General features: G+C 34.4%; 16 protein-coding genes and 1 long non-coding RNA gene across 38 annotated transcripts; 10 read left to right on the forward strand and 7 right to left on the reverse strand.

The window, feature by feature from the left end:
• Positions 1–7764: 7764 nt before the first annotated feature.
• Positions 7765–13568, forward strand: LOC136269504 (uncharacterized). Its single transcript, XM_066082780.1, has 8 exons — positions 7765–8515; positions 9092–9144; positions 9405–9872; positions 10078–10265; positions 10683–10983; positions 11082–11208; positions 11342–11472; positions 11708–13568. Exons 3-8 carry the CDS (start codon positions 9645–9647, stop codon positions 12869–12871), a joined length of 2139 nt encoding a protein of 712 aa, XP_065938852.1. The 5' UTR covers positions 7765–8515; positions 9092–9144; positions 9405–9644; the 3' UTR covers positions 12872–13568.
• A 71-nt stretch (positions 13569–13639) lies between these two features.
• LOC136274906 (probable ATP-dependent DNA helicase RecS) lies at positions 13640–15803 on the reverse strand. The gene is made up of 3 exons (XM_066082781.1): positions 15393–15803; positions 14963–15119; positions 13640–14600 (listed from the first exon to the last, which is right to left on the reverse strand). The coding sequence occupies exons 1-3, from the start codon at positions 15679–15681 to the stop codon at positions 13685–13687; spliced, it is 1362 nt and encodes a 453-aa protein (XP_065938853.1). The 5' UTR covers positions 15682–15803; the 3' UTR covers positions 13640–13684.
• Positions 15804–31637: 15834 nt separating this feature from the next.
• Positions 31638–44947, forward strand: LOC117683140 (E3 ubiquitin-protein ligase TRIM71-like). Of its 5 annotated transcripts, XR_010713355.1 has the most exons (7): positions 31638–32220; positions 32555–32618; positions 33679–33761; positions 34097–34161; positions 43204–43286; positions 43432–43497; positions 44742–44947. XR_010713355.1 is itself a non-coding variant. In XM_066082785.1 (6 exons), the coding sequence occupies exon 6, from the start codon at positions 36764–36766 to the stop codon at positions 38402–38404; it is 1641 nt and encodes a 546-aa protein (XP_065938857.1). In that variant the 5' UTR covers positions 31668–32220; positions 32555–32618; positions 33322–33421; positions 33679–33761; positions 34097–34161; positions 36747–36763; the 3' UTR covers positions 38405–39069. The 5 variants fall into 5 exon arrangements, 4 of the variants coding, with proteins under 4 accessions (XP_065938857.1, XP_065938856.1, XP_065938855.1 ...); XM_066082785.1 differs by lacking the exons at positions 43204–43286; positions 43432–43497; positions 44742–44947 and adding exons at positions 33322–33421; positions 36747–39069 and having other exon boundaries at positions 31668–32220; XM_066082784.1 differs by lacking the exons at positions 43204–43286; positions 43432–43497; positions 44742–44947 and adding exons at positions 33322–33397; positions 36747–39069 and having other exon boundaries at positions 31668–32220.
• Positions 44948–58339: 13392 nt separating this feature from the next.
• LOC105342801 (tripartite motif-containing protein 2) lies at positions 58340–62240 on the reverse strand. The gene is made up of 2 exons (XM_011449858.4): positions 61930–62240; positions 58340–60167 (listed from the first exon to the last, which is right to left on the reverse strand). The coding sequence occupies exon 2, from the start codon at positions 60142–60144 to the stop codon at positions 58474–58476; it is 1671 nt and encodes a 556-aa protein (XP_011448160.3). The 5' UTR covers positions 60145–60167; positions 61930–62240; the 3' UTR covers positions 58340–58473.
• On the forward strand, positions 62026–65022 carry LOC136274907 (uncharacterized). The gene is made up of 3 exons (XR_010713356.1): positions 62026–62088; positions 64446–64597; positions 64892–65022. It is a non-coding gene; the product is annotated as an uncharacterized lncRNA (long non-coding RNA).
• A 3241-nt stretch (positions 65023–68263) lies between these two features.
• LOC105342800 (cAMP-dependent protein kinase type II regulatory subunit) lies at positions 68264–96708 on the reverse strand. 5 transcript variants are annotated; one of them, XM_011449857.4, is made up of 16 exons: positions 96129–96708; positions 92772–92816; positions 90698–90744; positions 89248–89331; positions 85103–85144; positions 82436–82500; positions 80284–80425; positions 79725–79826; positions 78946–79020; positions 78533–78598; positions 77795–77812; positions 76677–76737; positions 76072–76140; positions 75654–75745; positions 73231–73275; positions 68264–71131 (listed from the first exon to the last, which is right to left on the reverse strand). In XM_011449857.4, exons 1-15 carry the CDS (start codon positions 96361–96363, stop codon positions 73255–73257), a joined length of 1164 nt encoding a protein of 387 aa, XP_011448159.3. In that variant the 5' UTR covers positions 96364–96708; the 3' UTR covers positions 68264–71131; positions 73231–73254. The 5 variants fall into 5 exon arrangements, with proteins under 5 accessions (XP_011448159.3, XP_011448157.3, XP_034307890.1 ...); XM_011449855.4 differs by lacking the exon at positions 73231–73275; XM_034451999.2 differs by lacking the exons at positions 68264–71131; positions 73231–73275 and having other exon boundaries at positions 73398–75745; positions 96129–96705.
• Positions 96709–101765: 5057 nt separating this feature from the next.
• LOC136275101 (probable serine/threonine-protein kinase clkA) lies at positions 101766–102779 on the forward strand. Its single transcript, XM_066083412.1, has one exon. The coding sequence runs from the start codon at positions 101766–101768 to the stop codon at positions 102777–102779; it is 1014 nt and encodes a 337-aa protein (XP_065939484.1).
• An 11984-nt stretch (positions 102780–114763) lies between these two features.
• On the forward strand, positions 114764–136076 carry LOC105342815 (helicase ARIP4). 3 transcript variants are annotated; one of them, XM_066082789.1, is made up of 24 exons: positions 114764–114941; positions 115496–115756; positions 116605–116667; positions 117056–117287; positions 117740–117900; positions 118195–118272; positions 118792–119169; positions 120029–120255; positions 120351–120693; positions 121916–122089; positions 122457–122571; positions 125498–125725; positions 126572–126749; positions 127060–127263; positions 127678–127796; positions 128050–128153; positions 128894–128993; positions 129425–129630; positions 130209–130282; positions 131498–131593; positions 131730–131938; positions 132081–132247; positions 132569–132805; positions 133057–136076. In XM_066082789.1, the coding sequence occupies exons 2-24, from the start codon at positions 115537–115539 to the stop codon at positions 134496–134498; spliced, it is 5355 nt and encodes a 1784-aa protein (XP_065938861.1). In that variant the 5' UTR covers positions 114764–114941; positions 115496–115536; the 3' UTR covers positions 134499–136076. The 3 variants fall into 3 exon arrangements, with proteins under 3 accessions (XP_065938861.1, XP_065938860.1, XP_065938862.1); XM_066082788.1 differs by having other exon boundaries at positions 114765–114941; positions 115491–115756; XM_066082790.1 differs by lacking the exon at positions 118792–119169 and having other exon boundaries at positions 114765–114941; positions 115491–115756.
• A 1958-nt stretch (positions 136077–138034) lies between these two features.
• Positions 138035–172969, reverse strand: LOC109619460 (tripartite motif-containing protein 3). The gene is made up of 4 exons (XM_066082792.1): positions 172689–172969; positions 141965–141986; positions 141617–141682; positions 138035–140161 (listed from the first exon to the last, which is right to left on the reverse strand). Exon 4 carries the CDS (start codon positions 140140–140142, stop codon positions 138466–138468), a length of 1677 nt encoding a protein of 558 aa, XP_065938864.1. The 5' UTR covers positions 140143–140161; positions 141617–141682; positions 141965–141986; positions 172689–172969; the 3' UTR covers positions 138035–138465.
• Positions 144760–163080, forward strand: LOC105333757 (helicase ARIP4). Its single transcript, XM_066082794.1, is given in 23 exon segments — positions 144760–144925; positions 146452–147575; positions 147970–148201; positions 148658–148808; positions 149103–149174; positions 149177–150029; positions 150948–151174; positions 151269–151611; positions 151951–152124; positions 152485–152599; positions 153364–153591; positions 154456–154633; positions 154873–155076; positions 155491–155609; positions 155864–155967; positions 156713–156812; positions 157210–157415; positions 157980–158053; positions 158522–158617; positions 158752–158960; positions 159103–159269; positions 159591–159827; positions 160070–163080. Coding segments are annotated over 22 exon segments (5550 nt in total). The 5' UTR covers positions 144760–144925; positions 146452–147556; the 3' UTR covers positions 161512–163080.
• Positions 168590–173543, reverse strand: LOC117682084 (E3 ubiquitin-protein ligase TRIM71). Of its 2 annotated transcripts, XM_034448939.2 has the most exons (4): positions 173483–173543; positions 172680–172759; positions 171885–171950; positions 168590–170652 (listed from the first exon to the last, which is right to left on the reverse strand). In XM_034448939.2, the coding sequence occupies exon 4, from the start codon at positions 170625–170627 to the stop codon at positions 168978–168980; it is 1650 nt and encodes a 549-aa protein (XP_034304830.2). In that variant the 5' UTR covers positions 170628–170652; positions 171885–171950; positions 172680–172759; positions 173483–173543; the 3' UTR covers positions 168590–168977. The 2 variants fall into 2 exon arrangements, with proteins under 2 accessions (XP_034304830.2, XP_065938865.1); XM_066082793.1 differs by lacking the exons at positions 172680–172759; positions 173483–173543 and having other exon boundaries at positions 171885–172010.
• A 538-nt stretch (positions 173544–174081) lies between these two features.
• LOC105338023 (uncharacterized) lies at positions 174082–184537 on the forward strand. The gene is made up of 6 exons (XM_066083413.1): positions 174082–174751; positions 176251–177422; positions 177786–177912; positions 178357–178493; positions 180514–180691; positions 182387–184537. Exons 1-6 carry the CDS (start codon positions 174574–174576, stop codon positions 182635–182637), a joined length of 2043 nt encoding a protein of 680 aa, XP_065939485.1. The 5' UTR covers positions 174082–174573; the 3' UTR covers positions 182638–184537.
• Positions 184538–185021: 484 nt separating this feature from the next.
• On the reverse strand, positions 185022–187801 carry LOC117682041 (uncharacterized). Its single transcript, XM_034448777.2, has 2 exons — positions 186819–187801; positions 185022–186115 (listed from the first exon to the last, which is right to left on the reverse strand). Exons 1-2 carry the CDS (start codon positions 187482–187484, stop codon positions 185228–185230), a joined length of 1554 nt encoding a protein of 517 aa, XP_034304668.2. The 5' UTR covers positions 187485–187801; the 3' UTR covers positions 185022–185227.
• Positions 187802–188717: 916 nt separating this feature from the next.
• Positions 188718–202232, reverse strand: LOC105347969 (ras-related protein Rap1). 6 transcript variants are annotated; one of them, XM_034448956.2, is made up of 8 exons: positions 202088–202232; positions 199821–199890; positions 199441–199509; positions 199129–199185; positions 195652–195792; positions 194353–194493; positions 193278–193378; positions 188718–189939 (listed from the first exon to the last, which is right to left on the reverse strand). In XM_034448956.2, the coding sequence occupies exons 2-7, from the start codon at positions 199875–199877 to the stop codon at positions 193283–193285; spliced, it is 561 nt and encodes a 186-aa protein (XP_034304847.1). In that variant the 5' UTR covers positions 199878–199890; positions 202088–202232; the 3' UTR covers positions 188718–189939; positions 193278–193282. The 6 variants fall into 6 exon arrangements, with proteins under 6 accessions (XP_034304847.1, XP_034304856.1, XP_034304842.1 ...); XM_034448965.2 differs by lacking the exon at positions 193278–193378 and adding an exon at positions 193735–193840; XM_034448951.2 differs by lacking the exon at positions 202088–202232 and adding an exon at positions 201963–201987 and having other exon boundaries at positions 193265–193378.
• A 3413-nt stretch (positions 202233–205645) lies between these two features.
• LOC136274908 (uncharacterized) lies at positions 205646–210141 on the forward strand. Of its 3 annotated transcripts, XM_066082796.1 has the most exons (5): positions 206553–207893; positions 208015–208184; positions 209058–209122; positions 209251–209345; positions 209845–210141. In XM_066082796.1, the coding sequence occupies exons 1-5, from the start codon at positions 207881–207883 to the stop codon at positions 209961–209963; spliced, it is 462 nt and encodes a 153-aa protein (XP_065938868.1). In that variant the 5' UTR covers positions 206553–207880; the 3' UTR covers positions 209964–210141. The 3 variants fall into 3 exon arrangements, 1 of the variants encoding a protein (XP_065938868.1); XR_010713358.1 differs by lacking the exons at positions 206553–207893; positions 208015–208184; positions 209058–209122 and adding an exon at positions 205646–206003; XR_010713357.1 differs by lacking the exons at positions 206553–207893; positions 208015–208184; positions 209058–209122 and adding an exon at positions 206390–206489.
• Positions 210142–219362: 9221 nt separating this feature from the next.
• On the forward strand, positions 219363–267958 carry LOC105347968 (phospholipid-transporting ATPase ABCA3). Of its 4 annotated transcripts, none has more exons than XM_066082798.1 (23): positions 219363–219485; positions 225575–225718; positions 225924–226638; positions 229874–230116; positions 230482–230732; positions 234535–234772; positions 235188–235361; positions 235487–235668; positions 235781–235918; positions 236468–236597; positions 236745–236899; positions 236988–237143; positions 237258–237468; positions 237794–238043; positions 240920–241107; positions 241397–241749; positions 242068–242418; positions 242727–242997; positions 243898–244125; positions 244547–245052; positions 245177–245364; positions 245640–245810; positions 246100–248235. In XM_066082798.1, the coding sequence occupies exons 3-23, from the start codon at positions 226338–226340 to the stop codon at positions 246557–246559; spliced, it is 5145 nt and encodes a 1714-aa protein (XP_065938870.1). In that variant the 5' UTR covers positions 219363–219485; positions 225575–225718; positions 225924–226337; the 3' UTR covers positions 246560–248235. The 4 variants fall into 4 exon arrangements, with proteins under 4 accessions (XP_065938870.1, XP_065938872.1, XP_065938869.1 ...); XM_066082800.1 differs by lacking the exons at positions 219363–219485; positions 246100–248235 and adding exons at positions 256360–256393; positions 266594–267958 and having other exon boundaries at positions 225340–225718; XM_066082799.1 differs by lacking the exon at positions 219363–219485 and adding an exon at positions 225477–225493.
• A 13957-nt stretch (positions 267959–281915) lies between these two features.
• LOC117682329 (uncharacterized) lies at positions 281916–282554 on the forward strand. Its single transcript, XM_034449637.2, has one exon. The coding sequence runs from the start codon at positions 281916–281918 to the stop codon at positions 282552–282554; it is 639 nt and encodes a 212-aa protein (XP_034305528.2).
• Positions 282555–288358: the final 5804 nt, after the last annotated feature.

Genomic DNA, 288358 nt, shown 5'->3' on the forward strand with positions numbered 1-288358 from the left:
TAAAGATACGGAAAATTGCTATTTTTGTTTTTATGAAACTCTGAGTCAATCAATGCAAAAATAAAATACCAGGCAACCACTGACATTATAAGTAAGTAATCGAATAAAACAGTTATCTCAAGCCAAAAGAAATTCAAGAATTTAATCGGTAGTACAAAATACGGAAGTTATAATTGTAAAAAAAAAAAGCGAAGTTAATGCATACATTTTATTTTAAAACATGAATTTAAATGGAAGAGTTCAAACGCACACTCATTCTTTATCTTTATAAAACAAAATGTGACAATGTATGCGACATCTTTAAATTTTCAGCACTTGATATCATAAATCTCTCTATAAACAGTCATAAACCGCATACATGTATAAGCTTTTTAAAATATTTTCTTTTATACTTCTGAATATCTCATTTGTCATTTTAAAATAAAATAATGAGTTTACTATGACGGTCACCTCTTTACGTCGATTCCTATTGTGACGCCAGCAAACCCGCGAGCTACGTTAATATGAACACTTTTAAATGATTACGTATACTCAACAACAAAGGTACCTAATCACATGCTATTCGGCGTGTACCTTGTTTCATTGCTAAAACAAGATGACAGCGATGTATTCTTAATATACATGGAAGGGGAACCAGGTGCTATGAGAACGTGTATTTCACATACACATGGAAGGCCTGAGGTTTTAATTATGAGAAGGCTAAGGAAGAGACCCTGTCAAAACATGGGCTTTCCTTTGTCACTTGTTCTTGCGACTTCAAGAACAGCAATGGGTAACAGCACAGTATAAATTATCAATTCATTCAATTAAAAAAAAATTGTTTAATCATCTAGTAGCTAATGAGTTATTTTGTATCTGTAAATAAATGTGGTCGTAAGTAATAAGTAACTTTTAAATACTAAAAAACTCACCTTTATTCGCAAACAGACTGTTACATGATAACAGCTAGCACTTATAAATTAAAGAATGCGTAAAAATAAATACAATTGTCAAAATTTTCAAATGTGCGTGTCTAGAAACGATAAAAATGAATATTATACAAGTGCTGAATTAACTAGATGCCGAATTTACCAGGTGCCAAAACTAACAGATGCCGAGTTTACAACAAGCCAGATGCACTATTGTCGGTGCCGAATTCACCAAGTGCTAGCCTGCAACTCTTCCTGTTTGAAACATCTCTTAAATCAACAAACAACAACAAACAAGCATTATCTTACCATTAAACCATGTGGTTTATTTAGACACAATTGTAAAAATATTCATTTGTTCTGTGAATGTTTTTGATAGCAATAAAACAGTGCTTTACAACAAGATTTAAATCTGTATTTAAGGGACGCCTGGTTTATTTCCAGGCCTCAGGTAGTTCAGAGGGGAATGATGATTGGTGGAAATGTCACGTCACGAAATAGTCAGAGCAGTCTTCATTCCCGGGGATCTTTCTACTAGACTCCCTGTTCAGGAGTCAAGAGGGAATGGTACCTGAAAACTCCGAGTCATGGGTAAAGGTAAAATAGACTTGATAAACCGTACCATACAACAATGGCAGGAATTGATCACAAATTTAAACGCTAGATCAGTGTGATTTATGTTCTTGTTTATTAAGTGACATTGTAAAAGAAAGAAATCTCGAAACAGAATATCCGAGCTTTTTTTACCCTTTATTTAATCAAATATTTTGATGTACAGATCTATATAAGAAGTATTGTAAAATAAATAGAATAGTATTACTTTGTAGTGTACAAATTATAACTTAAATGTTTCAAAGATTTATTTAATTTCTTTGACTGGAGAGAGAGAGAGAGAGAGAGAGAGAGAGAGAGAGAGAGAGAGAGAGAGAGAGAGAGAGAGAAATGTTAAGAACAAAGAGACACAAATTAAACGTATTGCAACCTGAATGAATTACCTATACAATAAAGTGAGGTTCCACGTAATATTTGTGGGGCAATATTCTTAAATCAAATGGATTTTTTTTCAAATTTAGCCATCAGGTAATCCATGACTCTAAAATTAAATTGTTTGTCTTACAATGTTTAAATGGTAATAAACATATTTTTTAAAAAGCTTTATTTTTATGTAAGCTTTGCTAAACATTTGACTATTATTTGTTGATTATCCTCACACTCTTGTATATATTTTACTACTGCTGTCAAGATTCTTTGCCAGTAGAGTACTATTCCTTAATGTTTGTGAAAACAAGAATAATTTCCAATCCACATTATATATGACATTTTATGAGAATGTAAATTCAAAGTGTTCTTAACATTGTATCAGACCAACAGACGATGAATTAGTAAGTACATTAATTGAGTGTATACATATCCTGTCGATGTCAATACTATATAGATAGGTATATCATCAGTTGTTTGTTGTCTTTGAATTGACAAGAAACAATTCGGTGAATTAATGACAATAACAAACCGTCAACCATCTCAAAAATCCATGAAACGAAATACAAATTTAAAGCAGAGCAACACAGACCTCTAAAAATATAGATTTATAGATAGGTAGGATCAGGTGCCATTTAGGAGTGAGCATCCTCTGCTGACCAGTCACACCCGCCGTGTGCTCTTTGTTGTAATCGGAAAAACGGAAAAGTCCGTAGACAATTAGCTGATTAAGTATTGTCTAACAATTAGTATGAAAAACGTCAGTCAGCATGCGACCCCAGGAAGATTGTATTTGCTGACAAGGTCGCTTTATCGAACATAAAACTTACGAAAATATGACTTAAAACGAGACTGTTGATAGTCTTGTTTTATCAACTTGTTTGTCAGTAGCTTGCCTCGCCTCAGAAACAGCTCAAACGAAGAGCATGCACTGGTGTATCGAATTAACTGAGACAAAAACACCATATGCAGGTGATGAAAGTATATGTAGAATGTGATAAATATATATTGTACATATGGTTTTTAAAAACCTGACTATGGTGTGATTTCAGTTTTACCGGGTTTTTTTATCATCTTTAATAATATTTTTTTCATTTTGCCTGTGAAAAGAAAGTTGTAATTTATCATTTTCAGAGAACATGAAAGAATTCACATTTTCTATTATACAAAATAAAAAAATGCATAAAACCTTCTATGTATTTCTGGGATTTCTTTATGTTGTATGATTGCGTTCAGTTCATCTGAATAAGTTTTTGAACATTTTGCACGTTTAATACTTTACATTGTGACCAACTTTAGTATTGTTCGTCTGTAAGGGGAGATAAGACCATCAATAATGAATTGGGAATTTGACATGGAGATAGAAAAATGTGTCAAGTTAAATGTAGGTCACAGTGAATCCGTTTGAACTATTTTTTTTTATCTATATGTTTTTTATGTTTTAAGTCTTTGGATCATTTAACCTTGTTGGTTGGTGCATTTTATTACCTTTACATATGTTACCCTAAAACAGGTCACAGTGACCCACTTAATGCCATATATGTTTAATCATTAATTACTGCATGGGCGTCACTGTCTGTCTATCTAGGTTCCTGTTCTCACTGATGTGTTTAATGCAACCATAAGATCAATAGATATGTCGTCTTTTGCCATCGTACTGAATACTTTTTTTTTTCTATAGAGCCAGAGTAACGCATATTTTTGCTTGTTCATCATCACGAAACATGACAACCAGAAGGTCACGAGAGGAGGTATACTACAACCATTAAGGGGTCCCCACTCCTGTAGTCTGATTGTTGTCTTTATTTGTGTATTCTTCACTATGTTCAAAGTTATATCCTTGTCATCAGATCTCTATTTCCTGTCACTACAATGGTGCATGGTATTCTTTCCCAATGTTGTTTGAAATGACTTCATTATTTCACATTTGGGATTGTAGGCTATCATAATGTTGTCATTTTCACATGTAAAGCCTTGATTATCCCAATCAAGATATTACGCAATTTGTTAGCATCTCCATATTTAGTTTATATGTCTGCAACGCCACTAACTTAAATTTTTAGCAGTCCGCCTTGTCTTATGGATTTGGCATGTTCCTTTTAATTGGCAATGCTTTGACTGATTTTCAAAAGTCTGATTGTGGTGTTTTTCTTTTTAATCATTACATTTTGGTGTGTGGAGTACATGTCATCAAGATCCGATTTATTTTATTGATAATGATATCTATTGTTTTATGTAAATTTTTGTCATGCTTTGTCGACGGCTTTTACCATTGTTTGTAAGTTTTCACTTAAAGAAAATTAAACAAATTGCTCTCTGAACTGGCATATTAGATACAATATCCTAATATTTACATTAAAGTACTCTCTCGATATCTTTCAACCTTTCTTTTCCATTGTTTTCTAAAATACAAACGATTGTATGTTATTTTGAAGAAGCACATATTGAACAGATAAGAGTGTCATATTGATTACAGTGAACTGTACATATATTTAGCCATTCCCGCTTTAGAATAAGCTCTACATTGTGTTGATGTAATTTATCAGAAAGATGTTTGGAATCGCAAGCTTTCCATACATGTTCACGACACAGTTCACAGGGAATCTGGAGAATGCATTTAATGCAAGTACAGGTATGATGATTTAATTTTCTTAATTAAATTTCTTTTAAAGGAATGCAAAAAATGAAATGCTCCATGGTCATAAGGAGAGTGAAACAAATATGAATTGTTCGCTTAGAGTCTAATCTCTCTGGGATAGTACCTTTAAATCGGTCAAACTGCATTGTTTGCAAAAAAATAAATATTTACAGTATTGTAATAAAACGATGCATCAATTACGATTAGTAAGTACGATAAGTAATCAAATTGAAATTTAATTATAACATTATTTTATATCAGATAAGATGATAATTTAAAAATAACATAGGGACAGTTAAACAGATGAATCCTCCAGTTTTTTTTGGTTTAATGCAAAAACTCTCTGTACATATTTTAGAGTACACCTAATAAAAGAAAAAAGGGCAATTGGCAGTAAAAAACTAAAACAGTTTTGAATCTCTCTCAATAAACTAATAGACATTTTAATGGTAAAGCAATGATTTGCTAGCCAAACTCAATGGAAACCGGTACGTGTAAAACGTTTTTTATAAATGCCAGATTGTGAAATTATGGCAAATGTGTGTTGAAAAGCTGAATCATGATAAGAGTGAAAAAAGGTAGATTTTCAAGTTTTAATCTATTTAATTTAAATGCTTTACGGAGAGAGTTTCTGTCTGGCCCCTGGGGATAAGGTTGTTTAAATAACACATGTACATGTATAGTAGTTATCTTTATTAGTTAATCAATGATAACATAAAACATGAAAACTATCTTGAAAGTTAATCAATATGGGAAAATGTCGGCGCCGAGTGCTCATCTGTAATTATAGTCTGTCCCAAGATATTTATGCAGCACATTTTGACGATTTTGTACATGTATAGTAGTTATCTTTATTAGTTAATCAATGATAACATAAAACATGAAAACTATCTTGAAAGTTAATTAATATGGGAAAATGTCGGCGCCGAGTGCTCATCTGTAATTATAGTCTGTCCCAAGATATTTATGCAGCACATTTTGACGATTTTAAAAAAAAGTACACATTCCTGTGGAAGAAGTGTAATTGAAATAGTTGAAAAGGATAATTTCTAAAGTAACTTCATGGACACATTATCATATTTCCCTCGGACAAAAATACTAGAACGAAAACAGATACCTTACAGAGATTTATGTTTGGGAATGTTTATACCTTTTCCCCATTCGGAATACATCGCGCAATTTTTCAAAGTTATCATCTGGAATTTGCAGCAATACAATATCCTCGTAGACATCACTTTTTTAGCATTATATTGAAACCTTGTAAGTTAACAGGGGCGTTCCGACTGATTAATCTTGGAAATCTTTCATACTTTTGCATGAACATCGGTTGAACCCTGTGGTATTTATAAATATCAAACAATTAAGCAAAATGTGAATCAAGGATATCTTGAGACAGAGAAGTTAACAAATATGAAAAAAAAAATTCCTATCAGTCTTGCACCTTTTCAATACCAAGATTATGCAATCTTTTATGATCATAAAGTTTTTCACCAAAATTAAAAGTTTCATAGTCTTTTTGCGATAGTGCAGGCAAATTGTTGGTGGCCATTGCAAGATTGTATTTCTTTATACTCCAAAATGAAAATTGAATCAATTACATACGTCATTAAGTGGCACTTTAAGGGTGCGAGTGGACTTCTACAAAATAATTCCATGGCTGACCTATTAAACAACCAATTCCAGTCAGTACACAAACGGGAGGACTTCTCATACTTACCAGATACTCTCAAACAAAACTCTCAAACAATACTCTCAAACATACTAGCAAAAATGGTCCAGCTCTTTAATTAAAGTGGTACAATACCAATCGACTGGCAAATAGATTTAAACATAAACATCTTCAAGTAAGGAAACTTGTTTTATTAACATCCGTCTATTAAAACTCCTAGAATACATACCGGCAGTTTACAATAAATTTACAGACCAATATAACAAGCTCGATGTAGTTACCGAATACTGTGGTTTCATTGATATTCAAAGGTATCAATTTTCGTGGATAAAGTAAAATTCACAGTTTCAAGGATATGTAAATTCGTGGCCAATGGCCCCATCAATGCAAAATGTTTACAGAAATTGCATTTCAACGAACATTTGATTTCATGGATCAACTTAAAAACGAAATCCACAAAAATTGGTATTCAACAAATATTGATGAAACCACAGTAATAAGAATATTTCAAGTCTGAAGATCTTGTAAAACACACCGCATCCATGCAAAAGCAAGGAATATATCAGCACTGGAACAGGTGCATATTTATGTAGTCTTCCTAGACTTTTACACAGCATTTGCCCTACAGAAGACTCCAACATAAGTTCGAAAACGATGGAATATGAGTTAAATCAAGTGGATCGATGCAAGATACAGGGCTCACAATTTTTTGTCATGTTAACGAGGCTCGTGCCCTATATTTGTTTACATAGGTTCAATATATAAGTAAGAAATCTCTTTCAAACTGATTTGTCTATCCTTTTATTCATTATACACTGTAATCATAAATAAACAGTTCATTACGTTTAACACATGTATTAAAGGTCTTAAAATTTTATTTTTACTTCAACGTTCAAAATATAAATAAAAGCTTTGTTTACATGGCAAGAAATTGTAAAGTCTGTAACTTGCTTATAACACAGCGAATGACACTCAAATGTTGGTTGTCTATTAAAAATGCGTTACCGAAGCATTGTTAACACTATAATAAAAAAATACATGTAAGTTTTGACCAAAATCGTGACCATAACCGTTTAAGGTTTAACCCTAGGGAATCTTGATAAATTGTGAATGAAAGGTTAGTTGATTTAATGCCATTTTATTTGTTAAAGCATTAAATTTCTTGTTAGAGCCATGCGTAGTGTTTCATTTGAATAATATGATCGCAGGAAGATTAAGGCAACTCCGGGTTTCATGATTGTAGATATTATGGTCATTATCAAAATTGTTTATTCTCATGAAAACAATGTTGAATATGAATATAAATTGAGTGTGTTCACCAAAGATTTATGTTTATATTTCAGAATTGTTTCACTCTTTGAAGCGCCCGTGCAATGGTATCTCGTGACAGTTAACATTAGATCACTATATTGCCGAATTAAAAATCAAAATGTGTAAGACTACCCCGAATTGCATTGGTAGGTATTATACAATTTTTCGATTGGCAATTGATTCATGTTGACTAGAATAACGCCAAAAATCTTATTAAAATAATTAACTCAATCTCACCACCGTAAGTTAATGCCATTTGCAATCTGATTAAAATCAGCTGTTCTGATACGCTACCGCTCTCGAACATCTGAAACAACCCGCTTAGAGGTCACGTCCGAACGACCTTTCGATAAGCCAATCAAATTGTGGCTAGCAGAACTCAGCCAGCAGATGATTTCCCATAAATCTGTGCGGTTATATTTACATTTATCCAAGATGGCTGCTCCATCTAAAGAGACACAAACTCCTAAAAAAACTTACAGTTTATGCAACATGTGCATTATTTGTGGGTTCTCGTTTATCCAGACAATTAAAGACTCGTTTGGAAAGGAGATCACTAAGAAATATTTCGATAGAAAGCTTAAGTTAACGGAAGAACGTAAGAAAATAATAAGCGATGCTATCGGTGTTGATACATACGATGTAGGTAACGACACGGGAGTATGTCAGAAATGTTTCCGTAGTGTTGAAAAACTTAGTAAACTTGAAAAGGAATCGACAGAACTCAAAGATAAGCTCAAACGATCAACCCAAGGGGTGAAGGAGAATTGTTTTCTCTCTCTTCCGTCACCTAAACGAGCAGATATGTGTAAAACTAAACGAATGCTCCGCAGTCCTGGGTTGCAACAACCTACCAAGAAATTGACCCCTCTGTTGCCCATAACCTGTATTCAGCCTATATGTATACAGACATTTGAAGATATCACCAAAGCCGAACAGCCAAAGGCAGCAGTTTCTGTACGCAGGTCACTGACAACATCGTTTACTGAAATCTTACATGGGGAAGTGGAGGTACGTCTCATTTTTATGTTGTAATAGTTATTAAATTATTACTTGGTGTTGAATTTTTATATAGCAGCCAATAGCTTACAATGTGATCATATCAAAGCTTGAAAATTTTCAGTGACAAATAATTTGTTGTTACAAATTTAGTAAAATAAGCTTGCAATAAATCAATAATACAACTCATGACACACATTATTAGTTTTTTTCTTTTTAAAAATAGAGATTAACAGCAGACACTATTTTTTATCATTTATGACTTCTACATGCTGTATATGATCATATTTTGTATTATACCTCAATACAATTTATAGTTTTTATTACATGTTCAGAGTTGATTAAAATAGATGATATAGTACATTTCTATTTTTAATTATAGACCAATTTAACTGATATAATAGAAGGCATCTTTAACCCCACCCTCCCCTTTCCAATGTAAAGTTACCCCCCCCCCCCAATTACCAACTTGTTACACTTAATTGCTAGTTAACAATTTCAATTTTTTTATGTTTTTGTTTATTCCAGTTGTGTTCAAAGTTTATTGTTTGCATGCTGTTCCAATTCTTGTTTTCTTTAACATTTCAGGGTCATTTGTTAATTATTGTTTGGTTCAACTGAGCAGTCATGAAGAGGGCAAGGTATTCATATATAATTATTTATGCTGTAAATATATAACTCAATTTCTTCATTTTATTAAACTGATTATAGATAATTTTTATCAATTATTCATCTTAATTTCAAATGAATAAGTCATGAATATTTATTAATAGATTCAATCAATCTGATTAAAATCAGCCGTTCTGATTCAATCAATTTAATATCAATGTTTAAGTTTTGAATATTGATTTGTAATAGACCAATTTTAATGTAAGTGTTTTACATTTCTTGTATCAATTAGATAACAATTTCCTATCCAAGTGGGAAAAGGACAGCGCTTATTGTGAATGAGGCTCACCAGAAAATATGTAAAGCTATTTTCAAATCAGACAAGGTGGAAAAAACTGTGCTGGATGTGCTGACTATCTCAAACCCAGATGAAGTTGTTGCAGCGGCAGCTAACATCGTGAATGTAGAGTCCAAAGAATTATGTAAAAGAAATTCAGGGTCGCTGTTGCAGAAGAAGGACCATGCCAGCTTGATGTCTTTTACATGGGATAAATTTCACAAGGAATTGGAAATTCGAGCTCCTAATCTTTTAAAGGTGGTCAGTGCAGTTGTTAGTGATATACCAGTAGCACCAGCAGAAAAGAAATTCATGCACATTTTACACACAATTGCAACTGGGTTCCATGGTCGTAGTCAGGAAATGTCTGGGCTACATTATTGCACTGCATTTTTGCTTGTCCATGGGGGATGTACTCAGAGGGTAATACTTTTATACTGAAACATATTTTACTATTTCTCAAATGATAAAAACTATTTTGAAGCATGAGAATAATTATAAAATTCCCTCATATCACTTAATAGTTTAAACAATCATTTCATGTGAAAAATAATCTGTTTGCTGGTCTTGTATATTAAAAATCATTTTCATGATATAACATTAACAAAATCAACTGTCATTAATCTAGGATATCCAAAGACTAGCCAAACTTGGTCTGTGTGTCAGCCCTGGGTCTGTACATAACAAGTTGGCATCCTGGATTGACAAGTTAGACGAGGAGATTATTTGTTTGAGAGAAGAATGGGCCAAAGGAGGGCAAGTGAAGTACCAGTTAGTTGGAGACAACTGGGACAAAAACATAATCCCAGCTTTTAGGTAAATTCTTTAAAAAATGCTGCATATAAATTTTTGAAAGGTTCATTTCTCTACTATAAGTCTCTTTAGGAATTAATTGATTTGAAAAAAAGAGATAGTTTTCATCTCAAAGTAATAGTTTTTTTTTAATATACATATATGAATTACATCTGTTGTTTTTTGCCATCTTTTTACTTTTATTACTTTATTCTTTTAATTATCTGATTATAATCAGCCATTCTTATATGCTACCGCTCTCGAGAGCAGTTGCATATCGGAATGGCTGATTTTAATCAGATTGTTTATCAGATAATTGATATCTTAATACTTTTCAAGATGAATACGGCATTTTCTTTCTTTGTATCACTGTCAATGAACATGAATACAGACATTAAATGTGGCACCTTCTTTAACATCAGTAGTCCACTATATTTTTAGGACATCACAACAGAAAACATTATCACTTCACCTGTTTAATGTTGTTGTGGTGGTGGATCGAATAATTCCTACTTTTACACGTATTGGAAATGAAGGAGACCGGAAAACAGACCTACCAGGAGATAAAGAGATATTCATACCATCAATTGAGGAACAGAGTATTCTGATGGATGAGCTGGTATTCCTTTTTGCTACTTCAGTTATCCAAAATGTTCCTCAGATGAAAGCAGAATTTTTGAGCATTTATCCAGTACATCTTCATCATCGATATACTGCACAAGCAGGAGAAAAAACCAAACAGGTATGACATTTGTGTTATATACTATGATTGATCTTATTTGCTGTTTTAAAAGTCTTTCTGTAGCCCATTTAATACATTGAATTGGCTTCTTTTTTCAGTATCCGTTAGGATTATTTGACACCAACGAAACAAAAACCGCAGATATGATTCAACTTCTAAGGGACTTGCAATCAAGATACGTCCCATTCCAAAATGATGAAATTGTGGAATCTGTATTTTTTGGTGGTAAGAGATGTAGTTAGTATGTTTACTTGAAGGGACATTTTACCTATTACTCTTTAAACCTACTCCTCTTGATGACAGTTTAACACACAATGGCTAAGAAGGCATATTATGAGTTCTAAATTTTCTTTTTAAGGTGACAGACTAACGGATGAAAGGGTGCAATGTGCACAACAGTCAGTTCTTAATGGAGACACAGCATCGTCACGATTAGAAGGATTCATCTCAAAAATCGAAGACTTTCATCGTCTCATGAATTTCTTGGAGGTATTTTTTTTTTCAAATTTACATTTCTTTGTGAAATGAATGTCTGTTGTTCAGAAATAAAGGTTGTTCATAAAAAAATTTGAGAATTATGTTGATGTATAGTCTTAAACATTAAATTACCCCAAGTTATATCAGATTTCAATTATAGGTAAGGCTACATTAAAGCATCTGTAATAGCTTACATGTCACATGGTTTTAACTTTTATTTATTCGCACAACATTCATTTTCATTCAGGCAATCTGCAGACTCACCTATAGCGCAGAGTCAGCAGGGGATAGAGGAACTGCAGCTTACTTCAGAAATTTGTTAAATGCTGTAAATGTCAAGGGAGAAGTTAGAAATGCCTATCGACCATACAAACTTCTCTATTATACAATTTTAGATGCCATGTGTTGTGTTTTATTTTTCCAAAAATTCAGTAAAACATCTGATGAAGAAATTCCACTGCCACATAACTTTCAGAATTTATCATCTGAAGAAAAAATAGCTTGGTTCAATGGAATATGTTGTGAAATTTTACAAGAATACTTTTTTGAATCCCAAACAGACATTATGAAAGATCTTAGAGAGATTTTAACAGACATGGGTCATCCTGAAAACTATTATCTTTCAAATCTTGAAAATGGAAGAGTACAATGCCATTTTTGTCCAAAATCATACACATATGTGGGTTCCTTGAAAGTGCATGAGGAAAAGGTTCATGGTGCAAAAACTCCAGAAACAAAGAGATCAACAGAAAAGGTTAAAGATGAAGTAGGAAACTATTGTCAACTCTTTTTTAAACTTGCACTGCTTCATAGAAACTTAGATACAGCCGTTGACATGGCAGATGGACACCGTAGTGTGCGGTCTGCAAAATATGAACTTCCCATCTATGTTAAAACAAACAAAACTAAATATGCCATTGGATCTATCCATCTTATTTCTTTAACTGAAGGAATACTGGATGAGGAAGAAAAGGAAAGGCTAATTGCAAATAGGTGTGTAAACCTACAAGGTGGAAAGAATAATAACATGGCGTTAGACGAATATGTAGAGTTATTGAATAGAGACAGTAAAATAGTTTGCTCGGGTTATCAAACTAAGGACAGTATTCTTAGACACTCAAAAGAGTTTCCACACATTGTAAACTTTGTGAAACACTATGATACTTTCTGTGGTGTAACAACCAAAAAGGGAATACACAACCTCCCTTCTTATGAACAGGATGTTAAAAAAATTGTTAAAGAATTAGAAGACTTGAATGCTTTTTTGCATGTTGAGGGAAGAAAATTGAAATGCAAGACTTTATGTACAAACAAAAACATTTTTAATGATTGTTTCAAAGGGTTTGCCACACTTGTCCATAGACACACACCTCTTGTTGCATTTCATCGTCTTAGAAACAAAACAATTTAAAATGGTATTGTTTAAGCCAGCTGTTGTGATACTAATTATGCATAATATTGATATGATGTTTATAACATTTTTGTCGATTTTTTTTTTTTATATGTCCGGTTTATCCCATGTGGTTTCATCAATATTGTTGAGCACAAATTTAAGTGCATTTTGTTATTGACAAAGTAGTATATGTCATAACAGATGTTATCATTAAAACTATTACCAAAATCAAATTGTGTATTCAATATACCATTACAGATGTTTTCACTCGAATTAAAGAGTATGTCATTCCGTCAACTGTAGCTATAATATTAAAACAGTTATCATTTTTTAAATGGATTACCAAAAGTGTGCACTGTACAGGTTTTATTTTTTAACATGATTAAGGAGGCTGGCTGGTCAACTAATTACCCATCAAATATACCATGGAATTTTTTATTTGATTTGTTTAGCTGTAAATAATAATAATTTAGTAAAAATAAAAATTCTATTGATAACTTTAGCTTTAAAATTTGATTATTATAAGCTATTCTTCTTAAGGAAATCAGAAGTCTGAAAATGATCATTCAGCCCCCTTAAATAAACCAGAAGTGTGTGTGTGAAAGTTATGTGAATATTACAGTTTATAAGAACATTTAGACATATATATTCAACTTGTAGTACACAATTATGCAATGTTCAACACACTTGATGTTATGATGTATAGTTTAAAAAAAAATTTCCAACTCTTGAAAGATTTTGATTATAGATAAAATAGATAAATGAAGAAAAAAAACTGTGCAACTGATTGTTATTAATTAAATTTATATCACTCTTTAAAATGAGTTACAATTAATCAGACACAAGATCATCAATATTGTCGTCAATCTCATCATAATTATAAGGTTCGGTGTCAGATGAACTAAGGTCACTAAATTCGACAGTATCCACCATAAAAAGTTTCTCTATAGGGGTCAAATCACATGTCCCACAGTCACACCTGTCCGCACAGAGATCACAGCATGAATGTGATATTGTCCTACTCTTTTCTTTTATAAGTTCTCCCTCTGATAGAAAGGGCTCCAACATGGAGACACGTCTGCAGTCTTTAGAGGTAAAAACATCCTTTACCTCAGTGTCAACTATCCTCAGGTGGTAGGAATTGAAGAGAAGAAGGGCTACAGAGTCCTTTCCATCACGCCCCACCCTCCCTATTTCTTGCACAGTGTCAACTATGCTCTTGGGGGCACCATAAAGAATGACACTATAATACTGTCTAATGTCCACTCCCATACCTAGTGCACTTGTGGCTATAACAAGTTTGGTGGCACTTTTTTCATCCAATAAATCTTGCAGAATTTTGTTCTTGACGTCCTCTGGGGTTTCTGAATGAAACATCTGCACCTCGGAACACTGTGGAAGTTCTGTTATTATGTAGGAATATATATTTGAGGCATCTTTTATTGATGTACAGTACAGAATTGTTCTTGGTAACGTCCCATCCGATAAAGCATCAATAATCCAAACCATGGCCATCTCTGTAGTATTTGGAATTTTTTTCACAACAACCTTGATGTTATCTCTGTTGGGTGAAATTCTAATTTCGGTTGTGTCGGTGCCAAGTTGGAGAATTTTTGAAACTCTTCTTGATATTTTCTTGGTGCACGTAGCACTCAATGCAAGCACTGAGGCTTTGGGAAAAAGTGATCTCAGTTCACCAATGTGCGAAAACCATTTGCGGAATGCTTGTTTTCCCTCCTCTTCACCCCTATAAGATAATACATACCAGTAACAGTTATAGTTAATCATAATACATTGAGTTGAACATATTTAAATGACTATCAAGTTCTTAAAAAAACTTTGATTGCCCTCTCCTGGTTGTATACATAATATTTTACAATGCCATACAGTTAACATTTATAACAATTATAGTACATTAAACAAATTCAATGAAATAGAAATAAAATACTTGTTTGAAATAATTTAGAAAAATCTGTAACACTTCTGTATGTATGGGTAAAATTCTTTAAATATTTCCACATTTTTAATGTAACTTATAAGACAAAGATTTGTAACCCATAGTACATGTATTAAATAAACATATGGGGTTATGTACTTAATTATGCTTACCAGGTTGAAATGGTATGGAACTCATCAACAACTATCGTGGACACATCAAAGGTTTGAATCTTGGCCCGGAACGTTTTATCTCCAACAAGATATTCTGGGGATGCAAAGAGGTAGTCGAAATCCCCGCTTTGTATTAATTCATTATCCTGAGAGCCTCCTACAAGGTGTATTGAGAAAGTTCTAATAGAATTCATTTCTAACGATATATATGATTTTCCGAATAGATATACATGTCATTTGAATGAAGTAAAGTTCAATTAAATCTTTACACAGTTCTATCTATCACGGTATAAAGTAAACAACATAGCTTTGCTCGCGAACTCATAGAGGAAGATGTATTGTTTCTATATAACCATGATAACGTGATATATACAATAGCCAAGTCCCGTGATCTCTATTTTTTAAATAAAACTTCAGTACATTAACTAACCTTTATATACAGCTCTTATGCCTGGAATGCTGTTCAGTCTTTCGCATTGATCACACATTAAAGCCATTAATGGTGAACAAACGATAATTTTACAGTTCATGTCACTCGTTTTCATTTCCCGTCGAACTGGTACGAGCATTTGGTATGGTAAGGATTTACCGTAGCCTGTGGGTAACACTGCGATGCAGTCCTGTCTTCTCAAAAGCATTTCCAACATCTGTTCTTGCTCTTTCTTTACATTCGAAACATTAAACAACTCGCTCACTTTCTTCATTGCATCTGTCGCCATTTTGCTTCTTCACCCGATAGTCTTGAAGAGACGGGAATTTTCATTGGTTAAAAAGGTCAAGACCTTATATTTAAATATTTAGATTGTCGGGTCGTTCGGACGTGACCTCTAAGCGGGTTGTTTCAGATGTTCGAGAGCGGTAGCGTATCAGAACAGCTGATTTTAATCAGATTGATGCCATTTGCTGAACATGTTTGATATCATTTACTCCTGAGGAGTTTAAACATTAGTTTTTTCAAATATTGAACCACTCTTTTAAGATGCTTGCCACTGGTTCATAATCTTAAAATTCAATATTGACTAAGAAACTAAAGCAAAAAAGCAATGATATATTTATTAAATACCACCAACTATTAAAGCATAAAATACAACATAAAACCACAGAAAAGTTGATAATACGTAATTTACAGTAAAATACCGAGACTTCAAGCATTTTTTAATACATACATGTAATTTCTAAACATAGTATTGAATTTTTTTCACTTTACATGTCTTACATTCAGCAACAAAGAGGTTGTCTCTGGTGTCCACGCACAATCCCCATGGACGCTGTATATCACAGTCGTCAATGCACTGGAGGAACTGTCCGTCCTTCTCAAAAATATGGATGCGGTTGTTCCAAAAATCTGCTGTCAGTATCCGACTCTGGCTGTCGGTAGTGATGCCGACTGGACAAAATGATTCCTTGGTAGTAGAAGAAGGACCAGTGTAGGTAAACCGGAGTTTCCCGGCCTGATTGACCACTACTACTGCGCCGGCTCTATAATCCGCTACGCAGATGTCAAGGTTCTTGTTCTCGCTGATATATTTGGAGAAATCGCCAGGTGAATAAAGCCGCTCGCCATTATCATTTGATTGAATGCATTGTTTTTCTTTGAAGTCTGAGCTCGAGTAACGCACGATTTTTACTTGTTGATAATCATCACTGTCCATGACAACAAGGAAATCGCCGGTAGAAGAAATGCATACACTACGAGGTCTCCATCCCTGTAGTCTGGCCACTCTATTCAACTTTTTATTTTTTAATATGTTCACTGCTCTTTCATTGTAATCTGTATAAACTAAATATCCATTTGACACTGCTATGTCTCCTGGTCTAGTCCGTGAATTGGTTTCGATTTCCTTTACCAGTTTTTCTTGAAGACTGACGAGCCTCATGATTTTTTCATTACCACACGTCCAGATATAGTCATCGCTTAAACAAGAAACGCTGTGTAATTCACTGGTGTCGCCATATTCAGTTTTAATTTCTGTTATGATCCGTGGTTCATCAAGGAGTGATTTTTCTGAGTGAAATGTCTCAGCATCAGGTGAATCTGTTGTGTAACCATTATCATCTGATGTTATACAAAATGCTGACAGCGAACCAAACAGTTGATAAAGCTGTTCTTTGTTGATCTTCTGAGAAGTCAAGCTTGGTAAGGAAATTTTGAGTTTAGGGGGCAATCTTCTAAATTCGGCATTCCTTGATTTGTAAGCAAAGACATGAATGGCATCATTGGAATTCAGCAAAGTATTCAAATCAGTAATGTTTTGAGTAATTTTAGAAATAGTTTGTGCTATTTCGTCTTCCTGCCTATTTAGAACAGCCAGGTATCTTGAATCTATTTTATCGAGAGCGGATTTTAGTTTTTTTACTATGCTATCTATTTCTTTTCGCAAGTCTTCTTCTTGTTTGCCCAAAGCTGTTGTCAACTTCTTAGAGTTGGTATTGATATTATCTTTCTGGGCTAAAATGTAAGAGGCAATCTCTTTATATTTTGGATAAATAGATAGCTCAAACTCTGTTAAATCTCTTCGTATTGCTTCCTTCTTGTTTTCAATGAGTTTCAAAACCTCAACAAATTCATGGCCTCTATGATCCTTTGACGAAACGCATGTTGCACAAATAGGAATGTTACATTGTACGCAATGAAGTTCACATATTTTTGACGAGTGTTTTTGACACTTCGTTGTAGATCCACGCATTTCAAATGGCACCACTTTGTGGTCTTTAAATTCGCTTGAGAGATGTTCCCCCACACATGCTTTACACAGGTGTATGTGACAAACGTCACAGTACATAGGCGGGGTGGTTGTCTTACATAAATGACACCCTAACACGTCCTGGGCAAAACACTCAGGATCCATAGTCATACACGTTTATTCATACTCTAAATAAATGAAAAAAATACAGTTGTAAAGAAGAGTTCTATTTTGCAGAAATGTTATCTTAACTACAATCAATAGTATTGTTTAAATAATGAGGTCCTTTAACAATTACCTAAGCATAATACGAGTCTGTTGGACCATGAGGAAACAATAAATCAATTATCTAATAAAGTTAAATGATGTAAAATTGGTCGGAATACTATTTAACAAAAAAAAAATCAGATTGTGACAAGATTCAAATGACCAAGTAAATAGATAGGCAATGTAATCTAAAGATATTTTAGAATTAAGATAAACTACACAAAATTCAATGCAGCATATACAGAAGTTTTTATTGAAGGTTTGAATATTGAATTTTGATTTCCTAAGATCTAAGACAAATCATTTAAAAGAAATGGAGGTTTTGCATGGGGATATTAGCGTTTTAACGACCCAATAAGCATGTAGCAATATATTTTGAGTTATCTGTGACACGTGAATGAAACATTTAATTTAGGATAAGAAGTCAAAAAGTATTCATATTTTTACTGTAATAGGACGTCCATTGAGATTACGGTCGGCTGGACCAAGAATGAAAATAACTCTTATACCAGTATAAGGCTTTAAGTATTTAAATAAATTACTCTTGATCTAGATCTGACAGATTAGAGAATCCGATTATTGTATAGAGCCCTGACCTCCATTTTTCCCATTTTGGCATTCTTATTCTGTATATAATTGCATTAAGTTATCTGCTTAATGTTTCAGAACAGAAACGAATAAAATTATAAATTTTTACTGAGTAAAAAGATAATAAATATATAATTTTCAAACATCATTTCTTGTATTTTGCTTAAATATATATTGATTACTAAGATGTGTTTTGAAGTACAACATTAAAAAGGTTGAGTATTTGCAATTGTGATACATGTACACACAATAACCTATACGTCACAACCCAGATTTTTTTTTTATTGACTCAACTTTAGAAAATTCAAACACTATATATTAAATTGCCATTGAAGATCTTTAAATTCCACTTAGGTTCCAAAGTTAATAATCTTAATTTGATTAGAAATAACGTTCATTAACATGCTAATATACTTATGTTACAACGTATATGAAATGAATTTAGTATCAATACTTACAGTTTAAAAATTGCAAATCTCCTAAACCAAAGACGGCGACGTTCCGATTCACCTTAATTGTCCGGTATCCAAACAGAGCCTTTTTAAAGACCACGTGATGTGTTAAGGCAAAGAGCACCATAGGCTATGAAACTGCTGAGATATTTAAAGGGGAATTTTTACTTTACAGATTAAATGCAAATTTGTATAAGTGATTAAATTGATTTTCAAGTCTACAAGTCGGATCTTCATAACTTTATAATGGTTCAGTTTTAACATTCGTTTATTTTCCCAACAGATTAGCTAGGTTTTAAAATTCATTTTTTTCTTACAGATCAACCTAAGTGACACGTTTGTTGAATCTTAAGATTAAAGTGGGGAAAGGTGGAACATAGAATGTCCCTTAACAATAAATTTGCAAGCTAATTTTCCCTTTTGTTTGCTGTGGGATTCATTTTTATAATTACAAATTACTGTAAAAGCTTAGGATGAAAGAATGACTTTTTAACAGGGAAATAATACTGTTGTCAACTTTTTACTTTCTGTTTTGAATTTTTTCTACCACATCTGTTCTTGAAATAGATATCATATTACAAAAGTTTGGAAAATATCACATTGTCTGATACATAGTTTCAAATATCCATTCTTTTAGAACAAGGTGGTTTTACAAGATAATATCAATATATTGTGTCTTTAGTAAATAGTGACAGTTATTAAACCAAACACATTTAAAACGATTTCACTGCTTCGTATCTATAAGACTACATCAGCTTCTGGACGACCTCATTTCGCGAGGGTAAACAAGTTTGCGACGACAAATTTTTGCGACTTAATAAATCCAGACCAGTTTTGTTATCACAATTATACGAAAACGACTGGTTCGCGGCGAAATAACATTCGCAACGACAAGGTTCTGGCAAACCTCGCGACAATTTCTCGCAAGCGAAATAAAGGTTACAGTATCCCCACGTTCTGAGGCATACAATTTATCGGCTTTGAGTCTTCAATAACCTTGCTCATTTTTTCCATATACTTTTTTTATCCTCCAATACGTATTACTTCACAAATGTACTATCAGGAACGTTAATTATAATTATTTTCCCAATAACTGAATGGATTTAATATATATCTATATCACAAAAACACAAAAAGGACCACCAAAACTAAGTATCCCAATTTTTTAAAAATCTTTCCATGTGTGTCGTTTGCTACTGGTAGAAATGAGTAATGTGCAGAGTTAACCAAGGATTACTCAAAGCTGTATAATCCTTATTTCACGCGGTAATATGAAATAAGATATTGAATTTTAAAATCTGCGAGATGTACTTCTTGTGATTTTACATGGATATTAATACGTCACCTTAAAATTGTACAAAACTGGATATCCAAAAGCATTTTATTAATAAGGAAATGTAAAAACTCTTTTCGGTTTGACCTCATTTTTATAATCTGATATTTTTATATAGACAATAATTTCCGATAAGCTTTGATTTCGTTGTCCCACTGTTGTGTTGCAGCTTCTCTTATCCTCTCTCCAGTCCTCCTCAATTTTGGAGATTATTCTGGCGAGTAACCCACTCTAGTGGAGGGAATACAAGAGCAGTTATGGACTATAAAGGATTGTTAACGCTTTTGAAATGTATCAGAATTATATCTATATTTTATCGAGGTCTATTACACTATTTTTAGAAAAGGGTATTATCTTAATCAAAATTGACTGGTGCTTAAACAAAGTTACATTTAAGACACAGATATCGCAATCGTTGTGTAACCAAGGGGGTGCGTCTTTTTACCCCAATGAACCACAATGATACCCCAATGAACCCCAATGAACCTCAATGATACCCCAATGAACCCCAATGATACCCCAATGATACCCCAATGAACCCCAATGATACCCCAATGAATTTTGAAATACCCAAATGATATTAAGTATGTTCATAATTGATACACTTAATGAATTTTATGTAACAACATGTTACACAAATGAAATTTCAACTACGTGCCGTTTAATCACCGATTGGGCCATATCTTGTATTATTATACTTTCATGTTAAATACTGAAATCTGATTGGTTTAAACGCAGTTGCTAATCCGTTCTAATACCCTCAGCGTTAGCAACACATTTGGCAACGGGTAACACAACAAATTATTACATGCGCGCAAATCATGCACGCAAATCAAAGGTACTAACAAAAATTTTGTTTTAAATATTTTTAAATAAATTTACAACTAGTTCGCGCTATTTACTTTTTATTTGTATTTTACCCCCTGTTAAGATAGATGATGTGTGTTCATCAAAACTTTAACATTTTTTTTCATTCACGCATATGAAAAACATTTGTAATCTGGTCTGGATGGCGTTTTTATTGCTTTAATGTTTACACTCTCTAATGTTTTCCTATATATAAAAAAGTGTTCCTGCTAAACAAGATCATCCGTTGTTATCAAACATGGTAAACTCTTAATGTCATTAGAAAAGAGCTTTAATTAGTTCATGTTTGTTTTGTCTAGCTTTACTTTTGAATGGCGAATACAATACTACTGTCTCATGTAAAATAAACAAAGTCATCTTTTAGTCTTTCGATTTTGCTTCATTTTTTCTCTCCCAATTTATGATAAAAAGTCAAATTAATTTTGTTTGATAAATAATTATAATTTAAAACCAAAAAAATAAATGTAAAGAATCAATTGAGAATCCCATTAAAACAAATATCAATTAGAGGTTACTGAAAACTATTGTTGCTGTAAATCATTTGTGAAATACATAAGAATAAAAAAAATTAAAAGAAATTAAAAGATCTTGGTGTTCGATTTTAGTATGAAGTGTAAAAACAAATCAAACTAAATTATCTACGAAACATTTATTTTTATAATGTCATAAACATACACTAACGAAACTCATTTAAACAAGTATCCCGACAATTAAGACACAGATCCGGCCCCGAGGTTATTAAACTTTTTCCATACTCGTACTCCAACTCGTATTCCGTACTCCGAGTATGTGCTTAACTGGGTATGACTCTAAAAACCAAGGTTATTAAAGTTTTGGAGTACGTTCTCCGCTGAGTACTATTTGGAGTATGCTCCAAAAGCCGGTGGATGAAATTTTACGTCTCTGGAGTAAGACAGACCACGGTAATTCATGTAAATAGAACTGGCATGTAGGCAAACTGTACATGTATTCAGATTAATTATTTATCAACAAAATGTAACACATTATTTACAGTAACATATTACGTTTTTCATTTGCAAGCATGGAGATGTATCTGCATCTATAACTTATGAATTTTTGAGCATGAAAGACGACAAGTCCAGTGTAATTAGTAAAATTATCAACAAATTGTGTTGATGTCAAATCTCTCTCTCTCTCTCTCTCTCTCTCTCTCATAAATTATATCATGCTTGTTATAATTAATCAAAGTGTTATCATTTTTTTACATGGAGAAGCTTTTAATTAACTGTAAATTACCCAACTTCTCAAAAAGAATATATAGGTCGATCATACTTAATGTTTTTCCATAATTGTGTGTCCAAGAATAAAATTTGATGTCATAACACCAAATTTTATTTTTTAATAATCATTTGTAGAAAGATACTACATTTGTAAAATAATACATAAGACTATGGGGTCACCAGGACTCACCATCCTTATATTCGAACGTTTATAATTAAATGTTAAACCAAATAATGCGTTTAACTTAACGAATACTTAGACATGTCTATGCTCTCGATGTTTTAATTTGAAATAAATAATTAAGATCGTAAGGTAGGTAATGTTCCGTGGTCAATTTTTTTTTGATTTTTGGAAAATAAAACTCAAATACTGGTAGACGGTTCGGAAAGGATACCTTACTTTCTGGCGGTAAAATTAAATAAAAGGTGCGGCCTGTATTACACAAATAACACATTTAGATCTATGCAGCTACAAGTAGTATATATGGTCACATAGGAAACCAAATATGTACGTCATAACTTAAAAATATTGCCAATACAAAACTTGAAAATTTGAAATCTTATCTTTAAGTTTACATCTAATGCCCTTTAACATGTATATTAATTACTTACTGCTGATTCTTGATTACTTTCTATATTTCCAAGTAAGATTGCTTTTTGTTAACTTTCAGAACAGGTTTTTATCTTTAACGGTCTTAATATTTCGAGATAAAAAGATATGAACCTTGTTCCAAATTACTCTAAATTTCACAGCATTTTCGACACAGCAGAGAAAAGGCAATTTTTAAAAGCCAATATTTTCCACATGCAGACAGTAGCTGTTCTATGAAAAAAAAACCACACAATCGTATAAATAAACCACAGGAAGTGGGATTCGACCCCCCCCCCCACCTCACACACACACCAACACCAACCTCCCTTTAAAATATTCAGTTCCAGGGGTAGATCAAGAATTTGAAGATAGAGGGGGCGTCAGTATAAAACAGGGAGTCTTGAGGCCGTTTTGAGGCCTTCAGTTGGTCGAGGGCAAAGCCCTGTTGGTGACCCAGGGGGCAAAGCCGGCCCCGGAAGTTCCAGGATTCTAGAGATTTTGTAGGGTAAAATAGACATTTAAAAAATTTCCTTTCGTGATAACTGGTATTCTTAGAGTAATTAAATTATTTACAATTTTTAAAGGTTTGTAGATTTACGACCTACAGTCATCTAATCCCTCTGTCTTGAAGAAATCTGAGAAACATTTCCTTTAATTTTATTTCCCTTTCGAATGACTGTAAATTAATCTGTTTAAAAATCAAGTTCAATGGGACAATGTAAATTAATGAAGTTTTAAAAAAGATAAAAAGATATGCCAGCTTATACCAAATAAAATTGGAATAGTCGTTAAAAACACTAGTTAGTATAACCAATTACTTAAAGGTGGGTACGTCGGTGACTTGTCATATCTGAACACAATGACAGCGTAACCAGAATGGGTTTTTCTTTTTCAGTTACACCATTAAACACACGGGTTTTCTTCATATTGCACCATTGAAGTCAGCCTAATGTAGAGGAATCCCCCCCCCAGTTTAAAAAAAAGATAATTAAGACTCGCAAATTGTTCATTTTCTTTGCCAGAAGGAGTATGATTTAACTTTATGTGGACAATTATGTGGGGGAAGGGGAGGGCGCCCGGTGCGCCCTACATTTATCCGCCACTGATTTTCCGCTTATTCTATAAAATGTTTCCCTTATCCAAGGTTTGTGGCATGCAACATAAATGATATATGATTAAAAAGTTAGTAATAGAAAGTGTTAGACTTTTAAGCATCCCCCACCCTTTGTAATGTTTAGTACTAACCTACATTTTTACTATAATCAAAGAAGGGATCCCGCAAGTGCATCTGATTGAAATTGATTAATAACGATACATGTACATTGATTTCTTTGTTTTAAATGATGGGGTGTATGGGTCGTAATTGACTAAAAACAGAATTCTTAAAAAGTCGAGCTATTCAATGAAATTATTTTGTAGGTAGATTTACATGTTTATGTACGTTAATTAATGAAGCAAACTATCTAAAAGTTATTTTGATAATATTGGTTGCAGTTCGCCCTTACTCTTAAATTCACCTCCATATCTAGATATGTCACTGATAAAATGGTAAAAACTTTTCATTTTAATTCATATACATGTAATTATGATTAAATTATAGCGTATAGTACAGAAATAATACAATATGAACACTATTATATGTTTGCAATGCATTTTATTTAGATTAAATGTCTTGAGTACGGCTTTGAGAAAGCTCCATAGCTTACTCAGAACATCGCCGTTTTGTACTCAGCTGGAGTACGAGTATGAGTATGAAAAGTTTTATAACCTAGAGACCTTGAAGCACTGGGTACGATTTGGCGATCGTACTCAAGAAAGTTTTAAAACCTCGGGGCCTGAAATTGTTTCAATTTAAAAAAGGATGAAAAATTTGATCGCCAAGTCACTACGACTATTAGATCTTACCACCACCTCCACAACAAGAAAGATATAGTGCTTTACACGCGGCATCGTGTAATGTACTCATAAATGAAATTATCCTTTTAAAACAAAAGCAACAATCATCTTAACTATTCACACAATAAAGAGTCATCTATTTTTTTTATTCAAAGCTACACACGTTATAATTTGCATAAATTTTTAATAACGGGGAAAACGCATGTTTTTTGTTAACTTATAAAGTTACCTTTATTCTGTGAATTACAGTCACTCTAGTTACTTTCATCGTTACAAATGTACATAAATTTAATTGTTCATTGTAATGATTTTTCATGGAACGGAAGAACGAAACCGACCTTGTTTATACATGTCCGCGGGAAATCAGGTGGCAATTATTGTTGACAAAATTAGATATTCGACTCGATTTTCTTTATGGTTAACAGAAGTTGTTTTGAAACATACACATGTTTATGAGTGTTGTACGGTTGTCGCTACGATATACTTTTACATGTTAAAGTAGGATATCACCTAAACTAAAAATAGCCTTCAGGGGAAACAAATGCTTTGTTTCAGGGAAGAATATATATCTACATATGCTCTCACACTTTTATTTTTGTTTTCTTTTGTTTATATAAGACCAATTTATGCTTTGCTGCAAAAAAACTATATCCCTTCTTTTATGAATCTACAATAATCATAGAGATGTAGACTTTGCACCTTTTTCTTGTTTAATACTTTAAAATTTGCTGTCGATGTCAGGTGTCAGATTTATATTTAAAAGAAGACATTGCTATCCCGGTAGGAAAATAAAAGTTTTATTCTGTTTAAATTCTGATTTATTTGTTACCTGATTAAATTGGGCATTAGCCGGTATGTAAGGCTTCCGATTGATTTCACAGGGATCAGTTGAAAGTCACTTGTCCGTACTTCCTATGATATGACATTATAATCAACTTTGACGTCACGATTTGCATTTCTTGCGATAGTTCTCACGGAATTTATCGTGACATGGAAAGTGAATTTTATGGAAACTTGTCTTCTTAAATATCTATTGCCGTTAATGCTAGATATACATAATTCTTTCATATCAATAATCAGTATCTAATAATCGGCAGTTTTAAAGCTTTGTTTATAGTAAAAGACGTTTAATAAACTAATGGTTTGAAGACTCTCCTTGTTACAATATTTGTAAACAACTGAACGAAAAGAAATGAAATGCATGTAAAAAGAAAGCTTGGTGCAGGTGAAAGATCACTACAATTTTAGAATATTTTACGTAAATTGGCAGAGACTATAAGTCCCCATGTGAATCATGCTTTGGAAACCTACGGATTTACCCCAATAGTATGTAAATTGCTTTCGATTAGTAGAATGTGCTTTAAATAGTTGATTTGGTGAAGTGTTTTAACAATATCTTTAAAAAACAAAATATCTATAGAAAGACATCAACGGTAACCTAACCACAAAACGTTTTGGAACACTGTTCGTTATCACCACATTTCATTTCCAAGCCTAAGCAAAAACTTTAAAGTATATGATCTGACAAAGGTTTCTTATTTAAAATATTTATGATTTGGTGTCATAAATCACTGCGCCGATGCGGTTTATATAGATCATTTGCCATGTTAGGAAACGTCCGTCACGTGATTACAAGTAAAAATTACGTCACGAAAATACATCAAACATACAGTGTAACATTGTTGTTTATATATGAAGTGAAGACATTAAGAAATTCTTTTGGTCAAAGTAGTTTTTCGTTTATTCAAATAAAATCGTTGTCCAGCCGTATTTTATCTACAGGACACCATAACATTACTTTGTATAACTTACAGCATAAATTGATTAGAAGTAATCAAATACATCAATTTACCTCGATATTTATAATTGACGCAAATTATAACGTGTATAGCTTTAAAGAAGGAAAAACTCAAATATTTTAGCTTAAGCATTTGTTTAATTTCTTAAATACTGTATAATGGCAAATCATCACGATGGTTTTAATTTCACCATGTTCGCGATTTATCGTTTTTTCCGCTAAAATAAACCAATCGTAAATATCAACATAAGTTTCTTTTTTAAAACGTTTGATTGCTAATACTTTGATCAACTGGTTTCCTTGGAGCGTGAATTTAAAACCATCGCGATTGGTACGTTTAGGGATTTCGTGAAATTTAACACCGTGGAATTAAAACGCCTGACAGTATTTATACAGAGCTCTTCTTCTTAAGGAGATGAAAATAGTCCAAAAATGTCCACGACCATCGATTCCTCTTAAGTTCTTACGATTGAAAGAGAATTATTTGTGAGAAATTGTTTTGAAATATTTGAGTCAAACATCAAATCTTCAGCTTATGATTGACATTTACTAAAAATGATTACAAATTCCACTGATGATAATGAAAAACCATTTATTGTATGTTATAAACCTTTGACTTAGTATTCTTTTTTCGCTTTTAGAAAAGTTTACTCATGACATTGAACTTTTTAACACTCCAAATCTGACAATCTAAACCCTGAGTAAACAACATTCTGAAAAATGACTTTCGTCTAGTTTCTGATTTGTTAAAATATTGGTAGATTTTTATGGAGTTTGTAAGATAAATTAAATCAGATCTCAGGAGAGAATTTGATTACATGTAAAAATAGGAAAAGTATCACTTTTCAAGCAAGAACATATACAAATTATTTGTCTAATTCGTTGTTTGAAAGTTGCATGAATTTCTCCGTATAACCAATATGTGTTGATTTTTTTTAAATTGCAGGAGTTTTATTTTTTTATCTACTTACTGCAAAACAGTCGTTGTGTGATGTACGGTGAAATCGGGGGAAAAAATGTTAAAACAAGCCTTTCCAATTTAAAGCTTTTTAGGCACTATAGTGGGGAGTTACATGTAGATATATTTTTTTTTGAAAGATTTGAATTCAACCGTAAATGTCAAATCTTTAATCTCCATTAGTTTAAAAAATGAAACATATTGTTATAGTTATGGACGTAGAAGCTTTTAATTGGCGTTAACTCCAAAAAAGTTAAAACTAATGTTTTGACTGACACTTGTCCAATCAGAGAGAGAGAGAGAGAGAGAGAGAGAGAGAGAGAGAGAGAGAGAGACAGACAGACAGACAGACAGACAGACAGACAGACAGGGAAAGGGGAAAATGGAGTAAACTGTAGGTGATGCAGATGTAAAAATTGATATCAGTAATAAACTAGAAACCATATTGACGCTAGCGTCAAATTGGACGCAAAAAAATAATTGTTGTATAAATCATCATTACTTGATACATAAAAAAACACACAACAAAGAAGAAAATCAGTTGAATGTACTTATTTTTATGGTAAATTTCAATTTTCAGCAACACGTTTTGAAGTTGAACATTTTACTACTGTTATCAAGAATCGAGTTGGTTACTGAAAGCATTGCTAATGGTAATTGTATGACAAAGAAGCGTTTATGAATGATAGACAATTGGTTAAAGAATAACTGATGTGTTTAACGGGTTTTATTTTGTCAACTTTCACTCCCGGTACTCACCGGAAGGCTTCAAACAATTCATCTTAACAAGTTTAACAAATTTTTTGAGGTGTTTCATCTAGCATGATAAACAGTGATGTACACTAATAAATGTACAAGAACAACTTGCTGTTATTTTCATAAATCACTTTCGTTCCTCCAGGTCTCAAGACAAAAAGCCTAGTTTCACCAGGATCTCAGATTTTGCAGAAATTATCGATATTTCATTGTATCACATAAAACAAAATCGGACGGAAGACCTACACGTTACTCGTAACTATCTAGTTAAGATCTAGTTTTCTTTCTCCGTTCTTTCTTCTGCATGAATTCCAACTTCCTAAATGGTGCAAAATGGTGCAAAAACATGTTTCATATTATATTCAATACCTATTATTCTTGTATAATTCAAATGTAATTGAAGTATCAGGTGTTACTTAGATCCTTGGGGAGAATCAACGTTTTTTATTCATTTTTCAAACGTTGTTCGTCCAATTTCGGCGATAAAACGGTCAGAAATTCTTCAATTTAATTGAAACTTTCACAAAATGACCTGCATAAGTTAGTGTAATGTCAAATGAAATATCGTTTTTTTTTATGCGCTGAAACGGTACACTTTCTTAATGCGCACAAAATATAAAAAATCAAAAAACTTACATGCTCGGTGAAGCATATCTTATCAAAAAATTAAGCTGCAAATTTGTTGGTGCATTTAAAATATACAAATCTTTACATATTGTTTAGAAAATACGTCAAGTTAAAATCTGAAAAGTTTCGTAGGTAATGTGATAGGGGTCATTCTATCATGTATGTATTTTGTTAAATACCTTAAATCGTAATTACTCTCATTTCAATTTTTACTGTTTTTACAAAAGAGTTATCTCTCGTTGATTATTGAGTATCTAAAAATGAAAGGGGGTTTCCTATCATCAGATTTAAAATAATAGCATTATATATTTACCCAGAAATTACACCTGGTCAAACCAGGGTTTTTTGTATTTTGCGCCATTATATGTATTGGTATTGTGTTTACCGCAGCGAGTGTCCATATTTTTGTACGTAATTATATTGATAGAATTGTACATATTTGATATGTGTAAGTTATAAGTAACTAGATACGATCTCGTTACGAGTAACGAGTAGGTTCTCCGTACCATACGATTAAAAAATTAATGAAATTTTCTCTTAACCACTTCTTTTTATAGAATGTATACGATTGTCTATATCCTTTAAAATGCTGAACAAAGTGTTTTGCTTTTTCACATACAGCACATTAAAGATTTAAGATTTTAGTCTCCTAAAATCCCTAATTACGTCATCAATGGTTGTGGCAATGAATTTTTCAAACTGATATTGTTACGATCAAAAACGGTACACTAATTACGTCATCAATGGTTGTGGCAATGAATATTTCAAACTGATATTGTTACGATCAAAAACTCTGTTTCTATAATACATTACAACATCTTGATCGTTTTTAAGGTATGTGTCAAAGACTTTATGAGTGTCTTGGACCAAAATTTCAGGGGCCAACCCCTTGTTCTTGAGTTTATTTGAAAGGTCTCACAAATACTAACATTTTTTGTTCTTACACCCAATTAAAATTGTTAATCATTTTTGAGAAACAAATGATTAAATATCTTAAGGGTCACTCCTTTTGATCCCTAATGGGGACAAACATTGGTGTTTTGATTGATGATATCGATTAGAATCATCAATGCAAGCATTTTCTCTTCTTCAATGCTTAACAAAATAAGTCTTCTTCTTTAGATATATTGTGTTAAAATTTAAGTACCTTGGCCCCTCAATATCCCTAATTACATAATAAATGGGCGTGGCAATGATTTTACCTAATAGACATTGTTACAATCAACAACTTTGCTTCTATAATGCATTACAAAATCTTAATCATTTTTAAGTTATTTGTAATAAAGTTTACTAGTGTCTTGGCCAACCCCTTTTTCTTGATTTTTGTTGAAAAGAATTTTTGATTTTCTTCCACTTTAGTCATATTTGTCATTATATAAATAGTGCCCGTTTAGGAGGTTAAGAGTTGAAATTGACACTCCGAGAAAACTATTGTCAACCGACGCGAAGCGGAGGTTGACAATGGTTTTCAAGAGGTGTCAATTTCAACTCTTACCCTCCTAAACGGGCACTATTTATTTTATTATACTGAATGTCTTAATTTTAAAGAAAACTTTACTACTTTTATATATGAATGACGCGAATTCTTTGGCGAACCGTACGCGCATCGTTTACGCGCATGTAACATTTTTTTGTGTTACCCGTTGCCAAGTGCGTTGCTAACGCTGAGGTTGATAGAACGGTTTATCAACTGTGTCTAAGCCAATCAGATTTCAGTATTTAACATGAAAGTATAATAAAACAAAATATTAACTGATAAAAAGATACAGATCAAAATGTATGAACATTTTGATTTAAAATTCGTATCAAATTTTTGAACCTATAGCTAGGCGAGCTCAAAGAAATGGCGACACTGGCGCTAAAAAATTATATTCTGCAAAACTTCAAACTATAGTCTACCTATTCTGAAAATTTAATATTTGTATCTCTGATAGTCTCGGAGTTTATGTCTGCACAAGCACAAAATTGGTCGTAAAAACTTTCAAAATCATCCGTAAATCGGAACCGGAAGTTCAATTCAAAAAATGACCACTGGCAATCACCTGTGAAAAAATGGTCGATATCGGCGGGGTAGTTTTCGGGATATCGCGTGCACAAAATTTGAGGAAAAAAATAATAACTAGATACGACTTCGTTACGAGTAAACTAGTTGGTCTTCCGGTCGATTACTGTTTTAAATGATACCATGAATAATCGATACAATTTCAGAATTACCCCTCCCCCCCCCCCCCCCGGTTTCAGATAATGTACAAAAATCCTTTGTTATTTAATAAATGGGTATGGCAATGAGTTTTCCAGATAGATATTGTTAGATCAACATCTTTGCTTCTATAATGCATAACAAAATCTTCATTGTTTTTAAGTAATTTGTAATAGTCTTTCGGCATTATGGCATCTCGACCGTTGGAAACGGAAGACCTTAACAAGTAATTTTGTTATTTATTGTTATAACTAAATTAGTTATATCTGGTATACAGAATATAAAAGTAATCTTGTGATATATTTTATTATAGGTTACTTGCCTGCATCTTTCATTTATTCTGATCAACGACTGCGGGTTTTCGTCTTACAAATTGGTATTTATGTTGATTATTTTAGCTTATCATATGCATATGATGTAAATCAATTTTATAATTTATAAACGGATTATTGCCAAATATTTAGTATTGCTTATATTAATTTTTAGGACCTGTTTTCTTTTTTATAACTAAATCAACTAACTTTGTTTGTTTATACATGTACAAGTGACCTTGTTTCAGTAAAATGCAAATAATCCACTCACAATCGTACTTTTCCGCGAACTTTTCTAACAACTTTATTTCTGTGGAAGAAGAGGTAAAGAGGCCACCACAACAGGGAGTTAGATTTTAAACACTTACTTATATAAATCATATTGAGGGAATTGCTAAAATATTACTGTCCTAGCTTCCACTGCATTAAGCTTGATCATGGAGGTAAAATACGAATCTGGCCTGATTTCACTGGCATATCAAGAAATCTTGATTTAATTGTTATGATTATATAAACTGATCTTCAACAAGTTAACCGTTGCACTGACACAATGTATTGATTATATCCGGAATGTTTGGTTGTACCAATCACGTGATTTTATACAGGCCGCCGACCAGGAAGAGTAAACCCGAACTAGGAAGAGAAAACATGGACATTGTCGCCTTTCTGAGTTTTAGGCTTTTATAAGGTGCGTAGTCTGTTAAACGTATTAATGTTATTTGTGATTGTTGAAGATTTTAATCTAATGCTGTAAGAGAGTTGGTGAAATTAATTGCCCAGATTGTACCAGCTAATGTGTAGTTTTGAGGGAATCCTTAAAATGTTGCTGTCTTTCAAATGTATCTAGCTTGATTAATATTGGCTAGTATATCATGAAACTAAAATAATTCAGTAATCTTTGTAATCTAATAAGATAGTTAAAATTGCTGATCTTCAACTCTTGTCAAACATTAAAACTAGCACACTTCTAAGGGTTATTTTTGTGTTTTATTAAAACTACCCAATCACACGATTTTTTACAGGACACCTTACCAGGAAGAAAAAAAACCAAGCACATTGTCGCCATTTTGAGTTAGAAGTGAAAAGGTTCGTAATTTTACTTTGGCCGTTGGTATCAATACATGTATATATTGCCTGACTAAGTTGATTGTTTTATCTCTCTGGCGTGCAACCTATTCATGCCAAGTATCTTTTCTCGTCAGTGCATTGTTACGTCATATTTTGTACATGATTTTCTGTCAATGTGTTGATAAAATGACGTAGCAATGCAAAGGCGAGAAATGGTTCTTGGCAAGAATTGATTCTTTTATAAATATTTAGACACTGTCTGTCATTGTCATTGTTGTAAACTTTTCACATTTTCATCTTCTCAACAAGAACTTGTTTAATTGCATCCAAACTTGGCCGAAGTATAATTGGGATACAGTGGGTCAACAGTTAGGGTTCAGATTTTTACGTAGGAATATATAGAGGAAAATCTAATTCCCATAAACCAATCAGTCTGAAAATCTGTAACATGTGTAAAAGCCTTCAGGTATTGTAGATTCAAGTTTTTAGATCATGATCCCTGAAGTTAGTGTTGGGTCACTATAGGAGAGTTAAACTTTTACGCCGGACTACATTTTAGCTAAACATATGCATATGATGTAAATCAATTATATAATTTATAAACGGATTATTGCCAAATATTTAGTATTGCTTATATTTATTTTTAGGACCTGTTTTCTTTTTTTATAACTAAATCAACTAACTTTGTTTGTTTATACATGTACAAGTGACCTTGTTTCAGTAAAATGCAAATAGTCCACTCACAATCGTACTTTTCTGCGAACTTTTCTAACAACTTTATTTCTGTGGAAGAAGAGGTAAAGAGGCCACCACAACAGGGAGTTAGATTTTAAACACTTACTTATATAAATCATATTGAGGGAATTGCTAAAATATTACTGTCCTAGCTTCCACTGCATTAAGCTTGATCATGGAGGTAAAATACGAATCTAGCTTGATTTCACTGGCATATCAAGAAATCTTGATTTAATTGTTATGATTATATAAACTGATCTTCAACAAGTTAACCGTTGCACTGACACAATGTATTGATTATATCCGGAATGTTTGGTTGTACCAATCACGTGATTTTATACAGGCCGCCGACCAGGAAGAGTAAACCCGAACTAGGAAGAGAAAACATGGACATTGTCGCCTTTCTGAGTTTTAGGCTTTTATAAGGTGCGTAGTCTGTTAAACGTATTAATGTTATTTGTGATTGTTGAAGATTTTAATCTAATGCTGTAAGAGAGTTGGCGAAATTAATTGCCCAGATTGTACCAGCTAATGTGTAGTTTTGAGGGAATCCTTAAAATGTTGCTGTCTTTCAAATGTATCTAGCTTGATTAATATTGGCTCGTATATCATGAAACTAAAATAATTCAGTAATCTTTGTAATCTAATAAGATAGTTAAAATTGCTGATCTTCAACTCTTGTCAAACATTAAAACTAGCACACTTCTAAGGGTTATTTTCTGTGTTTTATTAAAACTACCCAATCACACGATTTTTTACAGGACACCTTACCAGGAAGAAAAAAAAACCAAGCACATTGTCGCCATTTTGAGTTAGAAGTGAAAAGGTTCGTAATTTTACTTTGGCCGTTGGTATCAATACATGTATATATTGTCTGACTAAGTTGATTGTTTTATCTCTCTGGCGTGCAACCCATTCATGCCAAGTATCTTTTCTCATCAGTGCATTGTTACGTCATATTTTGTACATGATTTTCTGTCAATGTGTTGATAAAATGACGTAGCAATGCAAAGGCGAGAAATGGTTCTTGGCAAGAATTGATTCTTTTATAAATATTTAGACACTGTCTGTCATTGTCATTGTTGTAAACTTTTCACATTTTCATCTTCTCAACAAGAACTTGTTTAATTGCATCCAAACTTGGCCGAAGTATAATTGGGATACAGTGGGTCAACAGTTAGGGTTCAGATTTTTACGTAGGAATATATAGAGGAAAATCTAATTCCCATAAACCAATCAGTCTGAAAATCTGTAACATGTGTAAAAGCCTTCAGGTATTGTAGATTCAAGTTTTTAAATCACGATCCCTGAAGTTAGTGTTGGGTCACTATAGGAGAGTTAAACTTTTACGCCGGACTACATAGAGAAAAATCTTTTCAAATGTCCAGAAAAGCTAAAACTTGTGTTGAAGCATCCTTAGGTATTGTAGATTTTAGTTTGTTCAAATCATGATCCTCGGGGGTAGGGTGGGTCAACATTGGTGTTAGGGTTCAAATTTTTACATAGGAAAAAATAGAAAAAATAATTAAAGATCTTATCGAATACCAATAAGCCAGAATAGCTGTAACTTGTGTGAAAGCATCCTAAGGTAGTGCAGATTCAAGTTTGTACAAATCATAATCCTCAGAGGTAGAATAGAACCTGAATAGTTGGATTTTAACATGGATTATTTAGAGAAATTTTAATAAATAAATCTAATTCTCTAAATCTTATACAACAACAGAATCTAACTGTTAAACTTGGAAATATTTTGAAGAAAAATATGTTGGAGAAATTTTAGAAAAATCTTTGAAAATGTAGATCTATATACTCTATGAAGTCGTCTTGACATTTTGTATTTGATACTCTAAAGACGGTCTAAAGCTTTTTGTTGACTATTGTTCTCAGTTGAGCGATGTGCTTTACCACCCGGATCGCCACAAGGGGGACAAATATGGCATAAAAAGAATCATTTTCAAAAATCTTCTCTTCTTCCACACATGTGGGGAAAAAAGTGATTGCACGGTTATGATGACGCCCTCTACAGCAATTGTAAAACTCATGACCCTTGGTTTCTGGCTCTACGATTGGGCAAATATGGCCATATAGTAAAACTATATCAAATCTTAGAAAATCTTCTTCTCTACTCCCATATCTATTTGTTATAAAACTAAATCCATGATTGTGATATCAATGAAGCCCTCTATTAAAATTGTGAAATTCATTGCCCCTGAGTCAGGGGTTCATACTCTAGAGTGATTCAACATGGCCATGTATCTTCTTTTCTCTCCCATATATATTTGTTAAAAAAACTAAATACAAGGATATGAGGTGTATGAAGCTTTCTATCAAAATTGTGATGGCCCCTGTGAATAATATGGCCGTATAGTAAAAATGTAATAAATCTTAGAAAATCTTTTTTTCTAACCCCACATATATTTGTTTAACACTAAATGCATAGTTATAATATCCATGAGGTCCTCTACTAAAATTGTGACTCCTGGTCAGGGGGTTCTGGCTCTATGGTTGGACCAATATGGCTATGAAGTAAAAATGTATTAAATCTTAGAAAATTCTTCCTCTCTACTCCCATTTTTTGGTTACAAAACTAAATGCATGGTTTTGATATCCATACAGCCCTCTATTACATATATATATATATATATATATATATATATATATATATATATATATATATATATATTATCCAAATCACAAAAGTATTTTCTCAGTGCCCGGTAAAAATATAATAAAAGAAAAAAAGCAACACTAACTGCAAAACATAAGCTCTTTTCTTGTTAAAAATCTTCAGACGTCTGAAGATTTTTAACAATGAAAGCGCTATGTTTTGCAGCTAGTGTTGCTTTTTTTCTTTTATATATATATATATATATATATATATATATATATATATATATATATATATATATATATATATATATATATATATATATAATGTTAAAAACAAAATACATGGTTATAATGTCCTTTAAGCCCTTTTAGTAGGAAATATTTGGCCCCTAGGTCAGGGGTTCAGGATCTAGGGTTGGGCCAATATAAATATATAGTGAATAAGTATTAAATCTTAAAAATTCTTCTCCTCTACTCCCATATATATTTGTTTAAAACTAAATGCATGGTTATGATGTTCATGAAACTCGCTACAAAAAATGTAAAATTCATGGCCCCTTGGTAAAGGAATCAGGACCGAAAGGGGGGGGGAGCAATATAGCCATATAGTGTTTATGCATATGATTTAAAAAAAAATCTTCTCTATTATCACACATCTGTAAGAAAAACTGACTTCATAATTATGTCTACCCGGAAGTCCTCTACTTAAACTTTTTATTCAAAAAACACAAAAGTTTTATGATAAAAAGTCAAATTGACAAAAACTTCAAAAGTGATATATCAACCTTTTTATTTTTTCAGAACATGAGTGAAAGTATATGACCATGGACAAGAGCTGGGCCCAGGATGTGTTACGGTGTTATCTCTGTGAGACCCCGAGCCCCCCTATGTACTGTGACAATTGTAAGAAATATCTGTGTAAAGCCTGTGAGGGGGAACATCTCTCTGATCTATCCAAAGAACACAAAGTGTTGCCTTTTAAAAAGCAAGGATATACTGCTAAATGTCCAAAACATTCCTCAAACATAAGTGCACTTTATTGTGAACAATGTGACATTCCTATTTGTACAACATGTCTTTCCTCTGAAGAACACAGCGGCCATAAATTTATTGAAATAACTAAAAACATTGAGAACAAGAAAGAAATCATTCAAAAAGATTTACAAGAACTAGAGAAATCCATTTATCCTAAATACCAAGAGATTGCATTCATTATCCCAGTCCAAAAATCTGCTCTGAATGAAAACTCACAGAAATTAACAACAGAAATCGACAAATATGGAGAAAACTTGCACAAAGAAATAGACACCATTATCAGAAGCATGAAATCTAACGTGGAAGAAATGGAGATCAGACACCTGGCTGCTCTAAATAAACAGCAAGATGAAATTAAACATACCATTTCTGAAATCTCACAGAGCATAGCTGAACTGAAGAAGTTACTGGACTCCAAAGATGTCAGCCGTGTCTCTGCCTTTAAATCCAGGAATAATAAATTCAGAACATTGCCTCCTAAACTCACAGTGTCTTTACTAAGATTTACCCCTCAGAAGATCAACAAAGAACAGCTTTATCAACAGTTTGGTTCTCTGCCAGTATTATCAATCAAAACTGAAGAATATGGCTACACTCTAGAATCATCCGGTGCTGAGTCCTCTCCCCCGGACAGACCGCTCACTGATGTACCACAGATAAACACCGAGTATGAAGTATTAGACAGTGTGTCCTGCCTGAATGATGAGGAAATTTGGACGTGTGGTGAGGACGAAATAATGAGACTCTACAACCTAAGGGGGAAACTAGTGAAGTCAGTCCAAACTAAGTCAGGGGACAGACCATGGGGCATATCAGTGACAAGGAGTGGGAATCTAGTTTATACTGATTATAGAGATAGAACTGTGAACATAGTGAAGAATAAAAAGATAAAGACCGTGATCAGACTACGGGGATGGAGACCACTTAAAGTCTGTAGTACCTCCTCTGGTGACCTCCTGGTTGTCATTGACAGTGACAATAAACAAACAAAAGTTGTGCGTTACTCTGGCCCTACAGAGAAACAAAGTATTCAGTACGACGACAAAGGACAACCTCTCTATTCACCTGGTGGATACAATAAATACATCAGTGAGAACAGGAACCTAGATATATGTGTGTCAGACGCCGGTGCAGTAGTGGTGGTCAATCAGGCCGGGAAACTCCGGTTTATCTACACTGGTCCTCCCTCTACTACCAAGGGATCATTTAGTCCACGCGGCATCACAACAGACAGCCAGGGTCGGATCCTGACAGCAGACTGTGTCAACCACCGTATCCACATCCTGGATCAGGACGGACAGTTCCTCCGCTACATTGACAACTGTGATTTACAGAGTCCATGTGGTTTATGTGTGGACACCAGAGACAACCTCTTTGTGGCTGAGTTTAACACAGGTAAAGTGAAGAAAATACAATATGTCTAGAACATTACACAGTAGTGTGACATTGTTTATTTGTATTGTGTGTTAACAACTGACTGTGTGTATACAGAATATGTATTAGCATCAAGATAATTCACTGTATTATATAATAGATTCTTGCCTATAAAATATGTGTCCATTTAGTTCATGCCAACAATACCATTGTTTTGTTTGTCATGTTTATACATCATCATAATAATAAACTGTTTAAGAACAGTGATTTTATTGTCAACAAATTGATTTTTTATGCGTTTAATGTAAAAAAAAAAAAACTACGTGCATTATAAAATACAATAAGAAAAACGTTGTTGGTATATGTTATAGAAATCAAAACATTTCAATGTTGACAAAATGACACAAAAGGTTAAACTAAATATCTGGTAAAAACATTTTTAAACTCTTCTTTATATTGTTATGAGTTAATTTTAATCTTTTATCTTAAAAATATGAATATAAATCATACTTTTCTTTTCTCAAAGTAGAAAAATGAAGGTACCACATTTGTTGAACATCTGAGTGGTGTTTATCTGATCTTTGTTCTGTTAAGATTTCTAAAGATGTGTAACTTTTCTTTCTTACGCACTAGTGATATACTCTGCAGTTGTACATTGTATACCTTAAATAATGTGTTATTATGTATAATAAATGATTTGTAAACAAATATGTTAATTTTTTTTTTATTTATTTTTTTTACCCCATAATTTTAAATATTACGTTATTGAAATAGACTTTCAGATTAAAATTGATATAGGAAATATTGTGAATGTTTGCATGACCTTGTAAAAATTGATAAAACTGTAACATTATTTAATTCTCCTCACAAATTGAAACAATATTGATTGTTGCATCTGAAATTAAAAAAAACCCATCCTCATCATCCTCGAAAACCATCCCCACCCCAGAGCAATCTTCGTAGATTGTAGGTAGGTTTGTAGATGACATGTCATCAAACCCTGTATACAGGCTGCCCATTTTAATAGCATTGCCAGTTCAAAAGGTCTATTTTTCAGTAGATGCTGTCAATAAGAGTCTTGTCAAAACGATGTCTTTTGGGCACTGGTTGACAGTCATCGATTCCGACGAAGTTGGTAAACATTATGAAGATTAAACATGCTATCAAGTGGATGAGTTTCAAAACTAAGTCACAAGGAGTAAGACGACGAGTGCATAATATTGTTTCTAATTGTAAAAGAAAATCAAATTTTTATTTTAATTAAGTAACACTACAGGATTTTAGAAAAAAGTCAATCTGATTTATTTTACAAACGCAAAGAAAAGCAAACTGGTCTAAAACTTTGTTTTGTGATTGGGCTCATGTAAAATTTTAAGCAAAACTACTGACTGTTTCTATTTTCGCCTGCAATGGGTTTCTGATCAGTTGAATTTTTAGACCACCTTAGTCACTAATTTCGTTATTCTTCGTGAGTCGAGGAGCGACGTGCGTCGTTTGCCGTCCGTCGTCTTTTAACAGTTTTACATTTTTCTTTACTTCTTTCTGAAAAAAGTAAGGCAGTTGTTACTATTTTTGGTTTCAAGCAACTCGAGAATAAGAGGAATCTAATTTATGAACGTTATACCTTACCAATCCAGGAGTCTTCAAGGGGGCAAATCTGTAAAAAAAAAAAAAAAAAAAAAAAAAAAACGCCAAATTTTAAAAACTGAGAATTTTTCTCTACTCAGACACATGTAAATAAACTAAATGCATGATTAAGATGTCAATGAAAAGCTCTACCAAACTTATGAAATTCATGACCCCTGTTTATGGGATTCAGGTCTTAGTGCGGGGCCAATTTGAGCATTGAAAAGAGTCAGTCCGTTTTCTTTTACAAACGCAAAGAAAAGCAAACTGGTCTAAAACTTTTTTTGTGATTGGGCCCAGGTAAAATTTAATCAAAACTACTGACTGTTTCTATTTTCGCCTGCAAAGAGTTTTTGATCAGTTAAATTTTTAGATCATATTAGTCACTATTATCGTTATTCTTCGTTTGTCGTGGAGCGACGTGGTCGACATGGGTAAGATGTCCATGAAACGCTCTACCAAACTTTTGAAATTCTGGCCCCTGTTTAAGGGCTTCAGGTCTTAGGTCGGGGCCAATTTGACCATATATAGTGGAAGTATATAAAATTTCATATGTACTTTTTCCGCCTTCAATAAACAAAATGCGTTTTTATTATGTCCATAATGTCCTTTTTTAACATTCTCTAGGTAACTTTAGTAACTTGAGTATTCATCCCCCTCTCCTTCCTTTCCCCTTATGAATCGATGTTTGCAAACATAAGAAAAACCCACTAAAATACCTGAAAGGTTCATCCAAGGAGTATTTAGTACTCAGGTGACCGTAAAGACTTGTGGATCTCTTGTTTATTTTGAAATGTTTGGTTAAATGTTAATTACAACAAAAAATTCTAATATAGTCATCGTGTCAAGCATTTGTTGAATTACATTGCTTTATTTTTTAATTTCAAACAATATAATAGCATTAAATATTCGGCTCTGAGTTTCTATAATGTGGAACGATTTGAAGTCGTTCATTTGCATAGACCAGTTATTACATGCGCGGATACAGAAAAGTTTTTCCGGGGGGGGGGGGGGTCTCCGATGGACATTTTAGTTTGACGGGGGGGGGGGGGGGGGGTCTGAGGCATATGTTTGGTTATTGTATAATGTAAATTTAAAGTAATTTGAATTTTGCAATGGGGATCTGGACCCCCTGCCCCCCCCCCCCCCCCCCAAGTTCCTTAGACCCCCGCATGAAATACCTTAAAACCTTTAAAATAAATATAAGCCAGATTTATTAATGTGTCTCGGGAAAGGCCCTCACCACGATTTGTTCCCGAAGGACTTGGTCACACGAATAATCCTCTTCAGTCAGATCCTCAGCATCCCCATCACGTAAAGGAAAGAACTTGAAGGCCTCCCGATACTCAAAGAATATAATATTTTATACTTTACACAAACACTACGATTGACAAAAGAAACGTGTTCACTCTGAGAGAAATGAAAACGAAGTGCTTTCAGTATGTTCACTATATACTCAATGTATATTGCTTGTCAACCAACATTGTTTGTACTGCAACAATAAGCTACACTCATCCCTTGTCTAGTGTACATGTATTTTCCCCTCTCTTGCTACTGCGTTTTGGGCCATTTGAACTAGCATTCATTGTGATCGTTATCAATTATATAAATGATTTATTATGTGCATATATTTGCGTAAAAAAATTAATTATTATATATATATATATATATATATATATATATATATATATATATATATATATATGTATATGTATATATATAAAGCACTAAAAATGGCTTAAGAAACTATAGTTTCTTTAGTAGTTTAGTAGTAGCTTTAGATTTTGTTTTCTTTGTTTTGTACTCATGTAATTTATTTTTTGGTCCTGAAGAAGGGACTGGTTGTCCCGAAAATTTGACAATTTCTATTGTTCGTGTTGTTAGCCATTTTTAGTGCTTTTTATATTCAGTTTACTGGCTTAGTATCTATATATTAGATCCGACACTTTAAAGATGCCTAGTGTTGTTGATTCTATTCAGTGCTTTATATATATATAAAGATGCATAAAGTCCTATCTATAGTAGATAAATTGTCAAAAATGCGAGGTAATTCCTATGCAAAACTTCCTATTTTATTCATACATCTGGGTTATGTTTGATATCTCCCAAAACTTCCTGTGTCGAAATTTAAATCAAGCTTCTGTCCTTCCAATGGTGAGAGCTACTTTTCTCTGCACATTCCATTAGCAACCATAGTTTTGTATGTGATGTACGAAACAACACAAGCAATGCTGACATTCTTCAATCTTCAGTCTCCCGAATCTAACTTATCACAAAGTCATCAAAATGTGGGTCACTGTCCTAAGAAATTTGTAAAAAACCCATTACTGTTTTTCTCAACAGGAACTTCAATAAAATCCCAACTCAGTGTGTCAAAAGCTAAAAAATGTTTCTCCACGACATTTAGTTACTTCCAAAGCTGGAATTTTCATTTCTCCCTACTTATTGTGATGTCCTCCCATTTCCCTCCAATTTCACTCTGGTTCCTAGTTCCCACCACATGATAATTGATATGGGGTAAATAAGGGGTATATGAATATTTGTTTCCTTGTAAATGCAAATAAAAGTTTTATAAACGTTTTATTTGAGTTTTCAGCAACCAGCTGTTTATTAGTGTTCATATTTTCTTTTCACATCGGAATGACAATCTACTGGGATTTTAATCAGTTGAATGAAAAATATCCATGCAGAACCTCGGATTATTCTTTGTAAGCGGGGAACTGCTAAATGTTACTTGGATCAAGTTTCATGCTTGAAACCATTATTGTTTCAGGGATGCCATATATCAGTATTGAAATTTTATCATCTTCACACATATATGTTACAAAAAAAACATAAAATTAAAAACTGATCAAAATCCCTCTATATGAAAATTTATACAGTCCCTCTTAATAGATTGTTTTTCCCCAGTATAAAAACAAAGCGGACTGAGCCACATGCAATGTTTTTTTTTTTTTTGTTTTTTTTTTATTACTTTATTAAATGTTGGAGATGCTGCAATAGATATGTGGGTGATATGTGTGTGACAAAATTGCTTACATACATATATGCACCAAAAATCAATTTTTATTCGCTGCATTGCCATCGATTTTTCTATGCTCATAAAGTTGACAATGTGTTACTCTGGTTATAGAGTGGGTTTTACATGCTCTGGAGAATTCAGACTACTTATCATCAAAAAATGATGTTAATTTTAAACTTAATGTTCCTTGAATTTTCACAGATGGGCACGAACAATTTTTTGTATTTAAATACCTGGTTCAAAAGAAGTATTTATTATATATGAAGATTTCTCAACAGCAGATTGTAAGTACGATGCAATGCTTGCCTTTAAACTTTAAAAATTTGTAGATTTTTTTAAAAAATAAAAGAAAACATTTCAGAGCGTTTTCTATTGGCTAAAAAATATTGTATGTTTTGATGATTGCGTGGGAATAATTATTTTTTTTAGGTAAAAATGAAACAATTTGGTATATTTTACTTGTTAATGATTGGGACGTTTCTGCAAATCAGTTCGGTAAGTTCACCTCTTAAATAGTAATTTTTCTTGTAAAACGAGCAGGTTACATTAATAATTCATATTAATAGTTCAATTTACAATTGTGTATGGATATTTATTTCACTTCAAATCAAAACAGTAACATAAAAATTAACTTGTACTTAACAAACATGCGTTTGTTAAACTGAATCATTTAACCAGATCAATTATATAATAATTTTTTTGTTAAGTATTTGAGTTTTAATCATTTTTTAATAAGTTCGTTAAGAGAAAATTTTAAAAAAATCAATGCATTTTATTAAAAAAAACCTTTTTAAAAAAGAAAATGAAATAATTATTTCCACAGATTTTTTTTTAATTATACATTTGATCACATTACTAACTACTTATATAACTCGGTAAAACTTTTTGAAATTTTTGTTATCGGCTTCGGCCGATCACAGTTGTGTCCATATGCGGCATCCGGCAAATTTAACTATTTGCACACGCATTGTGCCTTGCACTATTTTATTTACTATGCATTGACAACCTAATTTAAATCTATAATTAGACGTAGATTACTATAAACGCTACTCTTATCATTTTACCCTGAAAATAAAACATTTATACGGCTACATACATAATGATGCAAATCATGTTTTTTTTTCACATATGCGTAAGAATATTACTCGGATGTATGATTCGCCTACTAATTGTTAAGTTCATTCATGCCTTGCCATTTCGGAAATCATTAAAACGGTGTTATATATATTATACTGCATGTAGCGTATATTATATTAAAAGAGTTGAGCAATGGTATTTCATGCCGATCATTCCTTTAAAAAAAATACTTGTTTTCAATCCTTAAGTGTCGCATCATAGACAGAATAAAAACAAGAAAAACAAAATCTAGTACTACAACTAGCACTACCAAAGAAACAATAATAGAAATCAAAACTCCATATTGTTCAGTTTTGTATTTTAGTGTTTGGGATGGTTTTGGTCTTGCAGCCGATTGCCCTGGAGTAATCAATTGAGTCGAATCAATGTTATTTATTTTTGTGTCCTGAACAAGTGACTGACTGATTTGAAGAATTTGACAATTTTAATTATTGGTCGTTTCGTTAGCCATTTTTATATTCTTTGCATATTTAAGTCGCTTTGCTATACACGATCTTTTAAAAATTATTGTAATGTTTGTTTGAAAACAAATTTGTCAGAAGTTACCTTATGTAATGTAACATAAAGTTTTTACTGATGTAATTAATAATTTCTTTTTACAGTCGACCAATGCCCCGGAAACACATCCGGTTGTGAAACGCTTCTTTCGGTCGCTGTGTAAGAGGTCTTCCGGTAATATGGCCAACTCAAAACCGAAATATAAAAGAGAATGTTATTATAGCTGTGGTTACTATGTGTGCTATTGAATGTTTCCATTATCTAATTGACGTAATTGATGTAATAAAACATCTTGAAAATGAAGAACATTTATGCTGTGTGTTTATTTCTTTCACTGGTATGTATCTATACTGAGGGGGCTTGAGATTATTTTTTATTTAATTAGAGAGACAATTACTGCTTAATAATCTGACTGGACAAATTAAACGTGTCATTCGACATTCTCTATTCTACTTTGAGTTTGAAGGTATACAAGCCGTTCACGAAGAAAGTCAACAACTCGCACGGCGTGGTAAAACGGTTTATATTAAGATTATGAGAATGATACTAATGATTGTTAATACGGTGCTTGTTTATCACGTGTCTCGGATCCAATTGTGACTGGTTTGTATAAAACCTATCACATGTATCAAAAGTAGTTTATATTATTTAACACATTGTTATGAAAAATAGCAATACTTGTATCATATATTTAGAGACATAGATTTCACTCGCCAATAATTAATCTTTTATTACGCATTTAATTTTGAGAGAGAGAGAGAACTGAAAGAGAAGAAGAGAGAACTGAGAGAACTGAGAGAGTGAGAAAGAGTTAGCAGAAAAAATAAAGATGTTGGGGAGGGGATGAAGCGTAATGATATTTTGATCATTCAGCGGTGCTCTAATCATAGGAAGATTGATACATGGCACAACGGTAAAAATGTTTGCTAGACCATTTAATAATTTTGTTATTTTTTCCATTGAAGATACTGTCAGAAGGAATGATTAAATCTGACTGCCCGTCTCTTTTACCTATTTGCTGCCATCTTTTATTTTAAATGATCAGAGTATTTTGTGGTACTCAGAAGACCTTAGATATAATACAATACTATGCTGATTCACTTTAGAATAGTTTGTATCCTTAATTTTAAAGACTTTAAAAGGGGGTCATAAAATTTGGCTTTCAACCATATTGACTGCAATGTTAATCCCATTAGCGCCATTTTCGTCACAGCCAGCATATATTTCAGACTAAGCCCGCCTTAACTATGCAAAAAAGGTTTGCTTGACTGCATTACCATAGTTTTTTTCATGCTTTTTCCCCAGTTGAAAAACTTGAACAAAACATAAAAAAATCTGGATTTTCGCCATTTTAAATCGCATTTTGACATAATTAACGCGTTTGGGAAGACCGGTAATTTTTTATGCTCAGCACACTATAAGTATGACAAAATACTATGCAGGATTAATCCATTATTGTTTGTCAATAAAGATAATACTTTAAAAGAAGTTTGGCTGTCCGCTATTTTGGATCGCCATTTTGAAAAATGACAATAGCAAACTGTCGACCATCTTAAAAATCAATAAAAAGACAATCAAATTCAAAGCAGAGCAACATGGACCTCTGAAAAAATAGAGGTAGCTTAGGAGGAGTGAGCATCCTCTGCTGATCGTTCACAACCGCCGTGTGCTCTTTGTAATAATCGGGGAAAAAGCGGAAAAGTTTGTGGACAATTAGCTGATTAATTATGATCTACCAATTAGTATGAAAAAGTCAGTCAGCATGCGACACAGTGGAAGATTGTTTTTGCTGACAATGTCGTTGTATCGGCCATAGAACTTAAGAAAAGAAATAACGCCACTTTCATGAAAGCCAGCATGATTTTTCGCACTCAACACACTTAAACTATGATAAAAACCATACTGGATAACAAATATTTATTTGCCCTTTATTTTTTTCCAGACTAATAATGAACACAAGAGCATAAGCTGAGGTTGTTACTAGATGTTGGAGTAATCAAATTAGAAATAGAAATATAATAAGAATGCAATCTTTTCTAAAGTATTTCATACAAATTTACTTGAATCTAATGTTTCCTGTAAAAGTAAAGAAATTGAATGGGTCACATTTCAAAAATCTGAGATATTGCATAAACGAAATATTTGCAGGCAAAAAATCGAGTTTTTCTTGACTCTTAGGAAATATAAGCTAAGTAAGCCAAAATATGGCGATCGATTAAAATTGAGTTTTTCTTGACTCTTAGGAAATATAAGCTCAGTAAGCCAAAATATGGCGATATATTATTAACAAATTGTTCAAGTATGTTTTTTTGAAAAATAAACATGAAGATGTAATGCACAAACTAACCAGAAGTTTTGTCTGCACTTAAAATTAGAAAGCTAAAGTAACAATACTCAAACACTATTGAGTAATGAAAGCTTCATTTTTTTTCTTGAAACCATCCACCACAAAATATAGTTCCTTACTAAACTCTGTAAATATGTAATTTTCTCTGAAATTGTTTATTCAATATGATTTATGTCACATTGTTAAATATAAATTTACGAGTAAATTATTATGTGATACAGAGTTTTCCGACAAGAAGTGACCCAAAATGTTTTGCCCAAAACAAAGGAACGAACCTCTTTATAATCGTCGATGGCGATCAGATCTAAGAAACATGTTGAGAACTTGGGAATGTAGCTGTTAGATTAATATAGTTGTGACCATAATTGAGTTTCCCCTGTTTATTTCTAATTCAGTTTAAATTGATCTTATTTTAAATGGCCTACTAAAGTAAAATTTATCGTGGTGCATATAGACGGACAATGTTTGTGCTTTTATATGAATCTTATTTATATGAATCTTATTATTACCATCAGACTTTAACGACTGCATACAAACCACATATATACCAATAAGAGAAATAAACACAGAGAACGGATGTCCTTTATAAAGCCCCTTTCACAATTGGCGCACAACCCCTTTACACCACTTTGCGATCGAAATTTTTGAGCTTCGCACGAGCTCTCGCATACGTTGCACGAGCCCTCGCTTACGTTGCACGAGCTCTCGCATTCGTTGCATACGTTTTACTGGTCGCATCAGGTCTCCTCTGAATAGTGGACATGCACACTATTCAGACGCAACCGAACGCGATCCAAATTATCGCAGTGCAACGAACGAACATTAATACGAACGTTTTACAACGTTTTTGTACTCGTAAGAGTGTTACACGATTTATAAAGATCGTAAGATAAATTGCTGGTGTTTATGCGTCTGTTTTGCGACCGTGAGACTGTTGCTCAACGAGTCTCATGTAATCTTGCAACGTTTTACTATCATTGCACGAATTATCAGCCTCAATATGCCATGCTTTGCTACTAGTGTATATACCCTGTTTCTTATATTCTCTGTTTAAGAACAAAATTTACAATATACATTTTTTGCATGATGGTGAGGGAAATACATGTATGAAGATTTATTTCCTCAAGAAAAATCATATTTCCCGATCGCGAGGGCTTCGCCCGAAAAAAATGTGTTTTCTGGAGAATAAATCTTCATATTCCCTTAACATTAATGCAATAAACGTTTTATTATACCAAGCAATATATGATTGCACAAAATACGTTGATTTCTAATAATGTTTGACTTTTCACTAAGCACAACATTAACGTCGTGATTGTTTGATTTTCCATGTAACTGTCCCACTTTTCTTTCATAAATCATAGTTAAGTTGGTTCTGAGATTTAAAGAGAATCATAATGATTAAATATTTTTGATTTGATCATATTGGTCTACATCGTATGCTCATATCGGCTTTTTCATTCTTATGACATCGCCCTGTCACGTGACTTCCTAGACCAATCAGATATAATAGAATAATCATATTGAAGTATAGGGTCTAATAATAAATGCTGCTGCAAATCTGTATTTTTCTCGCTTTCAACTATGTCTACTGAATATGGGCGGTGTATACCCCTTCTGACTCGCACGATCATTCGTACCATGGAAAGCATAATCGCACATCCAATCACATTGGCGCACGTTCAATCTCCGATCACCTAGTCTCTCGCACGTTCCTATCCTATAATCTTTCAACAGTTGCTTTCATTGTACAACAGTCGCATATAGACGCAAGATATATCGCAAGATTCAATGCGTTTACATCGCACAACTCTCGCTTAGATCGTGCGAAATTCGTTCGAAACCTTTTTTCATATGCGATTATTTCGGCAACAATTAACGATTCATATCTAATTTTCTTCGGTCGCACGAATATTTGGTCGCTTCTGCTCGTGTGCCAATTGTGAAAGGGGCTTAAGATCGATCTTTTATTACATTTTGCCCATTTTGTCATTTATATAATGGAAACATTTATAAACAGTATGATGCATATATACACCATCTTTCATACATGTATCCCGGTTTCGAGTTGGCACATATATCAGCAGACCTCTTACACAGCAACCGCGTGAAGGAATGATGAACCTCATCATCCAGATGTGATTCCTCGGCAATGGTCAACAGTAGGGAAAAAAACATTGATTAAATGAACATGCATCGGTAGAAACGTTATATAACACAAAATACGGTACCTTTTAACAATACTATTTTTTATCAAACATTACAATAAACATTCATATTCCACAGATCCTTGATAACAAAGCGACAAATATTCAAGGATATATTTGGCAAAGAAAAAAATTAAACGTTTATCCTACCCGCTATAAATTACTTCTTTATGAATTAATTAAGACATATTAAATATCAAGTGTATTTATGTACATGTATAAAAAGAATTCATGTGATCGAAATACTTAAAGTTTTTATGCATCACAATTTTACTTAGTAATAATTATTCAAATTATGATAGTATGAGGGTTTGATGTGGTCATTAGGGTTTTTATACTCTTCCCGCTAAGAGCATTTTCAGGCTATTACCTGGATTCTTAATATATAAAATTTGGCTCTAAATCGGTATGATCCGGACGTTTTGCCCACATTCACCCCTTCTATATTACTTACTCTAAGTTATCTGTTTGTTTGAGTTGAATTGATAATTTCCTTTTGTGAAAGATGAGGGATATTTTTTGTGCCCGCCTTTTGCCGCATTTTAAATAATTTACTATATGTATGCAGTCTCACCTTATCATGTTTATATTCATACTTTTATTTCCTCTCATCTTTGTTTAATGAACATTTAATCAATCTTCCATGTGACAAATAGAAAACCAGAAAAGACTCATTCCTTAAATAAAGAATATAAGGTATATAAGATCCAAATGATATGCGTGCATTAGTATGAATTTCACAAATAATGTGAACAAATCTAATTTATAAACTAAACTAAGAAACATTTATTTTTTTTATAATTTTATGTGCTTACTAAACTCATCTGGACAAGAATGAGAAACCACATGTACAAAAAAATAAATCACAACAACTTTTAAAGGTACCCACCATTTCATAAAAAACAAAAAAAGGTGGTGCTTTACACGCGGCATCGTGTTATGCACTCCTTTCTAATATCATCCTTTGAAACAATAACAGCAAAAATTTTAAATTAAATGAAGCATGCGTCTCTACAAAATAACGAGTCATCATTTATTTGAAAATCAAAGAATGCAATATAGATAATTCTTTAGAAATAGATTGTGGACCTCAAAATGACACTTTTCTTATTGGGGAGGCTGGTGGTCAACAAACTATTTATCAGATCTGCCTGAAACGTTGACATATGATATTGTTTGACCATTAACTTACATTTAGTAAAGGAAAAATTAAAATATTTCAGCTTTGAAATAAGATCATTATCCTTTACAGTGGGGCCTCAGATATCCGGACGCCAGATAACCGGACGCTTCAGTTTACGGACGATTTTATTTGGGAACAGATTTTTGATACGTTATTTTGTCTCATTTATCCGGAATTTCATGTTAGCAAAGCATGGCATAATGAGGCTAATAAGTCGTGCAATGATAGTAAAACGTTGCAAGATTACATGAGACACAAACTAATTATCAGATCTGCCTTACACATTTACATTGACATATGATATTGTTTGACCATTAACTAACATTTCGTATAGGAAAAATTAGATCATTATCCTATATACTTATACAGAAATCTTTATCTTAAGAACATGAAAACATCAAACTCTCTTAAGTTATAAATACCACGTTGTAAACAATTCAATTAAAAAATATCTCAGCCTCTAAAAGCTATAAAATTATTACCTATTTTTATATCTAAAATAAAAAAAAGTTAATTATTTTTAAAAAAAATAATAATAAAAAGAGATAATTTGTGAGAAATGGTTTTGAAATATTTGAGCTATTAATCAGATTTTCAGCTTGAGGTTGACATTTACTCACAATGATAAAAAAATTCCACTGACAATAATGGATAAACACCTTTAATTGTAGCGTTATTTTTCCTTTCAAAAATGTTAATTCATTATATTGAACATTATAACAATCCGAATTTGACAACCCAAACCCTAAACAGCATCCTTAAGAAATGACTCTTAATATCTTGTTTCTGATTATTTGAAATATTTGTAACATTTCTATAATATTTGGCAGATGAAATCATACCTTACCAGAATGTTTATATTACATGTAAAGTAAAAAAAAAATACCACTATTAAAAGCGAGGAGTATAAACAAATTATTTAAAAAGTTACGAAAATTGAAGGAAAATCGGAACAAGTAATATTTCAATTTGGTAGTGTTACTTGATAGACAGCTGTGACATCATCATTTTATCAAAACAGAAACATACTACTTGAAAACAGCTTTAGGTGTCACATGATGTTTTAAATGAATTTTACGATGGAAAAAATTAATGATGAGGATGTCAAGTCTAGATAAAATACTTTATTTAACAGCTGTTTGAAAATTGCATGAATTTCTCCTTTTATCAAATATGAGATGAACATCTTAAAAAGAACGAGTTAGATTGTACCTTCCTACTGCAAAACAGCCCTTGTGTGATTTTCGGTGAAATTGGAAAATTTTGGTTGAAACCTGCCAGTCCAATAATAGCCTTTTTACTGTCCAACTGTTACGTTAAAAAAGCAATTTCGTTGGAAAATTTAAAATATATATATATTTCAAGCTCCTACGTAGTTTACTATAACAATATGCTTTAGTTTTCAAAATAATGGAAATAAGACATTTTACATTCATGGATGAATGCAATCTTTTATTCGAGATAAAAATCTATTTTCAACTAAATTGCTTCTTAAATGTGTAAACAGATGGCATGTATTTGATTTCAGCGAAGATCATCAAGGGACTTTTTTGCAGTACTTTCTTTTTTCATCTTTTTAATGGAATCTATCGAAAATACATGCATTATAAGACATATTACTAAGGTAGACTTTATCAATTTAAATTAATAAATGGTATTTAGGAATATTTGAATTTCGTGGGTTTTTTTCAAGTATGGGTGAACAAAACATTGACACGGAGGAATGATGTACTTGTGATGACCATATACTAGTTTCTGTCGTTTAAATGATAAAAAAAATGGATTTTACTCTTTAGATAAAATGACCTCAATTCATCATAGATTTTTAAGCATGTTTGATCACTGTGCTAACGTAAATCTTGTGTAAATTTATTTTGTTTAAAAAAAAACACACACTTTAGACAAATGTCTACAAAAAGTCATTTTCTTTCTACAACTGTAAACTAGACAATGTATTACCATCATTAACGATAACACACGCATAACTAATTCAATCAAATCGGAGGTTCAAGAAGTACATGTAAGAACATTTTTCGCTTCAAGTTGTAAGAACATAATTCGGACACAGTGGTTTAAGCTAGGTTAAGTTAGGTACCCCCCGGGATCAGTTGACCACATATTTGAACCTTGGGCATTAAACAGGCCCTTGGAACAGTTGTCTAAATCAAAGATCTGAGAAACCTTGCCTTATTGCAAATTCCACCATCCAGCTTAGCTAAGATGTTTGTCCGCCAGACAGTTTGCTACCCAAAACCCTTTGAAGGGGCGGGCGAAGGATGAAGGCAAGTCTAAGGGTAAGCCAAATTTGATTAAGTAAACGTGAATAGAAGCCCCAAGCGTATTCAAACTCATGATCTGCAGTTTACAAGCCTGATACTTTCACCACTATATGACCAATTAATTGATACAAGCAGTTTAACTAAACATTTAAATCGCCATCTTACGACATAGTGTCTTAAACAATTTAAGTTCAGGTGTAGTATGTAGTACCTTAGCATGTTGTGTCTAAATTTGTAATTGAAATTATATAACTTATAAGTCTATGTGAGAGGTGAAGTGTGAAACGACTACCTGCCGACAGGTATAATGTGATAATTATATAGGAAGATAACCAGCCGGCCTTTGCAGGTGGCCATACATGAAATAATTTGATAGAGCTTGTGCTAAAAAGCAGAAATTGCCTGCCTTGGTGGAGAAGTAGTTGCTATACCAACTTGCTATTTTGAAGTAATTATACTGTGGTGAACGAGAAAAGCTTTAATTTTGATTGAAATGAAATGCACAATGAGATGTACTTACACACATACGAGAAACAGAGTTATGCTAAAAGATGAGTCAGATAAAAAAAAATAGGCAGCCTGTAAATGAGGGGGTGCTTACTTTATTAAATGTTGTAGATGCTGCAATAGATATGTGGGTGATATGTGTGTGACAAAATTGCTTACATACGCGCCAAAACTCAATTTTTCATTCGCTGCATTGCCATCAATTTTTCTATGTTCATAAAGTTGACAATATGTTACTCTGCTTATAGAGTGGCTTTTACATGTTTTACATGCTCTGTAGAATTCAGACCACTTATCGTCAAAAAATGATGTTTATTTTAACTTTAATGTTCCTTGAATTTTCACAGATGGACATGAACAATCATTAGTATTTAAATACCTGGATCTGAAGAAGTATTTATTATATGAGAAGATTTCTCAACAGCAGTTTGTAAGTACTAAGCAATGCTTGGCTTTAAACTTTTCGAATTTGTAGATATTTTTTAATAATAAAAGAAAACATTTCTGAAAGTTTTCTATTACCTGAAAAAATATTGTATGCTTTAATGATTGCGTGGGAATAATTATTTTTTAATTTTTAGGAAAAAATGAAACAATTGGGTATATTTTACTTGTTAGTGATTGGGACGTTTCTGCAAATCAGTTTGGTAAGTTCACCTCTTTAATGGTCATTTTTCTTGTTAAACGAGCAGGTAACATTAATTATTCATATAAATAGTACACTATACATTTGCGTATGAGTATTTTCTTTTGTTCCAAATCAAAATGGTAACAAAAAATTAACTTGTACGTAACAAACATGCATGTAAAAAAAATTGTGTCCTGAAGAAGTGACTGACTGTCTTGAAGAATTTGACGATTTGTCAGAAGTTACCTATGTTATGTTACAAAGTTTTTACCGATGTAGTTTTATGCAATCAATAATTTCTTCTTACAGTCGACCAATGTCCCGGAAGCACACCCGGTTAGTGACCGCTTCATTCGATCGCTGTGTAAGAGGCTCTCTGATATTACGGCCAACTCAAAACCGGAACATAAAAGACAGCCCTGTCCTTGGAATCCTTGCTATTCACGAATGTTTCCGTGAACTATATGACGTAACCAGCAAAATGTAATAAAACATCTTATAAATGAAGAACACTTATGCTGTGTGTTTAATTTTTTTCACTGGTATCTATCTATACTAAGGGGGCTTGAGATTATTTTTATTTAATTAGAGAGACAATCACTGCTTAGAAAAAATAACAATAACAAACCGTGAACCCTCTAAAAGATCCATTAAACGAAATACAAATTCAAAGCAAAGCAACACAGACCTCCAAATAGATAGAGGTATGATCAGGTGCCTAGGAGAAGTGAGCATCCTCTGCTGACCGGTCACACCCGCCGTATGTGCTTTGTCGTAATCGGGAAAAATCAGAAAAGTCCGTAAACAATTAGGTGATTATTTATGGTTTAAATATTATTATGAAAAACGCCAGTCAGCATGCGACCCAGTGGAGGATTGTATTTTCAGACAAGGTCGTTGTATCGACCATAGAACTTACAAAAAGATGACTTCAAACGATACTGTTAATAGTCCTGTTTTATCAACTTGTTTGTCGATGGCTTGCTTTGTTTTAGAAACTGTAAAAATTCATACGAAGAGCATGCCCTTGCGTGTCGAATCAACGGAGAGACAAAAACACCATATGCAGGTGAGGAAGGTATATTGCTACATACGTAAGGAAAGTTGACAAAAGAAAAATTGAAGTCATTGCGTATATTATAATTAAAGTTTTGTTGCTAGGTTCCCATCAATGTCTATGCCCTGTAAAATATCCAAATATGAAACAGATGACGCATACTCTGTGGTATCCTTTATTTCAAGTTCACTGGGATATATCGAGTCCACGTAAATATGGAAATAACAGTTGTTAATTGATAATGCGTCGTCGATATACCTGAATGTTGAGTTGAAGGCCACAGCGAGGGTGATGTCATAATAGTGTCATATTGTAAATCTTGGATTTACAAGGTGGCAGTATATACAAAATTTAAAACTTTCGGTCGGCACAAATGACTTGATTTGTCTTTGTGCACTAAATGGAAAAGTTGCACATGACAAAGTCGAAATTAGGCCTGTTGATAAAACTTTATTGCATCTTGCCTCGCAATGTAATAAGCAAATGCTGGCAGCGAGTATACATATCGAATTTCGACAAACCAGAGAGTATCCATTCAACATACATTATTATAGCCATGTGATACAAAACATTTATTACAAATTTTGCCCGAGAGCTTTTTTTATTTCTTACATAAGAAATTACACAAAAAGGAAGAATGATGTCCCTGAAGCTAAACGGTTTGAAGTGTTATCGCCTATTCAACTTGTAAACGGCTTAAATTACTGGATCAAAAAACTATAAAATTAACAAAATTGAGTGTCAAACTTGTTTAAAGAATCCTACTTGTTATTAAAATAAACCAGTGAAAAAAAGCCAAAATGAAGAATCGGAAAAAAACGTTGTTTTTGGGAAGTATTTGAATTTGATTAGTAAGATATACTTCAAAGTTTTTAATTTACCTGGTGGCAGTGAATACAAAATTTACAAAATGACAATAGACAATCAGCCAAGGCTAGTAAACAACGGACATGCAATGCGACGGTGGGTGTGCTATCATAACGAATATAAGGGCTCCATTGATTATATTAGCCCGCTTGAGACCGCAATTATAGTGTTTTCATCCCCAAAGCTACCATGAAAAATGACAATAACAAACTTTCGACCATCTCAAAAATCCATAAAGCGAAATACAAATTCAAATAGAACAACTCTGACCTCTAAAAAGATAGAGGTGGGATCAGGTGACTCCAAGGAGTAAGCATCCCCTGCCGACCGGTCGCACACGCCGTGTGCTTAGTGTCAAGATTATGAAAAACACAAGAAATAACCGTAGTCAAACCGGTGTATAAATTAATGTTCTAACAAGGATGAAAAACATCAGTCAGCATGTGACTTAACGAAACATTGTATTTGCTGACAAAGTCGTTGTATCGACCATAAAACTGGCGTAAAGAGGATTTTAATCGAAGTTCTTGATATTCTTGTTCCAACAACTTGTTTGTTATAAGCTTGCCTCGTTTAATAAATTGTTCGCACGTAGAGCATGCTCTTGCAGAACGAATAAGCTGAGAGACATAAACATCATAAGCATGATGATAGTATATTGTTAAATAAGTAAGAGAGGTTGACGATGGAAGCATTGAAATCATCACGTTTATCATATAATAGTTCTGTTGTTAGGTTACCATTACGTCTTTTTCTAGAAAAATATCCAAACATGAAACAGATGTTTCAAAATCTGTGGTATCCTTTTTTTTTCAAGCTCTCAGGGATATATTGAGATAACATAAGAGTGAAAGTAATAGTTGTAAATGAATAAAACTCCATTAATATATCTAAATGTCGAGTCGAAGGTCCAAGCAATAGCATAGTCTTTCCGCTACCTCATATTCAAATTCATAAATCACCATTTGGTTCTATTTCAAAATGTCTCTCATTTGCTTAGATTTGAACATTACGTCATCCCTATATGTAGACATTACTGTCGACAGTATTTCCCGGTTAAAAAGAATTTTTATGCCCAGCCATTCGTTAATCTAAACCCTCTTCAGTAATTTGCAATTATAAAATTGAATCCCACAGCAAACAAACGGGAAGATTAGATTGCAAAATTATTGTTAAGGAACATTATGTTCCACCTTTCCCCCTTTAATCTAAAGATTTGAAAATCGTGTTACTTAGGTTGATCTGTAAGAAAAATTACTGAATTTTAAAACCTAGCTGATTTGTGGGGAAAATAATTGAATTTTAAAACTGGACCATTATGAAGTTACGAAGATCAAACCTGTATACTTGAAAATCAATTTAATCACGTATGTAAAGGACTATATATGGTTTGAGCCTAAAATGGCCCCCTAAAATGAACATTGTCATTTTACTGTAATTCTTTGGGGTTTTTTTTAACAAATATACATTTGAAGTTTTTTCATAATTTTCATTTTGATTTTAGTGTCCAAAACTTAAAAATATGACATCATAAAGTTAACTTTTTCCCGCCATTTTCTCATTTTTAGCATAAAACGGCTTTTTTTGAAACAGTTTTTCTTTAGGGAAACATTGAGCGACTGCTTGAGCAAACAAACTATTTTCCCCAAAGATGTATCTCTCCAATACTTATAAAAGACAAAATGTTTGTTCTTGTTCAAAGAGTCGCTCTATATTTCCCATTCGAAAAGTGATAAGAAAAATGTCCATTTTTGACTGATTTTGATTGAATTATAAAAATAGCGTCACTTCTGACGTCATATACTGCAGGTGAGTGCATATAAATCAAATAAATAGGTAAAAAACATATTTTATGTCAACTCTTTAATGATATAAAACAACAAATTAATGTACCTTTTATTTTATTTTCATTTTAAAAATAGCGAATTATGGGGGCCAAATTTGACCAATATCATATATAGTTCTTTGCATTCAATCTGTAAAAGTAAGAATCCTCCCTATAAATGTCTCAGCAGTTACATAGCCTATAGTGTAGTGCCCTTTGCCTTAGTACATCAAGGCTCTGTTTGGATACCTGACAAATTAAATAGAAACGTCGCCATCTTTGATTTAGGAGAGTCGTAAATTTCACTGTAAGTATTGATATTAAATTTATTTCATATACTTTGTAAATAATTATATTGGCATGTTAATAGACGTTATTTCTAATCAAATTAGGGTTATTAACTTTGGAACATAAGTGAAATTTAAAGATCTGCAATGACAATTTAGTGTTTGAATTTTCGAAAGTTGGATCAAACTAAAAAAAAATTTAAAAAGAACTATTTGATATTTTCTAGTTTGATTTTAGTTGTGCAAAGAAATTAAAAATCATAGCATTTATCAAATTGTATGCGAAGATTATATAGTCAACACATATAATGTTTCGTCGTGTGGTAATTATAAATTAACTGAAATTAAACACCGTAAGTTATTGCCATTTGCTGGACATGTTTGATATCATTTACTCCTTAGGAGTTTAAACATTAGTTTTTCAAATATTGAACCACTCTTTTAATAGTCTGCTTGCCACTGGTTCATAATCTAAAAATTTGAAATTATGTCTAAGAAACTAAAGAAAAATATTATTGATAAATTTATTAAATACCACCAAACCATTATAGCATAAAATACAACAGAAAACCACAGCAAAGTAAATAATACACAATTTACAGTATTAAAACGAGGCTTAGTGCATTTATTCAATATATACATTTAATTTCTAAACATAGTATTGAATTTTTTTCACTTTACGTGTCTTACATTCAGCAACAAAGAGGTTGTCTTTGGAATCCACACACAATCCCCATGGACGCTGTATATCACAGTCGTCAATGCAACGGAGGAATTGTCCGTCCTGCTCAAAAATATGGATGCGGTTGTTCCAATAGTCGGCGGTCAGGATCCGACTCTGACTGTCGGTAGTGATGCCGACTGGACAAAATGATTCCTTGATAGTAGAAGAAGGACCAGTGTAGGTAAACCGCAATTTCCCGGCCTGATTGACCACCACTACTGCTGCCGCTCCATAATCAGCTACGCAGATGTCAAGGTTCTTGTTCTCGCTGATATACTTAGAGAAATCGCCAAGTGAATAAAGCGGCTCGCCATTATCATTTGATTGAATGCATTGTTTTTCTTTGAAGTCTGAGCTCGAGTAACGCACGATTTTTACTTGCTGATAATCATCACTGTCTATGACAACAAGGAAATCGCCGGTAGAAGAAATGCATACACTACGAGGTCTCCATCCCTGTAGTCTGGCCACTCTATTCAACTTTTTATTTTTTAATATGTTCACTGCTCTTTCATTGTAATCTGTATAAACTAGATACCCGTTTGTCACTGTTATGTCTCCTGGTCTAGTCCGTGAATTGGTTTCTATTTCCTTTACTAGTTTTCCCTGGAGGCTGACGAGTTTCATGATCTTTTCATTTCCACACGTCCAGATATAGTCATCGCTTAGACATGAAACGCTGTATAATTCATTGTTGTCGCCATACTCAGTTTTTATTTCTGTTATGATCCGTGATTCATCAAGGAGTGATCTTTCTGAGGGCAATGTCTCAGCATCAGGTGAATCTATTGTGTAACCAGAATCATCGGATGTTATACAAAATGCTGACAGAGAACCAAACTGTTGATAAAGCTGTTCTTTGTTGATCTTCTGAGAAGTCAAGCTTGGTAAGGAAATCGTGAGTTTAGGTGGCAAACTTCTGAATTCAGCATTCATTGATTTGTAAGCAGAGACCAGACTGGCATCATTGGAATTCAGCAATATATTCAAATTATCAATGTTTTGTGTAATTTTAGAAATAGTTTGTGCTATTTCGTCTTCCTGTCTGTTTAGAACTGCTAGGTATCTCGAATCTATTTTATCAAGAGCGGATTTTAGTTTTCTTAAAATGTCATCTATTTCTTTTTGTAAGTCTTCTTTTTGTTTGTCCAAAGCTGTTGTCAACTTCTCAGAATTGGTATTGATGTTACCTTTCTGAACTGAAATATAAGAGGCAATCTCTTTATATTTTGGATAAATGGATAGCTCAAACTCTGTTAAATCTCTTCGTATTGCTTCCTTTTTGTTTTCAATGTGTTTTAAAAACTCAACAATTCCATGGTCTTTATGATCCTCTAAAGAAACGCATGTTGCACAAATAGGAATGTCACATTGTACGCAATGAAGTTCACATATTTTTGAGGAGTGTTTTTGACATTTTACTGTAGATCCACGCATCTTATATGGCACTACTTTATGGTCTTTAAATTCGCTTGAGAGATGTTCCCCAACACATTCTTTGCACAGATGTATTTGACAAATGTCACAGTACATAGTGGGGCCCGAGATATCACAGAGATGACACCGTAACACATCCTGGGCCCAGCGCTCGTCCATGGTCAGATACTTTTACTTAAGTTCTGAAACATAAAACAGTAGCTGGTTTAATAATATAAGTGGAATGAATTCAGAACAATCTTTCAGAGATAACACTTAAGACGCCCTGGGCAAAACACTTAGGATTTATAGAATCTATTTACTGAATAATAATACGTAATTAAAAAAAATACTGAGTTCAGGAATGAGATGTATGCTATAGTGGGATTCTGTGCGTCATGCGCAAAAAATACATTCACTCTTGATGATATATTTTCTAGTACTTGAGTTCTAGGTCAAGAGTTCTTCGGTAGAATATCTAATGCCTTATACTGGTATGAGTGTCATGTTTATTCTCATCTCAACCGACAACCTACTGAGGAAATATTCAAATTCATATTGGCTCAATTTTCGTGGTATTCATTGGTCGCCGTAGTCCCTCTATCCCCCGACGAATTTACATCCTCGACGAAGACAAATTTTTATAGAAAAAGTGACATTTCTTACCGAAACTAAAAACCGATACATCCACAGAATTATATATCCCCAAATAAGCCAAAAAACAAAAATCTACGAAAATTTGTCCCCAATGAATTTAAAAGATTGCAAAAGAACATCTACTGAATACTTTATTATGACTTCTCATTCTACATAAAATGTTGTTTTTTTCCACAGAAAATCCAAAATGCATAGTACTATGCTTCTTGGGTCGTTACAACACTAATACCCCCAAGCAACACTAACTTTTCTTTTAAATGATTTGTCCAAGATTATGAATTCAGAATTTAACCTGCATTATACATTTCTTTAAATGCTGCATTAAATTCTGTGTAATCTATCCTAATCATTAAATTTGTATCAATTACATGCACAACCTAGTTACTCGGTCATTTGAATCTTGTCATAATCTGAATTTTGTTTTATTAAGTAGTAGTCCTACGGATTCTAGTTCATTTAACTTTATTAAATAATTGCCTAATTATCTCCTCATGATCGTATTAACTGGTAGGCAATTCTTAAAGGGCCTCTTGTTATTTTAACAATAGTATTGATCAGACTTTTGATAAGGAAATTCTGCAAAATAGAAGCCTTATCAAGTTTTTAACAACTGTATTTTTTGTTGTTTTTTTTTATTCAGAGCATGAATGAACGTGTTTCACGAAGAGTTCTCTGCTAAATGCCTAGGAAAAGAAAAAATCAAATGTACTATTTTATAAACTAATTGACAAATAAAGCAACTCCCTTGAACCAAATCAAGTATAAAAGTTTCAAATTTAAGTTAGTGGCAATTTTGGCAGATATCGCTACACTTATAAAAACAAGTTTATACTCTAGACGCCCTTGAAAGAAATGTAATAAGAATGCACCGGCTTTTGCGATTTTTAAAAATAGGTTTCAAATACCGTAGCAATTTCTGAATTTTACGCTTTTAATATAAAACCCAACTTTTTAAACACCGTTTCTTTTATTCTGCCTAATAAATAATTCCTTCGATTTGCGCTCGAGTGTGAAAATACTATATTGAAAAAATAAAAAAAAATCTCCAATTGTGTATACAGAGAACTACCAATTCGTCATAACTAAGGAATTGAATAGCCTAAAAGTATACCTTTATCGCTGAAATAATGAAAACTTGCATTTACATTCAAAAGCTAAATTGCCATTGCAGATCTTTTCATTGCACTTACATGTATATTCCAAAGTTAATCATCTTAATTTGATTAGAAAAAAGTTAAAAAGGTCCAGTAGCATGCTAATATTATTATATTACAATGTAAATGAAACAAGATTAATATCAATACTTACAGTTGACATATAACGAATCTCTCCAACCAAAGATGGCGGCGTTTCGATTTCCTCTGTCAGATATCCACACAGAAGCCGTTTTTTTTTTTAGATCACATGATCTGTTAAAGTAAATGCCCAACGGTAGGCCACGAAACGCCCAAAACATTTAAAGGGGAGGTTCGTACTCTTACAATGAAATGCATTGTTACATTGTTTTTTGAAATTTCAAGACAGATCTTGATAACTTCATAATGGTACGGTTAAGCTTTATAATTCAATTTTTTTTTCTTATAGATCCACTAAGTAACACGATTGTTGAATCCACAAATGCATATTAAAGGAAAACGAAAGTAGAACATAGAACAATAAATATGATAACTGATATTTTTCCTTTTGTTTGCTTTGGGATTTATCTATATAATTTCAAATTACTAAAAAAAATCTTAAGATTAAAAAAGACTTTTTAACAGGAAAATAGTATTGTTGTCGACTTTTCATTGTCTGTTTTTGAGGATTTTCACCACATCTGTTCATGTAATCAATATTCTAATATTACAGGACCTAGGACAAATATCACATTTGGCTGATATATAGTTTCATAAATCCATCCTTTGGTAGCAAGTATAGGTGGTTTTACAAAATAATTTCAATATATTGTGTTTTAATGAAATACTGACAGTTAAAATGTTCTATTTAAGTTTACTGTTTCGTGTTTATAAACAATAATAATCTATAAGACTACATCAGCCTCTGTTACCACAAAACATCAGTTAGATTGATTTGTTTTCTGGTATCTAAAATGAGACTTGGAGTTTGAAAGGATAAAAAGTAACTAGATCCAACTCATCGTAGCTTTACAGAAATATTTTACATAACATACCAGAGTATGACACTGTTAAGAGGTACGTGTCTTTCATATTTTAATGAAACAATTCAGCAATGAACTCGAGACTTAAGCAGCAAAGTCACTATGTTCACCGCTTACAATAACTGAAACAAATGGAAAATCAGATTAAGAGTAGTGTAGCCTTTCACAAAAGAACAACTGTTTGCAATTTAAGAAGCGCTTACTAAATAAAAAGAAACAGCAATCACGATTTTTGACTTGAATGCAATTGGACTCTCTTTTGAAAGATTTTGTATTCTTCGTTTATTCTCTAATTCAATAAAGGCAAGTTTTTATTGAATCAAACAAGTTAACAGAGCACTGCAAGGACACAAAAAAGGCCACCTGTATTACACAATTTCCAGTTTAAGGTTCTCAAATCGTAAGCCTCAAAGTGTTTTTTAATCATGAAAATATTATTTATCCTTCAAACTTTATAAATGAAATAAAATAAAAAGAAATTGTTTGATGGTATCCATGCATTTTAAGAAGTTATTGCAATTATGGCCACGATGATTATATTAAATAATTAAAATTGAGATCATAAAACAAATAAAAAACGGTTGTACCAATGCATGCATCGCTCGAACCTCTTAACCTCTTGGTAGAAGGTCCCGGTGAAGCCACTAAGCCAAGCAATTCGTTGCATGTCTTTGCGTAGTATTCACACTTTAAGACTAAATAAATATGTCTATATGAAAGCCAAGTTTGTGGTATGAATAAAACAAAATTTGAGTAATTTAGAGTTATCGAACATTGTTGAGGATCAGATCGTTAATATGAATTGATACCAAATACTAGTATGATAGTTGAGTACACTCAGATTTGAAAATCTAACCTCCTGGAACAAGGAGGGACCGAATCAATGGCCTGACAGACTGTACGCATGGACCAGATGAATGAATATAAGACATGCAGATACAAATGAGCGTGTCATAAATTATTGTTGAAGACGAAGATTCTTATAGGGTCCACTTAAAGTGTTTTATTGTAACCCTAATATAAAGTTTGCATTTACAGCTGAGCTTGTGAGAATAATGTTTTTAAAAATACCCATCTCTGTCTACTATGAATTGTTGCATACAAAATTAAGGGATTTGTTTACTTAGATACCTATAGGGTCAGAAGTCTTTTCTAAATATCTCAAAAACAATTGATTTTTTTTTTACATTTTTGAACATAAAATGTTTATTTTGACATTTTGCACGTGTATGGTCTACCAAAATGACAATCTGTGATCTTAATGGTCTTGAAATTATTATATTACGTAACTTTCAAACAAAAAAATATTTTGTTAACAAACTACATGTATTATAGCTGGGAGATCTTGCAGAATTTCATTCTAAACAAAATGTTATCTTCAAAACTGTTATAGCGACTCTCATTATGGAGTTATGTGGCTGGCCCCTAAAACTGATTGTCTTATTTATCTCAAGACTACGAAACATTTTGTTAATACCTGAACAACAGAAAATGTTGCAAATACCGAAACTTTTCAAAGATATTAAGATTATAGTACCAGTACCTTAAAGTAAGTGTACAAAGAAGCAAAACTTCTTTTCTCTATAAAACGATTGGGAATTAGTTAAACATTTTTGAAGAAAATTGGCTTGACGTTGTAAAAAATGATGAATATTTTGTTTTTTAGATATTTGAATGTTATCTTAAAAAGGACCCACCTTGAACATGAAGGTCCTTGATTGGATCTTAATCGACAATTTGATATTGAAAATTGGACGGAAGATCTGCTCGTTGCTCTTAACGAGATCGCATCTATTTAAAATGATGAGATACGAACAAGTAATTCGTTTGTTTCTTCTTCGTTGTACAGAAATAATTTATTTACTTTTGTTTGAAGTTTTTATTTATTATTTCCAATGCATAATTAATGCAATGCAATGTATACTATACATACGTACTATCAACGCATGATATTAATTTTATTGAACAATTATGAAAATATGACATAGGCCTTAACATAAAATATCACATGACAGAATTTGAAGTCATCTGGTTGATGACCACCTACATTATCATCCTTGACTTTTCTGAACTGCGGGATATTGAGCTAGTTACTATTTTTTTTCCACCCAGGGACTGGTCGTTACCAATAAAAATGTGACCTAATTCTACGTAGGATCAAAGCAGATTCTGGACATTTCCTTCTACTTGAATTGTTCAGACTTTACCATTGTAATAAGCAGCAGGAGAATTATATATATATAAATATATATATATATATATATATATATATATATATATATATATATATATATATATATATATATATATATATATATATATCCAAATCACAAAAGTATTTTCTCAGTGTCCGGTAAAAATATAATAAAAGAAAAAAAGCAACACTAACTGCAAAACATATATATATATATATTCACACACACACACACTGTTACCTTAGGTACCTAGTTGCATGTAAACAGTTCAGGTATTGGTCCTATTGGATTGCCGAGACGAATGAATTACAGTTAATATATACAGGAGATAAAATTAATTAAAAACCTAATTCTTTTATTACGGGGCGCCCGCTCCCGCACAGGACTAATACTGGGCCAACCGTGAGCTTCTTCTCTTATTGTTGGACCCAGCCTCATGAAACCTCCAACAAGCCAACACACGTTTTAGTTTTCAGACTTTTATATAGACTTTACATGAAATATACTTTTACATGAGTTTGGTATGCATCAGCACCGAAGGTCTGATTCCAACTGACTATAATTTACAATTCAGAATAATATATAATGAACAATGGAACAACACAATGAAGGATTAACATAAGAAGTACAGATGTAAGTAAATCAATTATCAAACAGTTATTGAGTGACTAGGGACATTTTAGCAGCATGTACATAAAAGGATTAATAAGATGAAAGAAGCTTAAGTGTCAATAAACATAAACAGAAGTCAATTAAAAGATTAGCTGTCCATCACTGATTGTGCCTCAGGTAGGATTAATGCTGCGCGGAATTTATAACGTTTATAGAACAGTTGTCGAAATAGATGAAAAGTTTTTGTAACAATTAACACAAAGTCCGAAAAACATAATTTACACAATAATTAAAAATAGTCCGAAAGATTGAATTTCACACCGTGACACATGCTTCGCGTCCGCGTAAAACACGTCCTCGTGTTTTGAATTTTTATCATCGACGGTAGCCGCGTTGTTGTCTTCTTTGCTGCCTGTGTGGTTGAAATCGGCGGTCAAGTTGTTTATCATGCAACATGGCCTCTAGATGTTCGTTATCACATTCCAATACCCAAATGGTCTGCAGCAGGGCGTTGTTTTGTTCCCTCAGCTGTTTGATTGTATCGTCAGCCTCCGTCTGAATTTTCATTACATATTGAGAATGTTCACTCCCGATATCTTTTAGTTTCCTCTGCATTAAATCCATGAGTACTTTATCACCGTGTGCCTCTGCTTCTAATTTCTGAATTTTCTTTACATAAATATCAATGTCAGAACGTTTCGAGTTTTCTTGAAGCTTTGTTCTCAAATCCGTATTTTCACTTTGAAGTCTTGCGTTCTCGGACTTAGCACGTTGTAGATTTTCAGCCATACTCTTCGTAAGTAGGTCGGACTTGCGTAGCTGAATCTTAATGTTGTGTAGCTCAGTTCGTAGAATACTTGAGGTATCAAACAAAAAATGAAATTGATTGTTACGAATTGAATTAAACGGCAATTCTCTCAAAGTACGTTTGTTTTCAAGATATTTGCACAGTCGTTTCATGTCTCGCGTCTTTTTACGACCCAAAACTGCTTCCTTTTCAACACATTTTGTTGGTTTCTTCATCTGTGTAAAACACATTCTGGAATAATGTCCCATTCTGTGACATCGGTAACACTTCTGGTTGAACGCGAAACATAAAACGTTGGGATGCACGTTTCCACACCTTCCGCACACTGGACGCTGACAGGAGGGAAAGCTGAACTTCTTCTGTCTCCCTTGCGGTCGGAAAGAATATTCCATGTTGAATCTAGTTTAAATCGTCTTCTTCATCTGTAGACTCTTAATCTGGGGAAACTCGCTAAACTGTTGTAGAGGTCCAGGATCTGACTACTACAAAATATATGTAGCAGTCCCGGGTGTCGTTACCCGGATTCTCCACCAAATATTACGGGGCGCCCGCTCCCGCACAGGACTAATACTGGGCCAACCGTGAGCTTCTTCTCTTATTGTTGGACCCAGCCTCATGAAACCTCCAACAAGCCAACACACGTTTTAGTTTTCAGACTTTTATATAGACTTTACATGAAATATACTTTTACATGAGTTTGGTATGCATCAGCACCGAAGGTCTGATTCCAACTGACTATAATTTACAATTCAGAATAATATATAATGAACAATGGAACAACACAATGAAGGATTAACATAAGAAGTACAGATGTAAGTAAATCAATTATCAAACAGTTATTGAGTGACTAGGGACATTTTAGCAGCATGTACATAAAAGGATTAATAAGATGAAAGAAGCTTAAGTGTCAATAAACATAAACAGAAGTCAATTAAAAGATTAGCTGTCCATCACTGATTGTGCCTCAGGTAGGATTAATGCTGCGCGGAATTTATAACGTTTATAGAACAGTTGTCGAAATAGATGAAAAGTTTTTGTAACAATTAACACAAAGTCCGAAAAACATAATTTACACAATAATTAAAAATAGTCCGAAAGATTGAATTTCACACCGTGACACTTTTCTTAGTTTCTTTTTTTTAATACAAGTGTTCATGCATTTCACCAAAATGTATCTTTTTAAGCTCCAGTTTTAATGACATTGCAAAGGGAAAAGTAGCACAAGACCGAGTACATTAAAGGTTCTGGATCATGACCAAGAATGTATCACTGAATCAGTGTCATATGTGGACATGTATTTTACAGACTCAATAAGGCGAAGCCAGGAAATGATATTTCAATTGGGTGGTGTCCATGGAAACGGCAATGTTAGAACAGTTCAAGATGTCTTCTCTTGGCTTCCACGTTTATGGACATACAAGACTTGAGGTTCTGTTACATTGTTGCTAGTTTCAAAATTGACCAATTTTTTTTTAAGTCCGGAGCGCACATACATAATATTTTTATTTTGGCTCTCTTTGCTTCCACCTTTATGAAAATACATATTAAAAGACTCTAGGTTGCTAGTTTCAAAATCGTCCAGAACAAAAAAGTACATAAAACACCGTGAGCGAAAATACTTAATATTGCTATTTTCAACGTTTTTTTTTCTTCGTTTTTTTCTTCACTCGCATAATAACCAATATAATGTCTGCTCGTATATTTTCAAATGGTCGTAGAAATGTTGGAAAAATAAAGCACCGCAAAACACTCCAAAAAGTGATTATTCTTCAATATCTGAACAGTCTTTCTAGCTTCAGCATTGATATTCTTGAGACAGCTTCTTAATTTATATCATTCAAGGCAATTACTGAACACATAAGACAAGGCTAAAAATGTTCAGTTCTTTTATTCATTCATACTCATTTTGTGGGGTCAAAATATACATAAGCCTAATATCAGATAATGAATACATGCTCAGATTCATATGTATATCATCTACTTAAAAAAATAAAAATCGACATAAAAATTAGTAAAAACACAAGCATAAAAAAGTAACCAAGAATTAATAAATATTATGTCCGTACATATGCACCTCGAATGAGTTCTCTTTTATCTACACTCCTCAATTAATGCTTCCTCAAACTATCGTGCGACTCTGCTAAAGGGGCATGGTCACGATTTTGGTCAAATTTCATTTTTCTGTTTTTATTATTTGCAATGCTTTAGAAATGCATTTCTAATGATCAAATGAAATTTTGGTGCCAGTCGTTGAGTTTTAAGCAAGATACAGGGCTCACAATTCTTCGTCATGTAAACAAGGCTCGTGCCCTGTTTTTGTTTACATAGGTTCAATATAACAGTAAATAACCTTTTTAAAGCTGGTTTGTCTATCTTATTATTCATTTAAAGCATAAATAAACAGTTCCTAACGATCAACACATTTATTTTAGGTCTGAAACTGGAATTTTCACTTCAACATTCGAAATGTAAACAAACGCTTTGTTTACATAGCGAAGAATTGTAAGGTCTGTAACTCGCTTATAACTCATCAAATGGCACTCAAATTTTCGTTGCCTATTAAAAATGCCTTACTAAAGCATTGTAAACATTAAAATCGAAAAAATAATTTTTGACCAAAATCGTGACCATGCCCCTTTAAAATCATAATGGGAGGTTTAAACTATAGCTGCGGTAATTTCGTGGCTACAACGCATGATGAAAATCAACTGTTTTAAAACTAAACAGCTGAATGACATATATGTGCGCATGGTATTTACAAGTAAACGGTAAGAAAGTCAATAATAGAAACTTATCGAACAAAAAACGCAAACTCTGAAGTTCTTAAATTCCGTTACTTCAGATATGGCTTAAGAGGTCACGCCTAAAACATCTTAAGGGTGTTATTTACTCAGGGTTTGAGTTCTGAAATTCCGATTGTTATAAAGTTCAATGTAATGAGTAAAATTTGTTCTAAACACAAAAAGTATTTATGAAATGAATTATTATTGACAAAACATTCAATAGTTTTACTTTATTATGAAATTAGGCTCAAACAAAAATTGATTTTTAGTCAAACAGAGGAAATTCGGACTAAATTTTGCAGATTTTGTTTTCTGCTAAAAGCTTTTTGGCAGTAGTCTAATATTAAAAGTTAGGATTTTATATTTAAGTGTATGTAATTTTGCATATTTTCCGTTAGCTTTACCTCACTTATTCATAAAAATAATCTTATGGCACGAATAATAAAAATATTGAAAAATGCTTAAAAACGATAAAAGACACCATATCTCAAAATTTTGATCATTGACCTCATATAAATTTTATGCCAACAGAATAAGGTCAATATAAGTAGTTCAATACCATAAATGTTTTTGTATTATCATCATTCAATTTTTTGTAAAATTGAATCAAAAATGGGAAGGGATTTGAAAAATGATAGAGGAAATTCGGACTGAATTATTTTTAAAAATTTATGCTGAAATCTTAATGTTGTGTACTTATTTAGTGCCACTACCATTCATAAAGTGTATCTTATTTTTAAAAGTGTCTAATTATTTGTATTATTTTTTTAATTAAGAAAATCTCAATCGTAGTGTAAAATTTTATGGGATTTTTCTTGATTTTTCAATAAATATTCAATGGCCATTAACTCAAAAAGTAGGTCATTGACCTACTTTTCTGAAAGTGAAAAATAACAATACAAGCAAAGGTCTATAACACACAATAGATGGTTTTTCATTATCATCAGTGGATTTTTTTTTTCATTCTGAGTAAATGTCATCCTTAACATTAAGAAATCAATTACAAAAAAGCATTTGTCAGTTATAATGAACCTTATTTTACTGGAGGGGCTTAAAAAGTATTATTATACTTTCATGTTAAATACTGAAATCTGATTGGCTCTGACGCAGTTGATAATCCGTTCTATTACCCTCAGCGTTAGCAACACACTTGGCAACGGGTAACACAACGAATTGTTACATGCGCGAAGCGTCGGTTGACAATGGTTTTCGAGGGGTGTCAATTTCAACTGTTACCCTCCCAAACAGACACTATTTATATAATTACAACTAAATGTACATAATGTAGAATTTTTTAGTAATTTTGAAGAGTTCGAGTTGGTCCGAAAATCTTGCTATTATCCTACTGGTGGAGTCATTCGGTACGTATCGTCAATACGTCAAAATTAAAATGTACACATGAATCAATAAAGAAGATTTATAAATTATCAAATATGCTACTCTTTGGAGATAATTCAGAACATATCATTCAACTAAACACTCATCTTGTTAAGTAAAATTTAGATGTATATTACTTTATGAAGTCCAAACAATTCTGGAAAATGCACTTGGTGGCAAGTAATTCAATAAATATCATATATAAAAACGTCAACTTTTCATACAGTTACAACCGTTAAATAAAATGTACATACATATAATAAATATAAAATTCGAAAATCCTGAAAATATTATTCAATTGTGGCAAGAAATACAAAACATATCATTAAATAATACGCCAATGTCAATTATTCAATTATCTACAACGTTTCAGTAAAATGTACAAATATAAATAAATTAGTCAAATAAGAAAATTATGTTTATCGAATGCCATATATACATGTATGTACAAGAGCACAGTAATGGTTATATATTCCGAAGTCGTGTTACATTGTTTACCCTGTAAACCGGAAGCACGCAGCACGAGACGATTGGTCCATCTTCCTCACACCTCTACCCAATCTGAATTCTGTCTGAGCTGAAATGTTCAAGAATACACAAAACCTTATGCTGGGCCTAATCAACGTTGATGTATATTGTCCCGGTGGCATGTTGTTGAATCTACACATCAATCCACAGTTACTCAACGAAAGGTACGTTCGCAATTTGCAATTGTGTGGATGCGCTCTTGGTTTGTCAAATCAATTTCTAAATTTTTCGATTGCTTTTTTTGAATTCTTATTCCCCATTATTGTTGATTACATAGAGTTTTATTAATGATTACACAGTTTTATTAATATCTCATTTTAAAAGAATAACTAGCGCTTATGTGATTGCACTTTTATGATTTATGAACATTCTCAATTTTGTTGATCTCTAAAATTTGGTTTGGATATTTTCGAATTTAATGAATTGCGAATTTTCATAAAGCTGGGCGTTTTCTAAAATTTTGCACAATATAATTTAGTTTATATGAATATACATTTAATTTAATTAAGCCCCCCCCCCCTCTACAATTCTCACTAATTAGTTATAATGTCTGGTACTCTTTGTTATGAATAACCTTCCTTTTGTAAGTTAGAATAAACAACAAATTATGTATGGAAAAAATTATCAATTACATTGCATTTGACGAAGACTTTTCTCAGTATGCGAGAGGTTATTTTTTCCAACATTTTTTTATGCAAAGATGGTCATATGACGATTTTTAATTCAAATTCGGTGCAAAGATAAAATGAAGCATTAAACCTTTATCTTTTCGTGTCATTTAAGGAGGAAAATAAAATACGTTTTAATGTTAATGTGTTTCACGCTTAAATTTGGTGTCATGGTATTAGAAACACGGGTGCAAAATCTTCAACACAGTTTGTCCGTTAATAAAACAACTAATATTACCGGGTTAAATGTTTTGTGCTCAGATTATTGACGTTTAATTCAGATGGATTGGAATAAAATGTGCAGCACCTTAATAATTGTTATGACATATTTCAGCCAATTATTTTACCTCACAACCTTTTCTGAGCAACTGTTGACGTCATCTTCGCATCATTTGGACATTGATACGCTTGGTATGTAAAACCCACTTTTCCGACCCTTCTCTTCACTCATAAATTTCTTAAATACCCCTGTTTTACGTTTGCTGTTAATTAAGTTTACCGTAATTGTGGGCAAGGAATTTTCCCTATCGAAATTTTTCCTGTACCCATACAAAACCTCATAATCTGTCGCAGAGTCGCAGATGTTAATGACCACCTAAACGTACCGACCCACAACCCTTCTCCGCGAAGATTTTTTTTTTAATTTGGAGCTCGACAACGGGAAGATCAAAGCTGGGCTCAGTAAAGAAGATCTTCTTAACACGATAGGGAAGCCTCACTGCTCTCTATTGGCACCTAAAGCTTCGCTTTCTGCACAACAAATACAAACGTACCTTTCTATAGAATAATTTCTTTGCGCGAATGCTGATACAGAATATTGAAAAAGAATAGAACTTAATTTGACGATGCGCCGATACAATAAAAATTGCATTTAAAAATGCATTAACATTTAAATATGTTGAGGAGAAACATCATTGAAATCTGAATTTTCTTTTAAAAACAAATCACACTTATTAAATATCAAATATTTAGCTAGATTCACAATTATGTGTCTGCATCAAAGGCGGGCTGCATTGCTAGAACATCAAAGAAAGCTGATTCCAAGAAACCAAACAGAAAGCAGTGAGATTTTCCCTTTCTTCCCAATGAACAAGCTTTAACAAGCAAGCTTACATTAAAATTAAACTAACCAAGCTTTGAATATTCTGCAGATTAAAGCTTAATATCTTCTGATCCCTGAGTGTGCATATATATAACTACTGCAGGCCTGTAGAACAGAGTAAATCCGGACTCCGTATTGAGATAAATCACAGGCTGGTGTGTTAAGGTACACTGTCGGCACACTACAGGTTAATTCTAAGTTAAGGTGGTCAGACTATGGAGTGAGCTCTGTACAGTAAACTGGTGCGCTGTGAGATTAGAATCACTGCACCCTCCTCCCCCTTGTTGAGAGGTGGACGGAAACGCCCACTTCCTAACAAGGGGCAGATCAGGCAGGAAAAGAAACAGAGAGAGAGAGAAAAAAAAAGAAGATTGTTACCCAGAAAAATAGAAATCCCAATCTCTACAAATGTTGCTTTGATATCTACAAGAAAACAAGTGTTTCTGTTAATAGAGAGAATTGAGAAACTGTCGCGCCTCTACATAAAGAGGTCTGACTGTAGACCCACTAATAAAATGGTATAGTCCTCATAAACATACAATATAACATGTTCACACTGTTTTCTTTATTTCAGCAGTTGCACAATGTTGAAAACTGAGGATTGAGTTAACATACACTATTATAATAGAAGAACATTGACGGATAGGATTTATTTATAAACTTTAAAACAAGTCAATCCAATATATTTGAAACACAAACAAGAAAAGAAAAATTGGTAACAAGATTTGACTTTTAACCAGAAAATATCCGCCATTTCTGAAATATCAATTTAAATTAAAATCATACACGTATATATATATATAGTATAGACAAAATCGTAAGCCTTACATGTATACAGAAATAAATGACCAAGGCAATACATCATTACCAGGAACTCTACATAAGATGTAAAAAATAAACTAAAGCTGTGAGAGAGTTAAATATATACTTTCAATTGGCAATTATTGTGCAGTTTTAAATAACTTTTTATTGGGGTGTGAACGTAAAAAAATAGGCAAGAACTATAAATGCTTGAACATTGACTGAATAGTAGGTCATTATATTCTTCTATTTTCTTCAATTAATAGATACTACATGTACAAAAAACGCACTAGTTAAGTCCTGCTATCAGACATTATTCGGTGTTATGCTTTAAGCACTTGTCATCTCTGGCAAATAATAATAACAAAAAAATCATAATACTAATAACAAAAGTAAAAATCTACTGATGGTATTTGTTCAAGGGGAATAACTTTGGGCGATTATTTTCATCTTGAGACTATCAGGTTTTCCCAAAACCCAAACGTAAAGCTGTGACTATAACTATCAATATTGCCGGTGAGGAAGTGATGGTCACTGCTGGAGTATGCCAGTGCTCCTTAGAGTCTAAAGCACCACTCTCATAACTGTACTGTAGGCTGAGTATTCACCTTTGGCAAGATAAGTTCTCTTTACTTATGTATAGATATACACGTAAATAAATTAATCTTCATGTCTCTTAATGGTGTTTTTAAAACCTGAAGTAGTTTGGCATTATAAAAATGGAAGTTGTTTTCACTCACAAGTTCTCTTTCAAATTAAAAATATAAATATATATCTACTATACTTTCATGATTTGAGGGGAAAAATATCCAGAATCAGCTTTTTTGGTGTAACTTCTTCATTTATTTGAGATGAAAAAGTGAAGAAAAACTCAACTTTGGATAAATAAGCTAGCATATTTGCTAAATGCAGACATCAACAAAGATTTGAGACCACAAAAGGCACTGTGTAATCACTAGATTTTGTGGTGGCTCAGTTTTTGTGGAATTCATTGATACCTCTCATCCACAAATTGACATCCTTCACAAATTATTGTATTTGGGTTATATAGTCATATTTCCTTTTGTAGGTATAAGAGAATACACGAAATTACGCCCCCATGAACCTGTGAAATTAAAGCAATCCACAAATATTGGCCTCCACAAATTTTAATGATTCCACAGTATAAGTCACAAACAGACTTCAAAAATATACAACCATATCAGACCAAATATTGACAAATATATTAAGCTCTTTTACCAATTACAAAATAAAAATTCAAAATCAAAGTACTCTGAAACTGGAAAATACCCTTACGTAACAGTATTTCACATATATGCAAGAGCATGTACACAGATACAGTCATGAACAAGAAAAAAAACTTATAATATAAGAAATTGATAACTTATAATCCATAGGTAATGGCAGCTAAACTAACATGAACAAATGAGTTTATACAGTTGTGGCCATGACAACGCGAGTAGCCCATCACGTGGTGCACAAAATATCAGGTGTACTCTAATCACACTACCCAGAAACTAATATCTTAGCAATCCCGTAAATCGGGATTCATTTTTCTTTCCAATTTTATTCTGCTAAAAAATTTCTGAATAATATAGATTTCCCTGATTGAAACAAACACTTTGATGACTAGAACATGGTACACAGATTTTGAGGTACACGTAAGTAAATAACTATAAGTTTGGAATAAATAGTAGTCACTCTAACAGATACACACAGATACAAAATAAAAGAAGGAAAAAAGTCAAGTGTACTTGTGGTAGTAAACACTAAGAGGTCGGATTTTTAAAAATCTTGCTGATAGTAATGAGTACAAACAAGAACTATCATAGAAATCTCGTGGGGTGAGAGTTACTGGACCACACAGTTAATGTCGTCTTACAGAAGGGGGTGAGGGGGAGAAAAGGTCAAAACTGGGCTACTACGGTCAGTGAATGGTCTGTAATGATGTAGGTGCACACTCAACGGAGATCTGAAATGCTGGCCTTGTCACCAAATACCTGAATAAGCTGCTCTTCATATTCGTCTATGTTTCTCTTCATTATATCCATACATGGACCCAGTAACCGCTCAAATGCCTGCACATCAAGTACTGTAAAAGACAGGCATTATATTAACTATAGCCAGCTAATAATTTCACGTTTTACATTGTTCACTAATGATGAACTCCAGCCAGCCAATAATTAGACAAGTATTGCACTTTTAGCAAACTTTAGTTAGCCAATTATTAAGCTTCTTTTTCTGTTCTCATATTACAACATCCCTTTTCTGTAACAGTATTCATTATTTTCAGCAAATTAGTCAAGAATAGACTCAAAATGTAATGTTAACTTCATGACATATTCTAAAGAGTATCAATTAGTGGCAGAACCTTGAACCTTATAACACACACAAATGAGGAGGCAAGAAGAATCTTACCAGCACACTTTGTTTTCCCAACAGAGTATGCGGTGGCAGCTCTGGGTTTATGAGTAACGAGGGCAAGCTCTGAAACACAAATATAAATGCAAATTACATCAGCTCATTTAATAGTGTCCCTTGACATTTCACTGAAAAAAAGATTAAACATTTATTTTGCATGAACTCACATCATTCAATGTGTATCGGTTAACTGTTCACAAAAGAAAAGAAACAGCCAAGAAAATGTTATGTGTCAGTTTTTATCAAGTAACAAAAACATATCAATAATGAGGCAGTTGATTTTCAACATTATTCTAGGTCAGATGCAAGTCAGAATTTATACATCACCTTAAAATAAATGGTTCACTAATGCAAACAAATACATAGAATTTTAAATGATATTGAAAATATTTTCAGTGTTAAATATCTGGAATTAATTTTTAATATATAATAATTTATGAAGAATTATAATTTAACTAAAATTTAAACTTTTTCAAGATTGAAACTGTAGTTTCAAGAAGTGCATCCTTAATTTTAGTTCAAAGCCATAAATGAAGCCTTCCTTCATGATATTAAAATGAAAATTAATGATCTTCTTCAGCAGCATTAGTAATCTATCATACCTCCAAAGTAACCTCCCTTTGTGTATCTCTTAACTTCAACTTCTTTGCTCTCTGGGTCTTTCTGTAATTTACAAAAATGACATCATGATTCCTTTTTTGCATGTACAAACAGACAACACATCAACATTGAGAAATTTCATCGTTTTGTTTAATTCATTGCAGTGCATGTCTGTAAAATAAACAAATGTAAGGTTGATTTCCTCACAATAGTTGTTGGAAAGAATATTTCCTTCACTACCGCAACCAGGATTCTTGTGTTCAAGCAATATGATAAAACCATTTATACAGATCATTACAAACTCTGAAGTAGGCCCAACCCTTAAGTCGTACAGAAAGCTTTTACTTGTTTTAGCTGAATCAGCATTTTTAAAAGAAGCCGAGGTGCAAACAAACTAAAAAAATGCAATCCAGAGTCTTGTACAGAAAAGCTGTTAAATACATAGATCAGAAAGCTTTTCTAAGCTTACAGGGGAAATAAGTTTTTATACCTTAACTCCAAATTGACAATCATTAAAAAATCATTAAAAAAAATAAAAATAATTAAATCATCACTGTCCCTGACATCATCATACTGTTAGACATGCAAACAAGTTGCTTTTTTCAATTATAGTTTTAGTTTTTACAATTTGAGAATGGTGACTTAAAACAAAGCCTACTGTCAGTACTGAGGCTCTGTTCCTATCTCTATATCTACTATGAGGGTGAAGGTTGTACAAATAAAAGCTTGTCTACATTTCCATATCCTAATGCATGTATAAGAGTGCAATATGAAGGCATTCTGTTAAACATGGCCAAAATCCAAGTCTCTGCAATTCATTGGTCAACCATGATACTTGCATTTTGATATCTTTTCAAACTCCCTTCCCTATTTTAAGCCATTTAAAAATCGACCTTTCCAAATTTGAAAAATGGTGAAAAATTTAGCAGTGCAACTGGTTTTTCTCCCTTCCCCAAAGATCTTTATATTTCATTGTGTGTGCAACACAGACTGAAGCAGGCAGTCACAATAGAGTGTTAAACCACAACAGTGAAACCCTGTGACGCCCACAGCTACAACAGCAAGTATCAAGTCTTTACAGAGGCACACAACAAAGTCGGTGTCCGACAAGAATTCTCACCCCTTCATCAAACTCCTCCTGAAACAGCCAATCACAGCTCTCAATCTTTGTTTGTTTTTGTTTTTTTTAATCGTAAATTTCAAAACTATGATATTAAGAGTAGCTAATTAACATTATGTAGCCAGCAACACCTATTTAAGATGGCATCTTCACACACATAGAATCTTAACCCAACCCGTTAAACACCAACCATTTCCGAATACATTTCTTCCCTTTTTGTAATTTTGTTACTGTTTAATGGGTTTATAGGAGCCGGTTAATTAATTCATTGTCAAGAAAAAACCTAGACAATTCCATTTACCTTTCTTGGTTCTCTAAACTTTTTTTAAAAAAATATGAAAGTTTAATAAAAAAATAATTTGAGTGACTATTCAAAATTTTTTTTTGCCTATAATCTTGCTACTTTGAAACCTCATGGACAGTAAATTGATACGAATTAGAAATTCTTTGTCATATATCAATAAAAAAATTCATTTGTATTTAGCATGTGTTTATGTTGCAATTAAAAAGAGTAGCAAATCTTGAAAACATAAACATCCTAATTGCTTATATAAATACTGCAGGGATATAGAGACACTTGCAGAGAAAAAAAAAACAGATAAAGAGAGTAATAATATCAAATAATCAAACTGAAAAAGAAATTTTGTGCAATAAAAAATGATAGATATTGAAATAAAGTTGGAGAAAGTTTCTATTTTTTTTGGGGGGGGGGGATGTCTTGGGATCACAGAAATTTACCTGGTTCTTGACGGTCACCCGCACCTCTCCATCCTCAATGAAGTACATACAGTCTGCCTCATCCCCCTGTGATTCAACAGAAGATAGATCAAACATAAAACTTATATAATATTAAACCATCAAACACAGAGGGGAAACTATATGTCTGACTCAGCAAAAAAAACAACATGCTTCTGTTTTATGGTGAATGTTTATATACTACAGAATACCTCTGTATTTCTTTACACAAAATACCTTGAGTGTCTTAAACTTGAAAACAAAAGCGCAATTGAAATCATTTATTGTAATGGTAATGTTTTGGTTGATCTGGTAGTAAGCCTTCTAAGATTGCTGTACAGGTGCAAGTTCCTCATGATTTCTTGAAAAGACCCTCATTTTGATATATATGTCCTCTATCCCCGAATATTGCATACCTGTTTGATGATCACGTCTCCATCTTCAAAGGATCTAGTGACCAGGGCATCAGCCACATTCATTCTTTCATACAGCTGAACGAAAAAAAAAAAATCATGATGGATGAAATTTTTTAATAAGGTAATGTTTGAACAATGTTAGCCTGGCAAAAAATAATTTTGTGCATTCCTAATTTGACTGTCCTTTTTATGCAGTCTGACATTTGCGGAATCTAGGACTGTGATGTAGACATTTTACTGTACACAAGCGTGATCTCTGGCATTTGACAGAGTTTGACATAGCACTCAAGGCCAGTAAGGACGCATGATCCTCTGTCATGCGTGTTGAAATCTACATAAAATATGCTAACTATATACAGACAGTACAGTAGCCCAAAACTTTGTTGTAAAGCTTTCCAGTCCTGATTTTCTCATTTTTATTAACTGTTCTGGTAGTCATAACTTGAGTATCACTAAGTCTTTTAAAAAACAAAATCAACCCTCTGGACGCTTGAAAAGGGAAAGTTTTTAAATGGATGAGTTACCCTAGTCTCTATATCATACATCTCATACAGTATATACCTGATGTAATCAAGTACATTTGAACAACAATAACTTATTATCATATTTCATTTGAACTTTGACACAAACTTGCCATGCAAAATGGGTTTTTTTAAACCCTATAACCCCCTTGGTTCAAGAGAATTGAGGTATAAACCAGTACTGCACTTCTCCTTGCTAGTTAATTTACAGTCCAGGTTTATAATAGGGAGATTAGGGGGTTTTGTACTTGGACTTACGTCTAGAGTTTTCAACATAGGAACATTGTCTATTAAGTTCTCATACATCTTTCTCTTGTTGTAGGCGTTCTTTAGGACGATTCTTCTAAAGGTCTCTCTGTCCTACAAAAACAAACAACACAAAAAAATGTCGCATAACTCAAAGTCAGCCAATCAATTAACAGGAAGACTGAGACATAAATCTCGAGACTTCTTCAATAAATTACGTAAGATATCCATTGTTTACATGCAAAAAGCTTTTTATTCAGGGATCAACAGTCGCACGTAAGAATTTTATAAAAAAAGCTTTCAATTAAGTAACATTCTTAGAATTTTTGATTTGTTTTGCTTAACAATTTGGTTAGTTTTTGGGCCGTTTGCATTTTTGGGGTCTTTTTTATGAGTACGTTATTTGGATTTTCTAGCTAATTTTGTTTGCTTTTTATTTATTTCATTAATTTTTCTTTACAGGGTGTGGGGAAGTAGGGTGGGCATTACCTTTTCTTTATGGGGTGTGGGGAAGTAGGGAGGGGGGGGGGGGGGGGGGTCGTGCGGGGTTCCAGGGTCATATATAACTTACCATAGCCCAAAGAGAGCCAGTAGATGTGGCCACAATAGTTGCTGCCCTTGGCTGGTTATACATAAGAGCTAGCTCCCCAAAGCTCCCCTTATTCTCGTACTTTCCTACTGTGTTGCCATTCACAATGATATCAAAATAACCACTGTCAAAAGAAAGCAAAATTTAATCATACAAGCAGCTGGTGTATGTAGAATAAAGACACAGGACATGTTTTCTTCAAAAATTAATAACTATTTTGTTTTTTTATATTACAAAAACCAATTTATCAGCAAGATTATTCACTGCACTTTTTTTTTCATAAAATTTGTAAACCTTTCAACATTACCGGGTATTTTCTAAATTTTGTTCAAATCTGAGCGAGATTGCAGATGAAGAAGGAAAAAATTGGTTTCTGATCAAATCTTGTCTGACTGTTAACAACTATAAAATAATCACAGCTGCTACTGATAAAACACTGCGATTAACAAGTTGACACAGAATTTTTTCTCAGAAGTCATATGTCACATTACCATCTGAAATTTCAGAACCATGTAGAACTTTTATTACAGTAATTTTTCATAAAGAAACTACCATAATTATACAGAAAAAAATGAGTAGCTTTATAATTTGAAAACCACAACTAGTGTGAAAATTTTAATGGTTTGTGTAACCATCTAGTCAAACAAGCTGTAAATGCACAATGGAATCTCAACTCTGTAATCGTCAGTGCAAATTAATTACGAAAACGTCTCCAATTCACATCCAGTATCATAACCTGGTAAAAACCTGACTACGACACCATTATGATACTTTTATTATTATTGTCACACAGGTACAAATTCAAATAGTGTGGTTTTTTCACAGAGAATAATATATCATAAAGGAAGACTATGTATTCCCACTTTGTCAGGTGTCAAATGACTGTAAAAACCATTTTGTTTAGTTAATAGATTAAATTTCATCATCAAAACATAAATGTCCAAAAACTGAAGCATTTATTTTTAAAAATTCAACATACTGAACAATTTTTTAGTTGCACGAAAAATCTCAACAAAGCTTAAATACCCCCCCCCCCTTTCCTACACCTAAATATTTGAATTACTTCTAATTCATCATGCTGTCATAAGAAACTAACACCTAACTAACAGCTGATCTTTATCTATCCCTGCCAAGAAAAAAAAAATTACGTAGGCATATTATGATACGAACAGGCCCGAACACAATATGGCTTAATGCATGGTCCCTATATCTATTAAACGACTATTTGAAATGGGATTTATTTTGGCACAAGATTGCCAGTGAATAACCTGGAGGTAAATCCATCTGGAATAAGCTGCTTACACTAAGGTCCGAGTTACAGAAACCCTCCACTGTTACCAGCCAAAACCTTGAAGTGTTGACAACATTTATGAGCCTGTTTGAAATTTAATTTGCATGAGTTATTTCAAGTGAAATTGCCAATGCATTGGAAATAAATGCTTTAAATCCTGATTATTCCTTATCGTTCATCCTCTCTTCACTCAATGGCTGATTTAGATATATATATTGGCTAACGTTCCTGCTATCTAGCAATGGAGTCTCGATCTAAGTGTAGTCTATATGGAGCACGTTTCTAGCAATCTCTGAGAGAGTGATGTTTAACCTGACAGATTTCTTCTTCTTTTTTTATAGAGTATATCTCAATTATCACCACCAAGAGAGTATTATCACTTGTTACACAAAGCATTGGAATAGATAAATTACCATACATGTAAATAATTAATAAAAGATTTAGACTTCTAGGCTGCATTTAGTTTTGAACAAATTTATAATTATTTGATAATTTTGTCCAATGTTGGGGACAATTTCATGTAACAATGCCAGTTTCCTATGCCGCTAAAGCTAAGATAAGTCTTAATCTACTTCAGCTGCCTTCTTGATTTTGGATTCCTGATGAGTTTCTCCCAAGTTTCCACACTGAGTCCCCCGACTTATCAAAATGTTATTATTATTTTGTCTCCTACGCTAAAATAATAGATCTTTAGAGCCCACAACACATTGGATAAAAACCGATCCAATCAAACATGGAGTCAATAAATCTCGCATCCACCAATCAGGCGGGTCGGAAGAGTTGCTAATATACGCACCTAATGATCTGGGCCCCGGTGAATACAATTAAGGAGTACATACTCACCTCTCTATCACGTAGAAGTTATCCCCATCGGCTCCCTGGTCTATAACATGGTCCCCCTCCACAACCTACAGACACAAAATAATCATTCTCTCACTGCAACTTCTTGTCCTCATACAAATACATGACACTCTTTAATAGAGGAGGGCCCTATATAACATGCATGGGTTTGATAATCAATCACTGATTTTTAATGACAAATTCTTTCAACTTTTCATCTTATTTGCAATTCGTAATGCAGAAATTTATTTCTTTTAATTGCTGGCGATAAAACACATTAGTTTACCTGTAAAATTTTAAACAATTTGTTTGGGGTTTTGGTTGCACACATTTACAGACAAGTACAAAGATTGGTAGAACTACCGGGAAAAAGCAGACATAGGCAGTATTGCAGAGAGATCTATGCTTTTTAATTGCACAGAAATTGAGCCCTGGCACTCGATCTCCAATCATTTCACACTGATACAGGAACAACCTTGACGTAAACCTTCAAAGATAAGTCCGAGGTTCGTGCTTAACCGTTCAGTCACTTCCCTCGAGAGTTTATGTCAATAACATTCTTCTTTATCTCCACTAAATACATGTACCTAGGCTAACCTTGGGAACCTTAAATTGTTTGAAATTCTCTGTACACCTTAATACAACCAGCATTACAGGCATTACAACTTGTAAGCTAAAAGATTTTACAAGACACTGCACACAAACAAAAAGCCAATATGCACGCTATGTGTGCCTTTCTCCTTGACAATTTATTGAACAAGAATGTAATTTCAAGAAATGTTTCAGTATTAACAGAAAACAGCTGAGAGCATTAGTAGATGATCAGCCGATTCTAATTGTAATACACATCTATAATGTATAATAATGTGTAAAACCCCTCACTGGGAAATGAGTTATCAACATCAGCTTCCAAGATCTCTGTGGATTTCATGGCAAAATGACAATCAACACTTTTCAGGAGAAGTAAGATTATCCCTTTGAAGTGGGAAATGAAAAAGGATATTTCATGCATGCTAGGACTAACCCATATAGCTGAATCAAAAAAAACTTTGAAATCATTTTTTGAGTGTTGAGACAACCCCTCAGTAATTGGTTCTGAGGAAGATGAATAGAATAGCTAATGTGTGCTCTTTAGACAGGTGTATAGTGACAGGTTTCTAACATGACCAGGTGTAAACTCGGGTCTCCAAAGTGACCAGGTGAACTAGACAATTTATCTTCATTAACATTCATATCACAAACGGCCTGAGCCACTAATCTGCAAACCAACCACAGAATGCAGTACTTTGCTTTCCACTCAGAGTGGTTTGTAAGTGGGTCTATACGTATATACATGCATTCTGAAGGTCTTATCATTGAGCCGTTCTTTTAAAGTATTCATACAAAGTAAACAAAATCATAAATGTCTGGGCCATACAACAAAAGGGTAGGGAGGGGACAAACCTTTTATAAAATATCAGGGCTTTATGCAGATGACACAATTACAGCTTACTAAAATGTCAGCAATAAATTTACCTGTATTTAATACATTATTCTTCAAAAAAAGACAGCATACTAAACCCTATATATTAAATGCCTCACTGTTTGAACAATTGTAAACTGGAGCTATCATGTTTTCCAACGCAACATCTCCGGAATCCTGACCCCTTATCACAAAATGGATGAAAAACATTCTCTCCCCTTTCAAATAAGTAAAGAAAGTTTTAATGGATACAACAACTACATTATTGATGCAAAAAGAAACTTTTACTCCAAATGTGGAGCAAATTCCAAATAACATGTAAGCATTGCAAACATAATTTCAACATATCAATTGTATTATTTTGTCCCCGCCCTGAAATTACACCCACCCACTTTCTCTTCAATTCTTTGGCCCCATTGTTGATGTTCTAGATTATCTAAAAATTGAACAACCATTAGTCTCATATTGAACGAAAAATAATAATAAGCCATGGACCTTGATAATTGGATTGCCATAGGTGATGCCATAAAACGCCACCTTATCATCAAAGATTACATGGCACTTGGATACAACCGGCAAACACCTAATAAATGTACTAGCTTCTCCCCAGCCATGTTCTGTCCTAACTAGCATCTAAAAGACCTCAGCTTATTGATTTTTACTTCTGTCCTCGGTTCCCTGATAACAGAGGAAAAAGTGGCAAAAAAACCCCAGATCCTTTGGCCTAATCAGCAGTGTAATGCTTCTAAATGATGGTTAATCATGGTGCGGAAGCTTACAGAAGCCGTGTAGAGGTGGTGGCAACCACGCAGCGACGCAGGGGTTCAAGAGCCACGGACCGTACCCTCCGGCCACTGTCTTTCACTAACACACCTAACTGTTTGATATCCCTCCCATTTACTTTGTTATCGCCTCATTAAAAGATTGTTTTTTCCATCCTCAATTTACTGACATTTCACTCACTGGGCTGATGAAGTGCATGGTGAATCATATAATGGGAGCTTATTAAACAATTTACACTATCATATCTCTACTGATGCATTATCACAATGAACGCTGTGCGTGACAGTCTTTCCTTAGATTTCTATGGCTGGATTTAGTGGATTGACAACCTTGGAACAAACAAACCAGTTCCTGGAAACTCCCTGATTCTGATCAAAGATATTCAACATCTTCTGACATTTGAATCAAAAACAAAAAAATCCTACCTTTTTCTCGAACATGGCATCCAAAACTTCCCCCATCTGCTCCTAATAAAAGAATCAAAAGAAAAAAATCAACATAATGCATCCATCTTACAAACTAATATTATGTCCATTTTATTTACAGATATTGAAGCTTTTGTTGATAATGAGATAAATATAAAATGTGTTGAGGCCAACGTAATGGGATAACAATTTAAGGTCAAGATCTAATAAATGATTTCATCGGAGTGTCTTTTTGGTGCTAATAAAACCATTATTGAATTCACAATATATTAGTTACAATGTAAATCTACGGCTTTAAAAGAATTATGTAGAATATGAAACACTTTTATGACATTCTACATTGAATAATTGGAAAAGTAATCCAGATACCTATATTCAATTTGTCATCATTTTATAGAGGAGGTCAAGAGCTTGTTTCACGCTGTTTTTGGAGAGACTATAGGCATTCTAGATATACTTATTTTCCTCATTTTACATAGTTCTAAATTAACAGTTAAAAAACTTGTTTTTTCATTGTGTTTACCAAAATATTAAGCCCCAGTACTCCCTATCTATTGTTATGAAGCAATATTGAAAGAATTTATATCCTGAATTTCATAAACCTGTAGGCGTCTTTCATTTACTAGATCTTGACCTTAAGCAATATTCTACTGGACATTGGATATCTATAACTGCAAATACAGGTGGGCAAGTGGTGACAGGAAGGTTATGGGTTGGGTTGTAGGAGGGGTGTGTGTGGGTGTGTAAGGGGAAGGGGGGGGGGGGTTAGAACTGCATGTTTGATTAAGAACACACATACTTAATTCATGAGCAAATCAAGTTTATCAATATCTGAATAATGTGTGTTGGTTGTAAATGTCATAATGCAGAAAGCTACTACTGCATCAATATCTTAAAATATTAAAATCATCTAGTACATTTGGGGCCAGAATTAGTTTATGTTGAATTGAGCTGCAAGAGTTTTCAGGGTTGAGAAATGAGGAGGTTGTTAAGCTTGATAAATATGTGGGACGAAGGGTTAAGCGGAAGCAACTAGCAATTGCACGGTCTTCCTATACTCATGTTACCAGGAAGAATGCCATTTATCAAGAAACATGCAGCTTTTGTCAATCACTCACTGTGCATTATACAAACTCTGTCAACAATATTAAATTAAAACTAGGGCTACATGAATTGATTGCTCCCTAAGCTATTTAAATCACCCTCCAATAACAAGAACCAACCTTTGAATTAATACTATGAAATTCAAGACGATAAAAAAACGCAGCGCAATGAGCAGCTTGTAATTAATGGTTTGATGCAGACAAAGAAATCCGAATTCTTCCATGTCAATCAATATCAGTGCTGAGGTCTAAATAATTAGGTCGTGTTTGATACAGTTAAACATGTTTAATACAAACACTGTTAAAGCGAATTCACAGGTATGGCAAAGTCTTATGGGGTCCAATTCCTTGTAAAATTTATATCTTCACAGTTACAACAAAACTCTGATATAGGGAATGAACAAAATAAAGAATTAACATTGTTTCCTGAAGGGGTTTAAATCAATTTACCTTTCTAAGATATGAATTTTAAAAAGTTTTATAAAGTTGACACTCAGACATTATTCCCCCCTCCACACTAAAAAAAAGCCAATTTTTACTCTAATGCATGTTTGAATTTGATACTAAAATTCAAGTAAAACATATACTGCTAATTTGCACTATAGATTTTTGATGAATTTGTAATTACATGTTATACAAACATCAAAACTTGAGATATTGGAAGTAAATCTAGTTTCCTGGGACTTCCCAAACACCAAGTTTTACTGTCGGTCTACAATACACTTCTCTATACAGCAACAACAGAGGAATCAAGTTGCTCCCCGTGACATTTAGCTGTTGTAATTAAGGAACATTATCTGATGGAATGAGAAACAGGTCTCTCTGGAGCATCTCGGGGACATGGGGAATCCTGACAGTTGCAAGAACTGAAATATAGACAGCCTCAGCCAGTATCTCACTGCAAAAATATAGACAGCCTCAGCCAGTATCTCACTGCAGCCAGGTGACTGGTGGGAACATTATTGAATTCTGCTCATTACGGAACAGCTTGTCTTGTAATCGCTGTCTCCGTTACATAATCCAAAACACCATTCCCCTTGTTGCCAAATCATAAAACAAATCACCGTAAAACACTGCACATTATTCAAGATCTAGATCTGAAGCCGAGTGTGAAATGGATTGTAAATTTATGCTTGGCATGTTTTGTTAATTGACAGACACATGGACTGTTAGCCGACTATAGGAATAATCTGTGGATCAAAGCTACTCATCTGCATAAACAACTTGTTGTCATATTCAAACACATTGAAAATGTCAAACTATCGCTGTCAGTGAGGGTGTAGATGCACAAGAATTCCTTCCATGTCCCCACTGACACAGGGAGCTGCCATCTGCCAAACAAACTGAAGAACCTAAGCATTGCAAGTACTGAACAATGTCCAGTATTTCAACTGCATTAATGTCCAAACTAAATACGCTTTTTTTTTTAAATTCTAACATTTAACAACAGATTATATTGATCTCATAAAAAAGCATTCCTCATTTACAGACCAACAAGCAACAATTTACGGAGTACCAATTACCCACGCTGACATCAGCACCCTCGTGATTGCAGTCGCAGCATTCCTTGTTGGTCTGCAGAAAATACCTCAATCAATAACATGTTGTCCTTCTTGACAATCCAGAATTTTCTTCAATTATCCATTTTGGTTATCACACTCACATCTATAGTGCAAAATATACTGCAAATATTGCTACTGTTGGTCTTATGGTCAATCTCTGTAGCTTAGTAGAAGATGACCCCCAACCCTATATTATTTTCACCACTGGACACTAATGAAGTAGTTCCCCAGTAACATCTATATTTTTTAAGTTTTGGACTTATAATTCATTAGTGTAATCTGCCCCACTCCCCCACCCCACCCCCCCCCCCCCCATAGTTTCTTCACCAATGGTCACTAAATAGTCCATCTTTTTACCATGTGACCCCTTCAGTACTTACACCATCAGTCACACAGTACATACAGTATGTAGGATCATACTTTCAATGTTTTCCCTGTCCCTCACTACAGAGGCAACCACAAGCGTCCCATAAACCAACCACACACTCTATGGGGGAGTCGTCCATCATCTGATGCGATGAACAGTGGTACTCATAACTCATACAAAGCTTGCTATTAATTACTACAACAATTAGTTGCTCTCTCTTAGATACTGAATGGGCCTTTAGACTTGTCAAGACAACACACTAACACTAACTTTCTGTGTCATAAAATTTCTAGACTAGCATCTGAATGCTAGCTTACAAACTGACCATCAGGGGGAAACACAACTGGCTTTACAATAGAATCAAAGCATATTGTTTGTAAGTATTTCAAGCCCAAGAGAAGCTTTGCATGCAATGCAAAGTGGCGGAAGTGAATTTGTGTATGAATGAAGCAAGGCTTTATGGCTTTCTTCTGTGAAAAGAAAAAAACTAGCACAGAAAGGAAATTCAAGCTGGCAGAAAATGCCTCTAATGGCATCCAATCGGATTCAGATTTCCGGGGACCAAGTGTTGTTTACTTCAGCAGAGTCCCTTCCAAGCCACTTCATCTAGGCTGTCCAGAGTCAAACCACAAAGCCATTAATTACAATCACTAACAAAACATTTACCTAACAAATGCATTACATTGATCGTGGAATGCATTCACATGCAAATCAGGCAAATGATCACAAAAGAGCAACCAAACTCTCTGAATGCAAATGTTGGAATGTGAGCAGTAACACTGAAGCATCTCAACAGAATGGTAACACTGGTTTCATTGCAGGTTCTTGTTCGTACTTGCCACTTTATACAGTAAGGGAGGTCATGTATATCAAAGGTTACATATCAACAACTCAAAATTCATTGTGTAACAAGTCTAGCTTTTCAGTCTTTTGAAGTAATTTGAAAAAAACAATTTTGCCATACAACTTTTGAAAAGTTAACCAGAGGGACAGGCATGCCAAAATAATCCACTGTGTAATGTATTGTGAAATATACGAGATTGCATGGGGGGGGGGGGGGGGGGTTAAGGTTAGGGGGAGCCCAGGAGGGATACAATACAATCAATGCCTTACCGGTTCCAGTGACCGGAAGAGAAGGATATGTTTGACTGCCTCAGCCAATCTCTGTCTCTGTTCATCTGACTTAGGGTGGACAATCTAAAACAACAGAAAAGAACATTAAATTTAGTTTTTTGTTCTTCATTTCAAAAAGCCCTGGTGTTTGTCATTACAGAAATAATTTAATCTTGAGTATATACAATGAATAATGAATAGTTTAATGCAATATTCTTCAAAATCATCCCTTTAGGTATTTTTTCTAAGAATCCTTAAGCCACTAATACTATACTCTTTGCTTCTGTACTTTAAAACGCCAACAGTAGTTTCAAAGTCAATCATTGAAAATAAGCTTGTGTTACAGTACATGTACTGATAAATATGGTACTACCAGTATATGTATATAATACTTTAATGTGAAACCAACAAGTACACATCTATATTCAATGATACTACATTTTGTGTAGCTAACAAGTACATGTATGTATATGTTTGCTTAATGTATGTCCTACTTGTGAGTAGGAGTAAGTCGGAGGGGAAAACCGACCCTAAAGAAAAGGTCAAGGTCTGATCAACTGTTATCTGTTAACGAGTCCGAGTCAACAAGTGGAGAACAGGAAACTGTGCAGGGGAATGCGGTTTCCTGCACCGCCAGTTCACGCAATCCGACGGTCAGTCACAGAAACAAGGGCATTATATGCCGCATTCCTGATATCACATCCGGCCAGACAATTTACTTATTATATCTCTGTTCTACCCCATCATTCAGATAAAAATCTAATTTTAATAAGTGAATATGAAATTCTTTGCTCATCTTATTTATAAAAGCTTTACTTTTTTTTATGATATAGTGACATTTAGTTGACATAGATTCTGAAAATGATATGGCCAAGACTATCGCTTTGATCTCTTGAAATTAAAACCTCATTTTTTTTTCTCTTTTCCTCTGTTTGAAGTAAAAAAAAATCATTAACAGAGTATATCATGTTACAATACTGAATTAAGAAAACTGTGTAACTTAATGCTCTTAAATTACTACAAGGTATAAAACAGAGTTGGACTGTTTTTAAATAATGTATGTACATTAAATAAATGAAATATTTTTACCCTTTACTTTTGAAGGTATTAACAAACTTAAAGTCCATTCTAGAGGTCTTGAGCAATGCTGCTTTATATACATTTACTTATAATACGATAAGGTACTAGTTAATCCTACTTACATTTTAACTACTAACTCTATAATGTTTAAACGGACGTCTCGTGGAGGGGCCTTAAAGTCAGGCCTAGGAGAGATTAATTGGAAACGAGAAAATTCAATATATCAACTAGACGACGTCAACAAACCCCCTGAAATGTTATGAGTGACCACGGATTAAACAGCCAAATAAAGCTCTTAAGCTAGCAGGGAATATATACCTACAAAAGGAATATATACCTACACATGTATATGAATTTTCTGATCACTTACCTTTTCATACTCGTCATCACTTTCTGGGTTATATGGGGCGGCAAATACTGTAAAAAAGGAAATAAAAACATGAGTCTTTAGATTTCACTTTGATTAATTCTAAAAAAAAACAAGTGATTCTTGACTGATAATCAAACAGTCTACGCACTATTTCCTGGGATAAATTATACAATCAAACAATCTTTCTTTATCATGTTTAATGAAATTGATCAATAAAGAAAACAAAAAACCTAAAATTTTACTTCCTCAAAATCTTCCATTCTTAAAATGCAAAATTACAACGAAGATACGAAATTTGACATGGTTAAAACTGAATGTTAGAAGGACTATGGAGCATTAAAATGGGAGGAAGGGCAACCAAATTTTTATCTGTTTATAGGAGGTTGGAGTTTCTTTGCTATTGTTCTCTAGATGATAGCATCAGCAGACATGTGCATGAATTCCCCCCAGTTATCTGTTCTGTGTAATTAGGTTTATGACGGCCATTGATTTTTGGTTCTACGGGATTGAAGTGGACATCATCAGGCACCGCATTGTCAACGTCTCCGGACAAGACTCTTTGATGAAAACCATGATAAGACTACACTGCAGTTCCCCTTTACACTTATGCACTTCATATAATACAAAACTATACCACAAAATACATACTACAGTATTTATATACCACCAAATACCAGAGATACCCAACAAGTGTGAACTGATATAAAACGTGAAAAAACCTTGTAAGAATTCTTAGAAAACTGCGCGAGCAAACGATCTTGCTGATCAATTAAGTATTTGTAAATCATTGACAACCTCCCAGAAGGAATATCTATAGGGACATACGGTAGTCACTCGTTGGCGTTGATAATGAGGGTCTTCACAAAGCTGTGATGTACTTGTATAAAGGAAACCTGTGATGTACTGGTACGAACCACAGACTGATCTGTTATGTGTATATACAATAAAGAATGTACCGCCATCCATATCTTTGTTATCTTTACAACTGAGAGGACACACATGCTGTCGACTGAAGAAGTCAAGTTGACTGTTCAAGTCATGATTTTGCCCAAGGTGTCTGTTTGTCTACATGACGAAAAAGTTTATGTAAACAGAAGTTTTCTCTTAAATATATTCTTTTCAAATCCCCAATAAACACCTAAAGGTTCAATCTGGGTGAGGTTTCCTCTCCATGTCTATTGTCTTAGTGTATTGTTTTCTTGAATTGATCAAGATCTGAGTTCAAGAAGAACATTTTAGAATAAAGTGTGGCTTTCAAAACCTCAAAAATCACAATAAAAGCCTGAAATCGTTCATTATGTTAAATTGCCTGACTTGTTTGCTTGGTCGGTAGATTACAGGTATTGTTTTGTATGTTAATTATTAATTAACTATTCCATTAATTGTCTGTATGGACGAAACAAAAAATAGAAGCGTCCTTCCATGAACATACAAAGCCAAGTCATCAGGCCCGTGTTTAAGGCAAATATCTTAAACAGAGATGAGCTCAAGAAAAAAATTAATGGACAAATTCCAAGATGCCTCGCATTAGTTGAAATGGATTTAATCGAAATCTCTCCCTCTCTCCAGTGAAATGAACATTAGATGAGCAGATAATTTCTAAACACAATTGGTATGCATCAACTGAACTGAAACAAAATTTTGCTGAACTATACAATAAACAGCCCACATCTAGCTACACATAATCTGAACTCGTACAAACATATACCAATCGAAATGAAAAGTCAGCAAGAGAAAATACTATGGGAGGGGAGAGATTTAGATTAGAAACTCTCAATTTTGTTTTCAACATATATATCAATTTTTATATTTCCATGTTTAATTCAACTTGTATTAGCAGGATTTAAATATTAACCGATAGAAAGTTCGGCCAGAATTAGTGATGTCTGTGGGGTTGGGGGGATCAGAAACTCCCCTTTTTGCTCTTTTGTTAACAAGTTAACTGTATCAGGATAAACTCTAAATGTAGTCAGAAAACTTGCAAGTCTCTGGGTTAGTTTTGGGGCTCCATTCATAGACAATGAGTATGGAAGAGCAGACAGGTAACAGACAGAACCATTAAGGAGGTACTTACCTGAGCCTCGCCTTGTGCCTCGAGCGTTCAAGTTAGGTGGGGGTTCTGTAAAGTAAAAAAGAAAACATTGTTTATCAACACATTACACAGAGGATAAAACTTGTATATATACCTTCTTCCAGAGCAAACACAGAACACAGAGATGTGAGTGTAAACTGTCTAGCTTTGTCTGACCATTGGTTCATGTATTTAAGCATAACCACTTTGTGAATCCATTCTGTGCATTTCAGCACATGGACCACACTAAAATAAGTGGAGAGTGGAGACTGAACTTGTGCCTCATATGAAACAAATACATTTTGCCAAAAATCACATTTTAATCTGTTTGTTTTTTTAAAAAAATCCAGAAATACAGTGTGTCTTAACTCTTATCAATAACAAGAAATGACAATTCAAACCAAAATCTGCTTACATGTACTACATATATTTGCAATATATCTGCAGCAAAAATAACAATTCAAATCTTGGTCCTCATATAACAAGTCAACATCACCAGAGTAGTTAATGTGACATATAGCTAAATCAAAAGCAAGTCAATCACACACCCAACATAACCTTATGTAACAGATAACAGAGAAATAGTCTGTTCACAGAACTATACATCTACCAGTACCTTCTTCTACCTTCCCATTGGACACAGAACTTTCCATCGACACTTTCTCTCCATCCTTTTGTTCCATTTCTTTTGAATTCTTCGCATGCGACCCGAATCACAGTCCAATCCAACTGATCATTCCTTCTTTTTTTTTTAAATCTTCTCTTTTTTTTTTCGCAAAATGTAACCGACACACAAACTATAGATCACTTCCAGCCAAAGCGTCAACAACAAAGCTTGCGTCCCAAGACAAACTACTACCTGAACATGTTCAAATATTGAATAATGATGAAAAATGAACAGCGATTACACCGCAAGGCTAGAACACTGCTATAAAAACTAACATTTCCTACATCAAGGATAACTTTGCCTTGATCATAGACCCGCATCTAACATGTACCATGTTGGTTTTTCCCCATTTACACCATGTAACAGTCTCAGCCTTCAGAGAAACGATAGGACTAAACTATAGGAAAATGGCTCCAGTCACCCACGTAACATCATTTCAGTCAGGGTCCATGTCGCCACCAAAAATATTTATGTCATAATGCCCTGTGCTGCGATCATGTCTTTGGACGAAATATTGACCCACTGAAGCCCAGCAATTAGAGGCTGGGGTCTGCATCTTAAATACGAAGGAGCATCCTTCTATGAATATGTCATTACCGTGGTTTAGCCTGGGTGATTTATTTGGACTACGCTGACTACATGGGATGGTCTTTCTGTCCAACGGAGACTGGCTTATCATTGATGACATAATCGGCTACTAACTTCTAAGTTAATTTCCTCTTTTTGTAATTAATGGGAAATCAATGTAACAAATCTGATTGTTGATAATTACCTTTCAGATTGAATGGAATCTAATATGTACTTTGTATGGTTAGAATAGCCTCGCAGTAACCATGAACTGTCTATGAGACCAGACTGGTGCATGCATGAATTCCTCCAATACGCAAGTCAATTAAACCAAATAATCATCATTTACTCCATAATTGGCATCTTTTTCATACTTGTCTTAAAAATCTCCATTAAGAATTAAACTACCTGGTACATCATAAAAACTATATAATCTTATTTATGATTTGATATGATCTCACTCAAATGAACCATTACAGAGTGTACATTTAACATGTTTAATATTTTGCAATATCTGAAATGATGACCATAAGAATATTAAACATATTTTTATGGGATTTTTTTGTAACGGTAACCTACATAATAAGCAGCCCATAGAAATATATATATCTAGTTGTATGCTAAATTTGATAACTTTTGCTGACATAGAGATATACTGAGTGTATATTTCATTTTCAAAAAATACATACAAGAAGTAAAAAAAAAAAATTATAACATAAACACTCTCTTGATATTTTACCAGAGTTCTTCAATCAAATTAGTATTGTCAAATTTACTATGGTAATAATGAAGCCAATAACCACACTCAGATAGAAAAAATTAATGTAATATGAGATTGACAAAATCAAGTCATTTTTTATCTCATAGCCAGCAGGTATGTTGGAAGATAATGAAAATAATTCATATTTTATGACATTTTGATTCTAACCCGAACCCAAATTTTCACCAAGAACATGTTGGCGGAAAGAGTCTTGAAAAACTGACTATCAAAGATTTTCATGCATGCATAATTGTCATAAATCACTTGATAACAAACCACAATAAAATGTAAATGTTCCACAGAAAAAATATGACAGTCACTCTTACACATGTAGACTTAGTTTTAAACTTAAAAAATATAAATTTCAAAAATAAAACACTTGAATGTTTACACGAGAAACAAAATATTTTCACTTCACTCTCGGAGTATACCATACAATCACCAGTTAAGTTCATAATTCCATAAATGCAATTGGTCTCATGAAAAGTTTATTAGTGCTTATTTATTTTTTTTACCTTTAACTTGGTTTAGATACATGAAAAATGTACTCTTGAACAAGTAATACTTTCAACAATTCTCATTGAACATTGGTAACATGAACTCTACTGTTGGCACTTACTACATGTTGTACATCAAGGTAAATTTGCCAGAAACTTTTGTATTATGCCAAGTTTATTGAAAATAGTTGTCTAGTGCTAAACAGTGTATGAGGCAGATGAGGTCTCTAAGAAATCTGAAATCTACTCTAGATTTCATGAAATTAATGACAACTTATTTCCATCTCTCCTAACTTGAGTTTATGAGATTCCATTCAATCATAATTTCCCAAAATCCATAGAAGTATGAAAATTGACCATGCCTAATATTCAACCCAATACACAATCAACCATACTTATAGTGGGGGAGGGGAACATTTCTGGATTTATTTTCCATAAGACATCAGAAAATATTTGTAATGAGCTGGAAAGAATCTTTTTCCTGATGCATGCATTCCTCAAGGGTCCATACAATAACAGCAGATTTTCATGCCTAATGAGATTCCATGATTCTATCACGAAGAATATTATAAACCAAATGAAAGTCATGAACATAAAAATGTGTCTGATACATGTACTTATGTGTTTATGTGTTACTTGATTAATAGATTTTCTACTTCAATGGGATTAAGTAGAAAGGGGCTTATACCAAAATCGACCAGTTGTTATTAACAAATTTATAACATTCAGCATGAGCTTTATGACAGCTATATGGCAGAATGTTATCCCTTAAGAGTTCTCCATAAATATCTTAAATAAAGATAATATACCACGACATAGCAACTATCAATGAACAGTCGAAAATTATGAGGGGTTTTCTCAAAACATACCTGGTTCTTCATCGTCGCTATCAGTCTGCATGGGTTCCTCTGGAGGGGGGCTAGCTGCAAATCGCACGCCTCCTGTTCGAACATTTTTGACTGAAGTGTCATTGTTTTTATTTTCATTGAGTTTCACAAAGTAATCTGCTGCAAATTGGTTTAAATCACTTGGTCGTTCTTTTAGCACTGCGACCGTAAAATCCTGCAGAAGGTCTGTTAAACCGGTAGGAATTTCAAAACTCATGATTAATTAAGAGTTTCCTCGGCGATGTGAAATTAAAAATTGTCACATTTAAATCCAGATAGGAAAATTAAACAATTAACAGCTAAGTGATCTACAAAATTCTTTCCTTTTTCCCCGTTTACCTATCCATAGCGAAAGTCTCCGAACAGCTTAGGTTACTACACCATTGACGTCATTACCGGTTTTTTCATGCGAATTAGAGAGGGTAATTTATGTCGATGATAACTGAAATATATTATAAAATCCTGGGTTTTTTTTAAAGAAGATGTATATTTCAACAGAGCACAACTAAGCTATTGCTCGATAGAGAGCAAAATAACAAACAGAAGTAAGGACTAATTCTTATCTACCGAGCGCATGAATATTTATTATATATGGAGGCAAGGCCATCGTACGTATGTTAATTCGACCTGACTGTCATTCACTTTACATTGAATCAGGATCATGAATTTTAAATTCAAAGTACAGCGATTTACAGACGATTAAAAGTTTTGACTCATTATTCGTTTGTTGATAACACCTCGTTATGAAATAAAATATTGTCGTCTTTGTTTATGTACGATAAGTCTTAAAAAGGGAACAATGAGCATTGTATTTACTTATGACATGGATGTGAACTTTTTAATTGTTTTATTCAGAAAACGACTTGACAGTTGCAAGAACTTTCGTCTTTCTATATATGGAAAACAAATTATAGTTTATTTCTTGAAATCTACCTGATAGAGAAATGGAATTTAAATCGGTAGCTTCTGGTATACTCTTATACTCTTATACTATGTTCACTTTTTATGCATAGAGATTTTTAAACTTTAGCAAGACAAGGCAGGTGTTGGGATTTCAAACTCGTTAACATTTCCATGATGACTTAATTCATCATATTTTGAATATTTAATCAGATGTTAATGAAGCAGCGTGACAAATTACCGTTTTGTTTTTATGCTTTGCTTGTGAATTCCTGTAAAAACTTTGGCATGGAATTGTAAGGTGAAAGTTTTAAACAACCAGACACAAACAATTAGAAATAAATAAGTAGGCAAGTAGATAGAATATTTTGAAAATACGAAATATGAACACAATATAGAATTACAGAGCAGATAGACAATGAATTAAATTTCAAAAGAATACTTTTTCTGTATTAAAAACATCGAATGGAATACAATGTATGGATATATACTGGCATCTTAAGGTCAGGCGCGACATATCTTCTAATTTTTTTTTTATTAATTTTTCCTATCTCCACAATTTGTAGATTTCCACTTAGTAATTCCATAACGTCATGTTTTCATGTTATATGATACTTTTTATATCAAGATATTTATATAGTGTTTAATTGAAAATATATAATATGACTTTATTTTTAAGCATTCAAATGCATTTTGTATGCTAGTTTATGGAAAATTCTAACTATTATAGCTCTGAAAATAGCCTCGCAATGTACCCTGAATTTTTGGGAAGTATCAGATTTAATTAAATGTTAATAAATAAGGAATAATATATCATGGAAAATTATATAAAATTGAGGAACGTGTCGCATGGGTGTTCTTAAATCTTAGATTGATTGACCATGCATTCATCCAATTTTATCAATGCATTCTGGCATTTGTTATATTTATGTATATACAAATGCAACAATAACATGTTAAATACATGTATTTTGAAATTAACTGAACTAAACTTATTTTTTTTTACAACGATTGATAAACAAGTTCTACAACTTTTATTAATATCTTGGCAGGTATGTTAGCGCGAGGGGGTCATATACCTCATCACATTCAACCACTGTCGATTACGGGGATCGAACTCGGGTCGCAGCGGCGAGGAGCGAATGCACTGCACTTCTTTGACACCCTTTATTTTGAAATTTCCAGGTGGCAGTAAATATGACAGTTAGTTGTATTAACTACAGAGACCGCGGTAAATACAAAATTCAAATAATGCATGACAAGACATGATTAAACACACATACGAGGGTCAGTCAAAACATACGAAGACAATGTAGCTGTCTATCATATATTTTTCATACAAATCATATCTAACAGACCCAGTAACACTTCTTTTATTGGTATACGAAGTTTCATTCCATTTGATGAAAAGGTATTTTTGTTATCGAATTTTAAAAACAACAAGATTTGTCACCAAGGTGAACGGTAACGTTCAAAACATGACGTCAAAATGACACACTTACACTAATAATAGAAATACCGCTGAATGTCTTATAATGATGCTTTTCGTCTTACAACATGACAACTATATATACCCGGTAAATTCAAAATTTACAACATGACATTACAACTAAAACGTATGTCTCTTAGTTTACAGTATGAAAACCCTGCACGTCAGATGACGCTATTTATTCTAATTACCAAATTTACTGTATGATAATCTGTGTTCTTTCTTGCTGGTTTATGTCCAAAATACAGTTACCACCACACCCGCAAAATGTGTTACCGTTAAACACAAAATTAATGTGCAAATAATTTTTGACGTATGATTTACACCATTGAGCATTTTTACAGTTTTTATAGGCCTTTTCCCCAAGTTAAATCCATACTTTTTGTATCTCTTCGTGCGCCCTGACATCAGAAACGTTAACGTTTTGATAGTCAATTTAAGAGAGGACTATCGGTCTGCAGATGGAAACTTATTTCTAGTCAACGAAGCAATAGGCCTATATCTCGTCATCATTTGGTATATATAAAATTGCAAGACAATACTTTAATTTAAGGTTTCAATATAATATAGTTTTGAGCCCAATTTATAGAAATATTACTTTCAACATTATAATTTATGGTTCATTGTTGACATAAGTTTTGACAGTGCGCAGTGACCTCATTTTTGCAGGACTAATTTTTGAATAGGTCATATATAAAAGTAAAGAAACATATTTAATTTTCTAAATTGCTACTAAATCTATCAGCAATATGACGTTATGGTCAAGATCTAGTAGATAAAAGGTGCCTACCGTTTATAAAATTTGAGATATAAATTCTTTCAATGATGCTTCATAACAATAAATTTTCGGTAAGCACAATGAAAAATCATGTTTTAAACAAAAATGAAAAATCAAAATTTCGGAGTTTTGTCTTACGAATGAAATATATCTAGAATGCATACAGTCTCTCCAAAACGGAATTAAACAAGCTCTTGACCTCCTTTTTGAAATGATGTCAAATCAAATATAGGTATAGGGATTACTTTTCCTATGATTTACCATAAAATGTCAAGAAATTGTATAATTTTCTACATAATTCCTTTAAAGCCGTAAAGTACGGGAAAAGGATTCTCCAGAGCAATTATGACGTCATAATGGTTAAGTAAAATAGCTATCATATGGTAATGGTCGTCGTATTGTTTGACTTACCCTCGTGTGACGTTATGTACATACAAAGCCTGTCCTCATCACAATTAACTGATTAAGGAAGGAGTCTTTTTATTATCAAACATACTTCTTATAATAAGAAATGCATGAAATGTTGACACAGTCAAACGAATCATATTATTTAATGATTCTATCAGTTTAATTAAATTTGACCTTTTTGTTTTCGGATAAAGGTCAGGTCAAGGTCACTCCCTTTTCCTCAACGTAAATACAGATAAAAATAAGGGTAGCTCTTTATAGTTCTGTAGACATTTGTTTAAGATTTGAAGATTCAAATCTTCAATGAAATCATAGATTATGAGAGTGTCTATTAGCTTATACTACTAAATTGGAATAAATATTTATACTAAAATTGATATTGCTTAGCCCGCATTTCCTCTAATTTTCTTAAATTTTGAAGAAATTTTGATTATTTTTTTATGCTTCAAATAATAAAATATTTCTAATTTTTATGTATTATGAAGACTTAATATAAAGATATAAATTGACATAAAAGCTAATATATTGACCGTTTCATAAGAGAGAAAAACTGATTTTAGTGATTTTTTCACAAAAATCAATGTATAGAATGGGCGCTTTAAAAAGCTTATAAAAATGTTATTTGATAGGCAAATCATATTTTAAAAACATATTCTGAAACCCAAGTATCATATTATTAGTTCACATTAGTAAAAAAAAATCCAACAGTATTGTTATTGTTTTTAAAATGCTAAAACAGACTCATTATATATATGTAATCTGCATCAATTCTGAATTGCGCAACATGTGATATTTTCCTACGCCAATATTGCGCCAAAAATATAGTCCTTATTCCATTCTAAACATTGATTACATTTTTCTATGCCAACTTGTATGATAGTAAAAAAGAAAGAAAAATATACTATTTTAATTTCCCTTCATCTTGATTTAATGAACAAATAATCAAATTTACGTTTGACAAGTCGAAAACCAGAAAAGACTCCTTCCTTAACGTCAGATGGTCGTTATCCCACTGCTGATCAGGAATGGACCCAGGACACCTGAAGTTTTGAAGATGAAGATAGCGAAAGCCTGAAAATGAAAAAGATATTGGGACACACTCCAGATGAGCGAACCCTCGTTGCCTCTGTACGCCAATGACGTTACGGACAAATAATTAAGGAACATTCTTATTCATATAAAAGATATTTATCAACTTAAAAGGAAAAATGAAAATCAGATGTCAGCATGATATGTGGTAGTGTACAATATATCAGGCTAAAATACCGGTCCCCAGCTCAAACGTAAGACAACAGAAGACATATAGAAGACATGTTATAGCATATTCTACAAAATTAAAAGTAAGAAAACGGGAATTTCCGACCATGTGTTTTAAAATTTCAATAATGTTAAAAACTTATACATGTATATCTTCATCAATTGATTTATCCGCTAATTTGCCTGGGTAGTACTTAGCTCCATTATTTGTGACAAACATCCCTTTGGAAAAAGATCTACATCGTGTAAATCGCCATTGTTACATGTATCATTAATCTGTAATCTTATGTTCTTAAAAAAAAAAGAGAAATCACAGGGAGATTGAATTATGTCAAATATGTTTTTTTTCAAAAGATGTTAAAGAAACAAATAATTTCTAGCTGTAAGAATCGATGTGACATACCAGGCAAGTTGAGTCCAGTACCAATGAAAACTATACAATAGATCTACACTGTGTAAACACGTACATGTATGTTTTACTATAACAGGGATTCTTCTTTTCTAAAAATAAATCTTTATCATTTATAATATTAATCATACACAAAAAAAACCACACAATACAAAAAGTTAGCAGAAAATCAAGATTATAAAACAGTGTCATAGCGAAAGCATGAACAACTTCCAGCAATTGCAGAATAGCGATGGAAGCTAATTTGTACATAAAAATATACTACCGGTATAAGAACAAATAAACCAAACAACAACAACAACAAAAGCATAAATAACAAGACGAAAAATAAATTATGTCAGTGAGGGTCGCAGCAATATAGACGACAACAACAATACAATGACAGTTACACCAATGACAGTTACACCAATGACAGTTACACCATGCAATGACAGTTACACCAATGACAGTTATACCAATGACAGTTATACCAATGACAGTTACACCAATGACAGTTACACCAATGACAGTAACACCACTGACAGTTATACCAATGACAGTAACACCAATGACAGTTACACCAATGACAGTTATACCAATGACAGTAACACCAATGACAGTAACACCAATGACAGTTATACCAATGACAGTAACACCAATGACAGTTACACCAATGACAGTTACACCAATGACAGTTACACCAATGACAGTTACACCAATGACAGTTATACCAATGACAGTAACACCAATGACAGTAACACCAATGACAGTTATACCAATGACAGTAACACCAATGACAGTTACACCAATGACAGTTATACCAATGACAGTAACACCAATGACAGTTACACCAATGACAGTTATACCAATGACAGTAACACCAATGACAGTTACACCAATGACAGTTACACCAATGACAGTTACACCAATGACAGTTATACCAATGACAGTAACACCAATGACAGTTACACCAATGACAGTTATACCAATGACAGTAACACCAATGACAGTTACACCAATGACAGTTATACCAATGACAGTAACACCAATGACAGTAACACCAATGACATTTACACCAATGACAGTTACACCAATGACAGTTATACCAATGACAGTAACACCAATGACAGTTACACCAATGACAGTTATACCAATGACAGTAACACCAATGACAGTTACACCAATGACAGTAACACCAATGACAGTTATACCAATGACAGTAACACCAATGACAGTTATACCAATGACAGTTATACCAATGACAGTTACACCAATGACAGTTACACCAATGACAGTTATACCAATGACAGTAACACCAATGACAGTTACACCAATGACAGTTATACCAATGACAGTTACACCAATTACAGTTACACCAATTACAGTTACACCAATTACAGTTACAACAATTAATACGGATAAATGTTAAAATTACAGCAAGAAATATCAAAGACAGAAGACACAACAGAATGGAGAAGAACAACAACAAATACAATGACTACAACAACAATATTGATAACAACATTAAAGACAGCTAAAACAATCTAGCAACAACAACATCGAAAAAGAGCTAAATTTTCAACAATGAAGACAACAGCAACTACAAAGCAACGGCAATTACAAAAATATGGACAACGACCCCAAAGACAGTAACAGTTACAACAATATAGACAACAACATCAAAGCAACGGAAATTACAACGATATAGACAATAACAACATCAAAGACAACGACAACAATACAGACAACAACAAAATCAATGACATTGACAGTAACATCAATATGACAACAACATCAAAGACAGTGACAGTTACATCAATTTAGACAACAACAACATAAAAGACATTGATAGTTACAACAATATACACAACAATATCAAAGACAACGACAGTTACAACAACATAGACAACAACAACATCAAAGACAACGACAGTTACATCAATATGACAACAACATCAACACTGACAACGAAAGTTACATCAATATAGACAACAACATTAAAGACAACGAAAATTACATCAATAAAGACAACAACAACATAGACAACGACAGTTACAACAATATACACAACAACATCAAAGACAACGACAGTTACATCAATTAAGACAACAACAACATCAAAGACAACGACAGTTGCACCAATATAGACAACAACATCAAAGACATTGGCAGTTACAGCAATATAGACAACCACAAAATTAAAGACAACGACAGTTACATCAATATGGACAGCAACATTAAGGACAACGAAAGTTACATCAATATGACAACAACATCAAAGACAACGACAGTTACAACAATATAGACAACAACGTCAAACAACATCAAAGACAACGACAGTTGCAGCAATATTAACAACTACAAGAACACTGACAACGAACGTTATATCAATATAGACAACAACATTAAAGACAACGAAAATTACATCAATAAAGACAACAACAACATAGACAACGACAGTTACATCAATATGGACAACAACATCAAAGACATCTACAGTTACAACAATATATTTACATCTAACAAGTATTATTCCTTCTATTTCTTACGGAAACTTATAGTTAATTCATAGCTCTATAGAAACAGCCAGACTGAAATCTACACGCCCCGTTTATCGATTGGTCGAAATCTACAGCGGCTGAAACTGACAAGAAAATGGCAGGACATATATTGGCACGCCCTGTTTATCGATTGGTCCAAACCTACAACGACCTAGGAAAAATCACGGACTGCACGAAATAATCATGACGATGTCAGAATCAAAGTCTCACAGGAGACGATTTGGCTGTTTCTTTTAGCTAACGTTCTTACGTACATTAACAGTAATTTAGTAATGTTTACTTACTTTTCATAATCAATTTATCAATTAGCTAAAAGAAAGATGTTAATATTAACAATAAAATGCTTTCTTTCACGATTCATTCGGGTTATGAAGGTAGCGACATTGCAGAAAAAAATAACATAACCCGCTAACGCGGGTTATGTATTTTTTCTGCAATGTCACTACCTTCATATCCCGAATGAATCACCAAAGAAAGCATTGTATTGTTTAAATAAACAACAACAACAGCACTGACAACGAAAGTTACATCAATATAGACAACAACATTAAAGACAACAAAAATTACATCAATAAAGACAACAACAACAAAGACAACGACAGTTACAACAATATACACAACAAAATCAAAGACAACGACAGTTACATCAATTAAGACAACAGCAACAACAAAGACAACGACAGTTACATCAATATGACAACAACAAAGACAACGACAGTTACATCAATTAAGACAACAACAACAACAAAGACAACGACAGTTACATCAATATGACAACAACATTAGGCAACAAAAACATCAGAGACACCGACATTTACAACAAATTGGAAGGACAGCAGCATCAAAGACAATGAGAAGTACAAAAATATGGAAAATAGCATCAAAAAGCGACAGTTTTAACAATATTGAAAAACATCTTCAATTAATCATTGAATTATTATTATTTTTTAAAGATACAGTCTAATAACTGCAGCGGTGTGTGCATTCAAATGAGTAAGGCGCGTTAGCTACTTTATTAGTATTGTAATTAAAATACAATTTAAGCATGTACTTGTCTTGAATAATTATATTAACAAACATTACCCAACATATGTGCACCCATATATACTGGAATATTTTTTTTCTCAAACTTTAGAATTAAGATCATATTTTTGTAAACATTTAAAATTAAACATTTTTTTTTATTTTTCAGAATTATCTTAACTAAAATTTGTCGGATAGTGATATGAAGGATTAAAATGGTGTATTTGATGTGCATCCAAGAAATTATTAAAAAAACATTTTTCTTGGAATATTAGAAAAACTTTTATTCAATTCTCAGTTTCAATCCTTTGCTTTTCTCATTTGATATCATCATCCCGATGTGTTCGCCGGATTTCACGAGGAGACAAGGATACAGAGCCAATTATAGAGTATGTCAAAGTCCCCAGGGGAGATCACCCTGTTGCTCCGGTACAAACATGTGTCAGTGACCGACAATATACAGGATATGTACCAATCTAGCTCGGACACACTCACAACAGGTTCACTGACCGCTCTCGGAAACCCTCGATCGGCATTTGACGCTGATCAACACGGAACATCATGTCAATCCTGATGGACTCCGATGAAACATCAATTGCAGAACATTATACTACTATAGTAATTTACAGATGTAAATCTCACTAAAAATTCTTACAATATACAATTATTGAAACTCACAAGGTAGATGCAGAGTTGTGGAAGGTTAGCATCATTTATTGAATGTGAATTTTTTTAGTAAATGATTGCTTTTTATTATAATTTCTACAAAAACAAATGTATCGGGTATCTCAGCATGCTTGAGAAGGTATTAAAAAATAGAGGTGATTAATATATCAACCATAACTAAATCGATAAAAGAATATAAAAAACGCAAATGATCTAGAATAAGCTGTGGATTTATCATTCTATGTTATACAGATGCCTCTTCATTTTCTACCAATACATATACATGCATGTACACTCTCAATGCACGGCGGGCAAATTCTAAACTAAGACCGAATTCATTAATCAGAAGAGTAAATTTTATAATTGTAAAAGTAAGTTGCAAAGATTTTGAATTGCAATAAAAAAAAAACGTTTTTCAATGGCACTTAACAAAAGTAACAAATCAAAAATTATAACATGTCTTAATCATGACAATGACTATATCAGCATCTCTTAAATCATAGATCTAAGGGAAACATGAAGAAAAGTGCCATGCTATGATTTTGGATACCAATTACCTGATTACTTTTGACAGAAAAGATTGTTACTTGCCCAATAAAGCAAACCGATATCTTAAAAGCGTGTTTCATTTGATTGTATTCAGCAATCAATCTGTCATCAATAAATGATAGCAGTCTGATTAGTTCCTCAACGCGTAAGATCACACTATAGTCTGTCCCAAGACATTATGCTGCACATTTGGATGATTTTCAATACAAAATACAAAAGCTTGTGAAAGAGGAGCAATTGAAATTGATGATAGGGGAAAATTTCCAAGATAACTTCATTCACACTTTATCATTTTTCCCCTCGTAAAAAATCAGAAAAATGAAAACAGATTCCCTACGAAGATTTATGGGGAATGATGACATCTTTTCTCCATTCGGAAGTCATTCGGAATACCTCTCACTTTTTTCAACGTTATCATCCAGGTACCTTCATCTCTTTAAGAAAGGAAAATTCCCGAAGACTTTTTATTCTTAGCCGTGTATTGAAACCTGCCAAGCTAGAGAGGGCGTTTCAAATGGAAAATCTTGGGATTTTTTCATGCTCTTGAATGAACATCGTCTGAACCAAGAGGTTTTTATAAATATCAAATAAGTTAAGAAAATATGCGGCAAAAATATCTTGGGACAAGACTATAGTAAGAGCAAACTAAATGATGAAGACAGACTTCAGTAACCTGTATTCTATACGCTGTACTTAAATATCGATCGCCTGAATTTTTTTTTATTGGAAAAATATTTTAAATTGAGGGCTTTTTAAATTGAAAATGCAAATTTTCATCAAAAATTGAAGATCCATCAAGTATGTGCAACACATGAAACTTCGTGTATCGACCATAAAATAGTTCTGCTTAATATTCCAATAAATTCAAATGTAATTTAAGGACGAATTAAGTCGATTTTGCACATCATGCACGCACCAACGGGGGCTTCTTGTGTTTGACATTTATTCTCTCTATAGAGTCCACTTAAACTTTCGCGATAGTCAATAAAAACCATTTGCTCGTTTCAATAAATTCTAATCGCCGAAAGTTCTTCTCCCTCTCATTTTTTCTTCTTTGCAAGCCGTTGTCAATCACTTGATGACAGCTAGGGTGAATGTTCAAGGATCTTAATCATCATGATGATTGATCTTACCAGGAATCAATCCATTAGAACAAGATTACGGAAGACCCAAACACTTGCCCTATATATTATGTCATACTTAAAACGTGCTCGGAATATGTATTTACCCAGGTGCACATCCTGTTACCATCTGTTTCGCTTCCAAGGAAATATTATTTCTTTATATTTTTTTTCTTGTAAGGAAGCATGCTTCCTTAAGCTAAACGGATATTAGAAGTAGATTAAATCCTAACACTTTGTCGGCAACATTAATCCATCAAGGAAATTTGATACAAAGACAAACTTTATTGGTCGATACCACACGGTTTTAACGTTGTGTTTTGGAAATTTTAAAAATGTTTTCGATATACATTCAAATTGTTTGTGATTTTCCAAGGTACACTTGGTATCATTTAAATTCGATGGGGTCAACTTTCGTGGATCGTGGGTGTTTTGCATATTCGTTGGAACTTGATTTCGCGGATGCGTCGGTTTTCAGTTTCAATAATAAAGATAATTCTCTCTAAATTTGTTTTCGTCGAGGGTGTAAATTCGTTCGGGAGGGCTACTCACAAAATGAATACCACGAAAATTGGACACGAAAGGAACAAGAGAAATGTTTTCTATGTGCAATTGCATCCATTTTTAAATTTCGTTTTTATTTTGAAGGGGCCTATTAACATGGATAAAATACAATCTTTAACTTTTTTCAAAACATTTCAATACTGCAATATAGCTTCAAAACTTTCGGAACCAGTAAGAATATTCTATGAATAGAAAAAGTAAAATTTTGTTCAACTTATGTCGGCATCCAATCGGAAAACTTCGGACATGTTTAGTATCTAAGACTTAGGAGTATTCTGTTGTCTTACTAAGAACTGATTTTAAAATAGTCCTCTTGCTTTTGACTCCCAAAACTGATTGCAATTGGTGTTACCGGGAAGTCTGAATCTATGAGTGACACCAGATGGGGTGCCCTCAGACATATATTTTGGGTGAGACCTAATCCGCGATCATTGTAGATGGGGTTCTCAAAAATTGGTTTGGTCTCGGAAAGTTTTGATGGCCCCAACACATCTGTGCCCTTAGAACAATACTATATAGATAGTGCCTGCTTGGGAGGGTAACAGTTGAAATTGACACCCTGAGGAAACCATTGCCAACCGACGCGAAGCGGAGGTTGACAATGGTTTTCGAGGGGTGTCAATTTCAACTGTTATCCTCCCGAACAGGCACTATTTATTTTATTATACTGAATGTCTTGATTAATCTTAAAGATTTTTTAAATTGCTTTTATATAGAAATGGCGTGAATTCTACAACGAACCGTACGCGCATAATTTACGCGCATGTAACAATTTGTTGTGTTACCCGTTGCCAAGTGTGTTGATAGCGCTGAGGGTAATAGAACGGATTGTCAACTGCGTCGAAACCAATCAGATTTCAGTATTTAACATGAAAGTATAATAAAGGAATATTGCAACACGATTGAAATGACATTACCTTCACCCGTAAAGGGAAATGCCGAAGTAACATTCTACCAAATTAAGTTGGACATAGAAACCTTTCCTCCCCAGCAAACAACAGGATTCGAACCGGCGACATTAGACTAAAGAGTGAATCAATGCAAATCAAGTCTTTATAACGTTTTTTGCATGTGAACATTGCAAGCGTACAAGTATTCTAAACATTCTTAGCAAAGCTTTAGTATGCCTTGAACAAGAAAAAATACCGTTGAACGAGATTGTGTCATTCCAATGCCATTTCAAACCAGTAACAATTTAACATCCTAGTGTACAAAATTAGGTAAAACTTTTTCTGTGACGTTTTATATTTTTGAATAAATCATCAAATAATGAACACGTGTATAATATTGATTTTTATGGTCGCAATTTGTAAGCAATGCTAATGCGTAAACATTAAGGACTTATTGATTGCTAAGTTACAATCAGATCTTAAAAAAAAAAAAATCACGGTCCGAGATAATGGATCAAACTTTTATATAAAATCTTTGGTAAAAATTGTAAACAGTAAAGTCTGTTTACATTAACTCGTGTGTGATGCAATTCCTTCGATAATAACAATAAAATTTAAATTTTTACTTGCAATTTGTAACATGGAAAAGCTTTTAAAATGTGTATGATGTAACAAATGTTTGGGGTTGATTATATTCATTTATTTGGTTTTGAAATGGATAATCTCCTACTATACAGCTCGTTTCGTTGATTTATTACTTTTAAGCAACAGATCAACGAATAAATTATAAGAAACTCTGTTTAATCTACTATTACTAAAAGTACATGACTAGAGGGATCCATCTTCAATCCTCACTTCAAGTTGTACTCTTTTTTAATTCAGCGACGACAAATTGTTAATAATCTGATTGTCAAACAGATCCAGGCGCTCTATCGTTCAACTTGGCCCTCCCAACCCGTGCATGTATAATTCATAGCCGAATCACAAAGCACCTTGCACTGAATGTACTTCTCTGAACACATCGTACGCCTTTTCTGAATCACATTGACAGTCGCTTGTCAACCCGTCGATACATCATCTACTGAACTTTTTTGTCAATGGCCTCAAAGACTACGGCTCTCCAACTCGTGCTTCTAAAGCGTCTGAAGGAAACCCCCAAGCCCGGGAAATTAGCATGAACTTAATAGCAGGCGGATTCGATCTTTGCCCTGTATTGTGCATGCTAATTGCTGAGCTCATTTCAAATGCATCATTGCGTGATCGATTCTTTATGATTGGAGGCGATTTGCGGAAGTTCTTTTTAGTGGAAAATCATGAAGTTCTGCATGCATTGATTATATACAGACGTATTCAAAGTTCAATGCATGTGCAGTGCTGATTTGATCTTTAGCTTTGACATTTGATTCATCTTCTCTTTTATGCAAATTAACTTTTTGTAAAACGTATGCATTGTTATTGAACAAGTATTTAATTTTCTTTGAAGTTCTTTGATTTGTTATGTTTACATTTCACACCACTATTGTTTTCATAATGCTGACAATCAATCTTTACTTTTTTTTAAAATGATTGTTCATTTTAGAAAAGGCATGAGTGTTTTGTTTTCGAAATATATGGTTTAGAAAAATAGAAAAAAAATAGTTCGTTGCCAATTTGATTGGGTTCAATGGACGGCCGTCTAATTCAAGTAGATGTCATGTTGTAAATTTTGAATTTACTGGGTGGGTGTAAATACAAAATTTACAACATGACAAGTTGTCATGTTGTAAATTTTGTATTTACACCCACCCAGTAAATTCAAAATTTACAACATGACATAGATCTGGTTAACTTACCAGTTGCTATCTCACGGCTTGGAACTAGCCTAAACCACTGGGCATCAATACCAGAATTTTTTACTCTGTGTATAGTTTTGCAGTTATGCGCTTACATTCACATGGTTTTGAGCGGCGGTCACTGCGTCCAGAACACCACACTGCCTATCAAAAACATTGCCTGGTCAAACGCGTCTTATTGTCAAAGGCGTCATATGGTCAAATATATTCTACTGTCAAAAGCAACACGTGCTCTAACGCATCAAACTGTCAAAAGCATCGCATGGTCAAACGCGCCACATTGTCAAAAGCGGCTTATGGTCAACTGTAGCCCTCTATCAAAAGCACCGCATTGATGTCAAACCGACATATTGTCAAATGTGTCACATGGTCAAACGAGCCACATGGTCAAACGCATCAAATTAACTGTCAAAGCATCGCAAATAACGTACCACATTGTCAAAAGCGGCGTATATGGTCAAATGTAGCACACTGTCAAAAGCACCAGATGGTGAAACGAGTCATATGGTAAAATGTATCACACGACCAAAAGCGTCACATGGTCAAACGCGTCACATTAACAAACGCATCGCATAGTACATGTAAAATGCGTCATACAACCCACTCATTGAGTGGTTAGTGAATGTTAAATGCAAACGTTTTTATGGTTGCCAATGGACACGGTCTTCATTAAAATATCCAACATGCATTGGATCCTGTACTAACTGCATGCAAATGTCAAGAATAAGTCTTTAAAAAAATTAAACGTCGGCCGGGTATTTGGGCTGTTAGTCAATAAATATTTCGCATCGATCAAAAATTTATATTATATAGATGATCGGTATTAACAAAAGAACAATATAATAAGTCCATTGGTCGATTACCTCTGATCTTCGGCAGATATTCTTAGAGATGTACACGTACTATTCCCGTAATTTTTTAGGAAAAATAAACTATCACTTTTTTCCAAATTTCAAATCAAATATAGAGTTCATCCATTTAAAAATATTTCCAAAAGGGACAAAGCTTATCCCCTAAAATTCCTCACTCGAAAAAAATTATGCACTTCAAATTTTGACTCATACCAAAAAATGAAAAATCGACATGCACTGAAAGATCGGGTAGACTGCGCGGTATAACTTTGAGCACACTCAGTATATCTTTATCGTCCACAAATCTATCACTACAAACAATAACTGTTCTATCTGAAATCAAAGAAAGACAACCTTACAAAAATCAGATAAAAATATCGAGGTAAGAAATGATGCCAGCTTGAGAATAAAACTGTTCATTTCATGTGATATATCTTTAAAGAAAAAAAAAATGAATTTTCCATACTAATCATGTAATTAACAAACAAAATTTAATTAAATATGTTTTCATTTGATTTTGTCGCTTGTTGTTTGTTTGTTTGTTTGTTTATTTATTTATATTTTTGCTTTTTGTGAAAGGGTGGCGGATAAAAAAAAACCCCATAAACAACAGCCCCCCCCCCAAAAAAAAACAAGTACAGTAAAACTCATTTATAGTCTGTCCCAAGATATTTATGCAGCACATTTGGACGATTTTTTGAAAAAAATACACAAACCTGTGAAAGAAGTACACTTGTAATAGTTGAAAGGGATAATTTCCAAGATAATTTCTTTGACACATTATCAACTGTCACTCAGAAAATTTCACAGGACCGAAAACATTCCTTACGGAGATTTATAATGGGGAATGTTTACATCTTTACTCCATTCGGAATACACTCGGAATACATCGCGCAATTTTTCAACGTTATCATCCGGGCTTGCTGCAATACAAAATCTCCGTAGACATCACATTTTTTAGTATTGTATTGAAACCTGATATACGCTAACAGGGGCGATTCGACTGAGAAATCTTGGAATTTTTTTATACTTTTGAATGAATATCGTTTGAACCCTGAGGTATTTATAAATATCAAAATGTGAATCCAAGATATCTTGGGACAGACTATAGTACGAACACGGATATAGCGAATGCTCGGATATAGCGAAGTTTATTTGAGTCCCCGGTAAAATTCTTAACAAAACTTTGCAAAATTTTACGCGTACGGTTATAACGAATTCGGATATAACGAATTTACGGATATAGCGATATCAACAATTTTATAACGAATTTCTTTACAGTTTAAAAAGTTTGCACTACCATTTAAAATAATAGTTTGAATGCTTTTTTATTCATATAATTTTTTTCAATTCACAGACCGAATATTTAAGGTATCAAAGAAAAGTAGTTTTTGTTTTAAGCCTCAATAAGCAAAAATTATAGTATAGTGAAAGTAAACATGTATATAGTGAATTCGCTGCATGTAGTTATTATTACGAATAACGGATATAACGAAGTAAATTCATTGGTCCCTAGGACTTCGCTATAACCGAGTTTTACTGTAATATATATTGATGATGTTAATAATTTTATTTCTGGGGCATATTGTACTTTTCGTAATCAAAACTGTTGTGTTGAGTAGTTTTTCGTGTACTTGTGTTCTGGTAAATGCAGGTTAAAGTGCACTCCTGTGATAATGGATTTCTAGATAATACGATGATCACTGTAGCTCCATAAAACACACATTACAGACTTCATTTCACAGCTTTATGTATGAGTGCACCTGCACTTTTAGATAGCCGATTATACTTGTAGGGGTCTTCTACATTACTATTTCAGGCACGTAGCATCGGGGAGGGGGGGGGCAGGGGGGCCTGCCCCCCCCCCCTTTTTTGCTGAGCAAAGATTTTTCTTAAAACATACAAAAAATTGAATTAACATGTTGTTGGCCCCCTCCCCCACTTTCCTGTGACCATGTAAAAATTTAATTGAAAATAAGGAAAAAAAACGGTTAAATTGAAGTGAAAAGTATACCTGCTCCCCCCCCCCCCCCCCACCCCCGCGGATTAGGATTTTCAGGTTTTGAAAAGTAACCTTTTTCCGGGTTTTTGTTGTTGTTGTTGCTTTTTTTGTTGCTTTTCAAGATTTTTGGGAAGAGTCTGCCCCCCCCCCCACTTTCAAAACGATGCTACGTGCCTGTATTTTTTATAGGCTGTTCCATCATGGAATGACGCGTAGTGTAAATCTTCAAATTGCGGAGATATATAAGGGGGGGGGGAGATAAAAAGTATTTGATTTAAACATATTTTATCATGAAAATATATATTTATAAATGGATTAGGCAATGCCTATGTAAGCCTTCTTATAAAGAAATAGAAAGTATAATGGAAGATAGGGCGATTTTACTATAATTTTCAATATATAACGGTAATAAAATTTGTTCAATTTCTCATGTATAATGATTTTAAACTTTAAATTGAAAATTAGTAATGGGCAACCTAAATTCAATCAATTGTGTATGAACAGTATATTGTGATTCATGCGCGGATGAAGGTATGAAGGTAACTGACATCGCAGAAAAAAAACCAATGTCCTGCGTTGATTGGCAGCTTATGTAAAATTTTTTATCTGCGATACTGGCTATCCCCATAGCCCGAATAGAGCAACAAAGAAATCATTTTATTTAATTTAATACAAGTTCGTAAATTATTATTATTGATTTGTCGTGCAATGGATTGCGTAGACGAATTATCAAGGGGGGGGGGGGGGTTACATGTAAGTATTTAACAAAAAAAAAAAAATAATAGCAAACATGGCAAACAGACAAAAGCAACTTCCTAAGTCAAGAGTTTCTGAATCGCACTGCTCTACATTTGTGCCGGAGAAGCGGAGCGGATAACCCTTGACTCGTGAACATGAAACAGAAGGTGCTGCTATATTTTTTGGGGGTTGGGGTGTTTTCTCTTAAAACTTTGATCAACGCATAAAGTTGATATTGCCTTGAAAATTCACTAGCTAACGAAATTAAGTTTTTATGTCCTAAGTCAATTGAGAATGATTATAGAATATAGATAAGATTATAGTGAGATAAAAAAAAGTATGCAATACTCAACTGTGCTTAAAATGCAAGTACCCCCCCCCCCCCCCGGCCTAACCTGATCAAAGTTGGAGTTACCTCTCTTTCATCAAAATACAAGTACTGTTTGTTGAGATAACGCAGCAGAAAGTATTCTGATATACCAAAAAAAATGATAATGATAATGTAGAAATTAATAGTCATTTGTATTTTTTTCTTTTTATTTAAACATCTCCGTAAACAAGAATACCACTAACTGTATAATTAACGGAAACGGTTCTTGATCTCCCACTTTTAATCAAATCTTGCACCGGAAGTGTACAAAGAAATCTCTCGCGATCGCTTGAAATATTCGGGAAATCCAAATATGATTTTTAAAGAAACCATAACAAGGACGCTAATAAGTGATACTATTTTGGAATTTTAAATGATTCGTTGGTTCAACGGACTCGGAATAATAGTGTAAGTATTGCAATATGAGAGACAACGGTGTGTTTATTTCTCAGCACCGGGATCCTTCTAGGAAATTCGCTTTGTTACATCTCTCGGTAAAATAACATTACTAATGCAGACTTCATGAAGAAATTACCAACACTCTATAATTTCAACGTAAGGTTTTGAATTTCTTCTTAAAGAATGTTCTTTTGAAAGTTGGGGTATTGCAAAATACAATCGCTTGATTTTCGTGGGTGCAGAAGTGATTGAGTATAAATAGAGTACACAACACACATCTAAGGGATTCTCCATTTTGTTTATGTTTGGTTTCATTAATTACAGATACTTTTATGAGGTTTGGTGGGTTTTATTAAATATGTGGGGCTAATGTATCTTACACTATTTCTTTGATTGAGGTTAGGGGTCATGTAACAGAACAGCTGATTTCATAGTCATGTGACCGTTTACATAATTTGTACATAGAATATTATAAAAAAAAATTTTAAAGATTGAAAGTCAAGGATATTCATACTGAAGTGTTAAGCAATTATGATTCATTCATCTTATTACTTGCAGGACAGTGCATTGATTGTAATGGAACCTCCATGATATTTGATCGTAAATGGATGAACCTATAGAACATTATACAACAGGAGATATAAATTCTTATGGGCATACTGACGCTTACAAAATGACCGAAGTGTTAGACCAGAAGAAATCAACAATTGACCAGCTTCTAACAGACGAGGAAGATGAAGATGATGAAGAAGAAGACATCAATGAAGATGAAGAAGATGAGAGTGGTGGAGATGGCGAAGATGGTGAAGGCAGTGAGGAAGAAGGTAGGAGTTGTCTACATCGCTGTGTTAATGGAGACTATAGGTTTATTCTGTTAGGACATATATATATATCATAATTTTGTTTTCGCTGCATTTTTTCCTTATGCCTTCGAGAAATAAAACTTAACTATTTCTCTTCCTGGTAGAAAACAGGGGAAAAAACAAGACTGCTAATTTCATCAAATATGCTATTTAATAGAAATCTGCATTGCATTTTCTTCATTGATTAATAGGTTCAACATATTGGGTCATGTTGATTTTAAACGAAACACCTTTAGGGTACATATATTGAGCTTAATAAAACAGTATCAGATTGTTTGGTTAGCTATAGAAAACTTTTTAAAAGAAATTATTTTGTTTACAATTATTTTGGATGGAAGTTAATCTGTGAAATTAGCTTCATTAATTATATTTAAAAAACGAGTAATCTATTTCTGTTGGGATGTTTTTTTTTTAAAGAAAATTAATAATAAAGATCGGTTTTTAATCATGGTAATGCTGAATTTATAAAAAGTGCAATGATTTATGAACGAGCTAAACCTAGCAGAAGTGAAAGTTAATTTGTTTCATGATCTGTTGAATTTCTGGTAAAGCATGTTTCCAAGATTTCAAACGTCAGAATTTGTCTCAGAAGTCAACTAAAAGTCAAGTCATATACATTTTTGAAGTCATTGATCAGAGACCCTGTTATTGCTGAAAGAGAATGATTTTTGGGGGGGATCTGTTGAACTTGTGATTATTTATATTATACCGGTATTATTTATGGTTTTCGTTAATTACCATAACTAGATTAGAAGAATGTATGATTGTGTTGTTAGTACTCTGAGGACCTGATTTCCTTTCTCATCTAGATGAAGAATCCCAGGATAGTGAACAAAGTGAAAATGAAGAAGAAATGGATGAAGAAAGTAAAAGTATGCTCTTTTTCATTAATTTTGAAATAACTATTGAAAGTTAAATTTATATTGCACTCCATGTCCTGTAATTCATACCCAGAAAACATGTTTTTGAACTGCTTCACTATTTTATTTATGGCTTCATTGAATTCGTATTTAAATTTTCATATCTATTTAGTTATAATGTGACTTAGGTAAATACAAAAGATTTTGATGCAAATAAAAACAAATACTTTAGGAATCTTCTATAATAAGACAGGAGAGGATTGTGGGTCATGAATTAATTTAAATTTATGCTTTCAGTGTACAGTTAAAAAAAAAAGAGTAAAATTATAGACGAGATGATCATGAAATGTCAAGTTACAGGTGAATGAACAATATTGATAAATTATGGATAAATTGTCAGGTTCCTATACTATGGACACAGATGAACTACCACAGGTCAAGACGGAGAATGACCCCAAACCACCAAAGGTCAAGGCCGTAGAGGAGCTGACACAGGCGGACGATGAAAACTCCAGCAACGCCCCCGCACAGCAGACGGGCAGAAAGAGGAAGCGGAAAAGGGGAGGGGGAGACAAAAGCAAGAAGAAAAAATCCAAGAATGCTAAACCAGTCACTCTCCGTCGAAACATCAGGTACAGTCATTTTGTGTGTTTATGAATACATGTTGTTCGTACCCTAGTTATCCCTACCCCGGTACAGTATGATCATTTCATATAAAAATATTTATACAAGTAAATTCTGTTTGAAGTGTGTACAATAATGTATCATAGCAAGTGTAGCAAGATCTGTTTAGGCTAACATGTATGAAAGTAGAAAATTTTAATATTATACTATCTGATTGACTGTTCAAGTTGATGATATGTAATGCCCTTATTTGCCTGAATAACTGTCATAGTTGATGATATGTCGCAATTTTTTAAAGTATCTCTAACATAGCATTTATTAGCACATCCCTTTTATTAACAAAGTGTACAGCGCATAGAAACTACATGTATATTTTGCGCTATATAAGTCAATATAATATAAATAATAATATGAAAAGCCATTATTTGCCTGACTAATTGTCACTGTTGACAATCTCTAGGGACATCATCAAGGAGAATGACCTTGACAAACAGACACTGAACGCACAGCAGGAAGAGGCGGAGCGTCGGCAGAGAATTCTAGAGGTACAGAAAGCTCTAGAGGAGCAGCGAAAGAAGGAGAAAGAGGAGAATGACTCACAACTCAAGTCCTTGTTACAGAGTAAGTACCCAACAACTCAAGTCTAAGTGCACAACTCAAGTCTTAAACATATGTTTAGCAACATAGCAGATATCAGGATTCACAACTCACCCATAGGTAGATAAATGGTTAACCTTTGGATAAAATTTTGGGATTGAGAGTTTCAGAATTACAAAATAAGTAATATAACTCATTCAGTGCAGAAAGTCTTTGGAACAAAAGTATTGATAAAATAACAGTAATAAATATAAGTTCATCAAAAACTTCCTTTAGTCATAATAGAATTTTGCATGTTGGCCTCCAATTTTCTTCCAGTGGATGATGAGGACAAGAGCAGTGATGTCATTTACTTGGACAGCAGTGATGAGGGACGGCCCAGAAGGAAATCAAAAGGTATGAACCACATCAATGATATTGGGTGTTCAGAGAATAAACATCTACATGAACATGAAGGTTTGAACCACGTCAACGATATTGGGTGTCCAGGGAATATGCTTGTATATGAAGGTATGAACAGAATCAACACCAATGGGTGTGCAGGAAGTATTCATGTTCATGAATCTGAAGGCTTGAACAAAATCAGCAATATTTGGCATTCAGAAAGTAAACATCTACATGAACATGAAGGTTTGAACCACATCAACACTATTGGGTGTTCAGAAAATAAACATCTACATGAACATGTAGGTATGAACCAAATCAACAATATTTGGCATTCAGAAAATAAACATCTACATGAACATGAAGGTATGAACCAAATCAACAGTATTTGGCATTCAGAGAATGAACATGTACATGAACATGAACGTATGAACCAAATCAAAAGTTCAGAGAATATGCATGTTCATGAACATGAAGATATGAACAATATCAACATTAGGAGTTCCGAAAATATACTAAATGAATTTGCAGGTATGAACCACATGAACAACATTGAGTGTTCAGGAAATAAATCTGAAAATATGAATCATGTGAACAACATTTTGTGTTCAGGAAACATTTCTGAAAATAGGAACCATATGGAAGGCATTTGGTATACAGAAAATATGTCTGAAAATTTAAACCATATCAACAACTTTGGGTATTCAAGAAATAAATCTGAAAATATCAGCAGCAGCATTGGGTGTTCAGGAAGTAGATCTGAAAATGTAAAACATTTGGACGACATTGGGTGTTCAGAAAATTTATCTGAAAGTATAAACCTTATCAACAACTTAGAACGGTCAGGAATTGTATCTGAAAATATAAAGCATTACGAAGACAGCGGATGTTCAGGAATTATATCAGAAGGTATGCATCTTATTAACTTCAAGGGGTACACGGAAAATATAATTGTATAACGGAATGAACAAGGCTTTTGACAGGAAAAAAATGTGCACTGTACAAAAACTTTGTTATAGCTTTATCACCTGAAGTGTGAAAAAAACTGAATGTTTTTAAAATTTTCTGTAGATTTTTTATAATTGTATATGTTATAACAAAGGACATTTACATGTTTGTTAAAGAGTGATATAGTTGCTGTATAAAATCTATATTAGCTGTAGCAAATTCACACACAGCTGGAAAATAATCAGAATCAATCTTTCTGGTTGTTGGTTTTCTACTTTAAAGTACTTAATTTCTTGTTGCTTGACCAGTTGAAGTAGTGTAAGGTCCATAATTTCAATATTTGCAATTTGATATGAATCGCCGAAAGATTAAAATTTATGACAGTGATTAAAAAGGCTGAATAGTATTTCCATGGACATACTCTCCTCTTTACATTACATGTCAATAATCAGGGATTGTCTTATCCTGGAGCATTGATTTTTTTTTAAAGAAGAGCATATTATGTAATGATGAGTTGAATCATCATAATGCTGTAGTTTCATTAATTAAATATTCTTGGGCATCAATTTTCGTGGTAATAGGTGAAAATGACAGTTTTAAGAAAACATATATTTGTAGCCTGTAACCCTGTTAATACAATATGTTATAAGAAATCGCATTTCAATAATCATTTACATTGTAATTTTATTGATCGACTCATCAATGAAATCTACGATTATTGGTATTAAATAATTATTGAAAAAACCACAGAATTGTTTGCATTTTATAATTTGCACTTCCTGTGCCTGTGTATTCAGTTTACGTTCGGTGATTATTGTAGACAGTGACATCATCGAGCTGAGTAGCGATGAAGAAGACGTTCTCCTGACGAAGGACGAAGACAGCGATGTAGATCCTGAAGACCCAAACAACGCAGGAAACCATATAAATGATGCTCTGAACGCTCATGACGACTTTGGTCGAGTGCTGGTTAACATCGGCCATCCGTCGGATGAACCGGATATATTTCTAGCACCACAAATTGCAAGATATATCAAGAAACATCAGGTAAGATCAAACACTTTTAAAATGATCAAGGTAGATTTTGTAAATAGGTTGGTTTTTTTCCCGACTGTAATCGTAAAATTGTTTTCTTTTCGTAGATCGGTGGAGTGCGCTTCCTGTACGACAATCTGATTGAGTCCCTCAGCAGATTCCACAACAGCCCTGGCTTCGGCTGTATCCTGGCCCACAGCATGGGGCTGGGTAAAACCATCCAGATGATCTCCTTTGTGGACGTGTTCCTGCGGTGTGCCAAGGCTAGGACTGTTCTGTTGATCGTGCCCATCAACACATTACAGAACTGGATGGCAGAGTTCAACATGTGGTGCCCCACGAAGGAGATGGTTGGTGACCTGGGCACCGATCATGTGATTCCCCGCCCATTTAACGTGTTTCTCCTCAATGACAATTTCAAGTCCACAGGGTCCAGGGCCAAAGTTATAGGTAGGTTGAATGTCAGTGGAGAAATTTGATCTAAAGTACAGGTAGACCTTACTTAGGCTATTGTAGAATCTGATTTTCTTGGATGTTTGAAGGATTGATGAACTATTAAGTATATCGTCATCAAATAGAAAGAAAAGATCTACTAGTATTAGAGTTTTTGGCACCATTGGGTACCCCTCACACAACAATGTTTCTCCTGTTATGCATATACTAGAAAATCAATTTATTGAAGAGAAATTACACAAAATCACTGTAGGAAATTGCATGAAATATGCTTGTAAATTGAGGTATGTAACCGTGTGGTTTATTTACTAGAACTAGTGCTGAAACGAATACCATAAATTAGTATTCGAATATTCGTGAGTGCTATTCGATTCGTATTCGAATATTCGTAGATGTCAAAGACAAGGTATTAAGTTTGTATTACTAAGTGGATGTATGCGTAGACTGCTTAAAAACATCAGTTCGAAGTTGACACTAAATGCATGAGTCTCCATTGAATTGGGTGTGCATTTATTTTTTAAGCAAATAATAATATACCGATATTTTTTTAAAATTTCCTTTAAATACAATCAAAAGATTTATTACTTCTTCAATAATGTACTGCAGTCCTGACTCCTGTGTGAGACCGATACGTAACTTCGTAAGTCAATCCAAATATTTCCGCCATGTTTGATATAGTATTAAAAAGAAAACTGATAACGCTCATAGTTCCGGAAATGTTCTGTTTATTTAAAAAAAAGAACAAATTATATCGAGGTATCTTTTTTAAAAAAACTTTCGATGTACCTTTCGATATTAACTCTCCGTAGCTCACACACGTCCACACATTTAAGCAAATTATTTCTTCAGCGTATATTATGAATTGATAAATCCAGAATGTTTGTCTCCGTTCGGTGTAAAACCTGCTTTTACTTTCAAGGTAAACAAGCATGGCGAAAGAGTCTATTACTGGGTTAAGTAATAGATTCTACCAAGCATGGCAGTCATAGATGGCTTGTCTTTTCTTTCGTTCAGAGTAAAATTTTCCAGCTTCTTCTTTCCATTGTTACTAAATAACACGATACTGCTTAGTTTACAATGCTTAATATGGGTGTTAAACATGTGATCAAATATTCGAATGCTAAATATACATTCGAATATTATAAATTAACTATTCATTCGCGAATATTCGAACATTCATTTCAGCACTAACTAGAACTGTTGATTGGTCTGTTTACAGGAGAGTGGTACACTAAGGGAGGGGTGTTGTTGATGGGGTATGAGATGTACAGGTTGTTGTCCAGTCGCAAAGGTCACATGGCAGATGTCAAGGTCAAAAAACCAAAAAAGCCTTCCGCTTCTCCTGTGGTGATTGATGTAGACGAAGAGGACAAAAACAAAGAACTCCTCGTGGGTAAGTGAACAGTGGATCTTGTAATGAGAAGCTGTGAAGCCATTTAATGTCTAATGGGTAAGTCAACCAAACATGATAAATTGATTTAAGAGAAACATGGATCTCTAGTAGGTAAGAAGAGAACCATGGATTTATTAGTACGTGTCCATGGCAGGTCAGCCATTGATCTCTAGAGGTTAGGTCAAACAATAATTCCTAGTTGGTGAGTGGACCACAAATTACATGTATAAGTTAGAGATGAATTTGGAGATTTGCAGCAATGCCATTTGGCCCCATTGGATGGATTTACCCGGTAATGAGACTTGATTTAATGAGAGTGTTTTAAGCTTGTGGGTTGAGTTCTGTAACAGTATTTTTCTGTCTGTAGGTGTACATGAGGCCCTGATCAACCCGGGCCCTGACCTTATTGTGTGTGATGAAGGTCATCGCATCAAGAACAGCCAGGCCGGAATCTCACAGTCCCTCAAGAACATCAAAACAAGGTCAGTGTCAGCTCATTGAAACATCTTCCCAAGTCTATAGTATACGAGGCCTCAACATCAAACAGAGTTGTAAATTTTTCACTTGGATTTAAATGTCAAAGTGGTAATTCTTGAGATAAATGCAAACCTCCAACTGTTTTAATTTTAGGTAAGGCAATTTCTTACCCATTTAAAATAATTACTGCGTCAGACTGATAGTAACTGGTTACAAAATTAGAAAATTAGAAACTTGTTAGTCGAACTAACTATAAACATTTGCATATTTGAGCACAATTTTATTACAAATTTTGTATATTTTGAGACATTGGTATATAATCAATTTAAACTGAAGACAGTTAAGCCTTGCCGCAAAGATTGTGAAGGGAAATTTGTCAGTGGGTGTTAAGGCCTAACAAAAAAAATTGTGTGTTTAGGGTAACATTGATGAAAAAATTAGGTTAGGTAGGTAGGGATTTTTTTTTATTTTATCATATTTTTTTTTGTATGAATCCTAAGAATGTTTGTTTGTTTCATATTTAAAAACGTATTTTTTATTGGAAATAAGATAAAATCACAATCGGATAAAATCAGACATCTATTACACTGTAATAGGCTGTAATACAGTGTTTTCCCCAGAAAATTTTTGAAGCATGGGGGGGGGGGAGTTTGTCAGAGTAAGTGCGAGGTGCGGCATTAAAGCGCCTAAGCCGGCGAAATCACTGTGTGTAATAGTATAACCATTTGATGAAACGTACTACATGATATGTACTATAACTGATGCATTTTCATGAAATCTACATCAACAAGTATCATTTCAATTCATAATTATATTTTAATATCTGTGTATATTTAATATACAATTTTTCTGTTTTTTTTCTGGCAAAACTAATAACATTTTTTTTCAAAATCAGTTTTTTAAAAGGTTGGTCCTCACAAGTTTTCACAAAACACAAGAAATATAGTAATAGATTCACATGGCAGTTCAACATCAGCTTCTGTCCCACTCCTTCTTCTACATATTATATAGAAGAGATTTTTTTAGGGGGTGTTGAACAAGAAATAGGCAGAACAAGTCCATACAATTACAGCAAACTTGATTCAACTTATTCTGGGCAGTTAATATTTCTTGTTTAAATTGGGGGTCCATATGAAAGTTTCTGTGATATCTTGACACCAGTCCCCTTCCCCGTTTATGTGTATGTACACAGTCAATCATTTTCATAGGCATACAATATACGATGTTTCTAGTCATGTGACATCGCTTCCGTGCATTTCTGCAAATAACTGTAGTTTTTTCTTTCTTTATTATGTACATTTTTTCAAGTTTCCAATATCCTTGCGGCAAATAAAGAGTTCAAGCATATCGAATCCAAGCTAACTCCATCGAGTGAACATTGTGCTATTTTTAGATTTTGGAAAATCCACAACATTCGATAATGGCAGAGATGTCGAAAAAAGCACATTATATTAAAACAAGAAGTACTGGTAATCACGTCTCTATTTATGCATTAATCACCAATTAATAAACTCAGTTTTAATATATCTTAATCATAAGCTAAGTCCTTAAACCGTAAACCACGTGTGCCCCCTTGCTGAGATCGATGTCGAAATTAACTGCGCTCACTGCGGGTGCAAGTGTTTTTCCTGAAGTTTGAGCGGAGAAACGACAACTTTATATCTACTAATTACAGTTAAGATGTGTAATAATTGGAAAAAGAATTTTGCTTTGAAATAAACATGCATTGCGGGAAGCATGGCGGCATTGTGTGATGCATGGGTGGCAGGGGATAGTTTTTTTGGTCGAGGAAATGTGAGGCAGATAGTGCTCATATATGGGATTTAATTTTTCAGTGGATTTTTAAATTTGCTAAAATTGGTTTGCATGCAGGGGACACATGGTCCCGACTCTTGAGAATTTTTAAACATTTCAGAATAAAACAAGTACAACTTACATATAGCACTATAAAGAATAGCCAGGGACGGTCTCAAAATTTTCTGAAAAATTGACCTTTTTTCACATTTTCACGGGTCCATAACCACGCTCCAGTCCCGAGCAACTGCCATAAGCTACCATAGGATTGGTAGCTTAATGTATACCCATGCAAATAATCACCAATTGATGGGGGGTCAATCACCTTCTTTCCGAGTGACATTCCGTGTTCTGAACCCACCCTACTTTTCAAGCACAAAACCGAAAGTGAAAATTTTGGCCACAGTTTCGCATTTTCATTCCATATCTGATGAAAAGTGCTACCAGTATTAAAGTGTCATATATCAATGAAATTGACATGAGCTCCTCTATCCACAAAATGAATGCAATAAATATTCTACCAATTTATACCCCTCAAATAACCAGCCAAACCCCAGGTTCTCCCTTTATTTCAAAATTTTGGGTCTTTCCTTCGAAACTATCCCCTGCCACCATGGCGGGGGATCTTCAATGCATGGCGGTACCGCCATGCAAAATCGGCCTGGGGAAATTTTTAAAACACTGTCTAAAAATGGTAGGATCGGGCCATTTTTGTAGGTTAGGTCGGGTTACCCGAAACACACAATTTTTTTTGTTAGGCCTAATTATAATGACTGTGAAAACAATATTTCATTGCCCTATCTGTTCAGCTTTTATTAAACCATTTTTGTTGAGTACTATTCCAAATAATTTTTGGTGTACCTTCTTTCAATGTGTTTATTTTACCTGTTACTTTAAAATACAAAGATTTCGATTTATTGAATAATGTATCAAATGCTTTTGTCTATATTGGACACATACATGTAACTACGATCATACAAACTGAAGATCTAGTAAAAACTTGTCATAAGCAGACTTAAATTTGCCTTTGCTAATCATCTTTTACTAATAAATTGCACTGACTACAAAATAACAGAAAGGGAAATTATTTTACGACTGTTTGCCCATTGAATGCTGTACTAATTGTATTCACTGCAGACGGCGTGTGGTTCTAACTGGTTACCCCCTCCAGAACAATCTGATGGAGTACTGGTGCATGGTGGACTTTGTTCGCCCCAACTACCTCGGCACCAAGACAGAGTTCAGCAACATGTTCGAGCGTCCAATCACCAATGGCCAGTGTCAGGACAGCACGCCCTCTGACGTCAAGCTGATGAGATATCGGGCTCACGTACTTCACAGCTTACTGGAGGGATTCGTACAAAGGTCAGTATTTACGGTAATAGTAGTGGGAATATTATGAAGAAATAAACAGCAGTGTTAAATAGTTCAAAGGGACATGTCCTGGGTTGGTCACGTGATTAAATCCTGAGAAGGCTGTTTAAAAAAGGTCGCACAGAAATAAAGGATTTTGCTGTTCTGTGTGTTTATATAAGGAAATATCGGTAAATTTGAAAAATTAATGCATTTAAAAAAACAATATTATAAGGTTGACTATACATACTTGACAGTATCATTTTCTGCTTGAGAAGGTCCCTTTACATGTATAAATATTCAGATTTTTTTTGACAAATGAAACTTTTTATTCAGTTTGCCAAGTTTTAATTGAACAGATAGAGGAAGTTTTATGTACAATTCAAAATACGATCTTGTTGTAAATAAATGAACAGTCATGTATTTACTTGTAAATTTAGCTGAAAAGATGTACATGTATATTAATAGTTTGCATAGTTACTAGACTATGAAATATATGAAAACAATTACGGATAAAATTCAGACTTGCAAACCTATTTACAACTGGTTCCCATGATAAACATCTTAATAAAAAGATTGAAAGTGTTCTGTATTTATCCTCATTCTGACATTATGAACGAAATTTGTTTTAGAATGGTTTGTATCTGCAATCTGAATTATTTACGAACAATTTTTTGAAAAATAAAGTGTGGTTATTTTCTGATAAAATCCAACCACATGGGTGAAAAAATACTAATCATGAAACAAGAAAACATTATTCAAATGATCAACAATCAGAAGCATTCTTAATTGACAGTATTAAGACTAAGTATACATTGACAGTATTAAATCTGTAATGGTGAAGTTCTTCTTTTCCAGACGAGGTCACACTGTTCTTCAGCAGGCTCTGCCGCCCAAACAGGAATTCATTTTCTTGGTGCGCATGTCCCCAATCCAGCGAACTCTGTACAGAGAGTTCATGAACTCCCTACAGATCCAGAATCTCGGGTCATGGGCGAACACCAATCCCCTCAAGGCCTTCGCTGTGTGCTGCAAGGTAGAGCAGCTGATCATGTTAATGCTAGGATGAAATTTTTCTTGAATTTAAGTGGACTTCCTGAAACCAAGAGAGAATTTTGTTTTTAAATTATTACAACAATTAGTGCTAATTAAAGCTGCAGAAAAATCCTTTCAAAACTACATGTACAATGATGTTATTGTGCTTTCACTTTTTTAGTTGGCATATTAATCAAGAAGGTTTAAAATTTCTAAAACAAAGCAATGTGATATGCAAATCAAGGATCATTTAGTAAGAAAATCTCTAAGAAGTTTTCAAGTGATTCTGACTGCATTATGTCTCTGTACAGATATGGAACCATCCTGATATTTTGTACAATCTGATCCAAAAGAAGAAAAGCATCACTGACGACAATGACCTTGACATTGAGACGGAAAATGGAACGGGAACCAAAAAGAAGAGGTGTGTCAAGAAGAAGCCCCAGAAGAGCCCCCAGCCCGTCGACCAGTACTACCCCCCATACGAACGTGGGCAGGAGATCAGCTACGAATGGGTAATTTACTTCTTTTATACCCAGTATGAGTAATTAGGTAACTTCCTTTTTACCGTGAATTTTGTTTTTCATTTTTAAGAATGTGGGCTTTGTCACTCTGTTCATTCTTCTTAAGAATTAGATACAGATGGGTAATTTAATCCCTTCAATACATGTATAGAATTCTATAATTTTTTTATGCTAGGAATTTAAGCACCATATTGTGGTCCATTTGTATATGAAAATTCACAAAAGTGCTCTGACAAGGTGACCCTTAAATACAGGTTCAATTTTTCCTTTATTCAGCAATCAGCTGTCTCATGCATAAATCTCAACATCAATTTAAAGCCGCAAAGTACCTCATAAACCTAACTACAGGGAAATTGGATTTTGTAACTCGATTGAATGTGACGACACCATTTTGCTACTTTTTAGGTCAGTGACCTACTTAAAGAATACACCAGTGGACTCCTGGAGAGTGGAGGAAAGATGGCCATCTTATTCAAAGTCTTGGAGGAATCTCTTGCCATTGGCGACAAAATTCTGGTCTTCAGGTAGGTATACCAAATAACTTCATTTATCTGCAGACACAATAAAAGCTTAAGAGGCTAACTGAAATTGCCAAGCTTTTAAATTTGAAGTATGTGCTTAAAAAGTCTTATATCTAAGTGAAAAGTAGGAAAAGAGTTTACTGATAAATGCATATACGTATATCAATAAAGGTTTGTTTCCCAGTTAGTAAGTTTATTGTATTTTCATGGAAATAAGAAGTACCTAGTCTAATAGATGTTGGAACCTTTCTTACAGCCAGAGCTTGTTTACTTTGGATCTCCTTGAGGAGTTTCTGTCCAAGCGGAAAGTCCCACGTCCAGACATGAATGAGAATTGGTGCAAAAATCAGAGCTACTTCAGTGAGTGCAACGTTACAAGTACTTCATTATAGGTTTATTTTTAGGAACCCTGAACAGATTTCTGGGATTTCTATGAACTGTAGGAAACTCAGTCCATATCCCTTCATACACATATTATGTTCTCTGAACCAAGAATAAAGGTCTTTAATTTGGTGTATTTACCTTTAAAATATGGTAAGTGTAATTTTACTAGTGAAGTTGGGGGGAACCTCTGACTTCATATATAGATCTGCATATGTGGTGTTCCGTTAGAGGTTGTTAGATCTTGCATAGCATATTGAAAAGGAGAAGATTTATATGTCTAATTTTAATAAGAATGACTAGAGAATCTCAGCAGCTTTTGATATCTTGTGAAGTAGGGAATACCAGAATTAAATTGTTTGCAATGGGCATTAAATACACTTTCACTAAAATAATGATTATTTTTCAACCCCTGCTTCGAAGGAGAGGGGGGTATACTGTTTTACTGTTGTATTTTTGTCTGTCCATAACAAATTTCTGTCGCGTTTTTCTCAGCAACTAATCATTGCAGATGCTTGAAATTTTAGCACACTCTTTTTTAGTAAATATAATGGGATCTATTTTTGTACCAAACCAACTTCAACTTCCTGTTAAATGTTGACTTTGCCTAATATTGATATGCACATCAGAGCAGGGGTATTACTAGTGAGCATTGGCTTACATATATCTTGTTCAGGGACCATTATACTTATGTCCTGCTTGCTTTGGTTATATCCTAGGACTGGATGGGAGTACATCAGCACAGGAACGGGAAAAACTGATCAATCAGTTCAACTCACCCGAAAATACCAAATCATGGCTCTTCCTTCTCTCTACCAGGTAATACCAGTCACAGTTCAAGGTTTTATTAAACCAGGTATAATGAAGAACCAGGGACAAACAATTTTGATTTATTACGTTTTCTTTTTACCTGATAAGTTGATAATATATTTTTTACCATGATTCTTGAGATATCTAGGAAAGAATATCTAATAAAATTTTAATCTCTCTCTCTCTAAAATAAAATTTGCACTTCTGAATTATTATATTTAAAGCATCATAATTTTGCATTGTGTATCTGCAGAATGTAAGAAATAAAAAAATAAAAATAGGTGCACATGAAATCTGCTAAAAATTAAGCCACAATGAATATTAATTATATTACTACTGTTTATAAAAGAAGTTTTATCCACATCTTTCTTATTTATTCCAGCATGATAATGGAGGCAATTCAAATTCCTGCAATATAATGTATTTTTTCTCTCTGACAGAGCTGGGTCACTAGGGATCAACCTGGTAGGAGCCAACCGTGTTGTCGTCCTTGATGCCTCGTGGAATCCCTGCCACGACTGTCAGGCCATTTGTCGGGTTTTCCGGTTTGGACAGGTCAAGCCAAGTTACATCTACCGCTTGGTGACCGACAACAGCATGGAGAAGAAGATTTACGATCGCCAGGTGTCCAAGCAGGGAATGTCAAGTGAGTGGTTCAAATCATGGAGGCAGAGATGGGGGTTATTAAATCTAGGGTCCTTATATAGAAACCTTTTTCTCTTTACGAAATCAGTGTAAAAATAGGCAGTGGGAGGGGACTAAGTCTTGTAGCTTTGGTTAAGTTTAAACTCTTATATTTTGTAATTTTTAAAGTGGTATGGGACACTTCCATGTTGTGAAGGATTGTTTATCGAAATAAACAATAAAATAATGTATGGTTATATAAGTAATTTCTTTCCCATTATTGTCACCTAACAGTGTAGCGCAGTGGGTCAGGGGGTTTACTATAAATCTAATTATGAATTAGAATCCCGCCGCGAGTTTTACAAACTTTACCTCGCCAAATATTTTTAAAAGCTATTTTTGGGTTAAATATTGTAAAATTTGAAAATTCTAAACTGAAAGTATTTCAGTTATAATGCACCTTTATCCACATCAATATTGACAGATGTCCCATAGCACCTTAAAAGAGGATGATACATTTATTTTTCCATTGGTAGATATTTTTATGACCTATTTACAGTAATTGTATTAATAAGCTGTATTTAATATCTGTTTATCTAGATCGTGTCATTGACGAGATGCAGATACAAAATCACCTGACGAAGAGACAGGTGGACAGTCTACTTCATTATGAGGTCAGTAGACACTATTTATAGCTAGTGCAGAGCATCAGGGTTTATTTATGTAATGGATTTAGGAAAAAAAAGTTGCTTTTACTTTAAGAAATGACAATACAGGGTTACATTAAAAAAATTAGAATTAAAGACATCAGGAAGGTTATTTATAGAATTAAAGAGGTCACTAACTAAAGGTTATTTATAAAATTAAAGAGGTCACTAAGGTTATATATAGAAATCAAGAGGTCACTAACTTAAGGTTATATATAGAATTCAAGAGGTCTGTTACGTTATTTATAGAGTTAAATTGTCAGATTTATTTACAACATAAGGTTTATAGCTATTTCCAATTTAAATCAAAATAGTAAATATCAATACAGGTGACACTCGATGGCTCGAACTTCGATCTCTCGAAGTTCTTAATCTCTGGAAGTGAACTTACGGTCCCAATTTTTTTCTCTATATAACTAAGCAAATTTACTCTTAATCTCTCGAACTCCGATCTCTCGAAGTTCTTGATCTCTCGAAGTAAAACCTGGGTCCCGTTATACATATTTCATTGTTTTTCACTCTTGATAACTCGAAGTGATTGCTGTGTACACACGCGGCCGATCAAGCGTATAATTATAGCTCCGTGTGGACCTTTCCTAGACGGTTGAGTGAACTCCTGGGGGCTAGCGTGGTAGTGTTAATTGGTTGATTACGTAAGTGACACTACCCATTGCTTCCTTCAAAGGGTAGATAAGTAATTTGTAAGTGATCTATTAATTTCAACAACTTGTGAATGTTACGGTAAATGCTCTTTATTTAAAATATTCAAACGTAATGATCAAGAAATCATAATATGCTTAAAAGTTTTTAAACGTGAAAAAATACACTTAATAACCACACAAGTGAGTTCTGTATTGTTTAAATTGAAGTAATGTAGCAGAAAATACGACTGAAATCATGTCAGAATATCCTTCCATGTTATAAATATAAATTTCCGGCTACTATAGTTTTAGAACCAAAATGACCGGAACAAAAATTTCCGGATTTTTTTTAACTTTCGATCTCTCGAACTCTTGATCTCTCGAAGTTTAATCATGGTCCCCTGAAGTTCGAGTTATCGAGATTCACCTGTATTATATGATTCTTGATTTATGGATGTACATGTATCTTATGATTGCTATGAATTGTTATGGATATAAAGCTTCCGTATGTTGCTCATCAGAGTTAAATTCTTTTTCTTAGGACAAAGAACCTGAGTATGCTGACTTTAGTCAGGAAGATTATGAAGACCCCATCATGAACAAACTTCTGCAAACTGAGGGACATTGGCTTACGACGGTAAGGATTATTTTCTATTCATGTTAACTGTGTCACCATCTTGTCAATGTTGATCTTTCTTGATCAAGATAAATTGGCATCAAATAAAGATACACATGTATTAATTTGTTTTTTTAATTACATGAATAAATTGTAGAAACCCTTTGAACATGAGTCCTTGCTGATAGATAAGAAAGAACTAAGATTGACAAAGAAGGAGAAAAGACTTGCTCAGCAGAGTTACGTGATGGAGAAACGGCTGAATGTCTCGTACTCAAGACCCTCATACGCAGCTTTCTACCCCAAGGGACAGGAAGGAAACGCTCGACAGATTAAGATTGTGTCTCCACCCTCACAGCCAATTTGGTACGTCTCAGCAGAGATCTCTATGATTCTAGTGATTATCCTATTTGTTATCTTTAACTTTCAAAATAGTAATCAATTTAAAATGTCACAAAATTCTGTTTTCTGTCTCAAACATCTCTGTTTATCGCTTTGTTTGTTGCAGGCCGTCCACTACCTACACCTCTCGCCCTGTGGCCAGTGTGAAGCCAATGATCACCACCCCAGTACCCATGCAGCCCAAGGGTGTTGGCAGGGGAGAGAACCGAAATCTGCCAATCATTAGCAAAAACAAACCCGGGGTGTCCGTTCATAAAGTTCTCACTACTACAGGTATTTAATGATTAATTTATTAAAATAACAATAATTTTAGATTATGGAAGTGTACAATTCAGACTGTTAATGGACACCTAGCCTGGCAAGCCTGCATGCATACTCTATGTATTATAGACCTATATACTGGCCCTGAGGACATTGGCAAAGGCCATAGAAAACTTTGATTGTGGGGATGGGGTGGTTTCAATGCTTATTATTGGTAACCTGTAATTCAACAACATGAATTTGATAAATTTGAATTTTCCAGGGGTGGTGTAACCCCCACTCTATATCCAAGCATGTTCAGGACTCTGAATATCTGTTGGATTATTTTTTCAGATATCATGTTACCTGGTACAGCCACCAGTACACAGTCCACAGCAGGAACCAGCACAAACAAGATTCCCGCTGGACAGCAGATCTTCATCATCAAAACTCCCAAAGGAGTCTACATCCGAACAAACTCAGGCAAGATCTTTGCAGTGCGAGCCAAGTTTCCTCTGTCTGGGTCGACCACAGCTGTTGCTTCAAGCTCCTCTCCTGTTACCTCAGCAACCAACTCATCCACATCATCAGGTTAGTCATATAGCACTGTCATCACTCATCATTCACGACTAGTAAAAAGTACAGTTTAAAGTCACAGGATATGTTTATCTGTAGCTTTTTCTCCTACCAATTCAAAATGGTATGAGATTTTGTGTTTTCAATAAAAATTTCATTTTTAGTTTCAACTCACAAACAAAGTCTTTAAAAATTAGTACTCAATAAATATTGATGAAACTACAGTACATTATTTTGTTTTCATTCGGGTTTTGGTAATATTTCAGCCCTGACGACTGCGGATTTACTTGCCTCCTCAGAAGAAGCCTCTGATTCTCAGGGCGAATCTCAGTCCAGTTCCTCCTCATCCAAGGACCAGGACGCCAGTGATATTCTTGCGTCTCTCTATGGGCATGATGCTCCGATCAAGCCCGCAATATCGAGTTCCAACTCCAGCCAGGACAATCCAATCAAACCTGCGATATCTCGAACAGACTCTAGTGCTTCCCTGGCATCGCAGTTTGGAAAGTCGGACATGTTTGGTGACATCAGACAAACTGGAAATGCAAAAGTGGGCAGTGATTCTGCGACGGATGAACAGATAGACAAAGTCAGTGACAATTTGGAAAGCATGGACTCCCAACCTGACCTCCCAGTCAGCAAAGAGGAGTTGTTCTACCGAAAAAGTACACCCAACAGAAATCCTTCAAAGACAGAGCTTGATACCTTTACAACATCACAAATGGACGATATTTCAAATTTGATTAATTACAGTTCTAATACATCAAACCAGATGAGTAGTGACTCAAATCCGATGGGTGGAAGTTCAAGTATGTTGAATCATATGGATAGTAATTCAAGTATGTCCAGCCAGTTGAATAACAATTCAAATATGTCACACCATATGAGTGGCAATTCAAATATATCGCACGAGATGAGTGGCAATTCAAATATGTCGCATCAGTCAAGTGGAAATTCAAATATGTCGCAGCAGATGGGTGAAAATTCCAATATGTTACACCAGATGGAGAGTGGTCCTGATATGTCGAATCAAATGGATGGAAATATGAGGTCCCAGTTGGATTACGATTCCAATATGTCCAACCAGATGGGTGGTAGTTCCAACCACATGAACAGTGGTTCAAATTACATGGGAGGAGGTTCAAATATGTCAAACCACATGGGAGTCCCTTCCATGCCATCTCATATGGGAAACAATTCTAACCTGCCGCCATATCCAATACCTGGAGGAATGGGTCCGTCTCATGTCCCATTCCTATTTCAGAACCAGCTGATGTACCCTCAGGGTGGGGGCTATCCCCCCATGTCTGGGATGGGCTCTATGCCCTACTCTAGTCCTATCACCAGTACACAAGATGCAGTCACATCTTCTGTTTCCTCCTCTCTAGCTCCAACAAGTGGTAACATGTCCATGCCCTCTATGCCAGGAATGCCCTCTATGCCAATGATGGGGTTCCCTTTTGCACCTTACCCCTTCCCTATGCCCCAACCCTACCTGATGCCAGGAATGGACCCCAACTACATGTCCCAACTCTCCATGCCTGGTCACCAAAGGTATAACATGCACCACGGCATGCATATGCCAGGCTCAGGACCCATGATGCCCCCTGAATACCCTGGCTCTAAGGACTACATGAATCAGAGCTCCTCAGATTGTCAATCCAATCAAAGCCTGGACATGCGGCATCAAGACAACTCCAACATGTGAACTGCAATAAGGAACTTGTCTAAATAGAACTCCATACTCATCTTTCAAAAACAGTTTGAGTGTCATGGAACCAAGGTCATGTGAAAAAATGTTGTCATGGTTACTGTCACCATGGCAAGAATAGACAACAAGTTGCTTCCCTTTGGGGAAGGGTGACTGACAGTTGCAATAGACCACAGTGATGTGTGTTGGTGTTGTGATGCATGCCATAGTATTAATACATCTTACTGTACTTAGTCTCATTCTTACTCCATAGCAGTGTACTGTGTACTTTATAGCTGTGTACTTATGTACATGCAGGTACATCATTGTCTGAACCTGGTGATATCAATACTATAGACAAACATTTTGCAGTATACCTACATGTATATTGAATGTTTGGTTGTCTACAAGATGTCTTACCATCACTTAGTAGTTTGTTCCGTGTAGAATATGATTAATTCAAATCATCAATTGCATGTCTATGTATCAGCCATGTTACTTATATGTAAAAATTCATGTATATATAACTCTGTAATGTTTTGGTTTGTGATACGCGTGCGGTACTTGATCTCTTCAATTAGATGAAAGACATGAAATGGTTAAAAGTATGCTTTAAAAGAAAACTACGGTACATGTATGTTTTTTTTCAAAGAACCTCTTTCAGATTCGTTGCATCTTTTAAAAATGTGCTCTGTGATTTTTCATAAATTTTTATTTCTATAAAATGCAATTTAAGTCTAAAACTGTTGAAATGAATGAAATAACAACCATGAGTTGGCAATATTTATTTGCATCAATCAAAGAGTATTTTTCGGTGCAGCTCAAGCTATAAGGCGGCAAACATTTGTTTGTTACCTAAGGTAGTGAAGTTTTAAAAGACCTTTTATCCTGTGCTATGTTATTAATTTTAATAAGTATTTCATATATGAAATGAAATTTTACTTCATTCATTATTTTTAGAAGTAAAAGGTATTTAAAGACAACACAGGAATAGCTAAATTACTGCCGTAAGTATTCTTGCGAGATATTAATTGAAGCCAAGGTTTTTTGGGGTTTTTTTGGGGGGGGGGGGGGATGAGATACTTGTAAAGATTTGCAAGGTATTAAATTTTTACAGAATTTTTTCCTTGTATGTTTGTTTGCATTACTTATAAGAACAAACTGAAATATGAAACGTGTGAACTAAATGTATATTTTAACTACATGTTGATACTTTGAAATTAGATAAAATAGATTATCAAACCAACACTTTATATTTACAAACATTTTGATTATTAGACCATTTCATCATCATAATTTTTTTTTTATCATTATCATCATTTATAAATTGCATTTTTAAAAGGCATGCATAGTGTAAGAGTTCTCTCGTGCTGTTCAGAATGTAGCTGTAAAGATGCATGTAAACATGCTTTCACAGGTTTAAAGCAATGTTTACACACCCACTAACATTTTTCTCTGTAGAAGTATAATTGTCATTGTTAAGGTGAACCTATTTCAACATCTTTATAATGTCCCTCTGAGAGGTTTGTATCATAAATTTTCATGTCATCTTTTTGATGTTTTTATTTAAATAATAAAATATGTAAAGGTACAGATTTTTATTTCTTTATACTTTTTTTTCTTTTCTGCCCTGAGAGAGAGAGAGAGAGAGAGAGAGAGAGAGAGAGCAATGTTACGTGCTGGCTTTACAATCTCTCTAACGAAGTAAAGCAATACTGTCGAATCATTAGAATTTGTGGTGGCTCAATTTTCGTGGTATTCGTGGGTAGCCCTCCCCCACGAATTTAAATCCTCAACGAAAAACAATTTTAGAAAGTAATCTTTGTTGCTGAAACAGTAACCGCCGCATCCACGAAATTACACCCCCACAAATCAGCAAAAAAGTCATAATCCACGAAAATTGGCCCCCACGAATTTAAATTATTCCACAGCATGCTTTTAATTTTTTACTCTAATATATTATTGTAAGAAATAAGGGAGACAATTTTCCTCCCGAAAAAATGCGTTGTGCATATACTAAGTATACCATCGGCTCCCAAATTTTTAGAGTATAATGGACACCTATTGATATTAATGTAGAACTTCATTATATTTAAAGTGCTCTCAGCGGTTTAGAATTAAACATTTTTAGAATGTTTCACCAAAAATGTGTATTCAATGACATGTTAATACAATTCCAGAATTAGACAGTTATAACTGCACATATTCTGATGTCCTGAAGGCATTGAAAACGATTATGAACAATTCGTGTATAGGCATGCTAAGACAGACTAGTCATGAACCTGGGTTATGTAAAAAAAATTGTATTGATTCTTACCTTCAAAGCCAGTATTAAATGCCAAAGAATAAATTTATCATTAATATGTGATGTATCTATCTGTTAATAATCGAATATTAGAAATACATTTATTAGATTATCATAATTTTGTGGACCAGAAAAATACACAGAAAACCCGTTATTTCTTCATATATTGAAGATTACCATGGTAACTACTACTCCTTCCAAGGCTGAGGTCTCCATGGAGTTGAAGCTTAGATTTTGATTGATAAAGAAATAATCCATGCATAGTCAACACAAAGACTGGCTCAGTATTTTGAGAGGAATGTAAAATTGTAAACAGTTGACAGTTGTTGCACGCCTACCAATACAATAGGTCATCCGATTGACTCAAATGACCTAAACATTTTAGTGTAGGCCCGAAATTACTTTTTCTCAATTGTAAAAATCAATCAGAAATGAATTTACATTAGAAATTGCATTCTCAATGTTTCATCTCTTCAAAAATGTACCTCTATTTTTTTTTCAGATATCTTTGGCCAGATTATGATCAAGGCTATCTTAGCCTTGAGTTGCAATTAGTGCTTGAATTATTGAAATCACATAAAAAAAGAGCTAATAAAAATGCCTCAATATAAAAAATTTCAAATCATCATGTTTTAAATTGGACCCCAAGTCTAAGATTATACTTCATGTTTCTGTGACATGGAGTAAAATATAACCACACACAAGTGTGTTATTTATTTATGCATCATTTATTTCATTTTTTTAAATTCATATAATAAACACATATCTTTCAGTACTTTCTAATTTTATCTTAAATACATGTATCACCATGTTTACATTGTTCGGAAAAAACAATTTTACTCAAAAATATTCTAATCCTCAGAATTTTTATCTGAACTACTCAAATATTGTTTTCAAGCACAAAATACCTCCTGATCATGAGGAATCTGAGATTAAGGTCAAGTTAAATAGTTTTTGATTGAAAATTTCTTCATGATATGAAAACTAACTCACTATCACAAATGGCAAATACCATAGTTTAAGAAAAAAATCCTTTAATATATTTTAATTATTTATATTAAAACAAGTTCATCGAGCTACTTTGTAATCCTAGACCATATATTGAATCCACACATATAAAATCAACAAACTTCACCATACAGTTTATTTATTAATCATTTATTGTATTAAAATATTCATCTAATAAAATTACAGGTCTCCATATCTAGTATTACAATTTTTTACATGTGTAAATCCTTTCAAATAAAAACATGTTTCATTCATAAAGTTCATGCACATATAAAGTTAAAACCATGAAAAATCAATTTGTTGACACCAAATGCATTAAAAAATTCACTACTTAAAAACTGGTATATTGTGTATAATTGTTTACATGTTTCACACATAATCAGTTCGTTGACAAACAATTCATGTATATATACTCAATTGACAATGTAACACATGTACACATACACTCTAATGTATAACACATGTACACATACACTCTAATGTATAACACATGTACACATACACTCTAATGTATAGATATAAAACTAAACAGTGTGTTATATATTATGCCTGTACGAGATTATATTTTTTTTTTATTTAAATGAAATATATTTATACAAAGTTTTATTTACACCAGTGTATGTAATCTATAGACACATTAAAGTACTACAGTAGTAAAATATATAGCACATCTTACATGTATTGTATTTTCTTCACTTTACCTGTGTCCCACTCAGCCACAAAGAGGTTGTCTCTGGTGTCCACACATAAACCCCGTGGAATCTCTAAATCACAGTTGTCAATGTAGTGGAGGAACTGTCCGTCCTGATCCAGGATGTGGATATAGTGGTTGTCACCGTCTGCTGTCAGGATGCGACCCTGGCTGTCTGTTGTGATGCCGAATGGACTAAATGATCCCTTGGTAGTAGAGGGAGGACCAGTGTAGGTAAACCGGAGTTTCCCGGCCTGATTGACCACCACTACTGCATCGGCTCCACAGTCTGACGCACAGATATCTAGGTTCCTGTTCTTACTGATGCATTTAATGCCATCATATGAATAGAGAGGTTGTCCTTTGTCGTCGTACTGAATACTTTGTTTCTCTGTGGAGCCAGAGTAACACACAACTTTTGTTCGTTTATCACCATCACTGACCATGACAACCAGGAGGTCACCAGAGGAGGTACTACAGACATTGAAAGGTCTCCACCCCCGTAGTCTGATCACTGTCTTTATCTTTTTATTCTTAACTATGTTCACAGTTCTATCTTTGTAATCAGTATAAACTAGATCCCCACTCCTTGTCACTGCTATGTCCCATGGATAGTTCCCTGACTTGGTTTGGACTGACTTCACTAGTTCCCCACTGAGGTTGTAGAGTCTCATGATGTTGTCATTATAACCACACGTCCACATCTCCTCATCACTCAGACACGACACACTGTCTAATGGATTTAATACTCCATACTCATAGGTGTTTATCTGTGTGATGATCCGTGGTACATCAATGAGCGATCTGTCCGGGGGAGAGAACTCAGCACTGGGAGATTCAATGGTGTAGCCATGTTCTTCTGTTTTGATAGATGACGCTGACAGAGCACCAAACTGTTGATAAAGCTGTTCTTTGTTGATCTTCTGAGGGGTAAAACTTGGTAAGGACACTGTGAGTTTAGGAGGCAATCTTCTGAATTCATCATTCCTGGATTTGTAGGCAGAGACACGGCTGACATCACTGGAGTCCAGTAAAGTCTTCAGTTCAGTAATGGTCTGTGTGATTTCAGAAATGGTGTTTTTGATTTCATCTTCGTGTTTGTCTAAGACAGCCAGGTGTTTGGTGTCCGTTTCCTCCACGTTAGATTTCATGTTTCTGATAATGGTGTTTATTTCTCTGTGCAAGTCTTCTCCATGTTTGTCGATTTCTGTTGTTAATTTCTGGGAGTTTTCATTCAGAGCAGTTTTCTGGTCTGTGATAATGGACGCAATCTCTTGATATTTAAGATAAATGGTTGTTTCTAGTTCCTGTAAATTTTTTTGAATGATTTCTTTCTTGTTGTCCATGGTTTTAGTTATTTCAATAAATTGATGGTCATGGTGTTCTTCAGAGGAAGCACATGTTGCACAAATAGGAATGTCACATTGCACACAGTAATGTTCACATATTTTTGAGGGATGTTTTTGACACTTTGGACTATATCCTCTCTTTTTAAATGGCACCACTTTGTGTTCTTTGGATTGATCAGAGATATGGCCCTTCTCACAAGCTTTACACAGATATTTGTTACAAATGACACAGTACATAGGGGGGCCCGGGGTCTCACAGAGATGACACCGTAACACATCCTGAAGGTTGTTCTCAGGGTCCATGGTCATGGCACTTTTGTCATATACTCTGAAAAAAAAGCCCAACAAACTTAGTATGCATTAATGTAATGTCTTTTTTCATATGTGTTTTTTGTTGACTAAGTTTTACTATCACATGTAACTTCCTAAAAGTTAAAATTGTTTCAATTTTTCAAAACATTTACAATATGCCCATTGGGCCTTAACGGTCACCGAAGTATATTGTAACCATCTGATCAATCATTAATGGTAATTCAACCATTTTTACGATAACCCAGCATGAGGTTGGTGAAGAGGATAAGTTGCTTAACAAACTAGCAGGTTTATATAAGGATTGGAAAAGTGGTTTTAACTGGTATCTATATCTGAAGCGTTTTCTGGGATGGGCGGGGGTGCTAAACTATACTTCCAAAAAAAAAAAAAAATTCTTCCCTACTAAAATTCTTCTCCCTCCGAATCATGAAATTCCTAATCCGTGGGGGGGGGGGGGGGGGGGGGGGGGCATAACTTCAATTTCACTCCTCATTTCCTTATCTTCATATCAATTTTTTACTTACTTCCAAAAAAGTGGGGGGGGGGGGACACTCCATTATAACTTACTTCCAAAAAAGTGGGGGGGCCAACTCCATTATAATTAATTTTTTTATATGTAAATTTTAAATAATTTATTGCTGCAAGAAAAAGTGCGGGGGGGGGGGGGGGGGTGTAGCCCCCCCCCCCCTCCCCCCTGATGCTACGTGCCTGTCCTGCACAAAAAATCTAATCAAGATTTAGACTAAGTATATTCATGAAAAAGTACTGAAGGTATGAATGTATAGAGAGAAGTTATCTTGATCTGAGCTTTGGTGGAAATAAAGGATGGAGGATTCATGCATTATCTATTGTATATGAACTTAATTCATGGTTCTGGGCGACTACGGTATACCAAGGTTATTACTCATGTTACTTAATTATCCCTTATTTGTTTATGATTTGCACACTGTCTTTTCTAAGCAGTTTATTAAATTCAAACTAGCTTGTGACAAATTCTCGTCAAGAATTATTTCTTGCCAGTGCATTGGTACATCATTTTTTTGTATATAATTTTCTGTGTTGATAAAATGACGTAACAATGCACTGTTAAGAAATGGTCCTTGGCGAGAATTGGTCATCATACTATGCACACCAGTAGACTTTTTGGAATTTCTCATTGGCCTGTCCTTCTGTGCCCTCAAAATACGTTTTACCATGGGGCTTTTAAACACCTCGTTTACAAATTTATCTCTGGTTGACACACGACGACGGACAAAAACTAGATAACAATAGATCACCCCACTCTTTCAGGTGACCTAAAATATCATGTGATTTTTGTGGATTCATATTACAGCAACATTTGATTGACAGAGTTTTATACAATATTTTAAAGAAAAACAATAGAGTTTAATCACTGACATAAATGTCAATGTTGAATATATAGATCTAAAAACAAGTGTAAAGTCAATATATGATACGAATTACAACAAACCTGCCGAGTACAAAATGGCGACATTTCACATGTTTATTCTTCCTGGTACCATTGTCCTGTAGCTACCTGTTTAAAATCACGTGACATGTTTAGATAATGCACAGAATGACAAATGGGGTGTATTTTGAAAGCACCCCCCCCCCCCCCCCACGATATTATTTACTAGATTTATACTTTACTACGCATGTAAGTAGCAAACACGGCGGGGGAGGGGTGGCTTATATGACTTTAGAGCTTGTATTATTAAAGATTAAATATTCATCATTGTTGAATTCAACCAACAACAAAGCAAATGCGTTAAACATGTTAAATGGAATATATTGGGAAAGAGAAAAATTTAGCCTGTACCTAGCTGAATTTCCAGTTCTTCCTCCCAAATGTCGTCTGCGTTGCAAGTAACAGACCACCCGTTAACTCTCTGTGGAGGAGAAGTACAAAGGTGTTCCGAAGATAAGTAAGAAGGGGATAGGCCTAAAAAGCGTGGTTTGAATTATTAAGGTGGCTAGAATAGATAAATAAAGAGTCTTTTTACAGAAATTAAAAATTAATTCTCTTTTTTTTGTACTTAATATTATATGATATCTCATATCCATACAAGTTATTTTTACAATATACATTGGAAATGCCTACATACGTCGCCGGTGTGCGAACTTTTGTTGCTTTACGCCAAAAAAATCTATTTATTGCATCTGTGGCACATTACTTTTAAATCAACCCCCGTAGTCCCAATTTATTCCATTTGACAATGTATTTACTGACTCACTCAATTTTACATAAATTAATTTTATAAATCCAAATGGCCATTTTATATGGGGAAGGGGGTCAGGGATCAAGACACCCCTCTCTGTAAAAACCGAATAGTTAAAAAAAAAAAAAGGTCTTAGATTCTCCTGGCGGCAAACAAATTAAATTATTCATCGAAGCCCCCTCCCCTAGGAAAAATTGATGGATCCGCGATTGGTATTTTTTTCTTGCAAACCATTTTACTCTTTGTTTGCAGATTTAGAATTTCTATACTCAGGACCATTTTTTTTATATGTATATCCCTGTCATTATCACATATCTTTTATATATACATAGCCTTTCAGAAATTACAGGTTTGAGAATTAAAAAATAGCTTAAGTGTTTACAAAAATATTTGACTAAGTTATTCAGAAATATATTCAGACAAAATAAATCTCAAACCAATTAGATAGGGTGTGTACAGCCCTGCATCTAAAGCTACATCTGTAATTCATTTATAAATATTATAGTTAAATAAACTATGCAAACTATTATCTTTAAAATATGTGACCTGTTCCATAAAACTTAATCCCAACCAGCATCCAAAACCTATGGCTTAGATTCAGCATTCAAGCCTGCCAGGTGCATCAGTATCATTAGACGCACCATCCATGCAAGTTTGGTGAAGTTAGGACCAGTAATAACTAAGATATAATCATCAGAGAGCACCTGCTCCAAAAGCACCAGCTCTCAAAACCTTAACCTTCTCAAGCATCCAAAACCAATGGCTCATATTCAGCATTCAAGCCTGTCAGGTGCATCAGTATTATTAGACGCACCATGTCCATGCAAGTTTGGTGAAGTTAGGACCAGTAGTAACTAAGATGTATTTTTTAGCATCCTTTATAATGGAGATCAGGCTCTACATCTGAAGCTACCTCTGCGATTCATTTGTATTATAGTTATATCAACTATGCAAGTTTGAAATAGTACTACTATCTATTAAACATGTGACCTGTTTCAAAAAACTTAACCTCATCCAGCATCTGAAACCTATGGCTTAGATTCAGCATTAAAGCCTGTCCTGGGTATCAGCATTATGAAACACATTATCCATGCAAGTTCAATGAAGTAAAGACCAGTAATAACAAGAGATGTTTGTAAAACACTTATGCCCCCCTCCCTTGGAAACATCCACACAAAAAAATGAACGTAAACTTCAAATAACTGGAATTTTTCTAAATCCAAGGGCCGAAAATGTCGAAAATTGCTCTATCATACATAAAATCAAACTTGACCTAGATACTATCATAAACCTGTATACCAAATTTCATTTCAATATGTTCATCCTCTGCGAAGAAAATGAACGGAAACTGTTGGTGGACCGACCGACCGACCGACAGACAGCAGCAAAATATGCCCTCCCTTCTTCGAAGGGGGGCAAAACAAAGATATAAATGTAATCATCAAATGGCACCTGCTCCAAAAAATTTAACCGGCTCTTTAAACCTTAACCTCTTGAGTATCCTCCTGTAGTCTCTAGTGTTCTATACCCGGATTGTCAACTGATAAAACATGTGTACACATAATGAACACTACATGTACATTGCTTCATGCTGGCTGAGTGATGAGGATAATTAAAGAAAAAGACAACTTTAAGCACCTTTTATTATCAAATTTATTATTAAGACAGTAGTTAACATACAGCGTAAAATAATTCTATCAATGGCATTCATAAAAACATCGAAATGTCGCAGTAAAAATTTAATTTTCACAAATTTTGGAAAGAAAGAAAGAAATGAAAACAATCTCAAGGACACAGAATTAGACAATTTGACGCTGATATAGAGATGAAAGATAATTTATGAGAAAGAAACAGAGTTTATCCTATCTCTAGGGACCGACTGACCATTAAGTTCAAGATCTGCACTAGCGGCGGCTCCACCCGGTCTCACGCCCGCTTCCGCATGTAATTCTTAGCACACCGTGACAGCCCTCTTACCGGCGAGTTCGTCGCCACTTACACCCTGAGTGCTCACATTGCGGCGGCAGCTCTGTATATTACAGGTGCGACGATCTATAGCGCCATCCATTTTCAGGGCTCAAAGTCAACTTTGTTTTAGATAGTGGATTTGTACTTTTGTACTTTATGCTGGTTTAACTATCTTAAAAATTTGAGCTTTTTATAGTAAAGTCTATAAATTAAAGCCATCACCTGATAGGTAATGTGGAACACGGCCTCATTTAGTGTACAGTATTTTGTAGATTGTATGCTTTATATTTTCTATATAGCTTATTTAGCTACAGTCTTCATTCATATTTTCATATCACAATTATTTTTTTTACAAATCATAAAAAGAGTAGATTTTGAATTTGGCGCCATTGAACTCATCCCGAGCTCTTTTATGCAAAGAGTTAAAGTTTGTTTGTTTATAAGGGATGTTTACGGATGTTCAAGTTAAACTTGTAAGATAAACACTTTGTTGATCGCGGTAAATATTGTTCAGTACAAGATTTCAGAGTAAGATTTACTACCCTCTTCGAGCTTAACGAACAAATATGAAAGGAACTTGGTTAAATAGTGAGGTATTTGTAGTTCGAATTTTCTCCACTGAATTACACCGTCAGTTGTAATGGCATTTTAGTTTAGTCGATTTAATTAATAGTTTTTTGATAAAAAGTCACAATTTTTGGATCTTTTTTTATGGATTAAGAGGATTTATATTTACCGGTATTGTAATAAAATATTGTAACGTGCTAACGCTACACTTTGGTTTGATTTGTTCTTCTGACACCAGGTACTTTTACTGGCAAGTACCCAACCCCAAATATAAGTAAATGAAATAAAGAGTCTGCTGTAAAGTTTCACAATTTATTGATACACCAACTATTTCTTACAAGACAGAAAATAAATAGCCTCCTCAAAACAACATTAATTAAATTCCTGCCCTTTTTATTCACTGAAATAGCCTCATAAATGCTTAAATAGTCTGATTCAGAAAAATTCTGAATATGTGACTTAGGCCTAACTAAAATTACCTATCCTGATTTAAACACTGATAAAAATTCCCACAAAAGAAGTTTATAAGATCTGATTCAGATATTAATCTGAAAATATGACCTTAATTAATTATAATCCACTAATTAACTTTAAATTAATTGATCTGATTTCCAAATTATGGAAATATGTGATCAAAACCTAATCTCTTAAACCCAATTAAATTTCTAATAAAATAAATTACTTACATCTTAAAACCCCCAAAATTGCAGACTAACGAAAATTAACGGATTCGCGCTATATATATACCCCGTTCATATCCGTTAAACCTTATCACTTCTAAAATTCGTCTACTAAAGACAGATTTTGTTAACAGTAAACGGAATACATCCCAAATAACATAGTTCTATGAATAAAAATCACAAACAATTAAAGTTAAACTTTTAAAACACTACTTTTCATTCAACATATCAAGTATCAATATAAAAATACAATTTTGTTTACTTACGATGTCAATTTCAATGGAATTCACCGGGTATGAATATTTATGAGGGTGAACTCTAAAATAGGAAGTTTGACCCGGAAGTAGAGGTCAACTTCGGAAAAGCAAAACAGAAATGCATACATGTGCAAGAAAAACAAGTGAAATACTCAATAAAGAGGAACTACAGAAACAAGAGGATAAAGATACAAATAGATAATGATATTACAACCCCGTAAGTACATAGATAGCCTTTAAAAAACAAACACATAGGCTGTAAACGTATAACATAATATGATTTCTAATTTCCTCTGTTCTGTAATCACGGTAACAATTTATAACAATAATGCATAAATAACAAGTGATTTTCTACCAAACCTAAATATACGATTCAACTCTATTAGATCACATATATGTAATCTAATTATAATCATGTTATAAACATTATTCACATAAATTCACATGGCAAAAGATACAGGGAAGGGGAAGTGTCAAAACACATATTTTGACCTACATGTATTCAAAGATAAGAACCAAAACTCTACATTATGGTCAGGTAATTTTAATTATGCAGAGGGATTTATTATTTTCATAAAGTTTACCCTCTGTACAGTCACTAAATTTTTTTAATAGGAAAGGAGGAATGAGTATATAAATACACTGAAAATATATGGCTGGACTGGGAATCAAACCCAGGACCCCTGCAACTCTAGTCAGGAGCTCTACCACTGAGCTATCCAGGCAGATATCCACTTCCATATAGCCCCAACTACTACGGTACATTCCTCACCCCTTAAATGATCTTCGCCCTCGAAGATCACCCCAGGTTCTTCCCCTGGCAGGAGTTAACCTGTCAGTTCCAGGGGCAGGTCACGGCACCAAATGTAATAGGAAAGGAGGAATGAGTATATAAATACACTGAAAACATATGGCTGGACCGGGAATCAAACCCAGGACCCCTGCAACTCTAGTCAGGAGCTCTACCACTGAGCTATCCAGACCGATAGCCACGGTCCATATAGCCCCAACTACTACGGTACATTCCTCACCCCTTAAATGATCTTCGCCCTCGAAGATCACCCCAGGTTCTTCCCCTGGCAGGAGTTAACCTGTCAGTTCCAGGGGCAGGTCACGGCACCAAATGTAATAGGAAAGGAGGAATGAGTATATAAATACACTGAAAACATATGGCTGGACCGGGAATCAAACCCAGGACCCCTGCAACTCTAGTCAGGAGCTCTACCACTGAGCTATCCAGACCGATAGCCACGGTCCATATAGCCCCAACTACTACTAACATTTTATTAAGTATCATTATGATTATTTCTAAATTATTTGCACTCAATATTACATGTACCAGTATATTAATTTCTGTCAGAGCTGACTGACGTGAACACAGCAGAAATGTAAGTTAATTTGTTCCATTGATCTGTTGAATTTCTGTCAAGCGTGTTTCCAAGATTTTTAATGTCAGTATTTTTTCTAAGTAGTCAACTAAAAGTCAAGTCATATATTTTTGATCAAAGACCCTGTTATTGCTTAAAGATAATGATATTTTCAGGGGATCTGTTAAACAATTGATTATTTTTAACGGTATTATAATGTATATTGTTTTCATTAATTATCATAACGAGAAGAACGTGTGATTGTGTTGTTTATAGTACTCTGAGGACCTGATTTTCTTTCTCATCTAGATGAAGAATCCCAGGATAGTGAACAAAGTGAAAATGAAGAAGAAATGGATGAAGAAAGTAAAAGTATGCTCTTTTTCATTAATTTTGAAATAACGAATGAAAGTTAAATTTATATTACACTCCATATCCTGTAATTCATACCCAGAAAACATGTTTTTGAACTGCTTCACTATTTTATTTATGGCTTTATTGAATTCATATTTAAATTTTCATATCTATTTAGTTATAATGTGACTTAGGTTAATACAAAAGATTTTGATGCAAATAAAAACAAATACTTTGGGAATCTTCTATAATAAGACAGGAGAGGATTGTGGGTCATGAATTAATATAAATTTATGCTTAACAGCTTTCAGTGTACAGTTAAAAAAAAGAGTAAAATTATAGACGAGGTAATCATGAAATGTCAAGTTACAGGTGAATGAACAGTATTGATAAATTATGGATAAATTGTCAGGTTCCTATACTATGGACACAGATGAACTACCACAGGTCAAGACGGAGAATGACCCCAAACCACCAAAGGTCAAGGCCATAGAGGAGCTGACACAGGCAGATGATGAAAACTCCAGCAACGCCCCCGCACAGCAGACAGGCAGAAAGAGGAAGCGGAAAAGAGGAGGGGGAGAGAAAGGCAAGAAGAAAAAATCCAAGAATGCTAAACCAGTCACTCTCCGTCGAAACATCAGGTACAGTCATTTTGTGTGTTTATGAATACATGTTGTTCGTACCCTAGTTATCCCTACCCCAGTACAGTATGATCATTTCATATAAAAATATTTATACAGGTAAATTCTGTTTGAAGTGTGTACAATAATGTATCATAGCAAGTGTAGCAAGATCTGTTTAGGCTAACATGTATGAAAGAAGAAAATTTTAATATAATTATACTATCTGATTGACTGTTCAAGTTGATGATATGTAAGGCCCTTATTTGCCTGAATAACTGTCATAGTTGATGATATGTCGCAATTTTTTTAAAGTATCTCTAACATAGCATTTATTAGCACATCCCTTTTATTAACAAAGTGTACAGCGCATAGAAACTACATGTATATTTTGCGCTATATAAGTCAATATAATATAAATAATAATATGAAAAGCCATTATTTGCCTGACTAATTGTCACTGTTGACAATCTCTAGGGACATCATCAAGGAGAATGACCTTGACAAACAGACACTGAACGCACAGCAGGAAGAGGCGGAGTGTCGGCAGAGAATTCTAGAGGTACAGAAAGCTCTAGAGGAGCAGAGAAAGAGGAGAATGACTCGCAACTCAAGTCCTTGTTACAGAGTAAGTACCCAACAACTCAAGTCTAAGTGCACAACTCAAGTCTTAAACATATGTTTAGCAACATAGCAGATATCAGGATTCACAACTCACCCATAGGTAGATAAATGGTTAACCTTTGGATAAAATTTTGGGATTGACAGTTTCAGAATTACAAAATAAGTAATATAACTCATTCAGTGCAGAAAGTCTTTGGAACAAAAGTATTGATAAAATAACAGTAATAAATATAAGTTCATCAAAAACTTCCTTTAGTCATAATAGAATTTTGCATGTTGGCCTCCAATTTTCTTCCAGTGGATGATGAGGACAAGAGCAGTAATGTCATTTACTTGGACAGCAGTGATGAGGGACGGCCCAGAAGGAAATCAAAAGGTATGAACCACATCAATGATATTGGGTGTTCAGAGAATAAACATCTACATGAACATGAAGGTTTGAACCACGTCAACGATATTGGGTGTCCAGGGAATATGCTTGTATATGAAGGTATGAACAGAATCAACACCAATGGGTGTGCAGGAAGTATTCATGTACATGAATCTGAAGGCTTGAACAAAATCAGCAATATTTGGCATTCAGAAAGTAAACATCTACATGAACATGAAGGTTTGAACCACATCAACACTATTGGGTGTTCAGAAAATAAACATCTACATGAACATGTAGGTATGAACCAAATCAGCAATATTTGGCATTCAGAGAATGAACATGTACATGAACATGAACGTATGAACCAAATCAACAGCATTTGTTGTTCAGAGAATATGCATGTTCATGAACATGAAGATATGAACAATATCAACAACATTAGGAGTTCAGAAAATATACTAAATGAATTTGCAGGTATGAACCACATGAACAACATTGAGTGTTCAGGAAATAAATCTGAAAATATGAATTATGTGAACAACATTTTGTGTTCAGGAAACATTTCTGAAAATAGGAACCATATGGAAGGCCTTTGGTATACAGAAAATATGTCTGAAAATTTAAACCATATCAACAACTTTGGGTATTCAAGAAATAAATCTGAAAATATCAGCAGCAGCATTGGGTGTTCAGGAAGTAGATCTGAAAATGTAAAACATTTGGACGACATTGGGTGTTCAGAAAATTTATCTGAAAGTATAAACCTTATCAACAACTTAGAACGGTCAGGAATTGTATCTGAAAATATAAAGCATTACGAGGACAGCGGATGTTCAGGAATTATATCAGAAGGTATGCATCTTATTAACTTCAGGGGGTACACGGAAAATATAATTGTATAACGGAATGAACAAGGTTTTTGACAGGAAAAAAATGTGCACTGTACAAAAACTTTGTTATAGCTTTATCACCTGAAGTGTGAAAAAAAGTGAATGTTTTTAAAATTTTCTGTAGATTTATATAATTGTACATGTTATATTTACAAAGAACTCCTATATGTTTGCTAAGGAGTAATATGGTTGCTGTATAAAATCTATATTAGCTGTAGCAAATTCACACACAGCTGGAAAATAATCAGAATCAATCTTTCTGGTTGTTGGTTTACTACTTAAAAGTACTTAAATCTCTAGTTGTAAATTGACTATACTTACACATACATGATTTAGAAAGTCTAAATTCTTATTTTTTCTTGTTGCTTGACCAGTTGAAGTAGTGTAGGTCCATAATTTCAATACCGATATTTGCAATTTGATATGAATCGCCGAAAGATTAAAATTTATGACAGTGATTAAAAAGGCTGAATAGTATTTCCATGGACATATTCTCCTCTTTACATTACATGTCAATAATCAGGGATTGTCTTATCCTGGAGCATTTATTTTTTTTTAAAGAAGAGCATATTATGTAATGATGAGTGGAATCATCATAATGCTGTAGTTTCATTAATATTTTTGGGCATCAATTTTCGTGGTAATAGGTGAAAATGACAGTTTTAAGAAAACATATATTTGTAGCCTGTGACCCTGTCAATACAATATGTTATAAGAAATCGCATTTCAGTAATCATTTAATTTTATTGATCGACTCATCAATGAAATCTACGATTATTTGGTATTAAAAGATGATTGAAAAAACCACAGAATTGTTTGCATTTTATAATTAACACTTCCTGTGCCTGTGTATTCAGTTTATGTTCGGTGAATATTGTAGACAGTGACATCATTGAGCTGAGTAGCGATGAAGAAGACGTTCTCCTGACGAAGGACGAAGACAGCGATGTAGATCCTGAAGACCCAAACAACGCAGGAAACCATATAAATGATGCTCTGAACGCTCATGACGACTTTGGTCGAGTGCTGGTTAACATCGGCCATCCGTCGGATGAACCGGATATATTTCTAGCACCACAAATTGCAAGATATATCAAGAAACATCAGGTAAGATCAAACACTTTTAAAATGATCAAGGTAGATTTTGAAAATAGGTTGGATTTTTTCATGACTATAATCGTAAATTGTTTTCTTTTCGTAGATCGGTGGAGTGCGATTCCTGTACGACAATCTGATTGAGTCCCTCAGCAGATTCCACAACAGCCCTGGCTTCGGCTGTATCCTGGCCCACAGCATGGGGGTGGGTAAAACCATCCAGATGATCTCCTTTGTGGACGTGTTCCTGCGGTGTGCCAAGGCTAGGACTGTTCTGTTGATCGTGCCCATCAACACATTACAGAACTGGATGGCAGAGTTCAACATGTGGTGCCCCACGAAGGAGATGGTTGGTGACCTGGGCACAGATCATGTGATTCCCCGCCCATTTAACGTGTTTCTCCTCAATGACAATTTCAAGTCCACAGGGTCCAGGGCCAAAGTTATAGGTAGGTTGAATGTCAGTGGAGAAATTTGATCTAAAATACATGTAGACCTTACTTAGGCTATTGTAGAATCTCATTTTATTGGATGTTTGAAGGATTGATGAACTATTAAGTATATCCTCATCAAATAGAAAGAAAAGATCTACTAGTATTAGAGTTTTTGGCACCATTGGGTACCCCTCACACAACAATGTTTGTCCTGTTATGCATATACTAGAAAATCAATTTATTGAAGAGAAATTACACAAAATCACTGTAGGAAATTGCATGAAATATGCTTGTAAATTGAGGTATGTAACCGTGTGGTTTATTTACTAGAATTGTTGATTGGTCTGTTTACAGGAGAGTGGTACACTAAGGGAGGGGTGTTGTTGATGGGGTATGAGATGTACAGGTTGTTGTCCAGTCGCAAAGGTCACATGGCAGATGTCAAGGTCAAAAAACCGAAAAAACCTTCTGCTTCTCCTGTGGTGATTGATGTAGACGAAGAAGACAAAAACAAAGAACTCCTCGTGGGTAAGTGAACAGTGGATCTTGTAATGAGAAGCTGTGAAGCCATTTAATGTCAAATGGGTAAGTCAACCAAACATGTTAAATTGATTTAAGAGAAACATGGATCTCTAGTATGTAAGAAGAGAACCATGGATTTATTAGTAAGTGTCCATGGCAGGTCAGCCATTGATCTCTAGAGGTTAGGTCAAATATGAATTCCTAGTTGGTGAGTGGACCACGAATTACATGTATAAGTTAGAGATGAATTTGGAGATTTGCAGCAATGCCATTTGGCCCTATTGGATGGATTTAATGAGACTTGATTTAATGAGAGTGTTTTAAGCTTGTGGGTTGAGTTCTGTAACAGTATTTTTCTGTCTGTAGGTGTACATGAGGCCCTGATCAACCCAGGCCCTGACCTTATTGTGTGTGATGAAGGTCATCGCATCAAGAACAGCCAGGCCGGAATCTCACAGTCCCTAAAGAACATCAAAACAAGGTCAGTGTCAGCTCATTGAAACATCTTCCCAAGTCTATAGTATACGAGGCCTCAACATCAAACAGTGAGAGTTGTAAATTTTTCACTTGTATTTAAATGTCAAAGTGGTAATTCTTGAGATAAATGCAAACCTCCAACTGTTTTAATTTTAGGTAAGGCAATTTCTTACCCATTTAAAATAATTACTGCGTCAGACTGATAGTAACTGGTTACAAAATTAGAAAATTAGAAACTTGTTACTCGAACTAACTATAGACATTTGCATATTTGAGCACAAATTTATTACAAATTTTGTATATTTTGAGACATTGGTATATAATCAATTTAAACTGAAGACAGTTAAGCCTTGCCGCAAAGATTGTGAAGGGAAATTTGTCAGTGGGTGTTAATTATAATGACTGTGAAAACAATATTTCATTGCCCTATCTGTTCAGCTTTTATTAAACCATTTTTGTTGAGTACTATTTCCTAATAATTTTTGGTGTACCTTCTTTCAATGTGTTTATTTTACCTCTTACTTTAAAAACCAAGGATTTTGATTTATTGAATAATGTATCAAATGCTTTTGTCTATATTGGACACATAACATGTAACTATGATTATACAAACTGAAGATCTAGTAAAAACTTGTCATAAGCAGACTTCAATTTGCCTTTGCTAATCATCTTTTACTAATAAATTGCACTGACTACAAAATAACAGAAAGGGAAATTATTTCACGACTGTTTGCCCATTGAATGCTGTACTAATTGTATTCGCTGCAGACGGCGTGTGGTTCTAACTGGTTACCCCCTCCAGAACAATCTGATGGAGTACTGGTGCATGGTGGACTTTGTTCGCCCCAACTACCTCGGCACCAAGACAGAGTTCAGCAACATGTTCGAGCGTCCAATCACCAATGGCCAGTGTCAGGACAGCACGCCCTCTGACGTCAAGCTGATGAGATATCGGGCTCACGTACTTCACAGCTTACTGGAGGGATTCGTACAAAGGTCAGTATTTACGGTAATAGTAGTGGGAATATTATGAAGAAATAAACAGCAGTGTTAAATAGTTCAAAGGGACATGTCCTGGGTTGGTCACGTGATTAAATCCTGAGAAGGCTGTTTAAAAAAGGTCGCACAGAAATAAAGGATTTTGCTGTTCTGTGTGTTTATATAAGAAAATATCGGTATATTTGAAAAATTAATGCATTTAAAAAAACAATATTATTAGGTTGACTATACATACTTGACAGTATCATTTTCTGCTTGAGAAGGTCCCTTTACATGTATAAATATTCAGATTTTTTGTGACAAATGAAACTTTTTTATTCAGTTTGCCAAGTTTTAATTGAACAGATAGAGGAAGTTTTATGTACAATTCAAAATACAAATGTTTCAGGTTACAAGATCTTGTTGTAAATAAATGAACAGTCATGTATTTACTTGTAAATTTAGCTGAAAAGATATACATGTATATTAATAGTTTGCATAGTTACTAGACTATGAAATATATGAAAACAATTACGGATAAAATTCAGACTTGCAAACCTATTTACAACTGGTTCCCATGATAAACATCTTAATAAAAAGATTGAAAGTGTTCTGTATTTATCCTCATTCTGACATTATGAACGAAATTTGTTTTAGAATGGTTTGTATCTGCAATCTGAATTATTTACGAACAATTTTTGAAAAATAAAGTGTGGTTATTTTCTGATAAAATCCAACCACATGGGTGAAAAAATACTAATCATGAAACAAGAAAACATTATTCAAATGATCAACAATCAGAAGCATTCTTAATTGACAGTATTAAGACTAAGTATACATTGACAGTATTAAATCTGTAATGGTGAAGTTCTTCTTTTCCAGACGAGGTCACACTGTTCTTCAGCAGGCTCTGCCGCCCAAACAGGAATTCATTTTCTTGGTGCGCATGTCCCCAATCCAGCGAACTCTGTACAGAGAGTTCATGAACTCCCTACAGATCCAGAATCTCGGGTCATGGGCGAACACCAATCCCCTCAAGGCCTTCGCTGTGTGCTGCAAGGTAGAATTTTGTTTTTAAATTATTACAACAATTAGTGGTAATTAAAGCTGCAGAAATATCCTTTCAAAACTACATGTACAATGATGTTATTGTGCTTTCACCATTTTAGTTGGCATATTAATCAAGAAGGTTTAAAATTTCTTAAACAAAGCAATGTGATATGCAAATCAAGGATCATTTAGTAAGAAAATCTCTAAAAAGTTTTCAAGTGATTCTGACTGCATTATGTCTCTGTACAGATATGGAACCATCCTGATATTTTGTACAATCTGATCCAAAAGAAGAAAAGCATCACTGATGACAATGACCTTGACATTGAGACGGATAATGGAACGGGAACCAAAAAGAAGAGGTGTGTCAAGAAGAAGCCCCAGAAGAGCCCCCAGCCCGTCGACCAGTACTACCCCCCGTACGAACGTGGGCAGGAAATCAGCTACGAATGGGTAATTTACTTCCTTTCTACCCAGTATGAGTAATTAGGTAACTTCCTTTTTACCGTGAATTTTGTTTTTCATTTTTAAGAATGTGGGCTTTGTCTCTCTGTCCATTCTTCTTAAGAATTAGATACAGATGGGTAATTTAATCCCATAAATACATGTATAGAATTCTATGATTGTTTTATGCTAGGAATTTAAGCACCATATTGTGGTCCATTTGTATATGAAAATTCACAGAAGTGCTCTGACAAGGTGACCCTTGAATACAGGTTCAATTTTTCCTTTATTCAGCAATCAGCTGTCTCATGCATAAATCTCAACATCAATTTAAAGCCGCAAAGTGCCTCATAAACCTAACTACAGGGAAATTGGTTTTTGTAACTCGATTGAATGTGACGACACCATTTTGCTACTCTTTAGGTCAGTGACCTACTTAAAGAATACACCAGTGGACTTCTGGAGAGTGGAGGAAAGATGGCCATCTTATTCAAAGTCTTGGAGGAATCTCTGGCCATTGGCGACAAAATTCTGGTCTTCAGGTAGGTATACCAAATAACTTCATTTATCTGCAGACACAATAAAAGCTTAAGAGGCTAACTGAAATTGCCAAGCTTTTAAACTTGAAGTATGTGCTTAAAAAGTCTTATATCTAAGTGAAAAGTAGGAAAAGAGTTTACTGATAAATGCATATACATATATCAATAAAGGTTTGTTTCCCAGTTTGTAAGTTTATTGTATTGTCATGGAAATAAGAAGTACCTAGTCTAATAGATGTTGGAACTCTTTCTTACAGCCAGAGCTTGTTTACTTTGGATCTCCTTGAGGAGTTTCTGTCCAAGCGGAAAGTCCCACGTCCAGACATGAATGAGAACTGGTGCAAAAATCAGAGCTACTTCAGTGAGTGCAACGTTACAAGTACTTCATTATAGGTTTATTTTTAGGAACCCTGAACAGATTTCTGGGATTTCTATGAACTGTACAAAATTCAGTCCATATCCCTTCATATACAAATTATGTTCTGGGAACCAAGAATTAAGGTCTTAAATTTGGTGTATTTACCTTTAAAATATGTTGAGTGTGATTTTACCAGTGAGGTTGGAGGGAACCTCTGACTTCATATATAGATCTGCATGTGTCGTGTCCCATTACAGATTGTTAGATCTTGCATAGCATATTGAAAAGAGGAGGATTAATATGTCTAATTTTAATAAGATTGACTCTATAGAGAATCTCAGCAGCTTTTGATATCTTGTGAAGTAGGGAATACCAGAATTAAATTTTTTGCAATGGGGATTAAATACATTTTCACTAAAATAATGATTATTTTTCAACCCCTGCTTCGAAGGAGAGGGGGGTATACTGTTTTACCGTTGTGTGCCTGTCTGTCCATAACAAATTTCTGTCACGTTTTTTCTCAGGAACTAATCATTGCAGATGCCTGAAATTTTAGCACACTCTTTTTTTAGTAAATATGATGGGATCTTTTTTTGTACGAAACCAACTTCAACTTCCTGTTAAATGTTGACTTTGCTTATTTTGATAAGCACATCAGAGCAGGGGTATTACTAGTGAGCATTGGCTTACATATATCTTGTTCATGGACCATTATACTTATGTCCTGCTTGCTTTGGTTATATCCTAGGACTGGATGGGAGTACATCAGCACAGGAACGGGAAAAACTGATCAATCAGTTCAACTCACCCGAAAATACCAAATCATGGCTCTTCCTTCTCTCTACCAGGTAATACCAGTCACGGTTCAAGGTTTTATTAAACCAGGTATAATAAAGAACCAGGGACTAACAATTTTGATTTATTACATTTTCTTTTTACCTGATAAGTTGATAATATATTCTTTACCATGATTCTTGGGATATCTAGGAAAGAATATCTAATAAAATTTTAATCTCTCTCTAAAATAAAATTTGCACTTCTGAATTATTATATTTAAAGCATCATAATTATGCATTGTATATCTGCAGAATGTAAGAAATAAAAAAAAAAATAGGTGCACATGAAATCTGCTAAAATATTACTACTATTTATAAAAGAAGTTTTATCCACACTTTGTTATTTATTCCAGCACGATAATGGAGGCAATTCAAATTCCTGCAATATAATGTATTTTCTCTCTGACAGAGCTGGGTCACTAGGGATCAACCTGGTAGGAGCCAACCGTGTTGTCGTCCTTGATGCCTCGTGGAATCCCTGCCACGACTGTCAGGCAATTTGTCGGGTTTTCCGGTTTGGACAGGTCAAGCCAAGTTACATCTACCGCTTGGTGACCGACAACAGCATGGAGAAGAAGATTTACGATCGCCAGGTGTCCAAGCAGGGAATGTCAAGTGAGTGGTTCAAATGATGGAGGCAGAGATGGGGGTTATTAAATCTAGGGTCTTCATATAGAAACCTTTTTCTCTTTACGAAATCAGTGTAAAAATAGGCAGTGGGAGGGGACAAACTTAAGTTTAAACTCTTATATTTTGTAATTTTTAAAGTTGTATGGGACACTTCCATGTTGTGAAGGATTGTTTATCGAAATAAACAATAAAATAATGTATGGTTATATAAGTAATTTCTTTCCCATTATTGTCACCTAACAGTGTAGCGCAGTGGGTCAGGGGGTTTACTATAAATCTAATTATGAATTAGAATCCCGCCGCGAGTTTTACAAACTTTACCTCGCCAAATATTTTTAAAAGCTATTTTTGGGTTAAATATTGTAAAATTTGAAAATTCTAAACTGAAAGTATTTCAGTAATAATGCACTTTTATCCACATCAATATTGACAGATGTCCCATAGCACCTTAAAAGAGGATGATACATTTATTTTTCCATTGGTAGATATTTTTATGACCTATTTACAGTAATTGTATTAATAAGCTGTTTTTAATATCTGTTTATCTAGATCGTGTCATTGACGAGATGCAGATACAAAATCACCTGACGAAGAGACAGGTGGACAGTCTACTTCATTATGAGGTCAGTAGACACTATTTATAGCTAGTGCAGAGCATCAGGGTTTATTTATGTAATGGATTTAGGAAAAAAAAGTTGCTTTTACTTTAAGAAATGACAATACAGGGTTACATTAAAAAAATTAGAATTAAAGACATCAGGAAGGTTATTTATAGAATTAAAGAGGTCACTAACTAAAGGTTATTTATAAAATTAAAGAGGTCACTAAGGTTATATATAGAAATCAAGAGGTCACTAACTTAAGGTTATATATAGAATTCAAGAGGTCTGTTAGGTTATTTATAGAGTTAAATTGTCAGATTTATTTACAACATAAGGTTTATAGCTATTTCCAATTTAAATCAAAATAGTAAATATCAATATTATATGATTCTTGATTTATGGATGTACATGTATCTTTTGATTGCTATGAATTGTTATGGATATAAAGCTTCCGTATGTTGTTCATCAGAGTTAAATTCTTTTTCTTAGGACAAAGAACCTGAGTATGCTGACTTTAGTCAGGAAGATTATGAAGACCCCATCATGAACAAACTTCTGCAAACTGAGGGACATTGGCTTACGACGGTAAGGATTATTTTCTATTCATGTTAACTGTCACCATCTTGTCAATGTTGATCTTTCTTGATCAAGATAAATTGGCATCAAATAAAGATACACATGTATTAATTTGTTTTTTTAATTACATGAATAAATTGTAGAAACCCTTTGAACATGAGTCCTTGCTGATAGATAAGAAAGAACTAAGATTGACAAAGAAGGAGAAAAGACTTGCTCAGCAGAGTTACGTGATGGAGAAACGGCTGAATGTCTCGTACTCAAGACCCTCATACGCAGCTTTCTACCCCAAGGGACAGGAAGGAAACGCTCGACAGATTAAGATTGTGTCTCCACCCTCACAGCCAATTTGGTATGTCTCAGCAGAGATCTCTATGATTCTAGTGATTATCCTATTTGTTATCTTTAACTTTCAAAATAGTAATCAATTTAAAATGTCACAAAATTCTGTTTTCTGTCTCAAACATCTCTGTTTATCGCTTTGTTTGTTGCAGGCCGTCCACTACCTACACCTCTCGCCCTGTGGCCAGTGTGAAGCCAATGATCACCACCCCAGTACCCATGCAGCCCAAGGGTGTTGGCAGGGGAGAGAACCGAAATCTACCAATCATTAGCAAAAACAAACCCGGGGTGTCCGTTCATAAAGTTCTCACTACTACAGGTATTTAATGATTAATTTATTAAAATAACAATAATTTTAGATTATGGAAGTGTACAATTCAGACTGTTAATGGATACCTAGCCTGGCAAGCCTGCATGCATACTCTATGTATTATAGACCTACATACTGGCCCTGAGGACATTGGCAAAGGCCATAGAAAACTTTGATTGTGGGGATGGGGTGGTTTCAATGCTTATTTTTGGTAACCTGTAATTCAACAACATGAATTTGATAAATTTGAATTTTCCAGGGGTGGTGTAACCCCCACTTTATATCCAAGCATGTTCAGGACTCTGAATATCTGTTGGATTATTTTTTCAGATATCATGTTACCTGGTACAGCCACCAGTACACAGTCCACAGCAGGAACCAGCACAAACAAGATTCCCGCTGGACAGCAGATCTTCATCATCAAAACTCCCAAAGGAGTCTACATCCGAACAAACTCAGGCAAGATCTTTGCAGTGCGAGCCAAGTTTCCTCTGTCTGGGTCGACCACAGCTGTTGCTTCAAGCTCCTCTCCTGTTACCTCAGCAACCAACTCATCCACATCATCAGGTTAGTCATATAGCACTGTCATCAATCATTATTCACGACGTACAGTTTAAAGTCACAGGATATGTTTATCTGTAGTTTTTTCTCCTACCAATTCAAAATGGTATGAGATTTTGTGTTTTCAATAAAAATTTCATTTTTAGTTTCAACTCATTAACAAAGTCTTTAAAAATTAGTATTCAACAAATATTGATGAAACTACAGTACATTATTTTGTTTTCATTCGGGTTTTGGTAATATTTCAGCCCTGACGACTGCGGATTTACTTGCCTCCTCAGAAGAAGCCTCTGATTCTCAGGGTGAATCTCAGTCCAGTTCCTCCTCATCCAAGGACCAGGACGCCAGTGATATTCTTGCGTCTCTCTATGGGCAGGACGCTCCGATCAAGCCCGCAATATCGAGTTCCAACTCCAGCCAGGACAATCCAATCAAACCTGCGATATCTCGAACAGACTCTAGTGCTTCCCTGGCATCGCAGTTTGGAAAGTCGGACATGTTTGGTGACATCAGACAAACTGGAAATGCAAAAGTGGGCAGTGATTCTGCGACGGATGAACAGATAGACAAAGTCAGTGACAATTTGGAAAGCATGGACTCCCAACCTGACCTCCCAGTCAGCAAAGAGGAGTTGTTCTACCGAAAAAGTACACCCAACAGAAATCCTTCAAAGACAGAGCTTGATACCTTTACAACATCACAAATGGACGATATTTCGAATTTGATTAATTACAGTTCTAATACATCAAACCAGATAAGTAGTGACTCAAATCCGATGGGTGGAAGTTCAAGTATGTTGAATCATATGGATAGTAATTCAAGTATGTCCAGCCAGTTGAATAACAATTCAAATATGTCACACCATATGAGTGGCAATTCAAATTTATCGCACGAGATGAGTGGCAATTCAAATATGTCGCATCAGTCAAGTGGAAATTCAAATATGTCGCAGCAGATGGGTGAAAATTCCAATATGTTACACCAGATGGAGAGTGGTCCTGATATGTCGAATCAAATGGATGGAAATATGAGGTCCCAGTTGGATTACGGTTCCAATATGTCCAACCAGATGGGTGGTAGTTCCAACCACATGAACAGTGGTTCAAATTACATGGGAGGAGGTTCAAATATGTCAAACCACATGGGAGTCTCTTCAATGCCATCTCATATGGGAAACAATTCTAACCTGCCGCCATATCCAATACCTGGAGGAATGGGTCCGTCTCATGTCCCATTCCTATTTCAGAACCAGCTGATGTACCCTCAGGGTGGGGGCTATCCCCCCATGTCTGGGATGGGCTCCATGCCCTACTCTAGTCCTATCACCAGTACACAAGATGCAGGGACATCTTCTGTTTCCTCCTCTCTAGCTCCAACAAGTAGTAACATGTCCATGCCCTCTATGCCAGGAATGCCCTCTATGCCAATGATGGGATTCCCTTTTGCACCTTACCCCTTCCCTATACCCCAACCCTACCTGATGCCAGGAATGGACCCCAACTACATGTCCCAACTGTCCATGCCTGGTCACCAAAGGTATAACATGCACCACGGCATGCATATGCCAGGCTCAGGACCCATGATGCCCCCTGAATACCCTGGCTCTAAGGACTACATGAATCAGAGCTCCTCAGATTGTCAATCCAATCAAAGCCTGGACATGCGGCATCAAGACAACTCCAACATGTGAACTGCAATAAGGAACTTGTCTAAATAGAACTCCATACTCATCTTTCAAAAACAGTTTGAGTGTCATGGAACCAAGGTCATGTGACAAAATGTTGTCATGGTTACTGTCACCATGGCAACAATAGACAACAAGTTGCTCCCCTTTGGGGAAGGGTGACTGACGGTTGCAATAGACCACAGTGATGTGTGTTGGTGTTGTGATGCATGCCATAGTATTAATACATGTACTTAGTCTCATTCCTACTCCATAGCAGTGTACTGTGTACTCTATAGCTGTGTACTTATGTACATCCAGGTACATCATTGTCTGAACCTGGTGATATCAATACTATAGACAAACATTTTGCAGTATACCTACATGTATATTGAATGTTTGGTTGTCTACAAGATGTCTTACCATCACTTAGTAGTTTGTTCAATGTAGAATATGATTAATTCAAATCATCAATTGCATGTCTATGTATCAGCCATGTTACTTATATGTAAAAATTCATGTATATATAACTCTGTAATGTTTTGGTTTGTGATACGCGTGCGATACTTGATCTCTTCAATTAGATGAAAGACATGAAATGGTTAAAAGTATGCTTTAAAAGAAAACTACATGTATGTTTTTCTCAAAGAACATCTTTAAATCTTCGTTGCATCTTTAAAAAATGTGCTCTGTGATTTTTCATAATTTTTTATTTCTATAAAATGCAATTAAAATCTAAAACTGTTGAAATGAATGAAATAACAACCATGAGTTGGCAATATTTATTTGCATCAATCAAAGAGTATTTTTCGGTGCAGCTCAAGCTATAAGGCGGCAAACATTTGTTTGTTACCTAAGGTAGTGAAGTTTTAAAAGACCTTTTATCCTGTGCTTTGTTATTAATTTTAATAAGTATTTCATATATAAAATGAAATTTTACTTCATTCATTATTTTTAGAAGTAAAAGGTATTTAAAGAAAAAACAGGAATAGCTAAATTACTGCCGTAAGTATTCTTGCGAGATGTTAATTAAAGCCAAGGTTTTTTTTGGGGGGGGGGGGGGGTGAGATACTTGTAAAGATTTGCAAGGTATTAAATTTTTACAGAATTTTTTCCTTGTATGTTTGTTTGCATTAATTATAACAACAAACTGAAATATGAAACGTGTGAACTACATGTATATTTTAACTACATGTTGATACTTTGAAATTAGATAAAATAGATTATCAAACCAACACTTTTAAATTATATTTACAAACATTTTGATTATTAGACCATTTCATCATCATTATTTTTTTTTATCATTATTATCATTTAATATAAATTGCATTTTTAAAAGGCATGCATAGTGTAAGAGATCTCTCGTGCTGTTCAAAATGTAGCTGTAAAGATGCATATTAACATGCTTTCACAGGTTTAAAGCAATGTTTATACACCCACTAACATGTTACTCTGTAGAAGTATAATTGTCATTGTTAAGGTGAACTTATTTCAACATCTTTATAATGTCCCTCTGAGAGGTTTGTATTATAAATTTTCATGTCATTTTTTTGATGTTTTTATTTAAATAATAAAATATGTAATGGTACAGATTTTTATTGGTTTATACTTTCTTTTTTCTTTTCTGCTCTGAGAGAGAGAGTGCAATGTTACGTGCTGGCTTTACAATCTCTCTAACGAAGTAATGCAATATGCTTTTAATTTTGTACTTTAATATATTATTGTAAGAAATAAGGGAGACAATTTTCCTCCCAAAAAAAAAATGCGTTGTGCATATACTAACTATGTAAGATTCATTGCTGACTCGCAAATTTTTAAAGTAGAATGGGACACTTATCGATACTAATGTAGATAGAACTTCATTATATTTAAAATGCCCTCAGCGGTTTAGAATTAATAAATTTTAGAATGTTTCACCAAAAATGTGTATTCAATGACATGTTAACTTAATAGAATCCCAGAATGAGATAATTATAACAGCACATATCCTGGAGACATTGAAAAGGTTATGAACAATTCGTGTATAGGTATGCTAAGACATAGACTAGTCATGAACCTGGGTTATGTAAAAAAAAATTTGTATTGATTCTTACCTTCATAGCCAGTATGAAATACCAAAAAATGAATTTATCATTAATATGTGATATATCTATCTCTTAATCGAATAGCTTTAAAAAGTTATTAAAAATACATTTATTAGATAATCATAATTTTGTGGACCAGAAAAATACACAGAAAACCCGCTATTTCTTCATATATTGAAGATTACCATAGTAACTACAACCACTTTGAAGTCTGTGGTCTCCATGGAGTTCATGATCTCAAGGAAGCTTAGATTTTGATTGAAAAAGAAAAAATCCATGCATAGTCACAACAAAGACTGGCTCAGTATTTTGAGAGGAATGTAAAATTGTAAACAGTTGACAGGTGTCGCACAACGACCAATACAATAGGTCATCCGAGTGCCTGAAATGACCTAAACATTTTAGGGTAGGCCCGAAATTACTTTTTCTCAATCGTAAAAATCAATCAGAAATGAATTTACATTAGAAATTGCATTCTCAAAGTTTCATCTTTATATGTACATCTATTTTTCAGATACCTTTGGTCAGATTATGATCAAGACTATCTTAGACTTGAGTTGCAATTAGTGCTTTAATTATTGAAACGCATAAAAAAAGAGCTAATAAAAATGCCTCAATATAAAAAATTTCAAATCATTATGTTTTATTAAATTGCACTCGAAGTCTAAGATTATACTTCATGTTTCTGCAAAAAGGAGTAAAACATAACCAAACACAAGTGTATTATTTATTTTTGTTATACTTTCATGTTAAATACTGAAATCTGATTGGTTAAGACGCAGTGCGTAATCTGTTCTATTACCCTCAGCGTTAGCAACGGGTAACATTATATAAATAGTGCCTGTTTGGGAGGGTAACAGTTGAAATTGACACCCCGAGAAAACCATTGTCAACCGACGCGTACAATTGTTTATATATGGGATATTTAGCTACATCAAACTCTGAACCTTTTTGTGAGGCCGAAGAATTGTCCTGGAGCCAAAGTCTTAACAATTATAAAAGAATCATCTTGCTGATTAGTTTCTGAGAAGAAGATTTTTAAAGATTTACTCTACATATTCCTATGTAAAACTTCAACACCCACCCCCCAATGTGGCCTCACCCTATACCCAGGGATCATGATTTTCACAACTTTGAATCTACACTACCTGAGGATACTTCCACACAAGTTTCAGCTTTCCTGGCTGATTAGTTTCTGAGAAGAAGATTTTTAAAGATTTACTCTATATATTCCTATGTAAAACTTCGACCCCCCATTGTGCCCCACCCTATACCCAGGGGTCATGATTTTCACAACTTTGAATCTACACTGCCTGAGGATGCTTCCACACAAGTTTCAGCTTTCCTGGCTGATTAGTTTCTGAGAAGAAGATTTTTAAAGATTTACTCTATATATCCCTATGTAAAATTTTAACACCCACCCCCCAATGTGGCCTCACCCTACCCCAGGGATAATGATTTTCACAACATTGAATTTACACTACCTGAGGATGCTTCCACACAAGTTTCAGCTTTCCTGGCTGATTAGTTTCTGAGAAGAAGATTTTTAAAGATTTACTCTATATTTTCCTATGTAAAACTTCGACCCCCCATTGTGGCCCCACCCTATACCCAGGGATCATGATTTTCACAACTTTGAATCTACACTACCTGAGGATGCTTCCATACAAATGTCAGCTTTCCTGGCTGATTAGTTTCTGAGAAGAAGATTTTTAAAGATTTACTCTATATATTCCTATGTAAAACTTCGACCCCCCATTGTGGCCCCTCCCTACCCCCAGGGATCATGATTTTCACAACTTTGAATCTACACTACCTGAGGATGCTTCCACACAAGTTTCAGCTTTCCTGGCTGATTAGTTTCTGAGAAGAAAATTTTTTAAAGATTAACTCTATATTTTCCTATGTAAAACTTCGACCCCCCCATTGTGGCCCCATCCTACCCCCAGGGGTCATGATTTTCACAACTTTGAATCTACACTACCTGAGGATGCTTCCATACAAGTTTCAGCTTTCCTGGCTGATTAGTTTCTGAGAAGAAGATTTTTAAAGATTTACTCTATATATTCATATGTAAAACTTCGACCCCCCATTGTGGCCCCACCCTACCCCCGGGGGTCATGAATTTCACAACTTTGAATCTACACTACCTGAGGATGCTTCCACACAGGCTTCAGCTTTCCTGGCTTTCTGGTTCTTGAGAAGAAGATTTTTGAAAATTTCTCGAAATTTTTCATTAATTTCTAATTATCTCCCCTTGAAAACGGGTGTGGCCCTTAATTTTCACAACTTTGAATCCCCTTTGCCTAAGGATGATTTGTGCCAAGTGTGGTTGAAATTGGCCAAGTAGTTCTTGAGAAGAAGTTGAAAATGTGAAAAGTTTCAAACGGACGGACAGACGGACGGACAGACGACAGACAAAAAGTGATCAGAATAGCTCACTTGAGCTTTCAGCTCAGGTGAGCTAAAAATGTTACATGCGCATAAATTATGCGCGTACGGTTCGCTGTACAATTCACTTTATTCCTATATAAAAGCAGTAAAATTTTCTTAAAAATTTTAAACAAGAGGCCAATTGGCCCTAACGGTCACCTGAGTAGCATATATCCAATACACAAACTTGTCATGGAGTCTCATATATGCATCTAATTAATTAAGTTTCATACTGGAGTAGAAAAATTATAAATTTGTAATGACAACCACATATAATTCAAAAAGAACTGTGAAACCTATAATTTTGGTGAAAAACTAAAAGATCTGGTCTACAAAATAATGAATTTAGTTTTCCTTTCAGGTGTGTGGGAGTAAAGAAGATAATTTTTTAACGTTATATGCATTAGCATCTATACATCCATTTTGGCCCTGCCCTAGAGTCAAAACCCATACCCCAGGGGACATGAAAATTAAAATTTCAGTAGAGGACTTCCTGGTAAACATAATTATTAGTCGGTTTTTTTATACAGATGTGTGAGAATAGAGAAGAAGATTTTTAAACATTATATGCATTAACACTTAATTGCCATATTGCCCCCCCCCCCTCATGTCCTGAACCCCTGACCCAGGGGCCATGAATTTCACAATTTAGGTAAAGGAGATTGTGTATATCATAACCATGTATTCAGTTTTTTGCCCACATGTGTGGGAGTAGAGAAGAAGATTTTTTAAGATTTAAATCATTTTTACTATATGGCCATATTGGCCCCACCCTAGAGCATGAACACCTAACAAAGGGGTCATGAATTTCACAATTTTAGTAGAAAGCCTCATGGACATCATAATCATGCATTTAGTTTTTAACAAATATATATGGGAGTAGAGAAGAAGATTTTCTAAGATTTAATACATTTTTACTATTTGGCCATATCGGCCCCACCCTAGAGCCTGAACCCCTGACCGTGGGGTCATGAATTTCACAATTAAAGTAGAGGGCTTCATGGACATCATAACCATGCATTTAGTTTTTAACAAATATATATGGGAGTAGAGAAGAAGATTTTCTAAGATTTAATACATTTTTACAATTTGGCCATATTGGCCCCATCCTAGAGCCTGAACCCCTGACCCAGGGGTCATGAATTTCACAATTTAGGTAGAGGGCTTAATGGACATCATAATCATGCATTTAGTATTTAACAAATATATACGAGAGTAGAGAAGAAGATTTTCTAAGATTTAATACATTTTTACTACATGGCCATATTGGCCCCACCCTAAAGCCTGAACCCCTGACCGACGGGTCATGAATTTCACAATTTATGTTGAGGGCTTCATGGACATCATTATCATGCATTTAGTTTTTAACAAATATATATGATAGTAGAGAAGAAGATTTTCTAAGATTTAATACATTTTTACTATTTGGCCATATTGGCCCCACCCTAGAGCCTGAACACCTGACCCAGGGGTCATGAATTTCACAATTAAGGTAGAGGGCTTCATGGACATCATAACCATGCATTTAGTTTTTAACAAATATATATGGGAGTAGAGAAGAAGATTTTCTAAGATTTAATACATTTTTACTATATGGCCATATTGGCCCCACCCTAGAGCCAGAACCCCTGACCCAGGGGCCATAAATTTCACAATTTTGGTAGAGGGCCTCATGGACATCATAACCATGCATTCAGTTTTTTCCTCACTTGTGTGGAAGTAGAGAAGAAGATTTTTGAAAATTTGGCTTTTTTTGCATATTTGGCCCCGCCCGTGGCACCCCAGGGGTGGTAGAGCCATAAATTTCACAATTTAGATTCTTCTTACCATAGAGATGCTTCACACCAAAAATGGTAACGATTGGCCTGGTAGTTTTCAAGAAGAAGTTAAAAATGTAAAATTGTTAACGCACGACGCACGACGCACAACGCACGACGACGGACGAAGACCAATTGCAATAGGTCACCTGAGTGACTCAGGTGACCTAAAAAGACATTCAGTATAACAAAATAAATAGTGCCTGTTTGGGAGGATAACAGTTGAAATTAACACCCCATGACAATGGTTTTCTCGGGGTGTCAATTTCAACTGTTACCCTCCCAAACAGGCACTATTTATATAATGCATCATTTATTTTATTTTTTGTTTACATTGTACGGAAAGATCAATTTCATTCAAAAATATTTTAATTCTCAGAATTTTTACCTGAACTACTCAAATATAGTTTTCAAGCACAAAATACCTCCTGATCATGAGGAATCTGAGATTAAGGTCAAGTTAAATAGGTTTTGATTGAAAATTTCTTCATGATATGAAAACTAACTCACTATCACAAATGGCAAATACCATAGTTTAAGAAAAAATCCTTAATATGTTTGAATAATTTATATTAAAACAAGTTCATCGAGCTACTTTGTAATCCTAGACCATATATTGAATCCACACATATAAAATCAACAAACTTCACCATACAATTTATTTATTAATCATTTATTGTATTCAAAATATTCATCTAATAAAATCACAGGTCTCCATATATAGTATATTACATGTGTATTTTTACATGTGTAAATCCTTTAAAATAAAAACATGTTTCATTCATAAAGTTCATGCACATAAAAAGTTAAAACAATGAAAAATCAATTTGTTGACACCAAATACATTAAAGAATTCACTACTTTATAACTGGTATATTGTGTATAATTGTTTACATGTTTCACACATAATCAGTTCGTTGACATACAACACATGTATATATACTCAATTGACAATGTAACACATGTACACATACACTCCAATGTATAAATGATCAGCTGCAATGATATAAAACTAAACAGTGTTTTATGTTATGCATGTACTTGATAATTTTTTTTTAAATTTAAATGAAATATATTTATATTACGAAATTTATTTACACAGGTGTGTGTAATCTATAGACACATTAAAGTACTACAGTAGTAAAATATATAGCACATGTTACATGTATTGTATTTTCTTCACTTTACCTGTTAACTCAGTCACAAAGAGGTTGTCTCTGGTGTCCACACATAAACCCAATGGACGATGTAAATCACAGTTGCCAATGTAGCGGAGGAACTGTCCGTCCTGATCCAGGATGTGGATACAGTGGTTGGTACGGTCTACTGTCAGGATCCGACCCTGGCTGTCTGTTGTGATGCCGTATGGTATAAATGATCCCCAGGTAGTAGAGGGAGGACCAGTGTAGGTAAACCGGAGTTTCCCGGCCTGATTGACCACCACTACTGCACAGGCTCTAAGATCTGACACACAGATATCTAGGTTCCTGTTCTCACTGATGTATTTAATGTTACCAGATGAATAGAGAGGTTGTCCTTTGTCGTCGTACTGAATACTTTGTTTCTCTGTGGAGCCAGAGTAACACACAACTTTTGTTTGTTTATCATCACTGTCCATGACAACCAGGAGGTCACCAAAGGAGGTACTACAGACACCGCGAGGTTTCCACCCCCGTAGTCTGATCACTGTCTTTATCTTTTTATTCTTCACTATGTTCACAGTTCTATCTTTGTAATCAATATAAAATAGATCCCCACTCCTTGTCACTGCTATGTCCTCTGGATCGTTCCCTGACTTGGTTTGGACTGACTTCACTAGTTTCCCACTGAGGTTGTAGAGTCTCATGATTTTGTCATTATAACCACACGTCCACATCTCCTCATCACTCAGACAGGACACACTGCGTAATCCCCAATACTCGGTGTTTATCTGTGTGATGATCCGTGGTACATCAATGAGCGGTCTGTCCGGGGGAGAGGACTCAGCACCGGGAGATTCCATGGTGTAGCCATGTTCTTCTGTTTTGATAGATGACGCTGACAGAGAACCAAACTGTTGATAAAGCTGTTCTTTGTTGATCTTCTGAGGGGTAAAACTTGGTAAGGACACTGTGAGTTTAGGAGGCAATCTTCTGAATTCATCATTCCTGGATTTGTAGGCAGAGACACGGCTGACATCATTGGAGTCCAGTAACATCTTCAGTTCAGCAATGGTCTGTGTGATTTCAGAAATGGTGTGTTTAATTTCATCTTCCTGTTTGTCTAAGACAGCCAGGTGTTTGGTGTCCATTTCCTCCATGTTAGATTTCATGTTTCTGATAATGGTGTTTATTTCTTTGAGCAAGTCTTCTCCATGTCTGTTGATTTCTGTTGTTAATTTCTGAGAGTTTTCCTTCAGAGCAGATTTCTGGTCTGTGATAATGGATGCAATCTCTTGGTATTTACGATAAATGTTTTTTTCTAGTTCCTGTAAATTTTTGTGAATGATTTCTTTCTTGTTGTCCATGGTTTTAGTTATTTCAATAATTTGATGGCCGCTGACTTCAGAGGAAAGACATGTTGCACAAATAGGAATGTCACATTGCTCACAGTAATGTTCACATATTTTTGAGGGATGTTTTTGACACTTTGGAGTATATCCTCTCTTTTTAAATGGCACAACTTTGTGTTCTTTGGATTGATCAGAGATATGGTCCTTCTCACAAGCTTTACACAGATATTTGTTACAAATGACACAGTACATAGGGGGGCCCGGGGTCTCACAGAGATGACACCGTAACACATCCTGAAGGCTGTTCTCAGGGTCCATGGTAATGGCACTTTTGTCATATATTCTGAAAAAAAAGCCCAACAAACTTAATATGCATTGACTTATGTAATTTCTTTTTTTATATGTATTTTTGTTGAATAAGTTATACTATTAAATGTAACTTCCTAAAAGTTAAAATTGTTTCAATTTTTCAAAACATTTACAATATGCCCATTGGGCCTTAACGGTCACCCAAGTATATTGTAACCATCTGATCAATCATTAATGGTAATTCAACCATTTTTACGATAACCCAGCATGAGCTGGGTGAAGAGGATATGTGGCTTAATAAACTAGCAGGTTTATATAAGGATTGGAAAAGTGGTTTTAACTGGTATCTATATCTGAAGCGTTTTTTGTTTATAATAACAAGATTCATAAGGATTGGGGGGGGGGGGGGGTGCTCTGCTTTGATTTACATTGTTTTATCAAAATTATGAACGTAAGAATAAAATGAACATTTGGCATTGTTTCATAAATTTTTATTCCTGCACAAAAAAATCTAATCAAGATTTAGACTATGTCTATTCATGAAAAAGTACTGAAGGTATGAATGTATAGAGAGAAGTTATCTTGATCTGAGCTTTGGTGAAAATAAAGGGTGGCGGATTCATGCATTATATATTTTATATGAACTTAATTCATGGTTCTGGGTGACTACGGTCAACCAAGGTTATTACTCATGTTACTTAATTATCCCTTATTTGTTTATGGTTTGCACACTATCTTTTCTAAGCAGTTTATTAAATTCAAACTGGCGTGCGACAAATTCTCGCCAAGAATCATTTTTTGCCAGTGCATTAATTGGTATATCATTTTTTTTTTGCATATAATTTTTCTGTGTTGATAAAATGACGTAACAATGCACTGGCAAGAAATGGTCCTTGGCGAGAATTGGTCATCATAATATGCACACCAGTAGACTTTTTGGAATTTCTCATTGGCCTGTCCTTCTGTGCCCTCAAAATACGTTTTACCATGGGGCTATTAAACACCTCGTATACAAATTTATCTATGGTTGACACACGACGACGAACAAAAACTAGATAACAACAGATCACCCACTGTTTCAGGTGACCTATATAAAATATGTGATTTTTGTGGAAAATCATTTTACAGCAAAATTTGATTGACAGAGTTTTATACAATATTTTAAAGAAAAACAATAGAGTTTAATCACTGACATAAATGTCAATGTTGAATATATAGATCTAAAAACAAGTGTAAAGTCAATATATGATACGAATTACAACAAACCTGCCGAGTACAAAATGGCGACATTTCACATGTTTATTCTTCCTGGTACCATTGTCCTGTAGCTACCTGTTTAAAATCACGTGACATGTTTAGAAAATGCACAGAATGACAAATGGGGTGTATTTTGAAAGCATTCCCCCCCCCCCCCCCCCCAACGATATTAGAGAGGTTGAGATTTCAAACGTGTACGGGTACGTGTACGTGAACTAGGGGAACCACCTAAATTCTTCGCGAATTACGTCATCAGTTTTTGTGACGACATGCTTTCTACACGTTCTATAAACTTGTAGAGTGTCGTCTACACGTAAGTACAAACGTGTAGCCTTTTTCAACAAATAAAATCTTATTGATGAGTGAATTATTCTTGTGATACATTTTATAGATTTTTAAGCTTCATTTGCATGAAAATTGATAAGAAATTTACCATTTATTTGGAATTAACTAAATAAATTCATGTCACAAAACTGCGTCGATTTACGTACACATTTATATCCTACAAGTTAATAAATCTCAACCGATAAATTACAAAAACGTGTACGTGTACGTGTAGTTTTAACACACGTACGCGTACCCGTACACGTTTTAAATCTCAACCTCTCTATTATTTACTAGATTTATACTTTACTACGTATATAAGCCGCAAAAACGGCGGGGGGAGGGGGTGGCTTATATGACTCTAGAGCTTGTATTATTAAAGATTAAATATTTATCATTGTTGAATTCAACCAACAACAAAGCAAATGCGTTAAACATGTTAAATGGAATATATTGGGAAAGAGAACAATTTAGCTGTACCTAGCTGACCTCTGGCTCTTCCCAAATGTCGTCTGCGTTTCAAGTAACAGACCACTCGATAGGCTTTCCCCGTTAACTCTCTGTGGAGGAGAAGTACAAAGGTGTTCCGAAGATAAGTAAGAAGGGGATAGGCCTAAAAGGCGTGGTTTAAATTATTAAGGTGGCTAGAATAGATAAATAAGGTGTCTTTTTACAGAAATTAAAAATTAATTCTCTCTTTTTTGAACTTAATATTATATGATATCTCATATCCATACAAGTTATTTTTTACACCCAGATTGAAAAAAATTATATTGCATGGCTTTATTCCAAACCTGGCATCATCTAGCAAAACGTGAACTGAAAATTATTACAATTAATACACTGAATTAGAATATTTAAAAAAAAATCTAAAAACATCACATTACTATTGCATTTTTTTTTTTCAGAATAATTCAGGCACGTAGCATCATGGGGGGGGGGGGGGGGGAGGGGGGGGGGCAGAGGGGATTGGCGGAGGAAAATTTTTTCTCAAATTTACATACAAAAAAATTGGATTAACTTTGAGTTGCCCCCCCCCCCCCTACTTTTATGGGACCATACAAAAAATTGAAGTTAAAATAAGGAAATAATCAATGAAATTAAAGTTATAAGTATACTACTCCTCCTATTAGCAATATACATTGGAAATACGTCGCCGGCGTGCGAACTTTTGTTGCTTTACGCCAAAAAAAAAAGTTTTTATTGCATCTGTGGCACATTACTTTTAAATCAACCCCCGTAGTCCCAATTTGTTCCATTTGACAATGCATTTACTGACTCACTTAATTTTACATAAATTAATTTTATAAATCCAAATGGCCATTATATATGGGGAAGGGAGTCAGGGATCAAGACACCCCTCTCTGTAAAAATCAAATAGTTAAAAAAAAAAAGGTCTTAGATTCTCCTGGCGGCAAACAAAATTATTCATCGAACCCCCCTCCCCTCGGAAAATTTTCTAATACAATTATGTTTATAGCCATACATGTATATCTTGAAAATGCATCTGTTGAAAATGTTAGATGTGTGGCCTAGTGGTGACGCAGAGGTCTTTTTGATTTTGTGGTCGCTGGGTCGAATCCACTGAGTATTATATTTTCACGTAAATTGAAACATGAACAGAACAGAGAGATTAAGTTACACGTATCTAATCTTCTGGTTTTTAAAAATTATCTTGTTTAATTCAGTCTGAGTATGAGTACATCCAATATAAACAGATCTCTTCATTAATAAACACTGTACGTGTACTCTATTTACACTTAGATCCATTGCACTTTGCTTGAACTTATCACGATTCAGAATATCAACTACTGTTATACACAGAGTTTCCCGAATTTATGACAAATCAGTTGTTATAGACACCTATGGAACGCCTGGACTGTCTTATCATGGCAAAAATAAATTTGTTATGTGCTTATATTATTATGTAGCGTGCTTTAATCGTTATGTGATGTCCTTGTATCATTATGTGGTGTGCTTTTATCATTATGTGGTGTACTCCTTCTATTATGTGATGTGCATTCATTATTATGGCGTGTGCATTTGGTATTATGTGATGTGCATTTGGCATTATGTGATGTGAATTTGACAGTATGTGATGTGCATTCATCCTTATGTGATGTGCAGTTTTCATTATGGCATGTGCATATATCATTATGGCATGTGCTTTTCTAAGTATGTGATGTGGTTCCGTCTTTACCGAATGTACTTTTAAAGATCATTATGCGATATGCTTTTTTCTTTACGCGATGTACTTTTTTATTCATTACGTCATGTACAAACATCCTTTTGTTATGTACAAACATCATTATGTGGTGTGCAAACTTCGTTATGATGATGTGATGACGTCACACTATCCGGGTCATTTGGAAAAATGGACGACATTAAACTAATTTTAAAAAACATTGATCTCCCAAATTTAGCAAATAACTTTGCGGAGGCAAATGTAAACAACGTTGATATTTGCAAAAGTTTAAGCGATGTAGATCTATCGAGGCTTGGAATCGCCACGATCGGCGATAGGATTCGTTTTAGGGAAGAGCTTAGACGCAGTAAGTATGCTCACGTGCTCGTGTCTAGAAGACGAATTAATTTGATTTAAAGTTATAATTAATTAATGAAGTTTGAAGCATACATATTAACCTATAGATTAATGTTTACCAATTGCTTGACCAAAAACCTTGCGGGTTTTCACACATTTTATTGTAGAAAATGTTTTGAGAAATAGAAAGTGGATTGAGTTGTTTCCCTTTGCTGGACAAACGAAAAGGTCAAAGGGGGGGGGGGGGGCAATCTTTCCGATTATTTCCCTTCTTTGTGCTACCAAATATTTTGGCGTCCTTTGAAATTTCTTTAAATCTATTTTATTCCTCTAAATTACAAATCTACATTTAGAAACCCATGCCCCACCCCACCCCCAAAGATGGACATAACTTTTGTAATATGGGTCTTGCCCTGCTACAGCTTGGGTTTTTCGGATGGGAGGTTGACTTGCACACGATGAGGAAGAAAAAATTCATACATGACTGTGCCCTGGTTTATTTCAATAACTATTTAATTAAAATTAAGCTGTTTTACAGGCATATAGCATTGTTTTGGAAAGGGGGGGGGGGCAGACTCATCCAAAAAATCTTGACAAGCAAAGTATACCTTAACTTTAATTTCACTGTTTATTTCCTTATTTTCAATTCAATTTTTTACATGGTCCCATAAAAAGGGGGGGGGGGGCAACTCTATATTAATTCATTTTTTTGTATGTAAATTTCAGAAAAACCAAAGTGGCACCCCCCTCCCGATGCTACGTACCTGGTTTTTACAATACTCACAGACTTGAAATTAATATATTCTTTTAACCAAACTGAAGAATGACTTGGCAAAAAACGATCACACCGGAAATCAACCTTTCTATCAAATTGAAAGTATAAATGGCATTGGATTAAAAATCATTTAAATTCGCGATAATTGACACTAAACAACAACAAAGAAGTTTAATTTCATTTACACAACTATGGAAGACTGCATGTCACAGTAGTATGTACAATTTAGATAATTTTATTTTAATACAGACCTATTCAATTTACCTGTATTTTGAGATGGCCCATAAAAAGAACCAGATGATAGATTTTCTTAAAATTTCACAAATTTAGAAGAGTGGGTATATTTTACTTTTGGTTAAAAATAAAGGGTTTTGCTCTTGTAGTTTTTACAAACATAGGTTTAAATATATTGTTTCAACTGTGTTTAATCTTAATAAAACTATTATAGTACGTGTGATTTAAAGTTTTAAACAATAAATATAAGCATTACCGGTAAATATTGATTGTTCTGTATACAAAGCGATTTTAAATTGATCATTGAGATACATGTATGTCATTTATGTGAAAAATTCAACATGTTACCACTCATGCATCTGATCTGCATGGGGTTAAGGTCACTTCATCATCAATGGGACGGCGGGGGGTTGGGGTTCCAATCCCTACATGTGGTTAATATACACATGTAATAAAAAGTATCTCAATTGTTTTGTACAACAATGTTTCACTTTTTACAGTATCACTTCCATCTCAGAACAATCAGCATAACCAGCATGAAATACGAGCTTTATTCAGACCAGTGAGGGGTACATCTACATCAGGAAGAATTAAAAAGCAGAAGAAAAGAAGAACATGGACCTGTGAATTTATTTGTCTGAGTGAAACAGATGCGATGAAAGTCCCAACAAGAGAGGAAAAACTTGCACTAGTTAAAGCGGGACTTGGCTCCAAAAAGATCCAATTTAATGCAGATGATACAGAGGAGCTATTTCAGCAGAAATTGATTGGTGAGGATGGGTTCAGTAAGCTGAGTGACTGTGGTGGGTTTGAAATAATGAGATGTATAAGTAATTGTAGAAACCTAGAAGTTATTTCTTGTAGAAGAACCCCAGAAGTTATGAAGTCCTTTGTGGGATGTCAAAGTAAACTTTACATCAGACCCATACAACGTGCATTGTCTCTTGAGGCCGACAATTCTTTGTTAACAGAAGCTTCTGCTACCATTACAGAAAAATGTTGTCACTGTGAACAAATAATACCAATAGATGAACTCAGAGACCATGTTTACACTTGTGTGCGAGAAAAGGAACTCTGTTCAGATCAGATTATGAATATTGTGATAGAGTGCTCCTCGCCCCATGAATCTCAATATTATTCAGATGATCTCCCTGATCCTGAATTTGACATTTATAATGCTGCCCTTACAGCTACAAATAATACTGATCAATTAACTAATTCTGCAATCCCAGTACCTAGATCCAATGAGACAGTACCAGTTTTAGAGCCACCAGTTATTCCATCCAGTTCAATTGCATCAACAGCAGAAAACTCAGCGGAAACGTCGAGAACGGAAGCTAGGACAGAATCATACATACAGGAACCTAATGCAGACTTGGTGGGATCAACAGGAAATTCGGATTCATGGAAATATGAAACTATTTCAAATATAATTAAATTTTGCTCAGAAAAAAAGATTGAGGATCCTATTGAAAATTTGAAAATTTTGAAAATTGCGCAAGATAAAATTATTAAAGGCAGAAAACTGGAACTAGAATCTGAAAGTGGAACAATAGAAGGAGCGACCAATTTTATTTTGGTGGACAGAGAGAACCTGTTAGAGACAGCATTTGTTGAAATAAAAGAGATTGTTGATCTCAGAAATACATTGGAAGTCCAATTTTATGAAGAAGTAAGATAATTATTATTTTGTTACTGGGGATTTTAATGACTCTTCTATCTCTATTTAATATTTCACAATAATGTTACCTATGCTTATTTGAATGTTTTCAAATCCCCTTTACACTGTGCATGGTTTTAATAAATGTCTAGATGCAATTTTACAAATAGATGTACTTATAGCTTACAAAACTTATGGTCCCAACTGTAAAATATTAATATACTTCATAGAAAATAGAAATCCTTCATATGATATGTAAAATTAACATTATTCTAGAATTTAGGTACATTCGTACCGTTTTACCAGTTTTACAGTAGTGTACAATTAAGCATAGATGTATAAAAAAAACCACATGCATATATATCTTGTTTACAGAATGCTGTTGACCTTGGTGGGCCTCGCAGAGAATTTTTTACATTGGTATTGAGGCAGATACAAGAACATTACTTTGATCCTGTTCGGGAATACTCAGACAATTATGAAATAGTTGGAAAGATATTGGGTAAGAGATTACATGTGTTGACTAAAGTGAGGGGTATGTATGATAGCAGACAAAAATTTCAGAATTTGTGCATAGAAAAAGCATATACTGAATTATTTTTGCCCCATGTTTATTTTTGTCCTTCTTTACATATACTTGCATTCAAGTTTCGCCCGTTTTGAATTCACCTAAGAACAGTTAACATTGTTATTTGAAGGAGATACATGTATATAAAATAAAGTTGAGACATTTGAATTGCCCATGCAGTCTTAATTTTACTTTTTACATGGGCGAAAGAGGCAAAAGTACTAAACAGGGGCAAATTTTTTTGCTATATCATATGAAGTATACATTTATATATATATTTTTTTATATATATTTAACAATAGTGAATTGTTTTGAACTTGTAATCAGCTTGACAGTCGATTGGAAATGTGAAAAGATGTATGTTTGCATTTTTTCAAGCTTTAAGTATGCTCCAAAGTGGACCTTTGCCAAGAGTGCTATCAGCCAGTTTAGTTGAGGAGGTGTTTAACAATTCTTCACCAAGGGCATTTGTGCATGATTTACGAAGAGGACTGGATGCATTATGTTTATATGAGGTAACATTGATTGACAATCAAAACCACTCGTCCCTAATGATATAATCTCATTGTGTTTACCAGTAAGGCCTAAGAAAAAAAATTGTTTGTTTCCGCTTTCCCGACCGACCCTAGCTTTTACCCCCGGACTCAAAACTTTTTTGAAGGATTTTTGATGGAAAATCGTTTATTTTCGTTTTTATCCGATTTGGAAAAAAATTACTCAAAATTTTGGTCACAAAAACGCTTGAAGCAGTTACTCTTCTCAAATCAGTGTAACTCAAACATTTTGTTTCAAAATGGCTGTATGTTTCCATATGTGTTGTAGATTTTAATAATGCTCTCATCGTCGGCAAATATCATTTTTGTGTTTTCTTAAGACCAGCTTAATAGTCAAAAATGATATTAAAAGTATTTCTCATTTTATACCATTCAGCAGTGTCAGTGTATCTAACCGGCATTTATGGATACTCTAATATTAAAGGAAAAAAAAAATTGAAAAAATAAAAAAAAAATCCGACTGACCGACCCTACTTTTTTTCAGCATGAAAGAGGAAACAAACTATTTTTTTTTGTTAGGCCTAACTGTAATTTTGGCAGTTATAAATGAATAACGAAAGAGCTGTGCTTAATGAGGAAACGATACTAGATGTATTAATTTTAGTGAAAGATGATAATAATTTATTGTTTGTTAGGATTTCATCAACATATGATTTTATGGACCTTTATTCCAAAATATAGCCAAATGTCTCCTGGTCCACACACACACACACACACACACATTATCTTTTTGCCTATAAACTTAGAAAGAAAATAAAATTCCATATATTTATACCCCCGCTCCATAGGAGAAGGGGGTATACTGTTTTACCCTTGTGTGTCTGTCTGTCCTTCTGTCTGTCCGTCCATAACAAAACTTTCTGTCGCATTTATCTCAGCAACTATTTATCGCAGATCTATGCCAACTTTCTGTAAAATGTCGACTTTGCTTATTTTGCATATTCACATCAGAGCGGGGTATCACTAGTGAGCATTGGCTCACAGATATCTTGTTTAAATTAAAATGTGAATACTCTTTAATACCTGGTACTTTTTTACATCTTTTTAAAGAGCTCTTCTTCTAAAGGACAATATTTTTCACTCGAAAATGGCCACAGCTCAAGATCTCATAAAAGTTAAAATTATATATACATGTATTAGTAACTAGTGTTTTTTAAGGGTCCTCCACACCCTTGGGAAAAGTTCTGCACAGATTGACTGAACTCCTAAATTACTTAAAAATATAGATTTCTAGCATGTGTTTGACTCAAAAATGACAGAAAGCCATTTTAATTTTGGGAGAAAAACCAACTTTAAAAATTTATCACTAAATTTCAGTAAATTCATGGAAAAATTTTCCTACAGTATTCAAACACAAAACATGCAGTAGTTTGCAGCTGCAACCATTGTGCTATACAGATGGATAACAAAATTGGCAATTATATAACACAGTTTCACAAAGGGTCAAATTCGCATTTTGTGGTGTCCTGTCATAAAAAGTAGAAGCCACGGGTAGCGAGGATTCTTAAAGCTGAACACCACTTGTAAAACTTAAAGCTGAACACCGCTCGTAAAAAGGCACTGTTTGCCATATTTTTCCATCATCACCGCTTCCCTACAACCCCTATATGAGCTGCACACCTCTTAACAGTTTTTAGAAATTTCACTGTAGAAGTCTCACCTGTGCTGTGTTAATCGGTCGTGGTGAAATTTTACACACTTTTTTAAAGCCAAGAGAATACCAGCATCAAATAAACAGGTCAATGCATTATTGCAAACAGAATACGCATATAAAATGAGAAGAAATTGCATAAAACCCAAAGACCATGAAATGAATACTACACGTCGGCCACAAGTTTCAGGTTTGCAATCGGCTATAACAAAATTGAAGAGTTTATATACCTGTGTGAACGTGCCTGTTCATGAGCAGTGTTCAGCATTAAGAAGTATTTGCTATTTTGAATGGTCAGTTTGTCATTACACTTCCACTTGTTTTTAACAGCTGGCTTGTCATCTTCCAACATTTATCCATCTTTTTACACCTCGGGATCGACAGAAAATTACATTAAAGCTGCTTACAAGCACAATTAAACCACAGTTTTCTCCAGAAGGAAGTAATAGAAGACAAAAAGAAAGCAAAATTTATGCAAAATATGTGAAATATTTGAGAGAGGCTGCAAGTAAGTACAAATACAAGATATTTGATGTACCGTAGGAGTACATGTATTACTGGTACATGTATATTGTATAGGGGGAAATATTTGCCCTTGTTTGATTTACTACCGGTGTTTGCACTCATTTACAGTGAACTACATGGAAGCGTTTAATAGGTGTTAACTCCAGAACTTCTAACTTTTCTTATTTACCCATTAAACACATTCTCTCTCTCTCTCTCTCCTTCTCTCTCTCTCAACTCCGCCTTCTACGATCCGATTGGACAAGGGTCAGTCAAAACATTATGTTGAAACTTTTTTGGAGTTACCGCCTATTAAGCGTTTCTACGTAGTTCGCTATACAGTCAGAATGTTAAAAACAAGCAACTGTTTGCAGTTAATATACATGTATTAGTAAAACCATGAATATAACATATATATACATGTCGCTCTCGAGCGCTAGCAACTTTTACTGGAATACGCATGCTCGACTTCAAGGTAGGGCATTGTGGGAATACTACTGTAGATAAACTGTACCATGTCAATTTCGTTTTTATCATCTACATATGTTCTGAAATTTTGTATTTTGATGTAAATGCCAAAAAGTAACAGTATCTTAGGTCTTATAATACATTAAACAATTTAAAAAAAAAAACAGCTTTTTTTAACAACCTTCAATCTTGGAAAACAACATCGGATATTTTTTCCGAGCTTGTCTGAAAGGCCTGAGAATATACGATTGCTCCAAAACAGTACCAGTGGTTCTACTGATCCCGTATTTTTTTTTATCAGAAAATTGGAAGTATTTTCAGTAAATACAGAATGATTAAAGCACAGTTAATGAGTTATCCCATTGCCGATGTCAAACCCACTCTAAATTCACCACCCCACCCAAAACACAACTACAGTGCATTCCTACTAATATTTAATCGATTCAAAAAATTAAACCAATGGTTTAGAAGTCTTCTTTTGTGTTTTATTATGGCTACAGCACTAGCTTACCAATCTTTTTAAAAGACAAGCTTGTGATCTCTTTAATGTTGAACTTCAACTGCCTTTAAGGTAAGTTATTAGGTCCCAGGTCTGTAGGCACCCTACAGTGATCACTTCGCCCTTCCATCCATCAGAGATCTCTTGTTGGGAGCATATCATCTCTCCCCTTGGCCAAATCTTACTTATACTTCATCCACAGAAAGCCTTTGGGTAGAGGATGTGCAATTACCTTAAACCATGTTTCTAGGTCTAAGGTTAAGGTCATGGCAGAATTATATGCAAAAAAGCTGAAACTTGTATGGAAGCATCATCATGTACCCAAGTGTAGATTCAAGTTTGTTCAAATTGTGACCCCCAGGGGTAGGGTGGGGCCACAATGGGGGTTTGTATTTTACATAGGGATTTATAGAAAAAAATCAAAATTCTCTTCAAGTCTTATCATCCTTTTCTCTATTACATTATGTATTTGAGTGGGACCATTTGAGATGTTCACTATTTCAATAATATCTACTTTGTTTTGCTCTACTGAGCTGTAGCCTTAAAGCAGCTTTTCTCATCTAAAGTTGTCTTGCGTCTGTAGTCATTAGCACTGTATGGTGTTATCTTTATCATACTAGTTATTGTTGTATGGTGCAGTTATTTACAGTTATTTAACTGCTTTCCAGTAGGAAATAAATTTCATTTTATTAGAATTTTGTAAATAACAAAACCCATGTTCTTGTTTTTTAGGTGGTAGACGTGGGGATGTTACTCTTGCAAAAATTCTTCGGTTTTGCACTGGATCAGAAGAGGAACCACCACTTGGTTACCAGATTCAGCCAACAATGGAATTTGTCGAAAGACAATCATTCCTGCCAACAGGAAATACATGCATCAACAAAATGCAATTAACCATACCTGTAAATGAGGAGCCAACAGAAGATGCACTGTTCAACTTTTTTGACTTTGCGTTTTGCAATTCGTACTTTGGTTTACAATGATTAAGTGAGCTTTTCAGACCACGCAATGTTGTCCGCCTGTCCATGGCAACTTTTTATACACACTCTCTGTAGGAGAGGGGGTATACTGTTTTACCCTTGTGTGTCTGTCTGTCTGTTTGTCCTTCAGTCTGTCTATAACAGAAATTTCGGTTGCATTTTTCTCAGCAACTATTCATTGCAGGGGCTTGAAATTTTAACGCACTATTTGTTTAGGCATGCCATATGTTGGGATCTAGTTTTGTACCAATCTTACATCAACTTCCTGTTAAATGACAACATTTTTTATTTTAAGCCAAAATTTTCAAACAAATTTTCCTCAAAGATTACACAGCAACTTTTCATTGCAGATGCTTAACCTTAACACAGGCTTTGATAAGGCATGTTATATGATGGAATTCATTTTTGTACCAATTGGACATCAATTTCCTGTTAAATGATGACTTTGTGTATACGTTTAGCCCACCGGTAAATTTTATTTTTGTCAAAGATTTCTCAGCAACTTCCGGTATTCATCGCAGATGCGTGAAATATTAAGACATTCAAGTTTGTTTAGGCATGCCATATGGAGTGAATTAGTTTTTTATCATAAGTCAACTTTCTGTTAAATGTTGACTTTTCTTTTTTTGCATATACACATCAGATCGGGGGTATTACTAGTGAGCATTGGTTCACGGATATCTTGTTCATTTTCAAAGATTACTTGTTTTATAGCCTTCCACATAAAAAATGAAACTGAATATTATAAAAGCTTGATTATTAAAGGCATGCAGGTCTCTTTAAAATTACCAAAATTTTGCAATTTTGATCCCTGCCGCTAAGGTATAGATAAGTTGAGATTCCTCAGATTCTTGAACCCCACCCCAAGCCCATTTTTACAGTTTTAATTTTAATAAAAACATTCATATTTGTATGAACTGTGTCATGTTAAAGTTTGTCCTTGGACTGTGTCATGTTAAAATTGGTTCTTAGACTTCTTGTTTTGAATAGAAACTTAAATATTTGTATGAACTCTGTCATGATAAAGTTGGTCCTCGGACTTTTTGTTTCAAATAGAAACTTTACTATTTGTATGAACTCTTGTCATGTTAAGTTGGTCCTTGGACTGTGTAATGTTAAGTTTGTCCTTGGACTTCTTGTTTTGAATAGATACTTTAATATCTGTTTTGAACTCTGTCATGATAAAGTTGGTCCTCTGACTTTTTGTTTCAAATAGAAACTTTAATATTTGTATGAACTCTTGTCATGTTAAGTTGGTCCTTGGACTGTGTCATGTTAAGTATGTCATTGGACTGTGTCATGTTAAGTTGGTCCTTGGACTGTGTCATGTTAAAGTTGGTTCTTGGAATTCTTGTTTTGAATAGATATACTTTAAGATTTGTATGAACTGTCTCATAAGTTTGCTCATGAACTTCTTGTTTTGAATAGAAACTTTATCAGGATTTCTAAACATTGACTTAAATGAAAGTTTGTGTGGTAAATGTATATTTTGTTAAAGGAATATCAGCAAAAAGTTAAATATCTTAAAGTTTTGTACTGATGACATGTTTGTCAAATTGTTTCCTGTACATTTCTGATTTTTAGCTCACCAAGACGAAGTGTGGGGGGGGGGGTGTTGGGGGGAGCTTATGCTACACACCTGACTACGTTGTTTAATGTTTTTGGTGCAGCTCCTATATCTAAGTCATTACTTGTCCTACCTTCACCAAACTTGCATGGATGGTACATCTTAACCTACTTAAATACTTTATAGACTTAAAATATCATATTAGAATATGTCAGGCTTCACAGGATTTGATCACGTGACCAACCAACTTCGTATCCGGTGAACATTTTAAATTGCTGTTTATTTCTCTCTTATATATATATATATATATATATATATATATATATATATATATATATATATATATATATATATATATATATATATATATATATATATATATATATATATGTGTGTGTGTGCACACACAATGGTATTTAATCATATTATGAATATTTTATCATATAACATAACTTTTTGGTATAATATGATTCAGTTTTGTATTTTATCATTATGAAATTGTATAATATGATCTGTTATTATATGATTGTATCAGATTGTTTGATATTTTACAAGTATATAATATAATGCAATGTATTTTAAATTCTATTGTTTGATACCAAACAATAAAAATCATCTGATACAATATACGTGATACAGAAGAGTATCACATAATAAAATATCATATTGTATGATGACATTATACATTTTCGTATGATATAATAAAGGCGATCTCATAAAGGTGACCCTTCATCTCGGTGAGCTATGTAAAGTTTGATTACCTATGTTTATTTTTTCAAACCATGAAGGAATGACATTTTTTTCTATCAAAAAGCAGTATAATAAAAACAAATCTCAAATCTTTGTTCATCTTACTAATTTTATTGACCATCATGAAGAGTCATTGTAGTAGAGTCATGAATGGTAACTAAATAGCCCTTTTTTGTCATGATAAAAATCTGGTCATTCTTAGTCAATGGGCCAAGCAGATTAGGAAAAAAGATACACTAGTCTTGCAGACAGTGGCAAGTGAATTTACATTGTATATCATATTGTTAAGCTGTTGTTTCTTTCGACAATTTCCACAGCCTTTTGGAAAATATCAATTCCATAGTTAGCAGAATGCCAATTAAATGGACAATGTTGTTGCAATTCTTGTAGAGTGTCATTTGTTACTGCATATGAAGGCGGATCAAACACAGGCCTGGGATTAACATTGTGAAGATATTGAACATCAGTATTATCTTCAATACCATACTGTTCCCAATCTAAATCTAAAACATCAATTGGATTATTGATAATGCCGGCTGCAAACAAATGCAATGGCGAGGTCTTAACAGTGCGTAATCTATGATTAGCCCATGCTTCTTTCCATATTTGAAGCTTTTCGTCTATCTTTTTCAGATACACATAATGTAAACAAAACATATGTATGTCATTCAAAATATCAAGCAGTTGTACGTCTTCCATATAGTAAAAAAGTTCATAGTAGTAGCAGAGAACTCCTTCATACACATCCCTCCACAGCCTCTCAATTCTTTGGTTGTGGACACTTTTTCCAGTTATCATGCTTCCTCTGTTTGGTCCTCGAGTTCTGACCATATATTCAGCGACAGCTTTGTTCTCAAGTCCTTTATCAGAGCGAACTCTTAAAGGCAAGCCATAGCTTCGAATAGCACTTTGGAAACAACTGAAAATTGTTTCAGACTTATTGTTGTCTGTACAGTTAAGGAATGTGACAAACCTACTGAAGCCATCGACACCACCAACGATTATGAAATTCCATCTGATCAATTTGTGGTTTGTATCTATATGCCAAAGATGATTGACACCTTCGACATTGTAAACTCTTCTTTGTAATCTTCCTTTTATCCTGCTTTTTATGTTATCCCCATTTGTTCTATGTAAGCTCTCTCGCAGTCTTGCTCTTGTTACCTGTTTTAAAAACATCCAATTGTTTAACATGATATGAAACAGAATTCGAAGATTAAAAGAATTGGTATGTACAGCTGTTCCAGATCATGTCGTACAATTATTCAAGGAATAAGGAATCATTCTTTGAGTATTATGAGGTGATAATTTCGGTCGGGGCGTGGTCAAATCCAATAAAGCCCAGGGCTTTATGATGGATTTGACTACGCTCCGACCGAAATTATCACCTCATAATATTCAAAGAATGATTCCGTATTACTTATATTTATATTATTTCCAATTTGTACACTTTAAAACAACATTATTTTAAAACCACTATTTTTTATGTAGCACATGCTATGTATTACAATACCGTTTTTCGATTATGCTATAAGACACGCCCATTTGTGTCACTCATGTTTTGTGAAGTTATTGGGTTTTGGGGTTCAAAATTGATTCGTAATGTTATCACAGACAAAGACAGTTGAAAATGTAAACATTAATATATATATATATATAAGTGGATTTTGTTTAATACAAAAGCTTTCTTTGTTGATTCATTCGGGCTTTGAAGGTAGCGAAATCATGTTAAAATGTCATTGGTTCGTGTAAGGAAACATTTGCAAAATGTAAATATAAAATAGTGAACTTTTTTTTTCAGTGTTAGATTCATATCAAAAAGCATATTTGCAAATTTAAATATTGAAAAAAGAGGAATTTCTCTCACCTGGACACCTTTTTGCCGAAGAATTTCTCTGACCATTGTTTCTCCACATTTCGGGAACTCTGTAGCAATTTCAGAAACTATTTGATCCAGCTCATGATCTAATATATCGTTATATTTTGATACAGAAAGATTGCATCGTCTCATCCTTCTGTATATTGTGCTCTCTGACACATTTAACATTTGAGAAATTTCAATGATTTTGAACTTAGATTCCAGCAAAAAGTCCAACACATCTTCTGGTATCAAGTACCCAGAATTTCTTTGTATCAAAAGATTGCTTCCATGGTGAATACAAGCCACTCTCAATTTCATCATGGCTGATCTATCAGCAACTCCTAAAATTTGCATTTCAACTTTTGAGAGTTTTGATACAATATCAGGTGTTACCTTTTCTTCTTGAAACTTTCTTGTTAAAGAGCCCAATCCGAGTTTTTCTAGAATAGTTTCCATGTCTAATTTCCAAAGACTACTAATCTTTATTTTCAAATAATGCAAAACGTACATCATATACGCAAAAATAGATGCACTATATGTAATAATCAAAGCACAGCAAATAATGCCAAATGTACACCCCACAATGACGAAAGTGCACCACAAAATGACATACATGTAAGCACACCACATGATGATATAGTCACACCAAAATATGACAATAGCACACCACATAAAGGAATAAGCACACTACATAATGATATAAATACACTACATTACGATAAAAGCACAACACGTAATAATATATGCACACTGCATAATAATAAAAGCACACTGCATAATGATTAAAGCACAACGCATAATGATATAAGCACACTACATAATGATAGAAGCACACTACATAACGATAAAAACACACCACATAATAATATAAGCACACCGTATAATGATTTAAGCACATCACGTAATGATAAAAGCACACCACATAACGATGTAAGCAGATAACGAATTTATTTTTGCCATAATAAGACAGTCCAGGCGTTCCATAGACACCATTATAAAATCAGAACAGTGTGTTCAGGTTTCGAAAATCATATTGCGACAGCTAGGTACTTGAAGCTATTTTAGTAACAGGTACTTTCCGTCCAAACACATGTGTAGGCGAAGTAATGGAAAAAAGTGCTATATCTCTTTAAATGACATTAAAATTCACAGGGGTGTCCGTGTACAAACATAGAATTGTGAGCAAAGCTCTGTATCTTTCTTATAACTTGAAGCTCACGCCTTGACATCCAAATATGCATGGTTAGTAAAAAGAAAATTGTAAACATTTAAAACCGGGGGAAAATGCTTATAAGGAAAGAATACAATTTATTTTTCAAAATGAATCATATATATACCTATATACATTTAACCTCAATTTACTTCACAAAATCAGCACCAATATATTGTGCATGATTTAAGGATTCCCTTCAGACATGCACGGTTGAACAACAAACAAATTGATCTCAGATTGACCCTTTTATCATGCGTCCAATATAGCTACCTCAAAGAGCTTCAAAATCATGAATTAAAATTCAAAATCTTATTGAACTCCCCTCCTTTAATTAGAGTCTGTAAACGTCGACCCGCCACCGAACATCCTTGACCTTTCGCCCCAAACCCACGGAAGGAAGATCAATGCAGCCCCTGTCTAACTAACGTACACATCAAAACGCCCTCCAACCAATTCTGTCCCCATAAAAGGGAAATCTTTAATGCTCCGTGATCTTGTATATAGTATCGAGTGTTGGCACCTGCTCCAAAAACTTTAATCAGCTCTTTAAACCTTAACCTCCTCGAGTATCCTCCTGTAGTCTCTAGTGTTCTTTACCCGGACTGTCAACTGATAAAATATGTGTACACATATTGAACACATGTATATTGCTTCATGCTGGCTGAGTGATGAGGATAATTAAAGAATCAGACGACTTTAAGCACCTTTTATTATCAAATTTATTATTAAGACAGTAGTTAACATACAGCGTAAAATAATTCTATCAATGGCATTCATAAAAACATCAAAATATCGCAGTAAAAATTCATTTTCACAATTTTTGGATGCATTGTTAGTGAAAATCTACACATGAATTTCAAAAAAGAATTCCCCAACAATTCAATTTACTCAAGATTTAAACACTGGCCTAGAAAAGAAAGAAATGAAAACAATCTCAAGGACACAATTAAAATACCTTACGTAGCTAAGATAAAAGAGAATTAATGAGAAAGAAACATAGTTGACCAATATGCACACTTTAGATGTTGTTATAACAATAAACCTACTTCTATGCCCAGTACTATGAACTCAATGTTATCATACAAATAAACACACGCGTTAATAACAATGTATAACTATTGTATTTCATTTTTTTTTTTAAAAGTAGAAGTGTTCTGACAGAATGACAACAATAATGGCAGATCAAGAAATGTTAAAATACCTAGATACATCACCAAAAGCTACCTTTAATATCTGAACAAAACTCAGTCCTCACGAAAACACTGTCCAGTTAATTGACACAAACTGGGGGGACCCTGTTACATGTATGAACAAATAGAAGGAAAACGCAGGATCATGGGTGACTTAGACAATAAAGACAGGTGCATGAATCTGTAATACTTTTATCTTTCCTTCGCTAGAAAATGGACTGAAATTTTTCGCCTCACATTGCCAATATAGGCAAGAAAACATGACTAGTTGAATACCTTAACACTCGATTTTCGTGAAGACTGCACATTACTCTAAGCATCAACAATACGTCCAAAATCACCTACTTAATGTTTTCATTTCGGCGACTACAAGAAAAAAACACATTTTCAAGCTTTACCATATTCCAAGAGATGAAAGCGGGAAATCAGAAGCCAGAGCAAAGAGTTGTCTCCCCTTGCCGCCAAAGGCTTATAATTCTCTACAAGCTGTTAATTATGTGAGTTTGTGTGTGTGGTGTATGCACTTATACATATATATACTATATACAGAAATATAAATATCTAGAAATCCCCCTATCATAAGACAATGAACGGTTGTAGCTGGAGCAATGTTCAATAGTCCAAGAACTCTAACTCCTCCTCAATATCCGGGTACACATGATGTTTGTTAGGGGTGGATCCAAATTATTTCATCATTCCACTCTTCAAGTTAAGTTCCAAAATTCTGCAAAGGAGATATGCTCACATTTTACTATTGAACACCAGTTACGTTTTTTTAATTTTCACAACTGTTTGATTTTTTAATTGTTTATAATATACCAATATAGAGCAGATTCGAATTTTGTACTCTATTTTTATTGAGGACATATTTCACATGATCAATTCAAATGCAAAGACTAAATATAATATCTATTAAGCATATAAATCTAATAAACATGCCTCACATATAGATATCAGGCAATTAATTTGCATGGCTATCAAACATCTCTCAGAACATTATTTTAGCATAAAAAAAATAATCAAATAAAATGTCTTGAGAGATTTATGCTCAAATGATTTAAAAAAAGCATAGCAAAAACAATTAGGAAAAATATGAAACAGAAAAAATGGCCAATGTATTACAGCACTGTCTGAAAAAGTCATTTTCTGTTCATGTCCTTAGTAAACCAAATCAGGAAGCAAAGAGTCCAATCATCTACGTCATACAGATTCTGATTTAAGTTAAATTCTGTCTCAGGACTACAATTTTGGAATGATCACTGCTAAATGGAAGACAAATCAGAAAGATCCAGAAAACCATAAATATCCCGAGTCTTCAACTATTCTGCAAATGGAGGACGAATGTATTACACACATGGTTCAATTCAGTTTCAGGACTTCAATTTTAGAATGATCACTGCTAAATAGAAAACAAATCAGAAGGATCTATAAAACCATACATGTCCAAGTCTTGAATTATTCTGCAAATGGAGGACGAATGTATTACACACATGGTTCAAGTGGACCCATAGTCCTTCTTCTAGGTATGCGTGTGCTAGCTTATAGGGGAGAGGGTACTAGAATATTAAAGAAGGGTTCTAGATGAATAATAACAAGAGATGTTTATGAAACACTTATGCCCCCTTCCCCCTTCCTTTGAAACACCAGAGAAAATGAACAAAAACTGCAAATAATCCGAATTTTTCGAAGTCCAAGGTGAATAACTCTGTCATGAATTGCTCGACCGTACCCAAAATCAAACTTAATGTAGCTATCATTATGATAAATCTGTATCCCAAATTAAATTTCAGTAAGTGCAACCTCTGCAAAGAGAATGAACAGGAAAGATATATAAGTAGAATTTTTCTACGTCCAAGGGGCATAACTACATGTAATTTGAAAATTGCTTGACCGTACCCAGAATCAAACTTGACCTATCATTATGCTAGATTTGTATACCAATTTTCATATGTGCATCTTCTGCAAGAAAATGGACGGAAACTGTAAATAATTGGATTTTGAATTAATAGTAAAAATTAAAGACAAAGTTAAGAGATTGTTGTTAGACTTTTACATCTAAACAGAAAAATAAAACTTTCAAAATTTAATTCAGCCTGGTAAAAGTGAAATTTAATAATCTGTCCTTAAAAAGGTGATCTTTTAATATTCAACTACCTAAAATTCTTTTATTCAAATATGTTAAAGGAAAGATTTTTTTTTTTTCACATGGCCAAAAAGAAAATTTGTTTGAAGTTTTATTTCTTCTTCATTTGAAAGTTCATAACTTCTTCAGCCATTTAATCTGACACATTCATTGTTCATTGACATGTGATGTCAGGCCTGGGTTAGGGATTAAAGTCCATGGTATAATAACTATCAACACGAGGGTGATAGATAGTCTTAAGATAGCTGTTCATTCATAAATAATTTTATTCTTATTAATGATTTAATCTCCTTTTCCCCAAGTCTTTACTAATACGGATTTATAGAACTTGATGTGTCTTATTCATTTAGAGTTTAAAAACTTGAATTCAATATACTCTTGTAGATGAACTAAAAAAAACTCAAGCCTGGTGAAATATAACAAACCTATTTCAACAGAAATTCTCAAATTCTTCAAAATATTAGAAATGTTGAAATCAGGACCACTGATATGAATAAAACTAATTGTTTGATTATCAGCTTATTTACCGGTAAGTGATATACATGTGATTATGACTAAAATCCTCCCTTTCTATGATCTAGTTTTGTTGATTGCTGATCATGAGTGGAAAATGTTTTTTGTCATCATTAGTAGAAGCATTAAGATTAAGAGGAAAGAAATATGTTACAAGCATGCTTATTTGATGAGCTGACCATCCATTTGATACTAAAGTATTGGAAATTGCTATCACAGTGAATTGACTAGCTATGTTTTCAAATCTGATGAATCGATGATTTTGTTTCTTTCTATATTTTATCAATGATTGTAAATTTTACAAAAGTAATGCAAGCAATTTTAGTTTCATAAACAATTATTGAAGAAGGTTCTATGTCTGAATGTATGTGGAAATTTTATTACGAGAAATAAATAAATCACAGCCGTAGTTATAAATCTTGACCTCAAGTAATCAATACATTACATACTTTTATAGAAGTTGAAATGATTGTAATTTAGAGGAAACCTCAGAACCTTAATGTTAGTACCAGAGTTTTTTTTTTAACCCCTAAGGGCCATGAACGAAGCATCTACAGTTTCTAATATCATTTTTTATATAAACCCCAAAGACCTACCAATTTAAACTATTCATCATGTTCATATTGACACGTAAAAAAAAAAATTGAAGGTTTAACCTTTACAATGCAGTTATGGCCAACTACATTTTTATATGAATTCTTCATTTCTTCTCTATTTGACCCTCCAAATTCTTCATCTATCTTGATATTTTTCAAATACCCACCCCCATATTCCAAATTTTCATATCCCGATGCAATTACTCTAATCTTATTCTTAATTTATGGCATTTTCCTTAAGGACGGATTAGTTAATCAAATAATACATAAGTAACATTCCATTGTGATATATAATCAAGATGCAGTTTTAATGTTAGCAGGTTACAGAAGAAGTCAAAGAGAATGAGCACTATAAATATCTCTATCATCACATGCTTCAAATGGAATATAACCTTCCATGTTGTTGCCTACTATAGCACAGTTCATCAAAACATTCCACGGAAAAGGGGCCCTATTTATATTATACATATATGTAGGGAACATTCTAGTTGACACTACTGGTCAATCAAAGACTACACCACGTTCTGGACACATGCCTAATTTATTAATACCAACAACACAGCCGTACACAAAATGACTACGGAAGAAGCCTAAGCAAGGCAGACAATACTGCATTACTGGATGAATGACAGCACACTGCTACCATCACATCCATACGACTAGAAAGCAGGGGGGATATACAGATTAGACAACAATGGCCAGCGACATCCAAATTAAGCTGATTCTGAGGCCAGGCTCTGCCCGGTACAGGGACAGAACTCTGCAAGACTCAAGCCAGAAATGCATGCCTCACCCACCCTACAGCCTCACCAAGCCTACAGCAGCCTACAGGACTTTTTGCTTCCTGATCCTGGTGATCTGCCCGGGGCCGGGGTGCGATTATTGATTAATCTAACCAAGCCACAAAAAACCTGTAAACAGATAGGCATGTCAAATCAGTGGTGGTAAATAAATGGTAGTCAGGGGGGTCAGGAACTCTGGGAGACCGAGACTGTACCAAACAACAACAGCAATGACTCGAGACACCAGATACATTCACAGAAAAATCATTCATTTCCTTCTTTTCTTTAATAATTTCAAATTCTTTCACTACTTTAATAATATAATGTCGGAGAAAAAATGAAGATCTATAATTCATACAAAACAAGGCACTGTTGTCGTTTTTGTTTCTGAGAATTTGATGCAGATCAAATTCTCAGGGTACAAGTCAATGAGGGTTTCCATAGCAACTTTGACCCTGACTACCAGTTCATGACCTTTGACTTACAAGATAAATGGGTTTACAGTATCGCACATTTAGACTTTGACTTGGTGTTTTTGGGTCGCCGCTCCGGGTTCTTTTTGTTTATTAATCGTACTAAGTCACAAAATATCTGCAAAAAGAATTTGTGTTATTATGCATGTAAACTTAAATCTGTGTCAATTTCATTTGTCCATGTACAAAATACCATAGATCAGAGTTAACTGATTAATAAATTAAGATAAGACTGTTTAACAGGGCTGTACAAAAAAATAGCAATGACAATACATAACAAATTAAAGTAAATAAAAAAATTTCCAAACTAATTTTGGTTTTCTCAATATCTGTTATTCATAGTAGACGGCATTTTATGAAATCTTACTTCCTTTCAATGATTTACCTTATTCCCAGGGCATTTTACCACATTCCTAGGTTACCAAAAGTGTTGATAAAACCTTTACTGAATTGTCTTACTTTCTTGAAAAACCATGAAAACACTTACCACAATCCAAAACATTGATCTCCAAACCTTTTACACATCTCTAAAGTTCTAAATGGTTTGTCATGGACATCTCCCACACTATTATCCCCTATAATTAAAACACTCAATAAGAGAACACATAGTTGTGTCTAACGCTGCCCTACCTCATTCACATTAATCTTCTTTTTTGCTGAGGTCTCCATGAATTCACAGTTAAAGTGTTTTGCTAGACTCATTCCCTGATCCTTGCCTACAACCCTCTCGTCCTCCAGATCACTCTTGTTTCCCACCAGAATCATGGGCACCTGTCAATCCGGAAAAAGGCATTGGTTATCAACATACATTCATTCAATTACAAAACACTGTATTACTTAAGGAATAAGTAATCATTCTTTGAATATTATTTGGTGATAATTTCGGTCGGGATGTGGTCAAATCCAATAGATTAGACAGATTAGCTCCGACCGAAATTATCACCTCATAATATTCAAAGAATGACTCCTCATTACTTATATTATTTTACAATATCTATACTTTAAAACAACATTTTAAAACCTTTATTTTTTCATGTACCACATGCTATGTATTACTATGCGGCGCAGCCAATGCAGTTTTCGGTTATACTATAAGACACGCCCATTTAGTGTCACTCATCTTTTATGAAATTATTAGGCTATAGACTTCACAATTGATTCATAGTTTTATCATAGACAAAGACAGTTTAAAATGTAAATATTTTGAAATATGATCAAAGTACTAAAATGGATGACTGGTCTAAATTCAGGTTGACTTGTCAATAGTGGAGAATTTTATAATTTATAACATAATCTAGTACATAATCTGTATAAGCCACAACTGTCATCATTGTATTGAAATTTCATATGGTCCAAAAATAAGCACCCATCAACATACAAAATACACAGTATAAAACCTAGTATATATAACACATAACACGGACTATAATCAAACTTAGATTATAACAATACAGTACTGATTGGTGTTGATTTTTTTACCATAGGCATCAAACTGCCTGATCAAATTTTTGGTTGCTTTTCGATCACTATGACTTACATGTCAGATCTTGCAAAATAAATAATTATCAAGATTATCAATAATAATTGTCAAGAAGATCAAAGAGAAGTCATTAACATCTAAGTTTATCACCATTAATTATTTACAGCTAAAATTATTTTCAAGCAGCTAGCCACATTGTTCCCATTTCTGTCGACTGATCACAAAAGGAGGTACATGTTATGATGTATGACTTTTCAATGGACCTTCATAAAATTTCATGCTACTACAAAAACTGACCACATCAAGACTGTGAAACAACCCCTTAATACACAGTTACATATATACATGTTTTGTAATTACTATAAGGGGCCTGGCCGTTTAATACACATTTCTCAATGTGGCCACAAATGCCTTTATCCTGTTTGACCTTTATCCTGTTTGACCCTTACATCATCAGTGTCCTTGACACGCAATATCTGTTCCCGTAGATCCTGGAGGTCATTGAATGTGGACTGGGCTGTGATGGAGTAGACCAGGAGGAATCCCTGCCCATTCTTCATGTACAGGTCTCTCATTGCTGTGAATTGCTCCTGTAAGGAACAATAACAGTGTGGTCAATAATGGATTTAACAATATTAAACATGTACAAGATACATACATGTTTATACAGTCATGTATTTAATTTTTTTTTTGGTGAACTGCCCCTATAAATGACAATAACAGTATAATTGTACATGACTTAAAAACATGTACCAAGTTCATTACAGACCAAATGAAATACAATATCTTTATAAGAATGCATTTGAAGTGAATCATTACTTATCTCTCAAAACACTTCTTTTTGTGTATTTTAAAATATTAGATATAATTGATGATGTATAATACTTTCAGTGTACATCCAACTTTCTGTCAGAGTAAATAAGAAAGTAACAAGAGGCCATGGGGCCACATCGCTCACCTGAGTAACAATTGCCTTAATTCTAATCAAATTAGCATTACAGTATCAAAATATCTTGACAACAAAGTACAGTAGATCTTGCTAAAAAAAAAAATGAAAATCTGCCAATTTTTATCCACCTCCTTTTTTGGGTAAATACCAAGCCCCTTTTGTTGTTGTACCTGTAAGAAGATGTTTCTCTATTCCTATGTACCCCCCCCCCCCCATTTCGTGGCCCCACTTTTTTCTAGGGAATCATGGTGTCATCAAACTTAAATCTGTAAAACCTGTGCTTTCACACTAAGTATTGAGTTTAGGACTGAAAACTTTCCCAGAATATTTTTAAAGATTTTCTCTATATATTCCTTTGTAAAAATTCAAACCGCCATCATGCCCTCCCCCCCTTCCACTAGGGACTGTGATTTTGCAAACTTGAATTTACACTACCCTAGGATGCCTCTACACAAGTTTAAGCTTTTCTGGCCAAATAGTCTTTAAAAAGAAGATTTTTCAAGATTTTCTCTCTATGTATATATCTATGTAAAAATTCATCCCCCATTGTGGCCTCATCCTACCCCTGGACTATTATTGAAACAAACTTGAATCTATACGATCTGGGGATGCTTCCACTCAAATTTGGGCTTTCCTGGCCTAATAGTTTTCAAAAGAAGACTTTTCCCCAGGGACCATGATTTGAAAAAACTTAAATCTATATTATCTGAGGATGGTTACATGCCAATTTGAGCTTTCTTGGCCTAATAGTTTTTAAGAAGAAGATTTTTAAAGATTTTCTCTATATATTCCTGTATAAAAATTTATCCCCCAATTGTGGCCCCACCCTACCCCCGGGGACCATGATTTGAACAAACTTGAATCTACACTATCTAAAGATGCTCCCATTTTAATTTGAGCTTTTCTGGCCTGATAGTTTTTGAGAAGAAGATTTTTAAAGATTTTCTCTATATATTCCTATGTAAAACTTGATTCCCCCAATGTGGCCCCAACCTACCCCTGGGGACCATGATTTGAACAATCTTGAATCTACACTACCTGAGGATGCTTCCATTATTTTTTTTAGCTTTTCTGACCTAAAAGATTTGAGAAGAAAACTTTTACAGATTTTCTCTATATATTCCTATGTACAACATAATCCCCTATTGTTGCCCCACCCTACACCCGTGGACCATGATTTGGACAATTTGAATCTTCACTACCTGAGGATGCCTCCATTTTATTTGAGCTTTCCTGGCCTAATAGTTTTTGAGAAGAGGATTTTTAAAGATTTTCTCTATATATTCCTATGTAAAACTTGATCCCCCCATTGTGGCCCCACCCTACCCCCGGGAACCATGATTTGAACAATCTTGAATCTACACTACCTGAGGATACTTCCATTTTAATTTGAGCTTTTCTGGCCTAATAGTTTTTGAGAAGAAAACTTTTACAGATTTTCTCTATATATTCCTATGTAAAAAACAATTCCCCTATTGTGGCCCCACCCTACCCCCAGGGACCATGATTTGAACAAACTTGAATCTACAATACCTGAGGATGCTTCCATTATTTTTTTTAGCTTTTCTGACCTAAAAGATTTGAGAAGAAAACTTTTACAGATTTTCTCTATATATTCCTATGTACAACATAATCCCCTATTGTTGCCCCACCCTACACCCTTGGACCATGATTTGGACAATTTGAATCTTCACTACCTGAGGATGCCTCCATTTTATTTGAGCTTTCCTGGCCTAATAGTTTTTGAGAAGAGGATTTTTAAAGATTTTCTCTATATATTCCTATGTAAAACTTGATCCCCCCATTGTGGCCCCACCCTACCCCCGGGAACCATGATTTGAACAATCTTGAATCTACACTACCTGAGGATACTTCCATTTTAATTTGAGCTTTTCTGGCCTAATAGTTTTTGAGAAGAAAACTTTTACAGATTTTCTCTATATATTCCTATGTAAAAAACAATTCCCCTATTGTGGCCCCACCCTACCCCCAGGGACCATGATTTGAACAAACTTGAATCTACAATACCTGAGGATACTTCCATTTTAATTTGAGCTTTTCTGGCCCAATAGTTTTTGAGAAGAAGATTTTTAAAGATTTTCTCTATATATTCCTTTGTAAAACATAATCCCCCTTTTGTGGCCCCACCCTACACCCGTGGACCATGATTTGGGCACACTTGAATCTACACTATCTGAGGATGCTTCCATTTTAATTTGAGCTTTCCTGGCCAAACAGTTTTTGAGAAGGAGATTTTTAAAGATTTTCTCTATATATTCCTGTATAAAAATTTATTCCCCAATTGTGGCCCCACCCTACCCCTGGGACCATGATTTGGACAAACTTGAATCTACACTATCTGAGGATGCTTCCACTCAAATTTGAGTTTTCCTGGCCTAATAGTTTTTGAGAAGAAAACTTTTTAAAGATTTTCTCTATATTTTCAAATGTAAAACTTGACCCCCACATTGTGGCCCCACCCTACCCCCGGGGACCATGATTTGAACAGACTTGAATCTACACTACCTGAGGATGCCTCCACACAAGTTTAAGCTTTTCAGGCCAAATAGTTTTTGAGAAGAAGATTTATCAAAAATACCGACAAATTTTCAATAATTCTCAATTATCTACCCTTTAAAGAGGGCGTGGCCCTTTATTTGATCAAACTTGAATCCCCTTCACCTTGTGGTGCTTTGTGCCAAATTTGGTTGAAATCTGCCCAGTGGTTCTTGAGAAGAAGATGAAAATGTGAAAAGTTTACAACGACGACGATAGACAACGGACAAATTGTGATTAGAAAAGCTTACCTGAGCATTTGGCTCAGGTGAGCTAAAAACTTGTTAAAAAAAAAAAACAGTAATCTGCTGATTTCATTAACATAGTACAGAGCTCATACAGACTAACAACTTTTCATTGGTCTCAGACTTTAGGTGATCTACCTCACCCCGTTAGACGTCACCCACATTTCCTATCTTACCGTTCCGGCTGTATCCAGGATTTCCAGCATGCATTGCTGCCCATCCACCTCCACTTGCTAAAAATAGAATCCATTTCATAGTCATTAATATAAAATCACCAGTGAGGCAACTCAAGTTGAGTATCTATAGGATGCCAGGATTTTAACAGCAGAATTAATTTTATCTGCAAATTACTAACTAAATTTACTTTAATCACTGTTCAAAGATTCCTTAATTAATTAACACATTATAGTATGTATCTTTATAAACTTATAACAGATTTAGATATATTCATGTAGATGAACTTTTCTCTATATGCTTGAGATACCAACCTTTCTATAGCTGTCCTCTATGGTCGGGTCATACTTCTCTACAAATATGTTCTGTACAAACTGCACAGTCTGTAAAAAAACAAAGAATGAAAAGTTATTTAAAATGCGTACATCTAAGCACTTAATTAGTAGCCATACAAATCTAAAAACAAAAACATCTAGAAATTTTTTGGTAATTTCGTATTACTTGAAGTATTAAGGTATCTCTAACAAAGTTGCTAGTTCTGACCAGTTATCACAACTCTGTGCCGAAATAACTATATTCTTTTAATATTAAATCTTGGCTCTTATTGTTTGCTGGAGGCTCAAGGTTGGAGCTGTTCGGAAACCATAAAGAGTTAACAGACCTCCATGATCAGTCTCGGTACAGCTGTACTTACCAAGGCACTCTTGCCGACACCACCACTGCCTAGTACAACCAGCTTGTACTCCCGCATCTTATACTGGGACCTGTCAATCAACAACAACACAACAGTCAAATACACACCTGTCACTGTTCACACATATCTGGTGATTCTGGGGCTTTAAAATACTAAACAAACACAAACACTGGTTTTGTGATTTTCTAATTAATGACAATTAAATTTTAATTACTGGGAAGAGTGGCTACAAGTCAAGATATAAACAAAAAGAGATAAAAAAGTTTTTACGGTAGAAAAAATAAATCTGAATGGTCACCTGTTACAGGTAAAGAAACTCATTTGAACTAATCCCTTTACTAAGCATTCTCAGTTATATCCTAGGTTATTAGTTTATCTTAAACAAAAAAATATACTTGTGCACTAATACATGTACAGGTACTATTAAAATTACTAGTACAGTTAACTGTTTCTATAAACGACATACAGGGCTTAGCAATATCATTATCAAATAGCCAATCTTTCCTACTTATCATTCACTGAAAAAAAACCTTTTAAGGAGAGAACCTTCAAAATGAAAGAAAGAAAGCCTGAAGAGCTCTGATTTGTTTTTCAGTTAATGACAAACAGGAATTTAATAGTTTTGCACCCTCTGGACAAAAAAACACATCAAAATGATCAGTGTAAATATCTACCATGAGAAGTGTCAAAAATCAGGTTAAAATGTATTCTAAACAAATATGAGAGAGAGAGAGAGAGAGACTATGAAGAGAGGAGACTGATTAGTGATAGCTATATAAAAATATCTAGCACTTTACAAAATCAATGTGTGCCTTCATCCTTCTAAATTTGACAACAAATCGCCTTTTAATGCTTTTTTAATAATTATAAAATACACCCCTATCCGTGAAAACCAACGTCAATTCATAACTACACATAAGGAAAAAAGCACAAGATTTCTAAAATGTTCATTGACACATCTCAACTATATAATCAAAAGAAATTGATAAAGGTGAAAACACACTTTTAGTCATTTTTGCAGGCATTTACAATGCGAAAATCTTTTAATAATGACCATGCAGATCAGATGAGATCTACGTTTTAAAAACAAAAATCCCAGATGACTTTTTTTTTTTTTTACATTTTTTGTTCATTTTCAAAATAGAACATGAAGAAATCTTCAACTGTTTTCTTAAAATACAGGAAGATAAAAACATGTATTGACACACATCTCTGTCATCCTTCACATAACCTACATACAATGTATAATGTATATCAGTTGTAGATGTGAAACCATGACAAGAAGTTGCAAATTTGTATCTTATTGTAAGGTTTGATAAAAAATTCTAAGTATATATAAATTTTCAAAAATCTTTTCATTAAATTGATAATTTTTTTTTTAATTTATAGAATCTTGGATGAAAATATCACCATACCTACTTATTGAGAATATAAGCTGATAGATCTTCTACGAATATTTATAAATGAATATGATTTAAAATAAAGATTCAACAGCTATAAATGTGGGTATACTTATAAAATCTCTTATCCTTAGATACCTACGATTACATATACAATGTAGCTGTAAATGAATATATTAATGTCATGCTATTTAAGGTAATTAAAACACTGTAAAATATTCTTTTCTGTCCAACATTTTCTAACAAAAACTCCTACATTAAACCGAATATACAAGACAAATATGCGCCATTGTGAAGCGATTCTGATTAACCAAGCCCCTCTTTCATCTCCATCAAATTTGCTCTCTACATAATTACATAAAAACAAACACAAGCATAATGTACAGATGAAAATTCGAAACAATTCACCCATTCAAGGGTTTTAACGATACAAATTCTTAAGGGATTACTCATTTCTTTCTAGACTAAACTGAATTCCTCACTTACAATATAGTCAGAAACAGGATGGGATGTTAACATCAGAGGCGGAAGCGCTACAAAATGGACGTATGGTTCCGCTTCGTCAATTTGATAAAAGACTCTTACACCGGTTCTCTTTCTCGTGAAAGTTAACAGAAATAAAAAGGCAAAGCTACATGAAACTAACTGAACTCAATAAACTCTGATATGAAAACCTTTTTAAGGGCACATTCAGCGAGATTTTATCCGAGAAGAGAGTAAAAACATGTCGCACCCAACTTACATGATACGAGCCTAACTGTCAGGAATAACGAATGCCTTAAACTAGCGAACGGAATGAAAAGAATTATCTTACATAGTCTAAAAATAAATTACATTAAATATGCATCACAGCCAACCATTACCTACCTCTGAAATATGAATAATTGTTTATTTCAGTGACGTCAATTTATAAATGTCGCCCCCGTTTCTAAATTTGGAAGGTAGAGTCCCAGGATGCACTTCGGCGTCATTCTAAACTAAGAAAACGGTATGTGTATCAATTAAATCCGGAAAAGGAACAAGATATAAATAATATATTCATTTTAACATCTTATTTCAACATTGGTAAGATTTTTTTAAAATGTGATATCACACACAAAACGTATTTCATACAACTGTTTTATATTGGTTTTTATATTTTCATATCTCACGGAAAGATGGAAATAGATAGAGTTGAATTTTGGTTTTTCACAACGCATGCGCTCTTACTCAACCTTTTCACTTCCGACCTTTCTCTCTGTCTGTCGATCTTTCTTTGACACGCACTTGCATTCATTCATACACAACTCAAAGCGATACACATTGATCTTATTTGATTGGATGAACTTCCGAAATGATGAGAAAGTGTGGCATGAAAAAACATGATAGACCCACACCAAAAGATGGAAAATGATGACGTGAACGGATATCAGAGGCTCCCCATGGGAGGTCTATTTTGACCCCTGGGTGTGCAGCCATTGGTGATATTTTCTCAAAATTTCTGAACCATCAAATATTTTTCATTTATTAGTTTAATTAGCCTTAATTAAGGAGAATAATACAACAGTTAAGACTGATGCCATATCAAATACCACACTGGTGCTATTTAAATGAGAACCATTCATCATGTTCACCTTGATAAAACGGTTAATAAGAAGTTAACCACCAGCATACTCTTTTACAATGTACATTTTTAGCCATTTGGTCTGAGACAATGTGATGGGGTCACAGTTAATAACATTAAGTGCCCACTGTAGGATTCGAATCGAATCTGCATGTTTCCAGCCTCGTTCTCTTTCAAGAAGTGGACAGGTACATCTTACAAGAGAATATTTCCAGGCCATGTTTAATTTGACCTCTGCACGACTTTGATTGCACACTGCAACATTTAGCAGTTATTCATTTCTGTGTAGTGGCTTAATTTAAAATTATATGGCAAACTTTTACAGAAATATATCCTCAGTTCTAGCTAGCTTAGTATCAGTTAAATTTAATTACTGGGGCCTCCTAAGACAACTGTTGCAATAGCTTGATGTGACACCTTACTGCAATGCCTGTGAGTTTACGTGATTGTTACAGTTAAATTTACAGTTAGATTTTTCACAAAGTTTAATACTGATCATGAGACATCCTACAGATAATGGTCACAGTTGGTTATTGCGAGCCCTAATTACAGATAAATGTTACATTTAGATACTGTGACCACCACTGATTACAGTTCACTTACAGTTGGATCATGGATGCTATTCATGCTACACATGGCCCCTAGAGATAATTGTTACTGGTGGTCATTTTGACCCTGAGCAGATAATTACTGTGACCCATAGTGGCCATACATATCACAGTTTTGTTACTGTAATACATACCCTTAGATAGTTGTTTCATATGGACAATGTGATAGCATACAGTTAGTTCTTACAGTTTGTTACTTTGAGCCCCTACAGATAATTGTTAGAATTTGATAATGTGACTCCTAACAGAAATTGTTACAGTTGGTTAATGTAATCCATTACGGATATAAAACTGTGACAGATGGTTAAAGTAATCCCATAACATAAATAACTGTTACATCTGGTGACTCTTGACAGATAATTGTTACAGTTGATTAATGTGATCCATAACAAATATATAACTGTTACATTTAATTACTGTGCCTCCTTACAGGTAATTGTGACGGTCAGTTATTGCAATCCATTACAGATATATAACTGTAACACTTGGTTACTGTGACCCAATACAGATAATTGTTACAACCGGTTAATGTAATCCATTACAGATATATAACTTACACTTGGTTACTGTGACCCCCTACAGATAATTGTTACAATCGGTTAATGTAATCCCTAACAGATATATAACTGTTACAGTTGGTTAATGAAATTCCTAACAGATATATAACTGATACACTTGGTTACTGTGACCCCATACAGATAATTGTTACAATTTTTATGTAATCCCTTACAGATATTTAACTGTTACAGTTGGTTAATGTGATCCCCTACAGGTAATTAAAACGATCAGTAAATGCAATCCATTATAGATGTATTATTGCTATAGATGATTACTGTGACCCCCTACAGATAATTGTTTTAGTTAGATACTGGGATCCTCTACAGAAAACAGTATATATTGCAGTTAGTAATGTGACCCCCAACAGATATCAGTCGGTTTCTAAGACTGAAACTCAACAGGTAATTGTTATAGTTGGTGACTTATAATGACTGATGTCATATCAATGTCATAGTTACTTAAAATACAATCATTGCAACTAGAATTGTAATCCACTGCCAGATAATTATCACAATTGATCACTGAGACACCGAACAGATAACTGTTTCAGTTGGTAAATGTAAACCCATACAGATAATTAATGAGACACCCAACAGATAACTGTTGCATTTGGTTAATGTAATCCCATACAGATAATTACTGAGACACCCTACAGATAACTGTTGCAGTTGTTTAATGTAATCCCATACAGATTATTGCTGAGACACCCTACAGATAACTATTGCAGTTGTTTAATGTAATCCCATACAGATAATTAATGAGACACCCAACAGATAACTGTTGCATTTGGTTAATGTAATCCCATACAGATAATTACTGAGACACCCAACAGATAACTGTTGCAGTTGTTTAATGTAATCCCATACAGATAATTAATGAGACACCCAACAGATAACTATGGCATTTGGTTAATGTAATCCCAAACAGATAATTACTGAAACACCCAACAGATAACTGTTGCATTTGGTTAATGTAATCCCATACAGATAATTACTGAGACACCCAACAGATAACTGTTGCATTTGGTTAATATGTAATCCCATACAGATAATTACTGAGACACCCAACAGATAACTGTTGCATTTGGTTAATGTAATCTCATACAGATTATTACTGAGACACCCAACAGATAACTGTTGCATTTGGTTAATGTAATCCCATACAGATAATTATTGAGACACCCAACAGATAACTGTTGCATTTGGTTAATATATAATCCCTTACAGATAATACTGAGACACCCAACAGCCCAGCAGGCATACGACGTTGTACCAACGTTGAAAATACGTTGATCATGGTTGACGACGTTGATCAACCAAAATGCAACGTTGTGCGACGTTGAAGAAAAAGACGTTATCAACATGACAAATTTTCAACGTTAGTTAGACGTCAGATATTCTGACCAATATCGACCAAATTTCTCATACATATATTTATAAAATTGTATTTTTCATAATTTCGTGTAATTATTGAATTCTGTAATTTGTGGGCATAAAAAGTGAAAAAACATCATCAGTGATGGCAAAAAATCGCACATGTAAAGAATTTACATGTATGCGGAAAGCGCGCGATAGGCATTGATCTTGTAACCCCCCCCCCCCCCCCCCATATCTACACAGCTTGAAATGATTTAAGTAACTTTATGAATCATTTATATATATAGTGTTAATGAATAAAACTGTTGATAGTGAAATAAATTCAGTTATGGCGAAAGTTAGCGCATGTAAACAAATTATGCGGCAAGGTGCGCGATAGCCATTGATCTATTGCACATCCTCCATATCTGCTCAGCTTGAAAGCGCATGCTGGCCAGACAAGTATTAATTACTGGCGCGAACAAATTACCGCGCCAACTGAAACAAAGAACCAGTGTCCAGCTGGGGATAAGATATCCTAGCTGGGAAGCCATTTTGAACGCCATTCCAAACTTGAGACCGTGAGGAGCAGCATTTATAAATTCTACATCGACCTTTAATACAAGGACATTTTGGATTTCATCCTCTAAAATAGTAAAGTAAGTGTTTCTTTCAATTATATAATGCATGTTGTATAATGTTTTTATTTTTTTCCAAGCTAGAAAAAAATGCTTAACCGCATGGCGCGTGTTTTTGAATTCACCACTAACGAACAGAGAATGCATGTAAAAATTGATCGATCTCTAACTTACATTAGTCTAATAATATCAAAGTATTGTTAGCATTGAAAATGTCTTTAAGTTTTTGGTCTTTTTTGTGGTGTTTTTATTTTTATTTTTCACCACTAACGTTAGTAATGTTATGTACGATAGTTCACACGTATCACGAATGACTCTTTGGACGAGTTAACTAAGAGAATTTCCGATTTACGTACAAGTTAACAGAAGAGTGAAACTATAAATAGAATTGGGATTTTATTGTTGTTCGTTGATCTTTGGTCTCCAACATAACGATGCAAGTTTTAATACTCAATAAGTGTACCCAGGCAACTGATCGAAGCCGTTTTGTAATACAGTATATAGAAAGTAATAATCTTATCTTTTAGTTTAATTTTATCTTTTATTTCAACACCCAGAAGTCCAATTCGCAGTCAACACAAAGGCCAAGAATTTCAACATCCAGAAGTCCAATTCGCTCAACACAAAGGTCACGAATCTCAAGGTCCAGGAGTCCTGTTCACTCTTTGAACAGCTCAAGATTTTCAAGATCAAAAAGCAGAGACAGGCATCACAATAGGTCAAGGCACTCTATGTCACAAAGCAGTGAAAGGTCAACCCGCAGTGATTGGGAAGGACCTGCGCCACGCGCCATAGTCGCATTTAAGAGAAAAATGGCGCATTAAATCAATTACTCTACGCGCCGAAGTGCGCATTCAAATTTCTCATCGGTTATAAAAGTTTTAGCGATGTCCGCTGGAAATTTACTCTGTACGACTTAGCTAATCGTCTTTTAATACATTTGTTTTAAAACATCAAATTTCATTGGTCGTGTTTGGTAAAACAGAAATAAACAACCAATAAAAACGTTTCCACTCTTTTATGCGTGGTAGATTATTCCAGAATTTCCTCCGAAAGAGGAGTTGAAGTCGCCCAGTATTCTGAGTTCTCAATTATGTAAACTAACCCCAAATGCAGTAAAATAATGATTATCTAATTGAAAAGACGTTTTCACAGCCTCAATTAATCCCTGTTGTGATTATTAAAACTCACAACTGTCTTACCATGCTTATCGTTACTGTAGGGGTTATAAATACGGGTGATGCAACCACACTGCATTGAAAATTACAACCGATGTTTATTTATTTAAGTGTCGATACTACAATTAGTTGTAAATTGTAATTATTTAATAACTCGCAAAATTAATGTTTTAATAATAAGAAAAACCGTTCCCTACAGTTATCTTCAAAGTTTGAAAGATTCTCTACATAACGGTAATAATTGGGTCAAAGGGTTTGACTAATACCTCCAAAAAACACAGAAGTACAGAGACTGATTTTATTTATCATTAAGCAAACACCATAACAAGAATTGCATCAGTGAAATGTATAAACACATCAAATAAATGAAATTTAACCAGTTGGTTAAGTTTTTAAATTTTATAAAAGTTGTTTTGCTCTAGGTTGGTCCTTGATAATTTCAATTTTACAAAATGGCCCCAATGAATAAATAGATGGCCCTTTCATTATGAAAATGGCCCATTAAAATTAATAACTGTGGGGCCATAGTCCCATTGATATTTTTGGCCTTCCCAATCACTGTCAACCCTGAGAAGAGAAAGCCCAAAAAGACTTAACAAAGGATCTGAACATTCCAGGAGCTATGATAGGCCTTGTAGCAGGTTAAGTGTAGAGAGCACCCCAACACTTCCATCTCTTTCTAAGCGAAAGCAGCATCAGTCCTCAACAGACTCCTTTCCCATGACCGAAGAAAGTGAGTACAGTTAGATGTGTTACAAATTTTCAATTCAAGGGACCTTTTATGAGACTAGAATTTTTGCTTATGATGCCTTGGGTGTTAAATGTTTAATACTTAGTTATATTCTGTTTCACAGGATTTCAGAGAAGAGTCCTCTACCTTCTTGTTGAAATAAGAGACCGTCTTAAGAGTCCAGTAACAACAGCTTCAAATACAGAAGACGTTGATCTTGTTACCATAGACTCAGAGAAAGGATTTGAAGCCTTAGACAGAAGACTTGAAAACAGGGACTTTAAAGCCAGCTTTGTAAGTAATTGAAAATAGATGTAAATTGTCATGTTTCGTGTAGAATTATGTTGTATTTTTATATACATACTATACATAATGGGCCTGCCTTATGTGCCAGCGGGCAAGAAGAGGTTAGGTGAGGTGAGGTGAATATACATAAACTCTAAATTCTTGATCAAATGAGGGGAATTATTCTTCAAGTTAAATCACAAGAAGTAACCCTCAAAGATTTTCTCTAACAGTCAGGAATTATTACAAAAAAAATTAAACCTTTGGTGCTGGACTCAGGTTTTTTATTCTCTTGATATGACACAAAATGACTGAAATGCAGAATTAAAATTAGAAATTGTGTATAGAATGAATATAATGTTCTCCTTTATTATACATTTGAGCATTGAATCATTATTTTATGAAAGATATTGTATCATAACAATAGCGGTGTGTGCATACAAATTTTCATAAATAACTAATGCGCATTATAAAATTTGTATGCACACACCGCTGCAGTTATGAGACTATATCTTTCAAAAAATAATGATTTAAAGCTTATATTTACATTTTTCTAACTTCTTGCTTTGTCTGCAAATGTGATTTATATGTCAAAATTTCTATTTTATTCTAAGGATAAATTCAAATTAATGGAATAGCCATTGTAACAGCCACAAGCGTGAACTTTGATTCTTGCTTGTGACGTTGCATTTTACAGCGTTCAAAGTTTGTTATGTCACGGTTAAACTCGTCATTTTAACCTTTGAGTTCCGTTTGTGTGTTACGGTCTTATTACTTCAGTATCTTTTCACACACTTTACATGCAAAAAATATTTGGAATGTAAATTTATATATTGCAGTAACACTACAAAGTATGAATGAAAATGAACAATTGCATTTCAGAAATTCTTGCTTCAAAAGATTGGAGGTACAGATGGTACTGACCACATGAAGAAAGCAATGTTAGGGTAAATAAAGAATGATGTTACTGAACAATTAAAGATCATTTATTGAAAAAATCAATGTATGACATTGTATTCAGAGTGATATGAAATACTAAGTATTTGAAGTATGACATATTTCAATTTATTTTCAGAACTATGACAAACTCGTACATGGCTGGTCTAAACATGAAGGGAAAACGGGGAAAGAAAGCTTTTGGTTCCTCCCAACTCTACCTCCTTATAAAAGGTAAAATGTTTTCTGATTTTTACTACTGTCAAATTTCTCATTTGTAGTACATGTAGATTGAAACAATTAAAACATAATTTGATTAGTTGGTGCAGACGCAGAGTACTGTAGATTCCTCATTTTTCATGATTACTTCATTTTGCGATTCAATTATTTAATGCATCAAATTGCTAGAACACATAATTTTTATCATATATATTCATTAAATTTACACCTGCCAAAAATTAATAGGGAGATCATAAAATCCGCGAGATGTGCTTTTGGCAATTTTACATGGATATTAATTCCTTGTGTTTAATTAGGAATCTACAGTATACATCTTTTTAAAAATGGTGTGTTATCTTTATGGCAATCTTATTGAAATTAGATCCCGTGATCTGCAAGGAAAAAGCCACTGGAGCAGATCAAAGGATCCAATTTTGGTTGAATTGTCTTTATGTAAAGAAAAAAATATATACAGAGGAACATATATTATAAAGCACCTTTATGTCTGTTTCAGAAACTGTATTGACATCTCATACACAGTATACAGAATCAAAATTCAATGAAGATTTGGCTAAATTCCTAAAATATGCCCCGGAGCGTGTGGGAGGAGGTGGAAGAAGGAGAAGAGATTGACTGTTTTTCACGTTCACTTGACCAGAACTAATGATTTTACTCTTTTTCATCTTCTTAAACTAATGTTTTTGTGAAAAGCTGGCTACAGATGTGAGCTAGGTTATCCATCAGTGATTTTAAGTGATACTTTCAATTTATTTAACTGTTTCTCTCTTGAATAAATTGATTAATGATATTTGTTCTGGTGTCATGTTGTTCATAAAATAATTTGAGGCAAAATGATTCACTGCAATTAGCGAAAAAAAAATCAGTGTTCAAGGTCAAACAGTTGTAGCATTTCAACCAAATATCAACTAAATTTAAACGTTGAAACAACGTCAGAAGACGTTAAATCAACGTTGAAACAACGTCAGATATCAACGTTGAATCAACGTCAAAATTTCAACGTCCATTCAACTTTCATATTCAACCAAAATTCAACGTCATTTCAACGTTGAGGCATGACGTTGTTCCAACGTTGAATCAACGTTGAAATGCCTGCTGGGAGACAACTGTTGCAGTTGGTTAATATGTAATCCCAAACAGATAATTACTGAGACACCCAACAGATAACTGTTGCAGTTGGTTAATATATAATCCCATACAGATAATTGCTGAGACACCCAACAGATAACTGTTGTATTTGGTTAATGTAATCCCATACAGATAATTAATGAGACACCCAACAGATAACTGTTGCATTTGGTTAATGTAATCCCATACAGATAATCGCTGTGACACCCAACAGATAAATGTTGCAGTTGGTTAATGTAATCACATACAGATAAATACTGTGACACCCTTCTGATATATATATATATATATATATATATATATATATATATATATATATATATATATATATATATATATATATATATATATATATATATATATATATATATATATATATATATATAACTTTTAGCTTGTTACTGTGACCAAAATAGATCATTGTTATATTTGGTTACCATACAGGTAATTGTTGCAGCTTGATTCTGTGAACCCCTACATAATTATGATTGTTACAGATTGTTATTGAGATACCCTACAGATAACCGTTACCGTTAATTACTGAGACACTCTACAGATACAGTACCGATCAGACCCAACCTAACAGAAAGTAAACACCAACTAAACCCTGGGTTAGAGTGGACCCAAAGTAAACCCAGAGTGGACACAGAGAGTAAACCCAGTTAGTAGTATACCCATTTAAACAGACGCTTACTGTGCATTCGGAATAAATTACAGACAGTAGGATGGTAAGATTAAAGACGGGTCTGCTTCACACTTCAGTGCGTACTTAAAAGCAATATCCAAGTAAACCCCGAGTGGACCCAAATTTTCAAATAGTAAACCCGGGGTTTAGTTGGGGTTTACTCTGGTGTTAGATTGGGTCTGATCGGTACTGTAACTGTTATCGTTAATTAGTGAGATATGCCGTACAGATAATTAATTGATACGATGAACCCACTTTTAAGATAATTGTTACAATTGGTAACTGAGGCACATATTCGTTTCAGTTAGATGCTGTGACCCTTCACAGATAATTTTGTTATAGTTGACTTGTATACAGATATCTATTACAGTTGCAATTGGTTATTGTGACTCCTTTTGACATTTGTTACATTTGGTGAATGTGGCTCCGGACAGATAATTGTAATATTTGGTCACTGAACCTTACAGATCATCAATTCATCATATTTTTATTTCAGTTTGTTATGATGAACTCACTACAAATAATAGTTACTGTTCAAATTACTTAGACGATCTACTGATGGTTGTTACAGCTGGTTAGCGGCACCCCTTTTAGATAGTTGTTAAAGGTTAAGGTGCTCCGACCCCGGCCTCAAAGTATTATTTTCATCATCAAAATGTGGCATGTCCTTCATACTTGATAAATGAAATGAAATAAAAAGAAATTTTTAATGGTATTTATTCAGTTTACCAGTTTACAAAGTTAATGAAAATGTAGTCACGATGGATGTAATAGAATTAATATACAAGGTGGAGTCAAATTAAGAAAAGGTACCGATGCATAGGGGGCTCGTACCCCATAACCTAGCTATAAGTAGTATATCTCCTTGAAGCCACTTAGTCAATCATTTTGTTAGATAACTTATCTTAATATTATCACTAGATGTCTAACCAATTTTATCCATTTAAAAGACAGACGGAGTTATGGTACACATAAAACAAAATCCGGATAATTCAGAGTTATCAAACATGGCTGAAGTTGAAGTTGTTACAGTTGGTAACTGTGAACCAATACAGATAGTTGTTACAATTGGTTACTGAGACACCCTTCAGATAACTGTAACAGTTGGTTACTGTGACCCCTGTCCAGAAAATTGTTACAGATCGATACTGTGACCCAGTACAGATAGCTGCAACAGTTGGTTACTGTGACCCCCTACAGATAGTTGTTACATTTGGTACTGTGATCCAAAACAGATATAGCTATACAGTTGGTTACTGTGATCCAAAACAGATATAGCTATTACAGTTGGTTACTGTGACCCGAAACAGATAGCTATTACATTTGGTTACTGTGAACCAAAATAAATGGTCAATACAGCTGGTTTATGTGACCTCTACAAATAGCTATTACATTTGGTTACTGTTACGGTTACTGATTATAGTTGGTTACTAAGACTTCTTGAATATGGATGTTACAGTTGATTAAAGTGACGCGCTATATAGATAATTGTTAAGTAGATTAGGATAACGCCGCTCAGATAATTGTTACCGTTGGTTACACAGGTTGTGATCCCACAGCAGGTTGTAACACTTTGTTACGATGACCCCACTACAGATTAACATTAAGTTACATTAAGTGCCCCCTACAGAAAATTGTTTCAGTCGGTTACTATTACTTCATTTCAAATTAATGTTACAGTTGGCTACTATGAACCCCTACACGCATGTAGTACCATAAAGGTAATTGTAACAGTTGGTTACTGTGACCCCCTACACGCATGTAGTACCATAAAGGTAATTGTAACAGTTTGATACTGTGATCCTCACATAGTAACAGTTGGTTTCTGTGATCCTCACATAGCCACAGTTGGATACTGTGATGTTACACGCTATAAGCAATTATTGTTACAGTTGGCTACTATGACCCCCTACAAGCATGTAGTACCATAAAGGTAATTGTAACAGTTGGTTACTGTGATCCTCACATAACCACAGTTGGATACTGTGATGTTACACGCTATAAACAATTAATGTTACAGTTGGCTACTATGACCCCCTACAAGCATGTAGTACCATAAAGGTAATTGTAACAGTTGGTTACTGTGATCCTCACATAACCACAGTTGGATACTGTGATGTTACACGCTATAAACAATTATTGTTACAGTTGGCTACTATGACCCCCTACAAGCATGTAGTACCATAAAGGTAATTGTAACAGTTGGTTACTGTGATCCTCACATAACCACAGTTGGATACTGTGATGTTACACGCTATAAACAATTATTGTTACATTATGTTACCTGTGTACCACGTGACCCTTACAGATCATATGATTATGTAAAAGTTATTAACATTATAGAAAACTGTTACAGTTAGTTACTGTGACCTCGTACAGATAATTGTTACAGCTAGTTACTGTGACATCTTTTATTAATTAAGGAATAAATCTGAAAAAATATGAACGGGGTTCATTGGTGTTCTCTTTTCAACCATTTGTTTCGCACTGACGATTCGATCAATTTGAGACCATTTTAAACAGGAGGCCAAAAGCATTTTATCAATATACTATTTTTGGAGAGACAGTAAGTATTCTTGATGCATCGTTGTTAAAATTGAAGATAACACCGAAACTTTGTTACTTATTTTCTTTGTAAATTATTGAAAATGACAGTCAGACTGGTTTATAACATGATTTTTCATTGGGTTAACCAACAAGCCTTGATACACAATTATACAAAGCTATTGTTGTGAAGCATAATTGAAATAATAGCGAGCGCAGCTCGCCGGCGCGCAGCGCCGGCGAGCGAAGCGAGCTCTAAGAACCAGTGTGCGCGGGAAAAAGAACGAGCTAAACCTACAGTTCATCAAACAAAATTTTTTGTCTACGTCCCATAATGCTCTCTAATGTTTTCACCCGTGGTGCTATGCCAAAAATGGCCGACTTTTAACTCGTAATTTACAGTGACTTAAAGTTTGAAGACACGTTTTGAGTACCGCATATGCTTTGGCGAGACTCAAAAGATTTGTTACATGCTTCCATACCTCCGTAATGAGTCGAGAAACGTAAACAAAGACGAACAAAGTCATGGATGACGTCACAGTGCACTCGCGCTATATTTCCCGCGATAAATTTAGAGGTGGATCAAACATCTGTAATGCGTGTACTAGCTATTTCAGTACAGACTGCGATACCTGCCTCATTGACGTGTGATTTGTTTTTAATTTTTTTTAATATAGAGATTTTATGTATATATATTAGCAAGAGCCATACTTTACTGTCATATCGATCCATTTTTAAGCTAATTGTGCATGAATGAGTAGGGAGGAAATAAACAATAGGACATTTTGAAATAAATTAAAAAGGAATAAAATAAAAAAATAAACAGTTAAAAAAATTATGTAGATATGGGATATAGTCAGACCATTAAATTTAAAAGTGGGAAATTACACACCTACAGACAGGTACCGGTCTCTCTCTCTCTCTCTCTCTCTCTCTCTCTCTCTCTCTCTGGGAAGTGGGTTGCGCTGTATGTATCATAACCATTAAAATTAGTACCTTTGGCATACTTATTGTAGAGCAATATACTCTCTCAAAAATTCTTTGACGTTCGTTGATACCTAAATAAAACTATAATTTAAGTTGACAATGATGCAAGGTATGTGTATAATTCTTGCTGCGCTCGCCAGAACGGTAGCACCGTAAAACATATTAATTTCATTTATACCCATGTATGATATTTTTTTAAAGCAACTAAATTGTTAACTGTTTTGTCTATAATTGAACATTATTCATAAGTGGTCTTATGTAAATATCGAAATCCCATGCAGCTAGAGGTATAGAATAGAGTACTTTTTATATCCTATAACCAGGCACTATAACCAGGATGTGCGCATGCGTGAACCAACTTTCCATCGGGATCGGTAAACGATTGGGAGGAAATTCGAAAGCTATTTGGAGGAACTTCGAACTGATATATGTGCAATTTAGAAATGCGATTTTTATATGAAAAATATGATCAGAAGTGATAAAAATGTTATGTACATTAGATTTTACACCAAAAAATTAAATAAATAATTGAGAGAACAATCAAAATCAATGTTACAGGAAAACAACAGGCACTTAGCATCGGAGGGGGGTTGGGGGGGGGGGTTGGAATGGGGGCAGGGACACGGGACTGCCCCCCTCCAGCACACGTTTTCTCGCAGCAAATATTTTGAATTTCTTGAATTTACTTATAAAAAAGTAAATTAACATACAGTTGCACCCCCCCCCCCCCCAATGTTTTTGGGACCATGTAAAATTTGAAATGAAAGAGAGGAAATAAACTGTGAAATTGAAGTTAAAGGTACACTTAGCCCCCTACCCCCACGGATTAGGATTTTCAATTATTTAAAAAGTATTTTTGAGTTGGTTTTTTTTCAAGGCAAGATTGGATGAGTCTGCCCTCAACCCACTTTGCTACGATGCTAAAAAAAGTCCCCCCCCCCCCCCCGGCCCCGGTTGAGTTCCGACACCTATGCCTTATATTGAAAATAGTATCCCATGGTATAACTTGAAATATAGTCGCTAATATATTTCTAAAGTTAACAGTGCATTTATTCGCGTTACATCTCAAAAGTTATGCGTTTAGTTACATAACATTACGCGCTAATTTGCCAAAATGACACATTGATATAAACAGATTTTTGCAACGGATCGCGAAATTTATGCGTTTATAATATTTCAGTTGTGAGATACGAAAATTGCCCGGTTTTTTTTCTCCCAATTGCACGGGGTTTTTCTTGATATCGTAATAGCGAGCGCAGCTCGCCGGCGCGCAGCGCCGGCGAGCGAAGCGAGCTCTAAGAACCAGTGTGCGCGGGAAAAAGAACGAGCTAAACCTACAGTTCATCAAACAAAATTTTTTGTCTACGTCCCATAATGCTCTCTAATGTTTTCACCCGTGGTGCTATGCCAAAAATGGCCGACTTTTAACTCGTAATTTACAGTGACTTAAAGTTTGAAGACACGTTTTGAGTACCGCATATGCTTTGGCGAGACTCAAAAGATTTGTTACATGCTTCCATACCTCCGTAATGAGTCGAGAAACGTAAACAAAGACGAACAAAGTCATGGATGACGTCACAGTGCACTCGCGCTATATTTCCCGCGATAAATTTAGAGGTGGATCAAACATCTGTAATGCGTGTACTAGCTATTTCAGTACAGACTGCGATACCTGCCTCATTGACGTGTGATTTGTTTTTAATTTTTTTTAATATAGAGATTTTATGTATATATATTAGCAAGAGCCATACTTTACTGTCATATCGATCCATTTTTAAGCTAATTGTGCATGAATGAGTAGGGAGGAAATAAACAATAGGACATTTTGAAATAAATTAAAAAGGAATAAAATAAAAAAATAAACAGTTAAAAAAATTATGTAGATATGGGATATAGTCAGACCATTAAATTTAAAAGTGGGAAATTACACACCTACAGACAGGTACCGGTCTCTCTCTCTCTCTCTCTCTCTCTCTCTCTCTCTCTCTCTCTCTCTCTCTCTCTCTCTCTCTCTCTCTCTCTGGGAAGTGGGTTGCGCTGTATGTATCATAACCATTAAAATTAGTACCTTTGGCATACTTATTGTAGAGCAATATACTCTCTCAAAAATTCTTTGACGTTCGTTGATACCTAAATAAAACTATAATTTAAGTTGACAATGATGCAAGGTATGTGTATAATTCTTGCTGCGCTCGCCAGAACGGTAGCACCGTAAAACATATTATTTATCTTCAAATTACAGCAAAATTTGTAAGCATCTGTTTAAAAAAAAAGCTGTATGCATCTTTTATTTACTAGTTCTTGACTACGCTGCAGATAACAATGTGCTATTAACCCTACGTGTTAGTTCATACATGTACTAACAACCTTGTTGGAAATGAAAACAAATCCAACATGCCGGAAAAAGTACAATCATGATTATACAAAGATGGTGGGGGTTGCGTTTTGGTTAATATATGTTGATGTTAAAAGCTGTCTAATACTGGTTTAAGATTTCGTCCTTGGAAAAGAGAATTCAAGTAAATTGGATATTTCGATTCGTAAGTTCAGTTAAATATCATCTCTTAAACCGCGAATTATAAGAGCATCTTATGACCATGCAGTCGTTAATGAAATCGGTGTCCCTGGCCGTAGGTTAACGAAGATATAACCATCATGAAGTCATTGGGAGGGGTCTGCTTTATGACGTCAAAAATTACGTCATAATTTAAAAGTAACCGTACGTACAAAATAATTTTAAGACGTCTAAACACTAACATTTGGAAATTGTTTTTTTCTTTTGGCCCTGCGCATTCATGGGATTTAAGAATTATTTCATCGCAAAATTTCAACCCAATCTTGAGGAGTTAATTAATGCTTTATTCTCCTTGAAACGACTTTCAACGATGAAAATATTTTCAAGGTTAGTAGCCTATATAATTTAATATACATGCTTATCAAAATTGCGCAGCGATATATAAAGATTTTACCGTTTCATAATTTGCAATATGATTGAAGTACATGTATTTATATTTATATGTAGATTGCGACCATTTTTTCATAAAACATTATACTTGTATGCAAGTCTGTGAAGAGATCTAGCGGCATACTGGTACTGTACCAGTTATCGGCTAAGACTAGTTTATAGCACGCGACTATCCGAAATTTTTGAATTTAGTCGTCTGTTTCGAATAAGGAAAAGTAAGTTTGCTTGAAAACTTTCTTGAATATGATTTAACCATGAGCTTGAACGATCATTGTTTACGGCTGGTTTACATCTTTGCACGTTCAGCAGTGGGGGAAGTGACGTAATAAGTTAAAACTCGAATATGCCATATGTTATTATATACCTTCTTTGATTTGACTGTGCACAGGCGTCGGAACCGGGGGGGGGGGCTGGGGGGGGGGGGGCTTAGCTCCTCCCCCCCCCCCCCACATTTTCTCGCAGCAAAGATAATTGTTCCTAAATTAACCTTGAAAAGATGGAAATATTGAGAAGTTGGAGTCATAGGTTTACAACCCCCCCCCCCCCCCCCCCCCCCCATGGATTAGGAATTTCATGATTTTGGGGGAAAACAATTCTGGCAGGTAAGAATTGTTTTTGGAACTATAGGTATAACCCCCCCCCCCCCCCCGGCCCGTTTTTAGAGGTTTTAGGGTTAGGTTTTTTTTTGCTTGTCAGGACTTCTGGGGATTTGTCTAGCCCCCCCCCCCCCCCCACCACTCTTTCAATTTCCTTTCGACGCCACTGTGACATAATATCAATGCATATATAACATGTAGAAACAAAAGGAATTCATTAAACTCTGAGACATTCATAGCGCAATTGAACGCCTGATTGCACAATATTGTGTATTGAAAAGTCTACGATTTTGTGTATTACCGTATGAAATCAAACGAACAATTTAATGAGTTTTGTTTATGTATCACAACCCCTGCTCCTTTAGGAAAAAAGGGGCATAACTCAAATTAAATTATGCCGAGTATGAAATCAACATGTACAGGGATTTCACTATGTTATCGCAAAGCCGAAAAGTGGTACAGTAAATCGTAAAACATGACAAAGTCGGGGCGTGGTAAAAAGCACAAAAACAAGATGTTTTGAGTTCTTTATATAAAATAATGATAACACAATATAACAGATGAATAAACAAGGAAATCACCATTTAAAGTATGTCAAGTTTTATCCAAATATATCAAGAAACAAGGAAACACGAAAAAAACCCCGCAAAAGTTTAGCCAGTAGTGTTAACTGATCTCCAAATGAATACCTATATAGTTAGATTTGGCTCATTTGTCCGGTTTTTTTGTGTATATATATACTCGCACCACGTTCTCATCTGTCTGTCTGACAGTGTCTGTCTGTCTGTCTGTCTACACACTTTTACCACTTATCATACCTTATCTTACATGGCCTCGCACTCCACAAATATTTTTTTCCTTAGTTTCTGTGTTTTTAGTTTGCTTTTTATAACATAATCGCAATTAAGAACTATTCACCAGATCGTGTTACAATAGCTTTCCACATGTGTTACATAGGTTTCGAGATATTTTGTATATCGATTTTTCTTTGTTTTATTACATTAAGGATAGGTGTATAGTCTTCACCATTCATAAGTATACATGTACCTAAAATGCACCCACTTATTATTAACCTCGATTGATATTAAACATTGTGTACAAGGATCCTGCTTCGTTTATTTCCTGTTTTGTACGGATTACTATGTGTACGGCTACAACCGACAACGGGTATTGTGAATAGTTCATAACTGAACCTACGTCATCTGCTATACCGGCGGAATTCTCCATCTCAGGTAGGTTCTACATGTATTTAACGCGCACTTCTACCTTTTATATCCCATTATTATTTATGGTTACAAAAAAGCCCCTGATAATATTTCCAGTAAACAATGTACGGATAACTCCCGGTCCCATCGGATTTCCAAATCCATGCTAATAATTTAATACTTCTTAGCAGACACAGAGTAGAATGAATTTACAAAAAAAATGTGTCCTGCTCAGTGCAGGGAATATTTCACCAACAATAGACCGGAAATTTGCTTGTCAATGTTTATTGGTCCCCATTATCAGAAATTATCCTATGCTTTAAACGTATTGTACTTAATATGAATATTTAAATATTGAGATACATGTTCTTGTACATCAGTGAATTCATATTGTTATAAAACAGCTTATGCCGTATATAATAAAATCTGATACATGTATTTGCAATACATTCTGAATGCAATGCAACTTTATAATGATTCGTAAGGCAGAACTTTGATCCAAGTTTGAATTTCATTGCATATTTTATAAAGATCTGAGTATACCTCGGAATTGGTAAATATTTTTTAAAGGCGTAAATATTCATTGAGTGTCAAATTGCCGTCGATTTAATTCGTAATTTGTCTGTTATCATGCATGAACTGACATAGACTGTTGTGTAACATTTACTGACTGACAACATTTAGTTTGAGTTCATGTTTTTTAAAGAGTTATGTCCCTTGGTCGCTTCAGCTTAGCCTTGTTTTTTGATCTTAAAAAAAGTTAAAAAAATAAAAAATATGAGCTTGGGCTATTATTCAGAAATTTAATTTGCTACAAAAACGTGCCAAAATTTTATGTAAATAATTTCGTAATTTGTCCTTTTATGGTGAACAGTACGTTCTATTTCATTAGAAGACACGTTCATTCAGTCATACATGATTTTGATATTTATTTTCCTGCTACGATCTCCAAAAAAAACCCCCCATACTTTTTGGATAATACAAAGCTACCTGTGACCCCCCCCCCCTTTACCCACCCATAAAAAAAAGAAACAATTAAAATTTGATGCGCGATTTTATGTAGAGAAAATAAAGAATTATTCAAAATAACTTCTTTTACGAAGCGACAAAGTTTTACGGTGTAAATGATGTTACATGTATACACATAAAGTCCGATGTCTAAGATACATATGATCGTCAGAAAGTACATTGTCCTATAATTGTGAATACATTTTTACCCTAGTACTGGATTACTTAGTTCCGCTTTGAATTTCACGTGTGCCCAATATATCCGTGACGTAACACCTAGAAGTCAGTTTGACTTGGGAGGATATGAGTAATTAATTAAGCAGGCACGTAGCATCAGGGGGGCCGTGGGGCTGCCTCCCCCCCCCCTCCCCCCCCCCCCACTTTTTCTGGCAACAACATTTTTTTTTTAATTTACATATAAAAATTTGAATTATCATGGAGTTGCCCCCCCCCCCCCCCCCACTATTTTGAGAATATGTAAAAAATTGATATGAAAATAAGGAAATTCCCCGCCCACCCCCTTTTTTTTTTGCTTGTCAAGATTTTTTGGATGAGTCTGCCCCTCCCCCCCCCCCCCAACTTTCAAAAATGATGCTACGTGCTACGTGCCTGTTAAGGGCATTGCTATTGCTTCTCCCAAGGGTTATTTCTATTTCAGATAATCCTCCCTTTACAAAATCTTATTAAAAGATGAAAGCTACCATGCATATATTTCAGAAACCTCGAAAGCAGTTGACCTTCAAATTTTTTTTTATTTATCTAAAATTTTAAGTTTTTGAAGGAATTCAAAATAATGAATGTACAGTCTCCATACCGCTTCCTTTGTCTCCTGTAAACTTGTCCTTCGATGTAATCCGGATTCTGAATAGAATTGGGTTAAGATCAGATTTAAACCGAATTCTAATTAGCTTCACCTGTATTTCACACTAACAGATACAAAATCCGTTATTCTTACCTTAATTAGAAGCTTCTCTCTCTCTCTCTCTCTCTCTCTCTCTCTCTCTCTCTCTCTCTCTGTAATTTTATGCTGCTGTGTTTCTTGTTCGGTCATCACCATCAGTGAAAAAAGGGATTTATGAAATTAAGGAGATGACACAGTTAAAAAAAAGACACTTAACATACATGAAATTGTGAGGAATGGGAATAATCAATCGTCACATAAAAAAACCCCCAACGCAGCTATTGGAATAAAACAAAACCAAAACAGATTTACAAGTAAACCAGCTATTACATGCCTTAAATACAACCACTCTCTTTTCAAATAGTACTTTTTAGAACATGAAATAAATATCTCATTGACCATAGTGATATATATATATATATATATATATATATATATATATATATATATATATATATATATATATATATATACACACACATACACACACACACACACATTTGACTTAATAAAATATGTTTTATGGTCACATGTTATATGCAAATGACCAAATCATATGTTGTTCTAAACGATATTGTAAATTGTTTGGTTTTTGCCGCTCTGTGCAGAGAGACAGATCTTGGTTTGTTGGTGCTTTGGTTGTCTCGGTGTTTGTCCGCTAGACACTGGATCAGCTTCCCGAACATATTTTGCCCCGGCCACGAAACTGGGTCGGTATGCTTTGTTTGCTTATTATGTAGTGTTAACTTAATGATAATAATGGTCAGACACATTAAAGTATATAAATAAGAATACATTAAGTAATTTGTATTCCTAAGACAGCTATGGCATGCCGTACTTTTCAACAAATCAAAGCAGATTGTTGATTCTATTAATAGAATAATTTTGATACTCACAGCAAGTTGTTGAAAAACGATGCCTAACATGGCGGTATGATAAGACCAAAGATTTCATTCTGTGCAGTTTAATTAAAGATCGGATATGCATTTGATTTTAACATTATATTTTTTGTAGCATGTACAACTTTATCAAATACAGGAGTTCACTAAAAATTGTGCATGCATGACGATCTTAAGTTTCTAACGTACAATAATGAATCATATCTTCATTGTAATTACAGTATATTGAGTTAAAAAGTTGAAAGGCTTTTATCATTTACTTTTGTTCACGTAATATATCTTTTTGCGTGATGAAAAATAGATTTTGTTTACCCCCCCCCCCCTAACCACCACCACCACCACCATATAAACATACACGCACCCACAAATCCCAAAAAAATAAAGATGCAAGAAAAGTTCGTCAGTAAGCGTCATTAAAAGATGTTTAGATTAATTAAGTTTATTGTTACACTCCCCTGGTTTGAATAATCTGAATAAAGTCAGATCCTCAATTATCACGTTTTTGGGAGTTGATTTCAATCAACTCTCCTATGCAGTTACTCTGGCAAACCGAAAGTGAAACAGTGTTTGGACCTAAGCACAAATCATCACCGCTGACAAGACGTAGATCTTGAAAATAATAGATAAATTCGGTGTACTGTATGCTGTACCGTTGTTTTTCAAAAGAAAAGTATCTATAAATACCTTGAAAATAGTCAGATTTTATATAGTACGAACAATTCAATTGTTTTTGTAGTTGAATGTATTCCTATGCTAGAGCGTTCAACCAGACGCTCGGCTGTCTCCGTAAATCTCCGACAAGCAGAGAGTCTCTCTTGGTAGTCGGAGATTAACGGAGACAACCGAACGTCTGTTTGAACGAGATTAGAGTTCAATATTGCTTGGATCCAGACGTGTACAATTTTTAGAAACATTTCGATTACTGATACACAGTTTGATGGAATTAATTCTATCTTTAAATATTACACAACATGATTCATATGGGGTTTTCTTGAAATTCTTGTCGGAAAAGTTCGAGAATTCATATTATAAAAATTTGCATAACATATCGTTGATTTTAAAATTGATAATTATCAATAAAGTCAACTCCCGACAGTACTTCAGTACTTTGATTATGATATGTCGTTACGTTAGTATGTATATAGGAACGACATATCATATTTAAAGGGGAGCATTTGGAGATCTGATTATAATCAGATTGCTGGTTTTCACAATATATTTTATTGTATAAACAAATACAGTTAGTTTTTTTGGATACAAGTTCTTACAACTTACGAGGAACTTACCATGTACAACAACTCAGAACTGTTTGTGTATTAGTACAAAGAAATGCATGTTATTAAGATTTCACCCCCTCCTCGTTTTTCCTGTCAAAAGAGATCTAATAATTTGTTATTTTGAAATATTTCTTTGACAGACATTTGGTGTGTATTGTAGAACAGAAGACCATAAAGTTCTACTAAAGTTCAATAAGTAGTACGGCGTTTGGAAATAATGGAATGAAATAAAAGAATCATATAATGGATCGAGCCTTTGTTTTATTCAGATAACGTGTTCATCGAGTTTCTGTTCGACACACACGCGAATGGCACATGACGGTTAGGGAAGATATATATCTTTTAAACTTACCCACTGCATGAATTTTGATCACCCGTTTTTAGTCAGAGTTTTTTTATAAATAATTTGACACTGATATGATGTTTTGAGAGTTTAAACAATGAAGTCTAATGCCCCCCCCCCCCCTTATAATTTGATATTCGTCACGCAGTTTATTGTTCCAGAAACTACAGAAAGTGTATTACTAATACTTTGAATTATACACTGTTATCTTTTATTCAGGATTGTCAAAAAAAACCATTGTCTATAGCTGAGTTTCACAGCGGCCATCATATAGATTTTACGACCTATATTAAATAACTATTTCCTCAATTTCCCCAGCTACATGAAATTGTACTGACCCGTGTAATCGAATGAAATTTAGCTGTCATCTTACATTATTCTTTGACAAACGACATGCATACAAATGAAACACAAAATAATAATATAATGATATGCAAAATTTTCAATGAGATAGATAGTTATATTAATTAAAAAGTTAGCTCTCCAGGTTAACTGTCAATTCAGCCATCTTTTCCCATGCATATCTTTCACGTATTAAGGTGTAATGGGACACCTTCATTTTTTGACGTACTTAACGAATTATTGTGACGAAATAAGCAAAAACAAATCAAATATAATTTTTTAATTTATTTTCTTTTAAAAAGTTTCCAAAATTGTTACCTAACAGTGAAGCGCAATGGGTAAGAGCGTTAACTACGAAGCTGTAAGTCACGAGTCCGAACAACGACTGGAGATTTTTTTTTACCCCTCCAAAAATTTTCTTAAAAAATATTTTAATAAATTATTGAAAATTTCAGAATTCTAAACCTGTGCACATGTCTTTCGATTATAATTGACTTTAATTCACATTGATATCAACTGGTGCCCATGTTACCTAATAAAACTGTTTGTAAAATAATATTTCACAACACTCCAAATGCAGTCAAGAGGATACAGATATCGTCATTGTCGTTACAAATACCTGGTGCAGCCTTAAATGAGTAATCACAGAGGAAGTCAATATAAAGCACATTGATGGGAAATAAATTGTTGGAGATTTAGCTCATTAGGGCTTGTACAGCAGGTATTGAAGAGGTATGTGGGCAGCAACCTACCTGTGAACAAAAAACATTGTTTATTAGGCGATATGCGTACTTAATTCAACAATCAAATAAAAAAGCGTTGACGATCAATATCAAGTATAGGCGTAGCCTGTGGCGGACATCGATTTTGAAACTGTCTGTAGATGAGTATTTCTCAATGGTAAACACCCAATCCTTTTTATGTTTAAAAAGTGAACGATGTTCTCTTTAAGAAAAAAAAAGGAACACAAATTGACCAACCAATGGATGTCTGCGGAGGTTATTAATATGCATTATCAAATGATTCTGTTGTATAATGTCTTTTAATTGTTCTCGGGTAAACTGTACACAGCAAAACGTGAGGCCTAGTTTTTCACCCCGTGTGAAGTTATCGATCCGTAAAAATAATACCCAAGATCTTTTGAACTGGTTGCACTCCAACGCACACGCACTTTATATATATGGTAGTTTTTTAAAGGCTTTGGAAGTTTTTCTTAATATAAGCCGGAATTTGAACACGTAACAATTTTTAAGCTCGTCAAGGAAGTATGTGGATTTCCAGAAATTCAAAGACAGCTATGACATTTAATGACCGTTGTTAGTATACATTTTTTATAACAATTATAGGTGTAGAATCATTGAAACAAGGCGACTGTGAGGAGGAGTGTATCTATCAACGATTACTTATCAACGGGTGGAAAAGTAAAACTGTGTGACTGTGTTATGAAACCAATGGATTTCCCTGGAAATTCACCTATTCAGCTGTTGCAGGTACGTATACATGTTCATTCATCTCTCTCTCTCTCTCTCTCTCTCTCTCTCTCTCTCTCTCTCTCTATCTCTCTCTCTGTGAATGCATGTAAGCATGTATAACGAAACACAACTACCTGTAAATTTTATTAGCGAATAACAAAAGTTTTATTTGATACTATGACAATCGATTATTACGACAATCTTGTATTCTTACACATTATAGATCACTCGAGCATAATTAAGGAGACTCGTCTCTAAGCTCGATTTTGTCTCCGTGCTGCAAAGAGAACCAGTACGCGTGTCCCTGGGCTTCCACGCCTGACCTCCACCCGACTTTAGCTATACCTGACAGCGAGGCTGGAATCACCTTTTGCTCGGATACATATCGATCGCTGTCAGAATCTCTCTCAGCGGCAGCAGTTGAATATACTCCGGTATATCTATCTAAGCTAACAATTCGTTATAAAACTGGGTAGGATTCACTCAGCCTCTTTGACCATGGATCCAAATATGATTAACCTGTGACAGCTTCTCTTGTCTTCTTTTGTCAACATTCCATCGAAATAGTCAAATTATCAATCCCATCGAAAATAGCGACTGAGAGACGCTTGGATTTTTCCTCTGAAAAGCAGACGACATGGCATTAGGACTAGGCGGTCAGTTTCTCCTATTGCTGGGGAAGGAATTCCTCTTAGCGCGCAGGAAGCCGTGTTCCCTGGTGTTTCAGTTTATCCTACCCCTGGCCTTTGCAGCTTTCTTGGTCGTACTTCGCATCTTGGTCGAAAATGAAAACAAAGCGGAAAAAATTTACGAACCATTATTATTGGATCCACCTCCTAACCGAACTGTATACGAAATCCTGTATTCTCCTAACACCGCAAATGCCACCGAGATCATGAATAACGTCCAGACCAAACTCGGAGGGTCGCCTTACACAGGTAAAGTATCCGGAGTTTTCTGAGTGAGGGGTGTATGAAGGACGCTTATAATTTAACCATATTTTATTGAGTAATCAAATGGATTAGGCAACAGACAAAGCCTATTTATATAAACCCTCTCCAAAGTACAAAGTCAAGAAGCGGTGTTATAAAATATAATCATAGAATATAGTATATAGTATAATTTACCAGTTTACAGAGTGATATATTATTGATATTTTTTGTATACAAGAAAAAGGATAATTAAATAATAAATAATAAGCTTGACTTTTGTCATATGATTATAAATTGTAAGTTAATTTGTTGTTTAGCATATACATGAACACATGCTTATAAATGTGAGCGGATACTTATGTACATGTATATGAGCCACATGCTCCTGACGTCATATTTTTCGACATAATAAAAATAAATACCCTATACCTAATGTATTATTCGGTATATGGTATTTTTTTAATTATGACAAATATTTATAACGTCAGTTGCCTGTGGTGGATACTTAATATGTATGTATTAGGCGGATAAATGAGCGGATATTTATGTAGGTGGTGGATACTTTTGTATGTGGTGGATACTTTCGTATGTGGTGGATACTTGCTATGTATATTTAGGATTGTAATCAATATTTCAAAATTATGACATGACTAGTTTGTCATATACTTTATTCAAACTATAGATTGAAAAAAAAATTCTAAAGACAATATATTTGACAAGGAACTGAACGAATGTGCAGTGAACACAGGATTTTGCAAACAACATGTATTATAATACAACCATGAAAAAAAACCCTAATTGATTTTAAAATGATGGTTATCCTGCTAGGAAACTGATGTTTATATCCACATGGATTGCTTGGCCTTTGGCGACAGATAAAAAGTCAATATTTTTACCAATATCATATCAGTTTACATATACATGCATATATAGCTAAAATCAATTTGAAGGGGAAAAAAAGATGAAAGGGAGAAATGACGATAACTATTCATGCAGCAAGGTTAGGAACGATTTATGAAGATTAAAAATTGTCATTTAATTAAGATCAAAAGGCCATCACCATTCGTAAATGTAAGGTTTACGCTCAATAGTTAAATGTTAACTGTTAATTAATTGGCTGTTGATATCACGTTTATCGCACATTTTTGGAATGCACGTGCACAGAATCAAGATAAGGTTAATATATAGATCGGTCTTACGTTACCTGTGCAAATGTTGAATGGTAAAAAAAATAAAATAAAAAAGACAATTTATAAAATAAACATCATTCTACATACAGAATTTACATGCAGAAAAAATCTGAAGTGTTAAAAATTTTACATAAAGTTTTGAAATATGTGTCGAAATAATTTTTTATGTATAATGTAATATTGTCCGTTTAAGGTAGACATGTATTGAAGTCTGTAATTAAATGTTTATGAATATTTTCGCAGAAGTTGAATTCAAAGTATATTTCATTATACATAGATTTTGATAATTTCCTTTTTAACTGATAATGCAACAACATTCTAGAAAAACCACACTAAAGCCTTTATATAGATACAATTAGTTTATTTCTATTAAGGACAGTAAAAAGAAGTTTTAAGGAAGCTGGCTGGTTAACAAACTAACCCTCAGATCTACTGTCCTTTCTGATATATTTCATTTTATCAAATAAAATATACAATATGACTACTATAATCAAATAAAATATACAACATGACTACTTTTATCAAATAAAATATACAACATACTACTTTAAAGTAGTCATGTTGTATATTTTATTTTATCAAATAAAATATACAACATGACTACTTTTATCAAATAAAATATACAACATGACTACTTTTATCAAATAAAATATACAACATGACTGCTTTAAAGTATCATGTTGTATATTTTATTTTATCAAATAAAATATACAACATGACTACTTTTATCAAATAAAATATACAACATGACTACTTTTATCAAATAAAATATACAACATGACTGCTTTAAAGTATCATGTTGTATATTTTATTTGATAAAATGAAATATATCAGAAAGGACAGTACCTTAAATCTTTTTGTCTGATGTCTTTCGCTATTGACTATTATTAAGTTAATGTCATGTTGTAAATTTTGTATTTACTGCCACCCGGTAAATTCAAAATCTATGATTTTGTTGATTTCAAAGAGGTCTAAATAGACAGATTATTACCCCCCCCCCCTCACACACACACACACACACCCTTATACGGTGGAATAATATAAACCAAGTCACTTACATCTATCTCATTGTATGATTGTAGATATTTCCAATTAAACGTTATTTAAAATTTGCTGATTTGCGAATGCCTATTTTTAACACCTTAAAAAATATCCAGTATTATAAAACTGTACATTTCTTGCTACATTTCTTTTATACCAGCGTACAATTAAAATTTCATTCTTAAGGTTAACAAAAGCTACACCAAAATTTCAGCCAGTTATAAATTATTATCTTGAAATTCGCAACACTATATCCAGGCTATTTCAACAACTGTCAGTTATGTAAATGTCTTTAATCAAGAGTATTTTCAGTCAGTGTGCATTTTTTTTTAACTTTTAAAAGATTGCTTCATGCCTGTCCTTGAGCCGGTATTGTGCAATATATGCGCCATATTATCTCTCTCGGTGCAATTTTCTCTGTATTGATTATGTACTTTAACGTTTAACAAATATAATATTTAGAATTACGCGCTCACACGTGCTTCTTGATAACTAATGAATGATGTAAAATGCACGCGGTTTAAATATCGGTTAAGTATTGTAAAACGCGCTTGAGTACATATATACCCGATCTGTTGTCACATGCTAGCATGTGATGATATAATATAGGTTAGGCCCATTATTATTAGGCCCGTTATATTAGAAAAAAATAAGAGTTAAATTTATAATTCTGTATTTGCTAGAGAGGCAATTTATAGAAATTGTACAATACAAATGAAATCTATACAATATGAATTAAAATTTATACATTTCAAATGAAAATTATGCAATGCGAATAGAAAATTATACAATGCAAATGGAGAATTATAGAATACCAAAAAAAAATTATAGAATACAAATGAAAATTATACAATACCAATGAAAATTCCTACAATACAAAGAACAATACAAAAGGATAAGATTTTGCAACGTTTGACTTGCCTCAATCCCGTGCCTATAAAGTGAAATCTAAAACATTATTATTTCAGCCGTATTTGAGCTTTTTTTGTAATTTTCTTTCCTTTGAACAGTTCAAGGCTTTGCGAATGAGGCGGCCCTGGAGTCATACAGAGAGATTAACACTGCCAAAGTCTGGGCCGGTGTGGTGTTCGATACCTCCTCCAACGATTACTCCACCACGATACCCAACCGAGTCCACTATAAACTCAGAGTGACCCGCTTAAACCCGGAAGATTCTTGGCAAACAGCCAACACCTTTCCCTTCTTCCGAACGCCCGGGGCACGAGATGACACAAACGAAGGAGGGACACCAGGTGAGTGAGAGAAGCTATTTGGTCCTCGGATTAAGAGAAATTAGCAATTTCATTTAGATTCGATAGTCTGAATCCGGAAGTTCTACTCAAACTTTGAGTAGCGGATCCAATAAGATAGAATAGAATTACTATGCTATCTGATAACTTTGGTGAAAACTGTATCGTCGCATGAAGATAAAGATTATTTTGAATTTAAATTAATTTCCACCCTTTTTCTTAAAAAATCCAACCCCACCCAATTGAAAAAAAAAACAACCCGTTTTTTTCTAATGTTGGCAAGTTTAACTTAACCAAGAATATGGATATATACATGAACATATCACTGAAGTTTGAAATTTGACGGCGTAAATTCCTCTTTTAATCAGATTACTATACCACCGGATTCTTGACCCTCCAGTACCTCGTGGGTCGTGCTATAATTCATCTCCAATCGGGCTCCACAACCTTTGATAACCTCAACTTCAACATGAAGAAGATGGCTTACCAGTCTTACATCAAAGACGGTCTCCTGAGTGTGCTACAAATATGGCTGCCGTTCTTTGTGATGCTCAGCTTCATCATCACGGCCTTGCAGACGACAAAAGGCGTGACGTATGAAAAGGAAAAAAGACTGAAGGTAAACGAAAATGGCGGGAAAGCCTAATACTTATAAAACTTAGACAAATTTTGTTCCCAGTTTCATTTTCTTACAGGATACATAGTGAACAAATGAGAAAATGAATATGAGCTTTTCAGTTTATGTTAAATGGCCCAGGGGCGTGTGCATCTTCGGTAACCAAGTGTCCGATTTGTATATCAAAATCTAATAGGGAGATGAGGGAATACGAATCGAACACTTTGCAAGCGATGATAACTAGACTAAGTGTAGACTGGAACATTATCACATTGGTGATCATTATATTTACACCAAGTAATGTTTTTTTTCAATTGCACATGGTTTACGTTAAGGGCTTTGTTGAATTTAAATCCCTGTAGATTATTATAATTATCCATTTGATCTTGGCATGGTGATTACTTTCTATATCTGTACATAGAATGAGCGAAAAATTAAAAACAAAAGGGGAAAGGGATACCATAAAAGTATTGGAAATACTTGACACCGCAAATCCAAAGCGCATGACTGTTAATAGCGTTATTTCATCAACACCTTTAACAAATGAAACATCAAATGATGATTAAATATTCATATCAGCAATGAATGGAAATCAATAAATGAGAGAGAGAGAGAGAGAGAGAGAGAGAGAGAGAGAGAGAGAGAGAGATCTCAAAATTTTAAAGCTCAAATTTTTAAGGATCTAATTAAGAAAAATAAAAGAAAGAAGATAAAGAAAACCAGAGTATTCATCTGATTATTTAACGTTGTAGTCTTGCCTTTCCAATGTATTGCTATTATATTTACATGTAATATCAAAATAAAGTTAAATAGAACCATTTTAACAAGAGCGTGGACTTTGGGTAGTTGTGTCAAACAGCAATGTGGCGCACGCCTGTCTATTTCATTGTAAGCCACTCGAGCATGGCTCTCTGAAATTAACAAGATTTGTCTGGCTTTTTGAGCTACGACTACGCAATCGGTGCGTATTTCGCTTGAAACCGCGTCATTTTTAACTTGTTTTGACGCAAGAAATAGGTAGCTACGTCCTACTGAAAGTCCAAGGTCTTGTTAAAATGGTTTTATATGAATATGTTTGACTTAAAGATACTATATGTATTTAGATATTTTAGCGTTTCTAAAAAGATAGCAGGTTAAAAATTGAGAAAAGAAGCAGCATATATTTTGACATAATAAGGTAAGGTCAAATCATCGTCTTACTCATTGTAGGAAACATGCGGCCTGTCTTGCATAAGGGAATACGAGACTTCATTCTATTTTTGATATGTATTGAATCCATATACCGGGGTAATGCATTGAAACGTTTTGAAGACTTGAAACAAGATAAGGATACAGCTAAATAATGTTGTAACGACGGTTTTTTCTCTCGAACATACATGCATATCATTAGCAGTCTATTTCTGTTTTTGAATGGTTATAATCTTATTACAATTGTTTATCTGAGAATTGTGTGTAGCAAATAGGTTGAAAGAAAAACCCCTGAAAATCATCGATAATATCTATAGACCCGAAGAAAATCGATGTATAGCCACTATAGGCATAAACATATGAAATTACATCATGTGTTTTTGACTTCAATTCGTTGCAAAATAAAGCAGTTTAAAAAGCGGAACGGAATATTATGAATCATTTTGCATTGCATAAAGGCAGTATAATGTTTTGTCTTCGATTGACGAAAGTTCAAATCTAAAGTTCAAATTTAATATTTTGGTATGATTTTCGAAAACGATAATGTGCTTTTGCACACACTTTTAAACATTGGGTCATTCTAGGTTAGGATAAATACTATAGGACAAGTACACATGCCTAACCTAACCGAGTTCGCTCTTTAAAAAAGGCTCTGTTAAATGTGCTTTTTTGCTTCAGCAACTGTCTTCAGTTTGTCCACAAACATGCACAGTGGTGGTAACTGCAGTGGACGCCATTCTGAGATTAGCTTGTTGCAAGGTCTTTGAAATCACTCCCTTTCTGTTGATCGCCCCATGCGGTGTACAGTTATGTGCATGATTTCTTTACGTGATATACAAAATTGATGTAATTCCAAATTAACCTCCTTTTATTGTGTTACATCCGATGATTGTTTTATACAAATACTTTCACAGTAGTGTGTCTACTGAATTATGGTCTTTGTTTCCGAACTCAGCTTCTCGGCATATCTCTCTCTCTCTCTCTCTCTCTCTCTCTCTCTCTCTCTCTCTGGAGGCTGAATTGGGTCTTAATTTCCTCTATTTGTGTGAAAAGCAGGAATGCTGAATAATTGTAATCTAACAATGGAAATCATGTTCTGTTAATATAAAATATAACATTGACGATGGATAATACTTCTCCGGTTATATTACTTTTAAATTATATAAAGTTGTTTTTCTAATAATGAACATTAAGTCAATATTTTGCCCACATTTGTTAGGGTATTTCTGGTTCACAAAAATAAAAGATTAAGTTAAATTCCCCCCCCCCCCTCCGTTACACAAGCTTTTCTACAACCACATATGTATTTTGTGTTATATATACCTTACCAAGCAAGCAAAAAAAAAAAAAAAAAACAAAACAAAACCAAAAAAAAAAAAAAAAACCAAAAAAAACCAAACAAACAAAAAACAAAAACAAAAAACCAAAAACAAAAATAACCCCAAACAAACAAACACACAAACAAACAAGCATTTTTGATAAGCCCTTCAGAAGAAGTATAATTATTACCATAATCAATATTTATACCATTACCGGGGAGTTTTCAATTTTGATAAGACAGTATGTTTAACGATGCAATGTTTGCTGTAAAATGGAGACCTTTATTAATAACTTCATCAAGACACCCAATTGAAAATAACTGAAAATAACTTGAAAGTTTGTATTAAAATCACACACTAATTTTTACAGGATTATGAAATGTTTAAAGTCATTAAAAATATAGACTCGTTATTTAATAACTTTTTTCTTCAACTTAACCACCTAAATAATAATGGTAAATTAAACCCCTTCTAGATGGTTTTGCTTTATTTGCCGCAATATAATACTCTCTTAATATACGTGTGTACATGTTTCGACCAAATATCAAATTTGCAAAGTGGGAACACCGTTGGAATGGAAACAAATGATGAGTAAGAGATATATGAATCCATGAACTACACAAATGCAAAAATAAAAAAAATCAATTCCATTGGCTGTTAATACAAAACATTGTGTCAGCTGTTTGTCAGCTGTTTTTCTTAATACGCTGCAAAGCTTAAAGATGGTAAATAAACCGAGTGGTCTGCAAGTCTATAATACATGTAAAACGGTACCAGTTTAAAATATATGGTGATTAATGAGACTATATCTAAGTAAAGAAAAAAAAAACCAGAATTGTCGGCAAGCCAGGGTATGTAAGTGAAGCCATTTCTAAGTAAGATGAACAACACTGTCTGCAACTATATACTAGGGTATACCTATAAGTCTAGGAATCTACGAAATCGATGGAAATGAGTTAGATCATAATATGATAATTTAGTAAAAATAAAAAAAATGTTTGCAAGTCTATGAATTTAAAACGGTATAACCCACAGGGGCCAAGCCCGTTTTAACATTAATTTCAATGTAACCATAAATAAAGGTATAACCTATCGTTCCAAGAATCCACGAATTTGATGGGCATGAGTGAAGTCATCTATAATTAAAATGAACACAATTGTCTGCAATCTATTCTTATCACGGTACAACATATAGTTCTTGGAATCAATGAAGTTGATGGGGATGAGTGAAGCCATCTATAAGTAAAATGAACAGAATAGTCTGTAATTCTTTATCTTACGGTCTGATATAATTCCAGGAATCCATGAAGTTGATGGGGATGAGTGAAGCCGTCTACTGGGGCGCCGTCTTCGTTAAGGCCATGCTATTCCTGTTCCTGGCCTCGGTCTTTTACCTTCTGTGCCTGTTTGTGACTGTGGGGGAGAATGGGCGTGTCCTCAACGCCTCCGACCCCTCCCTCATCCTGGTCTTCTTCATCATCTACGACGTGTCTCTCATCACCTTTTGTATCATGCTCAGCACCTTCTTTAATAAAGGTGAATTTTGTTTGTCTGGCATTGAGACTCTCTGACGAGGCTGGTCACACACACAAAAAAAAAAATAATGGGCAATGCAGGTTAATATATCAATGGCTAATGACAAGTCAATTCTCGACGTATATTCTTTGGGTTTTTAAGTCTTTTCAATAATTGTCCAACGTGCACGTATATTTATATTTCTGTCATGATCATGGTTTTTGCTTAAATCTATCGATCAAGGTGTGAGTTTTGCTAAAATCTATCGAATTAGGTATGATATAATCAGCGTTTGATGCATTGTTGTAGTCATCAGCAATTAATGATTAAAAAAAATTTAGTATTTTAAAATGTGAATGAAATTGTACACAAATAAGTTACTACATTTCGACGTGTTTCCATCCCCGTCTCACAATGTTTCCATTCTTTATTCTAGCGAACACTGCGTCCTATGCGGGAGGCCTTCTCTACTTTGGATTTTTCTTTCCATGGTTCTTTATCAACTCGGAATACGAAACGATGACCCAGGGCCAAAAGTTTGCCTCATGCCTACCATTCAATACAGCCATGGCTATGGGATTCAACATCATCGGGATCCACGAAGGGACTGGTTAGTTATTTCGTAACCTAACTTGTATTAATTTTAACCTTAGGCCTCTATGTCAAATCAACAGTGAACTTGGTAGAAAATTTTTGAATTTTTTAAAATCCAACATACTTGGCGGAATATTTCAGGCGAGGGAGCGCAATGGAACAACTTCCACAAAGCGCCCTCTGTTGACGATAACTTCTCGCTAGGCGGGGTCATGTTGGTTCTGGTTATGGACATCTTCTTCCATATAGTGATCACGTGGTACGTCGGAAACGTGTTTCCGGGAGAGTTTGGCATTCCTCGACCTTTCTACTTCCCGTTTACGGTAAATATTGAAATCAAAATCTATCACTCTACCGAAATGATAAATGTTCTTTGTTCATTTAACAACAACGTTTTGCAATTCTTGATGAAAATATTTAATAATTTGTGCACAGAAGTCATACTGGGGTTGCTGTGACAAAACGGAAAGGAATTTTGATCAAGATCTACGTCACGACACAAGAAATCCAAAATTCTTCGAACGCGACCCACCGGAGCTAAGAACAGGAATCGCGATAGAGAAACTGAGAAAGGTATAGACCTGTCTGTGAAAGACTGACAGTAGTAGGACGATGTAGTAATGACAAATTTAAACAAAGTTTAATTTTTTTTTTTGCAATTTTTATTAAATCAGATAAACTGTACTGGTTCCTTATTAGTTATTGCATCCTTCTGGGTTTCAACCTGAAGTGAGTTTTAAAGTGTTTTTCTCTTGCAATGATGGAAATAAATGTTGCATTATTATAATAAGCCAACAAGAGAGAATCGCTTGACTTTAATGTTACAAATTCAACACTGGTGTAGTGGGGAAATACAGTGTATTGCTATTCACAATAGTAAGGGAATAAAGAGACAACCGCAAAAACAACGAAAGATTTTTTCCCTTCAAAAGCTACAATGTATGCATAAGCTAGGGAGGTTAGCGCGTTTGCAACAGAGTCAAATAATGCAAGACAGGGAAAAGGCATAATGCCTCCATCTTTCGAAGGGAGGGGTGGGGTTAATATTTTAGTGATTCAGATTACATTAAGTCTATAGATATGACAACGGAAATGCCGAATATACTTCTGGGTTTTCTGTAGGTATACGGGTATGGTAAAAACAAGAAGGTGGCCGTGGAAGGTACAACAATGAATATTTATGAGGGACAGATTACGGCTTTGCTGGGTCATAATGGCGCAGGAAAGACCACAACAATGTCAATGCTTACAGGTAACTGATACCGCTTGGATCTCATGTATAATCTAATTAAAGTTTACAAACGAATTTACACAAATAAACGTTCGACGGTCCGCCATTCCATATTAACAGTTTTGCTGATATAGCTTTATACTGGTTTTTCTTCTTTGCGGCTATCAGGTTTTCTAGCTCCATCTAGCGGCACAGCGAAAGTAAACGGATATGACATCATGACTGATATTGATAAGGTCCGTCAGAGTATCGGTCTCTGCCCCCAGCACGACATTCTGTTTGACACCATGACCGTCGAAGAACATCTTCGATATTTCTGCAAGGTATACCTCCGAATGTTGTTTTTCACATGTGACAACCATCTTGATAATAATCCGACGATAGAAATTCCGATGTAAAATTTGTTTTCAGTTAAAAGGAACACCACCTAAAGACATAGAAAGCAAGGTAACAGAAATGATCAAAGTTTTAGGAATGGAAGCAAAGACTGACTACGCTGCTGGAAATCTTTCGGGCGGACAAAAACGGAAATTGTCCGTAGGAATTGCCATAATCGGAGATTCAAAGGTAAAAAATTCTTTTTTGCATTTAAATTTTATCTAAAGTTTTGCTTTAAAAAAAAAGGGTTTTTTTTTATCAAGTGTGTTTATTTTAATATACAAATCTGATATTTGAACGCAGATTATTATTTTGGACGAACCTACCTCGGGTATGGATCCGGCAGCGCGTCGTCAGACTTGGGATATTCTAAAGAGGTTCAAGGCCAACCGAACCATGATTCTCTCCACTCACTTCATGGACGAGGCCGATCTCCTTGGAGACAGAATTGCTATAATGGCGGAGGGCGTAGTCAAATGTTGTGGCACTTCCCTATTTCTGAAAAAGGCATTTGGTAAGTATATTTTTATTCTATCTTCAATAAACATTTGAAATTTTATTTATACAATGCTGTGAGTTACAACACATAATAACATGATGCGCGGATCAAGAGGGTGATCCTACATTCCATCCCTCAAAAATTTGAGAATTATTAAAACTGTAAAGTTACCGAAAATATCCCTTGAACAACCTCTTCCATGGAGCGAACCAAAATATTACTCATTCATCGTCCTTGAACATTACTCTTGATCCGCGCATGTGAATTATTATTACTTTACGGTTTGCTTTCTAATGTACATTCAATGTTAATGAATCCGACCACTATGTGTTTTTATCAGGAGCTGGATACCACCTTGTTATGGTGAAGGACGCGTCTTGTAACGTTGCCAAGGTGACAGAGTTGGTTCAGTCTCACGTGCCAACAGCGAAACTGGAGAGCGAGATCAGCGCCGAACTCTCGTATCTTTTACCGTTTGACCAGTCAAAGAGCTTCGCCAATCTCTTTTCGGATGTGGAACAGAAAAAGTCATCTTTAGGTATACAAAGCTTCGGTATAACCGCTACCACGATGGAGGAAGTCTTCCTGAAGTGAGTTCAAACACGTATATTTCAGGAACTTTGTCGTCTGCGATCTTTTATTAACCGACTTTTATTGCACGTGATTCATGCAGTTACGTGATTCGATTCTGTTTACGGATTGCCGTTACAAATGCATGGGTTTAACAGTCCTATTGTAAATGCAAATTTTTTTTTATTATAAACGGAATTTTCATAACTGCTTCATAAATGTGATATTTAGAATTGTTTCTGAGACTCTTCGGTGTTTTTCCGAACGTGAAATCCAAATATATAATATACAGTATGATGCAATATATATTCGTACAAAATGGCGGCGTGTTTACATTCGCGACAGAATTAGGTCAACCTCCAAACTCTAGTTTTCATCTTTTTGAATTATTCTTAATAACTAAAACTTACCTAATACTTTGTAAGATGACCCTTCAGCCGAATTACACTTTGTAATCGTCGGGGGATTGTGTTATAGAGGCTCTGTACGTACTGAGGCGTGATAGATGTCCATACCCGCTGTATCTCTCGGAACAGGTCGTCCTTGTTTTCAATACGACCAACACGTGCTTGCAGCTTTCTTTTCAGTAACAACCATAAATTTTCAATGATGTTTAAGTCGGGACTTTGTGCAGGCCAGCTCATGGTTCTTATTCCATTTCTATGGATAAAATCTTGTGTTGAACGGGCACGGTGTACTGGCGCGTTGTCATCCTGAAAGATGTACTGTTCTTTGGGAAAATGTCGGACTATAACCGGCCACAAATTGTCATTTAGTACTTGCTGGTATTTCTCTGCATTGATGTTGCCATTAACAGCTGTAATAGTACCTACTCCGTGCCACGAAATGCATCCCCAGATCATAACTTCGTATGATGGCTTCGCCCGACGTGCCTCAACCAAGTCCGGTCTCCATCCCTCGCCCCGTTTTCTCCAAATGTAGACACGAGAATTCTGTCCCACAACGATTTTTGATTCATCTGAGAAAATAACTTTTCTCCAGTAGTTCCCAACAGTCAATTTTCTCTTTTCTATGCACCAAGACAAACGCTTTCAGGGGTGTGCAATTACCATCGCCCGACGCCCGGGGCTACCGATTTTAGAGGTCGGGCTAGCATAAACATTAACTGTGGTAGCCCGTCGGGCTAGTAAATCATAACCAGAGTTGGCAAAATATGACGGTAAATTTGCAGTGTCCTAGTAGGAAAAGTGTATCGTCATTGTTATCACAGAGGCATGATATCTGCTCCTTTTAAGTCATGATAGCCTAAAAATTTCTTAAGCATTTTTTTCTCGTGCTACATTCTTCTGAGAAAAACACTCTGCTGTAAGTTTCACACTTTGAAGTTTTACCGACAGTGTTGACCTGACCAGTGGCTAGACGAGATAGTCACGCCTCACTGCACATGGCTTCCGTAGTTACCTGTGCAGCTGTTTCAAGTGACATCAGTGTAAGATGATTCCTTTTTCTTTAATATGTATTCATTGGCTTTTTTTAATATAATTTTTTTTACAGAGAGAGAGAGAGAGAGAGAGAGAGAGAGAGAGAAAGAGAGAGAGAGAGAGAGAGATACATTACAGAGATATTATAAATTTCTGCACTAACTATTCTCATGAACACATTTTAAAGTAACCTGCTTGGTGAATTAAAAAAAAATCATATTTTGCATATTATTATTTGTGCATTTTCCATTATTTTAAATTAAAATTTACCATTACTTAATTAATTGCATAGGTGTATTTTGTAAATGGAAATTAAACAGGATAAAATGCATGCACACATAGATAGTTGTAGTGATTTTATAGAGTCTGTTCACATTCACAATGTTATGTTTGGGTTTTATTATATAAACGGTACCCAAACCAATTTTGTAACTAAAATGTGAGAGATCAATGAAGTTGAATATTTTTGAACTAGTCTACCACAGAAAACATGCAAGTAATTAATATTTCGTATATTAATAATTATATACTAGTATCATACAGGGTTTTTTATAAAATGAAATGTCGACATGTCCGAAATAGTCTGGCTAGTAACTTTGAATCTTGGGCTAGTAACTTTGGTACTCCCACTAGCCCCTGGGCTAGTGGCCAAATTTTGTAATTGCACACCCCTGCGCTTTTTTCTATTCACTTCTCTGATCACTAGTTTCTTCTTTGCCACCCGTCTCACGAATCCATTTTTGTGCAGATGCAATTGTACAGTTCGTTTAGATACTGGCCGCTCTCTGTTTTCATTAAATTGATCCGTAATATCCTTCAAACTCTCTCTTCTGTGGGTTTTCACAAGCCTTTCAAGTTTCCGATAATCTCGGGATGTCACGGTAGATTTCCTGCCTCGTCTGGGGATGTTTTCTATGTAACCTCGTTGTTCTACACGCTTCTTAAAACTTGAAATTGTAGATCTGGGTATTCCGAAGGTTTCTGACACGTAGGTAATAGTTTTACCTTCTTGTAACATTTTCCGTACCATTTCTTTTACCTCATTACTCAATTCTTTTGCTTTGCGCCCCATCTTGTTTCCGTCGATTCAGATTTGTTTACAAAGCAGACGACAGTAAAATCACGTGACATATGAAATGTCACATGACCAAAAATTGTTATAAATAACTAACGAAATTCCGATGCTATTTATAAAACCTTTTATTCGACGTTAAATTTGTGAGGTGAAGCGCGAATATAAATACGCCGCCATTTTGTACGAATATATATTGCATCATACTGTGCATGTAACGCAACTATGAGGTTTAAGTGACGCCACTGCACGAACTATATAGTGTAGGGGTAGACAGCGCAAATTAAACTCAAATTATAAATGATATGAAAGTGAATACGTTAGACTTTACAATTCAAAGTTAATGTTAATATGTAACAAGAATTTCTAACCCTTTTAACAGGGTTGGAGAAAGCGGAAAGGTTGATGTTGAAGAAGAAATCGAAAGACTCAATGCGCAGGCGCACTTGATACCCCAATCGCCAGTCCACGCAGTCAATGGAGCCTTTGAAAAAGAAAATGGAGACGTTGAAATGACTGATGTGAAGAATGGCGACGTGAAAAAGGGTTCAAACTTGTCTAAATACACAGGTGCGCTTCAGTGAGAATATTGGGTGTATGTATCGATTGCTTACCATATTGAGCAGCATTATTTAGTTAAAAAAAATAAATATGAACGACTTCTTGTAAATAGGGTTAAATTATTTGATAATAACTAATGTTTGGATTCAGTAAAAGGGGAAAACTTTTAACAGAGATTTATTTTTATATAGTTGTAAATATGCGGTTTCAGACCATTTAATTTTGTATTTTATCAAATACTCTCGATATCGTTACATTTGCAAAGAGTTATACGGTTATGCTTGAATCCCAATTTCAGAGTTCAATAAAGAGATAGTCAAGAACAAAGGAATGGCGTTGACCCTTCAACAGTTCAAGAGCATGATAATAAAGAAAGCCATCCATTCATGGCGGAACCGCATCGTCACTTTCGTCCAGCTAGCACTTCCGGTCATCTTTACGATCCTCGCCCTCGTGATTGAAGCGAACGCCAGAGAGTTTGCCGAGGAACCAGCCCTGAATCTAAACCTGGCCAAGTTTGAGAACCCTGTGGCCCTCTATGATAATCCGGCCAACACGATCGCCGCCAAGTATAAAGACCTGTTTACGACCAAAGAAGACACCTCGGCGGCATCCTCTTTCGATAGATACATTATAGACAAGATGAAACAGGTTGGTTTGATTACAACTGATGCGTAATCTGAACACCAATATAGGCCTATCAAACACCTCATGCTACATTTGGGTTTTAAATGCTTTCTTGGCTCAATCTGACTCCTCACAGAGTGGTAGTATGGATACTTGTAATTATGATGTGTTTAAGTGTATGTTTTAACATGTTAAGGTCAATACTTCTATTTAAAGAGATAAACAAAACGACCCAAAGTTATAATGAGATGTTGCTGTCCAAACTGCTCCAGTTCCTAGATAACTTGAATTCTCTCAATTACTCCTCTTGTAAATTTATATATGATCCTGTTACACGTGTAGGTGGGCATGTCGAAGTTCAGTAAGAGCTACATCGTTGGTCTCCATGACGACGACACTGCCAACACAACCACCTACTTCAATGGCGACCCCTACCACAGCCCCGGCATCGCCCTGGCCTATACCATGGATGCCATACTGAAGGCCAACATGCCAGATACTTCTTACGGCATCACCACAGAAAACTACCCGTTTAAACGGGACCTGGAGGGCAACTCCAACAGGGCGGCTGGTCTCGCCGGAAATGGATTCTCCATTGCGTTTGTCATTTTGTTCGGGGTCGCTTTCCTGACCACCAGCTTTATCCTGTTTCTGATCAAAGAGCGGACGTCTGGAGCGAAGCATCTGCAGAAGGTTGGTCCATGACATAAATCTCAGGAGCATGAGTTTTCTTTTTATTTTTACAAAGATGGCTCTTTGCTTTGAAAGAGTTGTAGTTCTTATTACAAAACTCATTCTCTTTGGGTTTTCTAAATGGATGGCTGTTTAAAAGCCTTACGAATTTCATCACTGCAAAACCCGGAATATTGTGGTTTTTTTTTTAAACATGGCTTATTTGGAGCCTCGATAAAACGTTTTTTTTCGTATTATTAAGTTGCATATGATCTGTTTTCGATATAATATGATTAACTTGAACTAAAAAGAATTGTTTACTTTTTTAGGTGAGTGGACTCAGTTCGGTGACGTACTGGTCGGCCAACTTCGTCTGGGATTATATCAACTACCTTATTCCCGCCGTGTTAATGGTGGTCGTTTTTGCTGCATTCCAACCAGACGCTTATTATCTTGGCGATCCATCCAGAATCAGTTTGATCTTTCTGGTGTACATTCTGTTTGGATGGGCGTCCCTGCCCTACACATATGTCCTTCATTACTTGTTCAAGACCCCGGCCACGGGAATGGTGACCATCACGATGAGTAATATTTTGACAGGTAAGTTTATTGTGATCGGCTTCGACATCCGGCAAATGCTTCCACGTGCGCACACATTCCGCTTGCATAAGTAGTTCTTATAAAAACTTGAAGCTTTGGTTTAGTATTAATATAACTTTTTACTCAGTATTATTTCAATTCATTTACCTTAAGAGATGCAAACATACATAAAATACAGTTCGACCTGTTAATTCAAGAATGCACATTTTGTATGGCGCGTAAGATTTTCGATCGAAAGGTTCATTCATTAATGCAGTTGACCTCGATGAACTGACCTCGATCATAAGAAGATGCTCCATGAACTGACCTCGATCTACAAGGTTGCATAATAGTAGCTAGGAAGACGGCTTGATTTATAAACAAGGTTACGTTATAATGCGACCACAATAGCAAGTTATGATGGCATTCAATGTTTTTCAGTCGCATTAAATTATTTTAATACAACTCTTTCTTTGTATACGTGTTACGTGAAGAGCTCTACTCAGTATTCTGAAGAAGAAGAAGATACATTAACATTTAATAATTACGTTAAAAATATAAAACTAGACAAGGAGTTTACGAACGGCTTTCCCCAAATGTATTTCCAAATTAAATTTGTTGACGGTTTATAATGATGAAATTATGGTATACAGATTCAAAAAATTCTATATTTTGAAAAAATGCATTACTTTTTTAATTATTTTACATCAAACTGATCATGTTGATTGCATCTAGCTATCTATATATCTTTATTGCCGATCATTCCCTTAAAAGGAATACTTGTTTACCCTTCATTCTATACGCCAATAAATATAAAAAATGAACTGCAAGTTAAAGAAATTTAAATGCAAGAAGACAAAGAATTCAGTAAGTGGTAAAATGTTTTGAAAACCATTTTACATAGAGTTTGTTTTCCAATAGGTTTGGCCACTACCCTGGCGGTATTTATGTTGATGTTTCCAACATTTGGAACACAAAACATCGCTCTGGGATTGGACTGGGTGTTTGCCGTCGTGTTCCCCCATTACAACCTGGGTTCCAGTATCATGAACATTTACACCAACTACCAGTATATCAACACGTGCGAGAGAAGCATGTACCAGGTCACGTGTAAAATTCCCGCGCTTTCTTCAGGAAGTTGTTGTATGGGTATGTTGTTTATTGTAACTGGGATTTTTGATTTACTTGTTAACACTACCAACACCCCGACATCAATAGTAAAACAGCAATAAATGTTGTAACAAGCAAATCAAGAGACTAACAAAGCGGTCTTTTTCCAAAAAAATCTTTACAAAAAAGAATAAGCAACTCAAAATGAAATAAAAAAAGGAAGGCCATGAAACAAGCAATTAGATAGTATCCCCCGACCCTTAAAAAACTAAATTAAATATATAAATACTATACATGATATCGTTATTCGCATTGTGTTTGTTTTCCAAGATTGCATTGTTGTTGTTGTTTTGAACATGTCAAAAATGATTTTGCAATAAAATCTAAATTACACAATAAGAAATGTGAGCATAACAATTGAGTTATGGATGTCTATATAAAAGTGTAATACTATTCACAGATAACTGTGGTACTAGTTGCCTTCGGTTCGTGCTGGACTACCTCAGCATGACTTACCCCGGCATCGGCAAGTACGTACTGATGATGGCGATCCAAGGACTTGTGTACTTATTGCTAGTCACAATGGCCGAGCTAAATTTCTTCTTCTGGGTTATGTACAAACTGAGAGGCAAAGCGGCTCATACAGCCCAAGTGGACTCCGAACGGGACAACGTCTTGGAGGAGGATGAAGACGTCGTGAATGAACGTAAAAGAATTAATGGCAATGAGATCGACACACTTCAAGGAAAAGATGCTCTTATTTTGAAGAACTTGTCCAAGTATTATGGGAATTTCCAGGCCGTGAAAGGAGTCAGCATTGGAGTACCTCGGCAAGAATGTTTTGGTCTGCTCGGACAAAATGGCGCCGGTAAAACGACGACTTTTAAAATGATGACAGGAGACGAGATAGTTACCGGGGGAAACGCTTATCTCGATAGATATGACGTGAAAAATCACATTAAAGAGGTATGTCTTATAACTATTAAAAAAGTTGAAATAAAGAATAAAATAAAAATTAAAAATAAGGAACGTATCTACGAATTGAAGCTTGTTTTTAGTCCTGCTTGACAAATGTTAACTTTGATTGCAGGTCCAACAGAGTTTGGGATACTGCCCACAGTTTGACGCTCTGATTGATCAAATGACTGGAGAAGAAGTCCTTTTTATGTTTGCACGTCTGCGCGGAGTTCAGGAACAATTTATTGGTCGAGTTGTGTCGGAACTGATTAAAGTTTTAATGTTACAGAAATACGCTGCTAGGCAATGTGGCACGTACAGGTTTGTTCAAATATTTATTATTGAGAGAGAGAGAGAGAGAGAGAGAGAGACGCACACAGAGAGAGAGAGGGAGAGAGATGAAGACAGAGAGATTGAAAGAGGTGGCAAAATGGTGACAAAGAAGAACAAAGAAAGAAATGCAAATGTTTAACAAAGAAGTATCATTTAAAGAAAGAATGTCGATGGTTCAAGTAATATAATCATAGTATTATAATGACTTTAAATAGTATTGCTTTTAACAAGGCATTCTTAATATCCTGTTTTTCTATTGCTAGCGGTGGAAATAAAAGAAAACTGAGCACAGCTATTTCTCTCATCGGAGATCCACCGTTTATATTCCTCGATGAACCTACAACAGGAATGGATCCTGGGGCTCGGCGCCAGTTGTGGAACGTTTTGTCACAAGTTCGAGAGAGTGGTCGGACGCTTATTCTAACTTCTCACAGGTATGTCTAAACGGGTTCATTATCCGGTGTTTTTAATGATTAAAAGACTTGAAAAGTTATGAAATACCTCGTTTTGTGAAAAATATCATGAATTTCTACACTGTTTTGATTTTGAACTCAAAACATGATAAAGTGTCCTTTAAGCAATTCTAGTTGATTTTTTTTTGTGTCTACCCAGTGGTAATTAAAAATTATTGTTTGTATATGCTAACGTATATTGAATGCATAAGCTTTGTATTTGCCCAGTTGAGGGTGTTTTATCACTTGATGAATTGTTTTCTCTTTTCAGTATGGAGGAGTGTGATGCTCTCTGTACCCGTCTTGTCATAATGGTCAATGGACAATTTGTTTGTCTCGGAAGCCCTCAACACCTGAAGGACAAATTCGGCAATGGCTACACTCTGATCGTCCGTCTGTCCGCCGAAAATGGCGATTCTGCGATTGTCAAGAATTTCATCATAGAGAAATTTCCGGATAGTCAGGTGTTTGATGATCATCAAGATTATCTGCACTTTCGGATTCCGAACACTTCCGTTTCGCTGTCCAGTGTTTTTGGTGCCATGGAGAGAGCGAGTGAGAACCTGGGAATAGAGGACTATTCCGTACATCAAACAACCTTAGAACAAGTGTTTCTGTCTTTTACAAACAAACAAGTTTCACCAGAAGAAAAGAAAAAACGCAAAGGTTGCTGTGGACTGTGTACATGTTGCTCGTTTTGCGCATGTGCGTGTTGCTGTGGTAGTGATTGACATCAGTTTGTGTGTAGTTTGACTGTAATCATGCATGTCTAACACAGGGACCTCTTTACAATGCGCTAATCTGTATTTGTTTAATCGGACTTTATCTGATTCTTGTTTAAAAGGCGGACATTCTGGATTTAGGGAAAGCGAATTTTACGAAGAGTTTGATAGCACACGTGCATACTGAACATATATTTGGAATTTCGTTCGTTTTCTTAAATGTTTCTCAAATTGTTTGTGTGATGAACTTTGTATTTTTTTCTTCTCAAAAGCTTGATGCGTACAGTATTTCAAAATTCTGATCAAATCTGAGAATAAGTGTATTTAATGATTGACATTTATATAGAAATTGAATAAGGTGAACCATCTATCGAAATGCAACATTCCAAACTATAAGCAGTGGCATGGTTGATATCGCATTGAAGGGCAACGTCACGTGGTGCTTGAATGTAGTTATTAAACAATTTCTTTACCTTTTTTTCTATAACGAATTGTTCTACTATGATTTGTTTCGATTTCTTTCTAGTACAGTAGAGCACTTGCATTCAAAGACAGGAATACGCCCTGCTCCTGGTAGGGCAAATTGAATTTGTATTTCCTTGTTCGTTTTGTCGTATAATTCGTCTGAATGTTATTACGCTGAAAAAGTTTCATAAATAAGAAATGCCGGACCATATATATATTTGGTGTACTACAGATTATATTTCATATTTTGTATAGTTTTTTTCATGAAATGTTATGGAATGATCTTCAAGGAAAGAACAAGTTAAAACATGAACGAGAGTCCCGAGGGTTTGTTTATTTTTAGATTTTAACTAGTTGTCGTTGTTAAATGTGCATGTATGTGCTAGAAAGTTAGAAGAAGATCCAGCGATGTTAACGATATATTAACGATATATTATTGTTTAAAACCATTTCTTAAACAATGGAAGAATTGGATTCTTCAAATTACATGTCTTTCATTTGTTGTCTTTCTTGAACCAGATTTTTATGTATTAAGACGACTCAATGATCGGGATCATTTTTTGGCTTTATTTACCTCCTGAGGACAAAGAGCTCTGCGTAATGATTTAGTGAGATGTTTAACTTTTAAAGCTAAAATATTAGGATTTTTTCTTCACTAAATTTTACTAAACTCTTGATGGCAAACAATATCATATGTCAACATTTAAGGCAGATCTAATGGTTAACTTGTTAACCACCCAATCACCTTAATCCACTCAGTTTTGAGAAATGTTGCTCTTTGTTATCTGATTGAATCTAGTGTTTGAACTAAATACGTTGATCTTATTTGACATCCGTTGAATATTAATGAAGTTGTTACAGTAAAACTGTTAGATAATGCAACCGTATAACAGAAAAAGACAGGTTCAATAGGATATTTTCTCTTTAAATGTTACTGGTAACATGTAACTGTGTAAACTGTGTAAGGGCATGCAGTGTATTTTGTTACATCAAATTGATATATCAAATTTGTAGAAATTTATGAGATGATGTTATTTTTGATAATCAAGTTAAAGAAAACCAAATTGTACTGTATTGGATACAAATTTTCATTGTGTAATTATGTGAATTAATAAATGGTATGCTTGTATTACATGATGCATTTAACATTTATTTTCATGTTATTTGTTACGTGAAAGTGTTATATTAAATCGTAATAAAAATATTCAAACTTTTCTAAATTCTTACTTTGTGCTAATAAAAGGAAAGAAAATAAGCTCTGAAAAATATCAATATTGAAACATACAAGTTTTTTTTCTTTTTGTTCCAACGGTCGTTAATTACACTTTATTATAGTAATTGTTATATCACATGGTATATGTTTCTGTCAAAAAAATGCAAATAAAATTTATACTTGCTTTTATTATTTATAAAAATCCATGTATATCCGAAATACCAGACACAGACATTTGTTTCTGCATGTAAGTGTACGCTTACATGCAGTTAAAAATAACCGAAGTATCTAAATTACGTGGAGTACAGCCATATTGGGGTTATTTTTTCTTCGTTTTCAAAAATAGGCATCGGTTTATCAACTTTCTCCTGTAGTATATTTTGCTAAATACGTGTTTTCCTGATTTCTTCTATCTTCATAAACGGTATTCGGACATTACTTGCTTGTCAACTGGAAAAATATCAGAAAAATGTAGATACATGCAATAACATACGGCAGTAAAGGTTTGTTTCTTAAATCTACCAATGTCTACCTGATGTATCTAAATAGATCTAGAATGACTAAATTTAAAGTAATAAACTTTTAGAAGATAACAAATGCTCAATTATAATTAGTATTTTTCTTTAAAACGATATGTTACTTTTTTTAATTAAAAGATTGATTGAAGTTGATACCAATAAGCGAGTAGGAGTTATAAGAGCCAGATACACAATAGAAAGTACTTGACTGGATATACTTAATAGAGAAAAGCATCCAAATTGATACTACCCGGACATGGTGCACAAAGCATTGGTATTAACAAAATAGACAGTACACGGTATTGACATTTCCTGGACAACTTACACAATGCTGACATTTAGATGACAAAATATTGTTATTTCATGTAACTACTTAGACTATACAAATTATTGACATTATTACCTGGGCAAGTTGTAAGAAGTATTGAAACTATCTGGACAGACAATACCTGGACAGAATATACAAGTTTTTGACACAGAAAATCAACAACTTTACTCGGACACAATATATATTCAAATTAATGTTTATAAGTAACACATTACATTATTTAGAAAACACGGATATTAATGCTCTAAGAGTAACAGAATATCAAATTTTGCTTGGCTTTAACGGATCTAAGATTCAGTGAATGCATTAAAGCTGAGTCGAATTTCAGGCTTTTTCTTTTTTTCACTGTGCATCGGTGCACTAAAAGTCTTACAATACCACTTTTAAGTGCATTCCATGTAAAATAAAGTCTTTCATTTAAAATCCCCTTCTTCGTCTCATCATTGTATATTAAAACGTAAAATAGGCCTTCCAAGGCGTTCTTGTCGGTCTGATGAAAACTATTAATGATTCAGTTGAATATATTTAAATACAAAACCAAGTAGTGAATACAATTGCGTTTGCAGTGAGTTTGCCTTCGGCCCTCGGAGGGAATGTTTTCTCTAAACTACTCAACGCTAGTCTAACCTTCAGTGCTTTTACAGGCGTTTTGTGATAACTAAAATATCAGGCTTTTAAAAAACCAGTTTCTGATATCAATCAGGTGTCATTTAAAACCTATGTTTGTCTGTTCTTTTACACATCTCTTTTTTCCACTTTAAAATATGTATCTCTATTTCGCTATGAATAATGTTGATTTTCAAGATTCGAGCGAGATTCAGTGATAATTCAAAACAGATTTGTATAAACAGGATGAATATAAATTTCTGCATAGAAATTATAAAGGGAAATTTTCTTTTCTACACAAGAACTGCAATGCAATAACAGATGAAATTACAATGCAAACATCAAAGCACAGCATGAGATGACAAACACAACGCACATGCATACACCAAATTTTAATTCTCCTTCCTTTGAAGATGATTGAAACGTAAAAATGTGCTTAAAAACCTTATCGAAAACTAAAATGATTAAGGCATATGCCAAATAATATGTTTAAGTTCAGACGCGAACTACCTTCCATTCCTTCTACTTTTTTTCTTATCTCCGCAATCTCCACTACGTAATTCCAAAATTATATTTTAATGTTATATGATTATTTTCTATATGAATATACAGTGTCAATTAAAAACGTATACTATAACTTTATCAATAAGCGTCAAGTGCATTTTGCATGCTATTAAATTTTTTTTTTTAAACATTCTAACTCTAAAATAGCCTGGTAATGCACCTTGAAATTTTGAGCATAAATTGGTTAAAATGCAAATAAAATAAACTTAATCTATTAAGGAAAATTATCTAAAACTGAGGAATGTCGCATCTGTTCTTTAAAGCAGCTGATTTACAAGAGCTGATTTAAACTGTTTATTAACCGACAAACACTTATTTGTCAACAATTTTACTGATAGATTCATTGTCAACAGACGTTATGTTTTTCAAAACTTTAAATGTACTTAATTCTCCAAAATTGATTCCAACAAATATTAGTGACCAGTAATTATGAAAAATTATACTGATATGTAGTACACATCAATTCAATGGGATAAACACATTCAGTCTGTTGACATGTAATATACATGCACAGCATATACACATTTCAGGCAAAATCAACGAGTAAGTTCTCAGGAATATTCAAACACGTTTAAGCAGACAAAGTATGAAATAGTCAGTTTGATAAAATGTTAAACTTGCTACATAAACTGCTTGCACTCGACACATCTTATCAATAAAGATTCTGTCATTTACACTTGTAAATGCTATATACATCGTCTGTCTTAACTCTAGGTCACTTTGCTGACTATTGGCATAACATATCATGAACACAGTTTAGTCTGTTCAGAAGGAGTATCTGATTTTCTTTACTTTACCTCTGCCATATTCAGTAACAAAGAGGTTGTCTCTGGTGTCCACACATAAACCCCATGGATGCCATAAATGACAGTTGTCAATGTAGCGGAGGAACTGTCCGTCCTGATCCAGGATGTGGATACAGTGGTTGTATCTGTCTGCTATCAGAATTCGACTCTGGCTATCCGTAGTGATCCCAAACGGTTTGAATTGTTTTTCAGTAGTATTCGGACGACCCTTGTATCCAAACCTTCGTTTCCCAGCCTCGTTCACCACCACTACTTCGCAGGCATCAATGTCCGAAACACATATATCTAAGTTTTTGTTTTCACAGATATATTTAATGCCACCAGGTGAAAAGAGAGGCCTTCCTTCTGTATCAAATTGAATACTTTGTTTCTCTGTGAGACCAAAGTAACGAACAACTTTTGTTTGCTTTTTATCACTGACCATAATTATCAGGAGGTCATCGCAGGAGGTACTACAGATACCGAGAGGTCTCCATCCTTGTATCCAACCCCATAGCCTCTCTCGTAGTGTAATCACTTCATGTGCCCGTTTTTTCCTCACAATGTTCACAGTTCTATCCAAGTTATCAGTATAAACTATAGCCCCCCTCTTTGTCACTGCTATGTCCTGTGGTACGTTCCCTGACTTAGTTTGTCTTGTCTTCACTAGTTCCCCGCGGAGATTATAAAGTCGAATTGTTTTGTCATTACTGCCACTTATCCATATAGCTTCATCGCCCAGAGAGGCAACACTACGCAATCCATTTAAGCCTCCATACTCGGTGTTTATATCCATGATGATGCGTGGTTCATCAACGAATTGTTTGACTAAAGAAGATAAACCATCAATGGTTTTATCCACAGGCGGTCTGCACGGGAGAGAGAACTCAGCACTTGGTGAATCCAATGTGTAGCTAAGTTCTTGTGTTCTGATAGATAACTCTGAAAGAGTACCAAACTGACGATATGTCTGCTCATTGTTGATGTCATGCGGGGTAAAACACGGTAAGGAAATTTCAAGTTTAGATATTATTCTGAAGTCAGAATTTCTGGACTTGTAGGCACAAACACGGCTGACATCATTGGATTCCAATAATTTTTTCAGATCGGTTATTCTCTGTTTGATATTAGAAATCTTGCGAGTAATTTCATTTTCCTGTTTATCTAAGACGGCTAGATGTTTTTAATCCATTTTATCAAGGTCAGATTTTGATTTCATAACAACTGCATTTATTTGTCTGTGCAAGTCTTCTTCGTGTTTCTCGATGGCTGTTGTCAATTTTTGGGAATTTTTGTCCCAACTGGCTTTCTGAACAGGAATGTTAGATAAAGTTTCTTGGAACTTTGGATAAATGAATGATTCTAGTTCGTGTAAATCTTTCTGTATAACAATATTTTGATTCTCGTGTTTCTTCACCCTTTCAACAAATTCATGGCCTTTGTGCTCCTGAGTAGAAACACACTGTAAACAAATAAGAATGTCACATTGTTCACAGTGAAGTTCACATTGTTTTGTGGAATGTTTCGGACATTTCGGAATAGACCCCCTTTTCTCAAATGGCAGCACTTTGTGTTCTTTGGATAGATCAGAGAGATGTTCCCCCACACAGGCTTTACATAGATGTATGTGACAAATGTCACAGTACATTGGAGGAACTGGAGTCTCACAAAGATGACATCGTAACACATCTTGGGCACGATATGTAGGGTCCATTACCAGAGACCTTCATTAAGTTTTAAAAAGAGAATGCTGAATGAGAGAACAATTATTAAGATGAATTAAATAGATAATAAGCAATTTAATCTGTATACTAGTATTTGTATTATTTAAGATAAAGAATTCAATATTTACCAAACTACATAGATAAACTGGGTTAGGTCATTTTACGTTCTATAAAAAAAATTTGATTCTTCTAAGTGAACATATTCTTTTTAGTGTAAAAAATATGGTTGTTTGATCTTTTTAATTAATATTGTCGAGCAAGTTTTTGACATGCGAATTATAGTAACGTTGATACTTTTTTATGATACATGCATTTTTGAAAAACCAATGATGCGTTACAAACAAAATGGTGAAGTATTAATTTCAATAAATCGTGTTCTTTAGCATTGTCGAGAAATAAATCACCTATCAGGTTTTGTATTTTTCCCCGCTATGCTAGTTATTTACTACTTATTCAAAAAAAGATCTTTTTATCTTTATTTAAATCATTTGATCGATTATTAATGTAAGTAAAAGTATTTATAATGATAATACTGTCGATTAAAACTTTACACAGAATGGGCTGCCATGTATGTGGAATTTGTCATTGTATCTACAGTCTTCTTGAAAGTATGAGGTCAGTCTGTGCAAATCTGTGGAGTTCCTGCTTTGAATTATGCTTTAGTTTCGATCGACGAAGAAATATTCCGAACAAAGCATGCAGCTAACGTACCCAGAAAACTTAAATTAACGATAACATTTTGTTAATAATGGCTACTTGACAGTTTTTAATATAAGAAATGCATTTTTATAGATTAAATGAATACGTATATTCTTACGCCTACAACAAGGTCGTGCGTGTGATTACTTGGATTTGACTGACAGAGGTTGATATTTTCAAAAGACAATCATCTCTTGAACACCAATTGATTGTTTATATTTTACATACCTAAAATGGCAACCCTGGGAAATAATCTCTTCCTGGTCTACCTTCTTTGTAGATCAGATCACGTGGTAAGGAAAGATTTCTAGTGATTTCTACCGGCTGCCTGCTAGACTGGTCCGCCTCTGCTGATTACCAGTGCAAGTAGTCTGTTAAAGGGGATTTCACGAAGATTTACGCGGAAAAAGCCGATCGTCTGATTAAATGACAGATAACTATCGTTTAAGATAGAAATATTTAAATTTACACCTGCGTAACCGCTGGTATACACTGTAACAAGCATATGGTCAGACTTTTGCACTTTCATATTTATTTAAGTTTAAAATACATAGCAACGTTTTAGTACATTTCTTGAATTGCTTTAAATACGGATTGATAAGACGTGGTAAGAGAAGCTTGTTTAATTTTGATACAGGTGTAATAATACACCTGGGACATTGATTCGTCTAAGAGATAAGCATCTAACATGCAATTTACAAGGTAACTGTGTGTTAACACCATTCATTGACCTCACCGACATAACGAATAAATACATGAAACAGGTATTTGTATTGCCTGCGGAAATGATAAAATGCGTTCAGGCAAAACGAACAATTGATTTTTAAAATCATAATGAAATGCGAAACAGACCAGCTTAAAACAAAATCTGTTTTACAAAATCAATAGACCCCGATGCAAAACAAACGATCACCGATGCTAAACCAACAGCCATTCGCTGGATTAACGCTAGATGACGTGCAATCCTAATCAGTTGGGGGTTGGGGTTGCATTTATCTTTAACTTCAATTTTTTTTTTATTAATGCTCCGAAAAAGTGAGGGACCAACTCCTAAATTGGTCTGTTATACTAGTATGTTAAAAGAAAAAAAAATTGCTGCGAGATAAAAAGGGGGCATGTCTCCCTTTCTTCATCCCCCTTTGATGCTACGTGCCTGCAATAATTGTGTTTACACACGAACAAATGTCACCTGAACAGCTAAACTAGTCGGCATTTTGTGTATACTTGATTATGTGTATTTACTTATCCGAATATGTCCACATTTCATTCATATTTTCTCCGATATATCTTTACTTGTGGTACAAACTATTCTCCTTTGTAAATTCCGGTTCAAGTTAGGCGCGCCTGGGTCTATAATACCCGGCCGGAATTTAGTGGGGGTGGTACCTATTCTAATGTTTCGAGAATTTACCGTAAATATTTCAAAACATCTTAATATATTTACATTCAGAGAGTATTTTCCTTTATTTCTTAAGACAATTCATTGTACTTGGCAGCTGTTTAGATACCTACATGGCTGAAATTTGCATAATGATGTCAGTTTGAAACGATCACTTACGCGTATGAATATACACATTACTGGGACTTCTTTTTAAAAATCAAAATATTTATTTAGCAATGTGCAAAGTATCTAACGACACCTTTAAATGAATAAAAATCTTTTGATAAAAACCTAAAAAAAAAAACCCAAACAAGCCATTAAACAAGCTATAGTATCCCCATCACATTAGAAACCCTTAAAAACTCAGCTTAAATCTACTTCATATCGTTATTCGCATTATGTTTGCTTTCCAGGATTGCATTGTTGTTGCTTTGAACATGTCCATGCGACAAAATCTAACGTACACAAGTAGTGTTACATTTTAGTTATGGTTTTCTATATAAAAGTGTCATACTATTCACTTCACAGATAACTGTAATACTAGTTGCCTTCTGTTCGTGCTAGACTACCTCAGCATAACTTAACCTGAATATTTATTCAAAAGTTAACTCTGGTTGCAGGTACAACAGAATTTGGGATACTGTCCACAGTTTAACACACTAGTTGATCAAATGACCGGAGAAGAAACCTTTTTATGTTTTTGCGCCTGCGCGAAGTTCAGGAAAAATTTATTGTTCGAGGTGTGTCGGAACTGATTAAAATTTTAATGTTACAGAAATACGCTGCTAGGCAATGTGGGACGTGAGAGAGAGAGAGAGAGAGAGAGAGAGAGAGAGAGAGAGAGAGAGAGAGAGAGAGAGAGAGAGAGAGAGAGACGGAGAGATTGAAAGAGGTGACAAAATGGGAACAAAGAAGAACAAAGAAAGAAATGCAAATGTTTAACAAAGAAGTATCATTTAAAGAAAGAATGTCGATGGTTCAAATGATATAATCATAGTATTATTCTGACTTTTAATATTATTGCTTTTAACAAGGCATTCTTAATATCTATTCTGTTTTTCTATTGCTAGCGGTGGAAATTTAAGAAAACTGAGCACAGCTATTTCTCTCATCGGAGATCAACCGTTTATATTCCTCGATGAACCTACAACAGGAATGGATCCTGGGGCTTGGCGCCAGTTGTGGAACGTTTTGTCACAAGTCCGAGAGAGGAAGGACGCTCATTCTAACTTCTCACAGGTATGTCTAAACGAGCTAATTATCCGGTGTTTAAATGATTAAAAGGCGAATTTTCTTTTAAAGAGTTATGAAATACCTCATATTGTAAAAAATATCATGAATTTCCACATTGGTTTGATTTTGAACTCAAAAAATGATAAAGTGTCCTTAAATCAATTTTTTTTTCACCCAGTGGGTAAGAGTTAAAAATTATTTTTTGTATATGATAACGTATATTGAATGCACAAGCTTTGTATTTGCCCAGCTGAGGGTGTTTTATCACTTGATGAACTGTTTTCTCTTTTCAGTATGGAGGAGTGTGATGCTCTCTGTACCCGTCTCGTCATAATGGTGAATTGACAGTTTGTTTTTCTGGGAAGCCCTCAGCACCCACAAATTTGGCAATGGCTACACTCTGATCGTCCGTCTGTCCGCCGAAAATGGCGATTCTGCGATTGTCAAGAATTTCATCATAGAGAAATTTCCGGATAGTTAGGTGTTTGATGATCATCACGATTATCTGCACTTCTGGATTCCAAACACTTCCGTTTCGCTGTCCAGTTTTTGGTGCCATGGAGAAAGCGAGTGAGACCCTGGGAATAGAGGACTATTCCGTGCATCAAACAACCTTAGAACAACTGTTTCTGTCTTTAACAAACAAACAAGTTCCACCAGAAGAAAAGAAAAAGGGGAAAAGGTTGCTGTGGATTGTGCACATTTTGCTCGTTTTGTGCATGTGTGTGTTGCTGTCGTGGGGATTGAAGTCAGTTTGTGTGTAGTTTGACTGTAATTATGCATGTCTAACAGGGACCTCTTTACAATACGCTAATCTTTATTTTTTTCATTCGGATTTTATCTGATTCTTGTTTAAAAAGCGGACATTTTGGATTTAGGGAAAGAGAATTTACGAAGCGTTTGCAAGCGCACGCGCATACAGAACATATATTAAATATTTCGTTCGTTTTACTAAATGTTTCTAAAATTGTTTGTGTGATGAACTTTGCATTGTTTCCTTCTCAAAAGCTTAATACCTACAGTATTTCAAAATTCTGATCAAATCTGAGAATAAATGTATTTAATGATTGATATTTATATAGAAATTAAATAAGGCGAACCATCTATCGAAATGCGAAATTCCATACTACAAGCAGTGGTATGGTTGATATCGCATAGAAGGGCAACGTCACGTGGTGCTTGAATGTAGTTATTAAACAATTTATTTACCGTTTTTTTCTATAACGAATTGTTTTACTATGATTTGTTTCGATTTCTTTCTAGTACAGTGAAGCACTTACATTCAAACACAGGAATACGCCCTGCTCCTGGTAGGGCAAATTGAATTTGTATTTCCTTGTTCGTTTTGTCGTTTAATTCGTCTGAATCTTATTACGCTCAAAAACGTTTTATGAATGAGAAATGCCGGACCATATATTTGTTTGGTGTACTACAGATTATATTTCATATTTTGTATAGTTTTTTTCATGAAATGTTATGGAATGATTTCCAAGGAAAGAACAAGTTAAAACATAAACGAGAGTACCGAGTGTTTGTTTATTTTTAGATTTTAACTAGTTGTCGTTGTTAAATGTACATGTATGTGCTAGAATGTTAGAACAAGATCCATCGGTGTTAACGATATATTATTGTTTAAAACCATTTCTTAAACAATGGAAGAATTTGATGCTTCATATTACATGTCTTTCATTTGTTGTCTTTCTTGAACCAGATTTTTATGTATTAAGACGGCTCAATGGTCGTTTTTCCTCACTAAATTTTACTAAAGTCTTAATGGCAAACAATATCATATGTCAAAATTTAAGGCAGATCTAATGGTTAACTTGTTAACCACCCAATCACCTTTATCCACTCAGTTTTGAGAAATGTTGCTCTTTGTTTATCTAATTGAATCCAGTGTTTGAACTAAATACTTTGATCTTATTTGACATCCGTTGAATATTAGTGCAGTTGTTACAGTAAATCTGTTAATGCAATCGGTTAACAGAAAAAAAAGGTGCAATTGAATATATTCTCTTTAAATGTTACTAGTATTAAAAACCTGCGTAAGGGCATGCAGTGTATTTTGTTACATCAAATTGATATATCAAATTTGTAGAAATTGATGAGATGATGTTATTTTTGATAATCAAGTTAAGGAATACCAAATTGTACTGTATTGGATACAAATTTTCATTATGTAACTATGTGAATTAATAAATGTTATGCTTGTATTACATGATGCACTTAACATTTGTTTTCATGTTATTTGTTATGTGATGTGTTATATCAAATCGTAATAAAACTATTCAAACTTTTCTAAATTCTTACTTCGTGCTAATGAAAGGAAAGAAAATAAGCTCTTAAAATATCAATATTGAAACATACAAGTTTTTTTCATTTTGTTCCAACGGTCGTTAATTACACTTTATTACAGTAATTGTTATATCACATGACTTATGTTTCTGTCAAAAAAATGCAAATAAAATTTAAACTTGCTTTTATTATTTATAAAAATTCATGTATATCCGAAAGTACCAGACACAGACATTTGTGTCTGCATGTAAGTGTACGCTTAGATGCAGTTAAAAAATAACCCAAGTATCTAAATTACGTGGAGTACAGCCCTCTTGGGGATATATTTTCTTCGTTTTCAAAAATAGACATCGGTTTATCTACTTTCTCTTCTAATATGTTTTTCCAAATACGTGTATCCTAATTTCTTCTATCTTCATAAACAGAATTCGGACATTACTTGCTTGTCAATTGGAAAAATATCAGAAAAATATAGATACATGCAATAACATACGGCAGTAAAGGTTTGTTTCTTTAATCTACCAATGTCTACCTGATGTATCTAAATAGATCTAGAATGACTTAGTTTAAAGTAATAAACTTTTAGAAGAGAACAAATGCTCAATTATAATTAGTATTTTTCTTTAAAAGGATATGTTACTTTTTTCAATTAAAAAATTGATTGCAGTTGATACCAATAAGAGAGTAGGAGTTATACTGTTGAATCATTAGATTTCGAGGTGGCTCAATTTTCGTCGAATTCGTGGGTATCGCTCACCCACGAATTAACATCCTCCACGAATAAATAAATTAGGACTATAAAGTCATATTTCCTTTTGTAAGTATCCAAGAATACGCGAAATAACGTTCCAACGAACCTGTAAAATTGAAGCAATCCACGAAAATTGGCCCCCACGAATTTCAATGATTCCACAGTAAGCGCCAGATGCACAATAGAAAGTACTTGACTGGATATATTTAATAGAGAAAGGCATCCAAATTGATACTACCCGGACACGGTGTTCAAAGCATTGGTATTAACAAGATAGACAGTACACGGTATTGACATTTCCTGGACCACTTACACACTGCTGACATTTACATGACAAAATATTGTTATTACATGTAACTACTTAGACTATACAAAATGTTGACATTATTACCGAGACAAATTGTACAAATTAATGAAAATATCTGTACAGACAATACCTAGATAGAATATATAGAATATACAAGTTATCAACATCACTTACACAGAAAATCCACAACTTTACCCGGGCAAAACATAAAAAATCTATGTTTATATAGAGCAAATTACTCATTATATTATTTAGAAAACACAAACATTAGTTGACACTCTTAGACTAACAAAATATCAAATTTTGCTTGGCTTCCAGGGATTTCAGATTCAGTGAATACATTAATGCCGAGTCGAAGTTCAGTCGTTTTCTTCTTTTCACTATGCATCGGTGCATTAAAAGTCTTCCAATACCACTTCTCTATGCATTCCATGTTAAATAAAGTCTTTAAAATCCCCTTTTGGCTCACCGAGACGAAGTCGGGTGGAGCTTATGCTATACCTCCGGCGTCGGCGTCCGGACTTGGTTAAAGTTTGTGTTGCAGGTCCTGTATCTAAGTTATTACTTGTCCTATCTTCACCAAACTTGCATGTATGAAGCATCTGAACCTACTTATACACTTGAAAGACTTGGATGCTGAATCTGGGCCATGCATTTCAGATGCTGAAGGAGGTTAGGGTTTTTAGAGCAGGTGCCCTTTGATAACTACATGTATATGTTTGTTATCATTGGTCGTAACTTCAAACTTGCATGGCTGGTGGGTATTTTGATACTGATGCACTTGACAGATTTGAATGATAAATCTGAGTCATAGGTTTCGGATGCTAGATGGATGAGATTAAGGTTCAATCTTCACCAAATTTAGACAGATGATGCATCTTGTAATACTGATGCACTCCACAGGCGTGGATGCTGAATGAAAGCCATCGGTTTCGGATACTGGAAAAGGTTATGTTTTTTGGAACATGTCACATGCTGATATAAATAATAGTACTAATTTAAACTTGCATGGTTGATTGAACTTGATCAATGAATCACAGAGGGAGCTTCAGATGCAGAGAGTAATCTTGATTACTGGTATCCTAGATGCTTAGACAGGATTCAGATTTTGGAATAACTCAAATTGTGTTTGGCTCTAGGAGCTTGTTATAAAATAAAGTAAATTCTGTTCATACCTCGCCAGACTTAAAACAGTTAATATAACTATGGGCTTGAAAATAAAGGTAGCTTCAGATAAAGAATTTAATCTTAATTATCTTTATGCTGAAGCAGGTGTAAATTTTGTGACTAGTTGCATGCAGGTTTGAATGTTGAAAAAATACTAAATAATGAGAATTTCAAGGTATCCTAACAAACGGTGCACTCTTTTGGCAGCCGCCCGTCTGTATATCAAATTGTCACTATTTCAATAACCGCATTTTTCATACAAAAAACACGGTGAAAAATTATGTGTTATCATCATTGACCAAAAGCTTACAATTCTTTCTTTTTTCATTTTATATCGTTGTTTCACATACTGTTAGCTGCAATACATGTATAGAGCAATATTACCAAGGGCTTGGACTTTGGGAAGTTTTGTCAAACATAACTGTGACGTAGGCCTATTCATTTTCGTTGTTGGCCAATAAGCAATGGCTCTTTGAAATAAACAAGATTTGTCTGGCTTTTGAGCTTAAACTATGCAATCAGTGCATATTTGGCTTGAGTCCAGGGTCACTTTGAACTTGTTTTGACGCAAGAAATTGATACTAGTAGCTGCGTCCTATAGAAAGTCCAAGGTCTTGTATAATATATAGTTCTATCTACTGTTACAAAACCCCAAGAGTGAAACATAATTATATGATGTTAACGCATTTGTATATCTATTCTGCACATTATTTTATGTCTTTTTTTATTTCATCATTTTATGACTTTTCCAGTTGTTGAGTATTGTTTTGACACTGTTTAATGGACAGGAGATACTACAAGCATTCAAGTGTGAGAACCTAGTCATTTGATTAATCTTGTCCTTTGTATATATAATACTAGTATACAATATAAAATGTTCAAACCACACCATAATCATGCTGTCATGTTACTTTTGGTTTTGCAGATAATTGATCATTTTTTGCTTCCCTCCGCTGGGACAGAAAATTTGTGCCATTTAGAAAGCGGTGTTTTCTATTTCTGGTATCACAATAATGACCAAAGGTAGCATTTGAATGTCCATTGTACATCACTCATTCTTTGAAATATGGTATTAAGCATGATTTTTTTTCGGCAATGTTCGGGAAACAAACTATTTCCTTTGCCATTTTGGCTTTTACTTTAAGTTTTTACAAAGAGTGAATACCTCAGACACAGGCATTTGACGTTGTATACAAGAATTTTTTCCATATTTAAAAAAACAAGGTACACATCGCCGCCATCTTTGATTGTTTCTGTTACATCAGGTGGATTTTACTTGAACTCGGCAGTAACATTATTTTGCGATCCTCTCCGCCTGCCCATCGGCCCTTAAACATCTAAACTTACAGCTGATTTAATCAAAACAAGTTAACTTCAGAAACTAAAGGAAATTCATTTTTGTTTGTATAACAATCATTGTCATTCAAAATTTATCGAATTTTTTTTAATACTTTGGTAGATTTTTTTTTTAACAAAAAAAAATTGTGATAACGCTTTTTTGATCTTGATTTATTCAACTTGGTCAGCTCTTGGAATTACTGTGGTTTCATCAATATTCCTTGAATACCAATTTTCGTGGATTTCGTTATTGATCCACGAAATAAACTGTTCATTGAATTTCAATTTCTATTAATATTTTGTATTGATAGGGTCATTGGCCACGAATTTACGTATCCTTGAAACTGTGATTTTCATTATATCCACGAAAATTGAAACCCTTGAATATTAATGAAACCACAGTAGTGAAAGTCCAAGATTGGCTGCATTCTTTGCTTCTTCTGTCATTTTCATACCTTTCATTATTGTTTTTACAGCAACTTTTCATAGAGTGTTTGTTAAGTAAACATTATCATAGATAATAATGTAAACTCTCATACCAGTGATACCAATACAACACATAGTCAAAGTCAATTAACTCTTGGATGATCTTTATTGTGGGATTGAATTATAAAGTTTTGTTGATGAAGATCAAACATCGTTAATGATTCATCTTATAAACGATGAGTGCGTAAACTTATTTCCCAGTTGCACAAAATAATTTCAACATTAGCATAAACATACCATTTATAAAAAAAAAAACTAGTATGTAAATACCAACAACTTTCCCCGAAAATCCAGCCAACCAATAATGTGTGACGTAACAAGATTATTGTATAATATTTGTATAATATATAAGTGGATTGCATTTTTCTATATTAAACAAATCTGTTCACATTGACAAAAATGACAATCTTCATTACTTTTAAAATCACTGGGAAACTACACTCACTGATAATTGTCATATTTTCAATTTATACATAAAACATGCATAATAATATTCTGGTTTTTTTTTAACTATTTCGAATTCATACCCTGTCCCAAGATATTCTCGATTGACATTTTGCCTAATTATTCGATATTTATAAATACCTCAGGGTTTATACGATGTTCATTCAAAAGAATGAAAAAAGTCTAAGATTTGTCGGTTGAAACACCCTCTTTAGCTAATCAGGTTTTAAAACACGGCTAAAAATGTGATGTCTACGGGGATTTTGTATTGCAGCAAGCCCAAGTGATAACGTTTAAAAATTGTGCGAGGTATTCCGAGTGACTTCCAAATGGAGAAATGATATAAACATTCCCCATTATAAATCCCCGTAAGAAATCAGTTTTCGTTCCTGAGAAGTTGGAGTGAAAAAGTGATAATTTGTCAATGAAAATATCTTGGAAATTTTCCTTTTTATCGATTTCAATTGCACTTCTTTCACAGGTATGCATATTCTTATTAACATTGTCCAAATGTGCTGCATAAATATCTTGGGACAGACTTTCAGATTTATATATTTAAAATTCCGTGGGTGTCAAAAAGAATGGGGTCTTTCTTTAAAAACTTTCTTTTTACTTTAAATTATTTCCTTATAAAGATCACTTGAATTTCCATCCTCTAAGTTTCTTAAATTTCAACACGTCCGGTATTATTTTTTGAATAGGATGCTTTAAATTAAAGATCAGCAGATGGTCAATGGTGAACTGAAACTCTATCGTTTAGTCTCTAAAACGAATGAAAGAAAAGAGTTATAAGCTTATCTATTAATAAACTTTATCCAGTTACAAATCAGATGTCGAATGATGCTGGTTTTTAACGGGAAATATTATATCACCTTCTCAAAAGGTCTTATAGTAATCGCGGGGAACCACTTAACAAATCCGGGCGAGAGTTTTTCCAGTTTCCGGACGTGATGCTTAGCGTAAAAATAATAATAATACTATGATCTAAAACAGTAAGATTATACGCATTACAATTTCAAATGAGGCTCAATGAAATTTTAGTTTATTTTCCGGATATCATTATAAAGGCTTTTTCATATTGAAAGTTTTAATTCAAGCTCAATCATCTTTAATCCCAATTTATTCTCCCCTTGACGGGCCCCCTAGAAAGATACTGTTTCCTTTCCTTTTTCCCCCTTAATGGTTTTTCAATGGTCACAAACTAAATTTAGAATTCAAAATTTTGTAAACTTCATTATATATTTTGATTATAGTAAACAATGCCTATTAGTAAACAATCAGCATGGAGCAAAACAGTTTTTTGTCTATACGACAGCTGAAAAGATCGCAGTCCACCATTGTGACTCAAAGGAATGAACCCGATGATTCCTTTGGTACAGGAAAATATTCAGACATGTGCACAAACTCGTCTCCTAAGCTAAGTATTTACCCAAAGAGAGTTCACCCTTGCGACTTTCATCGAAGTTTGGAAGAGAACACTGAATATTTGCCTAAAAAGAAACAGAGCTTCTTTCGATGCCATCGTCTGCTTTTGGTCCTTTTTATCATGACAATCCTAGGATCAAGTGTTGCGCTGACTTATCACTTTGTAGTCAAAGATACAGTTTCACATTCTGTCGACGAAAAGAAAGTAGACATGAATCCCTTAAGCCAACGCCAAACCGAAATAACTTTTAACTCAATCACAGAGACAGAGAAGAAAACTTCAGGATTTAGTAGCAAACCTGTAATAGAAATGAATTTTGATAAAGTGGGTTCTAACGACGAAAGTGACATTCTAAAATGGAAGCACGCAGAAAACGTAATAGGAATTATAGCTCAGCTGGAGTACGATCATGGATATCTTATTCTTCCGCAAGCTGGATTCTATGAAATACATGTAACACTGAGCATTGATGTTCAATACATTAATGTCAATGATTCCCTTGGACTTTATATCTGCGTCTCTAAGTTTGAGAAAAAAAAGGAGGACAAATTTAGTCCCATCCGTTGCGTAAGAACACGCGTTCCATACTTCTGGGCTGGACAATTGAACATCTTCATTTCCAGAATGTATTTTCACCAAAATGAAAGATTAGTGACTACTATTTCTACAGACTACACGGATAAACAGTTAGTTAAAAAGATCATCAGATCTGATGCATCGGAAAGTCATTTACATATGTTTAATTTGTAATTCATTCATATTTTGTGTGAGATATGACATATTCTTACAGAAAACGGGTACGTTGTTTTCATTATTATGCAAATACAATTTTAAGTTTTTCTTGACATTCCAAACATGTATGGATTTACATTCCACTGTGTTGTGTGAAACATTAATTAGATTTATATGTTGTAGACCCTGCAAAACAATCACTTGTATTTATATGGTGAATTATATAACTGCTATGTTTTTATTATAAAAAGATGTGTTCATTTTGAATTGTTAGTTTGACTTGGTGAATTCTATATCATATTGTTATCCACCTGTTTTTTAACACTACTATCATATATCTTTAGATTTTAAGATTTGGATTAACTTTGCTAAAAGTTTATTTTTCCAATGCAACGTCAGCCTTTGTGTGATATTTTAAATACAGGTGTTTATTATATTTTTGTAATGTATGACTTTGAGTTATATTTTTCAATTTTCTTGTGATTAAATCTATGTACGGCTTTTGCTACGTATACCCTATTAATACTTTACATCATATATGTTTTATCATTGGAAATTTACAGGGCTATTCATTTCCGACAACCATGTGATAGGTTTTATTTTTCTTTCATAACATGAATTATTATATGATTTTTTAATTTTTTGTTTAAATCAATAAATCTTTATATTTTCAGTTTGATTCTGTTTAAAATGTATTTTTTTGCTATCCTTCTCTATTACGTTTACAATACAAGGCTTAATGGAACATATGAGAACTGAATTGAAATCTTTACTAAAAAATTAAGATTGAAAGGAATAAACACTAGTATTCAGAAAAGACTACTTTAAAGAAGGGAGAAAGGTTCTCTATATTTATATGACTTCATAAGAAACCTTGAAACCCAACAACTATTAGAGTTTTAATTGCTGACAAGAATTTTGAGATTAATAATCAAGAAAATGTTCTATATCTTAAGCCAACGTCCGTTTCATGCAGAAAAATGTTCTATATCTAATTAAGTAATATCCCGACATGAGAGGCAGATGATAAAAATAAAAAGACGGAAAATCTCGTTCTAAAACCAAGATAACTTCCGATTTGAAAAGATTAAATTTTCCATTTAAGAGGGTTGATATATCGTGTTCACGATCTTGGTGTTTTCGTTTTTAGAAGTGAAATTCCTTGAAAACAATTTTATTCCTCCCCCTGAACGTTTATTTGAATCAAGATTTATCTGGTAGCACACGATTAACGTGTACATGTATGTGAGTTCTAATACCCATGAACCTATTTAAGCAGAATGTTCATCTTTTTATTAGTCAATTATAATGTGTACTATTTGACAAAAATTCCTTTACGTATAATTGCATAGAAATCATACACTGACTTTTCCTTATTGGATCTCATAAGATCTATATTTAAAGAGAAGAACGGCTTTCGAAGGTTTTTCCGTGGATAAAAGTTAAAAATCATTGTTTGTATATGCTAACGTATATTGAATGCATAAGCTATGTATTTGCCCAGTTGGGGGTGCTTTATCACTTGATGAATTGTTTTCTCTTTTCAGTATGGAGGAGTGTGATGCTCTCTGTACCCGTCTTGTCATAATGGTCAATGGACAATTTGTTTGTCCCGGAAGCCCTCAACACCTGAAGGACAAATTCGGCAATGGCTACACTCTGACTGTCCGTCTGTCCGCCGAAAATGGTGATTCTGCGATTGTCAAGAATTTCATCACAGAGAAATTTCCGGATAGTCAGGTGTTTGATGATCATCAAGATTATCTGCACTTTCGGATTCCGAACACTTCCGTTTCGCTGTCCAGTGTTTCGGTGCCATGGAGAAGGCGAGTGAGACCCTGGGAATAGAGGACTATTCCGTGCATCAAACAACCTTAGAACAAGTGTTTCTGTCTTTTACAAACAATCAAGTTTCACCAGAAGAAAAGAAAAAGCGCAAAGGTTGCTGTGGAAGGTGCAAATGTTACTCGTTTTGCACATGTGCGTGTTGCTGTGGTGTTGATTGAATTCAGTTTGTGTGTAGTTGGACTGTAATCATGCATGTCTAACAGGGACCTCTTTACAATACCCTAATCTGTTTTTGTTTTATTCGGATTTTATCTGATTCTTGTTTAAAAGGCGAAAACCCTGGATTTAGGGAAAGCGAATTTCACGAAGTGTTTGAATGTGCACGCATACTGAACATATATTTGGAATTTCGTTCGTTTCCCTAAATGTTTCTAAAATTGTTTGTGTGATAAACTTTGCATTTTTTCCTTCTCGAAAGCTTAATACCTACAGTATTTCAAAATTCTGATCAAATCTGGGAATAAGTGTATTTAATGATTGGCATTTATAGAGAAATTAAATAAGGTAAACCATCTATCGAAATGCAACATTCCAAACTACAAGCAGTGGTATGGTTGATATCGCATTGAAGGGTAACGTCATGTGGTGCTTGAATGTAGTTATTATACAATTTCTTTACCGTTTTTTTTTCCTATAACGAATTGTTCTACTATGATTTGTTTCGATTTCTTTCTAGTACAGTGAAGCACTTACATTCAAACACAGGAATACGCCCTGCTCCTGGTAGGGCAAATTGAATTTGTATTTCCTTGTTCGTTTTGTCGTATAATTCGTCTGAATGTTATTACGCTGAAAAAAGTTTTATAAGTGAGAAATGCCGGACCATATATATATTTGGTGTACTACAGATTATATTTCATATTTTGTATAGTTTTTTTTTATGAAATGTTATGGAATGATCTTCAAGGAAAGAACAAGTTAAAACATGAACGAGAGTCCCGAGGGTTTGTTTATTTTTAGATTTTAACTAGTTGTCGTTGTTAAATGTGCATGTATGTGCTAGAAAGTTAGAAGAAGATCCAGCGATGTTAACGATATATTATTGTTTAAAACCATTTCTTAAACAATGGAAGAATTGGATTCTTCAAATTACATGTCTTTCATTTGTTGTCTTTCTTGAACAAATTTTTATGTATTAAGACGGCTCAATGGTCGTGTAATTTATTTACCTCCTGAGGACAAAGAGCTCTAGCTGCGCAATGATACAGTGAAATGCTCAAATTTAAAGCTAAAGTATTTGAATTTTTTTTCTTCACTAAATTGTACTAAAGTCTTAATGGCAAACAATATCAGATGTCAAAATTTAAGGCAGATCTAATGGTTAACCTGTTAACCACCCAATCACCTTTATCCAGCCAGTTTTGAGAAATGTTGCTCGTTGTTTATCTAATTGAATCTAGTGTTTGAACTAAATACTTTGATCTTATTTGACATCCGTTGAATATTAATGAAGTTGTTACAGTAAAGCTGTTAGATAATCCAATTGTATAACAGAAAAAAGACAAGTTCAATGGGATACTTTCTCTTCAAATGTTACTAGTATTAACAAGAGGCCCATGGGCCATATCGCTCACCTGAGAAACATGAGGTATGATAAAATCAGCTTAATGGAGTCATAATTCAAACTATCTGGATAATGTACAATTAAACATAATACATACTTTGTATCTACACTACCTGAGGATGCTTTCACACAAGTTTCAGCTTTCCTGGCTGATTAGTTTCTGAGAAGAAGATTTTTAAAGATTTACTCTATATATTCCTATGTAAAACTTTGATCCCCCATTTTGGCCGTACCCTACACCCGGGGCCCATGATTTTCACAGCTATGAATCTACACTACCTGAGGATGCTTCCACACAAGTTTCAGCTTTCCTAGCTGATTAGTTTCTGAGAAGAAGATTTTTAAAGATTTACTCAATATATTCCTATGTAAAACTTCAATGCCCCATTGTGGCCAACCCTACCCCCAGGGGTCATGATTTTCACAACTTAGAATCTACACTACCTGAGGATACTTTCACACAAGTGTCAGCTTTCTTGGCTGATTAGTTTCTGAGAAGAAGATTTTTAAAGATATACTCTATATATTCCTATGTAAAATTTTCGACCCCCCATGGTGGCCCCACCCTACCCCAAGGGGTCATGATTTTCACAACTTTATATTAACACTACCTGAGGATGCTTCCACGCAGGTATCAGAATTCCTGTTTAATTAGTTTCTGAGAAGAAGATTTTTAAAGATTTACTCCATATATTCTTATGTAAAATTTCGATCCCCCATTGTGACCCACCCTACTCGCGGGGTCATGATTTTCACAACTTTGTATCTACACTACCTGAGGTTGCTTTCACACAAGTTTCAGCTTTCCTGGCTGATCAGTTTAACAGAAGAAGATTTTTAAAGAGTTACTCTATATATTCATATGTTAAACTTTGACCCCCAATTGTGGCCCTACCCTACCCCATGGGGTCATGATTTTCACAACTTTGAATCTACACTACCTGAGGATGCTTCCACACAAGTTACAGCTTTCCTGGCTGATTAGTTTCTGAGGAGAAGATTTTTAAAGATTTATCTATATATTGCTATATTAAACTTCAATGCCCCATTGTGGCCAACCCTACCCCCAGGGGTCATGATTTTCACAACTTAGAATCTACACTACCTGAGGATACTTTCACACAAGTTCCAGCTTTCTTGGCTGATTAGTTTCTGAGAAGAAGATTTTTAAAGATATACTCTATATATTCCTATGTAAAATTTTCGACCCCCCATGGTGGCCCCACCCTACCCCAAGGGGTCATGATTTTCACAACTTTATATTAACACTACCTGAGGATGCTTCCACGCAGGTATCAGAATTCCTGTTTAATTAGTTTCTGAGAAGAAGATTTTTAAAGATTTACTCCATATATTCTTATGTAAAATTTCGATCCCCCATTGTGACCCACCCTACTCGCGGGGTCATGATTTTCACAACTTTGTATCTACACTACCTGAGGTTGCTTTCACACAAGTTTCAGCTTTCCTGGCTGATCAGTTTAACAGAAGAAGATTTTTAAAGAGTTACTCTATATATTCATATGTTAAACTTTGACCCCCAATTGTGGCCCTACCCTACCCCATGGGGTCATGATTTTCACAACTTTGAATCTACACTACCTGAGGATGCTTCCACACAAGTTACAGCTTTCCTGGCTGATTAGTTTCTGAGGAGAAGATTTTTAAAGATTTATCTATATATTGCTATATTAAACTTCGATCCCTCATTGTGGCCCCACCCTACCCTTGGGGGTCTTGATTTTCACAACTTTGAATCTACACTAACTGAGGATGCTTCCACACAAGTTCCAGCTTTCCTGGTCATATGGTTCATGAGAATAAGACTTTTAAAGATTTACTCCATATATTCTTATGTAAAATTTCGATCCCCCATTGTGGCCCACCCTAATCGCGGGGTCATGATTTTCACAACTTTGTATCTACACTACCTGAGGTTGCTTTCACACAAGTTTCAGCTTTCCTGGCTGATCAGTTTATGAGAAAAAGATTTTTAAAGATTTACTCTATATATTCATGTGTTAAACTTTGACCCTCCCCCCCATTGTGGTCCCACCCTACCCCCAGGGGTCATGATTTTCACAACTTTGAATTTACACTACATTAGAATGCTTCCACACAAGTTTCAGCTTTCCTGGCTGATTAGTTTCTGAGAAGAAGATTTTTAAAGATTTACTCTATATATTCCTATGTTAAACTTCGACACCCCATTGTGGCCCCACCCTACCCCCGGGGGCCATGATTTTCACAACTTAGAATCTACACTACCTGAGCATGCTTTCACACAAGTGTCAGCTTTCCTGGCTGATTAGTTTCTGAGAAGAAGATTTTTAAAGATTTACTCTATATATTCCTATTCAAAACTTCAATGCCCCATTGTGGCCCCACCCTACACCCGGGGGTCATGATTTTCACAACTTTGAATCTACACTACCAGAGGATGCTTTCACACAAGTTTCAGCTTTCCTTGCTGATTAGTTTTTGAGAGGAAAACTTTTAAAGATTTACTCAATATATTCCTATGTAAAACTTCGACCCCCATTGTGGCCCCATCCTACCCCTGGGGATCATGATTTTCACAATTTTGAATTTACACTACCTGAGAATGCTTACACACAAGTTTCAGCTTTCCTAGCTGATTAGTTTCTGAGAAGAAGATTTTTAAAGATTTACTATATATATTCATATGTTAAGCTTCGACCCCTCATTAGGGCCCCACCCTACCCCTGGGGGTCATGATTTTCACAACTATGAATCTACCGTACCTGAGGATGCTTCCACACAAATTTCAGCTTTCCTGGCTGATTAGTTTCTGAGAAGAAGATTTTTAAAGATTTATTTATATATTGCTATGTTAAACTTCAATGCCCCATTGTGGCCCCATCCTACCACTGGGGATCATGATTTTCACAATTTTGAATTAACACTACCTGAGAATGCTTTCACACAAGTTTCATCTTTCCTGGTCTTATGGTTCATGAGAAGAAGATTTTTGAAAATTTCTCGAAAATTTCCATAAATTCCTAATTATCTCCCTTTGAAAAAGGGCGTGGTCCTTAATTTTTACAACGTTGATTTCCCTTAGGCTAAGGGTGCTTTGCGGCAAGTTTGGTTGAAATTGGCCCAGTGGTTTTTGAGAAGATGTTGAAAATGTGAAAAGTTTACAGACAGACAGACAGACAGACAGACAGACAGACGGACGACAGACAAATGTGATCAGAATAGCTCACTTGAGCTTTCAGCTGAGGTGAGCTAAAAACTGTGTAAGGGCATGCAGTGTATTTTGTTACATCAAATTAATATATATCAAATATATAGAAATTTATAAGAATATGATGTTATTTTTAGATAATCAAGTTAACGGAAACCAAATTGTATGATATTAGATACAATTTTTATTATGTAACTATGTAAATTAACAAATGTAATGCTTGCATTGCATGATGCATTTAACATTTATTTTCATGTTATTTGTTATGTGAAAATGTTTTATTGGATCGTAATAAAAATATTCAAACTTGTCTAAATTCCTTACTTTGTGCTAATGAAAGGAAATTAAATAAGTCTTGAAAATATCAATATTGAAACATCTAAGTTTGTTTTCTTTTTATTGTGCCAGCGGTCGTTAATTACACTTTATAGCAGTAATTACTTGTTATATCACATGACATATGTTTCTGTCAAAAATTGTAAATATCATTTATAATTGCTTTTATTATTTATAGAAATACAAGTATATCCAAAAATACCAGACACAGACATTTGTTTCTGCATGAAAATGTACGCTTACATGCAGTTAAATAAAAACCCAAGTATCTAAATTATGTGGACTACAGCCCTTTTTGGGATTACATTATCTTCCTTTTCAAAAATAAACGTCGGACAATTGTTTATCTACTTTTTCTCTTGTATATTTTGCTAAATACGAGGATCAATCAGAAAATACGAAGACAATGTGGCTGTCTATCATATATTTTTCATGAAAGTCATACTTAACAGATTAATCTGTGCACCAACGCTTATGTTATTGATTTGCGAAGTTTTAGTTCATTTGATGACACGGTATTTTTGTTACCCCTTTTTAAAAACAACATGTTTTTTCCCCACGGCGCACGGTAATGTTCAAAACATGACGTCAAGATTAAACACGCACAGTTTATAGATATGCCCCGTCCTTATATCACGGTTAGTCTCTTGTGACTTTCTCCTTACAATTTAAAATGGCACTGAACCACTTAATAGCTTATTTGCACACATTTGTTCCAGAATCAGAAGTTAGTTCTTCAAAGTTTTTATTTTCTAACCATGTATCTCTTAGTTTACAGTAAGGATAACCCTGAACGTCGATTGACGTTACTTATTTTTTGACCAAATATTTACAGATATTCTACTCTCTTTCGGACTGTTTTATATTCAAAATACACTTCCCACCACCCCCACAAAATTTATTACACTTAAACACAAACTTGCAAATAATTGTTGACTTTTTTTTGCACCATTGAGCATTTTCACAGCGTTTGTCGGCTTTTTCCTGGGTTAATTCCGTTTTGTTTCTACCTCTCGTTGCGCCGTGACGTCCGGCGACGTCGATATTTTTAGTCAATTCTACAGAGGACTATCTGTCTTTAGTAACTAATATCTGTTCGACAAAACAATATATCCCGCCATTATTTGGAACATAGAATACCAAGATAAAACTTCATTTGAGGTTTCAATATTATTTGGTTTTAAGCCCAATTTATAGAGATATTACTTTCAACATTATATGGTTAATTGTTGACATACCACAAATTTTGATCGTGCGCCGTGACCTCATTTTTGCAGGAATAGATTCTAAATAATTCTTAGAAATAAAGGAATTTCTTTACTTTTTTTCTTGCAAATTGTTTGAAACTATTGCTAAATTATGTCTACCAAATTTAGTAATGATATGACGTTAAGTAACATAGCTATCACAAAAGTCTTCGTATTTTTTTGATTGACCCTCGTACGTGTTTCCCGATTTCTTCTATCTTCATTAACAGTATTCGAACATTGCTTGTCGACTGGAAAAATATCAGAACAATATAGATACATGTATTAACATAAGACAGTAAAGGTTTCTTTCTCTTATCTTCCGATGTCTACCTGATGTATCTAAATAGATCTAGAATGACTTAGTTTAAAGTAATAAACTTTTAGAAGATAACAAATGCTCAATTATAATTAGTGTTTTTCTTGAAAACGATATGTTACTTTTTTTAATTAAAAAATTGATTGCAGTTGATACCAATAAGAGAGTAGGAGTTATAAGAGCCAGATACACAATAGAAAGTACTTGACTGGATATACTTAATAGAGAAAAGCATCCAAATTGATACTACCCGGACATGGTGTACAAAGCATTGGTATTAACAAAATAGACAGTACACGGTATTGACATTTCCTGGACAACTTACACAATGCTGACATTTACATGACAAAATACTATTACCTGTAACTACTTAGACTATACAAATTGTTAACATTATTACCTAGACAAATTGTACAAATTATTGAAAATATCTGTACAGACAATACCTAGATAGAATATATAGAATATACAAGTTATCAACATCACTTATACAGAAAATCCACAACTTTACCCGGGCAAAACATAAAAAATCTATGTTTATATACAGCAAATTACTCATTAGATTATTTAGAAAACGCAAATATTAGTTAACACTCTTAGACTAACAAAATACCAAATTTTGCTTGGCTTCCAGGGATTTCAGATTCAGTGAATACATTAATGCCGAGTCGAAGTTCAGCCGTTTTCTTCTTTTCACTGTGCATCGGTGCATTAAAAGTCTTCCAATACCACTTTTCTATGCATTCCATGTTAAATATAGTCTTTAAAATCCCCTTTTGGCTCACCGAGACGAAGTCGGGTGGAGCTTATGCTATACCTCCGGCGTCGGCGTCCGGACTTGGTTAAAGTTTGTGTTGCAGGTTCTGTATCTAAGTTATTACTTGTCCTATCTTCACCAAACTTGCATGTATGAAGCATCTGAACCTACTTATACACTTGAAAGACTTGGATGCTGAATCTGGCCATGCATTTCAGATGCTGAAGGAGGTTAGGGTTTTTAGAGCAGGTGCCCTTTGATAACTACATGTATATGTTTGTTATTATTGGTCGTAACTTCAAACTTGCATGGCTAGTGGGTCTTTTGATACTGATGCACTTGACAGATTTGAATGATAAATCTGAGTCATAGGTTTCGGATGCTGGATGGATGAGGTTAAGGTTCAATCTTCACTGAATTTAGACAGATGATACATCTTGTAATACTGATGCACTCCACAGGCGTGGATGCTGAACCTTAGCCGTCGGTTTCGGATACTGGAAAAGGTTAAGTTTTTTGGAACATGTCACATGCTTATATAAATAATAGTACTAGTTCAAACTTACATGGTTGATTTAACTATATAAATGAATCACAGAGGGAGCCCGTATTTTTCATACAAAAAAACACGGTGAAAAATTATGTGTTATCATCATTGACCAAAAGCTTACAATTCTTTCTTTTTTCATTCTATATCGTTGTTTCACATACCGTTAGCTGCAATATAGAGCCATATTACCAAGGGCTTGGACTTTGGGTAGTTTTGTCAAACATAGCTGTGACGTAGACCTGTCTATTTCGTTGTTGGCCAATCAGCAATGGCTCTTGGAAAAAAACAAGATCTGTCTGGCTTTTGAGCTTAAACTACGCAGCGTCACTTTGAACTTGTTTTGACGCAAGAAAAATTGATACTAGTAGCTGCGTCCTACAGAAAGTCCAAGATCTTGTATAAAATAGTTCTATCTACTGTTACAAAACCCCAAGAGTGAAACATAATTAGATGATGTAAACGCATTTGTATATACATATATCTATTCTGCACATCATTTTATGTCTTTTTTTATTTCATCATTTTATGACTTTTCCAGTTGTTGAGTATTGTTTTGACACTGTTTTAATGGACAGGAGATAATACAAGCATTTAAATGTGAGAACGTAGTCATTTGATTAATCTTTTCCTTTGTATATATCATACTAGTATACAATATAAAATGTTCAAACCACACCATAATCATTCAGTCATGTTACTTTTGGTTTTGCAGATAATTGTTCATTTTTTGCTTCCCTCCGCTGGGACAGAAAATTTGTGCCATTTAGAAAGCGGTGTTTTCTATTTCTGGTATCACAATAATGACCAAAGGTAGCATTTGAATGTCCATTGTACATCACTCATTCTTTGGAATATGGTATTAAGCATGATCTTTTTCGGCAATGTTCGGGAAACAAACTATTTCCTTTGCCATTTTGGCTTTTACTTTAAGTTTTGACAAAGAGTGAATAACTCAGACACAGACATTTGACGTTGTATACAAGAATTTTTTCCATATTTAAAAAAACAAGGTACACATCGCCGCCATCTTTGATTGTTTCTAGCTGTTACATCAGGTGGATTTTGCTTGAACTCGGCAGTAACATTATTTTGCGATCCTCTCCGCCTGCCGATCGGCCCTTAAACATCTAAACTTACAGCTGATTTAATCAAACAAGTTAACTTCAGAAACTAAAGAAAATTCATTTTTGTTTGTATAACAATCATTGTCATTCAAAATTTATAGAATTTTCTTAATACTTTGGTAGATTTTTTTAACAAACAAATTGTGATAACGCTTGTTTTTTCCTCTTCATTTACTCAACTTGGTCAGCTCTTGGAATTAGTGAAAGTCCAAGATTGGCTGCATTCTTTGCTTCTTCTGTCATTTTCCTACCTTTCACTATTGTTTTTATAGCAACTGTGACAATTAAAGGTCGGGCTCGGAATGTATCAAGCTATTACGTAAACCGGACTTTATCGTTATGTATAATGATAGCTCCCGAGGGTAGTTCGGGTGCGTATTATTATATAAGGCGCTGCTTAGCTGATAGTCGACAGTTTTGCAGTGGAAGCTCCAAGTTGGAAGATCGAAGCAGAAGCGGTGCGGTTTATTAAGTTACCCTGGTTGTATTAAGTATACGGTGTCTAGTATACTGGTTAATAGGGGAATTGTATTTAATTACATTAATTATATTATTTCCACAATTTTGTATTGAGATCTATCTGTGTACAGGACAGATCTCTGGATCGGGACACATCCGAGACCCGTACTCGCATATGACAGGTGCCTACGGATACATACATGCCCGGACACATACCCAGTCGCCCAAATTACATTTGTTTGCCTTTATAAATTAAGGATAGATAATCCTAAGACTAAATATATGTATATACTGACTCGTACTAGTTAACAAATCATTTTAGTAATTACTGCTTGATCGGTTTTTATATACACATATAGTTAAGTATACAATCAATTACTTTAATCATTGTCTTGATTACGAATTTATCCAAATCTACGGACCCAAACACTTACAAAATTGGCGGCAGCTGCGGGATTTGGGTTAGGTCTAATTGATTAGTTTATTATATGCTTCTATCAAAATGTCTGGTCTACGGGCTGACATTTCATACATAGAACGTCAAATAGAAAATCTCACTAGAGAGATAGATGAGTCCATACAATTTTTAGGTTTGCAGGAAAATGTATCTGGCATCTCGATGCCAAGACAAGTAACACGGACGAGTACATCGTTTACAGGGAGATCGGATAGGGCACTTGGTAATGTAAGCCACAGGGATGTAAGCGGAAGGCAGAACTCTGCACAAAGCACAAGGATAGATGCAAACGGCCAAAATCAGACGATAGCAAGTCAAGGAATTTTGTTAAACCTGCTACTTATGACGGTTCAGGCATGTGGAATGACTACTTATCTCATTTTGAGTCTGTGTGTCTGTTAAATGAATGGACTGAGACGGAGAAGGGGTTGTATTTAGCTTCGTCTCTTAGAGGGTTAGCTCAAGGTGTGCTAGGTAATCAACCAAGGGATGAGAGGCAAAACTATGCAAAACTGGTCAAGGCTTTGCAGGATAGGTTTGCGCCATTAAACAGACAGAGCTAGCGCTTTATCGGACTCCGCTTAGAGAAAGGAGACAGAGACCATCGGAGAGCTTACCGGAGATGGGTCAGGAGATAAGGAGGCTGGTTAACCTAGCCTATCCTACAGCTCTGGACGACTTTCGTGAGATCCTGGCCACAGAACAGTTCTTAGATGGACTGCATAATGCGGAGATGTGTCTGATGATAAAGCAGGCCAGACCTAACAGTATAAATGACGCTATACAGAGAGCCGTTGAGCTTGAAGCGTTTTACAGAGCTGAGAGCCGTCGCACTGAGAGTGTAAGAAGCGTGGATCAAGAGGCTGGGTCTGGTCATGGTTCAAAGATAGATAAATTCATAGAGACGATGGAGAAAAATATGCAATATCTTCAAAAGGAAATGAAGGATATGAAATAATGGAAGTTTCAAATGCAAAAGAAGGGACCTGATACAGGGCATACCAAAGATGAAACCAGGAATACTTATGCAAATAGTACATAAAAGTGTTACAGGTGCGGATCCGACAAGCATTTGAAAAGAGATTGTCCCTCGAACTCGTCTAACCAGGCCCATCAGTCAGACAATAGCGTTAAGAAGATGAGTATGACAGAGCATAAGCCATGTGATCGGGCTCAAGGCAATGAATACAAGACAGGGGAAGAACACTCAAGAACCATCCATTCTATCAAGGAGTCGGGAGTCTATGTCACTGCCAAAATAAATGAGATGGATGTATACTTACTCATTGGTACAGGTGCCACGGTTTCCTTGCTATCAAAGGTATGCTATGGAAATATACAAGGAAATGACACTTGGCGCATGGAAAAGGTTGACAGAGATGTACTGTCTGCCAACGGATCATCGGTAGGGATATACGGTAAAACATCTATCAGCCTTGCGCTGAATGGAACATCTAAACTACAGGAAATGATTGTGGCTGATATATCTGTGGATGGAATCCTTGGTTTAGATTTCCTTGTGAAGTATAAGGCTATTATAAACATGCGTACACACAAAGTTTCTATATCGGGCATAGAACACCTTATTCACTTAGAAGGCACGGCACCGGAATACAAGATTGCACTGATAAACAGGGTTGAAATACCCCCCAGATCTGAAATATTGACCGAGGGCAAGATCTGTGCAGGACCGGATGGAGGGTTCCCGGTGAAAATTGGACTTAAAGAGCCATCTGAAAAAACTGATAAAATCAGATTCTGCTATGCTGACTAGGACTTTGGTTCGACGCCAAGAAAGAGTGCCACTCCGTCTTATGAATATGTCAGCAACTAACAGGACTATTCAGCCAGGAACAGTGGTCGGTAACTTGTCTCCTGTTAGTGAGATGAAGGCAGTACAATGCTCTATAGGTGCTGCAAATTGTAACAAAGAAATACCAAAGCATTTACAAGAGCTGTTTTATAGCAACGTTCAATTAAAGAGTTGATCGCTCAAAATTTAGAATCATTAAATAGATGTTTATCAATTACATAAAGTGGTTAAAACCTTTATAATTTTTTTTTTACTATGGATTGTTCTATATATACAATGTAACACTGTAGTATCGAGTGGATTGGCGGGGATGGGATATACATGTATAGCAATTCTGCAATTTCTACATTCATTTATTTATGTGCTGAATTGTGTTAATCTGCTAAAATAAAACTTAGAACAAGAGCAAACAGAAAAAATATGCACTGAAATAAATAAGCAGATTATAAGAAGAATAATCAAATATAATTTTTGTGGTTGTAAAAAAGAAGTTACTGTTGATAAAACTTTAGTTAGATCTTACATATTTCTTTTTAAAAAATACCCGGTATTTGTTTACCGATAATTTTAAATAAATATAATTTGCATGTAACAGTAATTAAAATTAATCTCTTAAAAATCCCCTGCCTGTAATTCTCAGTAATTATCAGCAATTCTCAGTACCAACAGTAAATCTCAGTAAATATCAGTAATTATCAGAGCTCACAGCAAAAGCATCAGTAAATGTCAGTAAATATCAGAACCAACAGCAATTATCAGTAACAGCAGTAAAATTATCAGTAAATATCAGCAATTCTCAGCACTAACAGTACAATATCAGTAAATATCAGAAACTATCAGTAAAAAATGGCACTTTCAGTACTTTTTAGAGCCAGTAGTGAGCACCAAAGTTCTTGGAAACCACGATAAGGGCAAAGCGAGATTCTTGCTTATCCGGTACTCAGATTTGTTCTCAGAGACTGATGAGTATGTCGGTCGAACCTCAGTGGTTCAGCACAAGATCGATACCGGAAACCAACCAGCTCTCAAACAGCCACCAAGACGTCTGCCATTTCATATGCAGAAAGAAGTCGACGAACACGTTTCTGACATGCTAAAAAGGGGTATCATTGAGCCTTCAACAAGCGCTTGGTCGTCAGCAATCGTCTTGGTACAAAAGAAGGACGGATCAAAAGATTCTGTGTGGACTATAGGCGGTTAAATAGTGTGACGATGAAAGACGCCTATCCCTTACCCCGCATCGATGAGTCACTCAATCAGTTGAATGGTGCCAAGTGGTTCAGTACTCTCGATCTGAACGCAGGGTACTGGCAAGTTGAGCTTGACCCAAATGACAAGCCTAAGACAGCCTTCGTGACCCGGCAAGGTTTGTTTGAGTTCAATGTCATGCCGTTTGGGCTCTGCAATGCCCCGGCAACATTCGAACGTCTGATGGAGACGGTGTTGTCAGGCTTACAATGGCAGGTATGCCTCATCTATTTGGATGATGTCATTGTGTATGGGAAAACATTTGAAGAAATGTTACACAACCTAGAACTGGTCTTTGAGAAGCTGAGAGCAGCTGGTTTGAAGCTAATAAAGGCCAGGAAATGTACACTGTTTTCAAAACAAGTCAAATACCTGGGGCATGTTATATCTGAAAAAGGGGTTGAGACGGATGCGGAAAAGGTTGGAGCCGTTAGGAAGTGGCAAGAGCCAGTAAACAAGACGCAATTAAGGTCCTTTATTGGCCTTTGCAGCTATTATAGAAAGTTCATTGCAAACTTTGCTGAAATAACTCGCCCTCTGCATCGACTGACAGAAGCATCAGTTGCTTTCAAATGGAGTAATGAATGCCTGGTAGCATATGATGCATTAAAGGCAAAGCTTACCTCAGCACCATTCCTCACTCATCCCGATTTCAGTAAACCCTTCATCCTTGATACCGATGCGAGCCAAAATGCGATTGATGCAGCCTTGTCACAGATCCAAAATTGACAAGAGAGGGTAATAGCTTATGCCAGTAAGTCCTGAGCAAGACGGAGAGAAGGTACTGTGTGACTACGAAGGAACTCTTTGCAGTAGTGACGTTTTTAAAACATTTCAGGCATTTCTTGTATGGACGCAAGTTTCTTGTTAGGACGGATCACAGTTCCCTCCGGTGGTTGCTTAGGTTTAAGGATCCGGAAGGGCAATTGGCTCGATGGCTAGAGGTGATTTCGCCATATGATATGGAAATCGAGAATCGAGCGGGGCGATTACATGGAAATGCAGATGGGCTAAGTGGAGTTCCTTGTAACCAATGCGGATATTTTGATGATTGGGAGAAAGCAGATGTGCCTGAGGACTATGCCAGGACATTAAAGCATGAGGTCAAAAACACGAGCACTGCTGAATCGAAAACACTTGTAGAAATGCAAGATGAGAGTCGGGATATAAGACTTGTAAAGGATTGGATGGAGGATGGTAAGCGTCCAGACTTCAGCGAAGTCACTGCTGAAAGTTACATGGTCAAGTCATTGTGGGCTCAATGGAGTAGATTGGTCCTGAAGGATGAATTGCTTTGTCGTATATGGGAAGTTGAAGAAAGCAACAATACAACATACCAAATTGTTATGCCGCTCTCACAGCGAAGATTTATCTTGCAGCAGATGCACGATTCCAAGACCTCTGGTCACCTTGAGGTGACCAAGACATTGAACAAGATTAGGCAAGCTTATTACTGGCCAGGGTTGCAAAGCGATGTCCGGAGTTATGTTGCTGGATGTGACCTATGTGCACGGAGATAAGCTCCGCTCAAGACAAAAAGAGGTCCAATGCAGCCTTTGCAAGTTGGTTACCCAATGGAGAGGATAGCAACAGATATCCTTGGGGAGTTCCCAGTCACAGATAAAGGGAATCGCTACATACTGGTGATGTCAGATTACTTCACCAAATGGACAGAGGCCTTCCCAATGCCGAACATGGAGGCTCAAACTGTAGCAAGACTAATTGTAGAAGAAGTAATCTGTAGGTTTGGAGTCCCTGTCTTAATACACTCCGACCAAGGCTGCCAGTATGAGAGTGTCTTTTTCAGGGAGGTGTGCCACCATTTGCAAATCCGAAAAAAAAGAACCACACCATACCATCCTTAGACTGATGGTATGGTAGAAAAGTTCAACAAAACCTTAGCTACCATGCTAAGTAACTATGTAGACGATAATCATCGGGACTGGGATGAATGCATAACTTTTGTAATGATGGCATATAGAGCGTCCCAGCATGAATCAACAGGATTCACACCAAACATGCTTATGCTGGGTAGGGAGTCCACCACCCCGTTAGATATCGTGTATGATATGCCCTCATCTTGGAAGCATGTACCAAAGTATGACTGGGTCTGGGTTCTACTTGATCTGATGGAACGGGCTCATCACTTGGTGAGGCGACATTCGGAGGGAGCGATTCTACGACAAAAACACTATCACAACATGAAGATGTCCTATGAACAATTCAAAAGTTGGGACTCAGTTTATGTGTACTTTCCCCAAAGGAAAACTGGTTGTTCACCAAAGTTAACATCGTATTGGCGAGGACCATTCCAGGTCCTGGCAAAGATCTTCGAAGTCCTATACAAGGTCAACCGTTGGCGCAATGGAAAGGAACAAATGGTTCAATGCGACAGGATGAAAGCCTGTAAAGCTCAAATACTCCGAAGCGAGGTTATAGAGTCAGAGTCAAGTGACTCTCCAAATGTTGAACTAAATGTGGAAGAACAGGATGATGACTTTGGTTCATCCTACAAAAATGTTGAAGTCACAGACGAATTGGTTGCTGAGAGCCGACCAAGACGTGAAAGGCGTACTCCAACTTGGTTACAAGATTATGTGGAGGACTAGAACCTGAATTTCAGAACTATATACAGTATGTTATAAATTATTGATCACAGAGTATGTATATCCATCATAGGACCAGTAGTCCTGCTATTGTTTTGTTTTTACTTGTTGCATTAAAAAATAAAAAAAATAATATTGAGACCATTTGTATAAGGTTAGTTCATTTTACATATTTTTCAGATTTACAATGGTAAATACTAAGGTGACCCCCAAGAAGCCTAAAGAGATATGTCCAGTGTGCTTCAAAGAAGTTGAAGGGAAAGATGCCTGGACAGCTCATGTTATAAAGTGTGCCGGCAGCATGTTGGTTTGTGAAAAATGTCATGTGTCCTTTAAGAAAAAGGAATATATGGCAAAACACATGAGATTGAAACATGCAGAGATCGATCTGTCCAAGGAGTCTGAGAAAGACATTCCAGGTCCTAGCAGCTCACCAACGAATTATACTGACAGTGAAAGTGACTGGGATGAAGATCCAGAGGTGCGGTTGGAGGAGACTCCAAGAGACGAGGAACCTCAAACTGAAACCAATGACCTGATGGCTGAACGTATCTATAGGAAACGCACTATGCCCAGCCCTGTACAGGCTCCCAGAAAATTCATCTGCAGGACGGAAGTGCATCCTGTCCCAGGTGGCGTGACCGTTGAGACACAGACAGATACTGTTGTAAATGGTATGGCAGACAAGAGTACCCAAACAGCTGGATACCGGAAGCGAGTAAAGGAGGTTACCATAACCAAGTATCATGAGAACGGCAGAAGCGTAGAGAACATTGTGGAGAGAGAGGAGTTTTACAATATGTAAGAAAGTTGATTTTTGAAACTTTGTACAGAACTGTTTAGACAGATAGCCTTTAATTCAAGATTCATCTTGACCTTATGTTATTTGTTGTATGTTTTAAAGACTGGAAGGGTGAACTTTAGTTAAAGTTCCATTTGGTTTGGATACGTCCAATCAAACAATGCTTCTCTCAGTTTATCATTGTTTCCATATTTCATGTTTTCTCCTCATTTAAGTCTTTGTCATCGGCTTTTGATTGTTTTATCCTGCGAGGACGCATGAGGAATAGAGGCGTGGGTAATGTGACAATTAAAGGTCGGGCTCGGAAGAGTCGGGCTCGGAATGTATCAAGCTATTACGTAAACCGGACTTTATCGTTATGTATAATGATAGCTCCCGAGGGTAGTTCGGGTGCGTATTAGTATATAAGGCGCTGCTTAGCTGATAGTCGACAGTTTTGCAGTGGAAGCTCCAAGTGGGAAGATCGAAGCAGAAGCGGTGCGGTTTATTAAGTTACCCTGGTTGTATTAAGTATACGGTGTCTAGTATACTGGTTAATAGGGGATTTGTATTTAATTAAATTAATTATATTATTTCCACAATTTTTATTGAGATCTATCTGTGTACAGGACAGATCTCTGAATCGGGACACATCCGAGACCCGTACTCGCATAGGACAGGTGCCTACGGATACATACCTGCCCGGCCACATACCCAGTCGCCCAAATTACATTTGTTTGCCTTTATAAATTAAGGATAGATAATCTTAAAGACTAAATATCTGTATATACTGACTCGTACTTGTTAACAAATCATTTTAGTAATTACTGCTTGATCGGTTTTTATATACACATATTTAAGTATACAATCAATTTCTTCAATCATTGTCTTGATTACGGATTTATCCAAATCTACGGACCCAAACACGTTACACAACTTTTCATAGAGTGTTTGTTAAGTAAACATTATCATAGATGATAATGTAAGCTCTCATACCAGTGATACCTATACAACACATAGTCAAAGTCAATTAACTCTTGGATAATCTTTATTGTGGGATTGAATTATAAAGGTTTCTTGAGGAAGATCAAACATCGTTAATGATTCATCTTATAAACGATGAGTGCGTAAACTTATTCCCCAGTTGCACAAAATAATTTCAACATGGGCATAAACATACCATTTATAAAAAAAAAAAACTAGTATGTAATTACCAACAACTTTCCCCGAAAATCCAGCCAACCAATAATGTGTGACGTAACAAGATTATTGTATAATATTTGTATAATATATAAGTGGATTGCATTTTTCTATATTAAACAAATCTGTTCACATTGACAAAATTGACAATCTTCATTACTTTTAAAATCACTGGGAAACTACACTCAGTGATAATTGTCATATTTTCAATTAATACATAAAACATGCATAATAATATTCTGGTTTTTTTTTTAACTATTTCGAATTCATACCTTGTCCCAAGATATTCTCGATTGACATTTTGCCTAATTATTCGATATTTATAAATACCTCAGGGTTTATACGATGTTCATTCAAAAGAATGAAAAAATTCCAAGATTTGTCGGTTGAAACACCCTCTTTAGCTAATCAGGTTTTAAAACACGGCTTAAAATGTGATGTCTACGGGGATTTTGTATTGCAGCAAGCCCAAGTGATAACGTTTAAAAATTGTGCGAGGTATTCCGAGTGACTTCCAAATGGAGAAATGATGTAAACATTCCCCATTATAAATCTCCGTAAGAAATCAGTTTTCGTTCCCGAGAAGTTGGAGTGAAAAAGTGATAATTTGTCAATGAAGATATCTTGGATATTTTCCTTTTTATCGATTTCAATTGCACTTCTTTCACACGTATGCATATTCTTATTAACATTGTCCAAATGTGCTGCATAAATATCTTGGGACAGACTTTAAGATTTATATATTTACTATTCCGTGGGTGTCACAATATATGGGATCTTTGTTGTCTGTAGAAAACTTTTCTTTTTACTTTTAATTATTTCCTTATCAAGATCACTTGAATTTCCATCCTCTAAGTTTCTTAAATTTCAACACGTCCGGTATTATTTTTTTAATAGGATGCTTTAAATTAAAGATCAGCAGATGGTCAATGGTGAACTGAAACTCTATCGTTTAGTCTCTAAAACGAATGAAAGAAAAGAGTTACAAGCTTATCTATTAATAAACTTTATCCAGTTAAAAATCAGATGTCAAATGATGCTGGTTTTAAACGGGAAATATTATATCACCTTCTCAAAAGGTCTTATAATAATCGCGGCGAACCACTTTACAAACCCGGTGAGAGTTTTTCCAGTTTCCGGACGTGATGCTTAGCGTACAAAAATCATAATACTATGATCTAAAAGAGTAAGATTTTACGCATTACAATATCAAATGAGGCTCAATGAAATTTTAGTTTATTTTCCGGATATCATTATAAAGGCTTTTTCATATTGAAAGTTTTAATTCAAGCTCAATCATCTTTAATCCCAATTTATTCTCCCCTTGACGGGCCCCCTAGAAAGATACTGTTTCCTTTCTTTTTTTTCCCCCTTAATGGTTTTTCAATGGTCACAAACTAAATTTAGAATTCGAAATTTTGTAAACTTCATTATATATTTTGATTATAGTAAACAATGCCTATTAGTAAACAATCAGCATGGAACAAAACAGTTTTTTGTCTATACGACAGCTTAAAAGATCGCAGTCCACCATTGTGACTCAAAGGGGTGAACCTGATGATTTTTTTGGTACAGGAAAATATTCAGACATTTGTACAATATCGTCTCCTAAGCTAAGTATTTGCCCAAAGAGAGTTCACCCTTGTGAGTTTCATCAAAGTTTGGAAGAGAACACTGAATTTTTGCCTATGAAGAAACAGAGCTTCTTACGCCGCCATTGTCTGCTTTTGGTCCTTTTTATCATGACAATCCTAGGATCAAGTGTTGCGCTGACTTATCACTTTGCAGTCAAAGATACAGTTTCACATTCTGTCGACGAAAAGAAAGTAGACATGAATCCCATAAGCCAACGCCAAACCGACATAACTTTTAACTCAATCACAGAGACAGAGAAGAAAACTTCAGGATATAGTGGCAAACCTGTAATAGAAATGAATTTTGATAAAGTTTGTTCTAACGACGAAAGTGACATTCTAAAATGGAAGCACGCAGGAAACGTAATAGGATTTACAGCTCAGCTTGAGTACGATCATGGATATTTTATTCTTCCGCAAGCTGGATTCTATGAAATACATGTAACACTGAGCATTGATGTTCAATACATTAATGTCAATGATTCTCTTGGACTTTATATCTGCGTCTCTAAGTTCGAGGAAAAAGAGGAGGACCAATTTAGTCCCATCCGTTGCGTAAGAACACGCGTTCCATACTTCTGGGCTGGACAATTGAACATCTTCATTTCCAGAATGTATTTTCAACAAAATGAAGTTTTAGTGACTACTATTTCTACAGACTACATGGATAAACAGTTAGTTAAAAAGATCATTAGATCTGATGCATCGGAAAGTCATTTACATATGTTTTATGTGTAATTTATTTATATTTTGTGTGATATATGACATATTCTTACAGAAAACGGGTACGTTGTTTTCATTATTATACAAACACAATTTTAAGCAATAAGTTTTTCTTGACATGCCAAACATGTACGGATTTACATTCCACTGTGTTGTGCGAAACATTAATTAGATTTATATGTTGTAGACCCTGCAAAACAATCACTTGTATTTATATGGTGAATTATATCACCGTTATGTTTTTATTATAAAAAGATGTGTTCATTTTGAATTGGTAGTTTGACTTGTTGAATTCTATAACATATTGTTATCCACCTTTTTTTAACACTACTATCATATCTTTAGATTTTAATATTTGGATTAACTTTGCTAAAAGTTTATTTTTCCAATGTAACGTCAGCTTTTGTGTGATATTTTAAAAACAGGTGTTTATTATTTTTTTGTAACGTATGACTTTGAGTTATATTTTTCAATTTTCTTGTGATTAAATCTATGTACGGCTTTTGCTACCCAATTAATGTTTTACATTATATATGTTTTATCATTGGAAATTTACAGGCTATTCATATCCGAGAACCATGTGATAGGTTTTATTTTTCTTTCATAACATGAATTATTATATGATTTTTTAATTTTTTGTTTAAATCAATAAATCTTTAAATTTTCAGTTTGATTCTGTTTAAAATGTATTTTTTTTTGCTATCCTTCGCTATTACGTTTACAATACATAGCTTAATGGAACATATGAGAACTGAATTGAAATCTTTACTAAAAAATTAGGATTAAAAGGAATAAACACTAGTATTAAGAAAAGACTACTTTAAAGTAGGGAGAAAGGTTCTCTCTATATTAATATGACTTCATAAGAAACCTTGAAACCCAAGAACTATTAGAGTTTTAATCGCTGACAAGAATTTTTAGATTTCTAATCAAGAAAATGTTCTATATCTTAAGCCAACGTCCGTTTCATGCAGAAAAATGTTCTATATCTAATTAAGTAACATCCCGACATGAGAGGCAGATGATAAAAATAAAAAGACGGAAAATCTCGCTCTAAAATCAAGATAACTTCCGATTTGAAATGATTAAATTTTCTATTTAAGAGGGTTGATATATCGTGTTCACGATGTTGATGTTTCCTTTTTTAGAAGTGAAATTCCTTGAAAACAATTTTCCTCCTCCCCCTGAATTTTTATTTGAATCAAGATTTATTTGGTAGCACACGATAAACGTGAACATGTATGTGAGTTCTAATACCCATGAACCTTTTTAAGCAGAATGTTCATCTTTTTATTAGTCAATAATGTGTACTATTTGACAAAAATTCCTTTACGTATAATTGCATAGAAATCATGCACTGACTTTTCTTTATTGGACCTCATAAGATCTATATTTAAAGAGAAGAAGGGCTTTTGAAGGTTTTTCCGTTTTGACAAAAGCGGGTTTGGGAAAACTTACGTATGAATGCA

Source organism: Magallana gigas, chromosome 4 (assembly GCF_963853765.1).
Source record: "Magallana gigas chromosome 4, xbMagGiga1.1, whole genome shotgun sequence".
Lineage (NCBI taxonomy): Eukaryota > Metazoa > Mollusca > Bivalvia > Ostreida > Ostreidae > Magallana > Magallana gigas.

Bases quoted from the DNA above. Each gene is read 5' to 3' on its own strand.
- LOC105347969 (XM_034448951.2), bottom strand. The intron at 199,510-199,820 runs GTAAGTACAGCT...GTTTTTTTACAG, and splicing joins GTGTCGGCAAGAGTGCCTTG to ACTGTGCAGTTTGTACAGAA. The intron at 199,186-199,440 runs GTTGGTATCTCA...TTCTATTTTTAG, and splicing joins TAGAGGACAGCTATAGAAAG to CAAGTGGAGGTGGATGGGCA.
- LOC136274908 (XM_066082796.1), top strand. The intron at 209,123-209,250 runs GTAAATAAAGAA...ATTTATTTTCAG, and splicing joins ATGAAGAAAGCAATGTTAGG to AACTATGACAAACTCGTACA. The intron at 209,346-209,844 runs GTAAAATGTTTT...TGTCTGTTTCAG, and splicing joins ACTCTACCTCCTTATAAAAG to AAACTGTATTGACATCTCAT.
- LOC105342801 (XM_011449858.4), bottom strand. From the start codon at position 60,144: ATGGACGAGCGCTGGGCCCAGGATGTGTTACGGTGTCATCTCTGTGAT.
- LOC136274906 (XM_066082781.1), bottom strand. From the start codon at position 15,681: ATGGCGACAGATGCAATGAAGAAAGTGAGCGAGTTGTTTAATGTTTCG. The intron at 15,120-15,392 runs GTTAGTTAATGT...TACACCTTGTAG, and splicing joins CATAAGAGCTGTATATAAAG to GAGGCTCTCAGGATAATGAA. The intron at 14,601-14,962 runs GTAAGCATAATT...ATTATCTTATAG, and splicing joins TTCCATACCATTTCAACCTG to GGGTGAAGAGGAGGGAAAAC.
- LOC117682329 (XM_034449637.2), top strand. From the start codon at position 281,916: ATGGCATATAGAGCGTCCCAGCATGAATCAACAGGATTCACACCAAAC.
- LOC117682041 (XM_034448777.2), bottom strand. From the start codon at position 187,484: ATGTGGTGTGCTATTGTCATATTTTGGTGTGACTATATCATCATGTGG. The intron at 186,116-186,818 runs GTGAGAGAAATT...TTTTTAAAACAG, and splicing joins TTCGGCAAAAAGGTGTCCAG to GTAACAAGAGCAAGACTGCG.
- LOC136275101 (XM_066083412.1), top strand. From the start codon at position 101,766: ATGACAGTTACACCAATGACAGTTACACCAATGACAGTTACACCATGC.
- LOC109619460 (XM_066082792.1), bottom strand. From the start codon at position 140,142: ATGACCATGGACCCTGAGAACAACCTTCAGGATGTGTTACGGTGTCAT.
- LOC105347968 (XM_066082798.1), top strand. From the start codon at position 226,338: ATGGCATTAGGACTAGGCGGTCAGTTTCTCCTATTGCTGGGGAAGGAA. The intron at 238,044-240,919 runs GTGAGTTCAAAC...CCCTTTTAACAG, and splicing joins ATGGAGGAAGTCTTCCTGAA to GGTTGGAGAAAGCGGAAAGG. The intron at 245,053-245,176 runs GTATGTCTTATA...CTTTGATTGCAG, and splicing joins TGAAAAATCACATTAAAGAG to GTCCAACAGAGTTTGGGATA.
- LOC105342815 (XM_066082789.1), top strand. From the start codon at position 115,537: ATGGATGAACCTATAGAACATTATACAACAGGAGATATAAATTCTTAT. The intron at 116,668-117,055 runs GTATGCTCTTTT...ATAAATTGTCAG, and splicing joins AATGGATGAAGAAAGTAAAA to GTTCCTATACTATGGACACA. The intron at 131,939-132,080 runs GTACGTCTCAGC...TGTTTGTTGCAG, and splicing joins CCACCCTCACAGCCAATTTG to GCCGTCCACTACCTACACCT.
- LOC105338023 (XM_066083413.1), top strand. From the start codon at position 174,574: ATGGACGACATTAAACTAATTTTAAAAAACATTGATCTCCCAAATTTA. The intron at 174,752-176,250 runs GTAAGTATGCTC...CACTTTTTACAG, and splicing joins TAGGGAAGAGCTTAGACGCA to TATCACTTCCATCTCAGAAC. The intron at 177,913-178,356 runs GTAAGAGATTAC...CATTTTTTCAAG, and splicing joins AATAGTTGGAAAGATATTGG to CTTTAAGTATGCTCCAAAGT.
- LOC117682084 (XM_034448939.2), bottom strand. From the start codon at position 170,627: ATGGACCCTGAGAACAGCCTTCAGGATGTGTTACGGTGTCATCTCTGT.
- LOC136269504 (XM_066082780.1), top strand. From the start codon at position 9,645: ATGTCTTTTACATGGGATAAATTTCACAAGGAATTGGAAATTCGAGCT. The intron at 9,873-10,077 runs GTAATACTTTTA...TCATTAATCTAG, and splicing joins ATGGGGGATGTACTCAGAGG to GATATCCAAAGACTAGCCAA. The intron at 10,984-11,081 runs GTATGACATTTG...TTCTTTTTTCAG, and splicing joins CAGGAGAAAAAACCAAACAG to TATCCGTTAGGATTATTTGA.
- LOC117683140 (XM_066082785.1), top strand. From the start codon at position 36,764: ATGACCATGGACAAGAGCTGGGCCCAGGATGTGTTACGGTGTTATCTC.
- LOC105342800 (XM_034451999.2), bottom strand. From the start codon at position 96,363: ATGAGTTTTGAAATTCCTACCGGTTTAACAGACCTTCTGCAGGATTTT. The intron at 89,332-90,697 runs GTAAGTGATCAG...CTGTTGTTTTAG, and splicing joins GTGATGACGAGTATGAAAAG to ATTGTCCACCCTAAGTCAGA. The intron at 79,827-80,283 runs GTAAGTTATATA...TTGTTTTTGTAG, and splicing joins CTGGCTCTCTTTGGGCTATG to GACAGAGAGACCTTTAGAAG.